General features: G+C 35.9%; 32 protein-coding genes, 1 long non-coding RNA gene, 1 other non-coding gene and 2 pseudogenes across 79 annotated transcripts in view; 16 read left to right on the top strand and 20 right to left on the bottom strand.

Annotated features, from left to right (window-relative positions):
• Nucleotides 1–1,532: 1,532 nt before the first annotated feature.
• LOC121252648 (zinc-finger homeodomain protein 10-like) lies at nucleotides 1,533–2,986 on the top strand. Its single transcript, XM_041152377.1, is given in 2 exon segments — nucleotides 1,533–2,007; nucleotides 2,010–2,986. Coding segments are annotated over 2 exon segments (948 nt in total). The 5' UTR covers nucleotides 1,533–1,838; the 3' UTR covers nucleotides 2,789–2,986.
• Nucleotides 2,987–11,062: 8,076 nt separating this feature from the next.
• On the bottom strand, nucleotides 11,063–11,772 carry LOC121252650 (mini zinc finger protein 2-like). The gene has a single exon (XM_041152379.1). The coding sequence runs from the start codon at nucleotides 11,609–11,611 to the stop codon at nucleotides 11,315–11,317; it is 297 nt and encodes a 98-aa protein (XP_041008313.1). The 5' UTR covers nucleotides 11,612–11,772; the 3' UTR covers nucleotides 11,063–11,314.
• Nucleotides 11,773–21,048: 9,276 nt separating this feature from the next.
• Nucleotides 21,049–22,852, bottom strand: LOC121252651 (myb-related protein 306-like). Its single transcript, XM_041152380.1, has 3 exons — nucleotides 22,582–22,852; nucleotides 22,212–22,341; nucleotides 21,049–21,996 (listed from the first exon to the last, which is right to left on the bottom strand). The coding sequence occupies exons 1-3, from the start codon at nucleotides 22,712–22,714 to the stop codon at nucleotides 21,282–21,284; spliced, it is 978 nt and encodes a 325-aa protein (XP_041008314.1). The 5' UTR covers nucleotides 22,715–22,852; the 3' UTR covers nucleotides 21,049–21,281.
• A 7,908-nt stretch (nucleotides 22,853–30,760) lies between these two features.
• On the top strand, nucleotides 30,761–35,037 carry LOC121252652. Its single transcript, XM_041152382.1, has 5 exons — nucleotides 30,761–31,338; nucleotides 31,424–32,789; nucleotides 33,783–34,196; nucleotides 34,394–34,599; nucleotides 34,694–35,037. The coding sequence occupies exons 2-5, from the start codon at nucleotides 31,970–31,972 to the stop codon at nucleotides 34,943–34,945; spliced, it is 1,692 nt and encodes a 563-aa protein (XP_041008316.1). The 5' UTR covers nucleotides 30,761–31,338; nucleotides 31,424–31,969; the 3' UTR covers nucleotides 34,946–35,037.
• Nucleotides 35,038–35,743: 706 nt separating this feature from the next.
• On the top strand, nucleotides 35,744–37,419 carry LOC121252653 (60S ribosomal protein L34). The gene is made up of 4 exons (XM_041152383.1): nucleotides 35,744–35,902; nucleotides 36,024–36,103; nucleotides 36,895–37,004; nucleotides 37,095–37,419. Exons 1-4 carry the CDS (start codon nucleotides 35,824–35,826, stop codon nucleotides 37,186–37,188), a joined length of 363 nt encoding a protein of 120 aa, XP_041008317.1. The 5' UTR covers nucleotides 35,744–35,823; the 3' UTR covers nucleotides 37,189–37,419.
• Nucleotides 37,420–38,105: 686 nt separating this feature from the next.
• Nucleotides 38,106–38,186, bottom strand: TRNAL-CAG. The gene has a single exon. It is a non-coding gene; the product is annotated as a tRNA-Leu (tRNA).
• A 1,256-nt stretch (nucleotides 38,187–39,442) lies between these two features.
• On the bottom strand, nucleotides 39,443–41,920 carry LOC121252655 (protein FEZ-like). Its single transcript, XM_041152386.1, has 3 exons — nucleotides 41,175–41,920; nucleotides 40,395–40,693; nucleotides 39,443–40,301 (listed from the first exon to the last, which is right to left on the bottom strand). The coding sequence occupies exons 1-3, from the start codon at nucleotides 41,356–41,358 to the stop codon at nucleotides 39,597–39,599; spliced, it is 1,188 nt and encodes a 395-aa protein (XP_041008320.1). The 5' UTR covers nucleotides 41,359–41,920; the 3' UTR covers nucleotides 39,443–39,596.
• A 3,684-nt stretch (nucleotides 41,921–45,604) lies between these two features.
• LOC121252660 lies at nucleotides 45,605–57,743 on the top strand (annotated as a pseudogene).
• Nucleotides 57,744–60,768: 3,025 nt separating this feature from the next.
• LOC121252654 (pentatricopeptide repeat-containing protein At5g39680-like) lies at nucleotides 60,769–63,303 on the bottom strand. 2 transcript variants are annotated; one of them, XM_041152384.1, is made up of 2 exons: nucleotides 60,992–63,303; nucleotides 60,769–60,863 (listed from the first exon to the last, which is right to left on the bottom strand). In XM_041152384.1, exon 1 carries the CDS (start codon nucleotides 63,301–63,303, stop codon nucleotides 61,165–61,167), a length of 2,139 nt encoding a protein of 712 aa, XP_041008318.1. In that variant the 3' UTR covers nucleotides 60,769–60,863; nucleotides 60,992–61,164. The 2 variants fall into 2 exon arrangements, with proteins under 2 accessions (XP_041008318.1, XP_041008319.1); XM_041152385.1 differs by having other exon boundaries at nucleotides 60,953–63,303.
• Nucleotides 63,304–63,377: 74 nt separating this feature from the next.
• LOC121252659 lies at nucleotides 63,378–66,531 on the bottom strand. Of its 2 annotated transcripts, none has more exons than XM_041152396.1 (6): nucleotides 66,310–66,531; nucleotides 66,072–66,230; nucleotides 65,524–65,620; nucleotides 64,965–65,010; nucleotides 63,803–63,891; nucleotides 63,378–63,685 (listed from the first exon to the last, which is right to left on the bottom strand). In XM_041152396.1, the coding sequence occupies exons 1-6, from the start codon at nucleotides 66,355–66,357 to the stop codon at nucleotides 63,378–63,380; spliced, it is 747 nt and encodes a 248-aa protein (XP_041008330.1). In that variant the 5' UTR covers nucleotides 66,358–66,531. The 2 variants fall into 2 exon arrangements, with proteins under 2 accessions (XP_041008330.1, XP_041008331.1); XM_041152397.1 differs by having other exon boundaries at nucleotides 66,072–66,154; nucleotides 66,310–66,529.
• A 14,759-nt stretch (nucleotides 66,532–81,290) lies between these two features.
• LOC121252110 lies at nucleotides 81,291–98,943 on the bottom strand (annotated as a pseudogene).
• Nucleotides 85,702–87,846, bottom strand: LOC121252656 (homeobox-leucine zipper protein HAT7-like). The gene is made up of 3 exons (XM_041152387.1): nucleotides 87,527–87,846; nucleotides 87,050–87,429; nucleotides 85,702–86,409 (listed from the first exon to the last, which is right to left on the bottom strand). Exons 1-3 carry the CDS (start codon nucleotides 87,651–87,653, stop codon nucleotides 86,044–86,046), a joined length of 873 nt encoding a protein of 290 aa, XP_041008321.1. The 5' UTR covers nucleotides 87,654–87,846; the 3' UTR covers nucleotides 85,702–86,043.
• LOC121252657 (binding partner of ACD11 1-like) lies at nucleotides 91,603–96,297 on the bottom strand. Of its 7 annotated transcripts, none has more exons than XM_041152390.1 (5): nucleotides 96,137–96,297; nucleotides 94,705–94,823; nucleotides 93,099–93,174; nucleotides 92,703–92,816; nucleotides 91,603–92,204 (listed from the first exon to the last, which is right to left on the bottom strand). In XM_041152390.1, the coding sequence occupies exons 2-5, from the start codon at nucleotides 94,818–94,820 to the stop codon at nucleotides 91,734–91,736; spliced, it is 777 nt and encodes a 258-aa protein (XP_041008324.1). In that variant the 5' UTR covers nucleotides 94,821–94,823; nucleotides 96,137–96,297; the 3' UTR covers nucleotides 91,603–91,733. The 7 variants fall into 7 exon arrangements, with proteins under 7 accessions (XP_041008324.1, XP_041008329.1, XP_041008322.1 ...); XM_041152395.1 differs by having other exon boundaries at nucleotides 91,603–92,201; nucleotides 96,137–96,158; XM_041152388.1 differs by lacking the exon at nucleotides 96,137–96,297 and adding an exon at nucleotides 94,977–95,059.
• A 1,031-nt stretch (nucleotides 98,944–99,974) lies between the features above and the next one.
• LOC121252111 lies at nucleotides 99,975–105,121 on the bottom strand. Its single transcript, XM_041151595.1, has 7 exons — nucleotides 102,400–105,121; nucleotides 101,815–101,969; nucleotides 101,328–101,598; nucleotides 100,743–100,821; nucleotides 100,475–100,631; nucleotides 100,161–100,318; nucleotides 99,975–100,047 (listed from the first exon to the last, which is right to left on the bottom strand). Exons 1-7 carry the CDS (start codon nucleotides 105,119–105,121, stop codon nucleotides 99,975–99,977), a joined length of 3,615 nt encoding a protein of 1,204 aa, XP_041007529.1.
• A 10,534-nt stretch (nucleotides 105,122–115,655) lies between these two features.
• On the bottom strand, nucleotides 115,656–116,973 carry LOC121252661 (transcription factor PRE6-like). Its single transcript, XM_041152398.1, has 2 exons — nucleotides 116,528–116,973; nucleotides 115,656–116,085 (listed from the first exon to the last, which is right to left on the bottom strand). The coding sequence occupies exons 1-2, from the start codon at nucleotides 116,645–116,647 to the stop codon at nucleotides 115,930–115,932; spliced, it is 276 nt and encodes a 91-aa protein (XP_041008332.1). The 5' UTR covers nucleotides 116,648–116,973; the 3' UTR covers nucleotides 115,656–115,929.
• A 9,371-nt stretch (nucleotides 116,974–126,344) lies between these two features.
• On the top strand, nucleotides 126,345–129,026 carry LOC121252662 (protein FAR-RED IMPAIRED RESPONSE 1-like). 2 transcript variants are annotated; one of them, XM_041152399.1, is made up of 4 exons: nucleotides 126,345–127,981; nucleotides 128,062–128,187; nucleotides 128,270–128,344; nucleotides 128,415–129,026. In XM_041152399.1, the coding sequence occupies exons 1-3, from the start codon at nucleotides 126,659–126,661 to the stop codon at nucleotides 128,297–128,299; spliced, it is 1,479 nt and encodes a 492-aa protein (XP_041008333.1). In that variant the 5' UTR covers nucleotides 126,345–126,658; the 3' UTR covers nucleotides 128,300–128,344; nucleotides 128,415–129,026. The 2 variants fall into 2 exon arrangements, with proteins under 2 accessions (XP_041008333.1, XP_041008334.1); XM_041152400.1 differs by having other exon boundaries at nucleotides 128,623–129,026.
• A 1,022-nt stretch (nucleotides 129,027–130,048) lies between these two features.
• Nucleotides 130,049–130,599, top strand: LOC121252663. The gene is made up of 2 exons (XR_005938256.1): nucleotides 130,049–130,184; nucleotides 130,570–130,599. It is a non-coding gene; the product is annotated as an uncharacterized LOC121252663 (long non-coding RNA).
• A 7,184-nt stretch (nucleotides 130,600–137,783) lies between these two features.
• Nucleotides 137,784–144,275, top strand: LOC121252666 (cullin-3A-like). 2 transcript variants are annotated; one of them, XM_041152408.1, is made up of 2 exons: nucleotides 137,784–137,937; nucleotides 142,151–144,275. In XM_041152408.1, exon 2 carries the CDS (start codon nucleotides 142,164–142,166, stop codon nucleotides 144,189–144,191), a length of 2,028 nt encoding a protein of 675 aa, XP_041008342.1. In that variant the 5' UTR covers nucleotides 137,784–137,937; nucleotides 142,151–142,163; the 3' UTR covers nucleotides 144,192–144,275. The 2 variants fall into 2 exon arrangements, with proteins under 2 accessions (XP_041008342.1, XP_041008341.1); XM_041152407.1 differs by lacking the exon at nucleotides 137,784–137,937 and adding an exon at nucleotides 139,034–139,571.
• Nucleotides 144,276–144,832: 557 nt separating this feature from the next.
• Nucleotides 144,833–151,462, bottom strand: LOC121252665 (DExH-box ATP-dependent RNA helicase DExH18, mitochondrial). Of its 13 annotated transcripts, none has more exons than XR_005938257.1 (5): nucleotides 148,621–151,462; nucleotides 147,031–147,096; nucleotides 146,099–146,148; nucleotides 145,933–145,963; nucleotides 144,833–145,126 (listed from the first exon to the last, which is right to left on the bottom strand). XR_005938257.1 is itself a non-coding variant. In XM_041152406.1 (4 exons), exons 1-2 carry the CDS (start codon nucleotides 150,987–150,989, stop codon nucleotides 147,042–147,044), a joined length of 2,424 nt encoding a protein of 807 aa, XP_041008340.1. In that variant the 5' UTR covers nucleotides 150,990–151,462; the 3' UTR covers nucleotides 144,833–145,126; nucleotides 145,933–145,963; nucleotides 147,031–147,041. The 13 variants fall into 13 exon arrangements, 5 of the variants coding, with proteins under 5 accessions (XP_041008340.1, XP_041008338.1, XP_041008337.1 ...); XR_005938260.1 differs by lacking the exon at nucleotides 144,833–145,126 and adding an exon at nucleotides 146,349–146,406 and having other exon boundaries at nucleotides 145,931–145,963; XR_005938264.1 differs by lacking the exon at nucleotides 144,833–145,126 and adding an exon at nucleotides 146,349–146,406 and having other exon boundaries at nucleotides 145,931–145,963; nucleotides 146,099–146,155.
• An 885-nt stretch (nucleotides 151,463–152,347) lies between these two features.
• Nucleotides 152,348–157,857, top strand: LOC121252670 (probable serine/threonine-protein kinase PIX7). Of its 3 annotated transcripts, none has more exons than XM_041152416.1 (6): nucleotides 152,348–153,317; nucleotides 154,482–154,819; nucleotides 154,949–155,084; nucleotides 155,598–155,734; nucleotides 155,848–155,971; nucleotides 157,053–157,857. In XM_041152416.1, the coding sequence occupies exons 1-6, from the start codon at nucleotides 153,152–153,154 to the stop codon at nucleotides 157,568–157,570; spliced, it is 1,419 nt and encodes a 472-aa protein (XP_041008350.1). In that variant the 5' UTR covers nucleotides 152,348–153,151; the 3' UTR covers nucleotides 157,571–157,857. The 3 variants fall into 3 exon arrangements, with proteins under 3 accessions (XP_041008350.1, XP_041008351.1, XP_041008349.1); XM_041152417.1 differs by having other exon boundaries at nucleotides 152,349–153,335; nucleotides 155,598–155,689; XM_041152415.1 differs by having other exon boundaries at nucleotides 152,352–153,335.
• A 2,687-nt stretch (nucleotides 157,858–160,544) lies between these two features.
• LOC121252669 (polyvinylalcohol dehydrogenase-like) lies at nucleotides 160,545–165,485 on the top strand. The gene is made up of 4 exons (XM_041152414.1): nucleotides 160,545–160,711; nucleotides 160,818–161,299; nucleotides 162,466–163,066; nucleotides 163,142–165,485. The coding sequence occupies exons 1-4, from the start codon at nucleotides 160,622–160,624 to the stop codon at nucleotides 163,598–163,600; spliced, it is 1,632 nt and encodes a 543-aa protein (XP_041008348.1). The 5' UTR covers nucleotides 160,545–160,621; the 3' UTR covers nucleotides 163,601–165,485.
• Nucleotides 164,392–175,292, bottom strand: LOC121252667 (protein IQ-DOMAIN 31-like). Of its 5 annotated transcripts, none has more exons than XM_041152409.1 (7): nucleotides 175,143–175,292; nucleotides 174,281–174,400; nucleotides 173,289–173,579; nucleotides 172,168–172,359; nucleotides 171,553–171,633; nucleotides 165,151–166,162; nucleotides 164,392–164,697 (listed from the first exon to the last, which is right to left on the bottom strand). In XM_041152409.1, exons 2-7 carry the CDS (start codon nucleotides 174,353–174,355, stop codon nucleotides 164,666–164,668), a joined length of 1,683 nt encoding a protein of 560 aa, XP_041008343.1. In that variant the 5' UTR covers nucleotides 174,356–174,400; nucleotides 175,143–175,292; the 3' UTR covers nucleotides 164,392–164,665. The 5 variants fall into 5 exon arrangements, with proteins under 5 accessions (XP_041008343.1, XP_041008347.1, XP_041008344.1 ...); XM_041152413.1 differs by having other exon boundaries at nucleotides 171,553–171,621; nucleotides 175,010–175,242; XM_041152410.1 differs by having other exon boundaries at nucleotides 175,010–175,237.
• Nucleotides 175,293–177,463: 2,171 nt separating this feature from the next.
• On the top strand, nucleotides 177,464–184,140 carry LOC121252672 (translation factor GUF1 homolog, mitochondrial). The gene is made up of 11 exons (XM_041152418.1): nucleotides 177,464–177,892; nucleotides 178,470–179,220; nucleotides 179,562–179,718; nucleotides 179,847–179,901; nucleotides 181,703–181,770; nucleotides 181,849–181,953; nucleotides 182,041–182,112; nucleotides 182,475–182,588; nucleotides 182,916–183,056; nucleotides 183,145–183,204; nucleotides 183,467–184,140. The coding sequence occupies exons 1-11, from the start codon at nucleotides 177,542–177,544 to the stop codon at nucleotides 183,630–183,632; spliced, it is 2,040 nt and encodes a 679-aa protein (XP_041008352.1). The 5' UTR covers nucleotides 177,464–177,541; the 3' UTR covers nucleotides 183,633–184,140.
• A 298-nt stretch (nucleotides 184,141–184,438) lies between these two features.
• Nucleotides 184,439–188,832, bottom strand: LOC121252673 (probable WRKY transcription factor 72). Its single transcript, XM_041152419.1, has 4 exons — nucleotides 188,662–188,832; nucleotides 186,134–186,658; nucleotides 185,884–185,997; nucleotides 184,439–185,736 (listed from the first exon to the last, which is right to left on the bottom strand). Exons 1-4 carry the CDS (start codon nucleotides 188,767–188,769, stop codon nucleotides 184,876–184,878), a joined length of 1,608 nt encoding a protein of 535 aa, XP_041008353.1. The 5' UTR covers nucleotides 188,770–188,832; the 3' UTR covers nucleotides 184,439–184,875.
• Nucleotides 188,833–201,398: 12,566 nt separating this feature from the next.
• Nucleotides 201,399–203,804, bottom strand: LOC121252675 (serine carboxypeptidase-like 45). The gene is made up of 9 exons (XM_041152420.1): nucleotides 203,382–203,804; nucleotides 203,093–203,197; nucleotides 202,901–202,996; nucleotides 202,706–202,798; nucleotides 202,496–202,581; nucleotides 202,090–202,392; nucleotides 201,832–201,968; nucleotides 201,656–201,748; nucleotides 201,399–201,543 (listed from the first exon to the last, which is right to left on the bottom strand). The coding sequence occupies exons 1-9, from the start codon at nucleotides 203,602–203,604 to the stop codon at nucleotides 201,408–201,410; spliced, it is 1,272 nt and encodes a 423-aa protein (XP_041008354.1). The 5' UTR covers nucleotides 203,605–203,804; the 3' UTR covers nucleotides 201,399–201,407.
• A 1,542-nt stretch (nucleotides 203,805–205,346) lies between these two features.
• Nucleotides 205,347–209,124, bottom strand: LOC121252676 (plant cysteine oxidase 2-like). Of its 2 annotated transcripts, XM_041152421.1 has the most exons (6): nucleotides 208,876–209,123; nucleotides 208,414–208,776; nucleotides 207,667–207,785; nucleotides 207,399–207,561; nucleotides 205,819–206,049; nucleotides 205,347–205,698 (listed from the first exon to the last, which is right to left on the bottom strand). In XM_041152421.1, exons 2-6 carry the CDS (start codon nucleotides 208,640–208,642, stop codon nucleotides 205,574–205,576), a joined length of 867 nt encoding a protein of 288 aa, XP_041008355.1. In that variant the 5' UTR covers nucleotides 208,643–208,776; nucleotides 208,876–209,123; the 3' UTR covers nucleotides 205,347–205,573. The 2 variants fall into 2 exon arrangements, with proteins under 2 accessions (XP_041008355.1, XP_041008356.1); XM_041152422.1 differs by having other exon boundaries at nucleotides 208,414–209,124.
• Nucleotides 209,125–218,670: 9,546 nt separating this feature from the next.
• Nucleotides 218,671–222,633, top strand: LOC121252678 (V-type proton ATPase subunit d2). Its single transcript, XM_041152426.1, has 10 exons — nucleotides 218,671–219,126; nucleotides 219,532–219,652; nucleotides 219,911–220,018; nucleotides 220,101–220,203; nucleotides 220,922–221,002; nucleotides 221,106–221,191; nucleotides 221,366–221,425; nucleotides 221,550–221,598; nucleotides 222,078–222,212; nucleotides 222,304–222,633. Exons 1-10 carry the CDS (start codon nucleotides 218,946–218,948, stop codon nucleotides 222,433–222,435), a joined length of 1,056 nt encoding a protein of 351 aa, XP_041008360.1. The 5' UTR covers nucleotides 218,671–218,945; the 3' UTR covers nucleotides 222,436–222,633.
• A 502-nt stretch (nucleotides 222,634–223,135) lies between these two features.
• LOC121252677 (probable E3 ubiquitin ligase complex SCF subunit sconB) lies at nucleotides 223,136–227,770 on the top strand. Of its 3 annotated transcripts, XM_041152423.1 has the most exons (9): nucleotides 223,136–223,557; nucleotides 223,751–223,876; nucleotides 223,974–224,160; nucleotides 224,371–224,468; nucleotides 225,120–225,225; nucleotides 225,489–225,706; nucleotides 226,223–226,265; nucleotides 226,963–227,216; nucleotides 227,298–227,770. In XM_041152423.1, exons 1-9 carry the CDS (start codon nucleotides 223,379–223,381, stop codon nucleotides 227,704–227,706), a joined length of 1,620 nt encoding a protein of 539 aa, XP_041008357.1. In that variant the 5' UTR covers nucleotides 223,136–223,378; the 3' UTR covers nucleotides 227,707–227,770. The 3 variants fall into 3 exon arrangements, with proteins under 3 accessions (XP_041008357.1, XP_041008359.1, XP_041008358.1); XM_041152425.1 differs by lacking the exon at nucleotides 223,751–223,876 and having other exon boundaries at nucleotides 223,137–223,557; nucleotides 223,980–224,160; XM_041152424.1 differs by lacking the exon at nucleotides 223,751–223,876 and having other exon boundaries at nucleotides 223,139–223,557.
• Nucleotides 227,771–235,785: 8,015 nt separating this feature from the next.
• LOC121252679 (FACT complex subunit SSRP1-like) lies at nucleotides 235,786–242,103 on the top strand. Of its 3 annotated transcripts, none has more exons than XM_041152428.1 (16): nucleotides 235,786–235,988; nucleotides 237,040–237,225; nucleotides 237,466–237,571; nucleotides 237,813–237,925; nucleotides 238,146–238,229; nucleotides 238,313–238,407; nucleotides 238,525–238,633; nucleotides 238,834–238,920; nucleotides 239,009–239,101; nucleotides 239,459–239,656; nucleotides 239,749–239,894; nucleotides 239,978–240,125; nucleotides 240,629–240,727; nucleotides 240,899–241,078; nucleotides 241,493–241,571; nucleotides 241,699–242,103. In XM_041152428.1, the coding sequence occupies exons 1-16, from the start codon at nucleotides 235,935–235,937 to the stop codon at nucleotides 241,824–241,826; spliced, it is 1,905 nt and encodes a 634-aa protein (XP_041008362.1). In that variant the 5' UTR covers nucleotides 235,786–235,934; the 3' UTR covers nucleotides 241,827–242,103. The 3 variants fall into 3 exon arrangements, with proteins under 3 accessions (XP_041008362.1, XP_041008361.1, XP_041008363.1); XM_041152427.1 differs by having other exon boundaries at nucleotides 235,787–235,988; nucleotides 237,789–237,925; XM_041152429.1 differs by lacking the exons at nucleotides 235,786–235,988; nucleotides 237,466–237,571 and having other exon boundaries at nucleotides 237,087–237,225; nucleotides 237,789–237,925.
• Nucleotides 242,104–243,196: 1,093 nt separating this feature from the next.
• Nucleotides 243,197–245,515, top strand: LOC121252680 (probable auxin efflux carrier component 8). Of its 3 annotated transcripts, none has more exons than XM_041152432.1 (6): nucleotides 243,197–243,921; nucleotides 244,407–244,603; nucleotides 244,718–244,803; nucleotides 244,873–245,030; nucleotides 245,197–245,273; nucleotides 245,380–245,515. In XM_041152432.1, the coding sequence occupies exons 1-6, from the start codon at nucleotides 243,388–243,390 to the stop codon at nucleotides 245,444–245,446; spliced, it is 1,119 nt and encodes a 372-aa protein (XP_041008366.1). In that variant the 5' UTR covers nucleotides 243,197–243,387; the 3' UTR covers nucleotides 245,447–245,515. The 3 variants fall into 3 exon arrangements, with proteins under 3 accessions (XP_041008366.1, XP_041008364.1, XP_041008365.1); XM_041152430.1 differs by having other exon boundaries at nucleotides 243,197–243,898; nucleotides 244,402–244,603; XM_041152431.1 differs by having other exon boundaries at nucleotides 243,197–243,898; nucleotides 244,405–244,603.
• Nucleotides 245,516–246,393: 878 nt separating this feature from the next.
• LOC121252682 (mitochondrial outer membrane protein porin of 34 kDa) lies at nucleotides 246,394–249,546 on the top strand. Its single transcript, XM_041152433.1, has 6 exons — nucleotides 246,394–246,562; nucleotides 246,645–246,712; nucleotides 247,390–247,500; nucleotides 248,050–248,136; nucleotides 248,320–248,528; nucleotides 248,996–249,546. Exons 1-6 carry the CDS (start codon nucleotides 246,514–246,516, stop codon nucleotides 249,300–249,302), a joined length of 831 nt encoding a protein of 276 aa, XP_041008367.1. The 5' UTR covers nucleotides 246,394–246,513; the 3' UTR covers nucleotides 249,303–249,546.
• A 1,070-nt stretch (nucleotides 249,547–250,616) lies between these two features.
• LOC121252686 (hypersensitive-induced reaction 1 protein-like) lies at nucleotides 250,617–253,699 on the bottom strand. Of its 3 annotated transcripts, none has more exons than XM_041152445.1 (6): nucleotides 253,455–253,699; nucleotides 252,426–252,641; nucleotides 251,848–251,968; nucleotides 251,667–251,758; nucleotides 251,485–251,581; nucleotides 250,617–251,195 (listed from the first exon to the last, which is right to left on the bottom strand). In XM_041152445.1, exons 2-6 carry the CDS (start codon nucleotides 252,612–252,614, stop codon nucleotides 250,840–250,842), a joined length of 855 nt encoding a protein of 284 aa, XP_041008379.1. In that variant the 5' UTR covers nucleotides 252,615–252,641; nucleotides 253,455–253,699; the 3' UTR covers nucleotides 250,617–250,839. The 3 variants fall into 3 exon arrangements, with proteins under 3 accessions (XP_041008379.1, XP_041008381.1, XP_041008380.1); XM_041152447.1 differs by lacking the exon at nucleotides 253,455–253,699 and adding an exon at nucleotides 253,307–253,448; XM_041152446.1 differs by lacking the exon at nucleotides 253,455–253,699 and adding an exon at nucleotides 252,757–253,448.
• A 1,495-nt stretch (nucleotides 253,700–255,194) lies between these two features.
• On the bottom strand, nucleotides 255,195–258,346 carry LOC121252685 (hypersensitive-induced response protein 1-like). Of its 4 annotated transcripts, XM_041152444.1 has the most exons (7): nucleotides 258,209–258,346; nucleotides 257,923–258,034; nucleotides 256,979–257,175; nucleotides 256,542–256,662; nucleotides 256,270–256,361; nucleotides 256,039–256,135; nucleotides 255,195–255,845 (listed from the first exon to the last, which is right to left on the bottom strand). In XM_041152444.1, the coding sequence occupies exons 3-7, from the start codon at nucleotides 257,165–257,167 to the stop codon at nucleotides 255,478–255,480; spliced, it is 867 nt and encodes a 288-aa protein (XP_041008378.1). In that variant the 5' UTR covers nucleotides 257,168–257,175; nucleotides 257,923–258,034; nucleotides 258,209–258,346; the 3' UTR covers nucleotides 255,195–255,477. The 4 variants fall into 4 exon arrangements, with proteins under 4 accessions (XP_041008378.1, XP_041008377.1, XP_041008376.1 ...); XM_041152443.1 differs by lacking the exon at nucleotides 257,923–258,034; XM_041152442.1 differs by lacking the exon at nucleotides 257,923–258,034 and having other exon boundaries at nucleotides 256,979–257,188.
• Nucleotides 258,347–260,043: 1,697 nt separating this feature from the next.
• On the bottom strand, nucleotides 260,044–264,892 carry LOC121252683 (probable serine/threonine-protein kinase PIX7). Of its 4 annotated transcripts, none has more exons than XM_041152435.1 (7): nucleotides 264,326–264,892; nucleotides 263,293–263,678; nucleotides 262,984–263,119; nucleotides 261,839–261,975; nucleotides 261,647–261,770; nucleotides 260,570–261,107; nucleotides 260,044–260,488 (listed from the first exon to the last, which is right to left on the bottom strand). In XM_041152435.1, the coding sequence occupies exons 1-6, from the start codon at nucleotides 264,516–264,518 to the stop codon at nucleotides 260,590–260,592; spliced, it is 1,494 nt and encodes a 497-aa protein (XP_041008369.1). In that variant the 5' UTR covers nucleotides 264,519–264,892; the 3' UTR covers nucleotides 260,044–260,488; nucleotides 260,570–260,589. The 4 variants fall into 4 exon arrangements, with proteins under 4 accessions (XP_041008369.1, XP_041008372.1, XP_041008371.1 ...); XM_041152438.1 differs by having other exon boundaries at nucleotides 263,293–263,675; nucleotides 264,326–264,891; XM_041152437.1 differs by having other exon boundaries at nucleotides 260,044–261,107; nucleotides 263,293–263,675; nucleotides 264,326–264,891.
• Nucleotides 264,893–266,142: 1,250 nt separating this feature from the next.
• Nucleotides 266,143–272,776, bottom strand: LOC121252684 (protein CLP1 homolog). Of its 2 annotated transcripts, none has more exons than XM_041152440.1 (11): nucleotides 272,694–272,776; nucleotides 271,201–271,488; nucleotides 270,421–270,489; nucleotides 270,195–270,290; nucleotides 269,636–269,723; nucleotides 269,111–269,238; nucleotides 268,941–268,997; nucleotides 268,147–268,281; nucleotides 267,131–267,366; nucleotides 266,636–266,680; nucleotides 266,143–266,489 (listed from the first exon to the last, which is right to left on the bottom strand). In XM_041152440.1, exons 2-11 carry the CDS (start codon nucleotides 271,420–271,422, stop codon nucleotides 266,402–266,404), a joined length of 1,164 nt encoding a protein of 387 aa, XP_041008374.1. In that variant the 5' UTR covers nucleotides 271,423–271,488; nucleotides 272,694–272,776; the 3' UTR covers nucleotides 266,143–266,401. The 2 variants fall into 2 exon arrangements, with proteins under 2 accessions (XP_041008374.1, XP_041008373.1); XM_041152439.1 differs by having other exon boundaries at nucleotides 269,111–269,249; nucleotides 269,636–269,877.
• Nucleotides 272,777–277,568: 4,792 nt separating this feature from the next.
• The window catches only part of LOC121252689 (thioredoxin H2-like), a 10,133-nt gene continuing 9,849 nt past the window's right edge, over nucleotides 277,569–277,852 (top strand). The window contains exon 1 of one of the 2 annotated variants that reach the window (XM_041152451.1): nucleotides 277,569–277,852. This exon is cut by the window's right edge and continues 68 nt beyond it. In XM_041152451.1, coding sequence (XP_041008385.1) covers nucleotides 277,774–277,852 — 79 coding nt within the window. In that variant the 5' untranslated portion in view covers nucleotides 277,569–277,773. The other variant, XM_041152452.1, reaches the window with a different exon arrangement.

Genomic DNA, 277,852 nt, shown 5'->3' on the forward strand with positions numbered 1-277,852 from the left:
AAAATCTAAAATCCATGCCTAAAGTGTATAAATTTATAAAGTGCTTTAAGAAAGGAGAAAAAAAAAAAAGAAAAAAGAAAAAGTGATGTCCAAGCAAATTTGAAAGTTCTAAATAAACCTAAAAAAAAAAAAAAGGAAAGGTCTCAAAGAAATAGTACTATTGCATAGCTGAAGGCCAAGAACCTCTGGATAATCAAATTCACGGGTTGTGAGTTTCAATGCAACTAACCGTTGCACGCCATTCGATGATTAAACCTTAGCTGCTCCATGATTGGTCCGCTTGCGTCACCTAAAAATATTACCTCGTGTTCCACAGTCCTCCTTTTAATCACCGCTTGATTTGCCTAATCAAGTAATTAATTTAACGACAAAGTCAGTGCACTTTAACAGAGTAGTCTCCACGCAGCCTATCATTTCTCTTTAACTTTTTTTTTTTTTTTTTTTTTAAAGAACCGATCTTTAAGGCTGACTCGGACATTAGTAATTTGACTTCTATATGCCCGTATAAATAAAAAATTTGACTTTAATATTGCGGGCCATGTTCCCGTTAACATACGTGGCAGCTAAATAATGAAAAGTGTAACAAATGCCTTTTGCCACGTGCAGCATGCATTACCACGTGTCAATAAATCATCGTGCTTTATTACGTTTAATCACGATAATGGGATGTGGTTACGAAAAATGTCTTCGTGTTACATGGACTAAACTCCGAATTGTGGGCTGGACTGGGATGTTAATAGTTCTTTCTTCGAGGGGCCGTTTGGTCTGAGAAGAAAGTAGGACCCCCCTCCCCCCCGTTGTTGCGGTACAGTTTCAGGACGTGCTTTTTGTCCAGGCTGAAGGTTGACAACCGTGCAAAGTACTGGAACGATGTCGTTTTGTAGACAAGAATCAAATGGGGGTGTTTCTAACGTCCGGGAATTCCCTCATATGCCGACAACAATCTCTTAAATTTTATTTTGGGGACGGAGACGAGGTGGCCTTAACAAGTTTCGATTTCTGATACATTTCAAAGCAAATACGGTTTTGTCATTTCCTAATAGCACTTCTCAAATTTTAACAGTGCCCGGCCTCCACCGCTCCACGCCATTGGAAGGGTAATCGTGTCTTAAAAACTGAAAATTTGGTAAAGGCTTTTTACAGTTTGAAGCAGTCCATGATACTTTTACAAATACATACAACAAATTGGCAAATTAAGACGGGGTCACAGTCAGTCATTTCTCTGAGCTGCATCTCTGTGCGTACACGCTGCGTCTTAATTACCACCCACAATAAGTAAGCGAGTCGTAATTAACTGGGACGGACCCTTCTGGAGAAGGCAGGCAGGAATGAGCAACCCGGTCAAAAGCTGAGAGGATGAGAAAATGCGAGTGTAGTGTAGAAATTGAAAAGGAATAGCTCACTTGCTAAGGTATATTATATTATTTGTTTACAGACAACATCTAACCCCAAGTGGGGTCAGGAACTTAACCATGGATTAGAACCAGGGTTGAAAAACCAACTGGTTAAGAAGGACAACCACAAAACTCAAAAGATTTTTATTATCAGACAGCATCACTGCTGATCATCATCATCATCATCTATCTATCCATCTTCTGCTTCTCCTTCCTCCCTCCCTTCCTGGTTCTTAGCTCCTCATCACCCAAAATTAAAACTTTATCCCTCTGCCATAGCCCATAGTCTACCTATTTATTCCATTTTCTCCGACATCCTACTACTTCCGAGGACTCAGATGTTTTATCTGCAAAAAAACCTAACCCTAATAACCTGTTAAAAAACAAAGCTCTTTTCTTTTTGCAGTTTTATATTTCTTTTTGGGGACCCTAGATGTTAGAGCGATGGACATAACCCCTACTATCGCCACCACCACCAACAACACCATCAGTGCCATCAAATCCCCAGAAGCTGACACTGAGACACCAACCCGGATCCAACCCTCCAAGCCCTTATCTTTCTCCAACGGTGTACTCAAGCGCCACAATCCTCACCACCACCACCACCACCTCGCCCCCCACAACTTGTTGTCACCTACAAAGAATGCCTCAAAAACCATGCAGCGTCCTTGGGTAGCCACGCTTTAGATGGCTGTGGAGAGTTCATGCCCTCCCCTTCCGCCACCTCCGTCGACCCAACATCTCTCAAATGCGCTGCCTGTGGCTGCCACCGCAATTTCCACCGCCGCGAGCCCGACGACCCTATTCTCACCACCCATGTTATTGAGTACCAGCCCCACCACCGTCACCACCCTCCACCACCACCACCACTACCAGCCTCAAATCGAAGCCCCAATTCGGCTTCCCCACCGCCGATCTCCTCCTCCTACTACCCCTCCGCGCCGCACATGCTTTTGGCTCTCTCTGGGGGACTGTCGGCTCCTCCCGAGAGCGCAGCTGGGCCTACTAACACTATGGTCACGCCCAGCCCCAATGCAAGAAAGCGGTTCAGGACCAAGTTCAGCCACGAACAGAAGGAAAAGATGCTTCAGTTTGCCCAGAGAGTCGGCTGGAAGATGCAAAAGAGTGACGAGGAATTGGTGCAAGAGTTCTGCAACGAAGTTGGGGTGGAGAAGGGTGTGCTAAAGGTGTGGATGCACAACAATAAGAACACCTTCGGGAGGAGAGATATGAATGGTACTGGTGGGAACAGCAACAACATTCTTGAGCAAACCCACAACAACGGCAACGACGACGATAACAAAGAAACCAACAATCTCGGCGAGAACCCAAATCACTACCGTAGTGACAGCGGGGCTCATGGTGCTGCAAATGGGTCTTCTTCATCTTCTTGATCGTTGGATGATATAATAATGAGGTGTTAGATAGAGTAAGACTGGAGTATTAATTACTTGTAGGTTGTTCTTGCTCAGTGCTTTATTGGTTTTTTTTTTTTTTTTTAGTTAATCTTAATGAGATGATGATCACCTTGTTGAGGGATATCTTGGAAGAGCTAGATTGATCCAAAAGGGAATCCGGTTTGGTTTATTTTAGTTTTCTTTTTGCTGGTCAAGTACTTTAGCTGTTATATTTATTAATTCTTTTTCAAAGTTCTTCTCCGCTTTTATTTCGCATGATATCTTTTTTTTTTTTGTCTTTTGGGACTGTAGTTTTGAAGCGTTTGTGGGGGAATCTGGGGATCGATCATTAACTTCATATTTTTATTTTAGCTTTATTTTTCTCTAGAAATTTTCTTTTTGCTAAAATATGTATCTTTAGAAGTTGGAATAGGCAGTCTATGCTTTCTCTTTGCCGGACAGCAAGAGAAGATCAGAATTGTTATTTCGGATCTAGCTAGTACTGTCTCATCATAGAGAGAGAGAGAGAGAGAGAGAGAGAAAGAGAGAGTTTTTTCTTATCTTCTGTCTGAGAGAAAGCAGCAGAAAGTGTTTCAACATAAATTAGGGCGGTTGTATTATTATTATTATTATTCTCGTTTATATATCCCTTTAGCTTTATGTAATTCTTCTCGATCTGCTTGATTGATGAAGATAAGAGAATAAAAATGGCCGGAGACGAGAAATCTAATAATTCTATGTCAAATGGTGAGGAGATAAGCATGGAATTCTAGTACTTTATATGATAACTAGGCCAATGCTCATATGTACGTTTAAATTTTAATTTCATGTTTATTCTGCAAGTGCATGCGGAAACTGGAAAGCATATATATCGCTGTCACGGTACCTCCATGTGCAATATTATCTTTTGCTGATCTTGTGGACACTTATTAGGGTTCTGTGAAAACCCTAATTATCCAACCTAATCTAGACTTGCACGTACACTAATATACAAATCAAATAAATAATTATAAATTAGATAGCTAGCTCGTGTAATCTGTATTAATGTGTTTTTTTTAATGTTCACTTCCCTTTAAAGGGAAGCAGATCAGTTCATGATTAATTGCTGGTATAATTTAGTAATGATGACGACTGACAAGGGTCGAAAGTAGGACTAAATATGGGTTGTTGTCTTGTCTACCACTTCTTCTGGGGTTGTTGTTTTGTTTTGGGTGATTGATGAAGTCATTGATCCCATTGTTTTTGTATATAGTGCCATGTCTGGTGTTTGAGTTCATACAACACCCAACTGCCAAAGCATGGGTCGGTAGACTCGGTACTCCTTTTTCAATTTATGATCAATTATCCTCGATCCCACTCTGGTGATCAGAGCTCATGTGGCTGAAATACCAAATATTATTGAATATTGGTAATTTATTGAATAAGATCATGTAAATAATATGTGAATATACATATATATATGTAAAATAATAGGATTTTAATAAATAATTATATATATTTTTCTCAAAGAAAACACGAACATTAATATTGCAAAATCAAACGACACAGTATGCTATTATCTTAAATTGTTATAATAAATTATAATTATCGTTGCATGGTCGGCAAATATTTTTTTAATTTGAAAAATTAATAAAATTTATTATAAGAAAAATAAGTATTTGTAACAATATTAATTATTTACAACAAAAACAGATTCATTTTAACAAAAAATAATTATTTTTGCACAAAATTAGTGATCATAAATAACTAGCTTTCTTGTACTAATCTAGAGTTTAATTTGCAGAGAGCATGCATGCATGGGCGGGTCATGTTTGGCACTTAATTTATAACTTTTTCAATGCCGACAAAGGATATTTGTTCATGATATAAAATTTATTCCCTTTTTTTTTTCAACGTTCTGATCTTTTCACTTCTTCTGGATATATAATTATCAACAACGACTTTAAGTCGGCATATATATATATATATAAATATCATGTTAGTCGTATTTATTGCTAATGCTCCTTAATTATAGTTACATGTCAATTAAACGTCATCATTAATTCTTAATTAACAGTATTTAATTAAAAGAAGTGGTACCATATATTGTTTTGATTTGATTAGTTGCGTAAGAGATTCAATGCACCACTAGTACGCAGTTGAAATTATGAAGAATATTGCTTGAAAAGGGAGTTAAATTATGATGGAATGGAGTATTATTATTATATGTTTGGTGCTTTTTTGGTTGAATTTGGGCAACCTTGGCCCTAGCTAGCTACGTCTAAATCCCACTATTTTATGACTGCGACCCAAATTATATACCATATCATGATTTGATATCTGAACTTAAAAACCAATTAGTAATTTATGGTTCACGTCACCACCCTAGCTAGCTAGCTGCTAGCTGCTAGCTGCTTACCAAATTTTTACTATATGCTCATCCCCTCCCTGCCTGGCTGGCCCCATGCATCAAGTTCTTATAATATTTCATTAATTTCTTTGTCATATGATTAATCGAGGGATAATATTAATTTCATTATTTTATTTGATGGTACCCATATATAATTGATATATATATATATATACACAGTACTCCAACTATATATAATGTGCATGCATGATCTATTAATTATTATTTTCCAAATAGGAGATCTAGCTTGTTTTAATTTAATGGGTTGTGGGCGTGAGATTATTTAATTATGAGGCTAGAATCTGTGACATTATTTGGTGGGTGCTAGCTTCTTTCATTTTCCTGACAACCACTCTCTCCCTTCAATTCCTAAAAATAGATCGACAGATAGTAATTCAAATGTTTCTATCTTCTTTGAGATAAATTAGTAGCCGTTTTTATATCTAAACGATAGAAAAGATGGTTACTTTTTTAACACCCTGTTTTAATTTTGAATTAAGATAGTGGTCATCAGGTAAATTAGCTTTTAATTAATTCAATTCATATATATTAATGATATTGGTCGTGATAATTATATATACGAAACAAGAAAACAATCAAATTTGTGTAGACTTACGTAATATCTATCTATCAGTATGTCATGTAAACGTTGATTGTTAATCATGATATTGATCATGATATTAATTATATACTCAGTACTAGTACTTAATTTGTTTTTTTTTTCATATAAATATAATAGGAATAGATCAGAGATTGGTAGGCTTTACTTAGATATATTAATCCTATATATATATATATATATATATATATATATATATCCATAGACTTTCTCCTCGATCGTGGCAAATGGCCGTGGGTGGGCGTAGAATGCAAAACAAGATCAATTAATTCATATAATACTAATTCCTAATTAAAGGCGCTAGCTATATATATGCATGCTACAAAGGTGCTACACCTTGATCATTCTATTTTAGCATAGCCATATATGGAGTAGTGGAGTGTGATCGGTCCTAAACCTAATACAAAAGTTGGGCAAATTAAATTAGCTCAAACCCACTAATTTGTAGAGAAAGGCTTCAACAGATACGGAATTAAGCCCTACCAACCGCTTTAATTTCAGATCATTTCAAAGTTTTCAACCCTAAAACTCCCACCTCATGACCATTAAATGTCGATCTTTTCTTTTACTTTAATTATGATCATTAGGGCAACTACTTTACACTTGTGATTAATTGGTAGCTTAGTGGACTTCTGTTTTCTAAATTGTGGTGGGCGCATTTCTTGTTTCTCCCATGTACGTACGTGACGGTTCTTGCAGTGTTTTGAATTTCGTATCGATCGGTATAGTCGAAATTTTCTATACCGGCCGCTGGGCCGGTACAGGTACCTTATATATTTCGTACCGGCTAGTACCGGTCGTTCCGACCTCAATTTCGGCCTGTACCGCCCTAAATTTCGGCCTTTAAAATTTTTTTTTTTCATTTTTTCAAACTACTAGCTTATTTTTTGACTCCCAATTCAGACTAGACTATTTATAATTTATATATATATATGTATTTATATATAATTTATTCATATATAGACTATTATTTTAGAATTTAATTTATATATATTTATATATATAATTTATTCATATATTGACTATCTCGAAACGGTACACGAAACGGTACCGGTATCGAAATATTTCGTTCCAGTACCTTGACTGATACGACTTCAGGTACGGCATTCAAAACATTGGATTCTTAAATGTAGTAGGAGTCGACGTACTATACGTTGAAATCTAAACATGACTGATCATGTTTTTTAACCTAAGTTCTTGTTTAGTGGATAAAAAAAATGCAATACATGTACGAAAAGACAGCATGATCTTGACAGCATGATCATATTATCATGCACTTTGAGAGCTTTTGATCATCACCTCGAATTTAATGAACAAATTATATAATACGTACCTGATCCATTTTGTTGATATCAATGCAACTACATGGCCATTGTACTGAACCTTAATTTGTCATTAAAATGGATTAATATAATTCGTTAAATTATAAAATTATTTATATTATAAAATAGATTTAATGTATCATATAAAATCATGTTATTTTATATATTTATTTTTGTGAGATCTTAATTTTTGTGGGTGTAACACATTTCTTTATTTTATTTTATTTTATTACCAAAAAAAAAGTTTTTTTTATTGTTTAAAGCAATTTTGTTAGGGTACCTAACTTTCAAATTTACTAAAAATCAAACAAAAATCAAACAGTACATGCAGAACTTTAATTGGGAAAAGAAAAAACAAGCATGGGAAAGCATAACGAAAGGAACGCTAAATACGTACAAGTCAATGAAGGACCACACAATTATTTCAGGAATAAAGATTTAGTGCACTTTTGTGATGTGGTGGTCCAACTATTTTCATATTCTATATATACATACATACATACATATATATATATATATATATATATTTATATCTAAACGATTATCTCATACCGCGTACATGATCGTCATTGGCCATCCGTCTAGCTTTGAAATTCTTCGATCCTTAAATATTTGTCTAGTAGCTAGCTGCTAGCTTTTCAGGCTCCGTAATTAAATTAATTATAAAAATTCTTAAGGAGGTTTTGATAGTGAGTTAAAATAAGATTAAAGTTGAAATTAGAATAAAATATTATTAAAATATTATTTTTATTTTAAAATTTAAAAAAAATTAAATTATTTATTACATTTTATATAATAGTTTAAAATAATAATAGTAATTAGATAAAATAAAATAAATTAAGTTGAGATAATTTCTAAATCCAATCAATCCCAAATTCCATATTATAGATGCTTAATTAATTCCTTTGTAAAAATGTCAACTTGGGATCACGCGCTTATAAATTCCACGTTATCCGGCCATCTTTTTCTGCCGGCCGTCCCCTTCAAATAGTTGCATGTATAATCACGGCCACGCAAAGAATTCCAAAGTCTGGGGAATTTTTCTTGCTGCCGGCTTTCCGAAAGGGAAGAAGAAAATAAAGCCATAAAAGTAATCCTTGATGATCAATTTCAAACAGAAGACAGAAGATCATCAGGGTCATGAGTTATTCTTTTACTGTTAGCTAGCTAGCTAGCATCTTGGTCATGCAACCCCACCATCATTGTCACCAGCAGTCCGCCTCCTCCACATGCAGTCCCAAATCCAATACGAAGTTTCATATATATATATATATATATATATATATATAGGTTTGAGTTTCTCCTGAATTAGGAATTATAGTTGTGGGATTAAAATTAGATCTCCATGACATGACTCGTTTCGATTGATTACAAACTAAACGTGAAGCTAGCAGGATTCAAAAAAGGAATTGAATTAAATAGCCCAAGATTATTTGTGATTCGTCTAAAACCCATATGGGATATAGACTTTTATTTCCATCCACACACGCGTATACACAATATATATATGCTGCATGCATGCCCACTTTCGGAATCGGTGAAGGCCGTGTCATGGCGTCCCAAAGCCAGGCCTGTGTCAGATGGCTAGCTTGGGTCTAATCGAACTCAGTTTTCAGCCAAGAATTCAGCATGTAATTCAGACGGGACCTAAGAGTTTTAACTCAAATGTTTACAGAAACAGCTTATGGTTTGGACTCTTGAATCACGCACTTCATGTGTAAATGGGTCAAATGAACCCACCCATGCATGGCTGGGCTTGGGCTGGCCCGGACCATCAGAGGGGAAAAAAAAAATAGAGAAAGAAAAAAAGGAAATTAAAAAGAGCAGGGTCTGGTGTTGTGGAGGACAATATTTTGGCATGTTAAGAGATGATCAGTAGACAGTTGGGGGTAGTAAAGTATGCTCAAACTAAGTGCAGCTATCACTGCCATCTGAAATGTTTTCGATCTCTATCTTTCCACGCTTAAAGCACTGCATCGATCCTTGCCAGTTGCCTTCATACTGCATTAAGCCATCCACGAAATTAAACCTAGCTAGCTAGCTAGCTAGCTACAAAACAGATCAAGGCAATATATATATATGTGCAGTACGTAGTACTGATCTTCGATCTAGTTTTGGATGCCGACACATCTTAAGTTTTTAGTTGTTGTTGTTGTTGTTTCTATTTTATTTCTTTTCTTCTGCGAGAAAGAGAGCACATGGTTATAGTAGTTTAATCAGCAGCTACACGGCCTCTTCATTTCAAATCTTCGTTATCTAGTAGTATAGTATTATGTGATCAGTCGCATATTTCTTTTATTTTTCTTTTATGGAAGTTGTTAACATTTTAGATTTTCATTGGTGTATAATATAGTATTTTAGATTATTGGATTGGGTAAAAAAGTGGTCTGATTGCTGATCAAGTACGTATACAATATATGTGGTTTTAATCATTGGCCGAAATTAATTGTCATGAATTTTACCGGCGATATTCGATATTGACACACAGATTCGATCTTCTAATTGCTATACATCAAGATGCACGGAAGGACTTCTGCCATTTATTTATTATGTCGCTAGGTTCGCATTATCGGTACTGCTTATATATGTTAATCTTTTCATGTTGTCTTTAATATCTAAAAACATTATCGATACTGCTTATAATGACATTTACTGATCTACTTATGTTTGAAGAAATTTATAGGTCTAACTCATATCATAAAATCGGTTTTATAAGAGATGATTGTTTATTCCTTAATTATAAAAATGTTCAAGACCTTGTTCATAGATAATGTGAGATTATTCCTCAACAATACATTAATTATATCAAAACGTACGTACTAGATGCAGTCTGTCTTCGAACTCTAGGGTTTCAAACAACCAAATAATTATATATATTAATTACAATCTGATAATTAAACATGTTAGTTTGGCAAGCCTTAATTATAAATTCGAATTCCTCGAGTAAGTTCTTCATGAGCAATCAATTGCATTGACCTACCAAATAGAGCTGTTACAAATCCCTGTTATACTCAGTGGGCTATCTAGGTTAAGCTTTAATTGCCTTTTAAATTGCTAATCAAAGAAACTCTCCATTATAACAACCAGCATGATTAGATATCATGTGGGCCTTTAGCGTAAAGATGAGACTAGTAGTACTACTTCTGCTTTTGATTTTGATTTGAATATATTCCATGCATTTTCTTTGCCTAAACATTAAAGATCGATCATCAATTACAGAACTAACTAATTAAGACCAGTGAGCTGCAGCTAGTGAAATTAATTGATCATTAAATCGATATTCTACTGATCCCATGGCAATTAATCATGACGTCGAGGCTACCTGGCGGCCTTAACAAAGGAAAAAACCAAAACGAAGTCGTGTCAGCTTTAAGTGAGACTAGACTGCGTATAAATCAACATAGATAGCAAGCTTCTATACCCAAGGGGGGCAAAAGCAAGAATGTACGTACACGGAAATTGCAAGATCATAGACTCATAAAAATTGCGGCAAATTTGCTTGCATACGGTAGTCGACATGAAATATGGTGCAGTCTTCCTTGATCAAGTTGGAGGTAGAGTAAGGTCATGATCATCAAATGCTACTGATCATCACGTGCCCATAGATATATAGCTAGGGTTTAAAAGGATCGAAGTGATGACAATTGAAACCCTTTTTCTGGGGAGTTAATATGGGAAAATCACATGCTGTAATGCATCAAGGAATACGTAATCGAATATATATTATATCACTTATGGTTTTACGTATATATTCATCGATCTAGCATTCGCATCCCGGCCTGACCCTTTGATAGACCCTTCTTCTTAGTTACTCGATCGATCCAGCTGGTACTTACTTACACATCGAAGCTGAAATTTCTTGAATTAGATAGAAAAGTGCCTCTTTTGATCATTATGAAAAGGAAGTAGAACGGCTCATTAGGTCTAATAATAAAAAAAAATATCACAATAATTTCTTCTTCCTTTTTCATTTTTCCTTAATACACAATCATAGAACACAAGGCTGATCAGAGTCTTCTACACAAGTTATAAAAGCTCGATCATCAACAGCGATCACAAACCAAAAAGGAAATACACTTCAGTTCAACACATGGAAAACCATTCGTATATATATCAACGATTAATTAAAAGCCAGAAATTAAAGGTACACTTCAGATCACAAGATGGAAACCCATTCAAAATATATATTACCTCTATCTCCCGTTTGAAGATGGTGAAGCACGCTCGAACCCTACCTCAGTCGACGTCGGCTCCACTTCCCTTCTGTGGAAGTTCCTGTGGCAGCCGCAGGCAGCACAAGTAAACGCAACGCCCGTCCCTTCCTCCCCACTAGCCATGAACTCCCTGCAGCCATCAACAGCATAACCCCCGATGCTAGCTGCATGATTCTTTTGGCACTCCCCATATCTCACGGTCCGGGCGGTGGCAGATGAAGTGGTGGAATTTCCGGAAGGTTCTTGTCTTCTCAGGACTACTTGCCGCTTCCTCATTTTGCAAGATCTTAATTCTTCTCCAAATTTTCTGAAAACTGGTGGAACCCTTTGACTGATTTACTGAGTCAGAATTTGGAGATGGGAAGAGAGAGAGAGAGAGAGCTGGTGGTCATGTCTAAGCCTAACTAAGCACTATATGTACCACATATGTAAATCTCTTTACCTTTGTTGCAAATAAGCACAGCCCATGTATTGCTGTTTTGTTCTAGATAAGTTGGTTTTAATACATAATTCTTTTTTTTTTTTTTTTCAGTAACAATATATGGTCTTGATAAATTGATTGTCCAACCACCCGACTACTCTACAAACACAGTGCAAAACAAGATGCCCGCACGGATAAGCCAAACCCTAAAAATGAAGAAAAAGGCTTTCCACCCAAAACAGTGGTTGGTTTATTTTAGAATGACCAGCTAAGAAGCATATAAACCTAAAATGTGGTGTGGCCCTATCTGATACAAAAAAGGCAGGTTTGTGGGGGTGCTTTGCTACGATATGTTGCACAAAATTTGTTTAGCTTGACCTAAAACCGTGAGTATGATAGGTAAGCTTGCCTAACCTGTACGGAAAGACCACTACCTTGCATCTTTGTTCACTTGTAAGAGAATTCAATGTTGTCGTGGAGAGACTCTTGCCTTGTGATCCTTTCGTCAAATGAGCTCAAAAGCTTAAGTCTGAGCTATTACCCTTTTTTTACCTATTTCCTTTTTCTTAATTTGTTTTGATAAACCGAAAAACCTCATAGGTAAAAGGACAAAGACATGATATCATGCGCGCAACTGGCTCTTCATGATATAGGGACAGAAAACTATATCTCTTTTAAGTTTAGAACCTATGGACTAGCTAGCTAGCTACTAATTCCTATGTGTACTGATAGAATAGAAACCAATGCAATTCTGTAGATGCATAGCTTTTTCCTGTAACTTAATTCTGAGCTTACTCTATAAGCGCCTTACGTTTGAATTATAAGATCCATATCGGGCACTATTTCTAGTACTACATCCACAGCTAGCACACCTTGGCTTTTTCTTCAAGTACTTGTTGACAAAGAACATTATCGAATGGTCTATATATCCGAGAACCAATTGGTAAGCCATAGCTTCAACTAAGAGATAAGAAGATTAGGCGACGACAGATCAATTGTATACGGCTATATATATATATATATATATCCTATATTTCTGGCAGATTTCATGTGCATTTGTATGATACGAATCCATCCCTTGTCTGCCCAGGTCCCGATACCGTTTGCCTTCATAATTCGTTGAACTTTTGTGAATGGTACGTACTAATCCCCGCCTAGACCTCTGTTCGTTCAAGTTGTATCCCATGCATCTGATGATGATATCCAGTACGTGTGTTTTTCCTGTAAATCTTGCTCCCTCAAGCCAAGCTGATCTATCAGAATGAAGGATCTTCTCTTTTGCCAATTCCACCATCATGAACAATTGCAATCAAAGAAAAATGGTTTCCAGGGTATTTATATTATATATATCTAGCTAGCTCGATGAAGTTTATACAGTGGACAAACGAGGTCGCTCTGAGCTGATCATTGGCTGGAAAATTTAGGTTCCAGAAATTTTGTTATTTGGGTTGAAAAATCATGATAATCTGTATCATCAATCACCGCAAGTTCTGAGAAATCATAGAAGAAAGAACAGTCTTACCTCCAATCACCGCAACTTCCGAGGATCGAATCCGCCTATAATTCTCATGAGGTTCATTCGTATGCATGAATATTAATGTTTACAGCAAGATCAATAATATTCCTGTATCGATATATATATATATATACGGCCGGGATTTAACATGAAAAAACCAAGTAGGTGAGAGTTTTAATGCTAGGTATAAGTTCTAAATATACATATTTTATACAAATCTTTTGTAAAAATTCTGTGTCCACAAAAAAAAAAAAAAAATCACATTTTTAAATTTTACTTTTCTTTTTTTTTTTCTTTTTTTTTCTTATAAATAGCTTGCGCAAGCATTTGTAGCTTTTATATATAATTTTTCTTTCGTAATAAATTGGCCAAGAGAACTATCTGATATTGAGGATCAGTAAGCACGTACACTAAACTTTTTTAGAATAGTTCTATCGTTCAACACTAATCGGCTTTCACTATGTATCAATTAATTAAGGATGCCTCCTGGCACATGCACGAGTGCATAATGATTTCTAGCCATAAATGTTTCGCATGATCCTCGTTTTTTTGACAACTCGTCTCGTGTTAGGTGCAGGGATTATGGATTTGGGCGTTTAATTACCCATCATTGACTAGAGAGTAAAAGCATCTTATGAACTAAGAAAAAAAGAAAAGAAAAGTAGAATCAATTAATCAGTACAAACGATATAATTTGGTGATTTATGTGATTAGACAACGTGTGTATAGAACTTTAAAGAATTTTGTTTTAGATGATAATCTAAGAGTGTGACGGTCATATAATATTATAGTACAATATATAATAAATCCTTATCAGTAGGTCCAATTAATCAGATCAAGAGCTAAAACACACTACAAGAAAAACGGACTTTTGTGACCAATTTATTGCAACCAAAGGATTATTCGCAATCAAAATTAGTTGCAAATAATCATTTCGCTAGAATTAACTGGTCACAAAAATCCATTTTTCTTGTAGTGACAGGTCGATGATAAAAAATATCAATTATATTTGATTAGTAAGCTGTAAAATACTTCATATTTTATATTAAATTTATTGTATTCTCCATTTCAGGTTAATTAATTTAGAAATTCACCCAATTTACAATAATTTAGACTATTAATTGATTACAAGAATTTTAGGCATGAATCATGCACTGACAAGGAAATACACTCAGTACGTACTATACATTGATCTTTCGATATAAAAATTGAAGTTTAGTTTTTTGGTTCATATAAATCATCTAACATTTATTGTTTTTAAAAATAAATACTTAAAAAGCCATCTATGCCAGCTTTATGGTTTATGTAGTAGATTTATTGGGAAGACTATATACGTAATTTTATACCCCCTCAAACTGATCTAATATTTATATATACATTAGTCCTTGGAGGCCGATATGGTCACCAAAGTAGCAAATTCGTCACATCATCTTGCAACTTTTGCTCTGTTTTAAGATCGTAACACATCACCTATATATATACGTAACACGTCATCTTGCAACTTTTGCTCTCTTTTTAAATCTTGGCATTAATGCTAGCTAGCTGACTCATGTCACTATTTTTCATTAAATCTTGGCAATATTGCTAGCTGACTCATGTCAAATTACAGCTTAGTGTTTCAAATTGGTGGCCGAGTACTGGAACTTTAATATTACTTTAATGGTCATAGCACTATATATAGATATTGGAGTTTAATTTGATGGGATCAAATATAATTTGTTTAGATTAATTTACATGTAAGATTCCAATACGTAAGATGTCTGACCATGGGACATGATCATAACCCCTACGTACGTACCCTATCATGCATGTTATCCCTCCTTTTCCCCTAGTCCCCTGCAACATTTTAATTGGCTATGTCATGATCAACATCTAGTCCGGCTAATGGTGGCGCCTCTGTCATTGATAGAAGATTAATAAAACTTGTTACAGTTTTGGATCATCAAGTTGAAGATTTTTTGCTCTTAGAAAAGCCTTGCAGGCAGTGGCTAAAGTTCTCTTGATTTATAATCTCCAGTTCCCTTTTTTTTCCTGCTCTTTTTAATAGATCAATTAGTTCAAATGTCCTCCATGAAAGGGAGAAGTAGCTCCTTCATATAGATAAATGCCAAAGAACAAAAAGATAAGCCACTATATATACCATGACTTTTGTTTTGTTTGTGCACTTAAATCAGATTCACGTCTCTGTCATGATTTAGAATTTAACCATGGCAGTTAGTTCCGTTAGGGGTAGCTAGCTGCTATAAATGCATGCTTAGGTTTCTAGCTACATGTTAAGATAGATTTTCCTAATTATAGGTCCTGGAGTACTGAACGTCGCTTATATATAATGTTCGAATGGCGCAGGCATTTGAATATAAATCTGTCCCACAGATCAAGCAGAATGAAATCTGTGTAACTTCGACATGCATGCATGCCACGAGCTTGCAGCTTGAATAGTACGTCAGATCGAGATTTTACAAAATTGATAATCGTGAGGCCGGGAGGGATCGATTGATTACTCTTAAGAGAAAATGTTTAATGGAGAGAGAGAGAGTATATATATATATATATATGATCATTAATTACAAGCGAAAAATATTAGCAGGAAATTAATTAATAATATTAAAGATTAGGAAAGGATATAATATAGAATTGAGGGTTGACAGGGACTTTATGATGATGATGATGGCGAACTGCCATGGTAATTATAAAGAAAGCTGAGGCCTTGTGCTTCTCACCAACCCAACCCGTTTTGGATGCCCACAGTAAAAGGCCTTGTATAGTCATGACTCATGTTTATGGCTTTTGGGGTCCTTTGATTGAAAAAAAAGCATCTTAAGCTTCAATTAAATCGCACTGCATATATATATATATATATATTTCGCATTGTGATGGAAACTGACAATATTAGGATCACACATTTCCTTTTCCTAATTGTGATGGGAACTGACATTTTTAGAAGTCACCAAACAAGTCACTTATCGATATCATCAATGATAAAGACTTTAATTGCGAGTGTTCACTTCTTTTAGGGAAGTTGTTGTTGATTGATGCAACTTGACCTGCAAGATTCTTTTCCCCTCCATTCAATTTTCATGGTCCATGCACTAGTACCCACATCAATTTTTCAACCTCCGACTTTTCACTTACCTTTAGAAATTTTTAAACTAAACAAATTCACTATATATAATCCAACTGATCATACAAAGTACCCTTTAAACTTAGCAAGAAATTAATATAGAAAAACTTTAGACATAAGTCTCATACTTTACACGCCATTTAAAAACATGTAATTTTATCATTTTACCATCAATTTTCATATTTTCATGAAATATAAAGATAAAAAAGTAAGATTATATATTTTTTAAGTGGTGTGTAGAGTGTATAACTTATATATAACACGACTGGTTTCAGTCATGAATCGTCATGGAATTAGCTAATGATTCTTCAATTAATTTTCTCTTTCTGTTATTCCAATAAAGTTACATTAACCCTATTTCTCATTGCTTTTTCTTTGTAAAGAATATTGCTATATTTGTGTGTGTGTCTGCTTATAAGGCTAAAGACAAGAAAGATTGAGCCTTTTTTTTTTCTCTTTTTTTTTTTTTTTTTTTTTTTTTTTATATATATATTGCTTGGATTGGATTGGAGACATGCAGATAATACCACATGGGCTGCGTGACCACAGCTGCTATATATATAATAATAAAATGCATGCATGGTGGGGAAGCCTAAATGAGAGAGAGATATATATATATATATATATATATATATATATATATTATATCTTTATGATGTGTATAATAAACTTGACAATGTGGCAGCTTCTCACCAATGATCAGATGACAGAATATATAGACTTTTAGAAAGTAGCTTTAATTAGTACGTACTTGTAAGAGATATTAATATAATTAATCACTTAAACTTATATAAAAAACTTATTTAAAAATAAATGATCTCATGATTTCAATTATATGCATGATTTTATAAATTCATAATATAATGAAGAATAGAATCAAAATAGCGAGATTATCAGTAATTAATATTTATTGATCGACTTTAATTAGTTGCATGTACGTACAACCTGATCATCTTTCACTCATGATTTGGTCATAACATCTGAAAAAGACATAGACTAAATGTGGTGAGCCACTAAAAAAAAAATTACTTATTTGTGATAAGTTATTTTCAATGAAAGTAATTATTTTCAGTTAAAATGAGTATGTTTTTATCACAAATAGTCATTATGATCGCAAATAATCCATTCCAAATGCTTGTTGATAGATTATGAGAAAATCACATCTATTATCCTATGGGAGTAATTAAATGCTAATTTAATGAATATTTGACCATAATTATTGTGACATTAATATTGTTCGTCCAAATTCCTCCCTAACTCCCATCCAAAACAATTGTCAATTAACTAAGATCAGATAATAAAAGTAAATACATATTTATAATCTGATCGCAGAGTTTTGTTATTTTTCTTCCAAAAGGAAAAAAAAATGTAAAACTTAATTTGAGACCAGCTAGCTAGCAGATCATGAATATTTAAAGAAAAGAATCTGATGGATATTCTAATAATGGGAGTTGTACTGCATTTATCAAATGTTCATCTTTTCCGTTACGTGTATTTCAAGCATGTCCAATCTTGTACGTACGTTACCATGAGGGCCGAATGTAGACATCTTTAGTGCGTGGGAGAGATATTTCTGAGGGTGTGTTTAGATGTTAAAGTGAGTTGAATTGAATTGAGTTGTGATGATAAAATATTGTTAGAATATTATTTTTTAATATTATTATTATTTTAAAATTTGAAAAAGTTAAATTGTTTATTATATTTTGTATTGAGATTTGAAAAAGTTGTAATGATGAGTTGAGATGAATTGAGGTGAGTTTGGTAACTAAATGCACCCTAACTCTTCATGAATTTAGGCCTCGTTTGTTTTCAGAAAACAACACATCCCATCTCACTTCATTATTATAACTTTCTCAAATCTCCACACAAAATAAAATAAACAATTCAACTTTTTCAAATTCTAAAACAAAAATAATATAAAAAGATATATTCTAACAATATTTTATTAAACTTTTTAACTTTAATCTTATCTCATCTTATTTCATCTCTGAAAATAAACGAGTCCTTAGAGTACTGAGGCACACGATGATTATATAGGTCTCGTAACATTTATCGGACATTTAATAGAATTAGATTTCCCAGAAATTTGCCTTCCGCTGATCCTTAAAGCCCACCGCCAGCATGCATGGTGGGCTTAGGCTAAATTGATAGGCTGCCTTTTAATAATAATACGAATAAAAGATAAAAAAGGAAATACACTTTCTTATTATTTAAAATCATAATTTGTTTTGTGCATTTCCTTAACGATCATCAAAATAATGAATTGTACTTAATTATATCCAACTGATCTCTCTCAATTTACGCCGAATATAATTAATTTATATCAGAATTCTTAATTGGAATCTCAATCTCGTCCAACATTATTAGATATTCATACGATCGAAGTCTATTAATCTCATTTTAAAAAAAAGAAAAAAAAACCATATTTTCAGTACTTGACGCCCCGTACGTATTCTAGAAATTTAATTGCATGGGTTTGTGATATAATAGATAGATACCTGCAAACAAATTGAAGTAAACGTTTTAAGGCTGTTGACGCAAATTAAAGGCCAAACCACCAACAAATTATTAATGTTGATGACTTCAGACGTTCCTGGTAGACTTTGCGTCTTCTGAGTAGTACTGGTCATCTCTTCCGCCACAAGAAGGAGAGAATATCGGCATCTTCCATACATGCACCGACGCGAGTACTGATCGAAAGCAATTCCGAAACCCTTTTCTTAATTTGGTACAAAAATTAAGTTATTGCAGGGCTCCAAATGAACATGCATGTATGGCATGTTTGTTTTCTTTGTTAAAATAATAATAATTTAAAAAAACATCTTATATGCATGTATGCTAGCTATCTAAAACATCCGAATCGGTCAATTGGGATCCATGATGATCATAAGCTAATCACAATACGCCGCACATGCTGCATGAATGAAGTACTTACGGCGCTTACAAATTAATTAATTAGTCCTGCCTGTGGCCTTTGGGGCACATGATCCTGTCTTTAGATCCTGCAGGTTAGTTGATGTTTCTCTTGTTGAAAGGAAATGAGCACAGGATCATTAAAAAGTGTTTGAAGAACAGCTTGACACGCATCACTTTAATTTCTGTCTTGACCCTGTAAATTGATCACTTATATAAACGATGTCTATATATATGAGGAAGGATCGTTTCAATTGCATATGGGATATCGGTGATCTTGACTTTTGTAGTATCTAATTTCGTGGCCTGTTTTTTCTTACCAAAGCTTTTTATGCCATTAACTTATGGCACGAGCCGAGGGGGCAAGTATTTAATATATAGGCCGGTCTTCAATGCCAAAGTTGATTTTTTTTGTCCAATTATATAAAAATTTATAGTGCATGGCAGGCCATTTGATAATGGTGTTCATGAGGAGCTTATGGTTCTTTTCATGCCTTTACAGTATGATTACTTGCTTGGAAGTAACAAAATTTATACAGCTTGCAAAACAAAGTGACTTTCAAAACCTTTCACATGTGCATTTAAGGCCAATATGCACATTTCTAAGGCAACTTCTGGCTATACAGCTCCTCACTTTCTAACAATAATTGGTGAACAAGCTGGTTTAGATCAGATGATGATCAGAGTGAACGAGATAAAGAGAGGAAAGTGAGTCTCAGGAATGCCAAGAGTATCTAGCTTGTGATGTAAGTTAAGGTACTGTTGTTGATACCTTTCAATCAAATGGGTCTAGCTAGAAAGGGTTCTTTTTTTAAAAAATTCTTCGAAATATATGGATTAAAATCATCCGACATTTCTGGTCTGTAAATTTTGTTTACGGGTTCCATGTCTTATTTAATTAATGTGCTGGCCTAAAACCATAAAAAGGAAAAAAAAAAAAAAAAAACATTAAGTGCTTTTTCATACAGGGATCGAAGATTTTATAACTTTGAACAGGTAGCAGCTTACACTGTAATTTCCTGGTTGCCAAAATTCTGTTAAAACATTTATGGAACGCTATAAATTCTCTCCAAGCAGCTGGACGTACATTTATTTCTCATTAACTTCACACGCAAGTCCGGTCGGCCCCTAATTACTTACTAATATTGTTTTTACTATTTGCATGACTTATAATTAGTTCAAACACGAATCAAATCTCACATAAAATATGGTTTAATACCCGGTTCAAACATTTATATATTTAAAGAAAAATGATATTTACAGTTATTTTTATTTTTATTTATATATATATAACAAGTAATGTTAAGAAAGTCAGGAAAAGACCCCTCCCAAACGCTTAGATAGTTAGATCAGTAACATTCCAAGCATACTTAGCCAGCTTGTGTGCCCATACGATCGATGTTATATGCTGCACAAAGTCAAGCGTACTCTTTTTAAAAAATGTGTGTAAATATAAGACTGATCATCATATGAAAAAATTAATTTTTTCATAATGAACTCCACTAATTTTAAAAGAAAAATCAGATTTATATCCAATATTACTCATATTTAAATAGCCGAGCCGAAGTAGTATAAACGATAATTATATTTCCTAAGCAAATATTGGGGTTAGGCCGGGACTGCCCATAAAAATAAAAATGGGGTGAGGGAACATGCATTTTGTTGTCCCGCATCTAATTTCCATTGTTGAGGCGGGTGAAGTTAGCTACTTCAGATCAAAGGACCATTGATGACAAGTAGCAAAACTGTAGAAGCAAATTATTACCTAATAATAAATCGTTTCACTGAGAACAGATACAAGACTGTAAGTTTATTCTCAATCAAGAACATTTAATTACCCGATAATGTCAAATTTACACTTCTGTTCTAGCACTAAAGGAGTACCGAACTAAGACTTGCCAAGGCATGCAACTGGATATTCATTAGTTCAAGACCTAGAACAAAAAACTAAGCTCCAAATCCCCAAATAACCACTTCAGAAAAGATTAGCACTGTCATCTAATGTGATATCATTTAGGAAATCTTTCCCTTGGCTAGCACCTTCATCAAACAACCACTTCTCAAGCAATGAAAACGGCAGTTGGGCACATGAATCCGGCTTGCTTTCAGCTTGGAAAAGGGTTGCCTCGGGTGACATAGACTGTGAAGTATCAGAATGTGAAGAATCGAAAGACTCGAAACCAAAAAGAGAATCAAATGCCCCGGGTAGAATAAGGTCCTTGTCATTTGACTTCCAGCTTGGAGTTCCATGATCACTCGATACAGAGTCTGTGCCACTCATGTTGTTTAAGGAATTTTGAGTCATTACTGAGTTTGTTTGAGATGGCTTTGGGGGATTTCTCGTCCAGCCTTTGAGCAACCGGGATATGTTCTCTGTGCTTGATGCATAGGTTGATGATTGAGCCGGATTTGCATTAGACCATACATCAGACGACTTCGATCCAGACATGTAGCTTGGTTTCTCTGGGGATAGGGCCTCACAAAGAGCCTGCTTGGCCAAGTGGATATCAGTTTGGAGCCTTTTCTCCCACTGACCTCGGGGCATTTTCTGTGAAGCTGAAAGGCCATCTCTGGGATGACCTTCTAGTCCTGTTTGAAGCTTTTTAAGCTTCTTACTCAAGTGGGTGTTCCAGTAGTTTTTAATGTCGTTATCGGTTCTCTGTGGGAGGTATGAAGCTATAGCTGCCCATCTGCACCATAAACAGCGCACCATAAATCAATCTAAGGAATCCAAAATAATTTGGCTGTAAAGAACTTCATATTAATTATTCTTAATTGAGCATGTATTGAAGAACTTGGAATAACCCTTATCACCCTATTGGGATTAGAAATTCTGAAAATATAAATGGCGCGCGCCCAATATTGAAGCAAACATGAGAGAGAAGTGGTGGCCTGGGGATGTTACCTATTGCCCAAAAGAGCTTGGAGGTGGATTATCGTCTTCTCCTCTTGGTCTGTAAAGTTACCACGTTTGATCCCTGGCCTGAGGTAATTAGTCCATCTAAGTCTGCAACTCTTGCTACATCTAAGCAACCCTGAAAAACCATACGAGTACGATTAATGATCATCTAACCGAAATACTTCAAGATGCCCAGATGGCCATTAAAAACGAACCGTTAAATTAACTCCTTCAGTCAGCCAAGAAGGGGGAAAAGAAGAAGAAGAAAAAAAAAAGCATCTTTCTATCTATTTGAATTTCCCGAATGATAAACCAAACCATAACAACATGTGCCTAAAACATGATGTTGTAAAATCGAAAATGATTGAAATTTAACCTGTATTGGTAGGAACAGCCCTCCAATTCGCAGGACCGTGTTCTTGAATATAAGAGACTAACAAGATATCTTCTTCAGGAGTCCAAGGACCTTTCTTGACCCCCTCTTTATCGCAACAAGGAGGCCTACCCATTTCACCTTGTTACCTTCTCTTCGAAAGTCTTCTAATTTCTTCAGATGATCAACTGATGGGTCTTCTTCCTCTCGAGTTCTTTAAATTTCTTTCTCGGATAAGCTACGACAAGTGTCCAAGGAGAAGGTATACTAGGTCTGCATAAATAGAAAATGAGGCCAAGCAGAGGTGGGGTTGAAGGCTTGAAGCTGACCTAAAAAAAAATTTAGAAAAAGAAAAAGAAAACAAGAAGAAGCAAAGGAGTCAAAAGGTGACAGCAAGAGCATTAACTCCATCGCAAGCCAAAGTCAGCTGTGACAAAGCCTCTTCTGCCTCGCAAAACCGCGTGGCATTCAATGTGGCTGCACTGGGCGGGGGGAAAACCCTAAAATCTGCTTCAAGCCTCAAAAGTCCACTTGTCAAGAATAACGATCAAATTAATTGCTCTTTTTCAATAATGCGACACGTACGTAAATATTATCATGGTGAGAACGATTTGCTACGGGCTCATATCTTCCTCGTTGATAAACAAATTAAAGTTAGAACTGTAAGACCTATAGGGTTACGTAATTAACTAGATATATATCGTGCATGAAATTAACCTACCTAGCTAACTTATAATAAGATTCCATAGATGAGACGTACATATAATTCTGACGAATATTTTTAGTCAATTAACGAAGATTGAGATCATGATAAGTAATAACGACTTTCGAGTTTCTTTTAATTTTTTTTTTTTCCAGTTGATCATGATAATTTGAACAACTTCGAAAGGGCATATATGCATGCACTTGGGAATTTAATTCTAAGGTGCCTGACCAATTAACGAGTACTTTGAATTAATTATATGAGTAATGTTATACACCACACTTTTATTTTATTTTGATCATATTAAGTAGTATGTGGCACATTAATTATCATTAGATCATGATAAATAAATATGCAATAAATGATCATTTAATGATGATAAATATGTTACATCTTATTTAATATGATGAAAGTGGGATGGTAGTATGGTGTATAGAATTTTTCTAATTATATTGGTGGATGATGATGAGCCCGAATATTGCTGCATGGATTGTAATTGTGATTACGACTATACTAATCAATCAAGCATTAAATAATAATTTTGAAGAATTCGATCCGGATCGAATTGAGGACATCATAAGACTAATATTGCGACTTTAGAAGCGCCGGCAATTAATTGTGTCAAGGTTGGGGGCCACTAGCATATGGGGGAACATGCTCTTTCATCGTGTTGGAAGGTATTCCCATATTCCCCAGCAATTAGTCCTCATCGATCGATCTGCTACCTTTATATATTTAATCGTCGGAAAAAGGAAAAAAAAAAAAATCAGTAGGTCATGCATGGCATGCATATTATTGCATTATACGGCTTAATTAATTGGAAAGGACCGAGTACTAGTGCTACTGCTGCTGCTTATGAAATATCGTAACTGAGTCAAACTATTTGGATGCCCATAATATTTATTGCGATTGTAATTTATAATTTGGATCATCACAATAATTTTTTAAATATATATATGCAGATTTTGAATTTAATATATATTGAATTTAATATGCGCGCGTTACTCGATCCTGCCCCTGATTTTTCACTATATTATGTACATGTAAAAAATTACATTATATGTATGCAGTTTGTCTTATATCTCTTTAAACTATATATTAAAAGTATTTAACATAATAAAAATATATATTGTTTAAAATAAATTAAAAAGAAGGTACGTACGTCCGAATCCATTCCTAAATATTCCGAATCCAGGCTTCGTCTTCGCAAATATGACTAGCTATATTTTATGATTTGGCTTATATTTCCCGAGAAACGAAATGCATGCGAAAACAGTCAAACGAATTCTTTATCTTTATATATATATATATATATATATATATATGTGGCATTTTTTTTTCTCAAGGAAGCAAATTAAAGGATCTGATCAGATAATTTTATTGGAAATGGAAAGTTTGCAATTAATTTAATGCGTAATCAAAAAGTGTCTCGTCTCGTTATTCTAGAAGGTAGGTTGGATATTTGAATTGCAATTAAGGGCGTAGAAGGACATGCACTCAAGAGAACAATTACGCGTGGTCTGTACGTCCAGGCCGATTTTTCTGCCAGCTAAATTTGAAATTTGCTCACCGACTCTGAGGACAAAACAAAGGACGTTCACAGACAAAACATCGTGGTCAAGATGCAAAGCCTTCCTTTGCCGGCCGGATTATGAGCTGTCCCATATACATCAAGTTGCTCGCATGCAGTGCATGCATGCATGGTTATAAACTGATGATCTCCGGTAAGCATGAAAAACTTAACCTTGCATGCATCCTCGCGATTAAATGGCCATGCCTGCTGGCCTCTACTCCAATTTGTTTCTTCTAGCCTCCAGCTTTTACATGAATGAACAGCATCTCCTTTTAGAATCTACTCCTCGAGTCCTAAATGGGAGAAGATCATTGAGATTTTTGCGATTTTCTATTAATCCAATCTGTAACATCTTATGGCAAGCCCAAATTATATCTGAACGATCTATATTTTAAAAATTAAGATTAATCAATGATTTAATTGAAGTACTCCGATTGAAATTATTATAAAAAATAATAACTAATTTTCGTTCTCAAGTAAACATGATGATATCTCATACCCCTTTTATCTTTAATATCACACAAACACTATTTCAACAGAATATCCCGATTGCAGAAGAGTAGACGTGGATGGCAGCTCGTTAAGGGAGGAGTAATAATTAACTAGCAAGGATGGAGGAGACGGATGTAGAGGGTGGTCGGCTAGGACTGGCCTGCATTGGGCTTTGATCCATCAATTATCTTTCATCAATTATGAAAATGATAGGTGGTTAAAATGGCAATGGCAAAGCCAACTCATTGCCTCTATTAATATGATAAAAAATGATAACTGTAGTTATGAATATTTATATATTATATAATATTTTTAAAAATAAATAAATAATATTATTCTATTATTTTCATGGAACCGCCTAATTAATAGGCTTTCAAAAAAGGTCCCATCTCTTTTCCCCCTTCCTTTTTTTAGTGGACTTTTGATAGTATTTATGACAAAAGGCATGGTCAGAAATTGTCTTAAGTCTTTGACTTTCGAATTCTTTCATGGCTTTTAATGAAATTAGCCTGATAAAGATTCGCGATCTTATCTTTCTGTATGCTATGTTTTGCTTTATTTTTGTCCTTTCTATCATTTCCAAAGGGTTCATATAAAAATCATTTCAATTTATTTTATTTTATTATTATAATTTTTTAAAATTTTAATATAAAATATAATAAATAATTTAACTTTTTTAAATCTTAAAATAATAATAATATTAAAAAAATATTCTAATAATATTTTATTTAACTTATCTAAAATCATCTTATCTCATCTAATCTCACTATTCAAACGATACTTTAGTTATGGATAGCAATAACATACAAAATTAACAAGTTTTGTTTGAATCAAAATAGGTCGACTTGTTGAACCTAAATTAATCAAAATAATTCACTTATATTTTATTTTAAAATTATAATTTTATTATAATTTATTTATAATATCAATATTTCTTAATATGTTTACATTTTTATTATTATAATTATAATTTTGACCTATGCTCATAATTGTTATTTTTGGATTTGAAATATTAGTTTCATTATAGGATAAAATATAAAATATTGATTTTTTTTGTTAGTAAGTAGTTTTAGAGTCTGTTTAGATAGTGAGATGAGATGTGATTGTTTTAGATGAATTGAATAAAACATTGTTAGAATATTATTTTTTAATATTATTATTATTTTGAGATTTGAAAAAGTTGAATTATTTATTATATTTTTATTAAAATTTAAAAAATTTGTAATTATGAGATAAGATGAAATGAGATGGGTTGAGATTGTTTATGTATCCTAACGGGACCTTATTTTTTTTTAAATATTGTGACTATTAATAAATATATATTTTAACTTTTATATTAGATTATGTTAATCGGGTTTAAATGAGTTATACGAGTTAGTTCAACTTATTTACATAAAATGAGTTGAAATGGGTCGTATTATATTGACTCATTTATAATTAATTACTAAACGAATCAAAATGAGTTGGATCGTCTTAGAGTTTGAACGTCTGACCTATTTAGCTTAACAGATCGTATTCGGGTTAACCTGTATAATCGAATATTTATGACTTGACACGATACGAACGCGACCCTCAAAGATGAATTGCCACCCCCCAACTTTAATTGATTAAATTGCAATCAAGCACCATCTGTTTTGTAATTCACTACTTCTCTTAATTTATTTATTTCTTTTGATTGAAAATGTGTCATTCTACTCATCATCCCTACACTATACATCACACTTGATATTTTATTTATTTTATTTTATTTTTGTTTTATTCTTGCTAAACTAAATAAATTTTTCTATTAATCATCCATACACTACGTATATATTTGGTAAAGAAAAAAAATCAAGAATTGTGTGTTGCAAGTATGATAAGCATAATTTTTTATTGAAAATATATCAAACAGTCATGAAACTGTACATACAATCATGACAATATTGTGCCGTAAGAGATTAAGATTCTGATAATGTTTAAGCAAATTATTAGCGTAATGTCACTTTTCAAACTGAATATGTTATTTATGATAAGCAAGAAAGTGATAAATATTTGAATCTTATAGTTCTAAATTCTCAAATGATTATATTCCGACCATTGAGTTTGCAAATAGTTATTGGGTAGGCATATATTATTTAAAGAAGAAATAAATATATAATATTTATGCACACATAATTTATATATTTATATTAGATGCTGATTTCCTATCATAGGCATTTGATGAGGTGGTGGAAAAGTTTAAAAGGGGACAAAATAGTTGTCGGCCTTCATCGTATTGGTTGAAAGAAAAAGATGAGAGGAAGGAAAGGTGGTCTTTGCATTCAATTATAAAATCTCTAGAAGCATATATTAACAGCCAAATTTTAGATAGAAAAATGTTTTGTATACAACAAAATTTTACAAAAATAAACTTACAATTGTTTTCTTTTGATATGTAGAAATGTGTCTTTTATGAAAATTAAAGTCGGACAAAACATCATTAATATCAGAAAATAGAGATTATCCGTATATAATCTTTCACGATCTGATTTGATGCTTTATAATTTAGAAGGAAAAAAAAAAGAGGAATGCAAGTTTGAAATCAAGATGAGGAATAAAAAATCATGATCTGTACCATGATTGGGACAGAAAATTTGGAAGGAAAGAAAAAAAAGCATAGGATCCCTACTTTGTATGATATGTCCCATACTAACTAGGTGATGAAATTTCTTATTAAAAAAAAAAAAAAAACTAGGTGATGAAACATATAGAGCCCAGATAAAGCTCACTTAACTGGGCTTGAGTTAATCCCTCTTCAATTGGCAAGCGAATAGCGATGATTTGTCACCAACCATTATTGGGCCGCGGTTGGTCACAATTCTCGAACCCATCCAAATAGAGAAGCTGCACTTTTGTTGTGATCGCGAGGTTCGGCCCATTATACACAAAAACATTGTACTTTTTTTTGGTGGGGTTTGTTTTGCCAAGCATAGTATTTGAATTTGATATGATTCTAAATGAGTGACAAATGTTTTAGTTATAAAAAAATTTCATAAAAATAAATTTATATACTGACATAATTTGATGTAATATATTAGATTGTAAAGTTAATTTTATTATAGTATAAATTTAAAGTATCATATAAAGCTATGTTAGTTTATAAATTTATTTTTAAAAAATATTTTTATGATTATAACACTTCTCAAATAAGTAACGAGCCAGTACAACGAGTACATCTACTATATAGTTCCAACTGCGAAAGCCGCAGCACTGCCTGGAATAAACCTTCTCCTTAAAATCTTACCTTTCATGCATGCTAATGCACGTGCACCCCTTGTATCTGTTATATATATTGAAGCAAGTGGAAAGCTTGGAACAACAAGAAGGCCAGAGCGGAGCCTCCTCAGTCCTCCCTCTCCCTCTCCCTCTCATTCATCCATTCACCTATCTTGTCTATCAAAATTTCTTTTTCTTAATTTTATTTTACTTTCTTCAAAATCAAAAAATACAAATCTATAGTTTTTTAGGAACCATCGAAAGATGCACGACACAAGTAGATTCACAAGTCGAAAATCGTTTGGAGTAAAGTGATAGTTTTAAGAAAATCACCGTGCATAGTTTTCATGTACCGCCCACATCTGCACGTGGTCCTCACGCGTCACCCCTATGACAGCTCTTCTCAACCTCCAGATCACCGGACTCGCCACTGTCAGACCTTTCAGATCTGATCTTTGTGGCTAAAAAGACACAAATGTGTTGTCTTCACAAATCATCACAAATTTCAAAGTCTACTGGAATTGATCCGAACTGTAATCCGTTATTTTTCACATCTATCTTATTTCTTTCCTTTTTGGTTTATTTATTATTAATTTAAAAAAAATGAGTTCGTCTCTCAGATATTTGTATGTAGAGGTTGAGTTCTCTCTTTTTATAAAAGGTGAAATTGAGTCTCTGTTTAGCAGAGAGTATTGTCTATTGGAAGTTTGTCTGTAGAGAGTAACAATAATAGTGTATAAACCAATCACAAAAAAAAAATAGTATACTGGTGGAGCTCTAAATGCAATATTTTGGTTTATGATGTCATTTTGATATGGGGACATCCCAAAATGTATATGGTTATGAATGTAAGTTTTTCTGATGAATGAATAAAAATAATTTTCCTTCAAATAAAAAAAAAATAAATAAATAACAAGGCCAGAGCAGTTATTATTTCCTCTATATTTTTAGGACCATGCAAGAAAGATAACAAGGCCTTGAAAGTTGAAACAATTCCTTGGCAATTTGCTGATCAGGACATCTAGAAGGGAAGAAGGTTTTGAATAGGGCTGGCTCTGTTTTATCTTTTTTATCAGCAATTGTTGGGTCAGGTCCTCGTCTTCATCGTGCACGAAAAGGTTGACACAGATTGGCATGTGCAGCGTCGTTTGTCTCCATCTGATCATGATATATTTGAGGCCGGAAAGTAAGAAGTTAGAACATGAAATTCCTTAAATAATTCTCTAAGAAATCTCCAATTTCGATTTCTTCCTTTGAAACTTATATTATTATTCTCTCAGGAGCCAGACTGACCATCTCTTCCACGCGGTTTTAGAGAGAAATTGTCTGTGTTTTTTGTTTTTATACCTCAAAAGTTGGTTCAGAATCCACTTATTTTATATATCTCATAAGTTGGTTTAGAATCCACGGAACAAGTGAATACTCATACATACATACATACATACATACATACACATATATATATATATATATATAATATATATATGTATAGGATTTTGGATGGGTTGCCTAAAACCAAAATTTACTTGGTGAACATTGATGGACATTGATTGACTTGGAAAATGTCGGGATGTCCCAAACAAGAATGCTGCGTTGAAATTTACGTTGGGAATTTGATCAGCTGGAGCTGGAGGTCACCTTTTGGGCCTGAGGCCCTGAAGTCCAGTTCCCATGGCCTCTTACATATTGATATTGAGTCTCAGATCGATAGATCATCGATTCATCAGTACCATGGTGTCAAGAAGATTATAATACCTCAAAAATATAATATATGTTGTGTTTCGTATAAAGCCATTTATTTGATCAATCTAATTTGCACTTTGATTGTTTTGCAATTCCAACTCCGAAATTTGGTTAGAAATCTTATGACCCAACTCTTTTATATCGATTCACCCTCTTTCTCGAGTGCTCTCCAATTACAAATAAATGACTTAATATTTTTATTCAATCGCAAAATATTAGAATTTATATAAATATTATTATAAAAATATTAAACAATTATTTTATACTTTTACCAATATTTATTATTTACGACGCAAGATTAATGGCCATGGATACTTTCCCACCACCCACCGCAGCTATTGTGTAGGTTGGCCCATTTTCACACTCTCTAAACAGTCATAGCTGAAATTTCCCACAACCAATAAATACACACCGACCTGAATTTTCAACCTCCTTAACTCTAAAAAGGAATATGTATATTAAGACGTAAACTTTCAATTAAACCCAGTTCTCTCTCTCCAACGGATGATTCTTCTGTATTATATCACATAACGGTCCTCAGAAATGCAAGGGCTCTAAGCAACCAAAAGATTTCTTCAATCCCAGTAGCTGACATGTACTTTTCTCCCCCTCATTTCGCTGTCAATTCCGTCCGGTTCTCTGTAATTAGGTCAAACTTCAACTTCCTTTCGAGTCGGATATCCATGCAAAACTGAAATCTCAGGTTGAATTAGTGCTATTTTACTGGTAACGGGTCCTTTTTTTTGAGTGAAAATTTCAAAGCAGGAATCAGAGTTTCCATGACTTTCTCTGTTTTCTTCTGCGTATTGCTTCAAAATGAATACAGAGATTGATGGTTCTATTTCATGGGTAGCCTTATGGAGTTTGTGCCCAAAACCCACTTTTATTTGTACAATATGGATTCTGTAAAAGGGGTTTTCTATCCAAAGGTAGTTCTCTTTGCTGGCTTTCTCTTGGCCTCTGTTTCCAGCCTTTGCCGTACTCTGTTTGGTTTCCTGAACAGAGTCTTCCACAGGTATTTTAAAAACTTCTTTTGACTTCCAACATATGCTTATAATTCTTAATATTCAACGAATGATTCTGTTTTCCTTATTTTACAGAGACAAAAGAACTGAAGGAATATGTTCGCAAAAAAGCAATCAATCTAATTCCAAATGTAATGAGCCAAAAGCAGAGTCTGAGGTAGCATATTCCGGAGTTTTTAGACATGGGGGTGCAGGGTATGAAACTTTTGCATCGGAATATCCGGATTACTCAAGCACTGGTTTCCAGGAAAGCAACCGAATTTATTCGAATCATACGGGACCAGAAGCGGAGGTCAAACTAGCGTATTCTGAAATTTTTGCTAGCAGAGACGCTGGGCACGATGGTTTGGATGCAATAGAGTCGGAAACCCCAAAGGGTGAGTTCAAATTCCGGTTTCCGACTTATGAAGAAATCAGTAGATTGGATAAAGGGAATAGTGAGTCCCTTGGTTTAGATGGTACCGCTCCCCTACAAACACCAATAAATATAAGTTCTTGTCCGGGAAGTGTTTTAGCCACTTCTTGGAGGAACCCAAAGCTGTAAGCTTTACAGTCAAAGAGTTCTATGCCGTTTCCACTAATCATTCGATTAAAAGTAGCGCGAGTCCCGAAAACGATTCTATGCAGCAAAATTCATTAGAAGAAACTGTTCATGAAAAAGTTTCTGAGACCCCCGTGGTGTCTGAGAAGCTAGAGGGTTCGACGTCTGCTGATAATTCTCATTCTAGGAGAGAACAATTGGAGGAGTCGAGGAATGATTTTTGGGTCGAAGATAAGCTTCTTTCAGAAAAGGAAGACATTGCTTCAGATTCTGACTTGGACTCTGTTGATTCAAGTTTAGCTATGAGTCAATTAGTTGCTTTGACCAGCCATTTTTTTATGTCAGAGAAAGATTTCGAGGATACGCACGGAGGAGGGGATGCAGTTTTAACTGAGGAAGACTTGGACTTGGAGGACATGAACTCGCAGAACTTGAATACTGGCTATGGTCCAGAAAACTTTGAAGGTGAAGATAATGATATCCTGGAAGAACTGCGAAAGCTAGAAGAGTCTGATATGCAGAATTCAGTTAATAGCGAAAGTAGTTCCAAGGATGAAGATTTTGGTGGCAAAGAAGGAAAACAAATGGGAGAAAAACCCAATTTAAACAGTTCATCGGAGTGGGATTCTGAGGATCCAAATGGATTAGAAACCTTGTGGGAACATCAAGATTTGATAGAGCAGCTGAGGATGGAGCTGAAAAAAGTCAGAGCAACAGGCCTTCCCACCATTCTCGAGGATTCCGAGTGTCCAAAGATAATCGAGGATTTAAGGCCTTGGAAGATTGACGAGAAGTTCCAGCATGGAGATCGAATGGGTGAGCTTTACAAGTTCTACAAGAGTTACAGAGAACGAATGCGGAAATTCGATATCTTGAATTACCAGAAGATGTATGCGATAGGTCAGTCACCTTTTCCCATTACAGCATTTCTTGTAATTTTACTTTTGATCTTCTTGATGAACTTCACATTTTTTTGATAATCATGAACAAAAACTTTTCATAAAATATTTGTTGGTAAAGCCTATCCACAATAAAGTAAAACATTCAAGTAATTAATTGACATGATTCACACAACTCTGTCAATTTATTAAGTTGCCGACAAGGACCCACTAAATCTGGTTAGATGGGCATGGGGGAATGATGAATTTTCTCGGATCCCAACCAAGTATTAGAGAGATTTATGTCACCTACTACATTAATATTCTTTTCTGGGGAATTTTCTGTTTTTTTTTTCCTATCTTTTTCTTTGAAATTGAAAGAAATGTGCGTGCAGAAGCTTGTATATGAATAATTCAAGGAATTCCTCCCGGCAGTTGAATTTTCTGTACTTTTGAAATTAGTGTCATACGAGGAGCAGCCCCTTTCTCTTTAAGCTGTTTATATATTCTATTTGAAAACATTCTAAACGTGTATGCATATAGAACTACCGCGTATGCATATAGAACTACCGCAATTTTCTTTATGCTTGAATCCAAAAACAATGGTTTGTTAAAGGTTCGCACATCCACGGCCTCCAGTAAGATCTAGCCAGCTGAACTTTCAACTTGGGCCTTAGCACCACCATTTCATTTAATGGACGATCTTATTTTGGAATGAATGAAACTACCTAATTCTAATTTTTTCCCTTGCCCCATATATAATACATCTAACACTGACTGTAATGCTCCACCAACCCTTCTTCTGAGTTGATTTCTTTTACGAATAAACTAGTCTTAAAATGCCGGAGAAGCTGGGTAAAGCTATGTGCATGAGATGTTTATATTATAACCACTTGATCAAAGTGACTTTTGGGTTATGCTCAATGCATTGTTGCCCTATTATCAGAATATTATTTTAGTTCTCGTGTGAAGGATCCACATATCATGTGTCTCATCACTCATGATGTTTTTATAGGTTTTCTGGGGTCAAAGGACCCACTTCAATCGTTTCCAAGCCGCAAATCCTCAGCTCCAGCAATCACATCCATTCTTTCACAAAACCTTTGGCTTCGCAAACACAAAAAGTCAGAATCTGATCCAATGATGAAGTTCATTAGAGACTTGCATGGTGATTTGGAAGTTGTTTATGTTGGGCAGTTGTGCCTTTCTTGGGAAATTCTTCACTGGCAATATGAGAAGGCCTTAGAATTAGGGGAGTCTGACCCGTATGGACTACACCCGTACAACGAAGTTGCGGGTGAATTTCAACAGTTTCAAGTGCTTTTGCAAAGATTGATAGAAAATGAACATTTTCAAGGGCCAAGGGTTGAGAATTATGTCAAGAATCGATGTCTTATGCGTAATCTTCTTCAAGTACCAGTGATAAGAGGTGAGAACGCTTGAAACAATGAGATTTTTTATAAGTTTTGTTTATTGTGAGATATTGAAGTACAAATTGGTAGTTGCTTGCCCCTCATCTTTGATGGTTGGTCCCATTTGATCTTGATGGGGGCCATAAGCACCCTTTTAACTGCTTATATCTTGACTTAGTGGAGCCAGAAAAACTAAACCGGCATAAACTTACAGGGGACAGAAAGAAAGAAAGAAGAGGGAGAGATGATGGTGCAATTACAATTGACATTGTTATAGAGATATTGGAAGAATCGATGAGAATCATTTGGAAATTCATCCGAGCTGATAAAGATGCAAGCAGTCGAAGGGACACTCAGGTTGAGCTCCAAGACCCTGCAGATTCAGTGCTTTTGAAGGAAGTTCGAACTGATCTTCAAAAGGTTTAGCTTCTTCACCCATCTTCTACTTGTTTATTTTGTCAAACCGCAAATGCTCATTCTCTTTTCTAATTTTTTTTATAAATTGGGAATTCAGAAAGAGAAGAAGCTCAGGGACATGTTGAAGAGTGGAAGCTGCATATTAAAGAAGTTCCAAAAGCATCAAGAAGACGGCATAGATCACCATTTCTTCTTCTCTCAGGTTGACATGAAACTTGTGTCGAGGGTCTTGAACATGTCTAGGATAACAACAGACCAACTAGGTTGGTGTCGCTGTAAATTAAGTCAGATTAGTTTTGTGAACCGAAAGATGAGCATAGAACCAACCTTCTTGCTCTTTCCATGTTGAAAGTATTAGCTTTGTCGGGCACTTACATGTACATAAATAGAGATAATCTCCAATAACAATTTTGGCAAAGTTCTTGCCATCGTTCACTTCAAGAGCAGGAGCTCTGATTTATTTATCCAGTTGCTATTGCTTCCGTTATAAATTCTGCAAAAAGAGCAATCCATGGTAGAACAAAGATGTGGGTTCAGAGGGGAAAAACTTCAGCCCTGCTGCGTGAAACAAGCTGAGGCCCCCACTATGACCTGCCAATTTCGCGTCTTTTGTCCGTTATTTCTCTGAGTTTAATCACAACAATAATCATGATGGTGATGAAGAAGAATTTAGGGACATGAAGAACTCAACTTCTGATTTTGAGTTGAAGTATTTCCCAATATAGATTGTCCTTTTAAGTTTTGGATGTGGGTAAAAGGGAAAACAAATAAAAAAAAGTAACGAGAAATTGTCACAACTAGATATAGAGAGAGCAGAGATTTTCTTGGATTTTAGAAAATTTTCTACCTGAAAATATACCAAGAAGGTATTAAATTTTCCATTACCCTACCCAGCGGCAGCACAATCGATGTTGAGTGATTCATGCGTAAAAATAATATTTTTGGCAAGGGAAAATAAAAATGTTTGGGTGGAAGAAAAACTATAAAAATGTGAAAATAAGGGCGTGTTTGGTCCATTTTACAAATTTGGAAACTTTTTCCGCTCCCCTTAACATTTCACATGATCCCAGCCGTCAATAGCCCAAACTCAACAGAACCGTCAGATCTAGGGCTTCGTAGTTCCCAAACCCTATTTATACGCTTCCTTCATTATATCGAGCCCTTTTGGCCTTTCGTTGCACAGACCAGGTACACAGCCGCAGCGTCTCGCACAAACAGTGCCTGAAAATGGTGCAGCGGCTCACGTATCGCAAGCGCCACAGCTACGCCACTAAGTCCAACCAGCACCGGGTCGTCAAGACCCCCGGTAAAACCATTTCACTCTGCCCCGAATTGTTTCTCTTAAGATCTGTGTTTTTTTTTTTTCCCTTTTAGAATTGAAATTTTTAATCTTTTGATATGGGTTTGCGGTTTTTCGTCGGTTTAAGGTGGGAAGTTGGTGTATCAGAGCACCAAGAAGAGGGCAAGTGGCCCCAAGTGCCCTGTCACTGGAAAGAGAATCCAAGGGGTATGTAACGTTTGTGGTTGATATAGCTTCTATTTGTTTAATTGAGCTTGCTGAACTCATCTTGATTCTTGGAGTCTCGAGTCTATGCATAATGTGGCAATTTGTGAAAGTACATTTGGCAAATGTCTTTTCGATGTCGTAAATACGCACATATTGCTGTTTGTGAATATTTGCAATTACGGTGATGTTTTGCTGAGGGGAGGAGAGTTGTGATTACTTTTAGATGGTTAGATATGCGGCTGGGTGTTCTGAATCTCTGATATTAGTTGTAGCTACTGCTTCGTTAAAAAATGGGTTTGGCTTGGATATATTTACAATTCTCTGATGTATGTGATAATCCGTGAATGCATTGTTCTGAACGTGCTCATTGTTCCTCCATTTTCTTTTGTAATTTTTTGAAACTAATCTCTTACATTATGTGTGTGAAATGTTTGTCTATGTCAGTGATAGTGAAGGATGCAAATTTATTAGTTATTGTGGGGATCTGGATTGTTATAGTGGTATGCAAACATCATAAACCATGATACACTATACAAGTTTATATGTGATTAATGAAAAAGTCAAATAGTTCTTTTTAGATCTTTACTTAAGCAGTGCCCCCCCCCCCTCTCTCTCTCTCCTGTATATTTCTGTTAGAGAATTTTATTATGTCTTCAATCTTCAGATGATTCTTTCTATGTCACATTTATCTCTGCACCTTCTGAATTTTATAATCTTCATATCCTCGGTAAAAATTACGTTGATTATATCTATGATTAAATTAAATCTTGTACAATTGTTCTCTCTTTCAGATTCCTCACCTGAGACCTGCTGAGTACAAGAGGTCTCGATTGTCAAGGAACCGAAGGACTGTGAATCGGGCCTATGGTGGTGTACTTTCTGGAGGTGCTGTTAGGGAGAGGTATTTTACCTTGAACTGGCACTTAAAAGGTTTTTTTTCTTCTTGAAAGTGATTAGAGCATGTTCCTAGAGAATTTATTTGCTTTTGTAGGATAATTCGAGCCTTCTTGGTGGAAGAGCAGAAGATTGTGAAGAAGGTGTTGAAAATCCAGAAGACGAAGGAAAAACAAGCATCTAAGAGCTGAAACAAGTGGGAAATAAATAAAAAAGAAATTTGAGTGAATGAAATAGGCTTCAGAGTCGAGAGAAATTTTGAATTAGGTTGGTGTCGATGAAGTGTTGAATGGTTTTTAGTCTTTGTTTGATACTTGACTCCGTTGTTACTTCTTTCTTCAATCTGATGACAAATCATTTATGTGGTACTGTTTTATGAGAACTTGCTCTTTAATGACATGGCCCTATGGTTTATTTGTCTACTTTAATTTCTGAATTTGAGATGTATTTCTATTTGTTGCCCCTCATTGTTGCACCACATTGGAATTTATAAACTTGTTGCTCTGGATTGACGGTGTCGATCGAATATTGCCATGTTAGCAGATAAGATGAAGTTGTGCTGCAGAGGGAGTTCAAGATTTGGAAGGAAAAAATAAACAAAAAGGCACAAGGAAAATGTAGCTAGTAATCCATTGCTAAGCTGTGTTTGGTCAGTGAGATTATCTAGATCACCTCAACCCTCAACATTCAAACATAGCTTAGTGGCGTACCTTCTGTAATGGGAGCTCTTCATTGCCAATTTGTGTTAGATTTACCTTTAATAACTTTACCAAACAGAAAACGAGAACTGTAGGGAGATTGATGTGAAGAAATGATTTGACTAATATAGAACCCCTATCAAATTGACTTCTAGTTACAAATGGTTAGGCACACCAAATTGCGTGTCTGAATGCTTTACATGCGCAATTTGGTGCTCGAATCAATTTTTTTATTGAAAAGAAAAACAAAAGAAGAAAAATTTTAAGAGAAGAAAAAGATTTTTTGACTCACAAAATTCATTCCTATCTTTAATTCTCACCGTTTCACATGTCTGGGAACTGGCAAGAAGATTTTCCAGAAGAGGAGGGACATAAATCTAAAGAAAGAATCGAGTTCCTAATTAAAAGAATGTCAAGAATGGGATTCGAACCCATGCCCTTTCGGACCAGTACCTGAAACTGGCGCCTTAGACCAACTCGGCCATCTTGACTCTGTTACTGAGATCAGCAATTTTAATTATTATCAATAAACACGTCTAGTATCGAAGGCATAAATATTCAAATTCTAAGGTTTAGACAGAAAAACATGAACTGAATACTACAAAATCTATTACAAGTCTTCCGAATAACATCTTTTGGACAATGAGTTAACTTGTTAAAATGAGAGTTGAAATTTGAATAAAATATTATTAGAATATGATTTTTTAATATTATATTTGTTTTGAGATTTGAAAAAGTTGAATTGTTTATTATATTTTTTTTATTTGAAAATTTGAAAAAATTATAATAATTAGATAAGATGAGATAAATTTTTAATCCAAACAAGCCCTAAATGCTCAATTGTAGGTCTTGAAATTCAAACAAACTTAAAGATGGTCATAGAACCTGACGACCAAAGAACATAGCTCCTCATGATCCACTGTCACTTGATTTGCCCCTCACTCTTTGTTATAATCCTGAAGGTTAAATGTTTAATCAAATTAGTATCCAACAATTTTAGGACTTTTGGAGCAATGATTGGGTCTTTAACAATTAGTATTAGAGCAGGGACCACGTCACGAGTTCAGGCACAAAGGAGGCGACCTATAGACTGGATTAAAATATATTGGTACTATGTATGAGTATAGTGTTAAATCTTTGAATATGGATAGATGAGTGAAGCAACCAAAAGAGAGAAAGCTACCATCGGGTCAGTGTCGATAGAATGGACTGCCGTAGATGCAGATTTGAAAGCATAGTAGAATATTATGATATTGAGTGTTAAATGTTTAATTAAATTAGTATCCAACGGTCTTAAGACTTTTGGATCTTATGGTTGGATCTTAACACTGTTATGATTTTGGATTTGATACTGATTTTTAGACTGATGACTATAAGGTGTATAGAATTATGCACTTCTATTATCTAGAATGCCCAGTCAAGTTATTCAACCTTAATACGTCCCCTGACCCAGCTTCTCGAAGGGCACATTTTCCTTCATTTTTGGCTGGCTCGAGGTCGGTGGCGATTCCGTGTTTGAACATTTCCTTAGCCGTTTTTAAATTGATTAACTTCTCTTTGTACCCGTGTTTGTGCAATACTTTTAGTCTTAATTTCCGTCAAACCTCTGATTATTCCTTTCGATGGTTGTACACATCTTGGTGATTTTACATGCTATATGCCATTCTGTGGATGCTTTAGAAAAAGGAAAAAACTGCAAGTGCAAACTCTGCGTATGACCAATGAAAAAGAAGAAAAAGAAAGAAAATGATCAAAGAAACAACACAACTTAAAATGTATAAATGGAATATATGGAACTGTACAATCACATGGTAAACAGAGTGACCTTCTTTAATGGCAACATAATTCTCCCTAGCTATAATATGGTCTCCAAAGTTTTATTTTGTTTTTTCCTTAGTATATCATTCATTTGTGGAATGGTTAGTGGACATCTCAAGACTAGGACAAGGTGGCGAATCCCATGGCAGATTAGGCTTCCAATCATCATTTGAAGGCAAACTGAAGGGAAATCCAATTGATTGGACCGTTCCCCACTGGTTATTGTGGGCTGCATCTGGGTTCTTCCCGAGGCCTGCCTCATGATCTTCTCCTGCGCCCATGTTGCCTTGCATCTCCTGATGCAAACCGAGTGAGAAGCCACTGAACTGCTGTTCTGGCCCTTCAAAATCTAAAGTCCCAGAGGCATTAGTCAGATCACCTAAGGGAGAATTCAAAAGCATGGAAGTTGAATCAACTGTACACTTGGTGGGTCCTGACACATCGAGTGGTGAGAACGGGAAGCCACTGGGAAGTTCTCCATTAGAAACATGGAATAGAGGAGGCCTAGAGACCGTATGATTAATGGGCTTATAAGAAAGAATGTCTAAAGTAGAGAAACAGGCAGCAGAGGTTTGCGGCAAGTCATCGTTAGTGCAAAACTGCATGGCCGGCCCAGTTTCAGTCGTGCAATTAGAGATGTTCTCTGATCTGAACTGACTGTAGTGTGTACCCTGAGTGAGCATATCAGTTGCCAAAGTTTCTGGTAGTGAAGATACCCAAGAATGAGAAAGAGCCCTTTGAGCCATGGAGTTCGTTTTCTTAAATATCCTGCAGATTGCCCATGAATCCTGTTTCTCCAATGAGAAAACAAGGACTTTAGTGTACAAGATGTAAAACTCAGTGAAGAAATAGTTGGAAATGGAGAATTACGTAGCACTTACATTTGCAGTTATGTTTTTGTCTAAGAACTTGGGTGGTTCTGATTCTGAGAGAGAAGGTAGCCGAAATTCATGCATCATCCAATCGGTTTTGATCCCCTTGGCTGCTCTGCCCCTGTAGAAGACGAGTGACTTCTTCAAACCGATGCATTTGGTGCCCTCAGAGGAGTAAATAGGCCGGTCAGTTCCGGTGGCCTTCCAGAACCCTGCTCCAGTAACTCGATTTGGCCGTGCACTGTTCCTGTATTTACGGTCCCTTGGACAGTAGAAATACCACTCTTTCTCCCCAGTAGCCGCCAGCTCTTTTGAAGGAAACATAAAATTAGACATGATGAGTTACTCATGAAGTTTACTAATCATCAGTACTAACCACAATGTGAATAAAGAATCAAGGCTTCTGAAAGTTTATCCTCAAAAGGTTTCAGGAAGAAGGACAACATCGCAGAACTCAAAATATACTTTTCAAGAATATGGTAGTAGACAGTCGTGCAAAGTTCATTAACAAATGTTGAACTTTTGTATGCTTTTCTGAACATGACATGGGACTGATTTTACACTTCATAGCTACAGAAACAACTTAACTGCAACAGCAAAATATAATATTCTAGGAAAAGAAAATGAAGGAAATTTGCCATGTACTCATGTCGCTAGGCATCTAAAACAAGAGAAGAAAACAATGAACAGAAGAAAAACTTCATGCTTGCAACCTAAGTTACCTAACCCAACCAACATAAACCAGTCAGACAAAGATATCATGGAGCGGGGATGAACTATATATCTTACTTGGAAGATCCCACGGATCGTACTTGTAGATATCTACTTGCTTAATTAGCTCAATTGGAAGAGGTCGCCTCTGAATCTTTGTCTTGAGATAGAACCCAACAAGTTCCTCGTCTGTGGGATGAAAACGAAAACCCGGCAACATCACATCATCAACCTTATCCACAATATCGTTCGTCTCATCCATTTCCTCTCCTTTAACAAAACACAAAAATCTTGACGAAATTTAAAACGCGAAATATGCACTAGATTCTGATTGACCCAAACATTGAAATTGGTCTTTATCGCTTCTGCTGAAATGCAAACCAAAAGCAGGCTTTGTACTATTAATGCAAACAGTGTAACAGCTCAAGCTTTGAGGCAGTACTAAATTATGAGCACAAAGGAGAACTAAAGTTCACTTAGTTCAAAGCCATTTATGCTTCCTGAAAAGGGGTCTGCTTCCGAAGCTTTGGCCGCCCTTTCAGGGTGACTAATGCAAAGTGTATTTTTCCACGAAAAATCTCTATGATTTACCGAGAAAAAGCTTAAGCTAATTGGATCCTTTAAGCAACAGCCAGAAAGGAACCCAAGTTAAGCAAATGGACTTGTTAATCGAAGTTCTCACTTGAACTCCATATATGGGGAGTGGGAAAGAGGGTGGTTTTAAATCCAAATTAAGGATCTCGAGGACTATTAAATCAGCAGCTTTCATGAATATTAAAAACCAAAATTGTTTTCAGACTTCCTTCCTCGTCTTCATTTATCACAGAAACGTCTCCATTTAATCTTCCGGAAAATCGAAGACGACAAGGCAGATTTCCTATGACATATACTAATAACTTTTTTGATTTTTGTAAACAATAGGATGGATCAACTTCCAATATAAGAAAGCTAAAAGGTATAAGAACGGAATCCCATGTTTATTATAACTAAGGAAAACGTAGTTACAGCTGAAGGTATGCTCACTCTTGAGATTCTAGCAAAATTCATTGAGGAAATTATAAAATGGACAATGCTATAGCTATCGCTTGGGCTCCCGTTGGCTCTAGTATATGTTTTTTTATGTATATTTTTTAAAGTTATTTTTTACATAAAATTTTTAATACTTTTAAATATTTAAAAAATAAATAAATTTAGAATGTCATTAAAAAGTACTTCTTTAATTATAAAGTAAAAAAAAATTATTAAAAAATATTTCCTTAATTACAAAGTAAAATAAAATTTTTTTTATGATTTTTTATTTTACTTCGTGATTAAGAAAGTATTTTTTAACGAGATTATAATTTTTTTTTTATTTTTATAAAATATTTAAAATTATTAAAAAAATCTATATAAAAAAAAAGAAATAAAAAAAATACATAAAAAGCACATGCTAAAATCCAGCGGAGCCCCCACAAGTGGCTCTACCATTATTTTTATAAAATTTATGTCGTGGATTCTAAAAAATGCCATTTCTATTCCAATGTTCTCTCCTCTGAGCTCCTGTTCCCTTTCATTGTCTCGACTCTCTGCCACATTATGAACACGTGACATGTCAGATTGGATGTTTTGGATCATTGAAGATTCCTGGAATGAGACGGCTGCGTTTGGTTAGAAATCCTATCTCAACTTACCTTAAACTAATTATTAATTAAATTTACTATTTTTTTAACTTTTTACAAAAAAATTAAATTCATCTCTCAACGTATTTACATTTAAACATATTTTAATAAAACTTACAAAACACTACTATTTACATATCAACTCAAGCCTAGGGTTCTTTTAGAATTATTTAAAAAAAAAAAAAAGTAAAAGGCATTCTTTTGGAAATGAATCTAGAGTTTACATTCCGAGGTATATTAGGTATACTGGATGTAATGGTAAGATTAGGCAAACAGTACTGCTCAAGGCTGAAATTAGACAGATAACCAAACAGTAAGAAAACAACAAATCAGCTACTCATCATGTGTTATGTTTGACTAATGATCGATATTGCCATCCGATATCATAATTTTTTTCCTTCTTTTGACAAGCTTTGGATTTCAACAATGTAAACATAATAATTCGTATTTAATTGGATAAAATTAATTGAAGAGAATGATTTGGATTTTATTTTTTAGTTTAAACTATAAAATATGAAAGGTCCAAAATTTTTCACAAGTAATGAAATATGAGAATATTGTTATAATTGAGTAAATGCTTAAATGGTTAAAGTAAAAATGGCGAAACATAAATATAGATAAATCAATAAAAGCAAATTAAGCACAATTGGATTTGACTATCAATTCGAGCTCAAAATTCCTAAAGAAATAGGCGAAGATGTTCGAGTCACATCCTCATTGGATTATGCAAATGTAAATACAAAATTTACATAATATTACATGATTTTACATTTGACTATTCCACTTAAAACTTATTCCTACATTAGATTATCCATCTATTAGTTAAAATAATAATAATAATAATAATAATAATAATTTTAAAAAATTATTTTTTCTATTAATTATTTTTTTCTAAATTAGAGCTACAGAGAAACATTGTTTTTCTTTCTTTTTTATTAATCGTACATATCACCTATTTCTAGGTAAAAATAAAAGTCAATTAATTATATCAACCCACAATTATAACAAAAAAAGAAGAAGATGAAATTAAGCGTTGCAGGAACTTTCTCAAATGTAATTGTTTTTTCATCAAATGAATTCAGAAAAATATTTTAGTCCCTGAGAGAGGGGTCCGTAGGATTTCATTTCTAAAAGATTTAAAACAGAGCAGGTAGAGAAAGAGAGAGTGTGTTCAGAGTTAAAAGAAAATATTTTTTATTCTATTTAGTCTAGTTACAGTGAAATCTAAATATGACCCACAACACTAATTTAATATAACTAGAAGTCATTTTTTGTTGCATTTGTATAATTCAATACAGTGTATTTTTTAATTCTATTATCCAAACTCCTCATTTTTTTTTTTTTTTTTGAATTTGTATAATTCAATGCTAATTGTTCTCAAATGGCTAACTCATTGAAAACTCCCAATCGAGTACTCCACTCCCAAAATACAGCCCTCGTGTGAAGGCTTTCTTGTCTGTTCCTTAACCTAGGGCTTGGAACCCCAAGCATGCAACTCAAGTTGAAAAATGGGTCAAACTATTGTAGCCAAAATAAAAGCATTGTAACCTCTTTCTTTGTGAAACATTTACTCCCAAGTACAATGACCATGTTCCCAAGGGGGGGCAAATACATCGTGGTTGGCCTTTCACCCTATATGTATAATTCCAATATTATTTTTCCTAATTCTTATGGTATGGGAAACTACCAATGAAAATTAAACTCTCAGCCCTTTCTTTTTTGGTTGAGATATCATGAGGAAATTAAGGGATCCAATCCAAATGGACAGAAAAGGATTGGGAATTTGTATTCTACTGTCAGATTATAGGGAAATTAATTAAGTATATTATTATCAGATTGCTTGTGAAGTTCAACGTTCTATATATATAAATAAATTAATGTAGTGTTTGCGAATTGGAAGCAAATTGAAGGGAAAAAAAAGAAAACAAGGAAACAAAATTGGAGTCCACAATAATACATTAAATTTATAAAAACCAAAGCACATTTCTTTCACTTCAATTTATTTAAATTGGGTTTTATTCAGTACACCCAAATTAAATAATTTTAAAACAAAACATTGGTTTGGTGGACTAGTGTAATTACTTTAAACTTGGCCTATTCATGCGTACGTATGAATTAATATATATGATTCTCATTGCTGGTCCAAAACGCAAGTGAAATCTTGTTTCTTTTTGAATAAAAAAAGATATCTGTATTTATCTGTAAATAATATCATCAGTACAATCCTTATCCTTTTCTATACTTTCTGAAATGCAACTTGGTATATCTTCCATCCAAACTATTTCAGACTCTAAATTAAGAGCCCTCTTTGCTAAAATGTGAGCCACTTCATTTGAGTTCCTGTTAACAAATGACACCTCCCAATCTTTGTATTGCTGCAGCATCTTCTTTGCGTCTTGTACTATGCTCCCATAGGCAAGGTAGTCTTAAATTGTATTCGTTAAGGCTGTGTTTGGATGTTGAACTGTGTTGAATTAAGTTGAGATGATAAAATATTATTAAAATATTATTTTTTAATATTATTATTATTTTAAGATTTAAAAAAGTTGAATTGTTTATTATATTTTATATTAAAATTTAAAAAAATTATAATAATGAATTGAAATGAATTAAGGTGATTTTAAATTTCAACCGTATCATAACAGTATATCTTCTGTAATATAATATAATAAAATGGCCCAACATAGCAAATTCAATGCAAGCCTAATTACTAAGGCCAGATTCTCAAGCCCAATTATCGAACCCAGCTACTCGAGCCCGAGTCTCAAATTCTATCGTGAAACCCTTTGAAATCCACCGACCTAAACGGAGAAGAAAAAAATCCAGCTTCCAAACTCAAGCCCTTGGGGCTTCCTTTCGCCTCTTTCCCCCCTTCAGGTACGCTTATATGGTTTTAACTTCTTGTAGTTATACTTGGATTTTCCGATTAGTTCTGTATGTGATCGTTAAACAATGTCCCAGTTTCGGATTTGTAAACCTATGAAATATGCTTCTAGGGTTAGGATTTTGTCATCGAACCGATATTTCACTTCTTTTGGACAATGTGACCCTTTGGTTTCCCGGAGTTACCAGCTTAGTCCTGCTTCTGATGCCCCAAACCGTCCATTTTCGACTGGTTTGATTAACCTAGTTCGTTGTAAATTATTTTCACAAAGCGCAAAATTTACCTGCGGTAAAGCCCTTTATGTGAAACCATTCTCTTCCGTACACAACGACGATGAGAAGGATGATCATGGTGTATGTGACACTACGATGGTAGAGTCAGAATGTGAGTTTGACGCGGATGTTGGGAAAAGTGTTGAATTGGCTGATGATGGGGACGCTGTAAATGGGAATGTTGTTAGTTATTCTTTGGGGGTTGAATTGCAAAATGGAAGTAATGATGTGGGTTTGGATACAAGCGGTGGTTATGTGCATGTTGCATCGCGTGATCCTGTTGAATTATATCATGAGCTGAGAAATGCTGAGAAGCGTGCAAAGCAGACCCGGCCTGATTGGGAGACGATGCAGGAAGTATTCAGTTACTTTGGAAAATCTGGTTGGGCTTCCAATCAGGCTCTCGCAATTTACATTGGTTTGTCGTTCTTTCCTACTGCTGCGCAGACTGTCGGAAGTTTTTCTTTGAGAAATCTTCTGCTGGTATTTTTCAGTACGTGGTGACGCTCGGTCCATCTGATGCTGCTGTCAAGTTCCTATTTCCTATTTTTGTGGAGTATTGTTTGGAGGAGTTTCCTGATGAGATTAAGCGGTTCCGGGGAATGGTTGAGTCAGCTGACCTCACAAAGCCCCACACTTGGTTCCCATTTGCACGGGCCATGAAACGGAAGATAATATCTCACTGTGGGCCGACCAACAGTGGTAAAACTTACAATGCTCTTCAACGGTTTATGGAAGCGAAGAAGGGTATCTATTGTAGTCCTCTCAGGTTATTGGCTATGGAAGTCTTTGACAAGGTTAATGCACTTGGGATTTACTGTAGTCTACAGACAGGGCAAGAAAAGAAATATATCCCCTTTTCAAACCATATTGCTTGTACCATGGAAATGGTATCTACAGATGACTTGTATGATGTGGCTGTTATTGATGAAATTCAGATGATGTCAGATCAATGTAGAGGTTATGCATGGACACGGGCATTACTTGGATTGAAGGCCGATGAGATACATTTATGTGGGGATCCAAGTGTTTTGAGTATTGTTCGAAAGATTTGTGCAGATACTGGGGATGAGTTGCATGAACATAATTACGAGAGGTTTAAGCCATTGGTGGTTGAAGCTAAGACCCTGTTGGGAGATCTTAAAAATGTTCGTTCTGGGGACTGTGTGGTTGCTTTTTCAAGGAGAGAGATTTTCAAGATCAAAATGGCAATTGAGAAACACACCAACCACCACTGCTGTGTGATTTATGGTGCCTTGCCACCAGAAACTCGTAGACATCAAGCTAACCTATTCAATGATCAAGATAACGAATTCGATGTGCTTGTCGCTAGTGATGCTGTGGGAATGGGTCTGAACCTTAATATTAGAAGAGTTGTCTTTTATAGCCTCTCAAAATACAATGGAGACAAGATTGTTCCAGTTCCAGCATCACAAGTGAAACAAATTGCAGGAAGAGCTGGTCGTAGAGGAAGTCGCTATCCAGACGGACTCACAACGGCCTTGCAGTTAGAAGATTTAGGTATCGTTTGGATTCGAAAATGAGTTGAGATGAGTTGTGAATAGTAGTGAGATTTGTGAGTTAAAGTTGATGAATAATAATGAATAGTAATGAGATGAGTTGAAATGAGTTGAGATGACTTGCGAATACAAACTGGGCCTTAGATTACTTGATTTGAGTGCTTGAAGCAGCCTTTTGAAGAAGTAAAGAAAGTTGGTCTCTTTCCTTTCTTTGAGCAGGTTGAGCTATTCGCTGGGCAACTCCCCAATGTTACATTCTGTCAGCTACTAGAGAAATTTGGTGAAAATTGCCGTTTGGATGGATCATACTTTTTGTGTCGACATGATCATATAAAGAAGGTTGCAAATATGCTGGAGAAGAAGGTGCAGGGATTATCTCTGGAAGATCGTTTTAATTTCTCTTTCGCCCCAGTTAATATTAGGGACCCAAAAGCAATGTATCATCTCCTGAGGTTTGCTTCAGCATACAGTAAGAATGTTCCTGTCAATATCGCAATGGGCATGCCAAAGGGTTCTGCTCGAAATGATGCAGAGCTATTGGATCTCGAGACTAAGCATCAAGTGTTGTCTATGTATTTGTGGTTGTCGCACCACTTTAAGAAGGAAACTTTTCCATATGTGAAGAAGGCTGAGACAATGGCGACGGACATTGCTGACTTGTTGGGTCATTCTCTAATCAAAGCCAACTGGAAACCGGAATCAAGACAAGCAGGGAAACCAAAGCCTCAACAAAAGGATGCCTCTCAACCAGGTGATGGAGATGCAAGAAGGGACATTCATAATGCCACTAGGAAGGCTAGGCGTGCCAAGACTAGGAGGGTGGCATTGGGGTTAGGGGTGAGATTCAGCCGGTCCGGATCGTACTTGTAGAACTCAAAACATACTTGCCAAGAATATGGTAGCAGACTGACGTGCAAAGTTCATTAACAAATGTTGGACTTTTGTATGCTTTTCTGAACATGACACGGGACTGATTTACACTTCATAGCTACAGAAACTGGAACATCCCAATTCCGAAGGTATAGAGAGTTAGCTCTTAATATTTAATATTAACTTCAATAATACAATTATAAAATCTAAAAAATTTCATAAAATGTTAATTCATTTAATCAACTCAAATATCTATTTTCCTTCATGGGGACAACAAAGAAATTCTCAATAACATAAATTAAAAACTCTAAAAGCTCGAAAATATATTTAACTCATCAAATCGAAATAATAAAAAATAAATCAATTTACTAACTACGATTCTCAATTAAAAACTTGTACCCTAGACACTTATTCGACTACGATCATCACAACTTGCTAGAACTTCCTACTCTTACTTTCCAGTTGAACCATCAAAATTATCTGAAAAATATTTAGAGATAAGGGGTGAATTATCAACAATTCAGTAAGCAGAGGGCATATACTAGTGTGTAAATATGAGCATTTACAGAGTTCAGAATGCAAAACAAAATATTTTTTTTCAGAATGCAGAATCAGAATATTTGTTTTCAAAATGCAGCGTCAGAACATGTTATCAAAAATATCAGAACGAAAGTTAAAAAATATTCATAATCAAAATTCTTTTGGCATAGTATAAACATCACATCACATCTTATCTTATTATATCAGAATAGATACCATGCTTAATCCCCGTGGTAGGGTTGTGCAAATCCCGATAGCTAACCAAGCATAAACAGAATGTGAATCTTCCCCTTATCATTCTCGGAGCCCCGAGTGTACACATAGGAAAGACCATGTAGAAAATCACTTTATTTTCAAAGTGGGTGCACCATAAACAAAAAAGTTGGTACCAACCCGAACAGAAACCACAGTTTTACACCTGTGGTAAGGTCAGAACCGAACAAAAACAGAAACAAAATGTTATGCCAGGGGTTTTTCAGAAATCATATCATATCAGAGTACAGAACAGAACAAAATCAGATCCCAAAAACATAATTTATACACAAAATTTCATATTCGCTCTCTTTTGCACAGTTCAAAAACAAATGTAAAAAATAGGCTAATGTCTACACCAGTCATGCCAGAAAAATACTTTATTATTAAACAAAATCTCATGAGTAATGTAGAACAAATGACTGAAGTAGTTCAAATTTCTTTTCATAATAAAACATGCATGCTTTTCAAAAATCAACCTCAGCCCATTTTATTTTTATGCAAAGTCTAGCATAGGAACCCCGCTTACCTGGACTTCTTAGCTTTTCAGAAATTTTCCCACCACAGTGCTAAACGAAAATTAACCGTCACCTGTAAAATAATCATGTAACTTTCATAAATTTTCAATTCACGTATTTCAATATCTAAACCTAAAATACCTATTTTAATACCCTAAAATTTCTCTTCACTCTAAAAACCATCACTTTCTAAATTCATTAGTTTCCATTTAATAACTCCGACTACAACATTAAAATCTATCTTATTTACTATTGAAGTTCAACTATATAATAATAAAATTGTATAACATAATTATATCAAAAAAACTATTAAAGTAGACAAAGCAAAAATACCATTTAATTAAAATAGACTTAATTAGTCTCTATTTAAAGAGTTCAAAATAAAAGTCTTGCACTACATTGTACTTCTAAAAATATATTAAAAAATATAATAATACGAACACCATATTACAAATCTTTATTATTATCATTATAAAATCATGTATTTTCTTAAGTAAAATTAAACCAAGACCATTTATTAAAAACATAACCCATTTAAACCAAACCCAAAATAACTAGAATAATTTATGTAAAAGTAAAATCTACCCCATAACATTTTTAAAACAGAAAACCATATGAAATAAGTTCAACACAAGTTAAGCCCGTGGGCCTTAGTGGCAAACTTGTAATATTGAAACGTATCTTTTATTTTTTTTATTTTTTTCTTCTTCTTCTTTTAGTAGCCCTACGCAAACCAAATTTTCACCATTGAAGTTGTGCTACGAATACTCATCGGAAGAGAGAAAGTTGCAACGGACGAAGAGCTGGGCAGTGGTGGGTGGTGATTGCGACAGAGCACTGAGAGAAAAAAAGAGCAACACGGTGAGAGAGATAACGGAGAGAGAGAGAGAGAGAGCGAGGGCAGTGCAAACGTGTTTGCGGTAGCTGGGCCAGGTTGTTTCAGGAGGAGGCTTGCGGTGGTGAAGGTCATGCAGGGGTTGATCAAGGGGTTGGCAACGTGGAGGCTAGGCTTCTAGGGAGGCGATGGCGTGGAGGAGAGGGGGTTGTCCGTGGTGCAATTGCTCTGTTTCGGAGAGCAAAAATAGAGTATTTCGTGGGTGTGTTTCCTTCAATGGCTGGGCGACGGTGGTTGGCTTTCCATGGTGGTGAGGATGGGCTGGAGGGTGGTGCGCTGTTTAAATGAGGAGTTGCTGGCTACGGCCTCGTGTGGCAGGGCAGCGGCATGAGGTTTTTCTTTTTTCGTGCAGGTGGGTGACTCGTGTTGGGCTTCTGTAGTGGGAGGCTGTGGCCTGGAATCGAACGGCAGCTTGGTGGTCACGGCTAGGCAGCCCAAGGCTGGCAGTTGGATGTGAACGTGCTGACGGCAGTGCTGAGGGGGAGGGCTCACAGTGAGGAGGAGAAGTGGACTACGGAGGGAAATGTTGGGTAGTGGGGGTGGAGACTGTCGTGGGAGGTTTGCGGCAGCTATAGGCTTGGTAAACTATCACATGCAGGCCGTACGTATGTATATATTTATAGGCGATGAACAAGAACCCTAGAGAAAGAGATGAAAGAGACGTGCAATATCATGCATGCCGTGGAAAACGGACGAGGAAAACAAACTTGATGAAGCTGTGCATGACGAGAAATCTGTGGGGCTGTGGGATTGGGTATTGGACTTTTTCTTGAGTCATCGATCACGACTCAATTTCTAGAAATAATTCCACTAGTCTAAAAATATATATAAAAAAAAAATTGGGTTGACTGGGTTTGGGTGTTACAGAAACAACTTAACTACAACAAAAAAAATATAATATTCTAGAAAAGAAAGTGAAGGAAATTTGCCATGTACTATGTCGCTGGGCATCTAAAACAAGAGAAGAAACCAATGAACAGAGGAAAAACTTCGTCTAATGATGGGTACCAACATGAACCTAGTCTTAAAGATATTTTGCAAGTTCCAGATAGGCCAATTACAAGATCCAGAACCAAGAAGATCAATGAAGCAGTGCAAGGATTGGTGCAATCCACTTGGGTTGAAGCTAGCATGAGCTCAACACACAAGATGAGTTTTCAAGAAGAAGAATCAGTTTTGATCTACGTGATACAGGCTATGGAAGAGTGCAACATAAATTAAGGCCTATTATTATGTTTATGTGATTGAATGCCTTTAACTTGTTTATTTCATTAAAGGGGTTTATTTTATTCGTTATAGGAATTAGTTTATAATAATTGGGTTTGATGATTCTTGGCTCACATATGTTTTATTTTGTTGAACTAGAGTTTCAAGAAATTACTGTAGTCGAGTTACTGTAGATGTGTTACTATTCATTCAAGGGTAGTTTTAGAAGAAAATACTTTATATTGACTAGAGTTTTAATTAAGTTTTGGTTTAAATACTCTTTGTACCCTCATTTTAATTAATTTATGAAATTTGGTGAATTTATTTATTGTGAGTTGAGTTTATCTCCAATTATTGTTGAATGAACTTTTAAATTTATCAAAGGTAAATCACAACCTTTGTGGCGTTCTTCCTTATAATTTAGATTCTTAATACAGATTCTTCAACGGGTCTAGATTTTCATATAATCTAGGTTCTTGAAACGAATTCCTTAACAGGTCTAAATTTTTCATTGGCTTATTTTGGTTTTCTTAGGTGAGTTTTCAAATTGATTATGAGTTTAAAGGATTCCATTCCCACGGGTTCATATTATCCATCCTTGCAACCTAAGTTACCTAACCCAACCAACATAAACAAGTCAGACAAACATATCATGGAACGGGGATGAACTATATATCTTACTTGGTAGATCCCACGGATCGTACTTGTAGATATCTACTTGCTTAATTAGCTCAATTGGAAGAGGTCGCTGCTGAATCTTTGTCTTGAGATAGAACCCAACAAGTTCCTTGTCTGTGGGATGAAAACGAAAACCCGGCAACATCACATCATCAACCTTATCGACAATATCGTTTGTCTCATCCATTTCCTCTCCTTTTAACAAAATATAAAAATCTTGACGGAGTTCAAAACGCAAAATATGCACTAGATTCTGATTGAACCAAACATTGAAACTGGTCTTTATCGCTTCTGCTGAAATGCAAACCAAAAGCAGGCTTTGTACTATTAGTGCAAACAGCGTAACAGCTCAAGCTTTGAGGCAGTACTAAATTATGAGCACAAAGGAGAACTAAAGTTCACTTAGTTCAAAGCCATTTATGCTTCGTGAAAAGGGTCTGCTCCCGATGCTTTGGCCGCCCTTTCAGGGTGACTAATGCAAAGTGTATTTTTCCACAAAAAAATCTCTATGATTTACCGAGAAGAAGCTGAAGCTAATTGGATCCTTTAAGCAACAGCCAGAAAGGAACCCAAGTTAAGCAAATGGACTTGTTAATCGAAGTTCTCACTTGAACTCCATATATGGGGAGTGGGAAAGAGGGTGGTTTTAAATCAAATTAAGGTTCTCGAGGACTATTAAATCAGCAGCTTTCATGAATATTAAAAACCAAAATTGTTTTCAGACTTCCTTCTCCATCTTCAATTATCACAGAAACGTGTCCATAAATCTTCAGGAAAATCAAAGACGACAAGGCAGATTTCCTATGACATATACTAATAATTTTTTTTTTCCCTTCAAAATATTTTTCCTTCTTTTGTTGGTTTTTGCAAACAATAGGATGGATCAATTTCCAATATAAAAAAGCTAAAAGGTATACTCACTCTAGGCTGTGTTTGAGATTCTAGCAAAATCCATGGAGGAAATGATAAAATTTAATGTCATGAATCCAAAAATTTAATGTCTAGATTCCTTGGATGAGTGTATTAGGCTGTGTTTGGTTCGCAAGTCTATCTCAAACTAATTGTTAATGGGATCTCTACTTCAACTTTTCATAAAAAAATTAAACTCATATCTCAATGTATTTATATTCAAATATATCTCAATAGGGCTCACAAAATACTACTATTTACAAATCAACTCAAAGCTTGTGTTCTTTTAGAATTATTTAAAAAAAAAAAAAAACGTAAAAGGCATTCCTTTGGAAATGCATCTTGAATTTATATTCCGAGGTATACTGGATGTAATGGTAAGGTTAGGCAAACGGTACTGCTCAAGGCTGAAATTAGACAGATAACCAAACAGTAAGAAAACAGCATATCAGCTACTCATCATGTGTTATGTTTGACTAATGATCATGCCATCCAATATCATAATTTTTTTCCTTCTTTTGACAAGCTTTGGATCTAAACATAATAATTCGTATTCAATTGGATAAAATTAATTGAAGAGAATGATTTGGATTTTAGTTTTTAGTTTAAACTATAAAATATGAAAAGTCCAAAATTTTTCACAAGTAATGAAATATGAGAATATTGTTATAATTGAGTAAATGCTTAAATGGTTAAAGTAAATTAAGCACAATTCGAACTTAAAATTCCTAAAGAAATAGGTGAAGATCTTCAAGTCAAATGGCCAAGTACTGGGAACTCCCAATCCATGGTACTCCACTCCCAAAATACAGTTCTGATCTGTTCCTAAAAACTAGGGCTTGGAACCCCAAGCATGCAACTCAAGTTGAAAAATGGGTCAAACTCTTCTAGCCAAAATAAAAAGCATTGTAACCTCTTTCTTTGTGAAACATTTACTCGTAATTACAATGACCATGTTCCCAAGGGCCGGGGGCAACGCCATATTTAAAATAATTTACGAATGAATGGTTTCTGTAATATTTTCATAGACCAACATATATTATACTATATAATCATCTAAAATTGTCATGGTTTGGTTGTCTTGAGATGTTTTGAGAATTTGTGAGCATGTAATTGGAGTGGTGGTGCTTGGCGACTTTGGGAGGTTTAGTCGACAATCGATGCATGATGGTTGATGTAATGATTGGCTTTGTGCGGTTTAATTTGGATTAATGTGAGGGATAGTTTGGAAAGGAAAAATCTTCTTGCAAGTGATTTTGTGTATCAAATTGCGCATCAATATTAAATGTAAGGTATTTATTTATTTATTTTTATAATAAAAAAAGTTATGTGAGTGTTAGTACACGGTTTGGTGCGTCAAACTGCTTGTACCTAGTAAATCCTGTTTGGAAATGCATGTGTGAATATAGCAATTGGTGGCCGTGCATGGTTGATGGGTGTGGATGGGTTATATATAATATAACAATATAGGATTTTGACATGAAATGAATCATACAATATTTACTACTACTTCATTAAATATTCGAAATATACCGCCACTTCTACTGATCATCTAGTTTATATAACAATTTTCATGCTACATTAAATATGAAGTAGTACTGTAATTAGCGATTGAGAATTGGGGAGGGAGAGAGAGAGAGAGAGAGGTAAGTGCCACGTGTATATGTTGTCATCTCATGATCAACTTGTTTAAAGGAATATTTTAGTTATTAATTTTGTTCATTAATCTCGGTTGGACATTATATATATAGATCAGGTACTATATATATATATATATATATATATTAATTACCACAGTTGTTTAAAATTTATAGATTAATGGTCAACCATTAACAACTATGTTAATAAAATACTGGCCCCATTATTAATTATATACTGAAATTAGAATGTCTTTGGTTTACTCGTGCTTTCAGTAGTGTAGTATTTAGTCATATATATATATATATATATATATATATATATATATATATATATATATATATATATATATATATATATATATATCTGAACCCCCATCTCATGATCATGGAAAAAAGGTTGAGGGCGATCTCTTAGAAATTAAGCAACCTTCCTTCATTCTCACTAGGAAACTAATTGCTTAGTTGCCCCATTTGGAAGTTGAACTGAACTGAGATCAACTCAGTTCAGTCAGAATGTTCCTGTCAATATCGCAATGGTCATGCCAAAGGGTTCTGCTCGAAATGATGCAGAGCTATTGGATCTCAAGACTAAGCATCAAGTGTTGTCTATGTATTTGTGGTTGTCGCACCACTTTAAGAAGGAAACTTTTCCATATGTGAAGAAGGGTGAGACAATGACGACGGACATTACTGACTTGTTGGGTCAGTCTCTAATCAAAGCCAACTGGAAACTGGAAACAAGACAGGCAAGGAAACCAAAGCCTCAACAAAAGGATGCCTCTCAACCAGGTTATGAGAGGCCAAGGTCACTTGTCAAATTATATGAGAAGTACGTACCTCTAAATTATGATTTTTTATTTTTCACTCATCTTGAACTGGCAGTCTTCATTTTTATAGTTGAAGTTTTTTTTTTTTTTTTTTTTTTAATGCAAGTGACAGTTTTCATCTTTATTAAAAAATACACGCTATGTATGGTGGTTTTGATATAGCTTGTGGTTCTATGTCTGCATAACTCTGGTGCTTTGCCTCGTATGGCCATACATTATTAAACGTCGGCTAGAACCTTACCAACTAGTGGTTGGCACACATGCATTCATCTTTTTTGTGGAATGCTTTTAGCATTTGTCGTGTATGCAGGTGGCCAATTGTTGTGCCGGTGGTGGTTCTGGTGGAGCAGGGGTAAGGGTAGTCTGGTTGTGGCGTTGTTTGCTTGTATATGATAGTCTTGGTTGTGCCTAGATGGTGGTGGTTGTCTTGATTATCTTCTGCTTGGATAATTCAATGAAAGATTTAATGTTAAGAACATGTAGATGCTTATAGATGTGTATTTTCTTGGGTAGTTGATTTTGAGAATGGTAATTTGTTTTTTTCAATTGCAATTAGTTACCCTGGAGGAGTGATTGGTGTGTTTAAGAATGCGGTGCAGTTGTCATGGTTGTTCAAGTGATGATGGTGGTGATGACATTGGATGGAATATTTGAAGTTCATACTTATTGACATATTGTGCTTTGGGAGGAAAAAAACGTTATGAATAAATGTGTTCTAGATATTTACATCTGATTACTAATTAGGGTTTTTTTTTACAAGAGGAAAAACCTTAAGTACACAGGATGCATACAAAGTGGTCGTAAAAGTGTTAAAGACCCAACTATTGATCCAAAAGCCTTAGACTATTGGATACTAATTTGGTTAACAATAACCCTCAAGATCATAACATTCCACCACACTTCCAAATCTGATGTCCACGGCTTCACTCATTTATTAGTATTCAATGACTTAACATTATGCCCATAGTATACATAGTATCAAGGCATTTTAATCCAGCCTATAGGTCGCCTCCTCTGTAACTTGAACTCGTGACGTGGTGCCTGCTATGATACCAATTGTTAAAGGCTCATCCATTGATCCAAAAGTTCTCGCACTGTTGGATACTAATTTTTTTTTTATCAGTAATCAAAGTAATTTATTCATAAAAGTAGACAAAGCTCAAGTACACAAGGAGTATAGATGAGAAATACCTAACTAGAGTTTACAACTGATAGTTAAAAGTTATGGACACTTAGTCCATTACAAGCAATGGCCCCCACCCTTTTAAAGAAAAGGATTACAGCCTGGAATTCCTTATATCTATAATATGTATGTATTTATGTATGTATGTGTTGGTTTGTATGCCGATGAAAAGCTTATCACGAACTGATCCATGACATTAGATATGATGTGTGTTTTTTCACTGTTTTTTAATAGAAAGATTGTATTTATTTGCCTTATCTATTTTTCAAGTACCAATCACTTTTTCTGCCGTGCAGGAAAAAGCTTGAAAAGTCTTTACCAAGTAAGAATACAGAGAAGGTTGCTGCATAATGAAATTGCAGGTATTGATGCTTCCATGTTACCTCCTTCCACATGAATCAAATCAGGGAATGTACAACGAACAACAGCAGAGAGGTTTTATTTATTTACATTATGTTTGGTAGGATGGGAAGTTGCAAGGGGAAAAGGCGGAAACAAATAAAGGAAGCGCACACATAAAAGGCAAATTTTTTAAAAACCATTGTAGTCTGGTTTGTTGGTTTAATTGTGAGGTCAGATTGAATATGATGGGCCTGGGGGGATATATCCTCACCCTCACCCTTTGCTCTTTTGTCCCTTTGGAGTTTTGCTGTGTGGGTGACTTTTGCCACCCTGCCGCCCAATCCATCTCACAAATTCCTTCACCTTTTTTCCAGTTTTTAATGTAACAAAGATATCCTGTTGTAAGACTCATTTGGAAAGGCACAGTTTATGATAGGAGTGGAATTTATACAACTCAGATTCTTAAAATGTTCGTTCTGGGGAATGTGTGGTTGCTTGGAAACCAGGTTCTTCACATTTATCTTTTCTCGAATGCAGCCTATAAGCGTCTGAGGATCCGCACAAAAGTAAACTGCAGAGTAGATCCAATATGCCAAAATTGGCACAAAAGTACGCAATATTTCATCTGCTTCGCCAAAATATTCAGGCCCCATTGCCCATCTATCACATGACACTGAAATTCTTTTAGACTTATATGTATGAACCAGTGCTCTCAAAGTTAAACAATATGTTGTGTTCTAAACCCAAGCAAAAGATGAATAAAGAGAGCGAAAAAGCGAACTCCAGTTCCTATTACAGGGAGAATAGAAAATACCGATGGTTTTGGGAATTGGAATTTCTGCCTGTACTCCCCCACAATATGAGCCTAAAGCTGTGTTTATATTAAGAGGTAACCTGAGTTAACTTGTGAATAGTAGTGTTTTGTAAGTCTCATTTATATGGCTGTAAATGAACCAGTCTGTCCGATAGTCTGCTCGATACTCGCTCGGTTAAACTTAAATCGAACTCGACTCGTGAAAAAAAAAAAAAAAAAAACTCGTTTGTAAAAGTAAATACCCTCTCGATTTGTAAATGACACATACTCGACAAAACTCGACTCGACTCAGCTAAGACTCATTAAAGCTCACTCATTTATGTTCGAGTTAACTCGTTAGCTCAACTCAATTAAAACTCATTCATATATTGATAAATATATATATACACATATGTATATATACACATATATATGTATTAGTTAATAATATAAGCATACCACTTTTATAATATATAATATGTAATCTAATTATTAATGTCTATATAGTAAATATATTTCATAGGTATATTATATATTTTAGATAAATATCAACTAGTTAAATATTAATTATTTATAAATTTTATAATTCAATAAAGGTTCTACTTGTTAGTTGTATAAATTCAATATTAGATATTTTATTTTTTATTTATTTAATTTATTAATTAATAAATCTTATTCAAAATAAAAAATAAACAATTCGAGACGAGCTCGAGTTGAGAATTTAGCTTATCGAGTTGAGCTCGAATAAAGAATAAAAAAAAAAAATCTCGAGCTCAGGCTTGAATATTTTGAGTCGAGCTAAGCTCGACAAGCCAAATATCGGCTCAGCTCGGCTCGATTACAGCCCTACTCATTTAGATATATTTGAATGTAAATTGATTGAGATATATGTGTAAATGTATTAAGTTGAGATGGATTAATTTTTTTTAGAAAGTTGAAGAAGTAGGGGTCTTATCAATGATTGGTTTAAGATGAGTTGAGATCACTCAACCAACCAAACACAGCCTAAATGAACCATACAAATTATCAAATGACAAATATTATATCAATGATGTCCTTTAAAATGAAGAAAAGTCACGAATGAGCGTAAACATTCTTATGGGAATGTGCTCGTTAGAGCCTAGTAATTAATCAATGAGTTCTTCTATTTATCATTCTTATACTATATATTTGTTAAGAAAAAAGAATAAGAAGATAAAAAATAAAAATATGTTTGGTGTAAGGATGATGAGTATAATTTTTCTTAATCAATTGTCAATCCTTATTGAAGTGCACATTGCTTGACGGACAAGTTAGGAAGTATTCACACCAACGAGAGAGGAAAAAAAAAGAGTAATGATACGTATAATTTTTAAATAGACAAATTTAATATTTTTGTAAAAAAATAGTAAAAAAATGTTTATGTATTTATTTTTTTAAGATGAAGTCTGTTTTTTTTATATAAAAAAATTGTTCTAAACTTATCTATTTAGAATTTATACAAATCATTTAAAAAAACTAATCTCGTTTGAATTCAAAATCTATCTCAACTCATCTCATCATTACAATTTTTTTAAATTTTTACATAAAATATAATGAACAATGATAGCCTTACAATTTAACTACATTTTATTTACAACTTATGAATAAAATAATAGTTTTTAAAATTTCAAACACATCAAATCTAAATCTAAACTAAAATAAATATTATAAAACTTATTATTTTATTGAAATGTTGTAGAAAAATGGTAAAGAAATTGTTGTTTTATCATTTCTCAAATATAATAAACAATTCAATTGTTATTTTATTATTTACAAACTATCTCAAATCATTTTAAATCCAAACGACTCATTAACATGTTTGGACTTAAATTAAGTTTATTTATTAATTTGGTAAAAATATTAGGAATCGTAAACTTGAAATATTAGAAGATGTAAAACGAGGATAAAAAAGAAAGAGTAATGCTACATACAGTTGTAAAATGTGCAAACGTTGTACAGTCACTTTGAAAAAGAGTGAGATTCACTATTAAAAAATTAATTTTTTTTCTTGTGAGTGCCGTATTTATTCACATTTTTTAAAGTAATTACACGTCACTTGCACATTCATGACTGCAATTATCATTTCTATAATCTCGGCCAGTTGGGGAAAAAAAATAAAACTTGGAAGAATTAAAGGGTTTGCACTTTGAAATTTATCAAAGTTACAATCAGAATCAATCCTTATGTTTTCTATCCATATCTTTGTTCTAGACCAATGCCTAAAACGAAAGCCATATTGTTTCTGAGTTTATAAGATGAAAATCGACAAGTTTTTATAAGATTATAAAGTATAAACCATCCTTTCTCAGAAATGGCGTGATGGCAGTAAATGATAAAAACTATCAATTTCTACCATGCCCAATAAGCAAGAAAACTATGAAGCATACACAGTTCCCACGCTTTTACAATAGACATTTTATCACAGGTATCATTAGGGAAATTCAAGTTGTGAGAACTAATGGAAAGAATAATTGTAGCCTATGTTGGTAGTGCTTTGACAGAGATTAAACGTCTACAGAGATGCTACGTATCCAAGCTGCAGGCAGTAGCCGAACTCCTCCATCCACTTGCAGAAGCCAGAGTAGCCGGGCACAGATTCTCATTCATTGCATCATAAAATGCTGAGAACTTCAGTGCCCTCTCCGTTTTTTTCTTTGTTTTTTCTCTGATGAGTATCCTATTATCACTCTTGATGTTCCCACTTGAACTTACCTTGGGGCAGCCTAGTGAGTCAGAGGCCAATGCTGTAATTCTGCGATCTGAAAGGTAGAAACAAGTTCGAAATAACTTTCTAAACATCAACACAATGGTAATAGGAGCATAAACTAAAAGAGAAAAATACACACACCCACACACTCTCACTCAGAAGTAGTAATTAATGGCTTACATGAGATCTCAATGGCAACGGCCTCCAAAGGGCATGCTCGATATTCCTTAGAAAAGGGGGCTGACATAGAATGACCTATAGTCTCCATCACATGCAATTATCTCCCCCCAGTCATCCATATGACTGAAAAGTAATCAAAATGTCACCCCGGTAATTGCTTATCATAAAAAATGTCACCAGTAATCTGCACAAGAACAGCAACCATCTTGAAAATGATGAAAGCGGTTGGCATCTCTAACTATTATCACCCTGTTTGTGACCTTTGAAACTAGTTTGGCAGCACTATGGCAATCATCACACATTCTAAGGTTCTTAATTACACGTATCGATGCTTCTGAAGGTGTTTTCATGAGGCCATATGCTATGGCCAGCTTCTCACTGTGATAACTGAGATAATTTTCTTTCTGTTCATCCTCCACATCATGCAGTACTGCAGCAATATTTGGCACATACCCTAATGGTTTAATCTTGGCCAGCAACTCCCCCACCTTTTCATATATCTGACTAGACTCCGGGTGTTCGTTGTCTTCTGAAACAAAGACATGGGTAATGTTCCTTATCTCTAACCAGCTTACCCCTGGTTCTTTCTTGATGTTTCTTTCTCTCATCAATTTCCGAATCTTCACAACCCCATCCCATCTCCTTTCCTTGGCATACATATTTGATAGCAATATATATGTTCCCACATCATGAGGGTCCATCAGCATGACAGATTCTGCAATTCGCTTCCCTAAACCATAATTTCTATGGACATGACAAGCATTAACTAAAGTGCGCCATGCAACGACATCCCATTTTACTGGTGTGGATCTCATAAAATTCTCGGCTTCATCAAGTAGTCCAGCTCTGCTCAGAAGCCCAACAATACAGGTATAGTGCTCCAGTCCAGGTTCGATGCCCATTTTTCTCATTAGGTGATTCAAATAGTATAATCCTTCTTGCACCAGACCCAAATGAGCACAGGCAGATAGAACCCCAATAAAAGTTACATAGTTAGGACTCACTCCTGAAGTCAACATGTCTTGAAACAAATCTAGAGCTTCTTTACCAAGCCCATGGTGGGAATACCCAGATATCATTGCGTTCCAGGTAACAGAGTCCCGAAAAATCAAATCTGAGAACACTTTATTTGCTCCTTTGATGTTGCCACTCTTAGAATACATAATAATCAAAGCATTCCCGACAATAGTATGGCCCTTGAAACCTGATTTCTTGATACGTGCATGCAACAGATCTCCAAGTCTAAGTGCAGATAAACTAGCGCTGGAGTTCAGCAAAACAGCATAAGTATATTCATTTGGCATAAAATCTTCAACTTCCATTACTGAAAATAGATTGAGTGCTTCCTCAAAGCAGCCATTTTGGAAATAAGCAGCCATGAGTGCTGTCCACGAGACCACATTCCGATCTTGCAAACGGTCAAAAACTTTCCGTGCATTCAGAATGTTACCACACTTCCCATACATATCAACAATTGCGCTGCTAACAAAGACATCACAATCAAGATCATTCTTCAACATCTGACCATGAACTTGCTTACCTAAATTCAAATCTTTGAGACGAGCACTAAGGCCAAAAAGTGAAATATAAGTAACATTGTCCCAGGCCTTACATTCACTTGCCATCCTAGCCGTAACTTCTAAAGCTTCCTTCAGATACCCAAGCTCTACAAGTCCATTAATGACTGAATTGTAAGAAACGACATCATACCCAGGCAATGTATTCAAAACCCACATTGCCCCTTCCACATCTGAGCACCTCGAATACATGTGAATGAGTGCATTCTTCACATACAGGTGAAATTCCATTCCAGACTTCAGCACGTAGCCATGACATTGCTTGCCCTCTTCAATCCTCCCACTCACAGAACAAGAGGCTAGAGCAATAGCAAATATGTATTCATTGGGACGCAAATTGTCCACAGAAAACATCTTCTTAAACAGCACAAGAACTTCCAAAGCCAAGCCATTGTGTACGTACCCCGCCATCAGTGCACTCCATGAAACTATGTTTCGTTCACTCATTTGATCAAACAGTTGTCGGGCAATAGATATATCACCACATTTTGCGTAGAAATTAATGAGTGAGTTGGCGTGAAATACGTCTTGGGTTTTGGAGGCCTGAGTGCTTGTGATCAAGTGGGCATGGACTAATTTTCCTATTCTTAAGTTTTTAGTCTCAGCTGATTTTTTCAAGAGCTTAATAGGATCAGCAAAAGGAGAGGAGGATCCACGATTGGGTTTGAATAGAAATGGCACGTAACTGAGAAGCGCGTGAGGGTTCGTTGGCAGTCTTGGAGTGGGCATCGCCATTGACCTTGATATTGCAAAGCTTAAACTCTACTACTATAATTTATAGAAGAACCAGGGCATGTAACTCCTCATGCTCATGGTACACGTGTTGAGAAAAGCCCTGCAAAGCCTTTTGACAAACAACCTTCAACTGCACATGGAGACTTGGAAGAACACAATGGACTGTTATGTCTAACAATTTCCATGCAATCATCTGTGGTATTATTCCCAGGTGGATTATCCGCCCAGTTTGCTGGTTTGTGACAAATCAGCCTGATTCTCTTGAAACTCAAAACAGGATCCAGGTCTGTTGAATGAGGGTAGCCGATAGTTGAGGGCTCCAATTCATCTTGTTGAAGGTCCTCAGGTAATTTCCTCTTCAAACCAGGAAAATCTTTCAATCCTGTGACAAAACCACTGAGTTATGGGACCACAAATATACTTTATCCCATACAATCCTGAAACTCTCCTTCAGAGGACAATTGCGGTCAACTACTACTTTGCAATTGATTGAACATACCAGGAAGAGGGTCATCGAGTTCGGAAGACTGGGATTCTAAATCACCACAGTTACAGAAGAAGTTAGTGTTATCATTAGTTCCCGAGAACCTGCAAGGCAAAAAAGACAAGGTTATTAATTATCTGAGATCCCAAATTAACAAAAGCAGAAAGAACGACATTACTCAATAAAAAAAACAATCTTCTGAGTACAAAAATGTTTCTCCCCTTTCCCTGTGCATTATGATGTCCTTGCACAGTTTTCATCTAAAACAAAAGTACAACTGTCGTAATACAATGGTCCATCACCAGACCTCAAAACCTTAGAATGAACTCCAGTGGAAGCTTTCTTTTCCATGCGTGTCTGTGAACTCCCAAAATATAACTAGAGACTTAAAGTGGGGTACCATCCCTTTTCATAATATCCACACACATATATATAACTAGAGACTTAGAAATGTTTTCTTTTTTCTTTTCTTGCCTTTAGGTTACACATGCCTTTTCATGGTTTTTGAACCTATAACCTCAGCTTCATCCCATTCTTGAGGTGCCTAAGCTGGAGCTCATTTGAACAGAATTGAAAAATTAACAATTCCAATGAATGCATATCTTGAAGCAGAACACTCACATCAACCGCTTTCTCAAGTTTATGTATGGCTCCAAGGTCATTTTTAATATATCTGAGGAACTCAAAATTTTCCCATTGAAAATGGCCTCCTTGGATGGACTCCTTTTCCTTTTCCATCTTAATCTCAATGTATATGACAATTGAAGATACCAGGTACATATATTTATAAGTGCACCCCGTATCATCCTTTGCTCAATATCACTTTACCAAGCTACTCCCACAAAAGGAGAAAGGAGAGTGCTTTAAGTTTTCAGGCAAACAATATATAGGCTTAGTCACATGCATGCGAACACTTGTCTCAAACCCAAAGACAGTGAGCAATGTGTCAGGAAGGCTGACCCCAATAGTTGGACAAAGGCTTTCATGGGGTTGGGTTTAAGAATTGAGATACATTCATGGTCTAAAAGGAGTAAGTATTTGAAAAGTTGTTGAAGCAACATTTCAAAGATGTACTACAAACAATTTTTGTTTTTGATGAGTAAGCTACAAATAAAGTTTGGGAATCATGTATCGCTTGACATTCACACTGAGAGAAAGAATTCATTATTTGGCAAACCTGTACATATGCTCAACAAAGTCATCTATTAGAACAGGCCAAGCACCTGGAAAAAGAGAAGAAAAGAAAGGTTAGGCATTACCTATTTCTCCTTCTATATAGATGGCCCCAAGTCCCTCTACCAAGCCAATATAGTAAAACATAGAAGTCAAAATAAGGTGGAAGTTAAAGGACATAACAATAGGATGTAGTTGTTTGCCACCATTTATTCATAACTCTCATATTATTGTATGCACCATTCATATCATAAACAGTTACGGAAACTGTTCATTTTAAGGTGAAATATGTCATATATATACCCTTGTGGCCTGATACTTTTGGGTTTTAAGACCCTAGTTTCAAAAGGTGAGCATTTGAGTGTAACTTTTCATTTTAAAAGGGCACTACTACTACTTAACACACAAAAGTCATCTACTAACACAATCACAACTATTATACAACATCTGTCACAAAGAGATAAAATGTACTATATGCATTATGCCATGATTGTCTTCCGAGAACAAAAAATCTGGTGAATATTTTTTTTTTAATAAGTAAAAAATCTGGTGAATATTAGTACCTTCAGGATCATAACCTTCCAGATATTCATGTACACACTGGCTGAAATCTAAAACTTGCTGCCAAGTATCCTCAGAGATGTTATGTCGTTGATTTTTCTAGATGAAATTCAATAGGTTAGTTTTTAGAAGAAATGCACAACAAAGATAATAATAACAGTAATAATGGAAGTTATAATCTATAATAAATCAAATCCATTAACATGCAGAGTATTCCTAACTTTAAAGTTATTGTGTACATAACATAACCTATGCTGGTATGCCCTACATGAGTGACTACTACTGTTCCCATTCATAGCAATTGGCATGCACACATTATCACGAACAAAGCATTTATGTGAGCTCAATAAGGGTATCATATGATATAATAAATGTTCCAAATTACTACCTGATTAATCTCAACCGTTTCAAATTACCATAATCTAGCTATGTAAAAAGGAATTACCATAAGCTAGCATTACAGCTGATTTTATTATGCTGAAATTTCTTGTGCATCAAATCTGTATAAATAGAAAAGCATGGCAAACTTCCGACATTAGACTTTAATTACCTCAACAAAGTCACACCATTGATTAAGCAGTAGAAATCTCCCAGCCAAGACTAACCTCCATGCAGTAACTGCCTTGCTTACAGCTGTAAACCATTCGCCCCCCAAAAAAAAGTTAAAAAAAGGAGAAACCTCATAACAAAAATCTGCGATGCATATCTCCTGTATGTTATTGAACTTATTTCAATAGATATCCAGTAAGAATATTATAGGAAATCGTGGAAAAGTGCCAAAAACTTACTGATGTTCTTTTGACCATTTTCACGGCACATGAAGAAAACAAAATCATAGAAGCGGGAGAACTCAGAAAAATCTACCTATATAAAACAAGAAAAAAAGGGGCGAGGTAGAATCATAACATGCAAATCACAAAACTACAATACACATCCCACATACCAATAGTAAAAAAATCTAAAAGCACTTCATATGAGATGCCAATGCATATTTTATTTTACAAGAAAATGATTGCTCCTTGCAGGTACAATTAACCGCCAATGATAAGCTCCTTACAGGTACAGCTCGGAACGACTACTGGGCCTGCCCCACAAACTCGGAGAAGCTTTCAAAACCGGATCGATTTTTCTCCAGGAATTTGTCCTTAGGCTGTATACCTCTATCAGGAGAGGGTAGAGTGGGCCGTTAACCTCTCAGATGTACACCACCCTTACCAACTTGTAGTCATCAGCTTTGGGATCATGACCAAACCCAAGACCCTCAACATCATAGTCTGCCTCTGGTGGACAAGATATAGAACGTGCAGGAAGGACCTTAAACTCTCTCATAGCTGGGTTCCAGAAGATTATGTTTCCACCAAAGTGGTCATCGTAGAGACAAACTATGCCATTGATGCATGCACCCAAAATGTACAAATTTTTCAAGTTCTCGTGCTTGGAAAACGGAAGATAACCCAGGTTGAGAGGCAAGTCAAGCACTTCATGATAATGACTGTGATCTGGGATCAAGGAAAGCACCACATTTTTTCTGGTGATTTGGTCCTGCAGGCGCTTGACGAGGAGACATGCATTCGTACCGGTTCGACGTGAATGATGGAGGTGATGAGAAACAAAAGTAGAGCTTTGGATGAGAGCGCACCAAGATTTGCTCACGCACATTGAAAAATAAAGGTTCTATCCAATACAACACCTAGAGGGGGTGAATAGGTGCAGTTCGATTTTTCTGGTCTAATCAAATATATTGACAAGTAAGCAATTAAAAGATGAAACAAATCACACAATAATCAACACAGAGATTTGGTTACGAAGTAAAAACTCATTTGAAGAACATCTTCAAATTCTAAAACCACTCCGGGTGAAAGACACCACCTAAAATTCACTATAGAAAAAGTTTGTTACAACCAATATAGAGACACTCACAAAACCTTTGTCGTTCCTAAACTTGGCTTGCAACACCACGAGTGACCCACTCGATCTCTACATGCATGTAGTGTCGGAACTCCGACCTTTCTATAGCATCCCACGAGAACCTCTTGATCTCTGTAGAAACAGCAGTTCCGGAAACCTTCCGGCCAATAAACATGTCTACTTCAATAGACTCAACAGTGTTTTTATCTTGAGTGTGATTTGGTGGAGGTATATTTTCCAAGAGATTCAACTTTGAATAAGGGAAAAGTTTCTCTCAAATGCTCTTGGAAAGAGGTTATGTTTTTGCTCTAATTTCTCCACCCCAAGGAAAGACCAAAAGGTTTCCTTTTATACAAACAAGGAAAGAGGCGCTCAAACCTAAGAGAAATAGGTTTTCAGAACATTAGCTTGAGCGAAGTGTCAATCGAACTTAAGTTCGCTTGAGCGAAGTGTCAATTGAACCAGGTAAGATCCTTTGACAAAGCTTTTTTTTTTGTTCATCTGTGCTTGAGCTTGGGACTGTGTGACTTGGGAAATTTGTCAAACAAAGGGTTGGGGGACTTGTGAAATCTGTGATGAGAAGGAGAGGGGCGTGGGGAAGCATCAATATCAGTGCCAAAGACAGCAGGAGAAAGCTACCTTTTGCTCGTAGAAATCCAAAAAAACGAAATGATAAAAAGCCTAAATTCTTGCCGTGTTGCTCAACTTCCTTCATCTATAAAACGGTTTCCAATTGCACAGCAGCACCTCAATTATTGGCACCTATATATGTATAAATAGTATATTATTATGTGCAGAGTATATATTTATTTTGGGGTTGATGTTTTATGAGTTTTGAACATCTGCATATACTAGGAATGCGTTAGATCATGTGGTTGTGCTTTTTGAGACAAGCCTGTCCTCCTTATGGTCCATAAATTAAGAACACAAAAATTAAAAAATACAATTGGTCTTTGGTTACACTTTTATTTATCATATATGTGGCATCATGAATGGGAGCCATCGATCCCAAGTTAGTCTAGCTATTCAGTGTGTTAGTAAGCGAGGTTGTAAATAGTTTTTTTTTTTGGAAGAGAACTCAGGAATCCTTCCAAGAGAAAAATGAAAATCAATATCATATGCTCTTGTGGGACAAAGCCCAAGAATCATGAAAATCAACAATGGGCCCCCAAGTTAAAATTAAAACAAAATTTAGCATGTCGATATTCCATTCACTACCTTGATCAATGTTGCAAAATGGAGACATGCTTTATTTTTACGTACTTATTTTGGATTCTTACACAAGTATTTGTTAGTGTTTCATGCACTTCTTTTTTGTTTATTGTACTGTGGACACCCAAAGAATGGTCGCCCTGGATTTCTTGGAGTATTTGATATTCTAAGTACAACTTGTTTCCCACAGGTGCAAATTGGGTAGTCCATCAAAGTATGATTAACAATTGATGATGAAGCAACCGATGATGACATTTTAAGACTACTGTTTTAAAACGTGAGTATTGGTTTTAGTTTGTGACAACTACTGTTTGGGTGTTTGTATTGTGACAAGCAGCAGAACTACTGTTTTAGTTTTTGTCCATAATCATCCATTTCAATTGTACTAAATGAACAACTTTTTTTTCCATCCTCTACTATATGAAACATTATATGGTACAGAAAAAGCAAAAACCACACTGCTGGGGTAAGCGCTCCTACGTTTGTTGCTACTTGTTAGAGACATCCACTTCATCAGCAACATACATCAGCCAAAGATCAAGTCAACCAATGCAGCAAAAAAATTTCGCACTAAAGATATTCATCTTTCTGATCAAAACTTTGAATCAGAAATTTCAACAGTATGATTTCAGTTACCGGACAAAATGAATAGCTCAATGACAACAATTTTACAATTAAACAAGTTCTACATCACAAGATTTATGATAACCTAAAACTGCAGGACTCCACATTGAACAAGGACCTCAACACAGGGGTTGGTAATTTATTGTTATGGGTATTAGGCCAAATATATGTTTATTGGTTCTTATTTTGTTTCAATATATATATTCTGATTCTTATAACAAGCGATATAAAAAAAAAATCAATGGACATTTCAAATGAAGATTCTAGTCTATTCAATATATATATAGTCTGCTCCAAATGAAGATTCTGCTTCAAATGAAGATTCTAGTTAACAACACAAAACTCCAGTATAGTGGCCTTTTTTCTGTTGTTCTTGTCAGTGATACAATAAGAGCAGATCAATTCTGGAGTATACATCAATATTAATTAAAAAAAGCATAAACTGAAATATCAAAATTAATAAATGAAGCATACGGTTTTTCATTATGCATCATATTGTGATCACCAACAGGGGAGAAAACTAGAGTTAAATCAGTAGGCAAGATAAAGAGAGGAAAAAGAAGAAAAATAAAGCCAAGCTCAACCATTCCTTAAAGCTTCTCTTACTATACGAATTACTGCATCAATATTATCAAGCCCGAAAAAAATACCCTAAAATTTACTCATCCAAAAATTTTGAACTCATTGTTATGACCTTCCAGGCACTCACTGCATTCCCCTTTACAAGCAATTCACACAAAAGATACAACAACATCACCCATTACAATCGGGTTCATAACAATCATCCACAAAATTTGAACTCATCCACAATATTGATTTCAAAAATAAGGCTGAAAATCCACAAAGTTACCAAAATAAACCAATAAAATTAACATAGAAACAATAATGGACTGAGATTGGAGTCGTTACCTAGGGTTAGGGTTGGGATGCGAGGGATGAAGTCGCAGTTAGGGTTGGGATGCAGGGATGAAGTCGCACAGAAATAGTGCCGGGGAGGGACGTCAAGGGTTGGGATGCTCTGGGGATGAAGTCGCACAGAGAGTCCATGGGAGAGACGTCAAGCAGGGTGAGAGAAAGAAAATGGGAAAATGTGAAACGCACCGTTTGAAGAAGCCGAACTCTGCTTTCAGAAGTTTCTAAACACACCGTTTTATTTACTCCAAAACGGTGCGTTTCTCTCCACGTCGAATGCCGTCCGCGGACAGGCCCGAGCTGGTGCCTGCGTTAGTGCGTTTAGACTTTTCCCTCCCTTCCAAAATACAGTTCTCGTGTGGTGGCTTTATTGTGATCTGTTCCTAAAACTAGGGCTTGGAACCCCAAGCATGCAACTCAAGTTGAAAAATGGGTCAAACTCTTCTAGCCAAAATAAAAAGCATTGTAACCTCTTTCTTTGTGAAACATTTACTCGTAATTACAATGACCATGTTCCCAAGGGCCGGGGGCAACGCCATATTTAAAATAATTTACGAATGAATGGTTTCTGTAATATTTTCATAGACCAACATATATTATACTATATAATCATCTAAAATCGTCATGGTTTGGTTGTCTTGAGATGTTTTGAGAATTTGTGAGCATGTAATTGGAGTGGTGGTTAGGGCTAGGGGTGAGCACCGATTGATCCGATTAGTGTTTAGGATCGACCCGACCTGACCCAACTTCCAGGACTAGAAAGACGGTCTGACCCAACCCGACCCGACCTGTGTTTGATGAGCAGTTCACGAGTGTCGATTATAATTTTAACCAAGTGAAATTATTTGCCATTCTGTACAAGACACAAACGCAGAGAGAAAGCGAGAGTGAGAGGAGGAAGTTGAAACGAAACCGTAACCGTTGAGTCATCGCTGCAGCTGCATTCCTGGAGTGGGAGAGCTCGCCATGGCTGCAGCTACGTTCCTAGAGTCATCGCTGCGTGGATCCTGCTGGCTCTAGTCGTGGCACTCGCGGGTGACGATGACAATGGTGGCCCCGCGATGAAATGGGTTCTCCTCTCAGGTGCTGCATTGTCGCTTTCATGTTGGTTTTCATTGGATCTGCGATGAAATGGGCATTTTTTGCAAAGCCTTCGATATGGGTTTTAGGGGGATTCCTGGATGGTGCTTGGACCGAGCTCCTCATGGTTGATGCAAGCAAGCTCTGCTTTTCTTCTTCAATTTAATCTTTCATTTGTTCATGTAGTTTATCAGGTTTGGTTTTTTTCCGTGATGAAATGCTCTATTTTATTCTTTTTGTTTTTCCAAATCGGCATAAAACTGAGGATTTTCCTTGTGGTTGAACAATGGATCAACAATCCGTATAATATGCTCCAACTCATGCTTTAAATCGACTGCAAGTGGTGATGACGAGAGAGAGAAATGGGGAGGGTTGGCAGCTAGGGTTTGAGATCAATTGTGAAAACGTGTAGTCGGTTTCAGCAGGTTCGACCCGCAATCTATTTCAAACCGCTTTTCGGGTCAGATTAGATCGGGTCTTACGGACGGACCGGGTTACTTACTTTTTTGCACAGCCCTCGGGTCAAACAATCGATGTAATGATGATTGATGTAATGATTGGCTTTGTGCGGTTTAATTTGGATTAATGTGAGGGATAGTTTGGAAATGCATGTGTGAATATAGCAATTGGTTGCCGTGCATGGTTGATGGGTGTGGATGGGTTATATATAATATAACAATATAGGATTTTGACATGAAATGAATCATACAATACTTACTACTACTTCATTAAATACTCAAAATATACCGCCACGTCTATTGATCATCTAGTTTATATAACAATTTTCATGCAACATTAAATACGAAGTAGTACTGTACTTAGCGATTGAGAATTGGGGAGAGAAAGAGAGAGAGAGAAACTAGAATTGATCATCTTAAGGTTCTTGAATTCCATTCCATCTTAACCCAAGAAAAAATGAATAGAGTTATCAATCACACATCGTTTTCCAACATGACCGTACCAGATCAATCGATAATTGCATCTTTAGCAAGCTGGATATGCATACATGTATTACCTTAGGCTTAATTCTCATGCTAAATTCTCTCCCTGGACTGAAACTAAAGTCTCCACATAATTTATAACTTGTAAAGTATGTGGAATGTCCCCTTTAACGTGAAGATTCAGGAGAGGTTTGGATTCAAAACCCACCTTAACTCATCTCATCTCATCATTACAACTTTCTCAAATTCTCACACAAAATATAATAAACAATTCAAAATTTTCAAATTCCAAAACAACTTTTCCAAATTTTCACATCAAATATAATAAATAATTCAACTTTTATTCTACTATTCACAAACTATCTCAACTCATTTCTGAAGACAAACCTCTCTTAATTTGTTTGCAATCAAGGTTACAAGGGACTAATTCTCCATTGTCATCTACCAGAAGAAGCTTAACCATTCTTCCCAAATTCCAATGGTCTGTCGACTCCTGAAAAGGGTCCAATCTTAAACTGCTTAGAGCATTCTCATTGGATTAACTAAAAGTTAAATCCAATGAGAATTTAGATATTAAGTCATAAAATAGGCCACATTGGAATAGCTATATTCCATGGAATATAGCTACAGTAACATCTAAATTAATTCCCAAATTTGAAACACACTATTCATTCATCAAATCTCTTTTATATTATTTTTTTCTCTCTCCCAAAGTCTCCATCGCTACGTAATATCCCGAGTTTCCCCTTCCCACGGTTTTCCTCATTCCCTCACAAAACCTAGACGCCCTTTGCCTAGACCCCGAGTATTTCATCTTCAACCATACAGACCCACCACCGCACCACGTATCGTCGGCAACAACAGCACAGCACCACCGAGCCAACTCACTCCTACTCTCGACAGAAACGACCAAAACCCCTCTTTCTCTCGCCGATCTGCTTCTCCAAAGCTAAGGTAATCTCTTTCCATGTATAAGTTTCGATTCTCTTGATGATCTCTAACTTTATTCCGCACCTCGCCGTCCCTCTCATTCCTCTTCTCCAAACCCTAATCTTTGATTGTGGATGGGTTTAGCTGTTTGTGTATCTTCATTTCTGTCTCTGTTTATGATTGAGGGGTTGGATGTAAATCTATTTCCGTGAGGATTACACATCTGTTTGTGTATTGCGAGAAAAATAAAAAATTTATAGAAATATATTTGTGTAAAAATTCGCTACTCTGTTTCTGTTTGTGTATACTAAGAAAAAGCAAAAATTTGTATAGAATTTTAGATGTGTATATTTCTCTACTCTGTTTCGGTGAGGATTGCCCAGAATTTATACAAGACCTGTTGTAATAGAATAGCAAAAATTTAGACACAACTACGGTAGTTTCTCTACTTTGAAATTTGAAGTTTGTGGTATTTCGGTAAACTTGCTTGTTTGGTTGCTATTGCATTGCATAGCATGCTACCTCTAGGTTAGGAAAAAAAAAAAAAGCAGATTCCCATTGTGCTGATTTTAGTGTAAATGGATGGAAGAATCTGTTTGATAGATTACACATGCAGCTACTAGTTTGATAGATTACACATGCAGCTACCAATTGTCAGTGCATGTAAACCATGAAATCCTCATGTTTTTTCGTTATCCTTATAATACAATGAAGGATGGCAGCACCATTTGATGAGAATCATTTCTTCACCACCCTCTTACAAAGTGGTGGACATGAGGAAGGCAGCACCCCGTTCAATAGCATGGATGATAATGTTCTGGTCCAAGCTTCACATTCACGCTCAGGTGAAAGAACGGCACCCTCTAAAAAAACTCTTCGAGGTGTATCTTTCACTATAGAGGAGGACACCCTCCTCATTTCAGCTTGGCTAAACATTACTATTGATGCTATACGCGGGATTGACCAAAAACATACTCAAATATGAGAGAGAATAGGTCAATATTATAATCAATATAAAAAACCAAACAACCAATTTTGTTCTGATGGCTCATTGACCAATCGATGGCAATGTATCCAAAAATGCACAAATAAATTTTGTGTTGCTGTTGCCCAAATAGAGTCACTACATTCTAGTGGTGCCACAGAGCAGAACAAGGTAATAATTTAGTTTCTCCATTGTGGTTTTTTAGTGCTGAATATATTTTTTTTTTCTAACATAATCACTTGGCTCATTTAAGCTTGAAAATGCGAAAATATTGTATAAGGAGAATGAGAATGCAAAGTTCACCATAGAACATTGTTGGTGTCTTAATAGACACCAACCAAAATGGCAACAACATATGTCGATGATGAACACAAGGAGGAAACCACCTGGGAGACGTCCAACCAGTAATGCCTCAACCCTGCTAGGAAATGACACTCCCGATGACAACGTTAAGATCATTGATGAGAGACCACTAGGTAAGAAGAGTGAGAAAGAGAGGGAGAGAAAGAGGAAGTTTAGAGAAGCTGAAGATGCTGACTTTAATAAAGCTTTAAGTCGTATGATTGAGGATAGAACCGTGTGTATGGTGGAGAGGAGAGAAGCGGTCACAAAGGCCGAGAGCGATCGGATGTCATTACTTGCACTTAAGAAGAAGAAGGTTGATATAGAGATCATGAAATTAGATCTAGATGGTATGAATGCAATGCAACATGACTACTTTCAAACACTTCAAAAGGAAGTTTATGAAGAAATGAAGAATATATCTACATCCACATCCACATCCACATCTCCCTCCACACCTTTTGGAGGAAAGTAACTCATGTTGTTGGTGTCTTTTTTTTTTTTTGTACTGATTTTAATGTAAGTGCTGAACAAGGTAGTAGACTTTTATTGTGCTGATTTTAGTTGCTGCCTAGTCACATATGTTGAAAATATGTTACTGGGCAGCCACTATGTGACTGGGCAGCCACATAGTAGATGACTCTTTTGTGCTCCTTTTGTGGATGATTGACATAGATTTATTTTGTGGAAATACAAAGTCCTACCAATGTATTTTGTGGATAAGACCTGAATGTATTTTGTGAAAATGTGGATAAGACTTAAATGTATTTTGTGGGAATGTAGTTAAGACCTAAATGTATTTTGTGGGAATGTGGATAAGATTTGAATGTATTTTGTGGGAATGTAGTTAAGACCTGAATGTATTTTGTGTTTTGTGGATAAGACCTGAATGTATTTTGTGGGAATGTAGTTAAGACTAGAATGTATTTTGTGTTTTGTGGATTAGACCTGAATGTATTTTGGGGGAATGTAGTTAAGACCTGAATGTATTTTGTGTTTTGTGGATGAAGCTGTATTTAATATTTGAAGTTGTATGCGAAATATGAGAGATCTTCTATACTTTGCTCGAAATGAAGAAGTTGTACAAACCTGAAAGGAAACAAAAAAAAAAAAAAACAAAAAGAAGCTCTACAAACCTGAAAAGGAAAAAAAAACAAAAAAAAAAAAACCATTATTTCTTTTCTACAAACCTGAAAATTAAAAATAAAAAAATTTAAAGAAAGCAGATACCATAATTTGAATAGCCAAAGCCAAATTTATCTTTTATTATTTTATTATCATATAATGAAAAAATGGTTATTCCAACGTGGAGACTTATGTGAATGGAATAGCTAAAAGTTAAATTCATCTTACATTCATAAAAAATGTACTTTAACTTTAGCTAATCCAATGAAAGTGCTCTTAGTCCATGACTCTTGGACGCCGTACTCACACATCACCCATATATCAAAGCTTTTTTCCGTTCCTTCCACCAGACGAACGATCAAAGCGATGGAATCTTTCAATACAACAATACTCTTCTCAATCTTAACATCCCAAATTAGACTACCCAGATCAGGCAACGACATCAATCGAAACACCTCCTCGCTCATGTCAAAGGCTAGGATGGATTTACACAACCGCCAATGATAAGCTCCTTGTAGGTACTGTAACAATTCAGAAATGAAGGAATAGAACAGAGAGCATAAAGCATGAAGGTCTGGAAAGCTTTGCACTGTATTTACTTGAATGATTTGCACGATACAAGAAGGTTCTCTTATACACACTCTGCTCTAACAAACTAACAAAATCCTATATCCGAAAATAGAAAACCAGCTAATTAAAGTAATATGTGCAGAAAGTAATAAAAGAAATAAAATTAGAATACAAGTGAAAGTAGAACGGGCAGATTGTTATCCTTTTCCAGAACGACTTGTAGTTGTTGTTGTGGGTGGAAAACGACTTGTAGCTGCTGCATGCTCAGTGTCTAATAGCCCCCCGCAAGATGGAGAATAGAGATTTACTATTCCCATCTTGGATAAGTGTGATTGGAGGAGAGAAGAATGTAGTGCTTTTGTGAAAAATGTCTGCTAGTTGGCAGTGGGAAGGGACATGGGCAGTGGTGATACTACCTTTTTGGATCTTGTCTCTGATTAGGTGACAATCCAACTCGATGTGCTTCGTTCGTTCGTGAAAAACTAGATTTGCAGCGATGTGTAGAGCTGCTTGGTTGTCACAGTAAAGGAAGGCAGCTTGTGGATGTGAAACTCTCAAATCAGTGAGCAAGTATCTCAACCAAGTAAGCTCAGAACATGTGGAGGCCATGGAACAGTACTCAGCTTCAGCTGAGGAACGGGAAACCACATATTGTTTCTTTGTCTTCCATGAAACCAATGAGGAGCCAAGGAGAATGCAATAGCCTGTAACCGAGCGACGAGTGTCGGGGCATGAGGCCCAATCGGAATCACAATATGCCTTGAGCTGGAGCTGAGATTCAGATGACAGTAGAATGCCTTGTCCAGGGGCTGCTTTAATATATCTAAGTACATTGTGAGCAGTGGCTAAATGTGTAGTGGTGGGATGATCCATGTACTGACTCAAGAGCTGGACAGCATAACAAATGCCAAGCCTAGTGATTGTTAAGTACAACAGACGCCCAATCAGCCTACGATAAGGACTAGGATCTTGGAGAGGATCACCAGAAGTTTTGCATATCTTAAAATTCTAGTGGAGGGGTAGTTTGAGAGGCTTGCTGCCAAATGTGCCCGAGTCAGCTAAAATGTCTAAGGCATACTTTCGTTGGCATAGATGGATCCCTTTTGAAGATTAGGCAACCTCCAACCCAAGAAAGTAGCGCAAAGATCCAATATCCTTGATTTTAAAATGAGTGTTAAGGAAAGTTTTGAGAGAAGCAATTGTGGTTGGACAATTTCTAGCCACAATAATATCATCAACATAAACTAGTAAGGCAGTAAATGAAGTGCCATCTAGTTTAGTGAAAAGGTTGTAATCAGCTTTTGATTGCTCAAAACCAAAGAGAATAAGGGAGGAAGAGAACTTGGAATACCATTGTCTCGAGGCCTGCTTGAGGCCATAAATGCTCTTAAGCAGTTTACACGCTTGATGAGGGCCTCATTTGTTGTAGCCGGGTGGTTTTCGCATATAAATCTCCTCTTCTAGGCTGCCATGGAGGAATGCGTTGTTGACATCAATTTGGTGAAGAGACCAGCCTCGGACAGCAGCTACAGAAAGTAAAACTCGGATTGTGACCAGCTTAGCAACTGGGGAAAAAGTCTCTGTGTAGTCAACCCCTTCCTGCTATGTAAAGCCCTTGGCGACAAGTCTTGCTTTCAGCCTCTCAATAGTCCCATTAGAATTGAATTTTGTTTTGAAGACATATTACAGTCGATGGCTTCTTTTCCAGGAGGCAAATCAGTGATGATCCAAGTATGATTCTATTCTAAGGCTTGCAGTTCAGTGTTCATAGCTTGACACCAGCCAAGGTCTTTTAAAGCTTGCTTATATGTTTGTGGTTCAGAAACAGTGGAAATTGAAGTGGAAAAAGCAGTAAAAGAGGGAGAAAATTAGTTAAGGAATAAGGATTACCAGTTGCGGCAGAAAGTGACTTGGACAACAATGGTGATGAAGCAGGAATTGAGGCCTGTTGACAGTGGAAGTCTTGTAAGTACTGGGGAGCTCTCCTTAGTCTTGTTGACCTGCGGGGTGGGGGGTTAACAATAGTGTTTGAGGGGGAAATGGGAGGGGTAGGTATGAGAGTTGGAGCAATGGAAATAGTTGTTGAGTGAGAGGAATCTGTTGCTGCAGAAGCTGAAAAATTTGAGGGTAAAGATGAGTTGACAGAATCTGTTGAAGGGAGAGGAATTGAGTTGGAAGTGTGAGTTGGAAAGTCAAGAGAGTCTGGTAGAGGTTGAGTAAAAACCAGGTTAGGGGTATTAGATATGGTAGAGGTGGGTGAAGGCAATGATTGAAATGGAAAAACTGATTCATGAAAGACAACATCCCTAGAAACAAAGGTGGATTTTGTGACAAGATCAATGAGTTTATATCCTTTGATACCAAAAGGATATCCAAGAAGGATACACATTCGACCTCGGGGATCAAATTTTTTCCTACCATGGGAAAGGGTAGTTGCAAAACAAAGGGATCCAAAAACTCTTATGTGAGCATAAGTGGGTTTGGAGTGGAATAGAAGCTCATATGGAGTTTTGTTTTGAAGAATGGGACTAGGGGTCCTATTAATGAGATATGTGGCGGTTAAGACACAATCACTCCAGTATTCAAGTGGTAAACCAGCTTGAAACCTTAGTGCTCTAACTACATTGAGCAAGTGTTGGTGTTTTCTCTCCACAACACCATTTTGTTGTGGAGTGGCAACACAACTTTTTTTATGTATAATGCCTTTAGTGTTAAAAAAATCTGTCATTTGGAATTCATTCCCATTGTCACTTCTTAAAACCTTGATTTTAAGGTCAAATTGAGTCTCAACCAGATTGAAAAAAGATGTGATACATTTTCTGGTTTCTACTTTGTTTTGAAGTAGATATAACCAAGTGCTTCGGGTGAAGTCATCAACAATCGTTAGGAAATATTTGTAACCATTATAGGCAGTAACTGAGCATGATCCCCAAAGGTCACAGTGTATTATTTGAAAAGGTTCAGAGGTCTTATGTTGACTATGAGGAAAGGGAAGACGATGAAGTTTAGCCAAATGACAAATGTAACAAGGTTTGCTATTGATAGAGGAAATATTATCCTTTACAATAGGATCTGTAATTAAACTTAAACATGGAAATGAAAGGTGACCTAGGCGACAGTGCCAAAGGTCAGTGACATCAACATTGGACTTAACAGAAGCTGAAATAGTAAATTTAGCATGTGAAAACTGTGAAAAAATGTTGACAAGAGCTGAAGGAGAGACGGCAGTTCTTAACAAGTGGTACAAGCCATTCCGTACTTCACCCTTTCCAATCGTTGTCCAAGAGAAAAGGTCCTGAATAAGGCAACAATCAGACAAAAAAACTAGACAGCATGTGAGAGAGTTAGCCAATTTCTTGGCTGAGATTAAATTAAAATGGAATGAAGGAATGCATAGAACCTCATGTAGGCAGAGTGATGGTGTTAGTTGGACAGTGCCAATGTGGGTGACAGGAGCTTCAGTGCCATTTGGTAACTTAACAGAGTAGGAAACATGTGCAGTGATTTGAGTAAACAATGAAGTGCAACATACCATATGGTCTGCTGCACCTGTGTTAATGATCCAAGAACTATCAAAAGAGTGGAAGGTGTTGTGTGTGCAGGTAGAGAGACAAAGGGAGGTACCAGAGAGATTGGAAGGCGTGGAGGACTAATTGGCAGGTTGATGATTGGACTGAATCTGTTGAGCAGATGGCTGAGCAGCAATGGAAGGCTCCCTTGGCCGAAGTAAAGCTATTAACTGTTAATACTGAGACCTTGTGAGACCCACTCTTTCATCACTAACTTCCTCAAGGTTAGAAGCAGAAGATAACATAGATTGAGTAGCAAAAACAGCAGAGGTATGAGGCTTGTTAAAGAGTTTATGGCCTGGTGGGTAGGTATGCAATTTGTAACACTTCTCCATGGTGTGTCCAGACAATTTGCAGTGGGAGCACACGGGGGCCTCTGCATTACCAGCTTTGAAACATGTTTCAAAAGTGTGGCTTGAAATTTTACAATGGGTGCAATAAGCTCAGTCTTTATTTGGGAAGAGTCGTGATTGAGGTGAGTATTTGGCATTTGGAACAAAAGGTCTTTTAACAGCTAAGGCCATGGATCAGGGGAGGGGGAATGAGAGAGGAACTGGTGTTGATGTTCCTGTTGTTGGATGAGGGAAAAAACTTTGATGACAGAGGGTAAGGGATCTAGGAGCATGATTTGGTCACGAATATTGGAATATGTATCATGTAAACCCATAAGAAATTGAAACACACAGTCATGCTGGGATCGATCTAACAGTGTTTTCATGGTGCCACAATTGCAAACGGGGATTGAGTCATATATCAAAAGTTCATCCCAGAGAGTTTTTAGCTTACCATAGTAGACACTTACAGAGTATTTGTCTTGGAGAAAACTGGCTAGGGTTTTCTTGAGTTGGAAGATGCGGGGGCCATTCTGTTGGGAGAAACGATCCTGAAGATCAGACCAAATGTCACGCGCGTCATTAACGAACACCACGCTAGACTTGATAGAGGGGCTGATCGAATTCTGGATCCACGAAACCACCATGTCATTGCAACGCTCCCAGAGTTCAAAGAGGGGATTTGCTGGGTCAGTTGGTTGAGGGATTGTGCCAGTGATGAACCCCAATTTGTTCTTAGCACGGAATGCACGTCGCATAGCACGCGACCAAGTAGGATAATTAGCAGTCGTGAGTAAATCGGTGACTAGAATCACAGCGGGGTTGTCACCGTTGTCTAGTCGAAAAGGGTTGCTGTGGTCACTCAAGTTCAAGTATCGAGCCATATTGATGGCATGAGAGGTGTTTGCGGAATTGTCTGTGTGGGTAGAGGAAGAATCAGCAGAACTTTCCAGATTGTCCTCCATGGCGGGATTCTCTCAGCCTCTAGATACCATGTAACAATTCAGAAATGAAGGAATAGAACAGAGAGTATAAAGCATGAAGGTCTGGAAAGCTTTGCACTGTATTTACTTGAATGATTTGCACGATACAAGAAGGTTCTCTTATACACACTCTGCTCTAACAAACTAACAGAATCCTATATCCGAAAATAGAAAACCAGTTAATTAAAGTAATATGTGCAGAAAGTAATAAAAGAAATAAAAATAGAATACAAGTGAAAGTAGAACGGGCAGATTGTTATCCTTTTCCAGAACGACTTGTAGTTGTTGTTGTTGGTGGAAAACGACTTGTAGCTGCTGCATGCTCAGTGTCTAATAGGTACAGCTCGGAACAACGACTGCCGAGCCTGCCCCACGGACTCGGAGAAGCTTTCAAAACCGGGTCAATTTTTCTCCAGGAATTTGTCCTTAGGCTGTATACCTCTATCAGGAGAGGGTAGAGTGGGCCGTTAACCTCCCAGATGTACACCGCCCTTACCAACTTATAGTCATCAGCTTTGGGATCATAACCAAACCCAAGACCCTCGACATCATAGTCTGCCTCTAGTGGACAAGATATAGGACGTGCAGGAAGGACCTTAAACTCTCTCATGGCTGGGTTCCAAAAGATGATGTTTCCATCAAAGCGGTCATCATAGAGACAGACTATACCATTGATGCATGCACCCAAAAAGTACAAATTTTTCAAGTTCTCGTGCTTGGAAAACAGAAGATAACCCAAGTTGAGAGGCAAGTCAAGCACTTCATGATCATGATTGTGATCTGGGATCAAGGAAAGCACCACATTTTTTCTGGTGAGTTGGTCCTGCAGGCGCTTGACGAGGAGACATGCATTCATATCGGTTTGACGTGAACGATGGAGGTGATGAGAAACGAAAGTAGAGCTTTGGATGAGAGCGCACCAAGATTTGCTCACGCACATGAATCATTTCAGAGATTTCACCAGAAGCCTGGAGAGAATGTCCTCCACCAGATACTCGAGTATATGAATATTTTTCATTTTTATTTCAGAATCCATGATGAATCGATCTCGCATGCAAATGTGTCTTTTATGCATTTATATACACATACATATATATCAAGTTATATTAGCTACATATATTAAAATGAACTAATTTTATATTGTTTTGACTGAATTTTCTTTGGAGAACTTGGCAAAGTCATGCTTTGGTCTTTGAGAATTTGTCATTTTTGACTGAGTTTTCTTTGGCGAGCTTGGAAAAATAATGCTTTGGCTATCCAAGAATTTACTAATTGCTTTTAGAATTTTTGTCGAAAGCGATATATGGCGTAGATTTTGTCAAAAAAAATTCCTATATTAAATTTTATATAATATAATAAAATGGCTCAATATAGCAAATTTAATGCAATCCTAATTACTAAGGCCAGATTCTCAAGCCCAGTTATCGAACCCAGCTACTCGAGCCCGAGTCTCAAATTCTATCGTGAAACCCTTTGAAATCCACCGACCTAAACGGAAAAGAATTTAAAAACTACAACTGAAATAGTTTTAGAGATGATTGTATTCGTAACTTATTTTAACTTATCTTATTATTATTTATCAATTTTAACTCATAAATTTTATTATTATTCATAATTTATCTCACTATTATTTACAATTCATCTCAACTCATCTTCGAATCCACATATTATTCTCAAAAAAACTACTCTCTTCACACATTATTTCATTAAACTAATAAACCTCCGCTACTCTTTGAACCTCGATAAAAAGCTTGATCAAAGAAAATAATTTTTTTTTCAGATTCCGTGACCTTTATAAAATTACATTAAAAAAATCACTCTCTAAAAACTCCATCTTAATTATAATTTTTTTTTTTTTTGAAAGATCTTTCATCTAACTAAGTATATTCTCAATTAAGAAATGATTTATACAAGTTCTAAATAGATAAACTCCATGCAAACTATTGTAAAAAAGTAAATCCCACCTTAAAAAAGTGTAAAAAAAAATTTTTTTATCAATGAAACTCATTTCTTTACAAACAGACTTGTATGCAACTTATATATTTAGAGCTTCCATCTATCATTACTCTTCTAATTTTAGCAAAAAGGACCTAGGGGTTATGAATTTGACCCACAATCTCTATTCCAGTGTTTTGGATTTCATACCGTACCGGTTGGTACAGCCAATATTTTTCGTACCGGCCGTCCAGCCGATACAGGTACTATACCCGTTTCGTATCGACTCAAATACCGGCCTTACCGGCCTCAATTTCAGCCTATACCGGCCTATATTTCTGTTTGTATTTTTTTTTTTCATTTTTTCAAACTACAAGCTTATTTTTTAATCTCTAACTTAGACTAGATTATTTATAATTTATATATATGTATTTATATATAATTTATTTATATATAGACTATTATTTTAGAATATAATTTTTATATATATTTATATATATAATTTATTTATATATCAACTATCTCGAAACGCTATTATAAAATAGTATTAATATCAAAATATTTCATTTTAATATTTTGATCGATATCTGATACAAAATTCAAAACATTGCTCTATCCTCTAATCACGGTGCGTAGGCAGTAATAGCCGAAGAAAAAGACACGAGCTTTCCTACAAAAAGGCTTTGGACTTACCTCTCGTCTCTCTCTTCTATATTCTCACTGTTCCCAAAGGCTTTAATTACTTCCAAGTACGGCAAATTCACCACTCAACTGCTCAGTTTCAAGTTGGGTACATCATATTGCACTGCTTCTTCTTCTTCTTTTCTGAATATATTGAACTTCTTCATTTTCTGGGCTCATGATCTGTAACAATCATTCAATGGTATGGATCATCTCTGGCTTCAAATACTGCTCGGGTTTCTGCCTTCAGATAGATATTCCGCGTCATTCGTTGCATAAGAATGAGAATGAGATAGCTTATTATTTGTCGAATACGTTTTACTTTTCAGAAAAAAAAAAAAATTTTTGTACACATCTATCGCATCCTTGAGTTGAATCTCAACTTCAATTACTTCAAGTTGGATTTCAAAAGTAGTTCAAAGTCCCTTTCTTCTTCTTTTCGGCACTGCCATTTGCACGTTCTTTAATGGTGTGCTGTTAATGGAAACATGCTTCAGGGAGCTGTGAATATTCTTCGTTCCGGGTGTGGAAACAAGAGAACCCCCCAAACAAATTCAAACTGCCAATTAATTAATGAAGATTCTTTCTTACAATTTTAGCAGTTGACCAATCTCTCAAGCATGTGCTCTGCCTTAATCTTCCCATTTAAAAATAAAGAAATAAATAAACAAAAGAGGGAGAGAAATCTCAAACATTGTATTTATGATACCCCCCCAGCATATCTGCCTCTGATATGATATCAGATAACTACACTAAAAAAGAAAGGTTCCTGTTGCGTATTCGAATTTTTAATAGCACCTTACACTAACCTATATATGTTCATCTTATCCACAGGGTTGATGCAGCATCAAATGAGATTATATTTGGAGAAGAAAAGCAAAGAATATCATATGCCTTCCCCTGGCCCTTTTCATTACAATTATTGAGGAGTAGCGTGCTTAGCTTCTGGTGTGAAATCTGATTAACCCTTTATCTTGCTTGTCATGTGGAAATATGTGCCGCCGAGTACAAACTGAATGCCTTGTCAAGCAACTGAGCATTTCTTTTCTTTCTTTGTTTTTTTTCCCTTTCTTTCTTTCTTTCTTTTTCTTCTTCTTCTTCTTCTTCTCTTCTGGCTCTGACACAAGAACAAAATTTCCTCTATAGCAATGCCGTTTGTGTAAAAACGTGTGTAGAGCAATAACTCCTGTAACAGCATCCATTGCTGTAAGCTGCTATATCCATAAATAAATTATATAAAAAAAATCCTACAAACTGGTCTTATCTAATCCATTAGATCTATTTTATAATAAGAATAATTTTACAATATAACGAATTACTTTAAACCACATCAATTTATGAGATTGCATAATCACTTTGTGGTTAGAATTTTATCCTTATTGCAAATATGCTGCCCACTCGTCACTTTTTATTCAAAGGTCTTTCGTAAATTTCCAAGGTCTTTAAATTAAACCTCCTCCCTATGCATCGGGATCAGATCATCAGACCCTTGTAACTGTAATTGATGAAGCGAAGCTTACATATCCCAATTGGAAATGCAGTAAATACTATTATTTTTGTACTTTTTTGAGATTAAAGAAATAGCATATACTCCAATGCTTTGTTTAGTTAATGAAACTCCACTATGTTCCTGCAAATAATAACCCATTTTTTCTATAGTATGGAACAAATAACAATGTGTGTGTCTGACTGTCTGTTTCAGTGTCTGTTGCTTTGTCGAATGAAGTGTGCCAATAACTCACATTGGATCCTCCACAGAAGGAGATCAACACAGTTGGATACTTTTCCTTGTCAGATGAAAATTACAAACGTCCCCTTCAAAAGCTAATCAAACCAAGGAGCTGAGACCGTTTCCCAGTCCTCCATCTGCATTGTTCTCCTCCAAATTTTTGCTCTCATCCTTTAATCCTAACTCACTGATGCAGGAAGCCAGCCCCCAATCTTCCTAACCTTTGGAACTTTCTCTAAAGCATTTCTATGCAATTGTTTATTGTTGTGCACTCTGCAAACTCATGATTCCAAATCACCAAACGATTAAAAAACTATATAAATTGCAAGGAGAGAATCCATCTTTATTACATGGCCCATGCTACATGCCAGAGCTGGAAACCCACTCAGTAGCACATGTACCTTAGCTAGTGATTAATAATTTTAAGATAAAAAAGAACAAAAAAGTGTATGAGTCAACCTAGCATATATATCACAATCCATAAAATGAAGAGAAAGAAAGGTTTTTCAGAGTTTAATTGCTTTCCCGTACTGACTTCCAGGCCACTTGAAATTGGAGCAGCTAGATATATTCGAATCTATACATCATTCTACTGCCAAAACATGGATTCAAACACCCAACTCTTAGACGAACAGTGTTTGTTGTTTGAGACATGAGCTTTTCTTCAATGGAAGTGCTGCTGATGCTGCTCGGGCCACGGCCAAAAATTATGTTGGTCTTCAATGCCATTGAACATGTTGCTGAAGCCTGCATCTTGAGTCATTTGATCGGTTTTCAGGCATTGGAGGTCCGATGATCTGGATGAACCTTGGAGGAGTTGGGACATGCTTGTAGGCCTGATGCATGAGGGGAAGATGTGCTTACTGCTTAATCTCGAAGATACTGGGCCGTTCATTACGGCGGGTGTTCTTGAAATATCCAAGTTAATGTCACAACTGTTCTCACTTCCATTGCTCCAAGAACATTCAGTTTCCTTCTTCATGTTTTTAAGCCCGACTTCATTTGTGTCACTACTTTTGAGAGCCGATAACTGCATCGTTACAATTACGAGCAATCAAGATGAATTAATGGAGAAATTGAGAATGAGGATACTAAACTTCTAGTTCTTCCAATTTATTGCAGAAGATATATAGTATCTGCATCAAATTTATAAGATACTATAGTTGCTTATAATAATATATATTCCTGTGTTGCACTTCTGACACTGACACTTCAGATCAGCGATTAACTAATTAAGCGAAAAGTTAACGAGGGACTCCATCATGATTTGTAGAACCCAGCTAAAATTAAGGCAGGCGCTCTTGTAGACACGTGATTCACCAAAATTCTTGCCAGCAAAATGTAACAGAAACTATCTACGTACACAAGTTTCGATCTAGAAATATTATAGCCTCATTTGTGAAAGAAATTTTTTTACTGATGTTTAAGAAGTATACTTGAAGGGAGAAAAAGTTTCATCTTCTTTTACTACACTCTCAAGCTGATCTAGAATGCTTAATTAGCTAGTGAAGATCGAAAGGAATAAAACCCAAGAAACTATATATAAGCAAGAACTAAACATTCCCAGATCATGAAACTTCAAGTTTCTCTTTCCTATCCAAATCAGCTATATTTCAATCTAAACCCACATCCATTGATGCAGCAGATAGAATTGATGAGAGTATGTATACCTCTGCATTAAGTTTCTTGTTCTGGGCCTGAAGAGCATCATTATCAGCCTTGAGTGCTTCGAACTGTTTCTTCAGGACCTCATAGTCTTTCTCCAATTGCTTGGTCTTCCACCTAGCCCTCCTGTTTTGGAACCATATCGCTATCTGTCTTGGTTGCAGGCCCAAAGCCTTGGCCAGCTGCGTTTTTCTCTCTGGCTCCAGCTTGTTTCCCAACTCGAAGCTCTTTTCAAGTGCCTTTACCTGTTCTAAATTAAGCCTTTTCTTCTTTTCCCCAATCTGCGTTCCATCATCAGACAACTCATCATCTGCATGCACTTCTCCGCACTTGTTGTCAATACCCGAAAACGACATCGATCTGTTCATCAAGAAAGGCACACCACCTGCAACAGTACCAGACCACATAAATGAAACCCATCAACCTATTTAGCGTGAGAGAGAGAGAGAGAGAGAGAGAGAGAGGGGGGGGGGGGAAGAGACCATGATAGTACTGTTGAGGAGGGCATGAGGGGAGGGTGTTGGAGGAAGGGAGGTGGTCTTGATCTTCGTGAGTTTGGAACATGAAACTATGAGACGATGGGAAAGCCATGTCATTAGAAAATATCATGCATGCTCCTTGCTTTATGGATCTTTCCGCACCAATTTATGGTGCGGTGGGTTATGGTCTGGCTCTCACTCTCATGGTGATGACAGGTCTTTCTGAAAGAGGAGGTGAGGGCTGCAGAGACTGATCAAAGACAGCGATTTTTAGGTTGAGAGAGAGAGGGCAACGAGAGGTGCAAATTGTGTAATATATCGCAGAAGTGAGCTTTCGTGGGCCCACCCTCTGTTCCCTCCCTCCCTCTCTCTCATATGAAAAGCATATAAATTAATTAATGCGTACTGGAGGAAGGATAAGCTCAACCCAAGATAACGAGTTCAAGAAAAAAAAAAAAAAAAGACATAGATTTACTTCCAACAGAGAGAAAATCATCGTTATTCGTTTACTAACCTGCTAGAAGTTTTGGAACTCGAGCTGTAAGAGGTGAAATGAGTGGAGGTTGAATCTAGCTGTTGCTCAACAAAATACCTCCATTTCGACTTGGCCAAACGAAAGAAGGTGATAACAGTATTAATGCTGATACGGTGGCTTTCATTCTGGTTATGGGAATAAAGCAATACTTGTTTTATATTAGCTTTATACTCCGCTTAGAGTTTCCCACTTTTAAATGTAAGTAAAAAATAATATTAATTGCCTCATAATTTCTCAATTAATAAGGATTGATGAACTTGCATGATAAATCATTAAGCATCCCAAAAACTGTAAAATCTAGTACGGAAATATCCTGCTCAAGTTGGTTGTCTTGCAAGTATGCTTCCATATAAGACATTCACATCATCAATGAGCCTGCAGCCGAAACTTAAGTGTTTGCTGACCACCACCAGCATAAATGAATGCCACTAGCTGGTTATTTTTCTTTTAAAAAGAAATCATATATATATATATATATATCAACCGTGCCATAAAAAAATAGAGAAAAATGTTCCATGTTCCAGTTTAAAACAATCTCTGGTAAAACTGTAAGGAAAACAAAACTGAAAAACACGAGAATAAGGACAATAATAACATCTATTTGGTTGGTAATTTTTTGGCTTTCTTAGTTTGTGGTTGGGTCTTTTGGTTTTTGATACTTGGGTTTTGATTTTTATGCTTATTTGTAACTCTCAAGTGTCTGGTTGTAATCATGTAATCATAATTTTCCTCCGCTAGAAGTTATAGTTATCAATAAAATTGAGATACCGTTATTTTCTTAAAAAAAAAAAAAGACAATAATATATATATATATTGTTCCAACGAAGGTAAATTGGCATCAAATGTTTCCACAGGCCATGCATGTGTGACGAGGAAACTTGGGAACATGGATATCCAGAATCCAAGGAAAGAAATTGATATTAAACTCTGTAGATATCTCATACCCATACTAGAAAAATATATCCGTAGTAGACCTTCCATTATCAATTATTAGATAGCTAGTCTGTCACTGGCTCGAGAATTTTGGGTATTTTCTATTAAAAATATCCATATTCTGTGTTTCCTCTCAACTTCTGAAAAATGAGTAATTATTAAGTAATTATACAACACGACTTGTGGTACTATTCTCATCCTATTACATCATAGCATGTCATTAAAAGTTGGTACTTAAGTAATTTTAATGGATGACATATTATGATAGGGTGAGAGTAGGACATCATTTTAATTTAAACTTGGGAATAATTGTGAATAATTGTCTGTCCCTCACGTGTACTCACCCTCATTTTCTTGAATGTTTTTACACAACATGTCATCATTGCTATGGTAAATTCCCTAGCTCCATGTTAATAGCAAATTAGAAAAAATGTGCAAAAATAAAGGGTGGTGGATTGGAAAACTAGACTGTTCAATGAAAAAGTTATCAATAAAATTGAGGTACCGTCATCTTCCTAAAAAAGAATAGACTATTCAATCAAAATAGCTAGGGACATATTTCCTATTCTTTAAAAATCTCCTCCCTCTAAATAATTAAGAAAGAGTAGCTAGATAGATTGGTCTTTCTTTGGAATGACCAGCTTGATGAGATGGTTTGTGTCATTTATATATCCATCGAAGGAGAAATCATTAATTTGTTGCTTTTTCACATCGATCTCGATCGAATGTGTCAAGAGATCAGGGAAGCAAGAGACCCACCATCCCCAGCCAATTCACAAATTTGTGGTGAGGAGGAAGTGGAGGATGGGATGTTTTGAAGGTGTGGGGTCCTACAATGCACAGCAGCCTGAGCCTGGCCTGCGACAAAGCTTTCCCACATGCCTTTATTGGAAGTTTAGGGGGGAGGGGTACCCCTTCGGAATAGGAGTGGATCCATGTTATTCCTTTGTTGCCGATCACCTCAAAAAACAATTAATTAAAGAAAGTGCTCTGAATCTTCTCTCCACATGCCCTCCTGTTCCCATGTGCCTCTGCTCTATCTCTCTCTTGGGGATTCTTCAACCACATACACAGCTAGACTTCTTTGTTCTTATGTTTTTCGTAGGGTTCTTTGATGTCAAGTGGTTCTTCTGTTCCACTGTTTTCTTTTTTCCTTTTTTTTTTTTTAAAGCTATAGGGCTTAAATTATTCAGCTTCTTCTAATCACAACTGAAAAAGGTTTTCGTGGTTAATTCACCTTAAGATAACATAAATTGAATAAAGTTCAGATCAGCCATGACGTTTAAAGTCGTTAATGATGTGTGTTAACAAAGTTAGAGAGCAAAGCACATATGTCCAATGTCCTCAAACTTTGGCTTTGAAATAAATTAATGCTAATTAGAAAAGTATATGTATTTTTCCCTTTAAAAGTTTTAAACTATCACACAAAAATGTCATAGGGGAGATTACAAGGGACATCAGTGGCAAAGCATATGCAAGTGGGGCACCAAATATCTTGTATTGTACCTAAATCTCCTAACCTTTCCCTTATCGTAGCTGTAACATAATACATTTGTGTAACTGCCATTAAATCTAAAAACAAAGTGATTGGCTTTCACTGAGATATGCATATATACTAGCAACCGTACGTAATTCAACCAATAGTACTTTGTTAATTAAAAAATGAGTTATTAGTGATATAAACATACGAGTTGAAATAGACGTATGTTTATATCTTACTATATATTTTTAAAAAGTGATAGTATCATAGTAGTAAGAATATATCAGTGTCTATTTTCTTTGTTAATCGTATCAACTAGTTTAGTGGGGAGCGTCAAATCGTTGAAAGGCCTTGGTGATTCTCCAATTTGGTAATCTGAAGATAGAAAACCAAAATGATTTCAAACTTCACTTCAATAGTCTTATATCCATGCTGCCCCGACTCCGAACTCGATGTTTGTTAACCAAGCAGGACATTCCCAAACTCTTTTTTATCAAACTACTTTCTCATTCCCTACGTAGCAGTTTTCATTGGTGTTCTTTGCAATGTCTAGGGAGGTTATGAATGAGTTAAGTCAATGCGTACAAATAGACAAACCAGGTTCATCCTTTCATGTTGAGGTTAGTTGTGTTTGAAGAATGTTTAGAAAGTAAATATTTAAAAATATATGAAAATACTTAAGATATGTTGTGTTGTCAAACAGGACCTAAAAATTGACCATTTTCCCGCTCGACTTGGGCTGAGGAACTTAAACGGCTAAAGAGTAATGGAGGTATTTTGAGATTGCATTCTTCTTCTATTGTCTTAGGTTTTTCAAATTTCTTGGATGGGGGCACTAATGTTTTTGTCGAACTCTCTACTTTAAGAATTTAATATGTTTATCTCAACTTCCAAAATAACGAATCAGCAGCTTTACATGAGAGGGTAATTATATGAACTCACTTACTTTCTCTTGGAGAAAAAGAATCCGACGTGCTGGATCTAACAATTCCCGAACGGTTTGAAAAATCTTAAAGGATTAAATTGACATCTTCTTGAAATCTGAGAGTTTTTTTTTCCCCGAAAATGCAAAATTCAAGAATGAAAGGAATATTTAAATTTTAAGATTATGAATTTATGTTCATTCAGGTTAGGAATCTGGGCTACTAGTTTTGACCCAAGTCTATTAAAAGCCCAGCCCAGGCCCATACTAACTCTTCGTAGTAGGATTCGTAGGAATGGTGGTCTGGAACTGGAAGTCTTCCAAAGAAAGGAGCCTCGAGTCACTCCATTGTTTTACTATCATGGCTACCAAAATCACCAGCGATTTTGGCTGCACGAGTCAAAATGTCTGAAACCCAAAGCGCTCCTTTGGCAAAGTAACTGCTGTTGACTACGGCATTACCAGCTGCAACAGCTGCTCTCCCCGTAACTGTAGCTGCGACTACAGCTGCTGTCCCTGTGGCTATTGCAGCTGACTTTGAGATTTCTGAAACATGGTATTTATCATCCACAGATTTGAAGGTTTCCATGCCGGCATAGATCTGATCAGTGAGACCAATTCTATTGCTAAGCTCCGCAACCTTGGCCGTTGCGCTAGCGGAGACATTATGGGATTCGTCAAAAGTTTTGGCCTTGATAAATGCGTCTTTCCCCAGAACATATCCCTTCGCTAGCATTGTCTTGACGACTTCCTGCGCCACTGTTACAGCTTCTCCTGGGGTAGAGACGAATTGTCCCATATGAGTAGCCTGCTAAAACATACATGTTCAGCATAACAGAAATGTGAATTAAATTTTATGTGTCCAGTTTTTGCTCATCTTGGAAAATTATAAACCATCCAAAATTATTTTGACTCATTTTTTAGAACCAGGAACGCACGTCAAGCAAATATAGTAGTTACTCGACAACGTCTATATACTCAATAGCATACTTTCAGAATAGTCCAAGTTTTCAACCAAAGATAAGCTTCTTTAGAATCTTTATGGACTATATATACATTGCCTTTCTGAGTATTCAACAGTTGGTAATTCCCAAGTTAACATTGAAACTCGAAAATAATTGTGTCAGACTGCCGAAAATATGAAATGTCTATCCTATATGTTATGAGAGACTGGATCAGAATTCCTGGATCTCTTATTGATTCCTTATAGCCAGAATCATCTTATAATTTCCGTGATGAGATTTTCCAAGTTGTCATGACCTATAGCATAAAGCTTATCATGTAAACTTATAAATTGCATATTGCATACTCTTGAGCTAGAATCATCTTCTGGCTTCCACGAGGGACTGCTCCAAGGATCAGATTCCTCAATATATGATCCCCAAGGTTGTATGTATACACATTGATCTAAAATGCTAGCTCCCTGAAACACACACACACAAAAAAACCCACAATGAGCAGATAAACTGTGGTTCAAAAGATCAGACAGTTAATGAAATGCGAATACACCGTAACTAATGTTCATGCATTGCAAGTGGGACTTTCGTTTCAGCGACATGCTACACCCCATGAAAAATCAATTTTTATGTAAAGATAAAGGCGGCATACAACTTATTGTTAAGGGAAACTTGGACTGATGGACCGTTAGTTTCTTTCCTATAACAGTATTAAGTGCTCATCTAGTCTAGTCCGCAAAGAAACTTACACTGAGCAACACAGCAGTTCCCAGGGCATAAGCATCTTTAAATGTCACATATGCAGTACAAGCAAATTCACCATATCTGTTTTTCAACAAAAAAAAAAAGCAACTCTCCAAGTCAGACACAAATAATGATAACCATTTAGGTTACAAATATCCATCCGATAAGCACTACAGAACTTATGACTTGTAGATATGATGGAGCCTTCATAATCAATCCTGTTTGGAGCACTAGAATAATTGCTTATGAGGATGCCAATTACTGATTCTATTTGGAGGTTTTTTGTTAATTCTGATAGGAGGTTCTTGGCGGCTTTTTCATTTCACTTTGCACGTGGCACTAATAATACGGCCAAAAGCTATTCTAGATGGGTTAAGGTTATACATCAAGCTTCATTTCCAGGAGGTAGAACTCAAGTCTGACTCCTTAGGGGTGGTTAACGGGTTGTTGAGGAAAGGATGCATACATTGCCCTTGATTGATCTGGTGGAGCAGAATTTCTCTGGTTCTCAAGCATTACATGTTGAGATAAAAAACATCTATAGAGAAACTAACCAAATTGCTGATATCTTAGCTAAACTGGGTGCTAGGGTACCTCCCAAAACTTCTTGCTGTTTCATGACATCCCAAGAGAGGTCAGAGGCTGCCTAGTGGTCGATCCATTGGGCATGCCATACTTGACTTGTAAATGGCTGGGTTCTTTGTTGTATAGTTTTGATTTTCTAAAATTGTTTCTCCTTTGTAGCTTTTGGTGTTGTGTTGTAATGTGGTGATTACTCCCACCATAACGTGAGTGGCTTAATGGAAGTATAGACATTCTCCCAAAAAAAATCAAACAGTAAATAAGTTCATGCCTTCACTTATGTGTAGAAAAATAGTCTAAGCTTGCATTACTGTAAAGACACAGACCAAAGCTTGCACAGAAGCACATAGGAGGAGAACGTAGAAAAAGAAGAAATATGAAAAACTTAATAAGCAAATTAAGAGGTATAAATAACTATTTAACTGCCACATTCACGTGGGGAAGTAGTTGCTAGGAATTGAGGGAACTAGTAATTATGGTTGCCATATAGATCTCTAGCAAATTTTTCTAAGAGTTGCAAGAAACTGGGTATGTTGAGCATAACCACTTTTCTTGTTGAAATGGGCCTTTCAAGGAAGATATTATATATTTAGGGCATATTTTGTCATCAACCAGCGAACTTATCATCATCATGGTTACAAGTCTATCAATGTGAATGATGGGGTAATCAAGAAAAATGGTATAGAAAAAGAGAACCGGAAGCCATAGATAGAATCGATTTAATCCCCAAAATCTTAAAATTCATAGTAGTCCATAAACTAAGGTGACAATTTTGATGTCTTTAATGATTCCCTTCTAGATTATGAAGATGTAGAGGCTAAGTGAAGTTCATTATCATATATAGACATCAAATCATCATTTTGAATTAATTTAAAGTCACATAATAGCATTGCTGCTTTTGACTGTTTCCACACAGCTTGGACAAAAGTCCAAGGTATTCTCATGACCAAACTACCATAAGGGAGATAAAGATTGAATCAATAAATGGGTTTATTTTCAGCTGATAGAAGCAGAGGAGATGAGTTGTACCTGACAATTTCAACATGCTCAATTGCACCAAAGTTTGCAAAAAAATCGTGTACGTCCTCCTCTGTAGCTTTAGGAGATAAGCTTGTAACCTCAGCAGTATAACCCCCAGGGTACATTCTCTAAAAATTTCAAAAGGAAAAAGTTGGATCAGAATGAACCTGGAAAAAAATATAAAATAAAATGTCAGCACCTCAGTTCAAGAAAAGGTAAATGAGCACAGAAGAATCATTTTGGTTACTTCAACACTTAACAATGATGAAGGCACTGCATACCAGTACTTTTTTCATTTTGCATTATAAGGTCTGTATTTTAGACAAACAAACATTAAGGATAAGAAAATTGTCAGAAAGAGATAGAAGGCATTATCATTGTGGGCAGGCTTCCTTTATGTGGTGATCCTAAGGTCCATAACTTAGTGGTCCCCAACTCTCATCAAGCCCTTGCATAAGTGCAATCTAGGATGACCAATTTAACCGGATGCTTCCAACATCTAGTGTGTATAATATGTGGCTTCCACTGAAAAGTAACCAACTCCTACGCGGTCCAGTTTATTAGAAGACTCTATGTAGCACAGCATTTGGTGATAATTGTACTGATAATGTACTTATGTGCGTGATAGTGCATTTTCAATCAACATGATCGAAAATAAAGGAAAAGAAAGCGTTGGGGCAATCATAAAAAATGCGGTAGCATGCAAATTCTGAAAGCAAAAGTTTGGCCGGTATTGCAAGCATCGAAGCAAATCAAGCAATGCAAGCGGGAGAAAGACTGAAACTTTGGCTAAAGTGGAACTGCAGGCGTGGCTAAACATAGAGAATTGAACTTCTCTAAAATACCCATGGTGCCTATTAAACAGAGACAAAAGGGGGGGACATTTATCCAAGTAATCTTTCCGCTATAGAAATTAGGAACAACCTGATTATTTGCTTAATGATTTGAAAGCAAAGAGGTCCCCAAAAGCCCAGAGGATAATAAACAAATGACAAATTAAAAAAAATTCAGAAATCTCACTTTTCACAACAAAATTATCACACGTGACTCAAATTGGTCAGGGAAAAAAAACCTCAGTTCTACTACAAACTTAATACCATCATAGATGGCAAAACACCCACTAAATTGTAAGAACAGTGCGTGTATAAGTCTCCCAAGAATTAACGTCAGGGCAGAACCCCAAAGGAGAACAGAAAATATGAAAAGAAAGAAAAGGAAAAAGAAAACAAACAGTTTGTGATGCTGGATACAGAAACTGCAAGATAAAGAGTCGTGCGTATTCTGAACATCCTCAAGGGTTTCATGAACTAGGAATAGCACGATCTAATTGAGCCTATGCAATACATGCGCTGTTGAAAGATGGGTAATCGAATTTACAAGAAAGATCGGAAACCCAATAATATAACAGTGTAAATTGTAGGAAATGATTCTATGCACATACCTGTTCTTGATCAGAGGTGAGCAACTGTAAGAGAGATCATACAGAGAAGAAGGAGAAGAAGAATCAAGCAACCAAGCCACCTAATATGTTTACTGTTGCTTGAGGAGACAATATCTAAATTTTGTAAACTGGCATATGATGGAAAATGATTCATATTCATAAATTTTGTAAACTGGCATATTATGGAAAATGATTCACATTCATAAATTTTGTAAACTGACATTCAGCAATGCTACTCAACTTCCACGCATGACATTTTTTTAAATTTTTTAATTTTTTTTAATTTTTTTTTAAATTAATTTAATTTTTCTATTTATTATTTATATATTAGATATTTGATAAAAGAAAAAAATAATAAAAATTAAAAAATGTGTTACGTGTGGAGGCTATATAAATAATAAGAGATTGTGTGGATAACATTCTGAATTAGATTCTCGACCAATGGGGTTACAGGAAACCAAAAACGTGGCCGGAAGATAACATTCTGAAAAAGGTAAGTATTAACATCACCACGATCCAATCCAAGGGTAAATTAAAGACAACCGGAACCAAGATCATCGAAAATGAGAGAGACAATTTTTTTTAACAACATTTTTATAGCTTTGCTTTATTAAATATATAATCGTAAGAGAATCATTATTTTACAAATATATCCCACATTGTAAATATAATTGAAAAAAAAATTATGAAAAAAGGTTTATGTCTTGGTTATTAGTCTAAAGATCACAACATTAGTCTTATTTTGTGGATCCCATTGAGATGGATTTAATTTTTTTAAGTCAAGATGAATTTAACTTTTTAAGTTGAAAGGTATGAAGTAGGTTGAGATGAATTTAATTTTTTTTATAGGAAGTTGAAAAAGTAGTATGTCTCATTAATAATTAATTTGAGATGAGTTGAGTTTGGTTCAACAACTAAACACAACTTAATAAGGTTGTTTGGATTGAGAGAGCCTTTCAACTCATCTCATCTCATCTAATTGTTACAATTTTTTAAACTTTCACACAAAATACAATAAATAATTCACTTTTTTCAAATCTTAAAACAAAAGTAATATTAAAAAATAATTTTCGAATAATATTTTATTCAACTTTTAATTTTCATCTCATCTCAACTCATTATCAATTTGGTTTGGACGCTCCATCAGCAAACTCATTGCCTGACAGAGACCTACTCATTCATGTTTTACCCGGAAGCTCATTGCCTTGTCTGCTACATGCATTCATCGCCTTACTCACAAACAGCACTAGAATGTAGAATTCTCTTCTAATATAACCTTTCTTTTTGTATTTGCATGGATGCTCCTCCTTGTCCTTGGGGTGCCAGTATTGATCGTCAGTAATGCTGCCCGCGCCACTCCCACCGACGTTTCTAGCTTATGTAGTACGAATTAATTGTCAATAACTCCACGTTCTTACCCCATTATCTCCCTATTTATTTGTCTTGTGTGCTGAAGGTTTATCCTCTATGATCCAAGATGCAGAAAATAGGAGATTGCTAAAGGGTTTGAAGTTGTGTAATGGAGCTTTAACACTGAGTCACCTATTTTTTGCTGACGATTGTTTACTGCTTTATCGAGCTACTACGGCTGATAATATTGTTTTAAGGCAGTTATTACAAGTATATGAAGTAGCATTAGGGCAACAATTAATTATAGAAAAGACGGAGAGGTTTGTATTCGCAACTCATCTCAACTCATCTCACTACTATTCATTACTATTCATCAACTTAACTCACAAATCTCATTACTATTCACAACTCATCTCACTACTATTCACAACCCAACTCAATTCATCTCAACTCATTTTCGAATCCAAACGATACCTGAGTTATTCATTAGCAAAAATCCTATGGAGGATGAGGTACTTAATGTCAAGGCTGTTTGGAATGTGCAATTAGTACACCAACATGAGAGGTGTTTGGGACTACCATCTTTTGTGGGACGGGCTTGATCTTCAACGTTCCAAGAATTGAAGTTAAGTCTGGAATAAGTTGCAAGGTTGAAATGAGAAGTTTTTATCACAGGCCGGTAGAGGGATACTAATCAAGATTGTGGCTCAAGCACTCCCAGGTTATACAATGAGTTGTTTCCTATTGTCAAAGTTGTTCTATAAAGATTTAGAAAGCATGTTTATGAGATTTTGGTGGGGACAACGTGCATCAGAGCAAAAAATTCATTGAGTAAGTTGGACAACGATGTGTGCTTCAAAATTGTGTGGAGGAATGAGTTTTTGCAACATGGAGACCTTTAATTACTTGGCTTTATTGGCCAAACAAGGGTGAAGATTGATTACTAATCCTGAATCTTTGTTGTTTAGGATCTTTAAGGCAAAATATTTCCCTCACGCTACTTTCTTTCAATCAAAACTTGGTAGTAATCCTTCTTATGTGTGGAGGAGTAGTGTAATTTAAAGGTTTTTATATCTCACATAATTCACGTGATATAATTTAATTTGAAAATTTTAAATTTTAAAATATATCTTTCAAATCACAATATGTCACGTAGATAGTATATGGTGTAAAAATTTTCAAATATAATTATTGATTTTGAAAAAAATGGAAGAGAGGGATCAGTGCTCATAAGGAGGGGCTCGCAATTCCTCTTCTATACCTCTGATCTTCAGATTGCTTGCAACGTCCCAAATAGAAAATTACAGATCAGGATGATCTTAATAGTGCTTTTTTGTTCAGGAACCCCTAACCACGCTTTTCATCTCACATATATAACCTAATTAAGGGAAATGTAAAAACAAAAAGAAAAAAGAAAGGAAAAAGGACTCTTAGCATCTATAAAACAAGAGTAGTGCATGGCACAGATCAAACAAGTCATGCATACACGATATCTTAATTAATAGAATATTTCAAAAAAATAATAATTTGAATACATCAAATCAAAATAAAATAAAATAAAGTCAAAATTATTATTTTATTTATTAGTTATATAAAAGTTGTCAATTAAAAATTATTTATTATATTTCACTTCTAAACCTATCATTTAACGCCACGTTATGGGATGATGGAAAGATGATGAAAGTTAGGATGATGAATAGATTTTTTCATTAAATATTGTTACTAATTTATCAATACGATTTCTCATAGAGCAATGGCTACGGCCACATGATTTTACTATTTAATTTAGACTCGTCCCTTAAATAGAAATACTTTCCCGATTGGAGAAAGATCGATATATATATATATATATATATATTTATATACTAGCAGTGAATTTACGTGCGATGCACGTTTGCCCTGTATTAAATTATTATAAAATATAAACATCTAGTGTAGAAGAAAAGAGTCTAAAACGACTAAATATTACATAATTGTTTTTTTGTTACTGAAAGTAAAGTCTGAAACTGCTAAATATTACATAATTGTTTCTTTCGTTACTGAAAGTAGAGTCTAAAACGACTAAATATTACATAATTGTTTCTTTCGTTACTGAAAGTAAAGTCTGAAACTGCTAAATATTACATAATTGTTTCTTTCGTTACTGAAAGTAAAGTTTGCTGGTTATGGATTCAAAGTGGTGTGTTCTCGTCATTTACAGCATTTATGGAGAGAACATTGAAGTTTTTGTGATGTTGTTTTTGGAGTTGATCTAAATCTGCACCCAATTGTATGATCCATTTTTTGGTTGAACATAATTTTGCAATATTTTGGATATACGGTAAATGTTCCTGTATGGTGAATAAATATAATGTAAAAGATATTTTTGATAACTTTCTATTTGAATATCTAAGATTAAATGTTTTTAAAATACAAATTGGAATATGAATAAGTTGGTTACCTTTCCTGTATGTTCCATTAGTTCGATTGCTGTGCAACCCAGAGCTTCTTATGCAATTTGACCGAACATGACAGCCCCAAGTCGTCCATTACCATCGTCAACTTCGATGTAAGCTCGACAGCTATATAAACAAACTATATTTTTTAGTCTGAATGATTAAGCAATAATTTAAATATAACATAAAATTGATTAAAGAAACATTTACGACGTAAAATATGAATATAACAAATATACCGTGGTTGTGCATTGCTCATGTATTTGCAATGATAACATTGAAATTTTTCATTTTGTTCATATCCAGTCCCCTTCTTACACCCAATGCAGGACATGTAGAAGAATATTTGATGGAGATCAACCACACAAATAGTTGCTTTAATCCAAAATTTTGCTTTCTGCATTAATTTTGGAACAGATATATGTTTTTAATGGTTGTAAATAGTATGTAGCCTTAAGATAAGGTTATATTTATTTTGAAAAGGCATGTGTAAAATTTTTAGAAGGCAATATATATAAAGAAAAAAAAGTTTAAGAAGACCGTAGAAATGTACCGTCATTGGTTGTAGTGATTTAAGAAAACCAGCAACATCATCAAGCTTAATTATGTCTTTCATGTCAACATTTGATGTCGATGCTGATGCTGATGCCATTGTATGATGTAGATTTTTTTCGACGATTTCTTCAAGCAGTGCATGATTAAGCATCGTCCTAAATATTTTTAGAATAATTTAAAATGAATGAGAGAAATCATGGAGGAAAAGATATAAAAGAAAAAACAATTTTAGAGCTAGTTGATGAATATATATTTTGAAGAATTACCATTGACATAATGGAGTTGCAGCAGGGATGACAGGATTTAAGGTAAATACACTTGTCGGTTGAGATGAAAGAGAAAGACCTATATTATAAAGAAAAAAAATTTGTTAGTAGATAATAACATTCTATTTTTAATAAATGTTGATATTATAAGTTGTGTAATATACCATTGTATGAACCGACTTTTAAACGTGTTGCGAGTAGAGTTGGCTTAGCTTCAATAATATTAGAGATTGCTCGGCATTCACCGTCCACAAATCGACTCCACATAGTTAACCATATGGGCATCAGGCTGTAAAATTTAGGATAAAGTATTTAAAAGTGTAGTATGATGAAATAATATTGAAAACAAGGTAGTTAAAGAATTTATTAATATCACATATATAGTTGAGAAATCTTCTTTACCTCTGGTCGATAACATATATTTCTTGAATTTTTGTTGGCCCATGTATTGAGGAAATTTCTCTGGGAGGTTTCATGTATATTGCGATCGCCAGAATAGCTGTTCAATTATGTTGAATTTTTTTTTTTGTGAAAACTGAATAAGAGTATCAAGAAGTATGTTAAATATATTGATGTGATATTTACCTATTTCAGTTCCAGTGTTTTTGTAGTCATGCAGATTGGTGAATGGGATAATATCATATTCTGGTGGTTGTAATTCCACTTCGTCATCTGGAATGTTTTCGATGATTGTTCTTGAATTTAAGATCCACTGGTATTCATGTGCTTCAATTCTATGCTTGGGATCTAAAGGCTTAACATAAGCATTACTGATGTAATAAGACCGGAATATGTGTAACATGTCATTACGTAGGTCTATATCTTTGCCGAAAATTGTTGCTTGTAGTCGGTTGCCCTGCATAATATTGTATAAATAAATAGTTATTTGCATTCAATTAATTAGAAAATAGTACTTATTAAATATATATATAAGATTTAATTTCAAAATATAGTTAGAATGAATCTATGTTGTAAGGGGAAAACATATATATTTTGAATATATCATGTGAAAGAATACAATGTAAATATTAAGTATGTTCTTGCAAGTATGATATTGATGTCAATGTGTTACCTCAGGGTCTATCAATGTCAGATTTTGATATTTTGTTGGTGAATGTTGTGCAGTACGTTTGGGTGATTTGTCTGACACAATCATCTTGATGCTCCAATTTCTTGTACTTGGAGTAATGTTTTTGATTGATGTATAGACAGTCCGCATGTTGAAGCCTACTTATGAATTAAGAGAAAGAAATATTAGTCCAAACAATTGAATTTAAATAAAACAATTTTAATAAAAGAATAATAAGAAGTTGTGAAAATTACATAGTGGAAAAATAAATTGTATTTAATTGAGAGGTATATATTGAAATTCGATTACTCACAGAAGTTTATGATGGATATGCTAGTGTTAGTAATTCTCTATAAACAATATTATTTGTTTCAGCTTCTTCACAATCATGAGTTGATACTGGTCTTATAAGAACTTTTACTGAAGCAGAAGTTTTGGCTCTTGACAGTGCTACATATAGTTGGCCATGACAAAATACAGGTTGAGGCAAGTATACACCAACAAAATCTAATGTCTACCCTTGTGCTTTATTTATTGTCATCGCAAAACTTAATCTGATAGGAAATTGTGTTCTTTTGAATGGAAAACCACTATTATCGTCTGCATTTGGCAAGAAAGGAATCCTTTGTATGAAAACTCTTTTTCCGGTGTGGTGACCAACTGCAATTTCAGCATCAATGATATTTCGTTCAAAGTTGTGACAAATAAGACGTGTTCCATTGCATAAACCTTCTGAAGGATTGACATTTCTGAGTAACATGATAGGACAATTTTTTTTTAGTAATAATTCATGGGGTGGAAGTCCATTTGGTGTTAATGTGTTTAAGAAATCCTCCATGATGCCTTGTTCTGATGTATCAATCGTTTCATCGAAGCTATAGTATTGTGTAACTGTACCAGGAAATCTTTGAATAAGTATTGTATTTATCTCATCGACGGAGTTGTTATTTGGTGTCAATATAGCTCGATTTGTCATTTCGGATAAATTTTCTGAATAACTGCCAATATCCTGGAAGACTGCATCGATCAGATCATCTAAAGACTCCACATCATTTTTGTAAGGAATGAGCATTTCACTGAGAATTTTGATCTTATTCTCAATTGTGATTGGTGTTGTTCCATTTCCGACCTGAAGTAAATAATTTGAGAAGTTTGGATCGAATCTTGCTTGCATATTTTCACTCAAACTAATCTTAGTTAAAGTGGACCACAAATATGACGATGCTAAACTGGCATTAACTTCTTCTTGTCTTGTGCCTTTACGAATCACTGGTAAGACTTGACGAAAATCTCCACCGAATACGATAATTTTTCTACCAAATGGTAATCTTGAATCAGTTATGTCTCGTAACATTTTATCCAATGCTTGCATACATTCTTTTCTAGACATAGGTGCTTCATCCCATATGATTAACTTTGCAAGACGTAACAATTTGGCAAGAGCACCTTGTTTGCTTACACAACAAGTACTATTTTTGTCAAGATCTAATGGAATTTTGAAGCGTGAATGTGCTGTTCGACCCCCAGGTAAAATAGATGCAGCAATACCAGACGATGCAGTTGCAAGAGCAATTAAGTTTCTTGATCTCACTGTAGCGAGAAGTGCTTTATATAAGAATGTTTTCCCTGTTCCACCAGGACCATCAATGAAGAATGCAGCAGATTCATTTAGAAGGACTTTCTGTAAAATTGATTCATATGCATGTTGTTGTTCAGGATTAAGACTCATCGAAGCCATAAGATCTTCTTCTGGTATCAAAACTGCAAATTCATCATTTATTTCCCTAGATTCAGTTTCATTCTGATCAAAAGAAACATCATGTTCTATTAAATGGAATATGTTTATGTCTTTTCCCATCGATTCAAGTGTAGAAGAGATGCTTCGTAAGACTTTTGTCCTAATATCTGCTGATGTTGCAACACTTGTTTGGAAATCGCTTGACATATCTTGTTCAAAGTATTCCCAAAGTTCTCTAGGATTTGTTGGGTTACAATATATTAAAATTGTTGCAAATAACCGTCTTAAACTGTGTGGTATTTGGTATAAGGAAGCCTCTTGCATACAATCTTGCAAACTGGTATCTCTTTGTAACAAACCATGTAATGTAGCTGCTTCACGAAAGGTTGGTGCAGTGACATTGCCAACTGTTTTGATGTGGTCAAATGATAAATGGCCTCTTATATGATTTAACAATATCCGTAAGTAATACCTTTCACCTTCGAATGGACTTGCTGTAACAATGCGGCCTATAACAGTTTTCTTCTTTCTTGGAGTCCATATTTTGTGTTGTTGATTCCAAACAAAAGCTTCAGGAAATTCTTTGTACAGTAGTCTTCGTGCATTATCATTAGCTTGATTTGTTGAAAAAAATTCAGTCAACATTGATTTTGCCGTAAAATCATATCTCAGAACATTGTTAAGGTCGTTATGTGCATGAAAAGCTACCAGATGTTGATCTTCAAGATGTAGATGTAAACTGTAAACTGATGGATACATTTCATTAAGAATAAACCCATATATTCTCCACATGGCTTCTGGTGGAGCAATCCATCTAGCTGATTGAAATTGTTGGATTTCATCTATATCTTGGATGTTTTGTCCAGGAATCAAGTTGAAAGCAACACGATCATGACCTTTATAAATGTACTTATAAAGGTATTTGACTGCTTTGATTGTTGAGCAAATTTCTACATTCAAGTGACAATCAAATTTTGCGAGGAGATATAGATTATGTGGAACAACCCAACGGTTATCCAAATTTTTACCTCTGACTTTGACAGTTATTCCATTATCACAACGTCTGTACTGTGGGAAACAATCGATTCCAACAGTTGTGTTAGATGCAAAGCCTTTTGGAAAGTGGTTTTTACAACTGCCATTTGTTTTCATACATACATTGCTCGGATTTAGTACTCCACAGGGACCATGCATCATATGTCTTATTACTGTCTTGTGCAAATGTAAATTTCTTTCTTTGTCAGATATTTCTGCTGATACAATTTCATCAAAAGATTCTGGAGCATAGATTTTCCAATCTCTTTGTAGTATGATCAAGAAATGTGCATGTGGTAGTCCTCTTTTCTGATGTTCAATGACATATACATATGCTGAAACTTTCCCAAATATCTCCCGTTTGAATAATTCATCCTTCAGTTCTTCTAATTTTGCTCTAAAGATACGTGCAATCAAATCAGGACGATTTTGTGCTTCTTCTTGTGGACCCAACTCATCTAAGATTTCTTTCCAACTTGGGTTACATGTCATGGTTAAAAAGATGTCCGGTTTTCCAAAGCGTTGGACTAAAGCCATTGCTTCCATATATCTTTTGCGCATATCTCTTGGACCTCCAATAAAAGAAGAAGGCAGAATGATACGTTTACCAACTTTAGAAGCATTGCTTTCTCCAATTGATATATTGTCAACTATTCCTTGATACACTTCAGATCGAATCTCTTGTTGCTTATTACGAAAATAATCCAATCTTGATGTCTCAATTTTTACGTACATATCAACAACAAACTGCTGCAGTAAACGTCCCGAGAGCAACAAAATAGATTTTATATTTTTCCTAATTTGAAGTTTGTAGCAATAGTACTCGCGGCATGAAACGACCTGTTGTTTTCTATTCTTTTTCAGCACTGTAAGATGATAAATTTAACAAATCAGAAATATAATATTGTTATATTAGAATAATTAAAAGTTAAAAGAAGATTAATTATTTTAACCTTCTTGTTCCTTTATAAGCAGTTGTTCCGCTGATACTGATTGTTGAGGGTCAATTGTTGCTCTTGTTACTCGTTGTGGTAGTCTTTCCCCTTTCTTTACTCTTAATATTCCTTGGTGCCAACCAGTATCACCAAAAGGAAATAACAATGGATATTGCAGTGGATCATAACAGCCAAAATAGTATTGGACTATATGACTTCCACCTGCATGATTGAATACCACAATATTTCGTCCTTTTAAATGTTCTGAATCATCATTTTCAATCCAAATGACTGCTACTTGGGAAGCTGACGGTGTGTTAAAAACACGCTGATCCAAACCCGCATCTGATCGAATATGGATTTTGTGATTTTCTAAATTGGGCAAATCCCCAAGACTTCGAAAGAATGTTGAGTATGGATTAACATGAAGAATATCCATTAGTTGAGCAATAGTTGATGAATCCAATCTTTCGATGTCATAAACACGATTGTCCAATTCATGTTCGGTATCATAAAAATATAGTTGTAGATATGAAGGATGTCCATCCAAAGGAACCAAGTCATTAATGTAATGATAAATTTGACCTTGAGCTCGAAATGTATAAATACCTCTGTTTCTTCTACACAAATCTTTATCAAATTTAACTCCAAATGATGTAAAAACAAACTTGTTGTTGTATGTGCGAACATACGTAAGAAAGTTGACAGATTCAATTGTATTAGAAGTAAACAAATGGTAAAGTTGGTCTGGAACATCATTTGTAGTTAAAGAGATTGTTCCATCGGCACAACAAAAACCCTTCGTTTCATGTTGAAATCTCTTTGTTTCACAAAATCTACAGAATGGAACTGATGGTAAGAAAGTTGCCTCAAATGGCACTGTTTGTAATATTTTCCTATGACCAGCTGATTGTTGATGCTGATTTCCTATGGAGGAAAAATGAACCATAGAATTGAGGTAAATTCTTAAAGTTGCTATAATTTCTAATAAAGGTATCGTTGAATGAAACTGTATATAAGGGAGGAAAAAAAGGAGAAGAAGTACGACTTAATTTTATACATCTTTCTTACCCGGAGAATTTGTTAACAACCTTGTGTCAAAGTTGGGTTGGCATTGAGGAAGGGAATGTGCCTATTCAATAAAGAATTAAGTATGTTGAATAAAAAAGAATAAAATGATTGATGGGAAAGTACGGTTAGAACAAAGGAAATACAATAAACCTGTTCGATTTGGAGAGAACCAGATGTATGTACATTTTCTGTACATGTATTTGTTGCCCCAAGTGTTAAAGATATTGTGGTATCGTCCAAAGAAAGAGGTTCTGTTGACATAATTTCAACTGTGTTTATTTCCTGATAGGGAGCTCCGGAACTACCAACGGAGGATATATCACTGGTTTCAGCATCAGCACGAAAAGTGCGTTGTCTTTTTGTACAATATGGCCTGACGTCTTCATTATTGTGTATGAATTCTATATGATCTCCCATCACATTTGTTTCATTATGAACGATTGGTTGGGAGAAAAATTGTTCTTCATGTTGAGTAGTATCATTCGTAGAGTTCCTTTGTTGAAGATATCTTTCTTTCTTTTTTTGTCGTACATGTTCTTTTTCTTCTAAAGAAAGAGTCTCATGTAAATTGTGTATCTTAAGATGTTTTGCAGCACCTTGGGAATTATTTTAAACAAGGATTAAAGTAAGAATAATATGAAATAAATAATTGATTATATGATGTTAAATTTGTATTAATTTATTAATATAAACTTACCACTTTTCATTTATACATGGAATGAAAGAACTCTTGTCGATAACTGGATAAAAGAAAAACTTATAATGATGCAAAGTCAAAAACCTTTTCAATCTAAGTATATATTTGAACAAAATAAAATCATCTATTGAAAGAGATATATTTGTAGCATCGTTGGTTACCTTGGTAGTCTCGGAAAAAGACTAAAAAAATCCAATCAATTCTGCAAATTCAACGAAGCTGCAAAAAATGGAGAATGAAAATTAGAAATGAATAACTAATAGGTATAGAAATTATATGACTGTTATAGCATGAATTGCAGATGAAGAAAGTAGAAATTAAAAACTCACAATTAAATCAATTATTTAAACGAATAAAAAGAAACAACAAATTTTGAAATCCATAAAAATGTTATATTTTGTTTGCAAGTTTTTATATATATTTCTTTTATTATTTGTATTTTTTGTCTAATTTGGGGAAGCCAACTTTTTCCCTTCCTCTTATAAATAAATCTTGTTTTTAAAAATTTCAACACGTTAATAATTGAATATGTATAATTATATGGGTAAAATTCTAAGTATTGATGTAAGTATTTACATATAGAACTATTTGTTGGTAAAATTTTATGAGTAAGTTTATAGCAATTCTGTAAATTTTTTTTTTTGATAAATACGCATATATAACTAATAAGATATAACATTTAATTATGTTAGAACGTTAGTTTATAAGTTTATAATTTTAAGAAATCGATATGACTTGATGATAAAAATAAACTTAAAGAGCAAAAGAATGTCAAATTTTATAAAATTAAATTATATAATTATATTGATTGATTCGATTAATTTATTGTATATTGTGTAATAAGAATAAATTCTAAGGTTTTTAAATGAAATATATATAGCAAAAGGAAAAAAAATTGCTTAGTAGTAAGATAATAGTAAAAGAGGTATAATTATAGAATTATAATTTAAAAATATTTTAATTTGATAATATTTTTTATTTAACTGTTATATCTCATTTCTTAAAATCCAATAAGTATTTAATCTAAAATTACATCTCTATTATTCACAAAATTTTTATTTCATTTTATTTTTCAAGCATCTTTTAGAGTATAAGTTTATGCAGAATATTATTTTTAATGAGTATGTACTTTATTTTATTAAATTCTTTAATTGAAATTTCAATTTTTAAAATTTACAATATTTCAATAATTGATTATATATAATTATATAAGTAAGACTGTAAATATTGATGTAATTTTTCTAATGGCAAATGTATTTTGTTTATTTTGGAATTATAAAAGAAATAAACTTATAGTTTAAAGTCAATTAAGACAGGTAGAACTAATTAAATAAAATATTATTAGTGAATGTTTTAAGCAATTCTATTTCATTAAATAAAATATAGTATTATTTTTATATGATTTATTTTAGTATATGTTGGATGCAAATGTGAGATGAGATCGTTTTTTTTTTTGGGAAGATAAATGTAATAGATTCTCTTTTATATAGAAGTTGCTATATTTGCAAAATACTCTAGATAATCTAGAGTGGAAGATTTCAGGAAAAATCTTCTTAAAATGTAGTACTATTTTTAAATTAATTCGAAATTATAATTTAAAACAGTTCAAAGTCTATGCAGAATAATTATTGAATAAATAATATTAAATAAATGACTTAAAAGATTTTAAAATCAGAGAAACAAAATAGATTAATTTAGTTATTAATTCACAGTATGAAACTAAAAAGTTAAAGGATCTATACTTTTGACACTTTTATAAAGAATCCATGAAAATGTCATATTTTGTTTGTAAGTTTTTATATATATTTCTTGTCTCATTTGTATTTTTTGTTTAACTTGGGAAAGCTAACTTTTTTCCTCCCTCTTATAAATAAATATTGTTTTTAAAATTATAAAAACACAATTCTCATTTTGTCCTTAACATGACCCAGAAAATGTAAAATTTTTTTTTTAGTTGATTGTGTGTTGTGGTAATATACATCACCCAAACTTTAATCTATATTTACAATAGAAATAAATTTTATTATTTACAAACTTTATTATCAATATTCATAAAATTTTTATTTTGTTTGAATCTTGAAGCATTTTTTAAAATACAAGTTTATGCATAATATTATTTTCATTGAATATGTACTCTATTTTATCAAATTCTTTAATTGAATTTTCAATTTTTAAAGATTTCAACATTTTAATAATTAATTATGTATAATTATATGGGTAAAATTCTAAGTATTGATGTAAGTATTTACATATAGAACTAAATTTGTTGGTAAAATTTTATGAATAATTTTATAGCAATTTTGTTAAAATTTTTTTTTTTGATAAATATGCATATATAACTAATAGGATATAACATGTAATTATGTCGGAACGTTAATTTATAAGTTTATAACTTCAAGAAATTGATATTACTTGATGATAAAAATAAACTCAAAGAGCAAAAAAATGTTAAATTTTATAAAATTAAATTTATTTTTAATTAAATTATATAATTATATTGATTGATTCAATTAATTTTATTGTATATTATGTAATAAGAATAAATTCTGAAGTTTTTAATTGAAATATAAATACCAAAACGAAAAAAAAAATTGCTTAGTAGGAAGATAATAGTAAAAGAGGTATAATTACATAATTATAATTTAAAAATATTTTAATTTGATAATATTTTTTATTTAACTGTCATATCTCATTTTTTAAAATTCAATAAATGTTTAATCCAAAATTACATCTCTATTATTCACAAAATTTCTTATTAATATTCACAAAATTTTTATTTCATTTTATTTTTCAATAATCTTTTAGAGTATAATTTTATGCAGAATATTATTTTTAATGAGTATGTATTCTATTTTATTAAATTCTTTAATTGAAATTTCAATTTTTAAAATTTTCAATATTTTAATAATTGATTACATGTAATTATATAAGTAAGACTGTAAATATTGATGTAAATTATTCAATAAATAACATTAAATAAATGACTTAAAAGATTTTAAAATCAGAGAAAAAAATAGATTATTCCAGTTATTAATTTACAGTATGAAACTAAAAAGTTAAAGGATTCATACTTTTGACACTTTTATAAGTAGCTAGTTGTTGGGATATCTTGTTTCCACTTTCAACTTCACGGAGTTCAACTTATATAAAAAATTCAACAATATAATATTCTAGTAAGGACAAAAGCAAAGTTGTAAAGAAAAAAAAAAAAGAATTTACTGTTATTTAATGTTTTCAGATGAAAACTTGTAAAATATTAAAACATATAAAATTGTTTTTAACTCATTTTGCAGGAAGATATTTTTCTTCCCAAATTTTCTCTCTCCTAGGCGATTATCCGCGCGGCTTCTTCTCCTCCAGCCCAGCCCGGCGCCGCCGAGCCTCGGCCATGATCACCGCCACCACCGGCGTGTTCCCCTCACGCCGACGAGCATCCCTGCCACCACCAATGTTTCCCACGCGCAGCCATGGTTCTCCTCCGTGGAAAGAGAACCGAAATGGGTTTCTCCCATTTGTGTGAGCTAGCGCCGCCGTACGCGGCCACCGACGCTGACGACCACCATCGAGGAGTCCCCCTCAAGGCGACGACCAACCCAGCCACCGTCGAAGTCCCCCACGCGCAACCGTCGATCTCCCACACGGACACCGAACCAAAATGGGTTTCACCCATTTATGTGAGCTACCGCCGCCGTACACGGCCACGGAAGCTGACGACCACCATCGAGGAGTCCCCCTCAAGGCGGCGACCAACCCAGCCACCGTCGAAGTCCCCCACGCGCAGCCCTCGATCTCCCCCACGGACACCGAACCAAAATGGGTTTCACCCATTTGTGTCATGTTACGCCGCCGTACGTGGCCACCGAACCTCACGACCACCACCGAGGAGTCTCCCTCAAGGCGGCGACCATCCCAGCCACCGTCGAAGTCCCCCACGCGCAGCCCTCTCTCTCCCCCACGGAAACCGAACCGAAATGGGTTTCACCCATTTGTTCACCGATTCTGCGGCCGTAGGCAGTCACCCAAGCCACCGCACCTCCACCAGTTGACACCGACGACAACCTCTAGCAGAGCCACCCACCACGAGGTTCCGTTTGCCTCTCCATCGCACACTGTGAATCTGAGATTCACAGAAACCCAGAAACTCATTTGAGGTGTAGAAAGAAAAAAAACATGCGAGAAACACAGGAAAAAAAAAAGAAACAAGATGCAGAAGTTAGAGGTGAAATCAGAAGAGAATTGCGTACCAACGGTGAGAAGAAATCTCACGGAAATTTTTTTTTCTTCCTCGAGTTGAGTTTGAGAATTGTTCTGTAAATTGTGTAGTTGAGTTTGAGAATTGTTATGTAAATCTGAATTTGAAGTGTGTAGATTAGATATTTTATCATTTGAGATATTTTGATTGTTCAGATCATGCTAACTGAACGAAGAAGGCAACGGAATTTTCGAATGCAACGAGAAAGAACAGAGAAAGAACAACGAAAAACTGGATGAAACACTATTCACTACTGTAGATCTTATACATGCTTTTAAGTATTAGGAAGATATGCTTGATGAATAACATTAACATGCAGCTCATTTATCAAACCGTGCTTTAATTGCTCCAAGCTGGAGTATACTCGACGTCCAAATTCTAAAACGTAAGGTATATTAATTTTCTTTCTAATTTATTTGTTGTTAATTTTAAGGTCCAAATTATTTTAAGTACATTGAAAATTAAAGAATTGTTGAAAGAAAATATTAACAGAGAGTACAGAATGATGATCATGCAGTACTGTAGGTTCCTACCTAGCTATCTAATTGTTCATTTTTCTTTTCTTCTCTTCATATATATATATATATATATTAATTGTTTTACCAGAATTAAAACAAAAACAAAAACAAATTAAGAAGTCAGGAGAGATCAGCTGTTTTGCACAGCTTTAATTAATTTTACTATATATGAAGATTATTATAAATAGGAAATGGTTATAAAAAAAAAAAAAAGTACCTCACCGGAAAATTCCAAAAACCGGCCATTTGATCTTGGGAAGTTTAGCTGAAAATTATCCCAAGTACGTACCACCCGTGGTCGTGAATTAACTTAATTAATTATGGGAACAAAATGACTTTATTGAATATTTCGCTTCATCATACTATTGAAGGCATGCAATCGGTACTAATATTACTTATAAAGAAATACTCTAGCCATGAAGTTAATATTATCTCACAAACTAACGTAGTTTGATGTATTGATTTATCAGATTGTAAAATTATTTTTATTGTAAAACAGATATATATAATTAACGAATCACATGATGCCACGTCAATTACTTATATTAAATTAAACATTCCCTAAAGGAGTTCGATAGTACGGCCTAGTGATCAATAACTATATATTTGAAGTCATTATATATATATATGGACTATGGAGAGTTTAAATGTCTTTAATTCTGTTATCTTATATATAATCATACAGATTTATAAGTAATTAAACAATTTCTAGTTTAATTAGCGGCCAATTCAAATGAAAGTCTCAAGTGCATTTGGATGTTGAAGTGAGTTGAGTTAAGTTAAGTTGAGTTGATAAAATATTATTAGAATATTATTTATTATTATTATTGTTTTGAGATTTGAAAAAGTTGAATTGTTTATTATATTTTGTGTTGAAATTTGAAAAAGTTATAATGATGAGTTGAGATGAGTTATGAATCCAAACGAAGCCTTTTTTTAATAAGCTGTAAACTAACTAAAGGCAGCATGGGGATCTTCTATTCAGCGAAGCAATGCATGGTTTTTCCTTCAAGATCGGTATCTGCATCATGTAGATTAATGCCTTAAAGATTAATCAAGTAAATGTCAAGATATTATTTATACTTCTTCTCTTTGAGGTATTGAATATGCACGTTTTTGCATTTGATAGTAGAGAGGATCGATGGATCATGAATCCTGATATCTACACATGATGAGAACACTAAAGATCGAAAGGTTGAAAATCGCCTACTATCGAAGTCCTATCATGTTCTTTATCCCTTCTTAATTATCATGATCTCAACATCTATAACCGTAGAGTTTTACACATGATTTTAATCAATATCTCAGCTTACATTTATGTAGTTATATCAATCTTGCATATCTATCTTAGATAATATTGCTTTGCACATGACTTCTTGTCCATATATATGATCTCTTATATGCACACAATATTTAATTTCCTCTTTCACTTGCTCAACATGTCTGGCCTCCTCAAAGAGAGAGAGAGAGATAGAGGGGGGGGGGGGGGGGGGGGGGGTGTAATTGGTACGACAAGTCATGATGAACTGTACATGATCTATGGAGAAGTACTAAAGGTTAACACTGATCTCTGATCAAGTATAACCCTTTTGGATGATTATCAAACCCCATTGTGATTAATTAATTAATTAATCAGTCTCATTTTCATTAATTTATGGAAAAACATTCCAGGTTGCCCTAATTTTTATTAATTAAAATTTTGAAAAGTAAAAAACTTAAAGAAAAAAAATGAAAATTCCAGCATTAATTTCCATAAATTGGGGGGAACTGGGGGGCTTGTTTTAATTTCTTATGAGAAAGCTTTTCTTTTTTCAGAGAGTATTATATATGCAGTAGCCCATGCAATAGCTAGAATATCAGTAATTAATTAATTCGGAAACCCGAACGGCCAGTGATGTCCATTTAATTCAAGAGTCGATATGTAGTTTTTAACCGGCCAATTACGTCGTCCGGCCTTAAGGTCTTAATTAAAGTGATCAAATAGGAGAAAATTATGATAGAAAATAGAGTTTCATATTGTCGATGAGCAATCTCAATCATTTTCACCTTTCAAGGAGTAGTACTGCATGCCGTGCAAATCAATCTTAACGTGCATAGGTTGAGGAGTGATCTAGCCACAAATAGATTATATATACAAAAGGAATTCTATAAATTGGTGTTATATATAAGATATACTTTATAATAAAAATAACTTTACAATCTGACAAATCACATCAAATCACATCAATTTGTGAGATTATTTTTATATAATTTCTTTATGACTAGAGTATTTCTCTGTACTATTTGTTTAATTAAGTCTAAAATGCTTAATTATCGCTATTGTCTTACACCCCGCCAAATGAAACCCAAACATATCATAAATTGTGAGTCCTCTAAATTACATATAGATCGAGCTGACTGTTTCCCAAATTTCTTTGATCGTCATATATAGCGACGATTATATAATATATTATTGTCATTAATTAGCAACGTGCTTTCATTCGTATATATACGTCTAGAGATGTTGTGTTTGTTGATGGATGTTGTGTTTTGATCTGTTGTTCCATGGGAGTTGATCAGGTCTGTGAAGCCTTATCTTAATTATAAGGTACGTAATTACCTTGAATGCAAAGTTAATGACCAATTCCAGTTCTGCAAAAGGCCGTAAAGATTACCATAAACTTAAACGTATTTTGATGCAAATGAAGCGGAACTTCTACGTACGCCTCCTGATCAGTATATTATATATATATATATATATAGGAAAAGTCTTTTTGCAAGCGATTTTGTACACCAAACTGCGCACTAATATTAAATGTAAGACATTCGTTTAATGAAACAATACGAATTAAAGACGAAAATTATTTTCGTGAGACAGATGACCTTCTTCTTCTCTTAAAATTTTTTTTCTTTTTTTTTTCTTTTTGTAATAAAAAAAGCTATGTGAGTATTGATATACTGTTTAGTGTGCTAAACCACTTGTACCTAGCAAGTCCCATATATATATATATATAAGAGGTGTTTGGTAATGTAATATTCTATTAATTTAAGCATGCATGCATGCATATAGCAAAGCAATCTGTATTTTTTATCTACAAGATTTCAGAGAGCATATCATATTTTTGAAGAAAATTTAGTTGGTGGACCCAAACACCTATATATGGCAAGCTCCATGATCAAAATCTGAAAAACTAAGCCAATATTTTCACGAAAATTACCATGAAAGCAATTTTGTAAAGGAAATGGGATTTGTTGTATCATTATAAATTGCTGGACGTACGTACGTACCTCTTTAAAAGTACATATAAAAATATAGAAAAATAAATAAATACACCCCTTTGTGTCACCATATATATATATATATATATATATATAATTTCTATATATAAAAAGGCCTTTTTTTGTCGCTATTTTTGGTGTTGCTACCGGTTTGTCGAATGATAATAATATTGCTAGCTGCTCATAAGAAAACAATTAGAGACTTGATCAAATCAGTGATAATGCACACATTAATTAAGATACATATTGATTTGGGGTTCTTATTTTATATATATATATATATATATATATATATGCTGACGTAGAGCCACCTCATCCTGATGTTACCAACAAAAGCTAATTAAAGTAGATTAATTTGTATTTGCCATTAATTGATAATCACGACCAGTACATGAGTTCAAGCTGCAATCAACCTCATTTTGCATGCAATTAAAGAGGCCTTGCTAGTGCAAGTCCTCTTATTATACCACTTAATTACAGCGGCTATATATCCACGTCGGAAATCTAAAATACACTAACCCTTGGTTGATCTAGTGACCAAAACCTAGATATATAAAAAAAACCACAACTATATATATATATATATATATATGTATAGTAGGATAAGGGTTAATTTATTGCGTAATCAAGCTCCGAATAATCGAGGCCTCGGCGCTCTCAGCATCAATAGTAGCCAAAAGCTGGGAAAGTCGCTCGCTCAGGTCATCCACCTCTCTGTGCAAGTTTCTGATGTAGTTGCAGGTCTCTTGTAGGACCTTAGAAGCAGGTACCTGCAATAAGCAAAGTCAAATCCAACTCAGCAATCACTTCCTAATTCCATATATGTACGATCATAGCATTTACTCTGAACCATATCTACTATATATAGCCCAGGCCATATGGGCCAACCAAATTATAAACGCTGAAGTTAGTATGTACAAAAACTAAACTTTGTAGCAACATGGTCCAACCAAAAGAGTGTTAAGTAAAGGTCAATGAGAACCTTAACCACCATGAAAATTAATATGTTGTTTAGAAGTTAGTTCCTCATTATCCGGGTCAAATTTGAAACTACCCACGAGAGTGCATCCTATTATATTATGATGGCAGGGTTTACACGCGAGGCCTGTGTTACATTTGCACAATGCCTTCCTGCAGTTGGGTCTACGGTATTACAACCCGACTGTGCACAGAGACAGAGAGACAGGAGAGAAAGATAGAGGGTTACAGCACCTTGTCAGAACGCCTATTGCGAATCTCAGGAACAAGTTGGCGTAACTTGGAAACGAGATCGATGATTTGGTCATCTGTGATCCTCGAAGTCCCCGACTGCCTCGACCTCCTGCTAGACATCCCTAGATCAGTTTCGTCTGTGTTTGTCTTAAAGTTTGAGCCTTTCAGGATCTATATATAATATAGCTGAGAAGCAACTCGCAAAGAGCCAATAGGAATAAGTTTTTTCCTCTAACGAAGAAAGGCAGGCTTGAAGAAGGAGAAGAAGAAGCAACGGAGGAGGAGGAAGAAGAAAGAGAAGAATGACTAGTGTGCGATATAAGCTGTGAAGAAATGAAGAAAGCGGTAAGAGAGATATAAAGAGGAAGGACCACAGAGAAAAGGAGCCGTGAAAGAGAGAGGGAGAGAGAACAATAGCATAGACAGTGATGTTGTATGTGAAGAAGACAAGTGCATTGGAGAAAGCAGTGGAGTAGGCTTGGTGTTTTGAAGGGAAGAGAGAGAGAGAGAGAGAGAGAGAGCGCATAGACTTCCTATGTATATGTTCCCAAGTTGGGGTATGATCTCAAGTGGGCTTTAAGAAATATGTTTGTTTTTGAGCTAACAAAGTGGGCCTTCATGTAGATGTCTCAATGCGCAAGAGCATGTGATCATAGGACAGGGATCCTCTCTAACAAGGCACAATCACCCCCATTTGCATCAACAAATCAAAGGCTGCCAAAAATATCCCATATTTCTAGTACTAGAAGCCATTTGAATTTCCGCTCCTTTGTTTCAGGGCACTTGAGTCTAATCCTGACATGGCATGCTGTAACTGGTTCATACCCAAGTTGGAGGAAAGATGGTTGCTAGTCAAGATCAAGGATCTCAACAGAGACATTATTATTATGTTTATACATTACACATAATGAGGTTTGCTTCACCACGTATAACTAGTCAATACACTAATCTTTGCACATGCAAACTTAGTTTATTATTACACTAATGTCCTTTTTTTTTTTTTCAATCTTCGATCTGGCTTATATATATATATATATATATATATATATATAATTCAATTAAATGCCCACCAAGCAAAATCCCCAGTCTATATCTACCTCTCGTATATATAATATTGTTTTTCTTCCTTGTTTGGGACACAACTACGTGAGTGTAGGTACCATCCCCTTGATTGTCAAAGGCTCGTGTCACATGCCATTTCTCTAGAGAAACGACATGACACGTGGCTAGTCTTAATTAGTCTTGGTACTTACACACATCTTATGGGGACGAAGAGGTTCCTTATAAGACGAGCATATATATTAGTCGTGAAGTTTCCATGCTTTCGTACGTCGAGGCACCGTCACGTGTATCTATAAAATTGGAAGACCCCCATTAGGGCCCCACTCCATTTTCCTCTTTGTTATGTTACTTAAAACCATATTCGATTTGTGCCAACAACCATCGAAGTTGTTAAAATTAAAAGAAGAAAAAAATGTGACATATTTTGGGTAATCCCCATTTGTTTTGGGTAAAAAGAAAGATCATGGACGGGGTTAGACGAGTTCAGAAACAGTTTGGAAACAGGCAAGGAGGAAATTTCGAATTTCCGCGCAATGGAATAGCCATTATTATAAGCTTCATGTGAAGGCGCGCAATTCCACTCTTAGGGTGTCATTCTGTAACTAGGGGATCAGTCCATTTAGATTGAGACGGTTCGTTGCTGCAGGGCTCCTTGGGGAAACAAAATTGACCACAGCTAGCTAGCATTCCAAAGGCAAATTAAAGAAAATCGATCGACATCATACAATCTCATTGATTGCAGTACTGTCCTAATATTACATATTGATGTGCAATATTTCTTTACATCATGTATGACCAGCTTGAATGTGACATGAATAGTGTATATATACTGTTCATATAGATATAATATGTGGTTTATATATAATTTATAGGAGGCTGGATTAATATCCATCTTTTGATATAAACATCATGATGATCATCAATAAAATTATCCTTCAAGTCATAAGATATTTGAATAGTAAATAGTCAGAAAGGTTCACTCTATCAATACTGATCACCTACGAATAATCCTTTAAATTTTTTTTCTTATTTTTCTTAATTAGTGGTATACACGCGTGCATGTACGATCATAACACCCATTGATCTTTTATTTTGTATGGAGGAGAGAGGTGTTGGGTGGTTGGGTGATTCTTAAGTCTTCATTTAAAAATAATTGCAATTATTTTGGGGTCCGCTGGGAATAGTACTGTTCTCCTAGCTAGATCTATTACTTCAATATTCCAAGTAGATAGGCATGATGCATTTTCCTTCCATTTTTTCTACTCTTTTTTTTTTTTTTTTTTTTTGACATTCTTTTCTTTAATATGAGTTGCATGCTGAGAGATTTAGGTATGGACTGAAGCAGCCAAGCGACTTGTGTGAATCTTGAAGAAACATCGATCAGTTGGAAGTTGGTAGTTGGGGGTCATTGATCAGTTGGAACGCCCAATATTGATGAAAAAGGATCGAAATGATGAGTTTCAGATATAGCGTGTTTAATTAATATATATTGACTCCCACATGATGCAGTGCTGCCAGTGCATGCGGATCAGTTCCCTCCCTGCCCGATGAACGACATGAACTTCTATTCACTTTCTTGCTACTACTACATGTACAGTTCTTTTTCAATGTTAGAAATTAGTGATCATGAGTCTCCGACAATCGGCCATATCCCTCACTTTGATTTGCTAGATTTATGCTAAAAGAAACAATGCTTTTGCGTGCTTTGATTTTTCACCATCATCCATTTACTTCATTTGCCGACTTTCTTTCTTTGCTTTCTTTTTCCTCTTAAAGTTAAAAACAAAAAAAACAAAATATTATAAAAATTTAGAATATCATCTCCGATTATCGGACCGAATTACAAAGAGATCGATGATCTATTAATACAAAAAGTACTGTTGCACGTATTAATGGTTATTGGTTCAGCTTAAACATATATATATAGCTATACCTGGTAGCAGAAGGGCTTTTGATTCTTGAATCTCCGACATACAATCAACGATGTCGTAGCATATGCAGCTGCATGCTTTCTTCATCGCACGTTAATATATCTTTATTACAACTAATTAATTGCTTAACCTAATGCGTAACTATAGTAATTAATTCTCTTTAAACAAAAAAAAAAAAAAAATGGCTTCACCGACCACCTTGTCCGGTACTCAATACTTTTGTACTACACGTTCGATGCTATTTGTTTATTACCACTAATTGCTTAACCTAATGCGTACAACTTAATTAATTATTCTTTTCAATTAATCTTTGCTTCACCGACCATCTCTCTCGTGTATTCCAACGTTAATTCTGTACTAAAATTAAATACTTTTGGATTGTTCAATCATAGGCTTCGTTGACTTCAGATGTTTGAAAAGAACCACGGCCCTCCCCCTAACGAGGGTACGCCTTTAATGATAGTTTTCCATATTTCATAATTAAAACTAATTAAATAAAAAGAATCTCCAATATATAGAGCCATGTATCTATAAAGAAAAAGAAAAAAAAATTATTTACTAGTTTATATTTTTTACACACTTAAACACATATCTGAAGTTGTGCCCCACAATAATAAAAATTATTGATGTTTTAATTTTTTTTTTTTTTGTAATTATAATAGGTCTTATAATAAATAATGCGATTACACGACACCTTAAACTTATTTTGTAGGGGGCCGGTCTATATAAAATAAAAAATAAAAAATCTCACCATCGTCTTATCCCGAAGATATTGATCAGGTCGCCAGGCCCAAATGTAAGTTGAACCAAGACCTAAGCAATATTTGTCACTAGGGTATAAATGGGCTGGACGAAAAATGGCCATGCATTGTAAAATGGGCTGCGTGACTTACCCCTAAAGAAAATGGGCCGCTTGGTCTGTCCATAAAGACTATCCTCATTCTCTATGTGGTGTTATGGGCAACTTTCCTCATCATTAGAAAGAGAGCATATCCCCATTCTCTAGAGTAATAAATTTGTCTTACAATAAGTTAAGAAAAAATTTCGATTGCATTCAAAGTTGGAAGATTGCCCCATTCGTACTCCTCATGTTCTAAAGATTGTCTCTTGAGAAATGATTTGTTTATCAAAAGAATAGTGAAAAGAATGAACAGGAAAAAATTTCTCACAACTCACGAGGGCTGGAAGAAAAAGCTTCTGATTGGAATTTAATGGCGCTTTTTTTTTAGGTATTGCATCCAGATAGAAAATAAAATAAAATATAAAAAAGATGAAGAAAAGTAAAAGAGAAAAAGAGATTTTGAGGACTATAGTCTATATCTTTCTTTCTTAAATTGTTGCTAAATATAAGTATATATTTTTATTTATAGGAAAATTATATTGAGATAAGATAAAGTAAATATTTCAAACAATATGAAAATCAAGATAATATTTTAAACATTATGAAAATTACATTGAGATAATATCAAATTTAAGGGATTTGATAATTATGAAAATTAAATCAAGATAATATCATGTTAAATCAAATTATTGATTTGTTATTATCTTCAACATCCCCCTCAAATTAAAGGTCAAGAATTTTGGAATCTTGAGTTTGAAATTTGAAAGTAACATTCATATTCATTAATTGATCGTCGATGAGATGATAGTGTTGGTGATGAGGTGGCTAGCAATTGGAACATCAAATCTAAAGTTTTGATCAACAATGAGTTATATATGACCTTGGTCAACTATTGGACTAAAATCAAAATGCCAAAATTAGATCAGGGGCTTCAAACAACGCTCACAATGGATCAAAAGTCAATAAAAAATTGTCTCACAACTAATAGAGATACTCCAAATACATTAATTTGAGATAATACATGATTGAAATGAGATGAAAATTTTATGAAAGGTAAAACTAGTGGAATAATAAATATTCCACAGGATCGAGCCTAGCGTTAGCCTATGACTTTGATACCATGTGAAATCACTATTTATCCCAAAATCTTAAGTTGATAGGAAGATGTAGATTTTATTATTTATTTTATATATTAACACTCTCATCATATGTTGGGCTATCCAGACTCCCTCTAATGGATAGCCAAACACATGGAATATTTAATAAAATTAGAGTATAGTGTAGAGTCATGATTCAAACTCATGACCTTTTCTCAAATACCATGTGTAATCATTACTTGTCCCAAAAACTTAAGCTGATGGAAAGGGGCAGTTCATGTTTGGGATTGCGATGACAAATATAACATATGGCTTTAGAGCTTATAGTTTATAGCTTATAGCTCAAGTAATAAGTTCTACTATTAAAAAATTATTTACTGTTTGGTAACCATATGTTTAAAGTACTTTCAAACATGTTATATTTGTTTGGAAACAACTTAAAAAAGTACTTTCTAATATAGAAAAGACGATCATTTGATTTTTTTTTTTTTAAATTATGACAATATCCTTGAAATTTAAAAGTTATAATTATCTTAAAACTGTATAGATATTTTCGCCTATTGACGGTCTTTTTAAAATTAGAATTACATTCCACATTATCTAAAAAAACATATTTGAGGAAAATCACAAAAATGATGTTTTTCCTCAAACGTACCTTTTAGTTTATTTGAGATTAAAAAATACTTTAATAAGTAACATTCAAACAACCTAATTTTTTTTTTTTATTAAAGAGCTTTTAAGGCTATTTAAATACTTTTTAAGACTCCTAATGCAATCTCAAATAGACTCGTAGATTTTATTATTTATTTTATATCTTAACACTCCCCCTTACGTGTGGGCCAGACTCCCCCTTAATGGGTAGCCCAACACGTAGAATATTTAATTAAATGGAATAGAGTGTAGAGTCAATATTCGAACTCAGAATTTCGCTCTGATACCATGATAGAAAATAAAATATAATATAAAAGAAAATGGAGAAGAGCAAAAGAGGGAAATAAACTTTTAGGGCCACATCTTTGTTTTCTTAATTGTTACTGAATACAAACATACATCTCTATTTATAAAAAAATTACATTGAGATAAGATAAGGTAAATATCTTAAATATTATAAAAATAAAATCAAGATAATATCAAATTTAAGTGATTTGATATTATCTTTAACACATCCTTTTTTCTTTTAATGTCAATATTGCATTCTCTTTTTTAATAGATGAGTTGTGCACACATTATTGCGATACAACAAAAGACATTCATTTATGATAAATGATATTTGCAGTCCTATGATGTATAAGTCCTGCATATTCTTTTTAAAAAAATGAATGAATTTGAGACTCATATGAAAAAACTATTTTCTTAATAATAGATCCCACTATTTTTAAAAGAGATTGCCCTAAAACTATATCAAGCATTACTCTTTATTTATTGAAGATTTTAATGCTACATTAAAACTTTTAAGCATACTTTTTAAATGGATGATGGATTATGGAATACAGTGGCTTTGAGTTAGGGTAGAAGCAAATCAGGTTAGATTAAATTTCGAAAAGGCAAAACTAAATCTAATATAGGTCAAACTACATTTTGAGATCCAAATATATCTATTTTATGTAAATGTAAATATAATTAAAAAAAATTCGGAACCAACAGGACAATATAATCGTGACTCTTTATCTGGACTGTTCCCACTTCCCTCCCATTAAGATTGTTCATTCTGGTTTCGGTTCGGGAACTCGGAAACTAGAATCCGAGTTTCAATCCTGAACCGGAATCCGGACCGGGTTAGCCCGGGTCAAATCCGGGCCGGAACTCGGATGAATCTGGTTTTTAAATCCAAATTCCAGCAGACCTTCCCTCTCCTCTCAAGAATATGTGGACATCGTGATCGGCAACTTGACATTTGTACTCAGAGTAATAAATAAATAATAATATTCACTGCAATATCTTAAACGAATTAACTTTATCTACTTGAGGACAAATGAGTATAATATTTTATGGTTTTTTTTTTGTTCACGGGAAGTGTGGAGTGTGATATAGGTTGTGTAGTAAAATTTTAAGAAATATATGAACAAGGAGGAAGGAAATTTGGGTTTCCAAGCGTGCCGCCAATACTCTTGCTACCAATCAGGACAGTAGGAATGGTGGCAAATAAAGACGACAAAATCTCAGAAAAAATTGTAGAGCTCATAAAACTGCATGATAAGAATTAAAAATTAAAAAAAAAAATTGGGTTTCAGGTTTTAAAATATGTACCCAGACTGGATATATCCGGATTTTACAATTCGGATTTCGGTCCAAAATCTGAAACTGAAATTCAGTTTTCCAAATTTTGAGCTGGACTGAAAAAAAAAAAAAATCGATTCGGATGAACAATCCTGCCTTCTTTCCTGATGAATGTATAAATAAAGGCTTCAATATAACGCCCATGTCACCCATTTATCCAAAGAGTTATACTATACGGAATCCACTATAGCTGTGCACTCAGTGCACTCAGTACGTGGATTTTTTTTTTTTTAAAAAAAAAAAAAAAAAAAAAAAAATCAAAACGCACGTTTTGATTGAAGACCGTATTTGAAAATTCGTTTCTGCCATTCGAATTGATGCCGCGAAACCCCTGCTCAATCGCGACCCGCGTCTCCTTTCACAACCCATCACCTCCCGGCGACGCCGTCTCTCTCATCAGTGCCACCGAGCGGCACTCCTCCGTGTGCCCAGTGCCTCCACTGTCCCGCGAGCTCGTTTGAACGGAGCAAAGAATATTTGAATCCCACGAAACCCCCTTCCTTGCCACGAACCCGCGTCCGTCGGCTTCCTCTTGCCAGCGCCACCTCGCGACGGCTTCCTCTTCCCAGCGCCACCTCGAGACGCTCGTTCGTCTGCCCAGCGCCGCCGCTCCTCGCGAGCTGATCGAACGGACCAAACCAACGACGGGTAAGAGTGCTCTGTTTCGCCAAATGGTTTTGTACGTAAATATTGTACTACCATTTTCCCGTCCATACATGCTATGTACATCATGTTTTTTGTGTTTTCTGAGATGGGTATGCTTAGGGCATGGAGAAATGTCCAGAAAATGATATTTTCTATTACAATCTGTATTTACATGTGAAAACATTGAGGAAAACCCGTGTGTTGTCTCCTAATGTTATCAAGATGCAACTGAGGTTGTCATTAACAAATAGGCTAAATTTTAATCTTCAGATTTAATATTTATGCTGATGTGTGAAAGCTTGATTAGAAGTTGTTTATTAGTGATCATAGTTAATATTTGAGCTTATTTAATTTTGGTTGCTTTAAAAGTTGTTTATTAGTGATCATAGTTAATCATTCCAATGAATTGATCCGTCCGAAACAAATATTTTTTTAAGAGTATAATTAATTAAAAGAAAATGTGGCAAAATAGAAGACAGTTTCATGTCAACAAAAGAACAAAATCTCTTAAACTTCATGTGTAGTGAAGACCAATTTGATTAAATAGTATGAGAACAAAGCAAACTTTTGACTTCTTAAATAATAGGAAGTCTCAAAATATGGCTATAGCATAGATAGGATGCTGTCAAAGTAATTGTTTTTGCAATATTCATAAAAAAAAAAAAAAAAAAAAAAAAAAAAAAAAAAAACTAAATGTGTCCAATAAGTGTCTTGCAATAGTTTCATGAAAACACTATTAGAAACTATTCCGAGCACTGAGATTAGAATATATTTTAACTCATTTTTTTGTTCTTGACAAGTAGAAAGACATGAAAATAGACTGACTATTTACTTGCTACATGATTCGATGGATTCCATAAATTGGAAATATCTGTTTGATTTCTCACTGAGAGTTATTTGTTTCTATTTTTTCCGTTCAAACAATAATTGTATGTTTGTATTTCATTTATGTAGAAAGTGCTTATATTTTCAGATTTTGCATTACGTATGAGAGTTTAATCTTTATTTTTCTTCTTTTGCCATCTTGGAATACTAGATAGAAATTATCGGAAGACATTCTTAGCCTTATTGTGATGGGGGAAAACGAAGATGGAATGCATCCTTTTGATATAAATATGCCCTACGATTCCCCGAGTACTCCAGTAGACTATAGCCCATTTTTTGATTCATTTGAGGTATATTTATTTGAATTTTTATATTTCAGAAGTTAACATGTTAAATTTTTTTGAGTCATCCAATTTTCCCTAACAACGTGCCTGTTGCAGCATATGCCACCTTATATGTCCTACCCTCCGCCGAGTAATCCAGATGACTTGAGGCAAGAAGTACCCCCAACGTCAACTGTGCCAACCGATACCACATTTGAACAAAATCTTGGAAGTACATCCGGAATGACTGCTGAAAGTTATCTTGATGCCGACGGTAGTACAATTTTGTTTGCCTTGATTATAATCATTGTAATTTTGTTTTGATGGTAATCCATATGTTTCCATTTTTAGACATGGTCTTCGACATAAATGAATATTTAGAGGGTACCACTGTTGTCGAGGATGATGAGGTACGAGTTGAAGCACCAAGATCTTGGATGGAATTTGACAGTATGAAAGATCTTACAGCCTATTATAAGCAGTATGCGAAGCAAAAGGGTTTTGGTGTACGGACACAAAGGACTAGGAAAGATGATGAAGGGAGGCCTGTGTACGTGACTGTTGGTTGTGCCCGTGGCGGAAAGTACAATCCTACGAACAATAATATCTCGAAGCCACGACCAACAACTAGAACGGATTGTAAAGCGAGAGTAAATGCGACATTGAGCAAGAATGATAAATGGGTTTTCACCACTGTTGAAAATGTGCACAACCACATAACTGTGAGCCCCAAGAAGACAAGATTTTTGCGATCTCACAAACATCTAGATGAATACAGTCAAAGGATCCTCGACCTAAATGATCGAGCTGGTATACGAATGAACAAGAATTTTTATTCTCTTGTCGTTGATGCGGGGGGTTTTGAGAATCTTCAGTTTCAAGAGAAAGATTGTCGGAATTTCATTGACAAGGCTCGACATTTAAGGTTGGGTAAAGGTGGTGGCGAAGCACTTAATCAGTATTTCCAAAGAATGAGAGATCGGAATGATGGGTTCGTTTCTAACATGGACTTGGATGATGAGGGAAGGTTACGGAATGTATTTTAGGCTGATGCTCGGAGTCGAGCGGCGTATGAGTATTTCGGAGACGTAGTAACATTTGATACAACGTACCTAACAAATAGGTACGGGATGCCTTTTGCGCCATTCGTTGGTGTTAATCATCATGGTCAGTCCATATTATTAGGAGCGGGATTGATTTCAAACGAGGACACTGAAACTTTTGTGTGGTTGTTCCGAATGTGGTTGGATTGTATGAATGGTCGGGCGCCCAAAGCCATGATAACCGACCAAGATCGGGCAATGAAGAGTGCTATTGCCATTGTATTCCCTGAAACTCGTCACAGATATTGTTTATGGCATATAATGCGCAAACTTCCAGAGAAACTAGGATCTCATGCGCAATTCAATGCGGGGTTGAAGACTGACCTTCAGACTGCATTATATGACTCACATACCAGCGGTGAATTTGAGGAGAGCTGGGGTCAAGTAATTGCAAAGTATGATCTCCACGGCAATAAATGGCTTCAATCCTTATATGAGGAAAGGTCTTTTTGGGTTCCAGCTTACTTAAAAAGTGTATTCTGGGCTGGAATGAGCACAACACAAAGGTCGGAAAGCATGAATGCATTTTTCGACGGGTATGTCCATTCCGGTACCACGTTGAAGGAATTCATCGACCAATTTGATAATGCTCTTAGAAAGAAGGTGGAGTTAGAGACAATGGCTGATTTCAATTCTAACAACCAAACTATTCCCTGCGTGTCCCATTTTAATATTGAGAAGCAGTTTCAAAGGTTATATACAAATGCAAAGTTCAAAGAGGTACAAAGAGAGTTGCTGGGCCTAATGTGTTGTAATTGTTCGTTGGTAAGCACAGAAGGGTGCATTTTAAAATACCAAGTGAGTGATGAAATATCTACTGATGACCACATCAAAACACTCCATTTCTGTGTTTACTATAACGAAGAGGAGGTGGAGGTCAAATGCACGTGTGCATTGTTTCAGATGAGGGGGATTCTATGTAGGCATGCACTTAGAGTTTGCCAGTTCAAAAAGATTAATGTGCTGCCAGATGTATATGTGTTGGATCGTTGGAGAAAGGACTTAAAGAGGACATACACATTAGTCAGAAGTAGTTACGATGACCAGCGGGACAGAGCAGACGCACGGAATTATGAGCGGGTGCTTAAAAGATGTTCGAAATTAGCGACCAAAATATCCTCTGATAATGAAAAAATCAGTGCTTTCTTGCGTGTTGTTGATGAGTTTGAGACAAAATGTGAAGGTTCAACACTAGAGTCAGCATATGAACAAACGAAGGCCAAAGCAAATCTCGTCTTGGATAAGGGTAAGAAGATACTAAGCCCCAACGTGGTTCGAGGGAAAGGGAGACCCCCAAGTAAGAGGAAGGTTCCACCAGTTGAAAAGTTGGCAACAAAGAGAAAGAAACCGGTATTTGCTTGTCTAATTTTGCATTGTTTTAAGTTAGTATTATGACTCTAATATGTGTCTATTTATGTTTTGGACCTCAGACTTCCAGGAAAATCTTGGTAGATGAAACACAATTGGGTGAGACACCGGGATCTGAACAACACCAATTTGATGATGGGGTTGATGTTGGAACACAAAACAGCATTCTTACACAATCAACTCCAGAGGTTAATTGTGTCTTTTCAATAACTGACAACCATGTTTGACATCATGATGCACACTTGTAACCCTACGATTGTTTTATTTCAGATGTGTCACCATCTCGATGCACACTTGTAATCCCATGGTGATGAGAAGCCACATTTTTTGAAGCTCTTGGAGAGGGTATGTTGTAGTTAAAGAGGAAAATATGATGTCCCTTTTGAAAATGATGCAATCTTTCTATTTTTTTAAGGAGAAGCTGGAAGTTGGGAGTTCGGGGAGTAACTTGACTCTGGGGGCCGTAGCTCATTCTAATTATCTCGCATTTTTTTCCCCGTTTAGTATTATTTTGCATGATTGGCTCTGTTGATTTTTCTCTAAAGTCTTCTTTTTAGATACTTGTATTTCTCATTGATTTGGCTTTATATCCTCTAACATTGTATGCCAATTGTATTTCTCAGATCTGCCACCGTAATTGAGTTGCTGTTTTTGTGTCTTTTAGAGGGTTGGGTGGTAGTTTGTGTATATGAAAGTGTGTCTTTTTTGTTCCAAATAGAGAGGGTTGGGTGTAGTTTGTGTGGTTGTTTCCGGTGTAATTTTTGTATCTCTTTGAGAGGGGAAGGTAGTAGTTAGTTGTATCCATGGGTGTATGCCAATGGTAAGGTTTTTTGTGGAGATGCAACGGGTAATTTTTTGTACCTCTTGAAGATCAAAGGTGTTTTGGTACCATGAGCCAACAAGTTTTGGAGGACTACTACAAAGTTTTGGAGGTTGATTATGATGCAACTGAGGAAAATATCAGATTAAATTACCTAAGGCTTGCACTGGTTAGTGATCTCTCTTTTGATAGCTCCTTGAATGGTGTTTTTTCCATTGCTTCATTGTCAAAAGTTCTTGTCATTAAATTGAATGGGAGATTGAGTGAGAAATCCACATGATTCTGTTGAAGGCAGCAATGGCTTTTTTTGCTTTGTAATCATCACTTTTTTTTGCTGGTGGAAGGCAGCAATGGCTGTTTTTTATAACTGCCTTGGTTTTTATATGAATCTGGAAAGTTTAAACCTTGGTTATAACTTCTTTGCAAACCATAGTATACTACAATCTTTGGGTGCTATCACTTTGCACAAGAATTTAAATATTACTTGGAATGGGCTGGATGGTTACTTTCCAGCCCAAGGTAAGTCTCTTATCTCTTATCTATTATCAAATAAGGGCATTTACAATTTCATACTTTTTCTAGTACCATATATTATTGGACAGATATATTTGCAACTTATTTTTCTATATATTTAATTTGGAATGTAGCATAAGTTGGGCTAAGAAACTTGAACACGCTGGATATAAGCAACAATGGCTTCAATGGTACCCTGCCAAATGAAGGCAAGTGTTATTTTAATTGCAGACGGAAGATCAGGAGCCCTTTAATAGTGGGTTAGAAACATTGATGCTAGAAGTGATATATTTGAAGAGCAAATTCAAATAATTTTCTTGTTAAAGTTGTATTTTGTGTGCTTGATCTTCCAATAATTTTCTTGCAGGTTTCGAGAGGCTGCCAAATCATCTATCTCTTTGAACCTTATGCTTGATTAAAGTTGGAGATGTTCTTATGCAGAATGCGCAACACTTTGAACCCAACACAGCTTTGTGTAAAGTATGCACCAATGATGATTCTTATATAGTGAGGTAGAAATCTGCATCTTTAACAAAAGGTATATATATTTTTTCTTTTCTTTTATGAGTTATTTTGGATGGTATGATCTTGTTTACGATCTGAATTCTTGAATGCAGATTAATTTGCTTTTGTGTGAAGTTCTTTTGGAATCAGATATTCTTCTTGTAGAAAATATATAGGTTCCTAGTACACTAATGTAACTGTTGTATAGCTATTGAATTTATTGGATAAAAGTATACTTTTCTTGCAGCATGGAGGTTTTCCTCCAGAACATACATTACATTATCTCACGCGTGCCTCATATGGAAGGCTTAGATGAAAAATCTGATTACGAGATGTGGAGCAGATCAGGTGATTTCTTGTAGGAGCTTCTTCTTGTGGTTTTAGTTTTCTTTCAATTAAATGATGTGCTTCTCCAATCAGTATGTGTCTAGCCAATCCTTTTTTTTTTTTTTTTTTTGACAAGTATGTGTCTAGCCAATCCTTGATTATGACTTATAATCAGTTGCAGTACGTAAGCACTGTCCACATGCTGTTCCTTTTTTATATAGGTAATAATCATTTTATTATGTAAAATACTAAAGCTGCATTCCGAGAAATGTCCAGCATTTTGTTGTAACAACCTGGATGGACTTGAGAAGATGAAAGTACTTATTGAAAATTTTCCTTTGAAATTTTTTGCTCAATTGAGTTTTGAGTTTGTTAGTTCCTTACTGATTAAGATTATTTTCTAAAGGAAACGATAGTAAGGAGCTATCTGGGAATTCAAAAGCAGAAGATAAAAAGCTCCAAACTGAGAAGTCTAGGAAAGATGTATCTGATCATGTATTCACTCATTCAGGCTCTTGAATATTTTACTTCTAAAATAATCCTAATTGCTCTATTTGTGATTGGATATAATTTCATTTCTCATGGCAATAGTCTTTTGACAAAATGATGTGTTCTCCTCTATTAGTGGTGGAGGCTAAGGTCTAGGTTTTAATATATGGATTCACGGGGTGCTTTTACGTATGGAATATAATTTATGAGTTGAGTTATGGTAATATACTTGGTTTCTGGTAATTGCTATTTCTCCCACCCTCTCTATCTGTGTTTATTCCCACCTTATCTCTTTCTTTTGAAATTTGCTTCCATATTTTCTGAACTGCTTACCTTTTGATGTTCAGGTTCTTGTTAGTCTTCATCAAGTTGTCATTCCTTATTTGTCTAATCCTATTATGTTATGGTAAACTTACATACTGATTTGTATAATATTGTTTCATACTTTACTTCTTCAGTCTTTCTCTTCTGAATGGTGAGCTTGAGTCTGATTTACTTTTTCGTCTTATTTCAGTTTGGGTGTGAACACTGTTGGAGAGCTGTTGGTACAATAAGTGTCTTGTGTTATGATCAACATATTCTATCTGCTGTGTTTTAAGCACTTCTAAGAAAGATGATCTGTTAGCTTTTCCACCTTGAACAGACCTCATCTTCTGCTCTTTGATGGAGACTGATCTCGTTGTGATCGTCGCACCCCTAATACTTTTATTATCTGTTAATGACTTGAATTATATTTGGAGTTATTGTCACAAATTGGAATCTGATCTCGTTGTGATCGTCGCACCCCTAATACTTCTATTATTTGTTAATGACTTGAATTATATTTGGAGTTATTGTCACAAATTGGAATCGAGTAATCTTATGGTTTGTGACAACAGCAGAGCCAGGCTACCAATACTGGCATACATGTCTATTGACAAATGATGGGAAATTCTATTACTAATGCCAGATGTCATAATAAAGAAACACAAGAATGCCAGTACTCGCTGGCATACATTACTAATCGCTGGCATACAGTTTATTTGGTTTGCATTATTATTCCGTTTGAATTAGTACAATGGATTGCAACACAGCGTTATATTTTACTAGTTCACTTCCATATGTTTCAATATTATTCTGTGAGCATGAACAATGAAATCAGATACAAACTGTGTTGCAATTGTGTGGTTGTCATTAACCTGAGAAAGCAAGTCAAGTTAGGTTCACTTTGCACCATCAGTAACAATGGAATCAAAACTGAAAAACTTCATGAGAATAGGCACCATTAGCAATAATAGAATAGCCAAAAGACCTTTTCGTTACAGAGGTTGATTTAACAAAATACAATTTACAAACATGGTTTCCATTTTCAACCATTCCTGAACAAGCTATTTCTACTCAAAAATTATATAATACATACAACTTGCTTTTTACATTAACATTATCCGAACCAAGCAAACACTATTACAAAAGTGATAATCCAGTACAAACACTGTAACTTTCGCTTTTCCTTCTTCAGATTCTTTGCTATCTGTCTCACTTTTTCTTCCCTTTTTCGAACGGCATACTCGCGCTGTAATACATCATCCCACCTCTTCCTGGCCTTATTCTCTTTTAATAACATGTTCTCCTCTAGCAATTGCAATATATCCACCCATACGAAGAATTCACACCTCGCATCTCCCTGCACACCATACGAACTCCCAAATTAATATGATAAAAAGTACACCACAACAGCAAATCGATTACTTTAATATGACAAGAATAAAGTTGCTTTTACCGTATTATACTTGGGGCAGGCAAAAAATCTCCTTCCTGGATTTTTGTTAGTGTAGGACGTCTTTAGTTTGGTTTTCAAACCACACCAACAAGTTGGTGACTCCATCACAAAATCATCAAGTAAAGATAATGATTGAGAAGACGCCATGCGTGATTCTGAAAAAAGGAAAGACAACTTTGAGCACAACAGTCTGTCTCTTTTACACAATTGAATACATAGTAATATTGCCTAGTGAATGTCCTCTTAACTAAGACCATCATCAAATTTAAACATAACTTGATTTGGCATAACCCAACACCAGCAGCTCATTATCATGCCAATCTTTTAGCTCACTAAAAAAATCTTTAGCATGGTCAATCTTTATTAACCATTAATTTGTAGATGGTATTTAGTGTATACAGACTTCAAATGTACAAGTTAACCTAAGTTCCTAACAATGTATCATTGCATGGAAAATCTATTTATGACAATAACGACATGCTTCCATTAAAGGATATAAGCAGTATAAAGTTACAATAGTTAATGATGTAGTTAGTGATGGTAAATTTATATCTAAGTACACAATAGTGGTAGGAAGGGTGAGGTCAGATTCCATTTTTACTATCTGATATGGCAAATCAAATCAAACTAAACAAACATAAATTAGTGTTCCCAAATGGATAAAGATGCCAATAAGAATATAGATTCGGATCAGCTAGGTAGTTTATTTATAAATAAAAGAAAATATTCAAGTGGCACGGGTCAGTTTTGAGCTTGGAAAGTCCAATTAAGTGCAATGTGATTGGCCGTCTATTATGATTTATTTGCATGGTTCTATATACAAGTACAAGTAGAGAAGAACAAGTAGTGATGTAAGCCTCCAACCATACCCAAAAAGAAATTTTGGGTAATGGAGAAAAATAAAATGGAGTAGGAAAAGAACAATCACAAGACAATAGAAGAAAGGTGAGTATAAATCTGTCCTCAGAAAATATTGACCATTCGGTCCACTCATGACTAAACCAAAGTGAGAGATCTAGAGAGAGAGGGCATTTGCATCAATAGGATTTTGGCTCTGTATGCATTAGAAAGCTTTTCATTTAGTGGAAGACTACATTTCAAACTACATCCATTTTCTCTCTTTTGATTCCCACCACATACATATAGCAAGAGTTTTGATCTCATCAGGAGACACTAAGTTGAGTAGTAGTCCTCTACATGTGTGTATGAATAAAGCTACGAAAACTTGACCAGGAAGGTTCATGTGTATATATATATATGCTTGAAAACTTACCAGTAATTAGCTGATTCAATAAAAAAAGTAAACCAGATTGACAGTAGTCGAACTGCACTTGATTTTCATCCGCAACCCACTACAGTACAAGCTTATCCTATGCTGTAAACTTCACCCAATGCAATTAAATTAAAGTACCCAAACCAAAATTAACACAAACCAAGATTAAAAAAATCACTACTAAGAGGACCAAAAATTAACACATATCCAAGATTACAAAAAAAATAAATAAGACACAATCATACTCCAATCATTGTCACCAATTGATATCTGTCTACCTTTTTAAATAGTTTCATATGCCAACCACATAAATAGACATACATTTAAAATGTGCTATTTGTTTTGTACACACTGTTTTCTTCCACACTGCCACAACTGAGAAATAAAAACAAGTATGGGGGGATCCACTGTTTCTACCATACCAAGGAAGAACCAAAGTAATGCCATCCACACACAGTTTTGAACAAACCCGACTAGAGTCCCATGGTGATGCACCATCCATCGCCTACGTTCGTGATTCAAAGCAATATATACATGACCAAAATCAAGATTTACAACATACCCAAGAGGTTACATTGCACCACCCTCCACTAAAATCTGATTCGTTTTAGCTTTAGCTATTTCCACCTTCAATAATAAACTAAAACTGTGCCAGGATGGAATGCAACCACCAATCTCTAGCTAATACTAGATATGCATCATCCAGAAACAACCCCATTAATTTCATAATTTCTAACAAAATACTATTAATTTACAGCTCATATAACTAAACCCTAGAGGAAAAAAGAGATGCTGTAAACACAGAGAAAAAAAAGAAATGTATGACTAAACCCTAGAAACCATGTAAAAATAAATAAATGTATGACTCAACCCTAGAATCACAGAAAAAAGGAGTAATACATGGAAAAACTTGAAGAAGATTTTTTACAAGAAACGATACATAACCTACGTCTGCATATCTTAGGGCTTCACGTTAGTGGATTGAGGGCTTCAAGTTAGTGGATTGAGGGCTTCAATCTGACTGTGTCGAACTCACAGAGAAGAAAAAGAAACCTTAGAGAAGAAGAATAAATCTCAGAATAGAAGAAGAAGAAGTAGTCTCAAGGATCACCTGTGAACTCGAAATCGCCGTGCAGAGGAGTGCAGAGGGCTTCACGTCGCTTCGGGAGAGGCACTCAAGCTACTCAGTGCAGAGGAGCTCGGGGGGGTGGGGGGAGAAGAAGGAAGGAAACGCGGGGGGGCAGGGGTTTAACGACGAAATGTTAACGTGATCTCAACGTGGGGGGCGGGGGGAGAGAGACGAAATGAGGAAATGAAAATTTTGAAAATGTGATGTTAGTCTCCCGTGCCTCCCTACGTTGACACGTCATATGTGCAACTTGGATGCAGCAAACAGTGGCTTTATCCTAGATTTTTTCTTATCGAAAAGGAGGAGATCTCGGAAAGTGGCTCCTGACACTCTCTATCAGAAGGCTATTATATATATATTTTTAAATTTTTTTAAATATATTTTTAAAAAAATTATAAAATTATTAAAAAATATTTATTTATTCACTAAATAAATAAATAAAAATGTCAATAGAAATGATCGGTACCAAAACGGTGATCCCAAGCATTTCTCTTTCGAAAATATCCCACTCGGGGGGCCACTCTCATGTCACATCCGAGGTGTTGCTATCAATTACAGCACAGAACAGCCCAGCTAGCTTAGGAAAATTAAAGACAAATAACTAAGAGCATTCTCATTAATTTGCTTAAATTCATCTTTAAAATTTAATTAATATCATATTTTTTTATATTTATTTATTCCATTTAAATTTAATCTCCACATTAGATTAACTATTTATTCTCTATATAATAATAAAATATTATTAATTTAATAATTTTTTTATTTAATTTATTTGTTTTACATTTTATAATTCTACCAATTTAATATTAATAATAATTATATTCTAATTAAATTGAATTAATATTTATTACATTTATTAAATATTGAATTAACATTAAATATTAATATTAATAATAATTATATTCTAATTAAATTAATATTTATATTTATAACAAATTAAATTAAATTAATATTTATAACATTTATTTAATATTAAATTAATATTAAATGTTAATATTAATAATAATTGTATTATAATTAACTTAATAATTAATATTCTAATTAATATTAACTAATTAATTTATTTTTATCACATTTTATATTTAATAATAATAAATGAACCAAATTTCTTAATTACAAAAAATACTTACATATTTTGTGAGAGGACTGAGAATTAAATATTTTAATGTTTGGCTAACTTATTATTTACCTACAAATTCGGAGAATCACTGTAGCAAAAGTCTAAAATTTTATAGAGATATCCAATCTAATATGGTGGCTTTATGGCACATATTAGCTAAAAGTTTAGCTATTATTGGACTTTGGCCAAGCCAACGATGATGCTCTAACAAGAGCAGCTTACGTAAACCTAGGGCTTAATTTTGGGCTGGACCATTCTATAGGCCATAGACGGCCACTGGTGTTGTTATTTCAAAATTGGGTCACAAAATCCCCGTAGGGAACATACACTGACTGAGAGACCAGGTTGGATCCTTCCAAGCCCAAAGCCCAAGTTTTGAAAACCAAGTTCTTGAATCTGGTTCTTGAATTTCAGCTTTAGAATTATTATGCTTTTAAATCACCTCCTGTCCTATGTTAGGGTTGTTTGGGACCACTCCTCCCCCCCGGGGGCCAACATGGCCAGGTTCATTCTATAGGAAATATTCCCGCTCTCCACTCCTCAGGTTAATGCCATCAATGTGACATCGCTGAAACAATGCTACCGACGCCGGATGAATCCATAGCCATTGAATTGCCACCAGCTTATTAAACAATGCAAAGTAATAATCAATAAATAATTAAACAAGATCCTTAAATAGGCTCCCTATGACTCTAAATATGTAAACAAATTTAGTAAGCGGCTGGGGCTGCGTTACACAGTACACCCCTCATTTGCTCACTCAACGATTGCTTTAAGGCCCATTAGATTTCTAAAAAGGTCCGGATTCGGGTCAACCAGCTCTGCTCTAGTTCAGGGCCTCAGGCAGTAAAGCTGAAACTTCTGGGCTTCAACATACTTAATGGGCCTGTATTTTCCCTATCCAAAACTGGTGTGTGTTAATTTGTTTGCAATTGATTGGCCGAGTTACGTCAATCAAATCAGCAGCAATAGCATTCCATTGGAAAATTCGTGTTTTGATGATGATGTCTTCTTTGACTTCGTCTCGACGGTGCTTTGAACATAGATAATGTTTTGTAATAGGATAGTATAAATATATAATTTTATTAATATTTACTTTCTTGGTTATTAAGGCCTAGTTTGTTTTCATAGATGAGATGAGATGAGATGAGATTAAAGTTAAAAAGTTAAATAAAATATTATTAGAATATATTTTTAATATTATTTTTGTTTTAGAATTTGAAAAAGTTGAATTATTTATTTTATTTTGTGTGGGGATTTAAGAAAATTGTAATGATGAAGTGAGATGAGATGAGATGAGATAAGATGTTTCTTGAAAACAAACGAGGCCTAAGTAAAATAAAAAATTAAATAAAAATTAAATAAAAATTAGATAGTAAATAAATAGTAATAAGATAGTAATCATATCATTATTCTTTATAATTTACTTTATTTTTTTGTTTTTTGTCGTATGTTTAATGGAATGAGTTTTCTTATTTGATCCGATGGGACTCCATTTCCATCTACTCTTTATAATTATCATGTTCTATACGTGTCATAAAGATCATATAATTAAATGTCTTTTTCAAAAAAAAAAAAAAATTAAATGTCATATTCCATGCTCCTAACAAAAAAGCGAATAAGAAGGAATAAATGATGATGTAATTAATTAATTAACAGTACTGTAAGAAACAAAAAGGCCCAAATAATCGAGGGTCCATTTGGTCTAGCAGACAATGGACAAATGGGTTCCACAGCCCCGACCTCGAATATCTTTGTTGATTCCTCTTCCCATTTGAAGCTAACTAGCCAGCTAGCTGCTCTATATGGTCTTCTTCTTGCTTGCCATTTTTCCTCACAGAAAACTCCCAACCACATGCATCAGCTTTAGCTATGGTAGTTTCCAGCAGAATATCAAGTTCTAAGATTGCAACAAATGATCATGTTAGAGACCTCATTCTAGACCTTCAAGCACTGTTATCGTTATCCACAGAGGTGGACAGATCGAGCGGGACATTAATCAAGGTAGGAATAAACTTAGCTCCCACATCGATCCATTTCATAACTCAACTTAATTGATTTGTGTTTCTTAACTTCGTCATCATTGCATGGCTAGCTTCTGGAGGAAATTTGCTATCATATAAAGAGGTTGCAGGTAGAGGTTGAAGATCTGAGCAAGACAATATCTGGCCAACTTACACCTTCTGATTCTTCTCTAGTATCTCATTCTTATGATGCTTGGGGGTTGCAGGGACATAATTATCCCCGTTGTATTTACATATTGTATATATATATATTGTTTTTCTTTTGAGAGTGCTACAGTATGATAAGACGTTATATTCAATTTATAATAAAATTAGTTTTACAATATGAAAAATGATATTTGCAGTAATGAAATGTGTAAATGTCGTATACTTATTTGAAAAAATGAGTAAATATAAAATTCATATAAAAAAATTAATTTTTTAATAATAAATTTTACTCTTTTTTTAAATGAGTATACGATATTTACACAATCCATAACTGTATTTAATATTATTCTTACAATATAATATATTAAATTAAATCGCATCAATTTATAAATTTATTTTTATATAATTTTTTTATAATTAAAGCATTTCTCTTTTTTCTTTTGGATTGTGCTCCGATGAAAGTGTACCAAAATTACCATTTTGCTATACAATGTCGGGGCGACGGATGGAAAGCTTAAATGACCTACGAGTAGCAGTTATAGAATTTAACTTAAATTTGTGTTGTCAGAATTAGAATCGTTGGATCAGACTTTGTTTTATCATTCTCCAATAGATTTACTTCAATCATATCATTATCATCTGATTGGTTTCAAAAAGAAGATTTTCTTTATTGTGTGACTCAATTTTCACACACCAATACACTACATTAATATTCTTCGAAGTCGTAGAATTTCAATCTAGAGAGTCCCAATTTCAGCTATTTGAACTGCAAAATGATCTATTTTGATGGTTTACTTTTTAAGTATTCACCATTCTAAATTATTTTCTTTAATTATTATTTCTCTCCTTTTGGTCTTATTAAATGCATAATGTAAATAAAAAATTTAAAAAAAAAAAAGACAAATTATTTCTCATATTTTCGTCTGCCGGTCATTCAACGTTAATCTGAACCTTTTAAAAACCGTACGGTAGAGATTTCAAGATTCTTTTATCTTCCTTTCAACTCTCAAATTTCAGCTAATTCCTCTCTCGAAACAAAACCCTAATTGCCCGTTGGCTTAACCTCGGCAATCCTAATTTCGGTATACCACTCTAAGAATCCCCTGATACTCACCTTGTGATTGGAGCCAAAAAGGTTGGGCTTCATTTTTTTTCTTCTTGTTATAGGATCCGTGTAATTTCCGTCTCAATCGGTGGGTTCGAATTGACGGCCCGTGGGATAATTCGGGTTTGCTTTGGGGTTATACGGAGAGTCGGCGTATCTGTGGTGCTATTAGGGCTTGTGAGAGAGCTGTAATCGGAGAATATGAGCGCTCAGAAGAAGAAGAACTTTCAGATTGAGGCGTTTAAGCACCGGGTCGTGGTGGATCCGAAATACCCTGAGAAGACGTGGAAGATTCTAGAGCATGCGATCCACGAGATTTACAATCACAATGCTAGCGGGCTCAGTTTCGAAGAACTTTATAGGTTTTGTGCATTTGCTTCATATAAGTGCACATATTCAACATATTCTCGTATTATTTATCTATGCTTTGAAGTTTAATATATAGGCTGGTTCATTTCCTATGTTAGCTCACTTTTTTATTTAAATTATTATTGGTGATGATCGATTCAATAACTTATTAAGCGAGTTTTTGGGCTTTGACTATTATACTACTCTAATCTTTCAAGATTAACCCGGATAGATGACTGGGATTGCCCTTGTTTTCATGCTTTGTTTTTTTTGTTAAGATCCCATAATTCCTTTTTTTTTTTTTTTACCCCTGAATTGTAGGGTCTAAATTGGATGAGAAATAGGTAAGTGAAGTGGGCTGCATGACATTTATGATTACTTGTGTGAATTTTTTGAGCAACATTAAATGCTCAATAACTATAGTCGGTGCACTTCATGGGTAATTTTTTTTCCTACTTTGGGTTTTTAAGTTGCAATAATTTTTCGAGCGTTTATTAGCCCTTTTCCTGGGGCAAAGACTTTTGGTCCCTTCTCACTTTTCATGCTTTCTTTTTAGCACCGGGTGTCCGGAAATAGTGTCCCGACTAATCCCGGGGGTGCAGGCCCTTCTCACTTTTCATGCTACATTGTGCTGTTTATATTCATGTTTAGTTTCACATGATGTTTGACTTTTGATAGTGAGTATCTTGGTCGTGAGGGATGGTTAAAGCTTGAAAGTGGTTCAAAATAGAAAAGAAGGCTAGCATGTGGATAGGAAGTTCATGAGTCTTGTATCTTGGCCTCATATCTGCAAATACGTGGATGTGTTTCATAATTTCAAAACCATTTGATGCATATAATAATCCTCATCTAATAACCCTTACCGGTTGGTAGTTGGAGCTTTATATATTTTTTTGGGTAGGAGATTTATGTAGTAATCACATTGCATTTTTTACTCTTTCATTCCAAGACTTGCTGAGGCTACATTAGGTTTTAGGATATGTAGTTGGCATATTTATGTGCTGCTAGTTGTATTTTAGCTTCCTTGTATTACTTTGTTTTGATGTTCCTTGTGAGATTTCTCACCATGTTGTACTTTCTTTCTGTTTTTATGTGCATGTTTTATGGATATATCTTTCACCACCTACCTTGTCCTCTTTATCATTTGGGGTATCGCAATCTCTCCTTAATTCCCAACGTCCTCGTCGGGCCCATCCGTTGTAGGTGGCACTGCTCAAGTCTCACAATTCTGGTTGGTATAGTCTCTGATACCATTTGTAATGTTCCAATGGAATATTCAAGCCATATGGCCTATACTTTAAAAAGACTAGTCAATGGTACTATTGGAACCCCATTGGAACATTATAAAGAGCAAGAACTTTTCCTTTCCAAGCAATGTGAGATCTCATATACCACTTACCTTATCTTCTTATCATATGGAGTAACACAATACCCCGTATCTTGAATTGCCAAATGGGCTCTAACCAAATCAGACACATGAGAAAAATTAACAGGCCGGTTGTTTTGAGATCCCTTTGATCTTTGTCAACTAATCTGCAACATTGACTTTCAAGTCATGGATTGATTGCAACCAATCTTGACTGGTTTGCTGATTGGAGGGCACTGGTTCCTTAATCCTATGAGTCATCATGTATCCTAAATATAAACTTTGAGATCATTGACTATCAAGGTGCTTTTAATGTCTAGTGGAGTGCAAGAATGGGAGTCAACAGATTTAATATCAAAGCTGCTTCATTTAAGTGTTTGCACTATGAAGTTGGCAAATGACATGGATACGTGCCCCTTATTTTGTTCGTTCAACTAGCAATTAAGGTAAAGAAGCTACAAATAATTTATCTTGTAATTCGAAGCTGCACCACTGTGGGAGAGGAAAGTTGCAGTTCGATGCTTCATCACATATACAAGGTTTTGGATGCTTTATTGGTAATTTTTGTCCATATCCATATGAAATTGGTTATGGTAGTCATGTATCAAAGTTCTCGTATCAAGGTCCACTCGCGACTTGCTTCCCAACCTTCCCATCATTTATGGGCATTCCAAAATAATATCTCAAAGAATCTTCTTAAGATCAACCCTTATTTGTGGACTGATTTGGGACAAACAAGAAACAATGCTTTGATAATTGAAGCTACTTATCAAAACGAAAAGAAAGAAACTAGATAATTGTAGGTGAGACAATTTTGGAAATGGATGAGTGAGAAAGTAGGGAAATATTCTTGGCTGGCACCTCCTGTCTCCTCCAAGAGTTGGCTGGGGTTTGTGCCCTGCAAGGGGCATGAAGTGGGGAATAGTTTTAGGGGCACCCAGTCTATGGTTGGCTTGGGATGATAAAACTGTATTTAAGAAGGAAAAAGCCCGAAAGGGAATGCTTTTTGCGGAAAATTGGAAGTAAAACTGCAGTTTGATTTGCCAGAGTTAATCCCATGGAGTTTTTGCTAAGTGCTGCCAACTGTTGTAGCTGCACTTTTTTTAAAATAAATAAATAAATAAATAAGAAACACTAGAATACATATTTTGTGTGAGATGCTGCTACTATCTTTCTGCATAAGAACACCTTGCCTTTTCTGATGTTTAAGATTCTGAATGCATTCAGGAATGCTTACAATATGGTGCTGCATAAGTTTGGAGAGAAACTCTACTCTGGACTGGTGACAACCATGACTTCTCATCTAAGTGAAATATCTAAATCAATTGAAGCAGCTCAGGGGGAGGTATTCTTGGAAGAGCTGAACAGGAAATGGGCAGATCATAACAAGGCATTGCAGATGATCCGAGATATATTGATGTATATGGATAGGACTTTCATACCAAGCACCCACAAAACCCCGGTTCATGAGCTTGGGTTGAATTTATGGAGAGACGTTGTTATCCACTCCAGCAAAACCCAAACTAGGCTTCGGGAGACACTTCTTGAGCTTGTGTATAGAGAAAGGAATGGTGAAGTTATAAATAGAGGTTTGATGAGGAATGTTATAAAGATGCTAATGGATTTAGGTTGTTCTGTTTACCAAGAAGACTTTGAGCAGCATTTTCTTGAAGTTTCAGCAGATTTTTACCGTCTTGAATCTCAACAATTTATTGAGTCATGTGATTGTGGGGATTATTTGAAGAAGGCGGAGAGACGTCTGAACGAAGAAATGGAGAGAGTGTCCCATTATTTGGATACCAGAAGTTTAGATAAGATAACTAATGTCGTTGAAAAGGAGATGATTGAAAGTCACATGCACAGACTAGTTCATATGGAGAACTCAGGCTTAGTTAATATGCTTGTGAATGACAAATATGAGGACTTGGGGAGGATGTATAACTTGTTTCGCAGGGTGCCCGCTGGGCTCTCTATTGTGCGAGATGTCATGACCTCATACATTCGGGATACTGGTAAGCAGCTAGTGACTGATCCAGAAAGGTTAAGGGATCCGGTAGACTTCGTGCAACGTTTGTTGGATTTAAAGGATAAATATGACCAAATCATCAGTTTGGCATTTGGCAATGACAAGACATTCCAGAATGCTTTGAATTCCTCTTTTGAGTACTTTATCAATTTGAACGCTCGGTCCCCAGAATTCATTTCTTTGTTTGTGGATGACAAGCTTCGAAAAGGACTGAGAGGTGTCAGTGAGGAAGATGTGGAGGTTGTGCTGGACAAGGTCATGATGCTTTTTCGTTACCTACAAGAGAAAGACGTGTTTGAGAAGTATTACAAACAGCATTTGGCCAAGAGGCTTCTTGCTGGGAAAACGGTCTCTGATGATGCAGAAAGAAGTTTGATTGTTAAGCTTAAAACAGAGTGTGGCTACCAATTTACGTCTAAACTGGAAGGTATGTTTACTGACATGAAGACCTCTCAGGATACAATGCAGGGCTTCTACGCAAGCCATGGTGCTGAGTTAGGGGACAACCCAACTTTAGCTGTCCAGGTGCTCACTACAGGTTCGTGGCCAACTCAACCAAGTGCTACATGCAACCTTCCAGCAGAAATCTTGGTGGTATGTGAGAAGTTCAGGAGTTATTATCTTGGGACCCATACTGGGCGAAGGCTGTCCTGGCAAACAAACATGGGCACTGCTGATTTGAAAGCAACCTTTGGGAAGGGCCAGAAGCATGAGCTGAATGTTTCTACCTACCAGATGTGTGTACTGATGCTTTTCAACAATGCCGATCGGTTGAGTTATAAAGAGATTGAGCAAGCCACAGAGATACCTGCCTCAGACTTGAAGAGATGCCTACAGTCTCTGGCCTGTGTGAAGGGGAAGAATGTTTTGCGAAAGGAGCCTATGAGCAAGGACATAGCTGAGGATGATGACTTCTTCTTCAATGACAAGTTCACGAGCAAGCTCTATAAGGTAAAAATAGGTACCGTGGTTGCACAGAGGGAGTCTGAACCCGAAAATCAGGAAACCCGACAAAGAGTGGAGGAGGACAGGAAGCCTCAGATCGAGGCAGCAATTGTGAGGATCATGAAGTCGCGGAGGACTTTAGATCATAATAACATTGTTGCTGAGGTGACAAAACAATTGCAGGCTCGGTTCATGCCAAACCCTGTTGTCATAAAGAAACGAATTGAATCCCTCATTGAGCGGGAGTTTTTGGAGAGGGATAAAAATGATAGGAAAATGTATCGGTATCTTGCTTGAAGAAACAAACATAAAAACTTATCAAATATTGTCCAAGGTATTTGCTTGGCATGGCACGTATGATTATATCCTCCATTTGTTGAATTGGAAGATTGTTCTCGAATTACTCCAGGCTTGGATGGTTTTCAATGATTTTCATTTAGTGCATCTTTGTCACGTGGAATATTGGAGCTCCTTTTGTTTTGCTTAAATCTTTGAAGGGGGCTGGATTGGGAGATGTGTTTTGGGGAGCGCTTTATGATTCTGCCCTCGATGATGTCTAATGCCATGGTCCTTGAATATTTCTCAGTAGAAAGTTAATTTAACTCTTTCAATACATTCAATATCTGTAACATGAGAGTGGGTGGCGCTCCAATGGTTATTGTTGGTCGATACGCAATACAATGTTTTTTACCACTCTTATTATTTGATCATTGAATAAGAATTTTATGGTTGATAGTGAGCATAGCCCAATATCAACCTCTGATGACAAAGCTCTGTTCTCTGAGGCTGTTCGATTCCCCTTTTAGAACTACCATAGAGAGCCTGCAGAAAACTGTGTTGCCAATTTTCATTTTTGCAGGATTTTATTCGGTTGGTCTGGAACACTTCTAATTTATCTATATATTCATACACCCTTATCTGCCAACCGTTATGGATGCTTTTTGCACAAGGGGCTCCAATTGGTGAAAAGAAAATTCTGCTTGAGAACAGCAAACAAAATACAAGCAAACAGATCTAGGGCATAAACAGCAGAACATAAAAGACTTGGTAAATAAGGACACAATCTGTTACGAGGTTCGACCACCATGTAGCCAGAAAGGTGGTTCTAACTGGAGCTTGTTCTTCTCATTGCCAGGAACCATACGAGAAAATGAAAAATATGATGAAAAGCAAGCCAGAAAGAGCTCAGCTGTCTTCCTCATTAATGTCTTCACCATCATCATCATTTTCCTGTGCAGGAATTGTTCAGGGGTGAGGACATGTGATTGATAATAGTTACATCTAGGGGATTAAAGAACTTGACTGGTATGATCTAAAATGGTTCTTGTAGTTGGTAGCATTCAACAAACAGTGCACGAAGCACAATTGGAAATGAGCGGGCTCTTTACATCATATTGTGGCAAACTCTAAGGAGCATATAATGCCGTTGCTTAAACAAAAATCATGCTTGTTAGCGAGAATAGGAGATTTAGGAGTTAAAGTTGCAATAGGAGCCCAAAGTGGCCCAAACGAGTTCACAATACTATTTGTGTGAAAGAAAAAGAAGTTGCACCTTCTCAATGTGGCTAAGCTATTATTGCATCAACTCAGATTTTTCCTTTTGGTTGTAATGCTACAGGGTATTGTTTGGAATGAAAAATTACTTGCTAGTGACAATAGCAGATTTAGGAGTTAAAGTTACTAGTAGGAGCCCAAACGAGTCACAGCCCTGCTGTGTCTCACAATACTATTTGTGTGAAAGGAGTGGCTAAAACCCCTATAGCATCAACTCAAATTTTTTCTTTTGAGTTGGATGGTCTAATCTTTGAATGTTCTCGTTTTTGGGATGTCTTGGATGGGTTATACTTTAGAAGCAGATTTCTTTTTTGGGAAGTTATTTTCTTGTGTTGGGCTTCCCCTATATCTTTCCAAAGAAGATTCGTTACTTACTGAAAAAAATTCTGCATGAAGTTCATTACTTATGGAAAGAAAATTATCTACAAAGAATTCTAATAATGATTATCCAGAAGAAGTTCATTTTTTTTTTTTGTAGGGGACTCTTCATCATCAGAGTCCCCTACATCAGTCTCCTGAAACAATGAAATTAAAAATTCTCAAGAGCAAACAGAAAACAATAATCCCAGATTTTTTGTTGACTAACTACTCAGATAACAAGGAAAATACTACAGAAAAATGAAAAGGAACATGTATGAAGAAAATATCACCATCTTAAGACACTTCAGTGGATTGGGCCACAAATCTTCCTTTATTATCTCTGCAATCTGTTAATTCACGAGGAAAACCAAGTAATTTAGAGAGAGAGAGCAGTTTCTGATGATTTCAGTGAGATGATAAGTGCACGTTAAAATGACAACATAATTAAGAAAAGGCAGGAACACATCATAGCTCAAAAGATAGAAACATGAAAAAAACCAAATTTGAACCCAATAATTAAAAGAACGGAACACAATTCACCTCCTCATGAAGCTCTGCAATATCTTTCTGTTGAGTTTCACTAAACCAACTAAAGAAGCTGCATGCATAAAATCAATTTATTCTTCATGTTTAACATAGAATAAAAAACACCCAAAAGGTAAGGTTGCAGAAAAGAAACAATGTAGGAGGTTATTAGAGGATGAATTCCAGCAGCTTTCCCCACCCAGCAGAATAGCTTATATGTCTATCTTCAGTATCAAGTACTTCTTTCCAGTAGGAAGGGGACCGTCAATATCAGGTAGTGAAATATATCCATTCACCAGCCAAAAGTATTATCAACCTTAGGCGTGCAAGGACTGAGATTTTAATTAGAAAGTTACCATATAGGCCCAATATAATACATGACTACTGAGGTTTCAACTTTCAACATAGTGGATCCTTTTGACAGGGTGGGTCGTGATATACCCGTTGACTTGATTTTGTTTGTCACAAAAGAAATTTCTATCTTGTATATCTTGTATAGGGCTTTTATGCACGACAGTATTTCATTTTAGTTCACAGTAAACAAATTACCCAACAAAGAGAGAGGCACAATAATCCCCTATCCACGGGCAGGCATGATGGCCTTTTCTAAAATGAAAGCATTGTTCATTTGAGATTCCTTGGGAACAAAGCCCTGATTTGATTCATGTGGAAGGAGGTAACATGGAAGCATCAATACCTGCAATTTCATTATGCAGCAACCTTCTCTGTATTCTTACTTGGTAAAGACTTTTCAAGCTTTTTCCTGCACGGCAGAAAAAGTGATTGGTACTTGAAAAATAGATAAGGCAAATAAATACAATCTTTCTATTAAAAAACAGTGAAAAAACACACATCATATCTACTGTCATGGATCAGTTCGTGATAAGCTTTTCATCGGCATACAAACCAACACATACATACATAAATACATACATATTATAGATATAAGGAATTCCAGGCTGTAATCCTTTTCTTTAAAAGGGTGGGGGCCATTGCTTGTAATGGACTAAGTGTCCATAACTTTTAACTATCAGTTGTAAACTCTAGTTAGGTATTTCTCATCTATACTCCTTGTGTACTTGAGCTTTGTCTACTTTTATGAATAAAATACTTTGATTACTGATAAAAAAAAAAAAAAATTAGTATCCAACAGTGCGAGAACTTTTGGATCAATGGATGGGCCCTTTAACAATTGGTATCATTGCAGGCATCACGTCACGAGTTCAAGTCACGGAGGGGGCGACCTATAGGCTGGATTAAAATGCCTTGGTACTATGTATACTATGGGCATAATGTTAAGTCATTGAATACTAATAGATGAGTGAAGCCGCCAAAAGGGAAATAGCTACCACGACGTCAATGTCGATAGAGTGGGATGCCGTGGACATCAGATTTGGAAGTGTGGTAGAATGTTACGATCTTGAGGGTTATTGTTAACCAAATTAGTATCCAACAGTCCTAAGGCTTTTGGATCAATAATTAGGTCTTTAACACTTTTACGACCACTTTGTATGCATCCCGCGTACTTAAGGTTTTTCCTCTTGTAAAAAAAACCCTAATTAGTAATCAGATGTAAATATCTAGAACACATTTATTCATAACGTTTTTTTCCTCCCAAAGCACAATATGTCAATAAGTATGAACTTCAAATATTCCATCCAATGTCATCACCACCATCATCACTTGAACAACCATGACAACTGCACCGCATTCTTAAACACACCAATCACCCCTCCAGAGTAACTAATTGCAATCGAAAAAAACAAATTACCATTCTCAAAATCTACTACCCAAGAAAATACACATCTATAAGCATCTACACAGAACTTAACATTAAATCTTTCATTGAATTATCCAAGCAGAAGATAATCAAGACAACCACCACCATCTAGGCACAACCAAGACTATCATATACAAGCAAACAACGCCACAACCAGACTACCCTTACCCCTGCCCCACCAGAACCACCACCGGCACAACAATTGGCCAGCTGCAAACACGACAAATGCTAAAAGCATTCCACAAAAAAGATGAATGCATGTGTGCCAACTACTAGTTGGTAAGGTTCTAGCCGAAGCTTAATAATGTATGGCCATATGAGGCAAAGCACCAGAGTTATGCAGACATAGAACCACAAGCTATATCAAAACCACCATACATAGTGTGTATTTTTGAATAAAGATGAAAACTGTCACTTGCATTAAAAAAAAAAACTTCAACTATAAAAATGAAGACTGTCAGTTCAAGATGAGTGAAAAATAAAAAATCATAATTTAGAGGTACGTACTTCTCATATAATTCGACAAGTGACCTTGGTCTCTCATAACCTGATTGAGAGGCATCCTTTTGTTGAGGCTTTGGTTTCCTTGCCTGTCTTGTTTCCGGTTTCCAGTTGGCTTTGATTAGAGACTGACCCAGCAAGTCAGCAATGTCCGTCGCCATTGTCTCAGCCTTCTTCACATATGGAAAAGTTTCCTTCTTAAAGTGGTGCGACAACCACAAATACATAGACAACACTTGATGCTTAGTCTCGAGATCCAATAGCTCTGCATCATTTCGAGCAGAACCCTTTGGCATGCCCATTGCGATATTGACAGGAACATTCTGACTGTATGCTGAAGCAAACCTCAGGAGATGATACATTGCTTTTGGGTCCCTAATATTAACTGGGGCAAAAGAGAAATTAAAACGATCTTCCAGAGATAATCCCTGCACCTTCTTCTCCAGCATATTTGCAACCTTCTTTATATGATCATGTCGACACAAAAAGTATGATCCATCCAAACGGCAATTTTCACCAAATTTCTCTAGTAGCTGACAGAATGTAACATTGGGGAGTTGCCCAGCGAATAGCTCAACCTGCTCAAAGAAAGGAAAGAGACCAACTTTCTTTACTTCTTCAAAAGGCTGCTTCAAGCACTCAATCAAGTAATCTAAATCTTCTAACTGCAAGGTCGTTGTGAGTCCGTCTGGATAGCGACTTCCTCTACGACCAGCTCTTCCTGCAATTTGTTTCACCTGTGATGCTGGAACTGGAACAATCTTGTCTCCATTGTATTTTGAGAGGCTATAAAAGACAACTCTTCTAATATTAAGGTTCAGACCCATTCCCACAGCATCACTAGCGACAAGCACATCGAATTCGTTATCTTGATCATTGAATAGATTAGCTTGATGTCTACGAGTTTCGGGTGGCAAGGCACCATAAATCACACAGCAGCGGTGATTGGTGTGTTTCTCAATTGCCATTTTGACCTCAAATATCTCTCTCCTTGAAAAAGCAACCACACAATCCCCAGAACGAACATTTTTAAGATCTCCCAACAGGGTCTTGGCTTCAACCACCAATGGCTTAAACCTCTCATAATGATGTTCATGCAACTCATCCCCAGTATCTGCACAAATCTTTCGAACAATACTCAAAACACTCGGATCCCCACATAAATGTATCTCATCGGCCTTCAATCCAAGTAATGCCCGTGTCCATGCATAACCTCTACATCGATCTGACATCATCTGAATTTCATCAATAACAGCTACATCATACAAGTCATCTGTAGATACCATTTCCACGGTACAAGCAATATGGTTTGAAAAGGGGACATATTTCTTTTCTTGCCCTGTCTGTAGACTGCAGTAAATCCCAAGTGCATTAACCTTGTCAAAGACTTCCATAGCCAATAACCTGAGAGGACTACAATAGATACCCTTCTTCGCTTCCATAAACCGTTGAAGAGCATTGTAAGTTTTACCACTGTTGGTCGGCCCACAGTGATATATTATCTTCCGTTTCATGGCCCGGGCAAATGGGAACCAAGTGTGAGGCTTTGTGAGGTCAGCTGACTCAACCATTCCCCGGAACCGCTTAATCTCATCAGGAAACTCCTCCAAACAATACTCCACAAAAATAGGAAATAGGAACTTGACAGCAGCATCAGATGGACCGAGCGTCACCACGTACTGAAAAATACCAGCAGAAGATTTCTCAAAGAAAAACTTCCGAAACTTCTGCGCAGCAGTAGGAAAGAACGACAAACCAATGTAAATTGCGAGAGCCTGATTGGAAGCCCAACCAGATTTTCCAAAGTAACTGAATACTTCCTGCATTGTCTCCCAATCAGGCCGGGTCTGCTTTGCACGCTTCTCAGCATTTCTCAGCTCATGATATAATTCAACAGGATCACGTGATGCAACATGCACATAACCACCGCTTGTATCCAAACCCACATCATTACTTCCATGTTGCAATTCAACCCCCAAAGAATAACTAACAACATTCCCATTTACAGCGTCCCCATCATCAGCCAATTCAACACTTTTCCCAACATCCGCGTCAAACTCACATTCTGACTCTACCATTGTAGTGTCACATACACCATTATCATCCTTCTCATCGTCGTTGTGTGCGGAAGAGAATAGTTTCACATAAAGGACTTTACGGCAGGTAAATTTTGCGCTTTGTGAAAATAATTTACAACGAACTAGGTTAATCAAACCAGTCGAAAATGGACGGTTTGGGACATTAGAAGCAGGACTAAACTGGTAACTCCGGGAATCCAAAGGGTCACATTGTCCAAAAGAAGTGAAATATCGGTATGACAAAATCCTAACCCTAGAAGCATATTTCATAGGTTTACAAATCCGAAACTGGGACATTGTTTAACGATCACATACAGAACTAATCGGAAAATCCAAGTATAACTACAAGAAGTTAAAACCATATAAGCGTACCTGAAGGGGGAAAGAGGCGAAAGGAAGCCCTAAGGGCGCGAGTTTGGAAGCTGGATAAGGATAAAAGGAGTGGACAGCAGTAGAGATGAGGGAAATGAAACCAAACCGCTTCGATCAAAGAAAGAAAACACGACACCTTACCCTTGCAGACTTTGGTTCTTCTAGAAGATGACGACAGAGATTTGACGACAAAGACTGGTCTCCGGCAAAATCTCGAATGTGGGTCGCGCGCGGAGGAGACTGGCCTAGCTGCAGTAGAGGGAGGAACGAGAGAGCACCACCAGCGAATCTTGGGGGTGCTAATAGGGGATTTGGAGGAGGGGAGACAGATGAAGGGGAAGTCTTCTTCGGAGGACGGGAGACGGACGAAGGGGTCTTCGTTTTTTTACTTTCTTTCTATTTTTTTTTTAAGAATAGCTATTACAGCAGCAGTTCCTCGTGAGTTTCGTCCGCCAATCCGTCCACCAACCCGCTTGAATAGATGAATTGTTTTTTAAATCATAAAACTTGATGTAAATGATTGGAATTTATTTTAGAGTGTAAAAGATGTTAGGATTGATTTTTTTTAAAAAATGAAATTTCTTGGAAAAAAAATATTAGTTGCTAAACAAAGGTAAAAATGTTAGTGGAGTCCCTCAAACTTATTGTTCAATCTTACCACTTATGCATTTTATTTTATTTTTTTATTTACTTAATAGTCAAAAAAGTGATTATTAGTAAAATTATGTATTTCTTAAAATTTTTTTTCCTAACGATTAAAAATATTAAAAAATACTAAAAATAAAATCAAAACAAAAAGTTTATAACTAGCCGTACACCCAATAGTAAACGCAAAGCAGCCTGCTAGCATGATCCTTTTAAAAATTGTCAAGTTGTTCTGATAAGAGCTAAACTTCAATTCAAAATAATTTAAAAACCAATTTCTTTGTTTATAAATAAATAAATAAATAAATAACTCTTTTCATTTTTCTAATTTTCTTTAAAATACAACAATCAAAACAAATTTCACAAAAAAAAAATAAATAAATAAACACATCTCACAAAAAATTTATTTAAACAACTTTTCAATTCTACCTACTACTTTCACAAAGTCTAATATAAAATAAATCCCAAAATAATTTAATTCACAAAGATTCTTATTCTACTTATCCACTTTCACAAAATTCAATAAAAAACACACATAGAAAATCTAAACTTTATTTTTAAACCACGAAAGGTTTGGGTTCATGTGATTTGGGTATTGAGCCATGGGTTTATCTCTTGGGTGTTGGGCCTGTTTTGAGCTGCCGACCGAACATCAAATTCCAACCGCATCCATCTCTCTCACAATCACAACCTCACTGACTGTTCGGCTGTTCCCTTTACAAATTACACTTTCCCTTCTGTTTCACGCTTTCACTCCAGACATTGATACCACAGACCACATTCTCTTCCCTCGCTCCTATTCGCGCAAAATGCACGTTTCTCTTTCTCCGTTCTTCCATCACTTCTAAACCATCTCTCTCTCTCTCTCTCTCTCTCTCTCTCTCTCTCGAAACTACATTCACAATGCTTGTTTCAGTTCTCTTAGCTTAGCCTCGATGCTCTTGTAGTACGTATACATGGCATTGAATGACCCTGTGTCTGTTTGGCGAGCTAAAAGTGGACCCAGAATATCGTAGTGCTTACTACATTTTTCGGTCTAAGCTGTTCAAACGTTCCATTTCCTTGTTTTCATAGCTCAAATTGAGATATTCCTTTCTTTACAGATACTGATTATTATAGATGGTGTTTTTATTTGGTCCTGCATGTACATTTCTTATCTGGGTCTCGCATTTGGACTATTGAAACATTCTAAACCCTTTTGGGTTCATTTTATTAAAAGTTGGGTCTGCTCAAATGCGTGTTCTTGAATTTGATTATTTGATCGGTTGTTCCTTCCGGGTGTTTTTTTTTTTTTTTGTATGGTGGGTTTTGATTGCTAGTGTTTTTTTGGTTTACTTTGATGTTATTGTGCTTGAGGGATTGTGCTAAACAAGCTTGGAGTGGTGGTGATTGGTGGAATGGGATGCCTATGAAATATAGGAGTTAGTTTAGGGATTTAAGTGATGGGATTAGGTCCTGAAGCGATTAAGGTTGGGGCTTGGGATGTGGAAAAATCGAAGGGAAGGAAGAAGAAAGAAGGAGAAGCTGAGGGTACAGGATGTTGGATTAAGTTTAGGTTCATTGGGAGCTGCATCTCTTCAAGTTCCAACGTGGATAACTCTCTAAGTGGTACTAGCACGCAATATGGTATAATTTTATTTGCTTTTAAACAATTGTTTTATCTCTACTTTGTACTGAAATGATTAATCTTGCTATCCGGTTTTATGAAGTTGGAGAAATTAGTTGATTGTTTGAATAAGTTTGTTAGGATCACATTACATTTGAGCCCTTTTGTTGACCCTTTTGTTGAAGTTCATATTAGATATTTCATTCTGTCCTTTGCTTTGAGTGCATATATTGTTCGCATCTAACCTTTTTCATGACCTTGGATGTGCATATTATGTTACTCACGTCTAGCGATTAGATAACTCTCCAGTCGTAAGTATTTATTTGTTGGCTGCATGAACCTGTCACATTGGGGTCATTATGCAGTTGCGATGGTTGATGGATACTGACTTTATCGTGCATTAATACTGTTAGCTGATTGACATGAACACAGTTGATAACCTGTTAATAAGAATGGTTAGGAACTTACAAAAATATGACCATGTGGTCTTACTCTCACTTTCTTTTTTTAAATTCTTCTTTTTGTTGGCTCTGAGAAATAATTACTTAGATGGTTGTTTGTTTTTGTTGCTTAATTAATCAATAAGGTGTAGAAACTTACAAGTACTCCACCACATGGAGTTGTTCCTGTTTATTATTTCTTATGGCATTATAATTTGATAGAACTGGCTTGCATTTTCTAGCCTATTATACTGTCTTAAAAATTGGTACAGAAAAATTTCTTCTCCAATTAATTTACAAAAAGTATATGTTGTCTTAGGTCATTGGTGGAAAATGCCATTGAACATATTGCTAGGTTACCAAACTTTATGCAGGCGTGTTTGACCACAATTCCAAACTTTATCTGTTTTACCTTCAACTACCACACTGGGTTGGTAGCTACTCCTAAAAATGTGACATATATAGTTGTAACATGCTTGTTTCGAAATATGCATTTTGGCTACCAGCTTTTCTTGAAGCGTGATCAGTTTTTGTTGTACAAAACTACCTATGCATATGTGTGCGTGTGCGGGGGCATGGGCATGGGCATTTAGAGGCATTTCTCCTTGTGGATATTGTACATTTTTGAGCCTATATGACCTCAGGAGCTGCAGATGCTTTTATGTAGCTTAGGTGGATCTTGTTAAATTAGATGCAATGATTGTGTAATTTCTGTTGGTGAATCAGCTGAAAGTAAATCTACAAATGATTCCGGCCGAGACCAACCAGTTGCTCCCGCTGTGTCATCTTCAACAACTAGCAATGAGGAAAGTATTCCATCCAATCCAATCATAGGTGAGGAATTGAAAGTTGCTTCTCAACTTCGAAAGTTCACTTATAATGAGCTCAAGTCAGCGACAAGGAGCTTTAGACCTGAGAGTCTTCTTGGAGAGGGTGGATTTGGTTGTGTATTCAAGGGTTGGATCAACCAAAATGGAACTGCTCCAGTGAGACCTGGAGCAGGGCTTACAGTTGCGGTAAAGACCCTCAACCATGATGGACTTCAAGGTCATAAAGAATGGCTGGTAAGTAAATTCATTATCAAATTTAATTACTTCCTTTGTTTGCTCTAATTATTAAGTTAATTATTTGGGCTGCTACTTACCTTCACTTCTATGACTCAAAGATGCTTTTGTTTCTTTTCGACATGGCAGGCTGAAGTTAATTATCTTGGTGACCTCCTTCACCCTAATTTGGTTAAATTAATCGGTTATTGCATTGAGGATGATCAGAGGTTACTCGTCTATGAGTTCATGCCTCGGGGAAGCTTGGAGAATCACCTCTTTAGAAGTATGAATTTCAATTAACATTCTGGGATTGCCCATCCTTCTTGCATATATTTATTTTGTGGTCTATCTACGTTGAAGTATTATTTTTAGGATGTAGTTATTCAGATATATGGATTTTTATATATTGATTTTCTAACGATAAATCCATATATTTTATTGTTTAATTATTTATTATGTTTTTTTCCTAAAAGGACAATATTTACTTAATTCATGTGCTTTCTAATCATTATCCTGTCAATACCCCCATTTTCTTTTTGTGTTAATTTTCATTACTTAGATTATCTTATGAGTCCACCATCCTATTTACAAATATTATTAGGTGAAGCTAAGAAAATGTTAGCTGAACCTTCAGGTTCTACTGCCTTTCTTAAGGAAAGCAAATTGTTTGATATAAACTGTGTATGGCAAAGCAATGAATGTATACAATTTTAAGTCATAAATTTGGTTTTACTGTGGGTGTTCTAGTTGGTAAGTTCATTCTTTGCTCTGGTTATAATTATGTTATATGCAGGAGGGCCTCTGCCTCTTCCTTGGTCTACCAGGATGAAAATTGCACTTGGTGCTGCAAATGGTCTTGCTTTTCTTCATGAGGAAGCTGAAAAGCCAGTTATATATCGAGATTTTAAAACATCTAATATCCTGTTAGATGCGGTTTGTAACAATTTTTTTTTTCTTACTCTTATTTTAAAAGGTGCGATCTACAATTCAAATTATGCAGACAATAGCTAAGTTTGTCCATGCTCATTAACTGGAACTTATTCCAGGACTACAATGCAAAGCTTTCTGATTTTGGGCTTGCCAAGGATGGTCCAGAGGGTGATAAAACTCATGTATCTACCCGAGTGATGGGAACTTATGGTTATGCTGCCCCAGAGTATGTGATGACGGGTTAGTATGGTTAAACTGTTTGCCATCTTTTTCTGTGATATGTTTTATGCTCCTTTTCCTGTGTATTGTTTTTATTTGATTGAGTGCTGCTACTGAATTGGCATTCATGGTCTTAGTTCAAATAGTTACTGGGTGATCCAGGAAATTGCCTAGGATTTTTTCTGCGGATATTTATAGAAAGATCTCCTTGTTTCCTTTTTAGTTAATGGCATCTGGTACTTGGTAACACTGGTATGTTATCTCTGCACACTCAATGACAGAGTCAGATATTTTCCTTTTGGATGCCTGTATGTCGCTACTTGTGGAATTATATTAACGTAATTGTTTATAATTTATATAGAAATTTTCTTTACATATAGTAACATATGCGTTATGCGTATATCCACCCACACAAACTCTAAATGATGAAAACTAATACATCTGGAATATGGTAAAGTTTTGAAATTCTATTCAACAATTTCAGAAAATATTGGAATGAAGTTTTGAGAATATTGTTCTACGTGCTAAAGATGGTTATTTTATTTCTTTTGTGGACTTACTTAGAGCTTAATTAGTTTAAAAATTCATATTAATCTAATATTACTCTAAAAAAGACCTTCACATTTCTTCCACATGACTGCCTCTTCTGCTAGTTCCCGCTAGTGTTTCTACTGTACCTTCAAACACATTTTGGATATTGATATTCTTAATTTTGAAAGAGAGAATGGAAGAGCTTGACTTGAACGTTCAAACAAAATAAATGAACCTTGAAAAAGATGATAATAGAAGAAAAATGAGGTTTTTTGTTGGTGGAGGCTGTGAAATAAATAGGGTTCAAGTTGAAGTCACTTATGTAAAGAATGGTAAAGTTGAGGAAAAGCTAAAACATGTAACAATCTAGAGAAAGAGTTCAAAGCTTGAAGACACTTGGGGCAAAGGGAAGTATGATGATGAAAAAGATACAGATATGGAAACATAAAAATGTCTTTAGCCGAAAGTAAATCAAGCAATTGAAGTCTTTAATTTGACCTAACTAATGGTTTTAAGGGATTTGCCCGAGTCGTCAATGCCTAATAGGCTAATTCTATCTGTTTTGTGTCAGGACATCTTACATCAAAGAGTGATGTCTATAGCTTTGGGGTGGTTTTGCTTGAAATGTTGACTGGCCGTAGATCCATGGACAAAAGCCGACCAAATGCAGAACATAACTTGGTGGAATGGGCACGACCACACCTTTCAGAGAGGCGGAGGTTCTATCGACTTCTAGATCCTCGGCTTGAAGGTCGCTTCTCAATTAAAGGCGCTCAAAAAGCACTTCAGTTAGCTGCCCATTGCCTTAGCCGGGACCCTAAAGCCAGACCTCTGATGAGTGAAGTTGTTGAAGCCCTAAAGCCTCTGCCCAACCTCAAGGACATGGCCAGTTCTTCATCGTACTTTCAGGCCATGCAAGCAGAGCGAATGGGTTCTTATCCAAATGCAAGAAATGGCATTAGAATGCAGACAGGGTTATCATTATCAAGGAATGGACAACCAACCAGGAGCCTCTCCATACCGAATGGTCCGTATGCTTCTCCCTATCACCATAACCATCTTCACCCGTCACCCAAACCTAGTGTTTGAAAGTCATAACATTATGAGTACCATATCATGCCTTTGTCCTTAGAGTGAGCTTTTGAGGGATGTAGTAGTCTTGCTAAACAGAAGAAACTAATCCTGGTGTGGGTTTCCAATTCATTTCCGAATGTGAGTTTATTGCATCTTCCATCGAGACTGGTGGTGGATAATTCTCTTCCTTGAGCACCAGTTTTTTGTATTTAGTGAAGACATTGTTTAAATCATCATGTACATACATTGCGGACACAGACACTGCAGAAAGAACGACTTGGGTGGTTTGGATTCAAAACTCATTTCAACTTATCTAATTTCATCATTATAATTTTTTAAATTTTCACACAAAATATAATAAACAATTCAACTTTTTCAAATTTCAAAATAATAATAATATTAAAAAATAATATTCTAACTTTTATTATACTATTTACAAACTGTCTCAACTTATTTCTGAATCGAAACCATCTAGGAGGACACGTCACTTTTGGACAAGTCAGGCAGTATAAAATTAGAAAAATTTTACTCATCGTTCTTACACCAATACCTATTTTTATTTTTTTCTTTAATTAATATATAGTGTAAAGATGATGAGCAGAAGAACTCATGAAACTAAGGTGATTAAACGCACACGCAACTTGTTGAACAGGAGGATTGTATCCTATGACTTTAGGTAGTTGAAGATGCTTCATTTGACAGTTTCTTCGCCAAATGAGTTGACCCATAACCCAAAAAAAGCTCCAGGCCCGCGTGTGTATCTTTTTTTTACATCAGCCAATAACATCTCAACAAATATGAGGATGATGTGATTTATAGAATAATATATATGTCTTAACACAACACGAACTATATATATGTCTTGACAGCCCCTCAAAATGTTCTAAAACAGTTAATTACAAAGATATCTTGATAATAAAGATAGAGAGAAGATTGTGACTTTTGTTTCGAATTTATAAGTGGGTCAATTGTTTTTTTTTTAATATGTAATAAGAGATTTTTTTAATGTAAGTAAATAGGTATAACCAAAGTACATACAAGCAGAAATACCTAAATACAAGTGAAAATACCTAAATACAAACTAGGGACTAGAAATTAGGAAAGACTAAAAGAAAATCATTAAAATTATCCCCATTCAATACAAGTACTTTTGTCCAAAAACAGATCGAGAGAAAAATTCTAAGTTCTCCCAATTACGAGCGCTCTCTATCCTCAAAAGAATGCTCATTCTTTCCAGCTCTTCTATACACAGTCGCCCTATGTAGGAGCCGTGCAGTCGGTCAGACCACGTCACAAAAAAAAAAAAAAAACATTATTCAAGAGCATTATTGAATTGAAAAGCTGATCGTTCCAGAACTTCAACGACGACTGTAAGTTGCTTAGAAGTCTGCTCAACGATGTCTTGCAGCGCCAGGTCAGAGGCAAATTCATGGAGAAAGTTGAGAGGAATACTCTGGCTCAGGTCCTCTGCCTTGGCCTATTATCTCGTATTTGCTTTTATCTACCAGTTGCTCCTCTAGTTCTATGAATCTTATTGCTTGTGGCGTTGTTTTTTCTTCTAGGATTTTTTTGAGTTTCTGCTTAGTTGCTGAGAGAACAGAGGAAAATAAATAAAGGAAAGCAAGAAATAGATTTTACACTTTTATGATATTTTGGCGTCGAAAGAAAAAAAATATAAAATCTCCACTGAAACAGTTGTACTAAGCTCAATAGAATTGTTGTGGAATTTTTATTTGTAGAATAATTCTCAAGTTTTCAAATCGGTTTTGTTTTTTCCACCTACTTTCCTCACATTTTCTTAGAAACCAAAAATTGAGGATTAAATTCGAAAACCAAAAATACAAAAAATAAGAAGAAAAAATAGAGAGAAGAAGAAAGAGAAGCGTACGAGAGGCCTCGGGTGAGTTCACATTCACCATCAAAATCAATTTGTCAAAACCTCTCCCTGGTCCCTGCACTCCTTTTTACATCTTGCATTTCTTTTTCTTTTGAAGTATGAAGTTTGACTGCAATCCTCTGCATCTTGGTAGCGAACTCATGATTCAAGCGAAATGCGGCGTGGTTTTGGTTTTTATACAAAACGGTGCGTTTTATTTTTTCCACGTAAGCAGCCGTTTGCCCTATGCGACTGTATTCAGCATTTTACCTACCCATAAATCCTTTCTAACAAGTCAAGATAAGATTCACCACTCTCTTTTGAACATCCCCCAGGCAATATCCGATCTGCTGAAAATCTCATCACAACATGTCTTTGCCATCTCGAAAACAAATGAGCTGTGGGTCAATTGATCATGTTAGCTATTATGATTTTTTTAATGTAGTATTAAATGATTAAAAAATTTATTCCGTATTTTTAATAGATATATATCTCAGTGATGGGGGATCAAAAGTTTACAATTTTAAGACTGATCAGGCCTAGTTGTGTAGTCCAAAACAGATGATGATCATCAAACTTTATACATACGTATACCAACCCCACACACACACACACACAGATATATATATATATATATATATATTTATATTTATATTTATATAAGTATAAGACATGACTTCTTTCAATAATTATTCTTTTTCGTTGATCACTTGTAATACCCTACATGAAGCGGAGAGCTTACTTAGTTTGATGTTAAAGTATTCTTAATACCTCACTACTAATTATTATTTTATTATTATTATTTACATACTTTATTATTATTATTTTACTAATATTATAAAATATTTTAAAATATCTCACTATTCAAATGAACCTTAATTTTGTATGGCCATCTGACTTCACAAGTGCAGACTTAAATGGCGCCCCTCTTAATTAATGAGGAGTTTGGATAACTATCTTACCCTTGCGTCTGCCAAGTTGCGAGATCATATGTAGACAGTGTAGTCTTCCATGATTTATAGGCGGGAACGTCGATTGGAATAAGGTCAACGAATGGAACGCAACTTTTGGGTTCTAGCTAGCTAGCAGGTTTCAGTCAAGGTACCGATATCTTATATTATATATAAAGCCACTATCATTGCAGAAGGCCGGGCTTTAATAGCCTGGGGATATTTTGTGGAAGCAATTTCATGGCACCTCCAGGATTCTACAGCAAGCTCTTCCTCGTCCTCTGCATATTCAGTCCACTCACCTTCGGCGCCGTGAATGCAGGTTCAGATGTAAGCCTCTCTCTCTCACTCTCTCAGGCACGCACACACGCAGAAGCATTCTTCGTCTGTGACAAAAAATAATATATAAGGTTTTGCAAATGGCTACTGGTTGTAGGGGCATGGTAAGAAGCACAAGGTTTCACTAGACTGGACAAACCATGGTGGAGATTTGTACAATAGAAGATATGCCAACAAGGAGACCAAGATCGGCCCTGCAACTGTCTCCAATCTACGTTTGAAGTGGGAATTTTATGCTGGAGGTGATATAACTGCAACACCAGCAGTTTTTAATGGCACCCTTTACTTCCCAAGCTGGAATGGATACATATATGCAGTTAAAGCGTCAGATGGGTCCCTTGTTTGGAAGAAAAACTTGCAGAAATTAACTGGCTTTAACAACACTGGTTTCCTTCTCAATGTCAACTCAACTGTTTCCAGATCAGCACCGACTGTTGCCCGTAACCTCATCATTTTTGGGATCTATGGCCCTGCTGTTGTCATTGCTGTCAAGCGGTCAACGGGGAAGCTTGTGTGGTCAACCCGGTTAGATAATCACAACAGAAGTTTGATTACCATGTCTGGAACCTACTACAAGGGGTTAGTAATTGTGAAGATTAGTGCCTAATTATTAATTATACTTGAAATAACTTATGTTTTTCTCACTTCCCAGTTCCCACCATAACATGAGTCTTAGCGCACTGCCATATTTCCATGAAGATCATTTAGATTTCACTAATTTCTTAATGCTAAGAATGCCAGAGGGGTTTTTTTCCCGTCACTTTCTAGGGAAAAAGAAAAACTGATCATTGCCATTTTTAATAGCGAGTAATGAAATCTAAATCCATAAGTTGGTCAATGGTGTTACTTGAAAACTAGGTGAATTAGGAAACAATTTAAAGTATAATCAAGTGGCCGTACGTCCATGGCTGCCCACGACTGCAGTAGCAGAAAGAGGAAAAATACATTTTCTTAACGCCTAGTTGATGTTTTAAAATGTCAAGGCGCACATGACTGTGATCTCCACTTGGTCACAAGGTTATTCTATTATAGTATGCAACAGTACTGGGACAACAGTACTGGGACAACATGTGGGCTACTTATAAACAATATTGAACTAACTTGCCAAAGAAATCCATACTAAATTCTTACCCTATCTGGACACGAAGCCAGGTCTGACTGGCCACGAGAACATATACTGTCATAAAAAAACATCTGTATTAGATGAATATGTAGTTGGATATTCATAAAATTTAAATGCTCAACTTTAAGTGTAGCTTCCGGGTAAAGATCCTGAATTCGATCCAAACTCTAAAGTTCACTTCTCATTTAATTAAATTTATTTTGAAGGGGTGCTTAGTAATTATTTAGCTACTAGTTTTAATTGGATGATCACGTAGCATTCAGAAACTTACCGGAAAGTTGAATTCCAGTACTGTCGCATACAAAACTACAAATTCGCAGAGATGATTGTTTTTGCACTGAAGTACGGCATGGATCCCATCCGTTAATTCATTTACGTTGCGTTTTAAATTTCAACAGATTCAAGCTAGCCCTGCAATAAATTGATTCCCAAGTAATTTTTTTGAAGAGGAAGTTCTTATATTATCGCATTTTCATACATCGATCCCTCGTATAGCATACAGGAAAGTTTTCAGGATTGATGTACCAAGCTAACATGATCATTTATAGTTACATTTTCTCATGTAGATCATGAGTTCTTTGTTGAGGTAGCTAGTCTCTTTTGTTTTTGTTGATTTTCACAGGGGTTTCTATGTTGGGACATCCTCACTGGAAGAAGGTGTCAGCGTGGAGCTATGCTGCACATTTCGTGGCAGCCTCTCCAAACTAGACGTCCGAACTGGTGCAATCTTGTGGCAGACCTTCATGCTGCCCAACAACTTCGGTAAAACCGGGGAGTATGCCGGAGCAGCTATTTGGGGAAGCAGCCCTTCGATTGACGTTCTCAGAAACATGGTCTATATTGCCACCGGAAACCTATACTCTGCTCCTGCTAATGTACTTGAGTGCCAGGAGAGGGAGAACAACCAGACAGTACCTACATCTCCGGACAAGTGTATTGAGCCTGATAACCATTCAAATTCAATACTAGCCCTTGATTTGGACTCCGGAAAGATCAAATGGTATAAGCAACTAGGAGGTTATGATGTATGGTTTGGTGCATGCAACTGGCATTTAGATCCTCGATGCCCACCTGGTCCAAGTCCAGATGCTGATTTCGCTGAAACACCAATGATGTTAAGTATATATGTCAATAGAACTAAGCATGATGTTGTTGTGGCTGTCCAAAAAAGTGGGTTTGCATGGGCTTTAGAGCGTGATCATGGAAGCCTAGTATGGTCTAAGGTAGGTTTTCTAGCTTCTTCCTGTATTACATATGATGACACGTGATCGTATAATTGGCTGACCACTCCGATATAGGAAGCTGGACCAGGAGGCCTGGGAGGAGGAGGTATGTGGGGTGCAGCAACTGATGAAAGGCGGATCTACACTAACATTGCCAACAGTCAGCACAAAAACTTCACTCTTAAACCATCCGAGAACACCACAATTTCTGGCGGATGGGTGGCAATGGAAGCTCGTAATGGCAATATCCTGTGGTCGACAGCCAACCCAAATAATGCTACAGCCCCTGGCCCTGTTACGGTGGCTAACGGTGTACTTTTTGCTGGATCCACATATCGACAAGGACCCATATATGCGATGGATGCAAAGACGGGGAAGATTCTTTGGTCAAATGACACTGGAGCCACCATTTATGGTGGCATATCAGTGAGCAATGGATGCATTTACCTTGGCAATGGTTACAAGGTAACTCTGGGATATGTTAACAAGAATTATACAGCTGGAACCTCACTCTATTCCTACTGTGTACAATAATTTTTGCTTTCTGCCCCACAATCTGGGAGAGAATGTCATTTATCAGTTAATATCTGATGCATGACTCACACCGACTCCCATCTCTCTTAGCTTTCTAGATTTCAAAGACTTGTTCTCTTTCTTCTTCTTGTAATTTGGATATACGTGTATTTGGTTGCACCCCTCGCTTTAATATAATTGCATTACTTATATGATGTATGATTTTTATTGAAAATAAAAGGAAACCAATGAGTTTGAAATTTACATGTTAGGCCTATTTTGTATGTTGGCTTGAACTTTCCAGTGTCCAAGTTGATTGTTTTTCTAACATGTCCAATGAAACTAAAAATTTCACCTTACAATGGTAATATTGCTCCTTAGGATTTCAAATTTTTTGTGAAGGGATGTGAAGAACTGGACTGATCTTTTGGACAGCAAGTATAAAATCCTAGATGTTTCCCATATCTTCACCCTCCCTCAACATTTCAGAGAACCCGAAGGTTTCCTAGACTGTCACAGCTTAATTGTGCAGAACTCAGACAGAGAGAATCACCAAACCTCGAGCATCAGATTAACTCAGCCCATTTTGCTTCAGGTCAACAAATTTAATAAATTGAGGAGCCAAAATTTCAAAAAGGAAGAAGAATATTATGAAAAGAAACTGGGAAAAATTCTAGAGCAAATAAAAGAAAGCAGAAATTTTACACTGTAGAATTGGATTGGGGATAAGAAAATTTATACTACGAATATTTCACGAAATCCATTCCAAGATATTCATGCAGTGCATACTGTGCTATCACGCTTTGTCAATCTAAGAATAACCAACAAAGGATAAATCTAACAAGCAATAGAGATACTTGGTTAAAAGCATAATTTGCTTACATCATAAAATCTATGGTTGAACAGAAAATTAAGAACAGAGCGTACTGTGAAACTAATTTAAGCCAACACATCTGCTAAAGTGCATGTCTATGACTTTACATTCAATTAAACACACAAAACACGAAGGTATACTAGAAAGGTTATTGGACCATCACGCACTGGTTTTTCAGACAATTTTCTGATATCTCAAAGACAGCAGTAAACTCACCTTTTCCACCCTGCCCTTGCCATCTTATCTGAAATTTGATCCACAACATAGTTAACATCATTCAGATATCCACTGATACTTTCAGAAACAGAAAACCAGTCTGCTAATGAAAAATTTTCGAATAAAAATCAGCAACCCCAGAAATAGAAAGAGCTGGGTGGCTTTTATGAAAAAATGCAAAAAGCAAAAATAGAGAGGACATAATTTTCTCCTTCGAATTTGATAGAAGCTATTCTGTTGGCTTAAAATTTCCATGACAAAGTTAAGAGACATTAAAATTCAAGACAATAAACTGCCAAATGTCGTTCAGCACTTACAACAATGCACAAACAAGATATAAGTGATAAAAAATGGATACAACAGAGGTGCACATTGAAAACATATTTAGATTTATTTTTCTTTTTTTAGAAAAAAAAAATCTCACCATAACTAATCCAAGACAAAATAAGTATGAAAAAACTGCACTTCTCCAGATTCTTACCTCGACCATCTTTAGAGAATAATGGTGGTCTGTCAATTTTTCTTCCTCCTTTGCCATTCGCTTGAATTAGCCCCTGCACCTGGGGCGACATTATCAATTTACTAGTGTCTGAAGTTGGCAAAGAATGCCTCCTGGTGAAACCATTTTCAATCCCATCTTGTTCAAACTTCGGGGATCCTTGTGCTTTAAGTTTTGCCTTGGCAGACTCAGTTGCCGCCATATAGCTTGGTAAAGACACAGTATTTTGTGAAACATTCTCTGAGTTTTGCTGTTTTGCTGGGAAAGACTTTCTTCTGCTTTGGTTCTCCTTGCTAGTTTGATCTTCCATTACAATTTGCTCCTCATTCACCATTGGGATGTTATCAATCTTTTCAACAGTTTCCAGAGGCAGTCGCTCACCAGTAGGGTCATCATGATGCAGCCTATTATCTATCTCATCCACTTGCAATGGTTTTGGAAGTATTTCTACGTCACGAAATTCGGAGTCTTTGGAAACTACAACTATTGGGTCATTTACTTTCTCAGAGAAGTTATCAACACTCTTCTGAGGAACATCAGATGCCTCGGAGCTTGACAACTTTCTCATATTTAACTTCGGCCTCTCAGTCACAGCTTCTGATCGATCAGGAGCTAGTGAAACTTTTCTCAAACTTCTTTTTACCCGATATAGCTCACTTTGAGGGTGTTCCTGCAATGATTCAGCTTGATGGACCCTAGCTTTCCTAAGGTTGCGTCTGGACTTCTCACTCTCCAATGTTGGATGTAGTGAATTGTAAACTTTTTCGGTTGGGACCTTGCGTACACCTCGTTTTACCCTGATTGGTTCAATTTCTCCAGCCTGAATGCTGTCCTGCTGTCCATGAAACTTGGAGTTGGGAATGCCCTTTGGTTGTGGAAGTGGTCCCCAAAATTGAAACAACGACCAGCGTTCCAACCAGTTCCAAGCAGAATTTGATTCATGTGGATTATAGCAGAGGTTCAAGGGCATAACAGTTGAAGATGAAGCAAGAAGCTACAATAAGAAACACTAAACACCATCAACTCCTACATCACAAGCTGTAATGAAACTTAAAGAGCGTAAATAATAGCTGAATATTTTATTGCTTTAACTGTTTGTTTTAATTTCTCATAGTTATTTTTTATATGAAATTTTTTTTTTTGATAGGTAAACGATAGTATAAATAAGAATAGGCATAGCCTAAGTACACAAGAAGATATACTAGAGTTAAGGCATTTCTAAGTTGCTGTAAAAGAAACAAAAAAATCATGTACATTTAGGCCATTAAAATCTACAGCTATACCCCAAAGCAGTAAGGTACGGAAAAATAAAACTCGAAGCTCCTCTAAGGTCCGCTCCTTATCTTCGAATGTCCGCTCATTACGCTCTCGCCATATACACCACATAATGCAGCTAGGAACCATCTTCCATACAGCTTTGATTTGTGGCGGTCCATCCGGTATTACCCAACTAGCCAATAATTCCACCAAAGTAGCAGGCATCGCCTAGTTTAACCCTATGCGACTGAACACTTTGCTCCACACGGCACTAGCTGTCTCACAATGTAACAGAAGATGATCCACTGTCTCCCCAGCTTTCTTGCACATACAGCACCAATCAGGAATAATTACCCTACGCTTTCGTAAATTGTCAGTAGTCAAAATCTTACCCAGGGCCGCTATCCAAGTGAAGAAGAGTGCCTTAGGGGGTGCCTTATTCCTCCACAGTTTTCTCCAAAGGAAATGGGTATTCGGAAGAACGGTAAGGGACTTATAGAAGGAACGCACCGAGAAGATACCCTTACCTGCTGGTGTCCACCACAGCTTATCCCCACACCTTCCATTCGGCTTCATAGTATACACTAATCTGAAAAAAGCCTCGAAACTGTCTAGTTCCCAGTCTTGGGCTGCTCTATTAAAGAGTATACTCCAATGAATTTGATCCCCTGAACGAACCATGAGGTTCGCCACCGAAGCTTCTTGGTCACGTGCCACTCAGAAAACCATAGGGAACAAGTCCATGAGTGCCTCTTCCCCACACCAAATGTCCTTCCAAAATTTTATACAAGTACCCTCCCCCACCCTAAATTTAGTATATCGAGAAAACACCCCCCACCCTCGTCTTATGTGTTTCCAAATCCCCACACCATGAGACCCATTCCCTTCAGCAGAGCACCAACCCCCCCATACCCTGCCATATTTGCAATCAACCATAAGTTTCCAGAGAGCTTCCGGTTCCATAATGTACCTCCAAAGCCATTTCCCAAGAAGTGCCCGGTTAAATGTTCTCAAATTCTTTATCCCCAACCCACCTGAGGAAATCGGTCTGCACACCTTATCCCAACTAACAAGGTGGAACTTGAATTCCTCTCCCAGTCCACTCCATAGAAAGTCGCGATATAGTTTTTCAATTCTCGCTGCCACACAAGTTGGAATTGGAAATAAAGACAGAAAATATGTAGGTAAGTTAGAAAGAGTGCTCTTGATAAGGGTCACCCGGCCTCCTTTCGATAGATACAGTCTCTTCCACCCTGCTAATCTCCGTTCTATTTTCTCAATAACTGTATCTCAAATAGCTGAAGCCCGTGATACAGCCCCCAACGGTAACCCCAAATATGTCATAGGCAAAGAAGCGACCTTGCACCCTAGAGTGTTAGCCAGATGCCGAGAATTACTGACGTTCCCAACAGCCACTAACTCTGATTTATCAAAATTCACTCTCAGCCCTGACGCTGCTTCAAAACAAAAGAGAAGCGCCTTCAAAGCCCGAAGTTGGTCTTGCTCTGCTTCACAAAAGATTAGTGTGTCATCTGCAAATAATAGGTGAGATACCGAGATCAAGCCCCTATTTGAATCACCCACTAAGAATCCGGACAAAAACCCATGACTGACCACCGCCGATAACATCCTACTTAGAGCCTTCATGATGATAACAAATAATAGAGGGGACAGGGGATCTCCCTGTCTTAGACCTCGTGAGCTGTTGAAAAAGCCCTCTGGGTTGCCATTGATTAAAACTGAAAATCTTGCCGTTGAAATACACCATCTGATCCACCTACACCATTTCTACCCAAAGCCACATCTCTTCAATAAATACAAGAGGAAGTCCTAGTTTACATGATCATATGCCTTCTCCATATCTAGTTTACAGATAATCCCTGCAACACCAGACTTTAACCTACTATCCAGACATTCATTGGCGATTAAGACAGAATCTAAAATTTGGCAACCCCTTACAAAAGCATTCTGTGGCTTTGAGATTATCTTACAAATGGACATCCCTAGCCTGTTTGCAAGCACCTTGGAAATTATTTTGTTACCCCATTTATAAGGCTAATTGGCCTAAAGTCCTTCACTTCCGAAGCTCCAGTCTTCTTTGGAATCAGAACAAGAAATGTAGCATTCAGGCTTTTCTTGAACTTCCCCGCCATAAAAAATTCCTGGAACACATTCATGATGTCATCTTTCACAACCTCCCAACAAGTTTGGAAGAAACCCAGTGAAAAGCCGTCTGGACCTGGTGCTTTATCTTTCGCCATTCCTCTGACCACTTCATACACCTCCTCTTCCTCAAAAGGTCTTTCCAACCATGACGATGTCTGTGACTCAATAGAATCAAAACCAAGTCCATCTAATTTTGGCCTCCACCCCTCGCCTTCTCTAAATAAAGTTTCATAAAAAGTCACCACATGATCCCGGATCTCTGAAGCCTCCGTGCTTTCACTACCATTGATTTTAAGCATTTTAAGCATTTCAATGGTATTATTTCTCCTATTATTTCTTTCAACCAAAGTGCCCTAGACTTCTGACGCCATGAGATTTCCTCCAAGGATAATACTCTTTCCAACTCTGAGACAAGTTCTGCCTTACGTGAGACTTCCTCTACGGTGAGAGCACTAACTTCAGTGATCTTCTCAATGTTCTGTAATTCCTCCATCCTGGATCTTTTTTGTGCTCCTATATCTCCAAAAGATTGGAGATTCCAAAGCTTTAAATCATTATTTAGAGCTTTTAGTTTGCCTGCAAGTATATGAGAGGGGGTACCAAAAAACTGATATGAGGACCACTACTGCCTTACCCTTTCCACAAAACCTTCACTATTGAGCCACAGGTTTTCAAACTTGAAATAGCAACGGCCTCCTTGGATACCACCTCCATCCAATAAAATGGGGAAGTGATCCGAAAATAGTCGCGGTAATTTCTTCTGACATACCTCCGAATAATGAATTTCCCAACCCAGCGATAATAAGAATCTATCCAGACGAGACCACGTCTGACTATTCGACCAGGTAAAAGGCCCACCTATCGGTGGGAGATCCACCAGATTCAAATCAAAGATGCAATCTGAAAATTCTGTCATGGCAGGACAAATCCGACTATTACCAGACCTCTCACTAGGAAATCTTACCACATTAAAATCACCACCAATGCACCAGGGGAGGTCCCACCAGCTGTACACTCCCGCAAGTTCTTCCCACAAACATTGTCTAATATTGTCATCATTAGGTCCATATATACCTGCAAACGCCCATAAAAAATTATCCTCCACCATTTTAAAAGAACACGTCACTGTGTATTCCCCAACAAACCCCTCCATTTTTTCCACCACCCTTTTATCCCACATCACTAGTATCCCACCCGATGCCCCATTTGAAGCCAAATATACCCAATCCGCATATGGACAGCACCACAAACTTCTCACTATTTTTCTAAACACCAACTTCAACTTGGTTTCTTGTAAACACACAATATCCGCTTTCCAGCCCCTAAGCAAATTCTTTATAAGATGGCGTTTATTAATCTCATTCAACCCGCGTACATTCCAAGACACAATTTTTGGCTTCATAAAGAAACATGTGTACCCTTCCCTTTGCTCCTATCACGACTTTAGCTACCCTCATTCAACGACCATTTTAGTCTGTTAGTTCCCTTTGCTTCTTGGAACCAGATTTCTTAGACTCAGAATGGCCTACCTCAATGGCCGTGAGAAGGGCCATAAACTGTTCTTCATACCCCACACTCTCCATTCCCACCACATGTTGAATATCCTTGACCATTTTGAATACCCATTCAGAGATTTCAAGCTCATTAGGAAACAAACAAGTTAACGGGAATGGCTCTCTAGCACCTGTTTCTCCCTCCCCTCTAAACAGATTTCGTCCTTCCCATTCAACCTCATTAACCATATTGACCACCTCATTTTCAGTAGGGAAAGAGCTCACCTGAGTTTCAGGAACCAATACTATGTCAGCATTAGTCTCCGTGAGTTCTACACTGTCTTCCCCAAGTTCTACAATCCTCACAGTCCCTCCTTCCAATACCTTCTCGCTAGGCTCGTAGACCTCTGTGAAAGTCCCTCGGCACTGTCTACCTCTCGGCACTGTTCAAACTGTGTCGATATAAAGTCCAAGGTCTTTATCGGCAAGTTATGTGTACCGACAGGTCCATCTGGAAAAAAATTGACTGGCTGCATCAATTTTTCCGGTTCACGCGAAGGGAGAATCTGCTCCACCACCATCGCCGGCACTGTCTGAGCCACCGAGGAAGGACCCACCTTGAATCTCGCTGCGAAAGTAGAATCTGCACCATCGGTAACTCCGTTACCCATCGTCGGAAACTCTTTTTCCGTTTCGTGCGATGGGGGGAACTGCTCCACCACCCTCGCCGGCGCTGTCTGGGCCACCGGTGAAGGGCCCACCGTGAACCTCGCAGCTTCCGATGGTGGTCTCGGCACGCGAGTTGAGTTTTCGTTGGAGATGGGTCTCGGGTCACTCTCCAAATGGATCCTCCAACTATTGTTTGCATCTAAAACGGGCTTACTAGGCCCACTTCCACTTGTCCAAATTGAAATCCACCTATTTGAGGCCCGACACCCACGAACTCAGCCCCGAAGGGAACGCCCCTCTTAGACCCATGTTATTAGACGCCATCTCCTTCCTAATTAACCACTCTTTTTTGTTTTGCAGGTCTACAAGTTGTCTTGGCTTCCAGTAAGATATTCATGTTCTCTCCCTCTGCTACGCCCCCTTTTATATGAATATTTAGAAATTAAGATTAAAAAGCTCACTTAAACTCTGCAGCTTGAGCTATATCTGGCAAGCGACCCAGTGTTACTAGGTCCCTATCAATTTGGAAGGGTAAAGCAATGATAATAGTGTGAGGGCTTCTTTATTTCCTCACCAGTGCACATTTACGGCTGCTTATGCTACCTTTCCATATCATTGGTATGAAAAGGCTGAGAAGACAGTGGATTAAATAGTACAAAGGAGATGATTATGATTCTCAAAAACCTTTTTTTTTAAACAAGTGAATCTCGAAAACATATTATTTTGCATTTGCAAATAATGTACTGATCATACAAAAATATGAAGATTATAAAGCATCTAAACAATAATTGATGCAGACCTTACAAATAAAAGCATATGCTAACAGCTTATCTGGTCTAGCAGTTGTATGTAATCCAAAAAGCTCACGCTGCAAAACATCCTGGCAAAGAGATTATCAGGTCCTACGCTGCATACAAACTCAGCAACAAATGAGCTTATCCAAGTCAATTTAAAAAAAAAAAAAAAAAAGACACTGAAAGCATTTTTTACATTACGATCTTGAGATTAAAATTCCAGAAGGTAAGCATTTAAAGTGGGATATTAGATCGACTTCTTTGAGTTGAGTTGAATTTGTTTATGTTCCTGAAATTACTGAATAAAGATCACAAACAGACAGGGAAAAGATATATTAAGTTATCAAAAAAGAATACTCCATAAATTTACCATACACATCAATAAATGTAATTTCAGAATTCTTCTATGATGAGCACAATACCAAGGGATCCATACAGCCTACCCCGACTAATTGGAATTAAAGCTTCATTGAGTTCAGCTGAGTAGTATGAATATGCTGGAAAGAAAATCAATAACATGTGCAATTGAAAACCAGGAAACCCTTCCAGATCATATGGAAATCTAGAAAAACCAGTGGCAGGTAAAATGGAACCAATTTAGGTGTCATTTGAAAACTTACCAGACTGCACTTTTTCTGCACTTCAAGCCCACAAACAGAAAGTCTGACTCTTCGTCCACGAACAAGTGCCTGCAATTTTACAATTCCCTGCAGGCAGCGTAAAGTTGTGACAGCCTGTCTCCTAACCAAGTGCCCACGAATAAGTGCTTGCAGCTTTATGATGCCCTTGAGAGCACGAAATGCCCGGCGAGCCTTCACAGATAATTATGCTCAAATTAGATCAGTTAAAGCTAACAGCATAAATCTAACTTCAAGGAGGGATAAAAAAAGATTGCAAGAGAAAATCTATGAATGTGTTACAGAGACAGATAATGAGAACTCAATTTTTCTTAAACTATTATATAACCAAAAAAATTATCTCACAACAAATCATGCCTCTACTTAGAAAACCGAGTGCCACAATAACTTTTGTGTGTGAGCGCACACTGAAAACATGCTTCAAGAACATAAACACACATACATGTCAAGAACTGAAATTAAATCCTAATACAACAGAATTCCCAGACAAATCCGCAATAATAATCTTCCCCCACCCCCACCCCTGCCTCCCTTCCGCCCAAACCCCTAAAACACTAACTAGAGAAACAAAAATTAATGCGGTCACACACACACAAACAATTTTTTTTTTTTTTTTTTCTGTTTCTCAAACCTAGGAACACATCAAAAATTTATGCATTTGGCATTTGTATCTCAATTTTCAAATCATGATTGTTCTTAATATACCTCAGTAGTAATGATACTACATTGCATCATTATTTTTTTCACTTGGTTTTCACCAAGATATGATTCTCAAGATGGTTTTTGAAGTTCTTTGAAAACATGATTTTGATCGTGACACATTACAATTATAACCAATAGCAAACAAATATTGAACGCCATCTATTCAAACTATAAAATTTGATTAAAAAGTAACAGAAGTGACCTGAACGATCAAAAGAAAGTAGCTTAAACACCCTAATATATTATTAAAAGAATGTGAATGCATTCAAAAGATGAGGCATATAATGCATCAAAGGACCACAGAGACAAGTCCCAGAAAGAACTGCAGATTAGCTTCAAACTCCTGTTCATGTAACAAACAATGGTGATACTCATTTATATTTCATGCAAGAAACCATTACCAAATATCCTCTAAAAGCTGCCTGTGCCTTCATAGCAGCTTGCTCAAGCCTGGTAACCTCAGCACTGTCAAGTGGATCCAACCCAAAGGTTCCTTCTGTACGTGCACCTCGCTTTCCAGGCAATGACAGAAGTGCACCATGAGGAAAGTGGGCACCTACATCCTTTTCTGATTTTTCTTCATTTCTGTTAGTGGTATGAAGTACCACATCTGAGATTACAGAGGGATTTGCGGCCAAATCACCAGACACTGCCTTGCAGGCAATGGTTGCCTCTTTATCTGTTGCAGATTTCTTCACATGCGATGAGGTTTACAAGTTAAGAGTGTTCCAAAGTAGATATTGCTTAGAGTACATCAAAGACCAAATTAACAGTATTAGCAAAATTTTGAAAATGTATAAGCAGCGATAGAGTGACATGTAACAGACAAAATGTAGACTATATTTTATATCCACTAATTGAGAAAGGGGTGTGAAACTCACTGTGAAGGGATTGACGTAGCATCAAACTTCAAGTATGAAAGAAACAGAAATAGGATGAAAGATAATACCAATACATAATGCAAACCTCACATAAACTTCTAAACTTCAAACCAACAATCAGAAATAGGATATAGTTGCAAGACATTGATACTTAGCCAATTGAACCTCCAGATGGGCTAAAATCCGCAATCAATAACTATGCCTTTTAGATAATGCAACAGATCTCAAATCGTCCCAAGGCATGAGATCTTAAACTGTACGGTGTTGTGACATCACAAGGATGATGTCTAAAAATCATGAAGTTCATGGTCCAAGAACAAATAACATGTAATGAAGTGTTGTTCTAACGTGTTTGATGCTTCACATACACCCTCTCATACTGGTAACCAATATGATGGCCCTACAAAGTCAGGATAGGTCAAAGCATGCACACAAGCATGGATGCAAAGAGAGAGAGCGTCAGATCACAACCATGGATAGCAATGGAATACTACAAGGCAATAATTAAACACCTTCAGAAAGCTAGATTTAGATGGTTTCTTCCCAAAAAGTATGGTTTTGATCCACTTTCCTGGAGATCTTCCCATTGCAACAAGGCCTGTATCAAATAAACCGAACCTGTATTTCTAGTCCTGCATGGCTTGCACAAGTTAAAGCTCAAAATACATATCCACGAGGGAAAAATTACAAGAAATTTTACGCTAAACCAAAAAATTAAAAAATCGGAAATTATGTCATGCCTCCCAATCTAATCCAAGCGGTCAGTACGAAACCCCACACAGCCTCACCAGAAGACGAAAACACACAAATTCCTTACCTCACACTATAAAGAGCCCATCTTGAAAATGAGAACTTTCAACACAAAGCTGTAACCGCAATTCACTTATATTCGCATTCAAAAAGTAGCATTCGAATAAATTAAACCTTTGAAAACAAATTACTACAAACATAAATGCAAAATAAAGATTCTTTCGCAGTCTAATTCACCCTCCCCCCCAACACAAAATTAAAGGGAAAAAAAAAAAAGCAATTCACCGACCCAGACTCCACCACGTAAATACCATACAAGCACTAGAATGAGCCTGTGAAGAACAGCGCTCACAAACAAAGACAGAAAACAATATAACAATCAAAATATAACGCAGAGAGTAAAGTCTCATATCAAACAAATGTATATTGATTGAACCCACCAAACTCTGAAACAAAATAACATCAGCACAAACCAAAACTTTGCCACGTACATGTATACTTTCTTTCTCTGAGTTCCCACATAAATGCATACGCAGTCATGTTACTACATAGAGTTTATCGACAGATGTATGGAAAGCAAAATCAAAGTGGTTACGATAAATGAGGCTCGTGTCCGAGACGCACCTGAGAAACAGAGAACGGTAACGGTTAGAGAAATGGAATGGTTCAGGAAATGTTTGTAGAGAGGAAGGAGAGTATATGTAGAAAGATAATCTCTCTCTCTCTCTCTCTGTGTTTCAACTTGTGAAATGAAATTTCTCCTTTTTTTGGTTAAAAAATAGTGGGTAAATAAAGCTGCAGCAGAAATAGATCAAACCTGTGATATTCTTCCAGCGTTACCTCATTCTTGATTAAAAAGATAAAAATTCAAGTGGCATTAAATTATGAAACTTATATTAATTGACATAATAATAACTTAATGTTGTAATTTTTAATGGGATCAACTTGAATTAAGTTCCAACTAAAACAGAATCCGATGAATCAGCATCCATCACTTGTCTCTATATCCTAAATCATGATACTCGTGAACAATAATTAACCAGCAACAACTCAAACCAGTTCCAAGTTAATAATTGGTGGCGAATCTAACCATTGTTAATACTTGCTTAGTTGATAGTAATAAATGAAATTCTTAAGGAAGTAGACGGTTTATCTTCAAGCCATTTCACTAATCCAATGGCTGAGATGGTTAATTGCCAAAGAGAGATGAGAAAACCTTATAAATTAGAAAAGTGATAGTTGCAGTTGTGAGTGTGCAATAACCGTCGCACAATTATTTTAAAAAAATAAAAAAAAAATTACGGAATCTATATGAAAATAATAATAATTTTTTAATAGTAAATCTCACTCTTTTTTAAAGTGACTATATTGCGCTTACATATTCTACGGCTGTATAAAAATTACTCTATAAATTATGCTTTCCGGACAGGGACCACATGGAAAAGTTTGATTTTTTTTTTCTAGATAATTAGATTGCTTCATGCTAACGAAAATGCACAAAAGAGGTAAGGATATCCAACATTCAATCATACAAAATAACAAAAAAAAAACTTCGAAGAAAAAAAAATTAAAAATAATATAAATTGAATGGCGTGATCTTAATTAGTTCTCGAGAAGACAATTGTTGAAACAATCCATTCATTATATTATTTTCAGTCATTAATTACAAATAAGTCATGCTAGAAAAGATAACTCATTAAGATTATGATTTTATGCTAACTATGTATCCGAGATGGGTTGTTGGGATAACTCATTAAGATTATGATTTTCTAGAAGTTGGCATCTCTGCTAGAACTAGAAGAAAGCCACCGACACCCTAAACACCACAGATTTACCCACAAAGTTAATAGAGGAAGGTAATATGACAACCTTAAAGGACAAAGGTGGCCAAAGAATTAAACACTGAAGCAAACAAAATAGCTAGCTAGGTGGCAAATGGGGACAACCTGATCGTGACCATCTACCAAGTGCACCATGATGTCTGCTTTTAATTAGGCACCCACTCTAGAGTGGGTAGCGTTTTAAAAGTGGGTTAAGATAATGTTAATTTGGCCTATGTATAGGAATTGAAGCCCCAAAGTCGCCTTTTTTGTATGTAGGGGAGAATAAAGTAGAGAGTGTATAACATGTGTTTTGGGACGGCACGCATGATTCTTTTATTTCCTTGTCTTAACTTATGGCCAAGCAACCAATAATCCACCTCAGTCTTTGCTCCCAAAAATAAAAAAATAAAAAAAAAAAATATGTCGGTCATGCATGAAGTCGATTTACCAACGCATTGAGATTTTCATCCAGGCCAAACAAAACAAGGGACATGTATATGTGATCCCAAGTATTTGTTAGTTTCCTCACATTAAATATAGTATTGATGTATAAGCATGTCATATCAATAACTACGACTTCAATAATATTTATATTTTAATGAGTAATGCTACATACAGTCATAGAGTACGAAAATGTCGTATAATCGTTTTAAAAAAGAGTGAGATTTACTATTAAAAAATTAATTTTTTTCATGTGAGTTATTATTTACTCACTTTTTTTAAAAGGATTGTGCAGCGATTGCGCACTTCATGACTGCAAATATCATTTTTTTTATTTTAATTTATTTTTTTATAATTATAATTATCTCACAACAATTATCAAACTCTTATATTCATTCAGTTTCATATAAAAAGGTTAAAATTTGAATTTCACACAATTTTCTTTTCCTTGAGAGGACAACCTCATTATTTTTTCTCATCAAAAATATATTTTTTATTGGTGAGGAAATAATTGCATCAAACCCATTGGGCAAGATTATTAATGACCGAGAAATGATAAATAAGAGTTGTGGAGAGGGCATGAGCCCAACCCAACCAGAATTTTTGTTTGGGTCAAGTCCAGAATCCCTACGGCCCATATTACTAGCACACCCAAAACAAAACGTTGCCGTTCAATCTCAACAGCATCTGAGTGTAGCTTTGTCGCCAGGAGAGGAGGGAGTGCTCGTTTCCCTTCCAGAGCTCCTAAACCCCCTCAAGATGGTTTCTCTGAGCAGAGCTTCAAAAGCCCTAACGCCACTCAAATACCTATCTCTGGCACACACTCCCTCTAAATATGGCCCATTTTCATCGATATTCAAAGACAACCCGTTATGCACCAGACTAAATAACAAGCATTTTGGTTTGAGCCATGGATTCGCCTCTCAATCTCGCCAAAATAGCGAAGAGAATGCCATAGATTTGAGCCAGTACCCTTCCGAGAGGGTCAGAAACTTTTCCATTATCGCGCACGTTGACCACGGCAAGTCTACGCTCGCTGACCGGCTTTTGGAGCTCACTGGGACCATTAAGAGGGGCCATGGTCAGCCTCAGTACCTCGACAAGTTGCAGGTATATGAAACTTTCACGAATTATTTGCGAAGAAACATGAATTGGGTTTTCGCTGGAATGTTTATTGCTCTGAGTATATCGTACTTTATCTATCACTGAAAAATAAAAAAGAAAGAAATAATACATGGTACTTACTTTTGATGGGTGAAGTTTATGTTTTGCTTGCTTATAGAATATAAAATAAAAGAGGTTTATGATTTGGCTTTTCTTGGCATAATGGGTGTGTTTCGAAGCTCATAATTGTTCTTTAGGTTGTTTTTTTTTTTAATAAGTAATTATTCTTTAGGTTGTAAGGATGATGAATCTGTCTTACGCAGCCAAAAGAATATATTGCTTCCTTAGAGCAATAAGACAACCCGTTAATAAGAAATACGGGGAAATCTTGGTTTTCTATAGGCTGCATTTGCGAAATTTGTATCTGTAAAATATTGTGTGTCTCGAGTAGTTATGTAAGCTTGAGGTAATGTTGGCAAAAGACTCTTGTCGGTTTGTATTCAGTAATTGCAATACAGGCAATGTTGTATTACTTGATCTGTATTCTATTTGCTACTTATTTAGGAAATCTGGATTGTAATAGGTAGAGAGAGAACGGGGAATTACGGTAAAAGCTCAGACAGCAACTATGTTTTACAATCACAATTTTCATGGTACCAACGTACGTGATATGCAAGACCAAGCAAGTTTTCTACTAAATCTGATAGACACACCAGGTCATGTGGATTTCAGCTATGAAGTATCAAGATCCCTAGCAGCTTGCCAGGGTGTTCTTTTGGTTGTTGATGCTGCGCAAGGTGTTCAAGCGCAAACTGTTGCTAACTTTTATCTTGCTTTTGAATCCAACCTGACAATAATACCTGTCATAAATAAGATTGACCAGCCAACTGCCGATCCTGAACGGGTTAAAGCTCAGCTGAAATCAATGTTTGACCTTGACCCTATAGATGCTCTCTTAACATCTGCCAAAACGGGGCAGGGTCTGGAGCAAGTCCTTCCTGCAGTTATAGAGCGCATTCCTCCTCCTCCTGGGAAGAGTACTTCACCTTTGCGTATGCTTTTATTGGATTCGTATTATGATGAATACAAAGGAGTAATATGCCATGTTGCAGTTGTTGATGGTATGCTGCATAAGGGGGATAAGATTTCATCTGTAGCAACTGGCCAAGCTTATGAAGTTTTGGATGTTGGGATCATGCATCCTGAACTCACCCCCACTGGAGTCCTTCATACTGGACAAGTGGGATATGTTGTGAGTGGAATGCGTTCAACCAAAGAGGCTCGTGTTGGAGACACTCTTTATTATAGTCGAAGCATTGTAGAGCCACTTGCAGGTATATATAGATATATATATATATATAGCTGTATTTTATTCTTTCTTTTTCTGTGTATGTGTTGAGGGTGTCTTTTCCTTTTTACATGCACTTCTTGTTGCTATTTGCAACTAGGCTGCACATTTTGAGAAGAATTGAACTGAAAGATCCACAGGTCCACTACGGGAGTCTAAACTGAAACCTTCACATAAGGGCTCACATTTTGAAGCCATCAGCGCATGCTGAGAAAACATGAACACACCCCTTAATGGCTGTGTCAGTTTTACACTTTGGTAGTCTTGTTTTCCGGGTCTTGACACCTTCCTAATGGATTTTTGCTTTTGTATGCTTCCAAAATGTAGGATTCAAGCCTGCAAAACATATGGTCTTCTCTGGTCTTTATCCGGCTGATGGATCTGATTTTGAAGCGCTCAATCATGCAATAGAGAGACTGACATGCAATGATGCTAGCGTCTCCATTACCAAAGAGAGTAGCACTGCACTAGGTCTGGGTTTTAGGTGTGGCATCCACTATTGAATGACTTGTTTCTTTTATTTTTTAAATGAAGATTATGCTCATACCATTTGAAATTTGAACTCTTTATAAGGAGTAAGTTTCTTGTGTGCATGCTGTATACCATCTGCAGGTGTGGTTTCTTAGGCTTACTTCACATGGATGTTTTCCATCAGCGGCTTGAACAGGTGATTTTTCCCTTGTTTTTTGTAATCAAAAACCAAAAAAACATGTTGGGTTATTCTATTTTTTGATGAGTTAGAAATTTTATTGATTGAATGAAACTAGGCAACGCCCATGTACACATGAAGTATACAAAAGAGACTCCTAATTACATTCTAGAAAGCTGAAAAGAAAAGAAAATCTCATGAACATTCCTCCCTTTAGTACAATAGCAGCCAGCCATTGAACTAAAGAAAACACAAAAAAGTTCCATAATTCCCCCACATTCCTCTCCTTGTTGTTGAAGCACCTCTCGTTGCGTTCTGTCCAGATACACCACAACAGGCACAAAGGAACCATCCTCCATGTCGCTGCCAGTTGAGGACAATGATGATACCTGCCCATAGCTCCCTTGCCACCTCACAATGCAGAAAAAGGTGCTCAATTGATTCACCATTGCTTTTACACATATAACACCACTCCATCACAATCATCCCGTGTTTCCTTAGATTGTCAGCTGTCAAAATCTTTCCCAAAGCAGCAGTCCAAGCAAAAAATGCGACTTTAGGGGGTGCGGGAACTCTCCAAATACCTTTCCTTGAAACCGAATGGGCTGATGGGTTGCCAGCTTTGTAGGACTAAACAGAAAACAAATTTCGCCCCGAACATTTCCACAACATTCTGTCCCTCCCGTTTCCTCCTATCTTCTTGGAATATAAAAGGCTGTAAAAACCTGCTATTTCGTCCACTTCCCAGTCCTGCGCATTTCTGGATAAGATCATATTCCACAGAACATGCCCATTGGCACGGCACATTACATCTGAAATAGCGGCCTAATGATTTTCAGCCAATTTGAAGCACCTAGAAAAGCAGTAAATAGAGCACTCTCGCCACACCATACATCAAACCAAACTGATTCTTGTCCCCTCTCCCACCTCAAAATTAGTGTGTTTTACAAACTCCTCCCACCCCTTTCTAATAAATTTCCAAAGGCTCACACCATAGGTAACCCTCCTTGGAACACCAACCCCCCATCACAACCATACTTCCAATCAATAACCACTCTCCACAGTGAGTTCTCTTCCAATTGAAATCTCCACAACCACTTCCCCAAGAGGGCTTTGTTAAAAAAGGACAAGTTGTGTACCCCCAAGCCTCCCAACTCCTTCGGACAGCACACCTTTTGCCAACTCACTAGATAAAATTTATGTTCTTCCCCCATACCACCCCACAAGAAAGCCCTAAACATTTTCTTGATCCAATTGGCCACTCCCACCGGTAAAGGGAACAAGGATAGAAAATATGTAGGAAGATTGGAGAGGGTGCTTTTGATGAGGGTAAGTCTCCTCCCTTTTGATAAGTAGAGTCACTTCCAACCCGCCGGTCTTTTTTCTACCTTCTCTACAACGCCATCCCAAATGTTGTTTGCTTTGAAAGAGGCTCCCAACCGAGGTATTTCATAGGAAGAGAGGCCACTTTGCACCCCAACAAACCTGCTAGATGATTGATATTGTCCACCACCCCTTGTGAGAGATACTGACTACTATGGAAGAGTATAATATATAGAAAATGGCATTCAGAGTTTCTAAGTGATACTTTATTGAAGTTCTAGAATGTCCAGGTTGAATTTTTTTAATTGACCAAATCTGTTTCATTCGTCTGCTCAACATGGTTGACTATTAGTTCTGGTTATTTAACATGATATTTGTTTATTTTCATAATTTTTAGTTGTACCCTGCTTAGTGTTATCCATCCTTTTCTTCTTCACTTTTTTTTTTTTTCTCTGTTATAGCTATTGAGAACACATGTTCTTTTATGCAATAACAGGAGTATGGAGCTCATGTTATTTCTACTGTTCCAACTGTTCCTTATATTTTTGAGTTTTCTGATGAAAGGTATGTATTGTGATCTTGTGTTTGTGAGATAGCGTTACCATACACATTATTAAAAATTTTATCTTGTCCCTGTTCTAGCAAGGTTGAAGTACAGAATCCTGCTGCATTGCCCTCGAATTCCAAGCTACGTGTTACAGCTTGTTGGGAACCTACTGTACTAGCTACAATTATCATTCCTAGTGAGTAAGCTCTCGTATTCCCTTGACATAGTTATTTTTTGGCTACATGCAAAGTGTATATTATCCTGTCTTCATCCGTTGTCCATTGAAGGTATGTGGGGGCTGTTATTACCCTATGTTCTGAGAGGAGAGGGCAGCAGTTGGAGTACACATTCATTGATAGGTAACTTTTGTGCCAAAACTGGTATTAAATCATGCGCTAGTTATCCTCTGTGGCTAAGTGTTTGTATGGTTAGCAGAATGTGCAATACAAAATGTTCTTTTTTGTTTTTTGTTATATTCAAGGGTTGCCTCTTAAATATTTTTGTTGTGCTATGTTGCCTCATTCTCTCTTTCCTTCATTTCTACTTGAAATTTAGTGAATTGGTTTTATCAAAAGACAAGCCACTGTATGCTTTTTCTCATATATGTTGTTATTAGGCCATGATGCTGTTGTTAATCAATTTTGTCTTTTTTAGATTGTCCAACTAATTATAGGCAAACTCATTCATAGTTGGAATATTGATATGAGTTTAATTCATGCAGTCAGCGGGCATTTATGAAGTATCGCTTGCCTTTGAGGGAAATTGTTGTTGACTTTTACAATGAACTGAAAAGTATAACATCAGGATATGCATCGTTTGATTATGAGGACACTGAGTAAGTTTTGATCCTCTCTCGTAGCTCCTGCATGCATGCACACAAACCCACCCCCATAACACCCCCCCCTCTAGATGGTAAATACTCCAAAGGGTAAAATATGCTAATTGGTGTCCCATAGAAAGTTCTATGCAGTGATGCAATTTTTTTAGTAGCAAACAGGATTAAAATAACTAGTAAGGCCTGTACTGCTTTGGTTAGAGTGTTGATGTCACAAGCAGGTAGGTCTTGCAGACAAGAAACAACCATATCTCTGAGTTATTCAGTAATTTAGGTTTAAATTTAATTTCCCTTTGATTGATGAGTTTTTATGTGTGTAATCAACAGTTATCAACAATCTGATCTGGTGAAACTCGATATCCTCTTGAATGGACAACCAGTTGATGCAATGGCAACCATTGTTCACACCTTGAAGGCACAACGTGTTGGTCGTGAACTGGTTGATAAACTGAAAAAATTCATAGACAGGTCGGTCTATTTGTTGTTAATCGTTAATTTTGTATTTTTTTGTTCTGGTTTCTTCTGCAGTAGCCAAATATGTTCTGCTTTTGAGCAGGCAAATGTTTGAGATAACAATACAAGCTGCAATTGGATCGAAGATCATTGCAAGGGAGACGTAAGTTCTGTTAATTTTTTAAAGGTTATCATGTCATTTTTTGGTGATTCTTCATGGTAAAAAGGGATCGAAACTTTTTGAAGTTTTACACAATTATTGACGCTGTAATATTCTAATTCCTTGGTAAGTTTTTATGGGTTTCATTTGTGGAAATTCTTTTAAATGTGTTCATTCCACAGTTGTATATTGGATTTCAGTTGTCATTGGGATAACAAATTTTTTACATTTGAGTGTTCACTGGAGTCTGTCTACTTTGTTTTAGGATTACGGCTTTGAGAAAGAATGTTCTCGCGAAGTGTTATGGTGGGGACATTACTCGGAAGAGGAAGTTGTTGGAAAAGCAAAAGGAAGGAAAGAAGCGAATGAAGCGCATTGGTTCTGTTGATATACCTCAAGAAGCATTTCATGAACTACTGAAGGTTTCATGAAGAAAATGTTCTGAAGAATTGGCCATATTCAGGATTGGTAATGTCAGTAATTCAAATTCTCTCTTGAGATTGTTGACTGAAAAAGGCTAATAGAATGCAGGACCCACAATATTGTATTTATGGTTGATAATAATCAACTGCATTTAGTTTTCAGAGAGCCCCTACGGGCTTGTGATTAGGTCTTGGATGTGAGGAGCGTTCTTTCAAACTTTATGGTTGGGACTGGGGAGGCTGTTGGATAAGGCAAAGTGAGGGAAGAGGCATATGAAGCACACAAGCTCTGTGGGCGACCTTCTGACGAGCTGCCAAGATTTCATGAGGAAAGAAACATGTATGATCATCAATGATTTTTCCTATAGCACAATTTCTTTGTAGCATCTAAAGTTTTTTTTTATTAGTGTATCATCTAAAGTTAGAGATGCCGGAAAAAAATACCCTTTTTTTTGGGATTGGGTATCATAAGTTACTATAAAATTTCCCTTTTGTTGGGGTGGGGAGTTTTGAGTTTCGTGTTTAAGCATTCATCTGTTGATTTCTGCACATGAAGGTCCTTTTGTCCTTTTGTGAGCAATTCCCCCCCCCCCCCCCCCTTCCCTCTCTCTCTCTCTCTCTCTCTCTCTCCGGAACATTAACTGTGATTGAAGTTAAAAGGGGAATAATTAGATTACCTAATAAGCTTGCACTCACTAACTGTTCTCTAAATTGGTGCACGGGACCAAAGTTTACTCTGCAGAGGTGGGTCTGAAGGGCCCTGCCTTGGAGAGGTTTCCCGGCATAAAAAAAAAACTGTTCTCTAAACTGAAATTGCCAACTAAGTTGTGTACTAGGATAAAGTTACTGATATTAATAATTGATCCAAGAGATTTTATTGGGTTGATTTGTCGTGGTTCTTAATCTAGTCCACGGTTAAAATACATTCTTCTTGTGGTTCCATAGTTCGAGCAGTAGTTGGTTCCCTTTTATATGACTTTGTGCAGGCATAAGCTATTGGATTCTTTCTCTACATTGAGGTATGGATGTTTGAAAACCTGGGTCATATAGATTTACATTTTATTTAATATTAAAACAAAGTAAGAACAACACAACCTCTGTTCAGATGTTGACTTTTACGGTCATAGTTTCAGGGCAATGTTGGCCCAACCCATATTTTATGTATAGGGACTACTGAGGGGAGGGGGAGCTTGTATAGGAGGTATTTTGTGAAAGGAAGGAAGCTTTCGTTATTGTCTCATCCGAGGCAATATTAGACTTGTCGGTTCATTTGATCCTCAATAGTGGGAGAAGATGCAGAAGTAATCTTGGAGACGGATAATGGCAATGAAAATCTGTTGAAGTAGCTTGTTGCGCATGCTTTCCCATTTTGAGCTGATGGATCAGGATAAACGGCCTGAACTGGCTCACCCCACTTCGGCTTTTGGCATAATCTCTCTACTCCACCTTGGTTATCACGGGTTGCACCACCTCCTACCATTGATGAAATTGTGGATGCAATTGCGGACCTGAAAGTTGGGTCTGACGCAATTGCTTTGGTTAAGGTTTCAGTTATGGACTCTTGAGAGGAAGCTTGGTGGTTCTTTTCCAAATAAGATTGGTAGAAATGTTCTTGGGATTGTTTTCCTGGATTTAGGAATCCGGTGTGGGTTTTGTTGTAGGGTTCTGCGGTATAACCATGGTATCCACTGTCCCAACCCGTTGGTATGACGGGTTCTGAGGATGAGAAGCTAAGACTTCTTGAAGGAAATCTTGGGTTTGAAACAAAGCTTGAAGATGATCTATTAAAAAGAGTAAGTGGAGGGGATGGAGAGGCAGTGAGGTCCAGAGTGACGGTTGGGAAAAGGGGCGTTGAAGAAGAGTTGGGCAAGTAAAATCGTTTTGCTCTCAAGTTATCCAAGAGATTTAGATTAAATGCATTGAGTATAGGAGCAGCAATCGTAGTGGTTGTTGAACCGAGGCCAGGTTCAGATATAGATGAGCCAGATAATAGCATAGAAGCGGCAGCCGAAGTGGCAGAAGCCATAGCTGTGGCTGACGTTGGAAGGGGGTGGTTGTGGGTTCCCTCATAGGTGGTGATCAAGATGGACATGTCCTCAGCACATCTTTGCACCTGCAATCATGTAAAGAAGTAATGAATCTTTAATTTCAAGCATTACATGAAACATTTTGGAATACCATTTGTTTTGCAAACATATGTAAGCCCATAAAATAAATCTCTAGTCCCTAAACAAAAGTCAAATTTTGTGACAGATGATACCTGTTTTCTTACTGGGCATTCAGGTGCAACTGTGCAACGATAGTATGCTCGAGGGCATGGGTTTCCTCTCGATATTTTCTGTCCATATTTCCTCCATTGGCATCCATCATTCATCTGTAGGAATGACATATTTGTCACACTTTATCAAAGTTATCAAAATTGATTTATCGATAACCAAATTTCACAAGCTCCCATCAAATATTTGTCAGATTGAAAAGGGAGAAAAAACGACATGGATTAGTATACTAACCGTCGGAGTGTCACATCTAGCTCTCACAGAAACCCTAGCTCTCTTCACATTGGTTTGTTGTGAAATTTCGTCATCTCCATTTCTCCTTGTTTTTAGAGTTTTACTTGGTAGCCATGTGTCTCCAGCTTCTACAATTTGTTTATTAGGCTCTTTTGAGCTTGGATCAGAAGAAGCAAGCTGCTCCGTAGACTCCCATCCAAGATTAAGGTTGTACTTCCATTCTAAATCTTTAATAGTCTTGCTATTACAAGGGTTGTTGCAACCTTTCTCGTCTCTTTTCAGCTCAAGACTTGGAGTACTTCTTCCGAGACAGAGAGATACTAATTCAGATTCTTGATGAATTTGTTCATGTGAGGGAGCTGACTCCGTACATGATCTCTTCGAAGCTTCTTGTTTAATGATGTCAAAGAAACTCAATTGTAGAGATTGATAATCCTTCTCTATTTTCTCTAACATCATTTTTAATCTTTCATTTTCTTCTTTGACCTCTCCCATTTCAGCTTTGGCAGATTCAAGTTCAATGTTCTAGAAAAAAATAATGATCATGCGAGTGGTTCTTTTATTTTGTTAACATGGAAAATATACACACACACAAAAGGGTAATGTCGAAAAATTCCAATTTTATATATATTAATAAAACTAGAAATTGAAAATATAAATTCATCCATGAGAAACCCTCGCACAATATATATATAGAAAAATTATTCTTATCAGTCATTATTCACTATTCCATACCTTACACCCAATGAAAAATACTCACACACTACCTATGAAAAACACCCGATCGATTTGACCCTAACACTTAATTAAACTTGTGGGTTTATATATCATTTTATTTCTATTATTTCAATCAGTACTACTAAAATTAGTTGTGACTGAAATAATATAATATTTTTAAATACTCGCATTCCGACATATATTCCCAGAAACAATGTTTTAAGAGCATATATAGATTCAATATATACTAAACAAAAATCTCAATATATATGAAAGAACGAAAATGATCAGAGGGACTAATTACCATAAAAAAAGTTTACCTCCCAACGCTAGCTCTTAAAAAGAAAAAAAGCTTCTCTTTAGAAATATAAATAAATAATTTTATTTTTCTTGGTCTTCTTTTTTAATCAATTTAACTAAATTATTCAATTTCTCGTCTTACATTTGCGGCTCTATTGGCTATTGTCGGTCAATCAAAGGGAAAAAAGGTACTGCGCGTATGCATATAATCCCCGGATCGAACAACTCCTCATGAGCACATCACTGTGACTTTTTAGACGTTTGACTTGGTTCGTTGATCTTATCATTTTCAGAAAAAGTGTGCATTGACTGCTGCTTTGCATCATTTAGTCTACTAAAAATAAATCCAATTTTTCACGACATTTTTTTTTTTTTATGAATTTATCATTCTTAATCACTTCGATTAATATGTCATATATTTCAAGTAATTTTTATTTCAATCATCAATTATCAACCTGTTAAATCATTTAATTAAAACGTGTTATATCATTCGATATAATTAAAAATAATAAAATGAAAAAGAAAATCTTTCTATCTAAGACATGACAGAGCTAGATGAAAGGAGGAGAAATGATTATAACATGAGTTGGAGGAACAAGTTCCTAATACTGCTACTGTAAACTATAAATATACTGCATGTACGTACGTACCTCTTTGCCATTTCCCCAGTTCTTACAGCCGGGTGAAGATCGGTTCAAGCTACTTATCACCTCATGCAATTCTCTTCTGCTTTGAACCTAAAATAGAATTCGAGGGTATATCTAGCATGAATTCTGTCTTACCATCAAAACCAGACAATAATTAGGTTATGTGACCACGACGAAGACGACGATGATCATGATGATCTTGCAAATCTAATTTTTGAAAAATATAAAAACAGCAGAAAATATCGTGGTTTCCAAGTACTACGTGTACGTTTTACATTTCTCCATTTATTCCTTGTATTTGAAATAACAGCAAGACATGATCACTAGGTACTGTTGTCAAAACTTCATGATCAGTACTATCTAAATTCATGAAATAAGTAATATATACTTTGAGGGCTAAACTGATCGAGTTTGACCCATAATTTAAGAAACAATTTAATTAACAGTACATAATTCAAGAACCAAAATCCTAGTTTCACCTAAATTAAGCTAAAGATATATTCAGATTCACAAACAAAACAAAAACAGAAAAAAAGAAACCAATTAGGTTATTTAAACTCATTGATTAAATAGTTTCAAGGTAGACAAGTTCGAACTCATCATAATTCAATCGACATGATGAAAAGAAAACCATGATATGGTTAAACGAAGTACTAGTAGTCCCGACATCCTTAGAAATGGAAAATGGGGGCGCTGTATACATGATGATGATGCTGATGATGATCGCAAGAACATATATACACATTAAGATTGTAGGACGCGGTAGGAATTATAAAAAAATTAACCCAGAAACCTGGGATTCATTCATTCAGAAGATGCTATATAGCTAGGGATCATAAATTAAGCTTTCATATAAGTACGTACCTGTCTAGCGGCGGCCTGATGATCTTGGCTGATCTGGTGGGCAACAACAGATTCAAAACTCCTTTCTTCTAAACCTACAACACAAGGGGTAGGCATTTTCAACGTCATGCCTTAATTCCCTGCGGCTTGCTTTGCTTGAGAAACATATATAACTCCTGACCCTCAACTCTTTACCGCACGGCCTCCCTTCTTATACACAAAAATTAAACAAAGTAGTATACGTACGTATTTTCAAACTTGGTATAAAATTAATATTCAAATCCCAGTGCATGCTTAATTATCTATCTATCCCCCAATACGCAGTCATGCCTAAAATGTCAACAGTTTGTACCCCAACCACACAGCAGCTGATCCCGCTTTTATTTGATTATTATCACAAGATTAAACGATGAAATTAGAACGATTCAGTTTCAAGGTTTCCCAGTTAAAATACCAGCTGCAAGGAGCTTTTTCCTATGGCGATTCATTTATTAATATAATCTAGGATTAAATTAAATAAATATATAATATATAGTTGTGATTTTTTTTAATTAATTTTGTACCTAGTCATGATGTAGTACGTAGTACGATTGAATTAGTAATAAGCTTGTGCATATATAGGGGCTAACAGTCAAAGTCTGAAATAATAATATTATCATGAGTAGCCTAGCTAGCAGCCTGATCTTGTACGCACGTGTCATTATCAATGGCGTAACCCTATGTTTAACGTCAAGTATGTTCATATGCTGCTTGTTAATTAATTTATAGGCATGCAGTTCATGTAGTCACCCAAGTCAGAAGAAAATATATATATATATATAGAAAAATTCTATACATCATACTACCATCTTACTTTCATCTCACTAAGTAAGATTATCTGGCACATTTATCACTATTAAATGAATATTTATTGTATGATTCTTTATCATATAATAGTAATAAATATGCCATGTACATACTACTTAGTATAATCAAAATAGGATGAGAGTATGATATATAGCATTACATATATATATATATATATATATTATATATACTAGCAGTGGAGTTACGTGCGAGGCACGTTTGCCCTGTATTACTATAAAATAAATTGTTCAAAAATATAAACATCTAGTGTACAAGAGAAAAACTTAGGTAAATAAGGATAATATAACTTATTCAAGTTGCAACCTATAGTTACATGGTGTACTATATGTATTTTTAATGGAAAATGCTAGTATGCCGCCAGAGTTTGCTCCCTCATTTTGACTGCTTATGTATTTAAATTTTTTTTACTATGATTGAAGAAGTGGCTTTTAGTGTATTGATGTAAATTTTTTTCTATTTTTTAAAAATATTTAAATATATATTAAAAAAATATGAAAAAAAAAGAAAAAGAAAAAAAAGGAACGTATATAATAAATTTTGAGACATCGATCACGTTATTCGGAAAATATAATTATTAGTTCTCGCAGCTTATAATCATGTCAATAGAATCTAATTAATGTAACATCGACTAATCACTATAGAATATAAGTCCAGACATAAGTACGTACTTAGGCGCTTTTCTTAGATTATTATTTCAAGATGTCATGATGTTTTCATCAAACCAATAATTCATGCAAATCATAATATGAAGTACTGATTTATTTTTTATTTTTCACCTTTTGGCGCTTGGTCATGTACGAAAAAGGTACATTGTTTTGGCAAGGTTAATGTATAAATGCATGTCATGATCATATATATATAGTCATATATATGATGGTCTATTAATGAAACTAGTACTATTATATTTTTGTTTATAAGTAATTAAGTTCTAAATATTATATGTCACGTGATAATAAAGTATAGTACTTACTTCCTACTTGTTGGACATTTAAATATTTTATAACATGGTGGCCTTTTGGTACTGTAAGGAGGCAAATTAATTTCTGATGTCATGGACTTCGATGCATGGTAAGGAGCCGTTAACCACCAAAGTTTTTTATCTTCTCTTATTGAGATTTAAGCTAAAACTTGAAGTTTGGCCTCAAATATTATAAAATAATATATATATATATATTTTTTCTGATAACACCTAAAGTTTTTACCCTAAAAATTATCTTTTCATATGGCCAAAAAAATATATGAGAAATGATAGTTGTAGTTGTGAGTGCGTAAGTATCGCGTAATCATTTTGAAAAAAGTGAATAAATACGAGACTCACATAAAAAAAATAATATTTTTTTAATAGTGGACTCCACTTTTTTTCAAAACAACTACACGGTAAGTCATACGCACTCCACGACTGCATGTAACATTATTTAAAATAATAATCATGAAGTCACTTACATCGTAATATTTAATCCCTTAAATTATTATGGCATATATTAACTTGACCTAATTAAGGTGAAATCTGGATCCACAACTTGGTAATATATATATATATATATATATATAGAGAGAGAGAGAGAGAGAGCGCATGAGCCGGCCCTCACCTTTGAGAGAAGACCAGAAGAGGGATAATGAACTACTAGTGGTCAACATGTCGACGTTGCACTACTTTTCATCGAAATAATTAGAGGTTATTGACTGAGAGAGATTAGTTTAATCTTTTATGACTCCTGGATGTTTCCAAGACTTACCACAATATATTGCAAGTTTCAACTTTATCCAACACCTGCATCATTAAGCTCATCAAGTACTCCTAATTAAATTATAATTGCAGTATTATTATTATAATATGTGGACAGAGAGATCAGGAGATCTAAGATCGATCGGGTTAAGTGCATGCATACATATATATATATATATATATATATATATTATAATATATATGGTGGTCCATATGATTGCATCGGAGTATGAAAACAGTCATTGTTTAATTCTTTTTAGGTGCTACAGACAGATCGAGTACTTAGATATAAAGCCAATTTGTGGTTATTTTATTGAGCTAATTAGGTCAGTTGTCTAGAATATTAGCCAATATATATTCAAATTATTGTAATTTGAATGAGATTTAATTGGGTTTGATCATATGGGCCGTTGAACGTAGATTAGAACTTTCCTTTTTCTTTTTAAATTAGGGTAAATGGGTTTGATCAGCCACATGGCCGTAAACATGAAGAGTTAATTATGGTTCATGTTCATGTAATTAGGTTCATGTTTCAAACCCCAACCATCATATACAGGCCGTCAAGCTTGATGGATACTTAGCTTTGGACATCGACCGTACTGCATGATTGTCATCAGCTCGTGGGGTTTGAATTCCGTTTTTCTTTTGTGGACTAAAATTAATTAAAGTGAGAAACTATTAATACATAGGGGTAACATATTTTTCAAATCAAACACGAGAACTGACCCAACTTCGCATGCATTGACTATTTATTTATTTTTTGGTCTTCGGAGAATGTTAACAAATGTAGTTTCTTGGCCTTTAGTATTAATTAGGGACTCAAATTAAACCTCAAATCCTCTCTGGCGCCTTTGGAACATGACATTGTGTAAAACATGGATTAATTAATGTCTGCGTCAAGTGTGTCGATTGAAAGAGGAGGGGAGACAACTCAAATGCCAGCGAAAAAATCGAAAGAGTCGTGCCATTCAAAATTTCATTTTTCTAAGATCCATTGCTCGATTTTGCATGCTCTGCTCCCAAAATGCGAAGAGACTTTCGAGGGCAAATCCGGGTTGGTTGCTCCGGAAAGTCATGGGAGAGGCAGGCTAAGTAAAAAAAAAAAAGAATCTACTGGTGCTACTATAGAATCTTATGAATTACGCACGGCACACTTTCTATATCTCCTCCGTCTACAAGGTGAACAGCTTAGCTTACAGCACAGCGTGTTCGCCACCACACCGGCTGGCTAGTGCATTGGCCTTACCATGATAGAGCCGAGAAGTATGACTCTTCGATTAGAACGCCCCATATCTCGTAGCAGGCGAAGCGTGTCATTTCCTTTTAAAAAGTCCGTATAACTTCTAACCAAAAGATTCATTCTTTATGAATCAAGTACCATTCAAAGAGTGCATTGCCTCTTTGAGTGAAGAAGAGAAGGGCTTTGTATAGAAAGCCTTGAGACCAGTGGCCTGATTCCATCATTGATTCGGGCAGAGAGATATTAGCCTTTGACTCCTCATTCTCATTGGGCGATGAATCAAAACCTAAAGCAGGGGCCTAGCCTAGTGCACCAACCAAAAAGAATCCCCAAGGATTCCCAAAAGGAAGAAAAGAATCTGGTTCATGCATTGATACATCATTAGTCCCCCCCTAATTATATGAGCCCTACGTATATGAGCAGAGTCCGATTGAATTGGCCTAGCCCTAGTTCAACTCTTTCTCCCGTGTGTACGTTTCAAGTTGTTCGAAGGATCGGAGGCATTGTTGTCCGATTCCTAGGATCATTTGGGGGCACCCCACAACTACCGATGATCTTTGACTTATTCTTATTCCCCGGCCCACCTCTTAGTAAGCTCCTTCCTTCTTCGTAGTCCTCTGCCGCACTCTAATACTTATAAAAGAATTGTTTGTTCTTTTTTCATTGAAGAAAAAGGATCACCCCTTTTCCTTTTTTTGGAAATAGCTCACGCTCACCCGCTATCTCGCTAGGAGGGCCTCCCTTCTTCGTGGAAAACACAAGCATCTTTTTTAATGGAGGTGGGCATACCACAAGCCGTTATCCCCGAGCTGACTTAGTCGTCCAAAGGCCCTATGTCGTTGCCCAAAGGCGACCGGGTGCTTCAAAGAATTGGAGAGTTTACTCTATTCTTAGTGCTTTGAAGAAAGAGGTTGGGCCTGTTCTTTCCCAACCCTTCATCTCTAACTCCTATTCGCTGCAATTACTTTATGTTAAAATAAGAAAAAAGGTCCAGGCAACAGTGACAACAACAATCCGTTTCCAATGGTTTTTGCTGATCTTCTTGGATGAAAATTAAATTTCTTAGCCTCGTTATATCAAATTAACCTGATTTATGGAACTTTTCTAATCACATTTGAGCAGTCTAACCAATTACTACTGATCAATTCATTGAAGTAAAAAGAAACTTTTTCCTTGATGCCAATATATGAATCCACAAAATTATTAAGGAGATGATATATCTTCAAAGAAATTTTTTTGATAATTAATTGCATGTTGATAATGAAGTTTGAACAGGATATATATAATGTATTATAAGTATATAACACATGGGTGGGAAAATCGGAGCCCAAGAAAACTGATTGGTAGAAAAATATTGATTGGCGTAGATGCAAAAGTTTGGCTAGGATTAGGTAACTAAAATAATAGAGTTTATCTTATCTTAGATTTTGAAATTTGGATGAATGTAAAATACTTTGACTTGATTTATAGCTATTTTGAGTTTATCTAAAAGTTATTAAGAAGTGTTTAAATAAGTCAAGAGTGTTAAAATCGAGTTCCAAGATTTCTGTAATTATCCAGAGAAGAGTTTGAATGAGAAATTGTTACTACTGATAAGATTAAGTGACAGATGTCAGCATCCCGTCAAAAGAGTGCATTTCAACAGAGTCACTCCGTCAGCAGAATCCTATTACAATTCAAACTGGTTTCTGATTATTTATTTAAAGGATCCTATTGGATAAGATGATTAGAGATTTCGGCTTGGAGATATTAGAGAGTATATTCCGAGTACTTATGTGTGAGAAAATTCTCTTGATTTTATTGCTTGTAATTGATTTTTAAATAATAAAATTGATTTTTCTGGATTTGACTGTCCTATATGATTTTATGTAACACTCTGGAAGAATGTTACTGAGAAAAGCCAGGGAAGCTTTTCTAGAGTACGTAGAGAGAAAACAGGTAAAAGGAAATGACTAAGCTTTCATTCAGATTTTTGAATAAAGAAAATAGGCACATGACGGCGCCTTACATAGTAGAAACCCTACAGTAAGATGAAAAAGGACATGGGCTTGTACTAGAAGGAAATACAAAGCAAATAACGTCTCAAACAATTAATGTCTGGACTAGTCTAGTTAACAACAAATGCAAGAAGAAACAACTAAATAAATCCATGCATGATTCGGCCCAGATCCAAGTCCCTTAAGCCCACTCTGCTGAGTCCAGCCCACGTCCTACCTCCAGTTCTTCAGACAACCTGCCTTGACCTTAGTTCACTTTACTTTAGCTCACTTCACTTTAGAACACACGTACACCGACACTTCACTTTAGTTCATTCACTTCCCAAATGTCCCTTGAACCCCTCTTCTATTCGGTCTCCTCTTCCTGATCACCCAGCCGCCACCGTTCGTTCCACCTGGTCAACCCACGCCGGCAGCTGTGTTACACTCCTCCCCCCATCAGCACACCTTGCCCGCAAGGTGGGGGAAGAGTTCCTTTAGCCGCGAATAGCCTTCCCAAGTGGCGTCTGCCACGTCTTGCCCGTGCCAACGAATGAGCAACTCAGCCCTTGCCTTGTTCCTCGCCTTGACCATGCGACGGCTGAGGACTTCCTCGGGTTCAGGCCGTAGAACCCCATGCTCATCTACAGGCGGTAGTGAAGGTATGGCCGAAACTCTAACTCCAATTTTTTTCTTGAGTTGGGATACATGAAAAGTGTGATGGATCTTTGATGATGGAGGCAAATCCAGTTTGTATGTTACCTCCCCAACATGCTGCAACACCTGGAATGGACCAAAGAATCGTGGTGCAAGCTTGAGGTTGCGCCGGTGAGCTACGGTGGTTTGTCGATACGGTTGTAGGCGCATGTATACCCATTCACCTTCTTCAAATTATTGCTCTTTTCTCTTCAAATCAGAGTACCTTTTCATGCGATTTTGGGTTTGCTATAGATTTTGCTTAAGTATTTTTTATATTTGGTCTTTACTGTGTAAAGTGAGGTCCACTGAGTGTACACAGGCTGATCCCAGAATGTAGTCCAGCCAACGGGGTGGGGGGTAACCATAGAAGGCCTCAAAGGGTGAGATCCTCGTGGATGTGTGTTGAGTAGAATTATACCACCACTCTGCAAGTGAAACCCACACTGCCCAATCCTTAGGCCTATCTCCTGTGAAACACCGTAGGTAATTCTCGACAGTTTTATTGACGGCTTCTGTCTGCCCGTCGGTTTGAGGGTGATAGGCAGTGCTCATAGACATTTGAACCCCCTGTAGAAAGAACAACTCCTGCCAAAATTGGCTTGTGAATGTTGGATCTCTGTCAGAAACTATAGAACAGGGTAATCCATGTAGCTTGAAGATATTTTTGAGGAATAAGTCAGCCACTAACTTGGCTGTGTAGGGGTGTTTTAGTGGCACAAAGTGAATATACTTAGTCAATCGATCAACCACCACCCATAAACAATCATACCCTTGTGACATGGGAAGACCATCAATAAAATCCATGGTGATGTGAGTCCATGGTGGAGATGGTATAGGTAATGGCTGCAGCAAGCCACTTGGTAGAGTGTTATCTACCTTAACCCTTTTGACAAATATCACATGCCCTAATAAATTTCTTCAAATCTTTTTTCATTCTCATCCAGTAGAAATCCCTCATCATCCGATGAATAGACTTATCATAACCTAAATGTCCCCCCCATGGACTGCAATGGGACAGCTCCATTAACTTATTTTTAAATTTCTCATGTTTAGGAATGCATAATCTATTCTTGTACAACGGTAACCCATCCCTCAAGGTATAGTTAGAGCTTAACTTACCTTCTGAACAGCTCCTCATCAAATCTTGTAAGTGCGCATCCACATCATAGGCCTTCTTCAAGTCCTCCACCCATTCCACATTAGGAAAGGTGATCAACATTAGTGCCCCTTCAGGTTCCTGATCTTTGCGGGATAGGGCATCAACCACCCTATTCTCAGACCCTCTTTTATACTCCACCACGAAATCGTAACCAAGTAGCTTAGTGATCCATTTTTGCTGCATAAGAGTTCCAATTTTTTGATCAAGCAAATGTTTGAGACTTTGTTGGTCAGTTTTAACCACAAAAGTCCGCCCTAACAAATAAGACCTCCACTTTAATACCACTGAAACCAAAGCAAATAACTCGTTCTCATAGGTAGACAGTGAGAGGGAGTTACCCTTGAGAGCCTTGCTGAAAAATGCTATAGGTCTTCCACGCTGCATCAACACTGCCCCTATTGTTATCCCTGAGGCATCACACTCAATTATGAATGGTATTGAAAAGTCCGAAAGTGCCAAAATTGGTGGCTGAGTTATAGCCCTCTTCAGCCTTTGAAAGGCCATCTTTGCCTTTTCATTCCACTGAAAACCCTCTTTTTTTAACAACCTGGTAAGTGGCGCTGCAATTTCACTATACGCTTTTATAAATCTGCGGTAGTAGCCCATCAAGCCCAAAAATCCTCTAAAGGCCTTAATGGTCTTAGGTAGAGGCCACTCCACCATAGCATTCAGCTTCTCCGGATTTGCTTGTACCCCCTTTGCCGAAATTAGATGGCCTAGGTAAGCCACCTCATCACACCCAAACCGGCACTTAGACTGTTTTGCAAATAACTAGTGCTGCCTTAGTGTCTCCAAGGTGAGCAATAAATGTTGTGCGTGCTCCTCTTATGTTTTGTTGTACACCAAAATATCATCAAAAAACACAAGTATAAACTTCCTTAGAAATGGTCGAAATACCTCGTTCATGAGACTCTGGAAAGTTGAGGGAGCGTTAGTGAGCCCAAATGGCATCACTAGGAACTCATAGTGTCCCTCATGAGTTCTAAAGGCAGTTTTGGGTATGTCATTTGGCTTAACCTGTATTTGGTGATAGCCGGACCTAAAATCCAGCTTAGAGAATATAGTTGATCCATGTAGTTCATCCATTAGCTCTTCAACCATGGGGATAGAAAATTTATCTTTGATGGTTACACTGTTCAGCCCCTATAGTCAACACATAGCCACCACGTCCCATCTGCCTTTCTTACCAACAACACGGGAGAAGAGTAGGGACTTTGGCTAGGTTGAATCACTCCCGTAGCCAACAATTCCTGCACTATTTTTTTAATTTCATCTTTTTGGTAATAAGGATAACGGTAATATCTCATAGAGATGGGTTTAGTATTGGGGAAGAGGTTTATGGAGTGGTCATGGGTTTGGGGGGGTGGGAGTCCTTTGGGTTCTTAAAACACATCGCCAAACTGTCCCAGTAACTTCATAATAGCTGCTGGAATCTCAGTTACAGCTTGTGAATCAGGGAAAAGTTCTCCTTCTATGAGCTGTAAAATAATCCCTCTTGTCTCCAATTTATTTTGCATGTTTAGAGACCCTTCCTCAATCATCCTGGCAGCTGTTAACTTCTGCATTTTTATTTTTTTGCCCTTATAACCAAACTGCATTGACAACTTATCAAAATCCCACATGATTTTCCCCAACTCCCGCAGCCATTTAATTCCCAACACCATATCACAACCAGCCAATACAATCACATGAACTTCCATCTCAAAGACAGTTCCCTGAATAAGGACTTTCACCTCACTGCATTTCCCGACACTAGGGACCAGCTCACCATTTGCAACCTTCACTGTAACCTTCTCCATCTCATCTAAGGGTAGATTGGTTTTCTTTAAGATTGTGAGATCTAGAAAATTGTGAGTAGAACCCGTGTCAATCAAGATGGTAATCCATTGCTTCCCAATCCTCCCTTTCACTCTCATTGTTTTTGGGTTAAGGGAACCAGTTATTGCATGGAAGGAAATTTCTGGGTTCTTTTGGGTGGGACAAGTATCTAAGGTTGCTGGAATTTCTTCTACGGTGTCTCCTTCTATTTCCTCAATCACCACACTACTCTCATTGTTAGGCAACACTTCCTCCAGCAAAAACAATTTGGGATTTTGGCACTTATGTGCCTAGGGACCACTTGGCATCACAATAATAACATAAACCATTTTCCCTTCTCTCTTTCATTTGGTTTTGGTTGATTTTGTGTATGGTTAAGGATGGTTTTTGGCTTGGCTTGGTATTTTCAGATTGGTGGGAAAAATGATGGATGGGGTTCCTTACTATACTTGGTTCAGCAGAATAGTGTGAAATGGACTTGGAATTTCTTTTGGCTAGGTTAAGGTTTTCCTCTTGTATCTTGGCTAGGCTATAGGCTATTATTAGGTTGGTGGGGCTAAACATTCTCACGGGTAATCTTATTTCATCCCTTAGTCCACTCAAAAAATAGCTCAACTTACATGCATCAGATATTCCTCTCAACCTATTTGACAAGGTTTCAAAGTTTGCTTGGTAATCCTCAACAGTGTTTGTTTACCTTAACCTAATAAGGGCCTCCATAGGATCATCATAAGCATTAGGTCCAAACCTAACAAGTTGGGCTCTAGTGAACATATCCCAATCCTAGATTTGCACACTTTGTTCCAGATCTTGGAACGAAACCAATGCTCTTCCTTCTAAATGAAATGAGGCCAGTTTCACACGGCTTTGTGGGGAGGTGTTATGGTATTGAAAAAATTGGTTAACTTTACAGATCCAACCTGATGGGTTTTCTCCATTGAATACAGGGAAATCCAACCTCACTATGTGTGCCTGGACTTCATCTTGCTGCTGCTGATGAAACTGCTGCTGATGCGGGAACTGCTGTTGTTGATGAAAATGTTGTTGCTGAAACTGTTGCTGCTGTTGAAACTGCTGCTGTTGTTGCTAATGTTGCTGCTGTAACTGCAAGTTTTCATGGTCATTTCCTCCTGGTACACCCGAAGAAGACTCTCCCGAAGTTGGGCTGGGATTTCCTTTTTTCATCCCCGCTGTAATGATAGCTAGTTGCTGCATCATAGTCTCATTTTGCTTCTTTAATGTTGCCATCTCTGTATCTAAATGGGACATTCTTGAATCTGTGGACTTTTTCAGCTCTTGATATTGATTTTCTGAGGATTTTTTTAAGGCATTGAGCCCATCTTGTAACTGATTTAGCCTGGTACCTTCAGCCATAAGGCAATATTTTGCACAGATACCGGTGTCTCTGGATACCACTTATAACACTCTGGAAGAATGTTACTGAGAACAGGGAAGCTTTTTCAAAGTACATAGAGAGAAAATAGGTAAAAGGAAATAACTAAGCTTTCATTCAGATTTTTGCATAAAGAAAATAGGCACATAACGGTGCCTTACATAGTAGAAACCTTACAGTAAGATGAAAAAGGCCATGGGCCTGTACTAGAAGGAAATACAAAGCAAATAACGTCTCAAACAATTAACGTCTGGACTAGTCCAGTTAACAACAAATACAAGAAGAAACAACTAAATAAATCCATGCATGATTCGGCCCAAGTCCAAGTCCCTTAATCCCACTCTGCTGAGTCCAGCCCACGTCCTACATCTAGTTCTTCAGACAACCTGCCTTGACCTTAGTTCACTTTACTTTAGTTCACTTCACTTTAGAACACACGTACACCGACACTTCACTTTAGTTCATTCACTTCCCAAATGTCCCGTGAACCCTAGCCTCTTCTATTCGGTCTCCTCTTCCTGATCACCCAGCCGCCGCCGCTCGTTCCACCTGGTCAACCCATGCCGGCAGCTATGTTACACTTTACCTGTAAAGAGTTCTTTAAAAGGTTTCTCTTAGATACTAAGATTGATTTTAAGCAATTTATTTACTTTATGTTATTACTTTATTATTAAATAATCACGTGGTTAACAACTAACCAATTTGTTGAGTGAATTGATATATATTTCCATTAACATACAGGAACATTTGGATAATTTCAATTAGCTTGGTGGAATAAGGGCTAGTCTGATATTGAGTTGAAATGGTTTGTGAATAGTAATGAAATGATTTGAGTTAAAATGTTTTATGAAATTTTGAGAAATGAGAGAGAAATGTTGAATAAAAATATTATAAAGTTAAAATATTATAATAATATAATTTTTATTTTAGAATTTGAAAAAGTTGAATTATTTTTTGTGTTTTGTTTTTAAGTTTGAGAAAGTTGTAATAATATTTAAGTAATGATTAGATGAAAATGTTAAAAATTTGAAATTGAAAAATGTTTATATTTGCGGTGTTCGGATATTGAAAAGAGATAAGTTAGAAGCAACTCTCTATCCAAACCAAGTTAAATTGTTACAAAATAAATAAATAAGTAAATAAATATATAAGGGTCAAAGTCTAAGCTTAAGCCATGCATGCTCTTCTTTTTTTTGCTTGAGCTTTGATCATTTGAAGGAAACCCCATGCTTACCATTTTCCTTTGATGATAACCAATCCTAGAAGACTATGTACTTAGAATTTAATGAGTTCTTTATTATTTGGTCCAACTTCCTAATTTAAAGTCTTTTTAGTTTGAATATTTACATATCACAATCATATAATATATGCAAAACACACCAAGCTTTTCACCAACAATTTGCTCCAAATTTTAATTCAAGTTTAAGAAGCTTCAAACATAACCAGAATCAATAACACATGAACGATAAAATGGGAACAAAAAAACAAAAAAACAAAAATTACAAGATATCAAATATAGATTAGAATGCCATTAGAACAGCACAGGACCATTTGAGAATGGGTTTCAGCAGTTTACCCCAAAGATCATTCACTGGGCCTGGGAAGAGGGACTCCCTTTAGAAAAGAACGAAACAGAGTGAGGGCCTGTGAAGGAGATGTGAAGGGGACCTCATGGGCAGCACCCCTGACCGTTGCATATGTGAGATAGGTCACGTTCTTCCCGTCCTTTAACCCACCAAATGATTGCGACCATCCTCCCACCTGCAATGCCCATTTTACCCATTCAATTTCCACTTAACCAAGCCTCCTGCAATTCGGCTCAACAGAGCCACAAAACAATAGGCCCATAGGCCCAAGGGAGGATTGAAAAAGTTGGGAGAATGAGAATCCTATGCTTGCATACGTGCCTGCTTCTTGTCATACCAAGGACCGTACTTTGTGAAAGGGACTAGCTTCAAATCCTTGGCCAGATTGTTGGCAATTATTCTTGTTTGAGTGAGAGGAATTTTCGAATCTTGGTCGCCACTGTTTGATGAAAAAAAAAATCTCCATGAAAATGTCAGAAGTTTTTTGGGATTTATACTTTCACCATTCGACAGAAATACAAAGGAAAAGAAAGTGACTTTTGTTATTGAACCTGTAAAGCAAGATGGGAATGCCCGCCTTTAGAATGTCTGAGACGAGGGGTACAAGGTTCATGTCCGTGTTATTTTCTTGGTATATAAGAGGCCTGCAAATTAATTAGTAACTAACATATCTATGAATAATCTTAGAGAGAGAGAGAGAGAAAGAGAGAGAGAGAGAGAGAGAGACCCTTCACAGAAGTCCCAATGGAAGGGCAGATGAGTTGTGTTGGCGTGAAGTGCCTTCTGAACATGAGGTTTGTTAAGATAGGTGAATATTCTTCCTTGAAGGCATGGATCACCTCTAGTTCCCGTCCTCCTAGCAACCTGAACTCCAGGAGCCCAAATTCAATCTTCCCGTCATAAACAACTCAAAACAATCATCATGCACGATTCATTTCATCAACATCATTATCAGTAAAAATCATAAACCACTGTGCATATATACCGCTGCATGAGTTTTCCCTGCATGCTTCCCCGTGATCCTAAATTGCTCGGCCGAGGTTGATGACAAACACTTGGGCAAGAGTAGGTCATCAGTAGCAACGTCCTCGCTGATTTCGTCTGAAACTCTATTAAACACATCGTTGCATCCTTGAGACCATTGATCGTGGACGTATTCCCGAAGATACTTTGAGTCATTGCAGACCGTCTTCTCCAGCATCAGTGTTTCATCAGATATTGCTCCATGTGCCCACAAGTAGTCTCCCGCCTGCACGCTGATGTCTATGTCCAAGAGTGGATTTCCAAGCTACAAACAATGATAAAAGTAAACCTTCTTGTTGCTATTAACTGACATGGTGATCATTTAGGTTTTTTTTTTTTCTTAGTTTTCACGAGTGATTGGTCATTACAGCAATGGATTTTAGCTTGATGGGTTTGATATTGGGATTCCTGTTGTACTCCATCAACAAAGCTGCGAGCTGGGGGATGTAGTGCCCTGCAAAAAGGATGTCAGTAACATTGACAAAGCTGAATTTGTTCATCATCTATCAGCACAGTAACATTGACCGAACTTGTAAATTTGTTTTGAAAAGTAGCAAGCAACTTGGTTACTTAATTACCTGCATAGCTTTCACCGGTTAAGAAGAACTCAGAGTCTTTGTAGTTTGGGAATTCTTCCAGCCAGTTTATTATAAACCTCAAATTATCTTCGGCTGCCACCCAAAACAATAGAAGTTATCATGGATTGAAAAGTTGAGAAACATCAACAATTGCAGAACAATACACTGTATGCTGGTGGCTGGTAGAATTCATACCGGTCTGAGTATCGTTCCAGATCACGTAATCGGAGCTGGTGTTAGAGTAGGAAAATCCAACCCCAATAGGTGACTCAACATACAACATGTTTGATTCTGTCAAGTATTTTGTTGTGGAGTCTGTTTAGCAAACATTTTTCCTTAAAAAAAACCTAGCTAGCTGTACAGTTAAGCAATTCAAATCAAGTTTACCCAAGTTCCATGAATATTCGTTCTTAACAAGAAGTCCATTGTCCCCTGGTTGGAAGGGACCGTGTTCCATAAACGCGCCAAAACCAAGCGAAGAACAACCGGGACCTAGCATCATAAATTGCAGACAAAAAGCAAATGAAATAGCTAGGAACGTGTTTCAAAAAAAAAAAGTAGCTAGGAACGTCATGAAGTGTCATACATACATACATGTGTGTGTGTGTATATATAATACATTATCGAAAGTATATAGAGAGACAGCAAGAAAGGTAGTCAACGATCTGATATCAACCTCCATTGAGCCACAAGGTCAAGGGGTGTGAAAATGGGTTAGCTGATTCAGCTTCGACAAAGTAATAGAATAGAGCTCGGCCATGCTGAGCATCCGTGGTAATGTAACCAGAATACTGCTTAAAAGAAACATTTTCGGGCTGTCCCGGCAGGGCCGTTACCACATCTGCAGAAGACCTATTAAAGAAGGAAACGATCAACACAAAGAGCCATATCAAAGCCATGAGAGAGACAGGAACAAACGAAGGGAAGAGGAGAGATTGGTGCTATGGATCGATGGTGCAAGTAGCATTTCCTATATATATTGGTTTTATTTTGGGATGACATCGATATCAACGGGTTTTTGTTCCATTTTTTGTTAAAATAAATGTTTTCTGCAGATCCTTGTATTTGTTCACTGGCAAACCTAGTAGTTGCCGGATTCCATATTTTGTCTGATGTATGTTTCATGTTTGATGTTGTCTTTAGAATCTCAGATTCATGATTACCAAACATAAAATAAAATAATAATGATTGAGTTACTGCCCTATTAATTACAACTCATTTACTATTCAATTTGTATTTAATTTGTATTTAATTTTTTATTTTACTTAATGATTAAGAAAACGAGTGTCAATAAAATTATATATTTTTTTTAATTTTTTCTATTAAGAATGTTAAAAAAATATTTAAAAGAAAATGATGAAAAATTAAAAAAACTTGAAATGTATATGAGTAGTGGATGGGTAGTAATAGGGTAGTAACCCTATCACTACCCAAAACAAAATGCCTAATATATTACGTCAAATTATATCATTTTATAAGTATATTTTTGTGAGATCTTTGTACGTTAGATCTATTTTATAATAAATAGTACTTTACCACCGGAAATACCACGTCAAACTGACATCAATTTGTAAATTTCCTCTCATAAAATCTCTGTATAGACCAATTGTTTCTAATTAACGTCAATTGAAGTCTTTGACATGGTGTCCAAATATATTATGTGCAACTAGGGTCAAACAAAATTTAGTCATACAAGAATTAAGTCCCTCACAACTCGTCTCAACTCAATTTATTTCAACTCATCTCAAGATATATTAGGCCCGGTTGTGAAACAAAAGTCCCCCTAATTCATATCATTTAATCATTATAATTTTCTCAAATTCTCATACAAAATATAATAAACAATTCAACTTTCTCGATTCTTAAAATAATAATAATATTTAATATTCTAACAATATTTTATTTAATTTTTAATTTTCATCTCATTTTAACTCACTATCTAAAACTCTCCCATTTCCGTGTTCATGTTGAGGGTTAAGCGAGATGAGAAGATTGATTAATAATAATAATACAGGATCAGCCCACATAGGGGTGACCAACTTTCCAACCACCCAGATTGAAAACTGATCGAAATCAGAGGGCTTTCGACTATGGTCTGACCAAAGATTATAAAAAGAACCGATACGAACGATTCGAGTGCCGGGTGATCGGGGGTCTGACCAACATTATAAAAACAACCCAGACTTTCTAAACCCTTATTGCTCTTGTTCTTAATTTTCTTATCGAGTTTTATGGCAAGAGTTGTGGAGAAGGTTCTAGACTCAAAGTTGATCTGGCGATGTGGGGATAGCATATTTTAATTCATAGAATATACCATAACATTCATTAATGCATATTTCAGTAAATATACTTCCAGTATTGGAGCCAACCCAAATTCTCCTATCCGACGAGACATGCTCAGATCATTGACCTTATTAATTCCCACAGGGCATTTCAACTTTTTCTGAACAATTTCCATTTCCCCACTAAAACCTTATGGGAAAGTCCTATATGTCATCGAAATGAGGTCATAAAAAAACAACATCGAACGCAATTTTACTTGGACGCAACCTTTTTGCCCCGCTGAAAGGGGAAGGTAGATGCTGGCCGTTGTTATCAGAGAGACGAGGAATAGACCCCAGTATCAAGATGATGCTAACAATTAACTCAATAACTTCCTACTCATTTCCGGTTAACTTCGCTTTGTAGTTTTTTTGTCCTGGGTATATACAAAAACTCTTTAAAGGGAGGAAAAATAAAAATAAAATAAAAAAAAAAAGAACTGAAGGAGGAGAAAAAGATACAAACGAAACAAAAGGTTGGGTTGCCGCACGGACTAGGCCTCCGCCTATTGCCAACATGGGTGGAAGGAGAAGCAGACTTGCAGGATCATTTATCCACAATCTCTGGGCCTATGTACAATGCCCCAACTACCTCTAAGTCCTCAGGTTGATCCAGCTCTTGAAGCCATGCATGACCTTCCCTCTCCTCTTCAGGCACCGATACCCCATCAACTGAAATTGCCACAGAGAGACAAATAATCAAGTCGGCATTTCCGGTAAAGGCATTGCCTCATCGGCGCGGTAAAGAAAATTGTACCCAACTTTGGCATGGAGAAGCAATCCGATTGGTACCTGATACACTGGTGAAAGGAAATTCACGGAAGTATGTGCAATGCCGGCCATCAGGATCAGAATCTGGAGGAGAATATGGAGGGCCAAGCACATCTAGCACTGCACATGCTGTCACTGCTGTGAAGCAATGCATGTTGCCTCCATCAGCTGGGTAAAGGATAGAGGCGTTGCAAGGAGCGGTAAAGTCAGAGTCAACCTTAACCTTAGCCAAACGAACAGCAGGAGCTGTGACTGCATCAATAAAATCATGTCAAAATAGTTTCTTTCTAGATGGAGGAAAGGAAAGTGTTGAAAATCAATTTTCTAGTTGAAAGGTAAGAAATTATCCGATCCAACTAGATAACCGTAGCCAATCCATCAAACTTTTCCAAATGAGATTACAGTAACAAATTAACAGCCGGGTTTTAACATAAATAAGGGCTTCTAGTACCTATTGACTACTTTCTAAACAAGTCGCATAAAAAAGAAGTCAAATCGTTTCAGATAAGTCTATTTGCCTGTTCACAGTGCCTCTCTACTGCCCCTTCACAGTTCCTTTTCAGTTTTCTTCTATCATTTAAAATGTTTTTCTTAGTTCCTTGAAGGTGTTTATTGTTGTTCAGATCTACACCTCCCTAGACACCATCACAGCCCCCCGCACTGCCTCACCATGTTCCCGACTCCATCCTCCTTCCATGAACCCCACCCATTCATCTTCTGATGGGGACGCTCACTTCACTCTCCCAAAAAAAAACCTGAAAATCCCAGCCCTCCAACCCTCATCAGGCCTTGCTCCCTCATGTCACTTTCCCAATCACCCTATCCCACCCTCACCAGCACCAACGTGCATGGCACCGCCCGCCACATGATCTCTCCCAGACAAAACCCACATCCTAACACTCTTTCCCAAACACCCATTAACACCCCCCCCCCCCCCCCACCACCCCAATTTTGTTCAGTTTCTTCTGTTTGGAAGCTTGACCTATCATCGACTTAGGGATTTCCAACTCCTCCCACCACTTTTCAAGTGTATGCTAGTGCTTTGTTTTGTCATAAAATAGCTATTGTCTGCATATCCTGAAAGCAAAAGGTGCAGAATTGGAGACCTTTCAATTGAAACCTTGCATCGATCATATTCAATGCACACATTCCTGTTATGGGATCTTTTTGCAACAGATGTATCAGAAAATTCTACCATGGGGTTGTTCTAACAATAGCCTTTATGACAGCTAACAGGGGGACTAGCCAATTAGCTAGCACCATTTCTCAATTACGTTTTAATTTCTATGCTTATCTACTGTTTTTTGGAGTTTTGTTAAATTCCCCACCCTCTCATATATTTCTCTTTTTTTTTGTAAGAAACTTATCTAATCTTGATTGTGAAATTAAGGGCTTAGAGTATAGCCGAAGCATCAAGATATTAGATACTACCTTTCTTAGTGTCATTCTTTTGTAAATTTCATTCTAATATTAATAATTTTCCACCTCATTTTTAAAGGAGGCTAATTATTGCATCATATATTATACACTGTCTACGGAAACATGAAATTATACAGTGTCTTGGGAAAGAGTTTGGTGATAATGTGGAAGGGAAGACTTACTTTCTAAAGGATTCTCATTGGCGGATGTGTCATTAGGGGCATCAACCACCCAGTCATATGATTTGATGTGCATGGTCCCAAAGAGAAGCTTACTGAAAACCGTCATGCCGGGGTGATTATGAAGTGGAATAACACCATTCGGTGGCAAGCAAAAGATCCCCATCTGAAATAATTGAAAAAGATTTGAAAACCACGGCTACAATAAAGTTCCCTGGGTAAACTGAATTTGACCCAATAGCACCTCAGAGGATCAGAGAAGCTTACAGACCGAGAATTTCTCACTCTCATAGAGGTGCAAGTATGTTATTGCCGGGGTTCTACGAGCCTCCTGTGTCCGGAAATACAGCATCTCGGGACTGAGGCCAACATCCTCCGGTTTCATTTTATCTGCAAAATTGAAAGTCGGACCAATAAGAATAAAGTACAAGTATACGAATGGCAAAAGCACAGCTTTTGTAGAGGGTTCATGTCAGTAATGCACAAGTAGAACTCGCGTTAGTATTCCTATGCTGCTATATCACCACTCAGACTTTCCAGAATATCGGCGCCCCGGTGGGGGGGTGAAAATCGAATCCTGCCTAAATTGGGGAGGGCATGTAGGGCGACCCGTTGGACAAGCCACTGTTGCTGTTTCGATCGAAAACAAAAAGGGGGAAAAACATCATCTCCGACATCCTAAAAGGTATTGAACCTACTCGGATGATATTACATTGTTTGTCACGACTCATCGAACTAACATCTCTAGATAAAGCAAATACCACTAGAACATTCCCATCTTTATAAGTTGATCGTCAAAATTATAAACCTCAACCGCTTCAAAGTTTAAGAGAAGTAAAAAGCATAATAATTAACCCAACCCGTTTCTATATCAAAACTGCGCCAAGAAACCAATCAAAAAGCCAGCGGAGAGTTTCTCTTCAATCGAATTTCAATATCCTCAGGCACGCCCAGATGAATAGATCACATTTTAACACAAAATTCAATACGAACTCGTGCATAAAGAAGCAAAACATACCCAAAACAGCTCGTAGCCGTTCAATATCTTCAGTGGATGGCACAATCCCGGTCCCGCTATTGGCAAACACTTCCTTGCAAGTCTCGAATAGCATCTGAACCGGCGACATCTTCTTCTGACGTCGCCGGCTCTTCCTCGTCTTGCTTTTCGAAGTCGTGTCTGTGGCCTTGGGTAATTCACGGAACTCCTTATTTCCCTTTCGATCGGTTCGAGTCGTCTCAATCCCCATTCAACTTCAAATTCACACAAGGAATTCAATATGGGCACCCCAAAACCGTTCAGAAAATGCAGAATCGGGATCCGGGTGTTGAGCCAAACAAAAACAGAGGAGACGGGGTATCGCTAGAGACGCCGAGTTTGTATCTGGGTATTGACCCAAGAAGCAAAATATCAAGGAATGAACGAGAAACAGAGAAAACAGGGGAAGAAGGAGAAAAAGAGGTACAGATTAATAAATTATACCGTATGGTACTTGCCGGACAGTCCAGTACAGGGAGGTGAGAGGTCAAAGGAGGAAAGAGACGAGGGAAATGGCATTTCTGTAGGTGAAGGAGATGGTGGGTGCGGGTTGAGGACGGAATATAAAGGGGACAAGAGCGAGGGGTAGCTGAAAAGGAAACAGTTGTTTTTGGAGAGAGTGAAAAAACCAGGGGCCATGCTTGGTTTTCCAGTGGGCTGTTCCAACAGCGGATTTTTATCCAGCCACACCACGCCCCCACGCTCTCTTTGTTCTTCTCTATTTTTTGCCCTTCTTTTTTTATGCATTTTTCACACCATCTACTGCTCTCACTTTAGTTTGGAAAACTTTTGAGCATGTATTATTTTTGGCTATATGTTTGGATATTGTTCTTTTCTATAAATCGGCATTACATTATCCAAATCTGCCTCTTTATTTTATTATATTTTTTAAAATAATTATTTTTCACCATTTATAAATAAGAATTAAAATTTTATTTTTTATTTTAAATATTGTTATCCTCAATTACACTAATTGATGTAACATGTTTTGACTATAAAGAATGAATTAAAGTGTGTTGAATCAACCAATATAATTAGGGGAGAAGTAAAGTAATTAGTTATCATTTACTAGGTTTTTTTTTCAAAAGAGTATTGCTACAACACCGCCTCATTTATACTGCTCAATTTAACCCATTGATGTGCAGCACCATATGATACCACATGATTTATTAAAAAATATAAAAATATATTCAAAACAAAATAACATTCAAAAATACAAAAAGATGAAACCCTCAATTCTCTTCCCACTTTATGTTTGTGTTTTTATTTTTTATTTTTTAATAAACCACGTGACATTATATATATGATGATGTCATGTCAATTAGATAAAATAAGTGGTATAACTAGAGCGGCATAGTAGTATTTTTCTTTTTTATAATTTTTATTTTTATTTTTGAGCATTAATCATTAATTTCCATCTTAGTCAGTATTAATTAAGCCAGCACACCAGTCCGAATTAGACATCTAGCCAGCTAGCCATATAGCAAGATTTTACTGATAAAGTATTATTTTTAAGCCATAACTGAATTTATTCGAATAAATTCTCATCCATCCTGTAAAGTATAAACAGATATGCCAAGAAAGAAAAAAGTATAAACAGATATGATATCCAAAAATTGACTAGGTATATGATCAATAGCCTTGACAAAGGGCTAAAAGATGATTAATACTCAATAATCTCTCCGTGCCTCATTTGTTTTCACAATCATTCCTTTTCTCATTTCATTTCATCTAATCATTATAATTTTATTAAATTCTCATACAAAATTAAATAAACAATTTAACATTTTCAAATCTCAAAACAAAAATAATATTAAAAAAATATTTTATAACAATATTTTATTTAATTTTCAATTTTTATCTCAATTCATCTCATCTGTAAAAACAAACAAAACCTAAGGTGAGGTTTGGATACTGAGATGAGATGAGCTAATTTTAGATAAAAGTTAAAATTGAATAAAATATTATTAAATATTTTTTTAATATTATTATTATTTAAAAATTTAAAAAAATTGAATTGTTTATTATCGTGTATAAATTTGAAAAAGTTGTAATAATAAAATTAGATTATATGAAATAAAATGAAATATTTTCACTATCTAAATGGGACCAAAATATTTATCAATTAAATATGTATATATTTACTTAATTGAACAACTGTGTGTGAAGGACAAGGATGGTTATAGGGTTAAACTGATCAAAACATTCTATTCTCGGATGCTTGAAAAACATAAGAAAAATAAATAAATAAATAAATAATTGGTCCAAATTAAAGACTTTACAATTACTTATCAAAATAATTTTTTTTTTAAAACATACCGCATTCATTAATAATTGACATTATAACTTTAGCCTGAAACATATATAACAGGTAAGCTACAATATTAATAGCTCTCCAATACATAACTGTGATTGACATGGTTTAATCTATGATGCAAACCTCTATAGACAACAGTCTGAGAGACAGCACAACTCTGTCCAAGACAGAATTTACAAACCCCATTATCTGTCTAAAACGGAGTAGAGGACACACTCTATGGATAAAAAGTCCAATAGATTATGTGTTTTTTATTTTTCTAAAACAAAAGACATAACAAAAATTAAAAATATATGGGAAAAAATGAATTACATACTGGAAAGACATAGAACCCCATTTTCAATCGTAGAGAAAAATAAGACAAACAAAGTAACTATGATGGCGCGTGAGAGCCACGCGCTATCCTGAGAGTATGGTGGTCAGTTAGGTCTGAAGTAATCGATGGCCACAGACCCAAAAAAGCCACACATGACGCCATAAGAGCACCCTTGGCGGCAATGCGTGGATTATACACGCCTACTTTGGACCGCATGTGTGGCACCTTGGAAAACCTATGGTAAAGTGCGTGGTGGTCGTCGGAGAGCACCAAATTAGCCTTCCGCCATACTTAACCATGAAAAAACAGCCAAAAAAAGAAAAGAAGAAAATTAGATAGGAGGTATAACAGGGATGAGGGTTTTGATTTGGTTGTGGTTTCAACACAAATCTAATTAATTAAGCTCAAATGATTATGAAGGAAAAAGGAATCCACATATTCATTTTATTGATCAAAATTTCTTAGAAGAAAACATTATTTTGAGGAAAAAATGTTGATGAAGCAATGAATTAATTTCATGCTCGAGAAGGCATTAACCCAATTGTTCAAATATTATAACAAATGAAATGAACTAATTTAGGAGACTCACCAACCACCGGACTTGACCCATGACTGAGTCCTGAAAGGTTAAAGTGCCTGGAAAATTTGTACATTTTCATTCTTTCCATAACAATAATATGCTTCTCCAAAAATGTGAAGGCATCAATCTTTTTTCTTAATTTGCCTTAGTGAGGACTAAGAAAATGAATATCCCCAACATGTTTCCACTTCGATCCACTGATCATGACTCGAATAACAAACTGCAACTGTTTATATTAATCACAAATTATATATATATATATACACATAATTATCAAAATTGATGATTTTTTTTTAAAGATAAAACTAATTGACGAGATTGTTTTCCAAAACTTGCACTCTCTTTTGAAATGACTGCGCTTGAATGTTAAACAGAATTGAGTTCAATTCAGTTAAAATGATAAAAATATTGTTAGAATATTATTTTTTAAATATTATTATTATTTTCGAATTTAAAAAAATTGAATTGTTTATTATATTTTGTGTTAAAATTTAAAAAAGTTGTAATGATGAGTTGAGATGGGTTTGACTTTTAAATGAATATGAACAAAATTAATTAACTTTAGGCTTAGTTTGGATCATTAAACTATCTCAACTTATCTCAACTCATTATTACAATTTTTTAAATACCAACATAAAATATAATAAATAATTTAACTTTTTAAAATCTTAAAATAATAATAATATTAAAAAATAATATTCTAATAATATTTTATCATCTCAATTTAATTTAATTTAACTTACTTTAACATTCAAATAAAACTTTATTACCTTTGAGTACGTTATATTGAAGGCATGCTTACGTACACTACATAAAGGAATATCGTGAATCGCGTGATCATTTATGAACACAGTAATTGATGGATCAAAAGCGCGCATGGATGCGTTCCCTCGCGATCACCACCTCACTTATTATGATCCTTGAAAATCCCTTTAATCAATACTTCTGCTTGAATTAGCTATCTTTACTCTTTAGCACTATAAATTACCAATCAAGGCAATGGATTCGACTTTAAATTCAAATTGAATGAATGAAGTTTTAAAAAAGGAAAATATTATTTGTATTTATAATTTTTACTTACATAACAATACGTGTTAACGTGTCAAATATTAATATGCAAAAAATTATAAAATTTAAAATTTAAATTTAAAAAGAAATAACTAATAAAATAGATCTTATACTTAAAACTGTAAAGACGTGTAGTACTACTATTTAAAAAAGTTTTAGACTAACAATGTATAATTAACGCGTGGTAATCATGCAGCTTGTAATGGAACAAAGATTGTGACACGAAACATGGTATATTGATAATAAAGTGTTTCACACGTTCTTATGCATGCATGTCGTCAATGTTTTCGTTATATATATGGCGTAATTTATCAATTTACGTACATTTGTAGAGTTAATATATGAAACAAAAGCACACAAAATTAACCTAATATCCAACACATCTATGCGTCCTAATTTCAAGTTCAGGACTACATGATGAATTGACGAGGCAGTGTAAGTACTAATGTACTATATATGCACCATATATTTAGGCAGCTCGAAAGTACACGTATGCATGCTCCAATTCTTTGTTTGCTTGATCAAATATGGTCGCATGCATATATATATATATATATATATATATGATATTTGTGGTGATTACTTTCTTGTATAAAACATTATTTTGTGAAGAAGCATTCAGATGTAAGTCGTTACGTTTGACTTAAGATGTATATAGTTTTTGGGAATTCTCGTACATCGAACCAGGACTAATTTTATTCCATGTCTTGTCGACTCTCCTACCGATCCAAAAAATTCTCACCATGACAAAGCGCGCATTTCGTTTAAGAGAAGTACTGTAATAAATAAATTTTTTAAAATTAAACTTAATTATAAATTTATATGATTTAATATGATATATTAGATCTATTTTATAATAAAAATAATTTTTTAATCTAACATAAATATAATATTAAATTTACGTCTGTTTATAGATTTATTTTTATAAATATATATATATATATATGTTATTTATATGATTATATCAACAGTACGTACCCACGATTAATTGTTAAATTTTGGGTAGAATGATGATCTCGGTTGTTGCCCATTATAGTGTGCAAATTTATTATTGATCACTAAGATAATTAATTATAATTTGTATATTTAAGATTAACAAGTAGGGCGCACCTGATTACATGTAGATGTACACACATATATACACTAGGGAACAATTCCGGGTGCATTAGTCTCGAGGTACACTGACATAATGATTTAAATAAAAAAAAATGAAAAAGTCAATAGCTTATTTGTCTGTAAAAAAAAAAATACAAAGTTAAAAAAAGATAAAAATTAAAAATTAAAAAAAATCTAAACTTTAGTAAAGTATATTGGATTATCTATTTACTCTCTATATAATAATAAAATATCATTAATTTGTTATTTTAAAAAAATTGAAACAAAAAGAAATGAAAATGAATATACTATCAAAACAAAAAGGATATGAAAAAGAGACGTCAATTCATGTATGTCGCGAGGCTATTAAAAGGCCTTTTGGTAAAATGTAATTCTTCATTAAATTCTATAAGGGAGCTACACGTCAAATGATCAAGGGTCTTAAAAACCTTTTAGTAAAACAATATCATTCATTAAATTCTACAAGAAAATTACACGTCAAATGGTCAAAGGTTTTAAGGGCATTTTGATAAAATAGGACTTAACGAATTTAATGGAAAAATAAGAAAAATTACTATTAACAGTTAAATAGTTACTTATTATAATAGAGTAGATATATATTTATTTATAAGTAGGAATAAGGGCCAAGGGGGCTGATACAAATTAAATAAATATTGCAACTCCATGATTGGTTAATATGAAAACAAATATATATAGGTCAGACAATTAGGAGTATGTATGCATTTCCAAATATAAACATTTTCCCTAATTATAAGAAAAATACCTAGAGGTTAACAAATAAAAGTGGGCATGAGTTTCTTTTTTCTTGATAAACTGAGTTCATTCAAATATAAAAATGGGCACGAGTGTCTAATTATATATATATATATATATATGTATGTATGTATTTATATACAAAATCAGAAGTTAGGTTAAATTCCAAGGATAGAACAGTAAGATCAATGTTTTTTTAATTTCCAAGGTAATATTGTAGAGGTTAAATCAGCAGCCTATAATTTAGCGTTGAAATAAGGCCGAAAATTAAACTAAGAGATAAAGTCAATAAGAGATCATAAGACAGGTTGACTCAGACTCCTAAAAGGAAAAAATTTCACAAGATAAGTTGGACTCAATCATTCTAATGAGATAGACATCTATATAAGGAGGAGATCCCCTACAAATCTGATGAACTCTCGACAGACTCTCTCACAAAATATTTCCACAGAAGCTTCATATGTCGAACTCTACCACACATGGCGATTTCAAAAGATCTTCCCTAAATTTTTCTATTGTATTGTGAGATATGTGAGATAATGAGAGATTATAAAATCATCAATTATAGTAGATTTCGCCTCCAAACAACTTGTAGACGTATGCATTATGCTGAATCATGTAAATTCTTGTGTATCATTTTATTTATTTTTATTCACTTATTTATTATTTATATTGGATAAACGCAAAGAATACCGTATCGAAACCCGAATCATCATCGTCAGTCGGAGATATTTTTTCCTCCTTTTTGGCGTGTTATACGAATTTAGACATTAACAATATTCATGCATGCGCAGACGTTTATGATAGATATGATATTTATATATATATATATATATAATATATAAGCAGGGTAGGTGTCGCAAAATGTATGACAATAATTCCAAGCGTTCATTAGAGTAGTTTTTCTCTGTTGATGTTGGATACTTGCACCTGAGGAGATCATCATGATAAGAATCTTTAGCCAACTTTGTAACGTAAAAAGTTTGTAAAAAGGCTACGGCTTTGTTAGGTTGAATTGTTTTTATCGTAAAAGATGGAAAAGCAATAAAACATGTGAAAGATAAGGGATCATAGGACAATTTAAACACTGTAAAAAACGTATGTTAAGGTAATTAAACACGCTATCTAGCTAACTACTGTTTTGGTTCCAAATCCCATTGACTAGTCTTCATGCAATAGCCGAACGCCTGCCGTGCCTTCGTGAGATAGCTAGCTTTGCAGCGTGCAGGTGGCAGCCGCACGTTTCAGTTTAGAGGATATACTTACAAAAAAAAAAAAAAAAAATTATATAAAAGAAATTTATAAATTAAGTTGATTTTATATGATAAGTTAAATATAATTTATAATAAAAATAATTTTATAATTTAATATATGAAATCACATCAATTTATAACTTTATTTTTATAATTTTATAATTAAAATATATCTCTTTAATTTAATTTAGAGAAAGTTAAAAAGATTAGAAAGAAGGACGTTGTTCTTGATTAAGAGTAGATCTTTAAAATTAGTTCTGTTTAATATCACATGAAATTTGTTGGCATGGTTTTCTAATCCCACTTTTTAATGAAAAAAATGCTATTGCGGGATGCTATATAATATGTATATGGACACAGTACTACATAAATAATATTTAGATTTCGTTTGGATTCAAAAAGTATTTTACCATATCATTACAACTTTATCAAATTCTCATACGAAATATAATAAAAAAATTTAAATTTTTTAAATACTAAAATAATAATAATATTAAAAAATAATATTCTAACAATATTTTTTTTAACTTTCATATTTTATTTAAAATAATCTCATCTCATCTCATTTTTGAATTCAAATCAGCTCTCAGCTAGGTTTGGCAGTCAAGAGTACCTCAAGTACTCTCAAACACTCTCATTACTATTATTTACTTTATTATTACTTTTTACATACTTTTACTTCTATTCATTACTTTTTACTTACTTTTTAATACTATTTAATATTCTATTATTACTTTTTCACTACTATTCACAAACATTCTCAACACTTGTTAGGTATTGTAGCTAAAACTTCATTGCATAATTTTAGTAAAAAACAAAATAAAGTAAAAATTAATAATATTAGAAATATAGTTAAGAAAAAATTAATAATAATAGAAATATAGTTAAGAATGAAAATGAAAATATCAAATCCAATTATAAATAACTTAAGAATAACAATATATCATGTTATATACTATTTGATGTAGGTACGTCAGAGGAGAGTACGTGTCCAATTCAACAAAGAATTAGAGTACGTTTAAAAATCAAACTAAACTAAACTCATCTTAATTTATTATTATAATTTTTTTAAATTTTAAAATAAAATAAAATAAATAATTTAATTTTTTAAATTTTAAAATAATAATAATATTAAAAAATAATATTTTAATAATATTTTATTATCTAAACTCAGTTGGACTCAATTCAATTCAATTCAATACGTAAAGACAGTCTTAATTTGCCTCAAACATGTGGCATCAATGGTTGATCCGCGCGTGCATTGTTCGTCATCATCGTCATGCATTTTCTTCTTTTTTGGTTTTAATTTTGCATCATGCAGCCTAGCGCTACGGTTCGCCGTTGGAAACATTGTGTGATTGTATAAAGCTAGCTACGCACGCACGTCTATATGATTGAAGAAAGCAAGAAGAAAATACTGCTAGAAGCTGCAACCAGCAGCCTTGCGTGCCCATCTCTTTCCAGAAGCCGCGAATGTCCGCGCTTTAATTGTTTTCTTGTAAGAAAGTAGTAATTCTTGGAAAATGTGAACGGGCGGATATATCATATACGTTGTGCGTGCGTGTTTGAAATTTGAATTCTATCCGAGAGCTTCCGATAATTACGTTCGTGAATGATCAATCTGGACTGGGCTCGCTCAATCGTGTGTTCTGTATCTACGTTCGTGTGGTTGCGTATGTCATCCCTGTGGCGTTGGAGAGCAGTGCTTTCGTGGCTTTCCGCACGTCATCCTACGGCTTCTGCTAAAACCTCTTTCTGCGCCTGACATCACGTGAGTCGCCATTGTTGAATGATGAATAATGATGTTCTCTATCTTTCGTTTTTTAATTCTTTGGATATGAATTTTGAGACAAAAGTGAATAGTACTAGAGAGTTGATGCAATACACGCGATTGTTTTCTGTGTAAAGATTGTGACGGTTGGCATTTTTTTGTCGATGTATTTCTATCTACTCAATAAATATTCAGACTTGCCCAAAATAAAATACCATAATTTGACATATGCCACAATATATATAGCTTAAAAGTTAAATACCACCGAGTAAAGTAACAAACTAGACCCCTTTCTAATTCCTGGCATTATATAATATACATGGTGTAGTACACGTTATAATTCATATATGGCATGTAATTAAACCTCTCATTATTATTATTATTATTATTTATAGAGAGGAAATTTCTAATTCAGATTTTTTATTTAGAGAATCGGGTCATATGTCATCAAGTCATTAGATCCTTGACAAAATCTTTTCTTATTAAAGTTAGAGAGAGTGTCGTAACCATTACACTGTGATTATTATTGTTCTTGAGCATATAAAGAGAGATTTGACTTTAAATTTATGGAAAAATCTACAAATTCCATTATCATCTTATTCGTATTCTACTATAATAAAGTAGTATAGCTCATCAATCATTAATTTTTTTTTAAATATAAATGATGATTTGGAAGTAATAAATACTATCATATTTCACATAACAAGATAAAAGCGTGATAAAAATATGGCTTACAACATTATTGTTATTATTTTTTAATAAAGAATTTGATAATTTGTAGGTAATATCACACCAAGACATTAAGTACAAGTCTCAAATGTACAAGTCTTTTATAAAAATGTGAACTCTATAAAAAAATTAAAATTTTCACACTTTTATATGTTAAAATATATTTTTTTGTATAAAAAATTTAAGCGAGATTTGTGTATTTAGATTTGTATATATGATTTCTTTAAAATAAAACAGTATTTTTTCATTAGCGTAAAGCTTGATACACGTTCCCGAAAAACAAAATTTAACATCTATAGCCCAAGGTCCAGCCAATCTCGGACTCTGATTCGTTAAGCTTGCACGGGTTCGAGTTAAACCCAAAGGTCCATCCCATCTACACAGCCCCGAGATCCAAGCCATATTCGATATTTTATTTTATTTTATTTTTGATAGCTTCGATATTTTATTGGTCTAATCATAAACCGGAGAACTTGGCTTCGATCGATCTGAATTGTACCGTGGGTCCGTGGCAGTACAGCAGCAGGCCCCTGGCTCTTTCGTCGAAAATCCCCAGAAGCCCTTTCGTTGCAGATCGCTGTAATTTTCTTGTTGCAAATTTCTGGAGGAAAATGTACGGATTCGAAGCGCTCACCTTCAACATTCATGCTGGATACTTGGAGGCGATCGTCAGGGGCCACCGGGCTGGGCTGCTTACAGCCGCTGATTACAACAATCTGTGCCAGTGTGAAACCCTCGACGACATCAAGATGCACCTTTCCGCAACGGAGTACGGGCCTTACCTCCAGAACGGTGCGTTTCGTCCTGCCCCTACAAAACTCTCCCCACTCTTGTGGGATCCTAACCTCTGTTTGGTTGTCCCATTCTATTTGTACCCCTTAAACCTAAGTACCAGAAGTTCCTAGGGGCATATCGTCAGAAAAGCTTCCCTTCTTTCTTTTAGTTGTTGAATCTCTCGTTGTGGTAGCAGCAGGAATTTTTCTTGTAGCTCGGTTTCTTCCTCTTTTCATGGTTATACCTTCCATAATGAATATAATAGCTTTAATAGGTATGCCAGATCATTCTGCTTCCAATTTGAATGGAATATGGATGATTTCGAATTCCTGATTTTGAAGCACATACTTAAATTATGCCTTTTCTTTTCTTTTTAATTTGGGTGAAGTCGCTAGTTGCTCATTTGAACATTTTTTCTTGCAGAACCTTCCCCGTTGCATACAACAACCATTGTAGAGAAATGCACTCTTAAACTGGTTGATGATTATAAGCACATGTTATGCCAAGCGACAGAGCCCTTGTCAACCTTCTTAGAGTATATAACGTAAGTGGACTTCGTCTTTTTGTTAACGTTAGTTTCATTTTTTTTTTTTAAACATTGTTGACAAACCAACTACTAGTCGTGGATTAATTTAGAAGAATAAACACTACCAAAATATTTATTTTGGGTATTCTGTTTGAATTACCAGCTTATGCTTATTTGAAGCACTCAAAAGAAAAGATTAATCGAGTATAGTATGGTTACAACTGGAAAATATAACTTGAACTTACGAAACCAATACTTTTCTGCTGCTTCATCCAGATACGGTCACATGATAGACAATGTTGTCCTGATTGTCACTGGAACCTTGCATGAGAGAGATGTTCAGGAGCTCTTGGAAAAATGCCATCCGTTGGGCATGTTTGACAGGTGATTTCACCTCCAAATACTGTTTTCCATTGCTTATTGAGGGTTTATGAAATATATTCCTAATCTCCTCCATTGTCATCAGCATTGCTACCCTGGCAGTGGCGCAGAATATGCGAGAACTTTATAGGCTGGTTCTTGTTGACACACCATTGGCTCCGTACTTCTCTGAGTGTATCACATCAGAGGTGCAGTATAGTAACCCTTGCTTAACGCACCTCTTACATTCTGTTTTCTTTCATAAACATCTTATGGTCTTTCTTCTTTATTGACTCTACATTATTATGTTGCTTCACTAGTGCTGCAAATGATCAACTACCAGTTCCTCTTTTATTCAAGTATTCTTATTTTCCTCAACCAGATAATTTTGATCTTCTAGTTGTTAAAGAAGGGTGTAATACTAGGGAATTGAGCCGGACATTATCTACTGTCGGTCACAGTAATGTGGACTGGAAGGTCACATTGTATTAATTCCTCAGAGTAATTGTAGAAAACCATGTATTGTCTTTCTAGTATCGTCTTTTTTATATTTATATTGGTGAGTGAGTTAGTTCTAACTCATAGGGGTTGGCTCAAGTGGTAAAGGCGTTGGCCTTGGGGTTATGCTCTCCCTAGGTCTAAGGTTCAAATCTCCTTGGGTGCAAACAATCTCTAGGGGGCATCGGATTGGGGGATGTTCCCCTCCAATTACCCAAGGTGCACTTGCAGAAAACTCCTTGCCGAGAGCTTGTGCACCCTTGGGATTAGTCGGGACGCCCCGGTGCCAATAATAAAAAAAAAGTGAGTTCTCCTTGATGGTAGCAGTAGCATCAGTATTATAGAATGATCATTTTGTTTGGCTACGATGTGCTTGATGCTTGTAGGAGAACATTGATTTTTATTCCTTTTGGCTCCCTCTTTGTGTAGGACTTGGATGACATGAACATCGAAATAATGAGGAACACCCTTTACAAGGCATATCTAGAGGATTTTTACAGATTTTGCCAGGTGAACATTGATTGCTAAACTAATATTTTTTTTTTCATAGGCATTTTATAAAGGTTTTTTGCATGTCCTATGTCTCTTTAATTCTAAGTGACATTTGGTATAGAAACTTGGTGGTGCCACAGCAGAGATCATGTCTGACCTCCTCTCCTTCGAGGCCGACAGAAGGGCTGTCAATATTACCATAAACAGGTAATCCTCTATCAACAAACTCATTTCACAGTTTTTTTTTTTTCCTTTTATGGACCCTTGTGGTGAAAGTTGTTTCAAAGAATTTTTTGCTTTCAAGTTTTCTCATGGTTGATCATTCCAATCTTGCAACTACATGCAGACTTCTGTTGTCCTTAATTATTTATTTTTCTGCAGCATTGGGACTGAGCTTACCCGCGATGATCGCAAAAAATTGTACTCTAACTTTGGTTTATTGTAAGCTTTTTATTTGAACTTTTTGCGATTTGAATGTTGAATATGTAATTTTCCATGTTATCTTTGACTGATTTTTTTTTTCTTTTTCTGTCTTGCTCTGACACTGTTTGCTTACATTGAGCAGTTACCCCTATGGCCATGAGGAACTTGCCGTCTGTGAGGATATTGACCAGGTATTTATTTCCGTATTCCTCTGTTTAGATGTGCTATGAGTTTACATCAGGAGATGTAGAAAGATTTTATACTGGCATGAATGGTGCTCCTGTTATTTCTGTCTGTGGTCCTTGAAAGGACCTTCTTCCCTTTAATGCAGTAAACATTTGTCTGCCTTATGTTTAATTGAATGATTTGTTACTGGCTTGCTGATTTATTTTCTTTTGGATACTGAGCAAATTTGTAGGAAGAAGTAGCTAAATAATTCTTAGTTAATCAGAATGAAAATTTGGCCAGTTTGTATCTAAAGTGATTATGTCAATCCCTGCCCACATAGATGCTTGTTCCTGATCTTTAATTATATATGAAAAAAAAATGCTTATTTCTGTTCTTCTAGTTTCTTAAGCTTTGGCAGTTTCAAAGCATTTGTTGTGGGGCTTGTACATGTTTTTAATGTAACTGTTTGTGACCAGAGTCCTCTGTTTTGTTACCATTTTAGGTCCGTGGTGTTATGGAAAAATATCCTCCTTATCAGTCTATTTTCTCAAAATTATCTTATGGAGAGAGTCAGATGCTAGACAAGGCATTCTACGAAGAGGAGGTGAAAAGGCTTTGCTTAGCTTTCGAGCAGCAGGTTTGAATTTTGGCAATTGAGCAGCCTTAATCCCCATTATTTGTTCCCATTATAAGCTCTTTACTCACCATGTAATACGCTGGATCTGCAGTTCCATTATGGTGTTTTCTTCGCCTACATGAGGTTGAGGGAGCAGGAGATAAGAAACCTGATGTGGATTTCTGAATGCGTGGCTCAGAACCAGAAGTCCAGAGTTCATGACAGTGTTGTCTTCATATTTTAGTCAAAATTTCGTCGTTAGCAATAATAATGATAATAATTTGTTCTTTTGCATATATGGGTTTGGCAAAGATGCGCCTGCCTCTTAACAGTTGTGAGATTATGTTTTTTTTTTTTTTTGGTTTTTTGTATCAAGAGGGGAACTTTTGTATCAGATTGGTCGAATATATTTCACTTTAAAAAAAAAAAATTTGATCGAATATGTTTTGGTTGTGAGGAGTCTTTACCTAATAATTACTCTTAATTTAGGTGCCGTTTGGATATTAAGATGAATTGAGATAAAAATTAAAGTTGAATAAAATATTATTAGAATATTAGTTTTTAATATTATTATTATTTTGAGATTTGAAAAAGTTGAATTGCTTATTATATATTGTGAAGAAATTTAAAAAAATCGTAATGATAAGATAAGATGAAATATTTCTTATATTCAAACGGGATTAGAACAAGTTCAAGTAATCTTTAGGCAAACATTCCGAATATCATACACCTAAAGCAAAATTGAGGAAAAGCCAAAAATTGTAATGTTACCCGCAAATTATGATTTTCATTATAACAAAACCAATTAAATAAAAATAATAATTCTATTTGAAGGAGTATTATACCGTGGTAAAAACTCAATCCCGATGTTATTTAACGGTGAAAGTATCCTATGGTTAACGAAACGACTTTGTGCATGTTGTCGTATACAATCTGTGCATGTTACTCAAGATTTCACCATTTCCACGGTTCTACTGTTCAACCTTTCTGTTCTGTTATGTCAACTGATATTATGAGTCTAATTCTCGTTGATTCTTCCCGTTATTGTGAGAAGCGTCGCAGTATCTTAAGGAATTAACAGAAATCCCTAATTGGCTTCAAAAAATTTCCGCAAAGACCTCCACCTCCAAGTTAATCGTAACGATTTCTAGGGTTTCAGGACAATTTCGAATAACGAGCGTTAGAACATGGCGGAGGCAGATCCATCACGACCACAATCGACCAAAAAGATAACGGATGTGGACGTGGACTCGCTGGCTCACTGTGCCGGCTACCTCAACCTACAGGACCTCTCCAACTTGGCCATATCCTGCAAATACTTCAAACGCGTCGCCTATTCTGACTCCATCTGGCTTCGCTTGTTCAGGTCCTTCTTCTCTTTACCATACATATATACATATGTATGTATGTATGTATGTATGTATGTATGTATGCATGCTTCGCCTCGCCAAATTCTTCTGTATGCTTTCTGCAATATATTCATGTAAACTAGTCGGACACACACGAAAAAAAAGCTTAACACCTTCAAGCTAGACAATAATGATAAGTGTCCTTTACGGAGCATTATGGGAGGGAAATGGAGTGACCATATGGTCCATATTGAACTTCGGAATGCTAGACAGTCTCCCTGCTACCAAGTATTTTGATAGAGGCTTATGGAATGTAAATAGAGGAATAAATCAATCGTGTGTATCAGCTGTGTGTATAACTTTTTAATTTTTATTTTCCATTCTCCTCTCTCATTCCTTTTAACTCATGGGTATCTCGTATATGTCACATTAGGGACACTTGGCCTGAACAGACACTTTCCTGCTCCTCACAAACATTGGAAGTGAGGGAAGCATACATGGCGAGGCGCACAGCATTGCAGCAGTTCAAGTTTGTCGATCCCTTTGTTGCCGACTTCTATACAGTTTCGCAACCTTACAGCCATATAGCAATGGACAAAAATGATGTTGTCTACTCACAGGTATTGAGTATTCCGGTGTACTTGGCCTTGCTTATTTTAATAAAATTCTTATTTACTGATAAAAAAAGGTATTGAGTATTACCTTTGTTCCATTTTTACTCTTTTTTTAAGAGTATTGCTGGAAAAGGGACATGGAGGGGGTGGCAAAATGAGTATTTATCAAATTCTCTGACATCCATGCTGACATTGGCTTTGGATACCGCCAAATAGGGCTCAATGATAGGAATGATGAAAATCGATAGCTGTTTAAGCGGAAGGCAATCTTTCATCATGCGAAGTGATCATAATGCAAGAATTACTTGTATGAGGTGCGAATTTACATGGTTTTTCTTGTTTTAAAGAATTAATATTTTATCTAGTGATAGATTAAATTCTATAGCTTTATTACTTGTAAAATAAAATAAAATTTCTACAGCTTTATCGAGAGTCAGTTGCAGATATTGATCACTGTCATTATTAGATACAAAGGCATTTACATTTCCTAGTAAAACATATAACCAAGTTGTGATGTTAGCAATTTATTATTTAGTTGTGGCTTCCTTTCGTGGGAGTATTTTCTTTCCATGCCAAGCTTTTAGAGCATATAAAGAATTGGGAGGCTTATAAGACTATGCTTTTGGCTCTGCATATCTTTTAGAATAACAGGCTGCAATTACATCCTTGGACCTTCCATGTCTATAGTTTTTGAAGCAAAAATTCTCTAGTTAGGAATTTTTTCTTGAACTATGAATTGGATATGAGTTTAATTCATAGCAATTCTTATGAAAGATAGATGTGGTCTCAAATAATGTCTGTCTTTGTTTTCTGCTAAATTATAGATGAAAACAGGAGCCTAAATCTATGTTATGCATCTTATGAAGCTCATTAGAATTTGTCCAGTCCTTGTACGTAAAATGTTGTCCATAAAAAAATAGATTGCTTGCTTCTTAACCTTTAGTTTATAATTATTTGATATGCAGATTGTTTTCCCTTGATGGAACTTCTTTATTTAAAAGTGATGCACCAGGTAATGAAAATATTTTGGTCACCTCCAGCTGCGACCACACCATTCGTCTATGGTGGAAGGTACTTCATAAATTCATAATGTTTTGAAACCCCTCTTGCAAATTTATAGATATTTGCGATCTCTAGTCTTGATCTTCCATGCTTGCATAAACTGCTATGAACCAATTGGATAAACAATTCTTATTGGTAATTCTGTTTCCTTATTTGTTCTATGGTAATTATAGCTCTAATTGGCAGTATGAAGAGAATGTTGTCAACTTTTTTGGTTATTGACTACCTTTTGTAGAGCCTCAATATCTATCTGTCTCGTGCTTTCATTGTAGGGTTCTTGCCAACGCTGTTTTAGAGGTCACAATGGTCCAGTCTCTATCTTGTCCGATAAATTGTTAGGTGAGGTTGGTGGAAAAGTATTGGCAAGTGGAGGTGAAGATGCTACTGTTCGCCTTTGGTCCCTTAACTCTAATGGCAAGCGAGGCCAGCAGGCGCTAAAGGCTACTCTGTATGGGCATGAAAAACCTGTAAAGTTAATATCAGTTGCTGGGTATGAGTTTTCAATGATTAAAACTTAATAAATGCGACTTTATTATTTGATGCTAATTAACTTTTAGGTTTTAATATTGTGCACCAATATTATACGACTTGCTCAATTGTATATTTAAAAGAATTGGCAATTATAGTTGTAGATAGAAGAATTGTCAAAATGAGTGTTTTCATGTGTTTATGAATGAAAAAATTTTCTTTGGCTTAACATACTTTAGGCTGCCACTTTTTGGAACTGACGCTTGTGATGTAATAATTTCACCAATGGGTTTTGATTTCACAACCACACACTTTAAGGATAGAAGACACCATTTGAGCTATAGTTCATTGGTTGGGTTTTGTTTTTTACAATTTTTAGAAAATTGTAGATTTCAGTTGTATTTAATGTTTTATTTCTGATAATGTTTGGATACTTCGCGTGGTGAATAACTACCTCAAGTAAAATGGAATCTTTATGCTGTGGGTGACCATTTCTTGTTATTAAATTGATCTATTCTTGCTTTCATCATTCTTCCAGGCATAAAACTTCTCTTTTGGTGACCATTTCGAAAAATTCCAAGGTACCTCCAGTTCATATTATTGCTGTTATTGTTAATGCTTGTAACAATAAGCCATTGGACTTGTTATTTGGTCAGCTATTTTATTATTCATGAGGAGAAATGGAATTAGTACTTATTTATGTCATAGCTTCTGACATACATGACATTTAACCCTTCTTGATCACCACGTCAACACTACCACATTCTCTGTCCTTATCTTAGGGGAGCAGGTGCCATTTAAAACTATAGTCATTGAAATATATACTTCTTGCTCATGTACCATCTTTGTATAATTTTATGGACCTGTGATAATAATTTCGTGCTCACTAAGAAAAAGAAAAGATAATAATTTCAGGCTCAATGTTGGCTGTTCTGAAGGAATAGTACATTTTCTCTTTCTTGACTTGTATGAACTCTCTGATTTACTTGAGTAAGGTGGTCGACCGATCCCCAGGGAACATGGGGGTATCTCACCCTCAACTTAGGGGAAGAAGATGAATAAGCTTTGTTTTGATATTTGCAACCAAGTGATGGAAAAAGTGGTAGAGGACGAAAAAATGTTGATCTTTTTTAAAGAAGACAAAAAATGTTAACCAAGAACTTTGCCACATTTTTCAAGGTTATTTAAGGAATTGTGTAATGCAAAACTGATAACGATTTCACAATAATCATTTTATGGTCGGTTTTTTCATCTAAAAGTGGTAAGAGTTTCTTATAGGTGAGGGTTTGGGATACAGCAACATCATCTGCTGTTCGTTCATCATGCTGCGTGGGCATGACATCTGTTCCTGGCGCTCCAGTAAAGATGAAGTGCCATGAATCCATGGTCTATGTTGCTGCTGGTTCCTCTGTCATTGCAATTGATTTGAGGACAATGCAGAAGGTTTTGACTGCGGCTGTTTATCGGCCGAATTTGTACTCGTTTGAGATAATGCCTTCAAAATCATTAATCTGCACAGGTGGTAATGGCAGGTAAGATAAAAGTATATTTCTTCATACTTCTGAATTGTTTTTGCTCTCATCACTTGCTCAAATAGGTGCTTATTGCTGCAGCGTAATGCTTTGGGATATTAGGAGAAACCAGGAGACACTAACCCCAGAACCAATAGCGGAGTTGGAGAGCCACACGGGCCCAGTAACATTCTTGCACATGGATCAGTACAAAATAGTTACAGGAGGCCCAGAGGATTCTTACGTTAATGTTTTGGAGACTGATACTTTCGCACAAACAAACTCATTGATTTGCTGTTCTACCGAGGAAGCAAGTACGAGCTCTGGTTGTGCCGGCCTGGCTGTAAACGGGTATCAGATTGTTACTGCTAGCTATGGTGAAGAACATGGACTTCTCCGTTTCAGGGACTTCGCCAATGCTGCTTGTCCTGTTGTCGAATCTGGAGATGATCATGCTTCAAAGTTTTGGGATCCACAATCTTATAGTGATTCTGGTGGCTCGGATTGCTGAATATATTTACCCATATTTTAAGGATTAATGCCATAAACTACCAACATCCTACCATAGTATTCCAGGGTGGTGTGCAATAATCTTTCCCCTTGCCCCTCTCATTCCCTTAAGGAATTAGAGGGCCAGATCTAACTACCGTTCAATAGATCGGAACACGAATGAGATAAAAAAGGCTGTCATTAAACCAAACAATGCAATGTGAAGCTCAAAATGGCATAACCAAATGATTGGTTAGTCAATGATTGAATTTTACCCGACGGAATGGATTAAAGTACTGAAGACATTTCCAATACCAATAGCAGCTCCCACTAAAGCAAATTGTAGTAGGTCCATCACCCATAGTGGTTTCACGTCCCCTCCCGTTTGCTCATGCCTCGAGTTCCATAGTTAGCTTGGCTGCTGCATTTTGACCCCATTTTGGTTTGTTTGGGCCGTCAGTCAGTCTTTCTATTATGCCGATGATCTTCGCCAGCTTCTCTGAAGTGAGTACTGTTGGGATTAATTGGTTATCAAATGCTAAATTAAAGTGAAATGGGAAAAAAAAAAAAAACAACAACAATCACACAAAATATCTAGATTTAAGTGGTTTGGCTCAATGTGAGCTTACGTCCACTAGCGTGGTAAGTCTCAATGAATTCACTATCAACAAAGGTGGAGTACAAGAGATCAATCACAAAATTCTCAATCTCAAAGTCTCAATACATCTAATAGACTCTTGTAATTCTCACAAGAGGACTTCTGTGTGTGTGTGTGTGTGTGTGTGTGTGTGATATGGCTGCTCCCAAATGTCAAAAGTGTCAAATACGATGCAAACATTTTGTATTTATACTGAAACAGCGCGGAGCCCTTAAAATGAGCATTTGCTCAAACGAAGTGTCGAGTGGTGCTCAAGCGAACATTAGGGTTGGTGCTCGCTCGACCTGATGGTCAAGCGAGTGTCGAGCAAACTTGCGGGTTGACATCCCGCTCGAGTTGACTGTCGAGCAAGTGTTGAACGAACTCTCGGGTTGGCATCCCACTCAAGCTGACTATCGAGCGGGTGTCAAGTGAACTCACTTTCCGAAGTTTCGCTTGAGCGGCAAAGACACCACTCGAGTGAACAATTTGTGGAGGCGATTTTTTCAATAGGAATCAAACTACGTCTCAACAAATCTCCACATTGGTGTGAATTCTGTCAAATCTAAACAAAATCAATTAAATAAAGAACCGACCCCCTCCACCAAATCCCCTAAGAGAATCATAGACCCTGAACACCAATCAAGTCCAAATAGAGATTGAACTTATACACTGGAATATGTTTGTCAACATATCTATTAGATTCTCAGTAGTAACAATTTTCTGAATTTTTATCACACCTTCTTTAACAACCTCCCGAAGAAAATGATATCTGACATCAATGTGCATGGTTCTCTTATGATACATTTGATTTTTTGTCAAATATATTGCACTTTGGCTGTCACAAAACATTGAAACTCCATCTTGTTGTAGTCCCAAATTATTGATCAGACTTTTCAACCAAATGGCTTCCTTCACAGCCTCTGCTGCTACCATATATTCTGCTTTTGTAGTTGATAAAGCAACAATGGATTATAGTGTTGCTTTCCAACTAATAGCAGAACCACACAAAGTGAAAACATATCCTGTTAATGATCTTCTCTTGTATAAGTCTCCAGTATAATCAGAATCAACATAACCAATAACCCTGGAGTTGGAGTCAGTTTCTCAATCAAAGACTAAGCCAAAATTTGAAGTCCATTTCCAATACCTGGGTATCCATTTCACAGTTTGCCAATGAACCTTACTCGGATTAGCCGTGTACTTGCTAACAACACTCACTGCCTGTGAAATATCTGAATGAGTGCAAACCATTGCATACATAATACTGCCCACTGAATTGGAATATGGAACACTAGCTATTGAATTGTTCCTTCTCATCTGTCTGAAGAGATAGAGATGCTGAAAGTTTAAAATGTGTAGCAAGTAGTGTTCTTACAGGTTTGAAATTAGACATTCCAAATCTCTCAAAAACTTTCTCAATGTACGTTCCCTGGGACAAGTACAACTTGTAACACCCTGTATTTTAGTGTATTTTTTAATTGAAGGATTTTTTTTATTAATTTAAATATTGGTTCTTTTATCTTAAATTTATCGGGTTTCTCATTGGTATATTTTTATGATTTTTAAGTTGTGAAATTTATTTTGATATGTTTTCTATATATTAATTATTGTTATGCATTTAAATTGCTCTTTATTTTAAATTAATTTATTGTTGGATTTAATTATTTTATTTTTATTTAATCACTACGTTAAAATTATTTTATTTAACTTGTTGTTTTGAAATTTTTTTCGTTGGATTATTTTTGTGACCAAAGATGTGAGGATTAAACCTCATTTCTTTCCCTTACTTTTTCTTTTTTTCTTTTTCTTTTCTTTTCTCCCCATTTCTTTTTCTCCTCTCTCTTTCTTCTCTCCCATGCGGTTTTCTTCTCTCCCCCGTCTGTTGCGTCGTCCTCCACTCACTGCCACCGTGTGTTTCACCACCCCTTCCATTCTCTTCCTCACCGACCGGCGACCACCCCCTGTGTTTTCAGCTCCTCCCGCGCCATTGTTAACCCCTGCACGTGGCCTCAAGCCGCGGCATTCCTTGTGCCATTGCGCCGCCGTCGCGTCACCTCCAGCCACCATCTCTTCACCACATCATCCTTGACCTCCCAGCAACCTAAACCATCCATCCTTAACTCCGATCCGCTACCGGTGAAGCTCCACCATCCACTTTTCTGATTTGAGCATTTTGGTTTCCAAACACCTTTCACGCGGCCACCCACGGCCAACCACCACCACCATTAGCTTCACCGATATCCCTAAACCCTTCCCTAGTAATCTTGAGTTTTCGTTTGTCCTCGTTCAAAATCTTGCATTTTGAGACCCACGACTATAGTGCATTTTGCACTGTTACGTTGTTGTGCCGCCACTTCTAGTACTTCCGTGATCCTTTGAAAATTATACTATAGCGCTGTAAGTATTTTTCTAAAGAACTTTCGTGATTTAAATGTATTTTTACACTAACTCATTTTACCGTGATCTGGTTGGTTGTGCCGGACTGAGTCCGAGGAGTAAGGGGGTCGGATGGATTGGAGGATGGAGTTGTTTGCGTGATTGAATTGTGTTATCATTTGTTGGTTGTTGGGTATTGATGTCATGTCTTTTTCATTGCATTTGCACGCATGTTCATGTTTGTAATGAAAACTGAATTTTCGTGTAATTACATTCATGTTCATGTGTTTATTGAAACTGAGTTTTCATGTGAGAAATGATTTTTGGATATGTGTATATCACGACCCCAATTCGAGATGGGGCATTATCTCGGTGGAACTCCTCTGGTCACTCGGAAGCGGAATATGCTGAATGACGTCCCCTGGGTTGTTGCTGGGCGACAACGGGATCGGACGGGATGGTAACGCTCTCGTGCCGACTCTGTGGCCCCTCTGCTGGCGGGGGTTAGAGGATGCTTGGCCACGAACGCACTGGGGGCGTAACTGGGCATCGCTTGTTACGAAGTCATTCGCATGGTCGTTACCCTTGGTGTGACGATGGGAGCCAGTGTGTGCAGATGATCCTTAGGGGAGATCATGGTGCATACGGTTAAAATGGATTATTAGGCTATTTTCTAGGAAAATAATATGTGTTGGATAAAATGATTTTATGTGAACCATTTTCTGAGAAAATGGTGGATTATTATTTTGGGTCATTTTCAGGAAATGGCGGGAAATGTTTTTATGGAAATGTTTTGGGTCAAATGGGATTTTTGGCGTGCGTTAAAAAATATTCATTTTCGGAGAAAATGATATTTTGGACATAATGCATATTTCATCATACGCATACATAATTGTTGGTTATATTAATGCATTTTTATTCTCGAGGGTTGTTTGGATTATACTTACCTATGGTACTGTTTTATGGTAACGCAGATTTCGATACAGATGATGCTGAGGGTGAGCCTGAGGATTCGACTTCGCCCGATGAGTGATATGGGATCACTCGATTTTGTATTTAGACTTGTATTATAGTTTATTTTGGGATAATTGTATAACTCTTTTTAAATATTTTACTTATGTAAATTTGTATTAAAAATTATGGTACTTAGTTGACTTACTTAAATTATCCGCTGTATTGTTTATTGTACATTGTTGCATGTACACACAATTGACACTATCGTTGGGATGTGTGACTGTGTTGTCATCATCCAGGCGTCTCGATTCTCGAGTTTCCGTACATGGGGCTTGGGGGCGCCACCCAACTTTCCTATCTCTGTGGATCTCCATCCCCAAAATCTTCTTTACAACACCAAAATCTTTCATTTCAAACTCATTACTGAGTTGAGTTTTTAACAAGCTAATATTAGACATGACTTTAGTAGCAATAAACATATCATCAACATAAAGTAGCAAATAAATGAAAGACTCATAAGATAACTATTTGTGATAAACACAACAATCATAGTTGCTCCTTAAATAACCATGATCAATCATAAAAGAATCAAAACGCTTATACCATTGTCTCGGACACTACTTCAAATCATACAATGATTTCTTCAATCTGCACACATGATCTTCTTTACCTTTAACAATGAACCCCTCTAGCTTCTGCATGTAAATAGTCTTCCTCAATCTCACCATGCAGAAAAGCTGTTTAACATCAAGCTACTGTAGCTTTAGGTCATACAAAGCAACCATTGCAAGCAACACTCGGATTGAGTTATGTTTCACAACTGGAGATAAAGCTTCATTAAAGTCAACACCTTCTCTCTCACTATAGCCCTTTGCAACTAAGTGTGCCTTGTATGTTGCATCTGCAATACCCTAGATTCTTTCTTTTCTCTTGAAGACCCATTTGCAACCAACAACCTTCACCTTTTTTGGCGACTTAACCAAATCCTAGGTTTGGTTCTTGTGAAGAGACACAATCTCTTCAGTCATCGTTACGCACCATTGTGCAGATTTCTTACTCTTGACAGCTTTTAAATAACTGGAAGGCTCCAAACCATCAATGTTCTCTACCGTAGTAAGTGCATACATTGTCATGTCTGCATGAGTATATCTCTAAGATGGCCTGATCTGCCTCCTCTCTCTACCAGTGGATACACTGTAGTCTTGCTCACCTTTGTGCGCCATTATCAGAATCAAAATCATGCTCATTTGCAATACCATGATCTTGGGTACCGCCTGACACCTCTTGTGAAGTCTCAACCTACAACTCCACCTTCTTATCATTACCCTGCATTTCACTAGTAGACATAGTAAACTCATTTCTCGTATTAAGTATGGATTGTTCATCAAATACAACATCTTTGCTAATTACAAACTTGGGTGATCTAGGATCAGTACATTACAATCTAAATTCTTTCACCCCATTAGCATATCCAATGAATATGCCATTCTTTGCCCTTAACTCAAGTTTTCCCTTATTAACATGAAAATATGCAGGACAATAAAAAATTTTTAAATTTGAATAATTAGCAAGAGTACCAGACCGTACCTCATTTGGAGTTTTCAAACCAATAGTTGTGGCTAGAGAGCAGTTAATCAAATAGCAAGTTGTGTTGACTGCTTCAGCCTAAAAATCTTTAGACCAGCCGGCATTCTACTCAATTTTGTTGTGGAATGTATCTAACTATGTGGTGCCTGACAATACCTTCATCTTTGCAGAATTCATCAAACTCACCTCCGTAATATTCTATACCATTGTTAGTTCGAAGTCGCTTTACCTTCTTGCCTGTCTGATTTTCAATCAAAGTCTTCCACTGTTTAAAGTTACCAAATGCATCGCTCTTTTGTTTCAGAAAATAGACTCAAACCTTTCTTGAGTAATCATAAATAAAAGTGAACAAATACTGAGCTCCACCTTTCGATGAAACAAAAGATGAACCACAAAGATAGGAATGAATATAGTCCACAATACTTTTAATTCTCTGAACCCTTGTAATAAACTGAACCCTGCACTGTTTTCCAAACACACTATGTTCACAAAATTTAAGTTTTCCTGTCTTCTGATCACACAACAAACCCTGCTTACTCAAGATAGCCATCTCCTTCTCACTCATATGACCCAAATGCATGTACCACAAATGGGTAATGTCTAAGTCTGGATCATCTGAAACATACACTGCAGTTGCAATTGTCATTTTACTATTACCTTGAAGGAAATAAAGATCATCTGTTTTTATCTTCTTTCATTACAATCATGGAGCCCTTACTGACTCTAATAGCTCCACCTTTACCGGTGCACCAAAAACTCAAAGAATTAAGAGTGCTCAAAGAAATAAGATTTTTCTTCAAATCTAGGATATGTCGGACGTTAGATAATGTCCCGAAAGTCTCATCAAATATCTTAATTCTAATTGAACTAACTCCAGAAATTTTACAAGCCATATCATTCCCCATCGAAACGGAACCACCGTTGACTGGCTCATAGGTAGTGAACCAGTCCCTCTTGGGACACATATGAAAAGTACAAATTGAGTCCATGACCCACTTGTCACCAAAATGACTATTAGAGCCACTGATTGCTAATACAATATCTGAATCGTTAAACTTTTCATTAGCAACGCTAATGACATTAGAGGAACTAGTGTCTTCCTTTTTGTTTTTCAGTTTGGGACCCTCATTCTTGTAATGACCAAACTTATGACAATAATGACATTTAACATTTTTCTTGTTAAACATTGACCGTGAACTGTTCCTGTATTTGCCCGTGTTATTCTCTGAACCCATCTCACTGGATCTACTCCTGCTAGAGGAACTCTTAACAAACAAACTACTGAGTTGATTATTCATTCCCTTCAAATTCAATTTAGTTTTCATTTCCTTAGAATTTAAAGTAGATTTCACATCTGCCAAAGAAATAATATCTTTACCATACAACATTGAATTCATAAAGTTATCAAACGACATAATCAACGAGCACAAAATAATTAAGGCTTGATCTTCTTCTTCAAGCTTAATGTCAATATTCCTCATATCCATAATAATCATATTAAATTCATCTAAGTGTTCAGAGATAGGAGCACCTTCTTTCATTTTGAGAGTGTATAACAGTTGCTTCAGATACAAACGGCTTGTGAGAGATTTATTTATATACAGGCTCTCAAGTTTAGTCTAAAAACTAGCAACGGTCTCCTCATTAGCAACTTCCCTCAAAACTCCATCTGATAACGACAACAAAATAACATTATGCGCTTTTTCTTTTTCTTCTTCTTCTCTGATAGTGCAGGAGAATTATCAAGCACATTCCCATCCAATACCAAAGGCTAAGTTAAAGTGAAATAGCGGAAGCAAAAAAAAAAAAAAAAAATAACAATCACACACAGAACACCAAGATTTAAGTGGTTCGGCTCAATGTAAGCATACGCTCACTAGCAAGGTTGGTATCAATGAATTCACTATCGATAAATGTGGAGTACAAGAGATCAATTACAAAATCCTCAATCCCAAAGCTCTAATATACGTAGTAGACTCTTGGAATTCTCACAAAAGGACTTTTTTTTTTCTCTCTCTCTCTCTACTTGATACGGCTGCTCCCAAATGTCAAAAGTGTCAAATACGATGAAAACATTTCGTATTTATACTGAAACGGCCTGGAGCTCTTAAAATGAACATTTGCTTGAGCGAATATTAAGGCCGACGCTTACTCGAGTTGATTATCGAGCGAGTATCATTGTCGAGCAAGTGTCGAGCGAACTCTTAGATTGACATCCCGATTGAGCTGACTGTCAAGCGGATGTCGAGCGAACTCTCTGGTTGACATTCCACTCGAGCTGACTGTTGAGTGGGTGTTGAGTGAACTCATTATATGGAGTTCTCTGCCGCTTGAGCGAACAATTTGTGGAGACGTTTTTTCAATAAGAATCAAACTACCTCTTAATAGGTACTAAGATTGATAAGATTTAAGTTTTAAAATTTATCTTTTGAATTAAATTATATGATTTTCAAATAGAATTATTTCAACCTTAATACGAAATAATGCAGGATGAGGATGACGGTCTTCGATTTATCCTAAAATTTACAGCACAAGTAGACACGTTCGTAACTTCCATCATCCGATTCGCGCCACTAGGTAAAGTGAGAAAATTATAAACGGCCCATTCTTCCTCTCCCCTTTTCCAAGACTCTTTCTCGGACGCCGAACTCTTTCTGCATCTCCACAACTCGATTCTCTTTCGATTCTCTGCCATGACCGACGGCCACCTTTTCAACAATGTTTCTCTCGGAGGTCGTGGAGGCACTGTGAGTGATATCCTATTCCTCTCTCTCTCTCTCTCTCTCTCTCGCTCTCTCTCTCTCTCTCTGTGGCTCACTGCGATTCATTTGGACCGGTATATTTGAGCTTAATCTGGGGTTTTGCCGCCTTTGGTTTATTGCCCTTTCTCAATCCTATTGTGGAACCCTGGTTTTATTTCGACACCCAACTCCTTATCATCATGAATCAACCGTCTATGGTTTGGTGCTTTATTTACGGGGATAGTGGGAGGAATCGAGATGATTATTTGGGATTTTTTGACTCTGGAGGCTGCTGTTAGGTGTTTTTGACCAATGGTGATTGTGATCTTGGTTTTGGGTTTGGTTTCGAGAAATTTGATCTTGGTCTGTATTGTTTGCTGCGTGGTCGTGGGATAATGGTGATTGTGACTTCGGATTCCTTTTCTTAGAAACCGTAGTTTCACAATCACATTGCTGGAACCTTCTCTCTATAAGCTGTTTGGTTGAAGGACAAACAATAAACTTTCGAATCTTATAATTGTACCTTCTCTGCGTGTTCCACTTAGAAACCTACTCCTACTTCGTTGTGTACCTTCTCATTGTACAATTTTATATAAAAAAATCTTGGTTTTAAACTTTTTGATTGCTTTGTAGCATGAGGATAGGAATAAAATCTTAAAATCTTGTGACCGGCCCGTTTTGCCTTATCTGAAACCCTTGGCAATCACATCTCACAAACATTTTAGTAATTGAGTATGTCTTTCTGAGTTTAATAAGTTCGAGTGGCGAGTACTGGTAGGAAAAGTTTAAAATATTTTAAATGCTGTGTTTTAAGAGACATTAATCGTAGGAAGATAAATGTTGTCGTCTTTTTGGCATACTTGTCATATAGAGGTGGGGAATATATCTTTAAGAAGCTTGTATAGATACTGATTATGTCCTCCTTCTGATACATCTCGTGAAAGCTTCAGTTGATTGCATGCGGTAAAACTCAAATTTTCAGCCCAAATAGTTTACACTTTGTCAAAACCAGATGCCAACCTAAATATGGTCCCATCTTGTCATATATTGAATGCAGAATCTGGGGCAGCTTAAGGTATATTCAGGAGGGATTTTATGGAAGAAACAAGGAGGTGGTAAGGCAATCGAAGTTGATAAAGCCGACATCATGGGGGTGACATGGATGAAGGTCCCTAGGACAAATCAACTAGGTGTTCGGATCAAAGATGGGTTATACTATAAGTTCACTGGGTTCCGAGACCAGGTTACTACCTTCTCTCTCCCTCTCTCTCACATGTACAAAGTTGAACCAGCATCAATATATTCTCTATCCATTTTTTTACTTTTTTTTACCGATTAAAAAAAACAAGCTGGCCAGTTAGTTGCCTGTTCAGTGCATTTGCTGCATTTTTATGGCCGTTTTAAACAAAAATTCTCTAAATCATGCATAGCAATGCTCAGAACTAGCTAATCCTTTTGTTTCTATTTTATTCTTTGTCTGTAGGATGTCACTAGTTTGACCAATTTCTTTCAAAAAAATTGTGGTATAACACCGGAAGAGAAGCAACTTTCTGTCAGTGGTCTTAACTGGGGAGAAGTTGATTTAAATGGTCAGTTACATTCTTTTCCATTCAAGTTGATTGTCTCTCACTGATTTGAAGCTTTCCAATGATTGCTTGTAATTTTTCTTAATTTGTATATTGACAATTAAAAGCAGTTATCTGATTAATTAAAAGCATGTTGATTATCTTCTATATATGATTTCTTATGTTATTATGCTACTAGTCTGCCTTGATAATTTTTCGTCTTCTCTGCTGCTATTTGCAGATAATATGCTGACATTTTTGGTAGGTTCAAAGCAAGCATTTGAGGTATCTCTCGCAGATGTCTCACAAACTCAGCTTCAAGGGAAAAATGATGTACTCTTAGAGTTCCATGTGGATGATACAACTGGAGCTAATGAGGTTTGTGGGGTATATTTGATGCTTTTATTTATTGCATGAGTTCAGCATTCTCACCAATTGGATGCTCACGAACACATTGCTACCCATTCAAACTTAGGCTTCACTTCAAAAAAAGAAGAAAAAAGATTTTTGTAGCAAAAGGTTATTCTAGATAGCATCAAGTGCTTTAGATTTCAGATTAATTCATTTGTTTCTGAGCAATTCTATGTTGTTGTGACAGAAAGATTCATTGATGGAGATAAGTTTTCATATACCTAATTCTAACACCCAATTTGTTGGTGATGAGAATCATCCTCCTGCTCAGGTGTGTTTCTTCTTTTCTGCAGTAAAATTGTGTGGTTTACTTAGGATTGTTAAGTGAGGTTTTGTCCATCAACTATGTTTTAGGTTTTCCGTGACAAAATCATGTCAATGGCTGATGTTGGTGCTGGAGGCGAAGAAGCTGTGGTTACCTTTGAGGGCATTGCAATCCTCACGCCAAGGTAGGTGTTTTGACACATGCATGGATGGCCATGCAGTATCCATATGCTCCTGTATACGTGTTAATTTGGTTCGCCTTTCAATATCATTGCCTTGCCTCATATATGGCTAATTTTCAGGGGTCGTTACAATGTTGAACTTCATCTTTCGTTCTTACGGCTTCAAGGACAGGCTAATGATTTCAAGATTCAATACAGCAGTGTTGTTCGTCTGTTTTTACTTCCTAAGGTTTATTTTGTGGAAATACTATTTATGTGAATGTTCAATTTACATTATTTTTCCTTTTTGCAAAGACTTAAAAAGGTGTTATAGAGTGAGTACTGAATTCATATCCTGCTTTTTATTAATGCATTCGGCCAATTGATTGCTTTCTCTTATCATTAATGTCATCCATTAAAATGTATATGCCATGTTCTGTGTTAATGCAGTTTAACCAGCCACATACCTTCGTTGTTGTTACTCTTGATCCACCAATCCGTAAAGGGCAAACTTTGTACCCACATATTGTGTTGCAGGTATTTTGACGGTTCATTGCATCACTATTGGTTTGTTATTATTGTTGTGCTCTCATGCACTTATTTGCTTGTCTTCATCTTTGCACAGTTTGAAACTGACTATGTAGTTGATAGCACCCTGTCAATAAGTGAAGATCTTTTGAACACCAAATACAAAGACAAGTTAGAACCATCATATAAGGTAATCTATGGCTATTTTTTTTTTCCTTTTTTTATCTTTTCTTATTATCAGCTCTTTAGGTTTTTCTTTTTCTTTTCTTTTTGTAATGTTTTGTATTTGGCCCAGACAAAGTGTAGTTGTATATTTAGCATTTTTTTCATCAGAAAGTCAACAATCCTTTTAAAGAAAAGCTATAAGGGTGCAACCTAAGTTCACATGGATTATGCAGGAGATGCACCTAAAACAACATAAGGAAAAAGTGCAAGAAATCATGAAAACTAGAAACAAGGAAGCATAAAAGTGGTGCAAATGATTTTTTGGGACCTGGGGTTGTTGAATTCACATGAGCTTCTCTGATGGTTTAATTTAAACAAACAGGGACTTATTCATGAAGTGTTCACCACAGTATTGCGTGGCTTGTCTGGTGCCAAAGTTACTAAACCAGGAAAATTCCGTAGCTGTCAAGATGGTTATGCAGTGAAGTCATCATTGAAGGCTGAAGATGGAGTCTTGTATCCCCTTGAAAAGAGTTTCTTCTTTCTTCCCAAACCTCCTACACTCATTCTTCATGAAGAGGTATGATCTTTTAACTTATTATTTGTTATAATTGATCTGATCTTGTGATGTGCATCACTTGGGGATTGACCTTTTCGTATTTCTAATGATAGATTGAGTATGTTGAATTTGAGAGGCATACTGCTGGCGGCTCAAATATGCATTACTTCGATCTTCTTATAAGGCTGAGAACTGAGCAAGAGCATCTATTTCGGAACATCCAGAGGAATGAATACCATAATCTTTTTGATTTCATCAGGTCTTTTTTAATTGTCTTGTCTCATTTCATGGATAAAATCATAATGGCATCTTCAAATTTTCACCTTTTAGTTATTCATACAGTGGGAAGGGATTGAAAATTATGAACCTGGGAGATATTCGAACCACCGATGGCATGGCACGTGTTCTTCAGGATGAAGAAGATGATGCTGTTGACCCACATCTTGAGCGAATTAAGAATCAAGCTGGTGGAGATGAGAGTGATGAAGAGGTAGATCTTCGGTTTTTCTATTTTCTATTTTTTTTTTAATTTAAGAGGGCTGAGACTTTTTCTGGCATATATTTTCCCCATAATGAAGCCTTTTTTTAGTTATATAGATATCCTGTCTTTCTTTTCCACCCCCCTCCTCTCTCTCTCTCTCTCTGTGCACCTGTGTCCACATGTGCTCTACTTGTCCGGTATGTCTCTGGGATATCTGTGCCGTTGTCTTTGTGCATCCATCAGCTTTTGCTCATACTTGTTTGAGTATTCGTGGATCCATTATTGAGGCTATATGTTGTGTTTGTGTGTTTCTTCTTGCGTTCTTATCTCCTGTTTCTGTGCTCTTGCATCTTGTTGGGCTTGTCTGCTTGTGTTCCTACCTCTTGCTTGTCCTCTTGTATTTTGGTATGCTTTTTTTTTTTTCATGAAAGAGGACAAAGCTCCAATTTGCTTGTGCACGTCCCTTGGTCCACTTTTTCATAAGTGTGTTCAAACATGGTGACTTCTTGTAGGATGAAGATTTTGTTGTTGACAAAGATGATGGAGGTTCTCCAACTGATGATTCTGGAGGGGAGGAATCTGATGCTAGTGACAGTGGAGATGAGAAAGAGGTAAACCATTTGTATTTATATTTTATTTGCAACTACTTATCAAAAAAACTATATTTTATTTGCAAGTGTTTTACGGGGATTATCATTAGGTTTTCTTTGGTTACTCTTTCGTTGGTAAGTATTTTCTTTTCTTTCTTTGTTTACTCACATCAAATGAGTGCCAAATTTCAGAAGCCTGCAAAAAAGGAAATCAGAAAAGAGACTTCATCTTCCAAAGCAACTTCTAAGAAAAAATCTAGAGATGGAGATGAAGATGGTTCTAAAAAGAAGAAACAGAAAAAGAAAAAGGATCCGAATGCACCAAAGAGGGCAATGACAGGTTTCATGTTCTTCTCACAAATGGAAAGAGAGGTGAGTTGGTTTTGATAGCATTAAGCAAGTTCAAGGAATAATATAATTAGTTGGTGTGCACAGTTCAGTTGTGCAGGCTTGGCGAGAAGATATTCCCAGTGAGGCAGTTTTTGAATTTGCATTTTTAATATTAGAACAAATATGCCTCCATGCAGGACATTCATTGATATTTCTTGTTACCCAAAACCAACCAGTTATACATAGCTAACCTGGGAATCTATATGATCATAATATGAGAAAATAGAGAAATTTAGAGTGTTTTTTCTCTCTTTCTAATAAGGCAGTCTACATACCGATAAAAAAAAAAAAAAAAAAAAAAGCAGTCTACAAGTGTCCTTAATATATTTTCTACTTGTAGTTATTGTCGTGCATGGCACTTGGTTAGATTGCTAACCTTGATCATTCTGACCACAGAATGTAAGGAAAAGCAATCCTGGAATTCAGTTTACGGAGGTGGGGAGAGTACTTGGAGATAAGTGGAAAAAGATGACTGGTATGTATGATTTAACTAATTCAATTGTGTCTTGCCCCTCATTATCTCTATATGATTTGCCAATTACAGCTTGTATTATTTGGTGTGTACTACTCGCTTCAAAATAATTTTGCATTTATATGTGCAGCGGAGGAGAAAGAACCATATGAAGCAAAGGCTCTTCAAGACAAAAAGCGATACCAGGTGGAAATCAGTGGCTACAAGAACCCGCAATTGGTGGATATAGATTCTGGGAATCAGTCTGATAGCGCATAGATTAGATAGTGAATTCTAATCGCAATTTTTGTCCGACTGTTGTATCAATCGGCTCATTTATAAGATTAGTACTGTATACTTTTTTGCGTCCCTGACCATGTATCTATGCCCAATATATTGTCAGAAGTTTCTCCCTTGTTTCCTTGATTGGCTAAATGGAGTATTGAACTCCACTTCCAGTTGAGTGCCTGGAGAACAAAGGCCTCGATTGTTTTCGCACATGAGATGAGATGAGTTGAGATAAATATTAAAAGTTGAATAAAATATTGTTAGAATATATATTTTTAATATTATTTTTATTTTAAGATTTGAAAAAGTTGAATTGTTTATTATATATTGTGTAGAAATTTGGAAAAATTGTAATGATTAGGTGAGATGAGATTAGAAATTTTGTGAAAGTGAACGAGGTCTTAATTCTACAAGTTGCTTTTGCGTAGAAGAAAGGAAAGCACTACATTTTTTTTTTAGAGGAATAGTCATCCTATCCTTGGTAAAACAGTCACGGACATTGTGTTTTATTTTCCGATGATTGACATTGAATATATCAGTTAGATTGGATTTCTGGTCTCAAAGAAGATGGCTTGAAGAAAATAAAGCACGAGATTCATTTTTGGGTAAAATTTCACATTCCGAAAGCAAAGCAAATTCCCTTGCAATTCACACTTTTGACCAAATGCTGCAAAAACTCTTCCTATTTACCACAGTTATAAATCAGTTCTCTGATTACTTCTCTTGCAATTCACTCTTTATTCCTCCCTGTTATTTCAGACCTCAAAAAAGAAAAAAATACGCATGCCAGTATAAACTTCCCAATATAATCAAGGAAGGGTGTATTGTTCATTGGTACTTGTATTATTCATAAAAGAAAAAGGAACTGTTGTCAGACAACATGGTCCAAGCAAATATTTAGTGCAGATCTTTTAGCAAACATATATGCAACATGTACGCAGACTGAAAGACACAGATTATCAGAATTTTGCTATATTATCCTAAAAGAATATTAGTGAAAGGACAGAGGTATGCACCATGCATGGTCTTTTTCTTATCTCGTGGATGTACCGCACCATCTATGCATGGTCAAAACAAGGGAAGCTTAAACAAGAAATGCTTAAATGTATGGGAAAATCTAAAGCCTAACGGGCAAGATCTCAGCCTATAGATTTCTCTTGTGCCTAAAGGACCACCACTGAACCTAAAGAACAAGAGCATATGAATATGGAATCAACCTTTAATTCATAATTACAAATAAGCCCTGATATTTATATTCTTAGCTGTGTCCATAACAATCAGAACCGGCAAAGGCAAAGGCAATAATTTAAAGTAACCTATATAAAAAGGCAATAACTATGCTCGCATCCTGGCACAAACATTGACAACTTATGGGCTTTCTGGCAAATAAGAGAACTTTTGAGGAAGCTTCTGCAAAAACAGGAATTCTCACCTTAACTTTTCATGGTTTAACAAAGCATCCAAGAGCACATAAAACATCCTATATCACCCAGAAATCATTTCCAACGGATTTCTTTTGTTTTATTTTTCAATCCTACAATCACCAAGTATCATGATTTCTCCAGCCGATGTTTATCATGTTGTGGAAGCCACAGTCCCATTATATGTTGTAATGATAATAGCCTACATCTCAGTGAAATGGTGGAAGCTTTTCACGCCAGATCAATGTGCAGGCATAAACAAGTTTGTGGCAAAATACTCGATTCCACTGTTATCGTTCCAAGTGATCTCTACCAACAACCCCTACAAAATGAACCTCAAACTCATACTCGCAGACTTACTGCAGAAACTACTTGCCTTTCTGGTATTGATAGCAGTTACTAAAGTCAGCTCCCGAGGAGACTTGAATTGGATCATTACTGGTATCTCTTTGTCAACACTTCCCAACACTTTGATCCTAGGACTTCCACTGTTGACAGCCATGTATGGGGATGAAGCAGCTGTGCTCCTTTCCCAGATAATTGTCTTACAAAGCCTAATCTGGTACAATCTATTGTTGTTTTTATTTGAGCTCAGTGCCACGAAGGGAGCAGCCCCTGTAACACCAGCATTAGAAGCCCAAGGTAAGAATTCAGAGTTTGCATATGCAAAGGATAGCGATTCAAAGCCTCACTTACATAGGGGCATATAATAGCTTTGACAGCATGAAACCCTCTTTCCTGAATTCCAATTTTGAACTTCCTAAACATAATAGCTAAACCATGCTGCCTAGTCAACTATATAGAAACCTAAGATAAATCACATTGGCCCGCTTTGAATTCAAGGTTTTTCTAATTCCTCTCTCCAGTACAACTCTCCACTTCAATTGCATGTGACCAGTTAAATCTTCTAGAAGGGTTTCATGTCAAGTACTCTTATAACATCAACAAATGTATGTCATGGTACCACAATAAAGTAGCCTCTAAGTTAGTCGTTGTCATGATATTGTCCATGCATCAGGTTTATCTTGTACAGAATACGACTGAAATTTAATACATAACACAATGATGCATATGTTACACATCTTGGTTTTCACTTTTGCTGATATATATTCACATTAGTAAAAAGTGGGTTGCTGCTATTAAAGTAGAGACAGAAATCCCCCAGCAAGCACAAACAAAAGAAGAAGAGGAAGTGAAAGAGGAGGAAGCAAGAATCAGGGCTGCAAGGAAAACCAAAACCAAAACCAAAACCATGCTCATTCTGTTGACAGTGGGGAAGAACTTTATAAGAAACCCCAATACACATGCAACTTCAATTGGTCTAATTTGGGCAAGCATACATTACAAGTAAGCCTGCAGGGCCTAACAAAAAACATAATTCACATCATAGATTCCACTCGAAACAGATTGTTGACAATATCATTGATCTCAGAATGAGCAATTTGGTTGAGAATTTTGCAGGTGGGGAATCACAATGCCAGAAATTCTCAAACAATCAATAATCATAATTTCAAATGGGGGACTTGGAATGGCAATGTTCAGCTTAGGTATGAGTAAACATATACGAATTCTGTACCATAGAATCGTTTAACTTATTCAAATGGATCACTTCACAGGTCTTTTCATGGCGTCACGTGTTAGCATAATAGCATGTGGAACACGAATGGCAGTGGTAGCCATGGGAATGAAGTTCTTAATGGGGCCTGCCTTAATGGCTGTGTCTTCAACTGCCGTTGGACTAAGGGGCAAAGTCTTTAGAGAGGCTATTGTGCAGGTGCTTAATTTGTTTTTTTTCTTTTTTTTTTTTTTCTCGACGACCTTTTATGGTACACCATGGCCCCAGTCTTTACGGGCTCAAGTGCCCTATAAGCCACAATATAATTTGTTTACTCTTTGAGTACAATCAGCCAAGAAGGTTATATAATCTGTCTGTGCTGCAGGCGGCACTTCCTCAAGGAATTGTTCCATTTGTTTTTGCAAAAGAGTATGACATAAATCCTGACATATTAAGCACCGGGTAATGACAAATGCTTCAGTGCATCTCAAATTTCAGTTCTGAGTTCTGCTGCAAATCATGGTTTAGCTTAATTAGAATCTGAGATATCTTCTTGTTCTTGTTACAGGGTAATTTTTGGCATACTCATTTCCATGCCAATAGCTTTAGGCTACTACTTCCTGCTAGCATTGTGAAAAATGCTATTTGAACGATGCGATAGAATCTCTGCGGCATAGTTCTAAACCAGGAAAATTTAGAGGAGATGTGGACTGCACCCATGTTGGCCAATTTTCTCAAGTTTCTTTTGACATCTGATGCGATTGAGTTTCTCCCTTGAACAAACAAAATGTAGTTGTTTTGAATATTAGCATTTGAAATATATATTTTGTTACCTCAAAAATGCACCTTCACACATGAATTAGCTCCAGATCAGCTGCAGCATATACACCGACCTGGAATTCTTAAAAAATTGCCAAAGACAATTGCCCACACGACAAAACAAAAAAAAAAAAAAAAAAAAAGGAGGAAGAAATCGTTATCTAATAAGGCCCTGGTCGGTAACACAGGTCATCAATGCTGTCCAAACTTCTATTGGTTCGACACTTGTTATGTCACTTTCATCTTATTGAATGCCAAGTGTCAACAAATTTCTTGCATTCTCGCTTCCTTCGGCTGATATCTCGCTTTGAAGCTGTCTAGCTCCTTATTACATGAAAAAATTAATCCACAGAAATTTTATATAATTCACGAATTTTCCTGATTTTTTTTTCTTTTTATAAAAAGAAAAGAAAATCGTTGAATTATGTTTTAGGTTTGATTTGTATTCGTAAATTATTTCAACTCATCTCAATTTATCTCATTATTATTTATTATTATTCATTAATTTTGACTTATAAATTTTACTATTATTCGTAATCTATTTCATTATTATTTATAATTTATTTTAACTTATTTTCGAATACAAACGACAGCTTAATTATCTTTAAACAATTTCCCCTTGACACTCGCGTCATTACCTCAGTGAAGCCTCGAAATCAGAAAAAATCGTAAAAATCGGTGGTTAAGACATCCAAAGAGCATTTTACCCAGATCCAACGGCCCCTGTTAAGCCTCTCATGAAAATGAAATCTAAGCTGAAAATAGGGTTTCTCACTCTGTATATATCAGTCCCCAAACAACCACCGTTCAGAGTGCGAGAGCCATCCCTTCTATATCCTCCTTACCCTTCGTCGAGTCTCGGATCTCCATTTTTCGCACAACGATGGGCAAGGGTCCTGGCCTTTACTCTGATATCGGCAAGAAAGCCAGAGGTTATTTCTCTGCATATATTAAGCTTTTTGTTAAGGCTTTGTTGTTTATTTTGGTGTTTATTTTTTTATTTTTGGGTTTCAGATCTTCTCTACAAGGATTACCAGAGCGACCACAAATTCACCATCACTACCTATTCGCCCACCGGAGTTGTAAGTCGTTATTTGCTTTCAGAAGATCTGTAATTAAGAAGTTGGGTTATACAACTTCATATTGTTGAATGTACGATTTGGCATGTCATTATATACTTACTACGATTACTAGAAGGCTCGGGACGAAGATATAGGCTTTATATTGTGCTGGAAATGAATTTATAGCGGCATATTGAGATTTTCTTTACAGCTATTTTTTTAAAGTGGGTTTTTGGGAGAAATTTATATAAACATACATTAACTTTTTGCATGCTTCTGAACTATGATCAACATTTGTATTTTTTCTCTCTAATAAATTGTTATCTCTATATTTGTTTATTTCAATCACGGGAACAGAGATATGTTTATGGTTGATACGAGATTCTGAGCAAACAGCTTGTATCATTTTCTAGTCCCTAACTTGTAATTAGGTGTTTGCTTTTGTATACTTCTTGTGTACTTAGGCTTTGCCTACTTGATTCGATAAACTCTTATTCTTACTTATCAAAAGAGAAAAAGAGATTCAGAGCTGTTTCTTATTCCCACATTAATGGGTATGAAACTCGGTTATATGAGCTTGATCCTCCCAACCTGGTCAATGATGATAATTTGTCATCTATTTTTAAGCTATTTATCTCAATAATAAAAATAATAATACCTTATGACGTGTTGATGCTGACCTGTATTTTCTACTTCAGGCTATCACCTCATCAGGAACAAAGAAAGGAGATCTTTTTTTGGCTGATGTCAACACTCAATTGAAGAACAAAAACATCACAACTGACATCAAAGTGGATACAAACTCCAATGTAAGCTCAAGCTTCTTATTCGGTGTATTTTCTTTATTATCTCCCATATTCATGTTGGGATTTCCCCTGCCTTGTGGCTGGACCCGTATTGACATCAGAAAGCTAATGCTGAATCTGTACCATTTGACCTTAGTTTTTGAAAGTCACATATTAGTCCTCCCCATGTATCTGTAGTATATATTGCTGGTGATAGCTCATTCAAAAGAACATGCAGTTGGATAAGAGCAACTGGTTTTTATGTTGACCATGCCCTGCATAGATAGGTTTAAAGTCTAACTTCCATCTATGGCTTTGGAGAAATGAAAAATGGCCAAGCAATCCTCCCACTACACTTGTTCTTAGCATGCTGTAGAGTTTGCAGTTATTGTGGTTAAAATCATCATTGCAATTGATCAGTTTAATAACCAAAGTATTTTGTTTTACCTAGGTGAATAACCTATATGATTGCAAGGTTTTTAATGATTGAATTAAAAACCCCATGTTCAAAAGAAATTTATTTACCTTCTTCAATGTGTTTATTTTGTCGCTAAAAGCTTATATTATGATCAGCTTCTTACGACCATAACAATTGATGAGCCTGCTCCTGGTCTCAAGACAATCCTTAGCTTCAGAGTTCCTGATCAAAGGTCTGGCAAGGTGAGCAATGTAATATCCAGTTTTTGTATGATGAGATCTTATCTAGTATCTACCAACCAAAAAAGGAATTTGTATTTAACTGCTGCTGACTTCTCAAATGTTAAATTTTCGTCTGAGATACTTTATCATCATGGACACAGGCATTAAACTTGTTGTTTGAATCATTTTTTTATTGCGGAACAGGTGGAACTCCAGTACTTGCATGACTATGCAGGGATAAGCACCAGTGTTGGGTTGACTGCAAATCCTATTGTTAACTTCTCTAGTGTTATAGGAACTAATCTTGTTGCACTGGGCACGGATCTCTCATTTGACAGCAAGACTGGGAATTTCACAAAATGCAATGCTGGATTGAGCTTCTCCAATGCAGACTTAATTGCTTCGTTGACCTTGTGAGTAATTCTTTGAATGGTGTGTGAAAAAAAAAGAAACGTATGACTTTTTTTCCTGATTTAACTTGTGTTATAGATGTTTACATGCATCTTGTGCTCAACATTTTCATCATCACTATCGTGATCATCATCATTATTATTAGCACCTTTACTTATGAAAAAGGCATTATTATCAGCAGTAATTCTTTAAGTAGTGTGAAAAAAGAAGAATTTGAACTTCCCCCCTTTTTAACTTGTGTAATATATGTTTGCATATACTTCTTGTGCTCAACATATTCGTCACTATCATTATATCAGCATGAATGAAACTCTTTTTCAGGGTAGATCTGACATGTTTATAATTTTTTAATTTTTTGTTATCATAGTACTTATCAATTTTTTTTTGTTATCGTATATTTTTTTGTGGGCATTGGGAGAGGATGGTTCCTGTGGTTGCATTAGATGATGAACATATATTGATTATACAGGAATGACAAAGGTGATTCCCTGAGTGCCTCCTATTATCATTCAGTGAACCTCCTAACCAACACAGCTGTTGGTGGTGAGGTTACCCATAGCTTTTCAACCAATGAGAATACCATCACTGTTGGTACCCAGCATGCATTAGACCCATTGACCACAGTGAAGGCGCGGGTGAACAATTTTGGCAAGGCTAGTGCTCTTATTCAGCATGAGTGGCGCCCTAAGTCGCTTTTCACCATTTCTGGAGAGCTAGACACGAGGGCCATTGAGAAGAGTGCCAAGGTTGGACTAGCTTTGGCTCTTAAGCCATGAGTGTACTCGGCTCATTTATGGTGTGGAGTTTTCAGGTAGGTTTGAGGAACTTAGTTTAGTTCTCTTTTTGGACACACACTGTTGATGGTTATGACTTCTAATTTCTCTTTCCATGGCTTTGAATTGTAAAATAAATATTAGATGGTGTCACAAACCAAACTTACAATTTCCTTGAGTTTTTACAATTTCACCACCTCCTCGTCCAAATGGGGATGAATAGTTGTTATCAAAGAGGTTTGACTTATGAGATTTTGTTCCATCCTTTTTATGGTATTTTTCAGCTATTCTCTTTTTTCATTAATAGTGTTCTGGCTGTTTTTTCATATCTTGGTGGTATATATATTTTTTTCAAGGATGAGGCCCTTCTTGCATTCAGTCTCTTTCTTGTTTCCCTTTTTTTTTTTTTTTTTTTTTTTTAATTATTTTGTATCTGGGAGAGAACTGGTCTGAGCTGCTTTTAGAGGAGATGCCAAGTTATACGTTACCTACTGCGATTTTGAAAATAACATTATGGTGTTATCTGGGTACGTTGCAAGAGTTGAATTCCAACTCCTGAGTGAGCTGTGTCTTGTGCCCAAAGTAGTAGTTGTTTAATGGGATAAGGCAATGGGCCATCCAGAGTTACTGTTGAGATCTCAATCCTTCTTTTCCTAGCATTATAACGTACGCATAGGTAGGGCCGGGCTCTTGTAATGGTTGTTTTGGTTTCTAGTGGAAAATTTTCTGATAAGAAGGGGGCAAGAGAGAATTTATTCGACAGAAGATTTGGCATGATTTAGTTTTTTGATCGACCCATTATGGGTTAATACTCAACAATCTTGTGCAGATGTTTCTCTGCTTTCGAAACTGCGGTTGGATCCATCAAGTTGTGTGATTTATGCTAAAACTTTTTGTGTGTAATGGACAAGTTACCTTGGGGGTGGATATTAGGGTTGGTACTGCAGAATCAAGCATAATTACTGTTCTAAGATCCTTGATGAAGTCCTAAAGGGGGGAATAGGTTGGTTCTGTCATTTTGCTGTGTTCTCACGCAGTAAGTAGAGCTCCCAACGCCTTAGGAATTGGATCGTTATTTTATGAAAATTCGCCTGGGACCAGAATCTTTTCCTAGTCAGTGACCCAACTATTTTCTGGTCTTAGAGGCTGGGTGTCTTTCTATGTTTCTTTATATGGTCCCCCAGAGATAGGTGAGGACCACTTCTAGGTGGGATTTTTATTTACAGCCGTTGTCTTTTCTGTTCTTAGGGAGTTAAAGTGTTCCGTTTCCTGTCAACTTTTAAGGTCGCTCATCATGTAAATTTTTTGGCTGTAGCGGGACATAATCTTCTAATATACATCGGAATAGCAGTTCCGACATGGCAGAACTTCAAATTACAAGTTTACAACTTTTTTTATGTGCGTCACGCAAATAAGAAAAATGCTCAAAACCAACCAACTACGGGTGAGCAGTCCTGGGAAGAGCACACTTACATAAGTTACACCACATAACCTTCATCAGAACCCCCCGGCGCATCATTTAATTGAGACTTGATTGTTCCTAATGAGAGGATGCCTGAAGCAGCCCATCTCGAATCTGCGAGGCGACATCATGCACCATACCTGGTCCATGTGGAATGAACACTGCTGAGGATTTAGAGCTAGCTCCAATTTCCTTCATGGTGTCAAAGTACTGCGTGATAAGCACCATGTCCAGCACATCCTTAGCAGTGGTCCCCGGCACATTGACCGAGAAGCCGAGCACGCTATCTCTCAGACCATCCACAATTGCCTGGCGCTGCCGGGCAATTCCCACTCCCGAGAGATATTTGGCTTCTGCCTCGCCCTCTGCTCGCTTGATCTGCACGATTTTCTCTGCTTCTCCTTTCTCGCTAGTTGCTACCCTCAACCTTGCAGCTGTAAACATTCAAACAAACACCAAAAAGGACTATCATAAGGACTTCCCTTTGGTTTTTTGGGTTTTGGTTAGGAGGCTAAACTGCCTTCCGATACGATTCAAAATGGCAAATAAGACAGCATCTCCTTTCATTTTAAGCCGAGTTACCCGTCTGATTTTATTAGTTGATGATGTAAAAGACTCCCTTGGGGATTCTATTTTATTCTTCCTTTCAATGAAGCTTTTCCCCGATCAAAAAAGAAAACAAAGAAAGAAAAAGAAGAAGAAGCAAAGATAATAGATATATACCGGCATTAATTTCATTCATGGATCGCTTCACGCGCTCATCCGGTTCTATGTCAACAATGAGTGTCTGGACAATCTGATACCCATACGCAGACATAGCCTGTGAATCATTTCAAAGCAAATATTTGTTAACTAAGTTGATATATGAATCTCAAATAATAATATCACTCCGACTGAATTCTGACCTTTTCAAGCTCATCTTCAACTGCTTTTGCAATATCATTTTTTTGCTCAAAGACATCATCTAAGTTTAGCATTGGAACGCTAGCTCTGATTACTAAACAATCGAATACAGTAATGGACATCAAAATACGTTAGCATCATGAATATTTATCAGATTTTTTTTAGGAGAGTTTGGGATCATACCATCAAATACATAGGCTTGGAGTTGGGTTTTTGGATTGCTAAGTTTGTAGAAAGCATCACTTGCCTTATCAGCCATAACACGGTATTGAATGGATGCAACGACTGTAACGAACACATTGTCCTGAATGAAAAACATTAGAAAAGGTCATTGATCATGTATCTTATCCAGTTAAAAGGTAAATGTGATCCTTGAATTTAATTTAAGATATTCTTCATAAGGAGCTTATCATTCTTTCTTATACTTTAATGTAGAGGTTTTTTTTTTTCTCTCTTTTTCCCTTTTTGCTTTAACAAGAATCTCTGACATGAATGTCTGTGTTATCCAATGAGCATGACAAAGGATGAACCTATGATCGAGTGAAACTTTAATCAAGGTTTCAAAGGTCACTGATATATGTTGACGAAGTCACTACCATTTAGATGTAACTGGTCTTTTAAGCTTGTCCCTCATTTTTCTTTTTCTTTTTTCCCCCATTAATGATACGGGGCTTTCCCATTTGTCACATACCGGTAAAACAGGACATAAGCAGTATTTATTTTGTGGTGAGAAGAAAGAAATTGCTCTGAAGGAAGCAAACCTTTGTCTTTGTCTCACATCGTACATCCAACTGCTGCAACCGGAGTGTGATGCGGCCAGCTAGGCGACTACCTAAAATCCAAGGGACACAATGGCATCCTGGTTCGAGTACATCATTGTACTTTCCAAATCTTTCCTTGACGGCAACTGTGGATTGGTTGATTTGTACACAGCAAAATAAGTTACCCATGATTGTTTAGCTTATATATGTTCCTTGCTGAAAAGAATCCAAGAAAATGGTGAAAAAATCCCCCATGACTGACGGTTAGAAGGACTCAGAAAATTGAAAGGAATTCATATTCCTGCACTGTAGGACATCTTGCATGGTTCACTGCATCCTTTGATTGAAATTTAGAGCCAGTTATGACCTTTGCCTTTTCTGCCATCTAAATGGTCATTAAGCTCAACAGAGTCAACCCTTGAGTTTGTGTGGAATTAAGCATCTCTTTAATTTTCCCACAATCGGATGCAAATCATAAACAGATGAGGGCAATCTTTATGTGAAAATTATATATGAAAAGTCCAATTTATAGGCAATTTATCAATATATCGATCTTATATAAAAGATAGAACGCGAAACTTGCACACTGTACAGCTTTTAGAACTTATTGTTATGTGGAATTAAGAAGGCGAGATATATAGACAGATTAAATATGTTTTTGTGTTTTCCATTCATATTCGGCATTGAAGCACAATATTCTAAGAACATATATAGATAGTTATGTAAACAACAGTGATCGGACGATGAAAAGCTGCAATGAAGTCTGTGTTAATCCTGGTAGATACTTATAAAGCTGGACTGTGTCATAAATGAAGTATATGCGGAATTTACCAAATTGAAGTAATATTTCTAAATCTGAGGCAGGATTTTGTGGAACTCATCAGGTTAAGAGGTTAGAAATGGAAGATAGTAAAGAAACAAGATGGAAAACAAAGATCATCGCTACGAGTAAGGTAGATGTCTCAGGATTACCAGAGAAACTAAGATCACTGTCTGAATACTCAGAATTCGATTAATGGAAAAACATACCAAAAAGCTGCAAGGTAGGCACCGAGATGGTGTATTGAAATGTATGGAGGGGAATAAAACTTTTGAGAACTGTGCAGAATTGCGGATAGACTTTGTAGACAACCTGTCACCCTCAGTGCCTTCACATAATTATAACCAATAATTCTTGTTGCTTCCTATATATTTTCAGCCCGCAAATATGTCCTTATCAATCTACCCAAGTTGGAAAACACAAATACAGGAAAGGAAGGAAAGAAGACTTAACAAAGTTGAAGGCTCTTGCCAGGAAACTTCCGTCTTGAGGGGGCCCAGGCACGAGTCCCACGATTACGTTAATGCCCCATGTCGAACGGACTTTTTGAAGGTGCTGCGCAATTGGATAAGATAAAAGAGCATTCCACTGGTCACATGAGCTCCCAAAAAACAAGATAATAGAAGAAGTGCTACGCTCGTGAAAATAAATTACGTTAGATATTCTTTATGATAAAATTAATTTTATAATTTAATAGATGACATTAAATTATGTTAGTTTGTAGATTTATTTTGTGAGATCTTTTTATAATTAAAGTATTTCTCTCGTCAATAACAAGATAAAGACAGTGCACATTCGAAGGTTTTTTCTAATTTCTTTTTCATTTTGTTCCCTTTAGCTTGTTCATTCCAACACGTATCGAATATATCCAAATTATATTCGGCGAAAATCAAATATAATTGGGCAATGAGAAATAGTCAGACAATGAACGGTCTTGTGAGTACTTGAATAATAGATATTGGTTTTTTTGCACAGCTAGATAAGATCAGTCAGTCCTTTGTTTTTTGGGGGGCTTTTCCTATGAACTGCGCAACAAATTACGATCCTTCTGACTTGTGACAAACTTTTTATTTATTTAATATGTTATTATATTATTTCTGGTCTTTCAAGCGTTGCTGGGGTCGAGCACGTTTAGGGCCCTTTGACGAAAAAGATTGCAAGATCAGTTGTTAAAATTATACCAAGATTCAATAGATAACCCTCGTATAATTATTAATAAAAAAAAAAATCTGAAAAATAGTATAAAATACAACTAACGTAATTACTTGGCGATAGGATAGATACTTTATAAAAGTATAAGAAAAACCATCTTGCATTACTTTCCGTCTCATTCGCGTGCCGTTCAAGTCATGTTGCATCACTTTCGCGATGCACTAATTTTGTCAATGTTTGGAAAATTTCAATCCTGGTTCAAGTAATTGATTTTTGAATAATTCTATTTATCATCCCTACGCATTATATCTATTTTAATTTTTTTTTTCTATAACAAATATGTAATGTATAGATGATAAATAGAACAACTGAATTAATTTAACAAGAATAAAATAAGATAAAATAATAATATTAAAATATATAAAGTGTTAGATGTGAAATGATGAATAGATTCCTTGAATCTAATTAAAACAAGTGGCATAATTATCTATTATTGTCTAAGAACATGACAGTGTTGCACAAGTGGCATAATTAATGCCAAACCCACCCCCCCGGAATAAAAAGGTTCTATAATTTCTACATGTTAAATATTTTGTATGAAGTGGTCCCTTGAAAATTAATTTCATGGCCCCCCTTTTAAATTTTTATTTAATTCGAAAAGTCGTTTCTAAAAAAAAAAATTAAAACTAAGTTTATGAGAAAGAATAACTGTTCAAAGTTCCCACACTATTAAGGTTGACGATATATAGACGTATATATATACAAATGCAAATGAAATGAAAAAATTACAATCTAATATAAATACTCACTTTATATTCCCTGGTTCAAGCATAACAAGAGAGACATTCGGGGTGAAATTACACACACTAATCACTTTACATTTGAATAATTACACACAGTTCCTATTGGGAACTACATTATCTTTCGGCCATCAAGTTACTTTGAAACCATCACTCTCTCTGATATGTGATCAAAGAAGAGAGAGCCTAAAACAAAGCAAGCAAACTAAAGATCTGCTCATGAGTAGCAGTTCAATACAAAACCTACATACCAAACACGCATCACGTACTCCATCAGAGCTTATATTGGTTTTTCCACAGAACTAGCCTGAAGAAGACCCTCTCGAATTTGTGTAGCAACGTCTCTCACTGCACCAGGTCCATGTGGGATGAAAACGGACGATGACTTCGAGGACGCCCCGATCTCCTTCATCGTGTCAAAGTATTGAGTCACTAGCACCATGTCCATGACATCTTTGGGAGTTGTTCCAGGCACATTGTCAGAGAAGGCAAGTACACTGTCCCTCAGGCCATCAACAATGGCCTGGCGCTGGCGAGCAATGCCAAGCCCTGACAAGTACTTCGACTCTGCTTCTCCTTCAGCTTTCTTGATCTGCAATATTTTCTCGGCTTCTGCCTTCTCATTTGCTGCCAACCTCAATCTAGCAGCTGCATAACAAAAGTTAAATGCATAAAAAAGAGTTGAAACTTGTACGCAATCCATAAGCATCTTATCATTAAGAAGCAAATTACAAGTTTTCATAATGAGCAAAATCATACTCCACATTAAGAAATTACAAGTTTTCAAAAAGAGCATAATCATACTGCAATCTACTTCCCATAAAAAATTTACAAACACTACCTGCATTTATCTCGTTCATTGCTCTCTTCACTTGAACATCCGGCTCTATATCCACAATAAGGGTCTGGACTATTTCAAACCCATAAGTAGACATAGCCTGTAAAGTACAAAAGAGAGTTTCCGAATTGTGAGTTCTGGATATACCTTATCTACTTTTTTCTTTGATAAGTAGATATACCTTATCTACAACAATTCATGCCCTCTTTTCTTAAGAGTAAAAGATTACGTTACCTTTTCCAGCTCCTCTTCCACAGCTTTCGCTATGTCATTCTTCTGCTCAAAGACAGCATCCAAGTTCAACTTCGGGACACTTGCCCTTATAACTGAAGAAATGAAGTACATTAGCTGCAAGAATAATCTCTTCCAACCATGTATGTTAACAATAATCTCTTCACATTGAATATAACTACCTACGTAAAAATTTGATAGCACAAACTATTGTGCAGATTTTTTTTCTCCTTGATAACCGGAAGGCCTAAAGCACCAAACATTGCTTTACATACCATCAAAAACATAGGACTGGATCTGTTCCCTGGTATTGGTGAGTCTATAGAAAGCATCAGATGCTTTTTCAGCAATGGCACGGTATTGAACGGATGCCACAACATTGACAAAGACATTATCCTGAAAAGCCAATATTACGCTACCTTGGTCAACTGCTGGCAATAAAACAGACTAGGCTCTTTAAATTTAGGAGGTAGAAGAAATTAAGTAAGATATCTCCTCTTTACTAGAAATAACAAAGTGTGATTAAAGATGATAGAGAGAAATGTAAACAATGCAAACTACTTCCATATGTTAAGATATCACACTCTCATATGAAAGATAAATTCACAATTAATCAAAGATTATAAAAAAAAATACAGAAAATCTGAAGAGGATAAGCATGAGATTCAAACCACATCATTTCGGGAAAGAGAAAAGTAAAGAAGTTGAAAACCTTAGTTTTTGTCTCGCATCGTACGTCAAGTTGTTGAACACGCAGCGTGAGGCTACCAGCAACCTGGTATCCAAGGCACCAAGGCAAGCAGTGACACCCTGGCTCAAGCACATCATCAAACTTTCCAAAATGTTCCCTGACAACTACATTTGACTGGTCCACTTGAATGCAACCGAATGCTTGACCCATACTTTGATCTGCAAATTTGGCCTAGAAAAGGAGTTATAATTCATACACCTAAAGAGCACTGATCCAATATCACATTCTTGAAAACAAAATTAAGAAAAATTTCGTAAATTTCTATGGAGTCTTAATCTAATAATGCAACATTTTATATTTGGTACTCTTTAACGTCTTTAGCTACTCAGTCAGTATTTTATCCCCTATCCCATCTTTGAGCCTTAATTGATTATAGGAAAAAAGAAAATCAAGCAACCAGCACTTGAAACGTAGGAAACCAGTAACCTAATTCAGATGTCTTTTCACTTTACAAAGTTTGATTATTTTCATTCCCTGGAAACAAAAACAAGACAAGTCGTTAAATCCAAAATTTTCTTTTCCCTTATTTGCCAGAATTTTCTCAGCAACCAAAAGAGTGTAACATAGATAAGACGAGCTCAAAAATTCGTTTGCATAATAAATAAATAACACTCAATTGATGAGTTAACAAAATCTCGATAAACAAAGTAGCAGTTAATATAAGAGGCTCTACGGCCTCTTCCTCTGTTTCTTCAGCAACCGAACAGAGGGTTCACAAAAATGAACTGCCTTTATAGACCTATTTCCGCAGATTAAAACAAAAAACCATTATTCAAGCCCGAAGTCTTGGGCCCGAGAAACCATAGGAAAGGTGTAAAAGAGAAAAAGAAAAAGAAATTCTAAGAAAACAATAAACTAAACCCTTCAAAGCCAATCATAAACACGAGTATATATAGAATAATAACTTGTGATTCCAAAAGAAACACAGAAGACTCCTGATCTTTTTGCTTTCTCTTCCTCTTGTTTCTCACCGATCAAACAGGAAACAACATCCAAGTGTACAATCAAAACCACAACCTAAAACAGAAAGTGCATATGTATAAGAGTCTTGACACAAATTGAACCCGCTATTTGGTTGCTGAGATAGCTAACAACATGCTCAAATTGAAAGTGACTGCTATGGATGTTCACCCTCATCATTCGTATGATTTTCCAGCAAAAAAACTAAAATTGAGAGGCTTACGGCTATACCTTGAAGATCACCAAGAGAGAGAAAAAAGAGCTATGGTTTTCGATCTGTTTCGTATGGCCGAGAGAGAGAGAAAGAATAGTTTCTTAACTCTTCTCATTTCTCTCGCTTTCGCTTGTGCTTCCAAATGTTTGGATTAGTGGGCGTAATTCTCGGTCTTGGGGACCGCCGGGTACAATTTGGGCAGGTTTGGAGATGGGATGAGATATAAAATTTTGATATTATTTTATTTTATTATTATATATTTTTTAAATTTTTATATAAAATATAATAAATAATTTAATTTTTTTAAATTTTAATTCATATTTTTTAAATTTTAATACAATAATAATATTAAAATATAATATTTTAAACTCTCAAATAAAATATAAAATTCTCATCTTACCTCCAAACCTGTCCTTAAAGTTATTTGCAAAAGGAAAAGTATATCATATCACCCGAATAATAAAGAATATGATTTTAAATATATTAATGTATTTTTTTTAAAAAAATATTTAAATATATTAAAAAAATATAAATAAAAAAATAATTTTATAACTAGTGATAACACCGAGCGGTGCTATTCAGGCTCGGTGCTATTCAGGCGGTAGAGTAGCACCTCTCTTGCCCGAGTAGCAGCGCTCTTTGCAAAATCAGTCTTTAATTTTTACTTTTTAAAAAAAAAAATTCCTTGAGTTTGCAATTTTTACATATTTCACCCCTGAATTATGAGAATTTATATTTTAATCTCCTTGTCCGTATAAAGTTAGACAATTGAGGTCAAATATACACTTTAAACTTTATTTAAATGATTTAATTTCATATCATATTCTTATTGGAGGTAGTGAAAGAATTAGTATTTTAAATCCTTTCATATATATTTTAAATACTTGAATTGCATTATTATATATATATATATATATATACATATACATGTTGAATTAATTGTTTTTCGATTTCAAATCCAATTATATATATTTTTTCAAGCCTTTCGAGTAAAGGTGTACATGTCAACCAATCTAACTGACAATCTTACTCTTGCGGTCCCATCCCAATAAGCAAATTATTTTATTTTAACGGCGTGCCAAATGAAAGTTAAATAATATATGTTAAGTTAAACTTATTAAATGAAAACAAAAGAATCTAATTAAATTATTAATTTTTACTCAAGATTAAAGAAATAAATTGAAAAATGAAAATTTTAAAATTTAGCATTTCTCTTCTTTTCCTTGGCCAAATATGAAAATGATTAAAATAAATATGATTTATGTTATGATCTTGAGGGTTAAAAGTTTAACCAAATTAGTATCCAACGGTTCTAAAGCTTTTGGATCAATAATTGAGTCTTTAATAATTGATATTAGAGCAAGGACCACGTTATGGATTCAAGTCACGGAGGGGACAACCTATAGGCTGGATTAAAATATTTTGAAATACTGATAGATGAATAAATCTGACAAAAAGAAAAGAGCTAACATGGAAGTCGGATTCGAAAATGTGGTGAAATATTATGATCTTGAGTATTAAAAGTTTAACCAAATTAATATACAACAGTTCTAAGACTTTTAGATTAATAGTTAGATCTTTTAACAATTTATTAGGCTGGATTTTGCGACTGCAAATGCTCAAACCCATTGCATCTGATCATAATCAAGCTCGTACCAACCAGAAAAAAAATTATGGAAAATGAATAGTTGCTGTGTAATTAAGTAGCTAGTTACATCAGTCCTATTGCGATATTGGGTTTAAGTAGGATCTTACAAAGCCACAATGCTAAAAGAGTTTAACCAAGAATCAGCACTAAGCCCTGATGAGATTCAGCCAATTGTTGTTCTCCATGCTCTTTTACAATCGAAGCAGCATAAAGTTAAGCAGGTTTTCTTATCATGAAACAAAATTTGTCTGGATTTCTGTTGATGATGTACAAACCAATTATAGAACAAAAACTTTTGTTTTTTTGTTTCAAATAACACAAGTTAAAGAATTATATCTTACACTGAGTCATCCTCTTTCCAGGATAGATAATGGTAGTGTCAGGGTAACTAACACGTCTTGAACCAGAAACCTGCTGCATTCAGCTACTCTATCCTGAAATGATTGATGCTTGAATTTATGACCTGGATGATCCTAGTTTCAACTTTCCACCGAAGACAGCTGTTTCAATCGGACCCCTGGGAGATCATTGACACATTTCTTGGCACCTAATATATCATTCAGCATTGATTTGCTGTGACATAACTTGTCATCGGTAGACCTAATGCCAATCCTTTCTGGCTCATGGTTCAAGAGGCGTCACGATAACCCTACGTCACATAGAATCAAAGCAAAGATTCCCCTAAGGAGGTTCGTCAAACTTACAAATCCAAGATGTATAGCATACCTACCAATAACGAAAAAACCAATTCTATGATTCAATAGCATTTGGTTTTGGTGAATGGAGAGGATGAGGGTGTGGAGAAGCATGAGGGCCATTTATAGCTACTAAGTTCCTCGTTGGTTGTCCATTCCTTGGTATGGATGCTGCCTGCCTTCCAATTCCATTTAGAGCATTTGGGTAGGGCCTGGCACGATCAGCTTGCATGGTCTGGAAGAAAGAGGAAGAGCTGGCCATGTCCTTGAGGTTTGGCAGAGGCTTTAGGGCTTCAACAACGTCACTCATCATAGGTCTGGCTTTTGGGTCCCGGCCAAGGCAGCGGACAGCTAGCTGAGCAGCTTTCTCTGCCGCTTTAATCGAGAAGTGACCTTCAAGGCGAGGATCTATTAGCTGATACAACTTCTTCTTGTCTCCAAGAAATGGTCGTGCCCATCCGACAAGGCTTTGCTCTCCATTTGGTCTTTTTTTATCCATGGATCTTCTGCCACTCAGCAATTCAAGTAGGACAACTCCAAAACTATAGACATCACTTTTTGATGACAGATGTCCTGAAGCAAGAACCGTGCAAGATTAAAGCATCTAAGGAGAATCTATGACTCCTACACAAGAGATAAAACCTCAAAGTACATGGCCAGGTCTTAAAGTAGAATTGCAATAACTGTCAGATTTATATTATTTAAGTAAGCAACCCTTGCTTAGCGCCGCCGCCCCCCCCCCCCCCCCCCCCCCCCCCCCCCCCCAAAAAAAAATAAAAAAATAAAAAAAAGGAAATCAGCCCTTAAAATGTTGGAAGTACTTCTAAGGTATTTTTTCATTACTTGCACTGTTAAAAAATTAAATCTCATCTTCTAAGAACACAGCAGCACAAACCAAAAGATAAATTGGTCATGTGTTAGGTTTAATGAATATGCCATCCCACCGATTATGCCATCTCTTCCACCAGAAACTGCTTGGCTTTTTGTTGGGAAAAACTAAAGTTCAGGGAATAAGGAAATTTTCAACCTCTCCCTTATCCTCATTAACAACCTGTAGTAAAAGTATCGCTAGTGCCAACTATTGTCAAGCTGCTAATTGTAATCACACTCACCAGTCAAGACATACTCTGGAGCTGCATAGCCATACGTTCCCATAACACGTGTCGATACATGAGTTCTGTCTCCCTCGGGACCATCCTTGGCAAGTCCAAAATCCGAGAGCTTGGAATTATAATCCTAAAATGATATGTTTTTTCAGAATGGAATAGCAAGTACAATGCTAATGCTTAGTTTTAGTCACATACCGTATCTAATAAAATATTAGATGTTTTGAAATCACGGTATATGATCGGCCTTTGAGCTTCTTCATGAAGAAAGGCAAGGCCCTTTGCAGCACCAAGTGCAATTTTCATCCGGATAGACCAAGGAAGGGGCAGCGACCCTGAGGCATTTAACATGGCTGCTGTCAGACATTAAAATCAGAAGTAGAAAATGCAAACCGTAAGGGCATAATATGCAGTGTTCCCCTTTAGTGTGATGTGTCACACTGTACAAGTCCAAATAGCAGGACAAACAGATTAACGACATAACAAGGGTGACTTGGCTTCTGAACAGAATAAGAGCCATCAAATAGAGCAACCAATAAGACTTGGAATACGACCATCTCATTCTTGCAACAACCATACGTGTACATATTGACATAGACGGTAAATGCTAAATAGCCATGTGCTCCTTCAGCAGTTGTTAGTACAAATAAAAGATCAGAAGGAAAACTATAACAAATCCAAATAAGACTTGGAATACCACCATCTCACTCTTGCAACAACCATACGTGTACAAATTGACATAGAACGGTAAATGCTAAATAGCCATGTGCTCCTTCAGCAGTTGTTAGTACAAATAAAAGATCAAAAGGAAGACTATAACAAATCCAAATAAAGGATATCGGCAGGCTCTTCAATTGGGCCATAGCTATGAGTGGACAAATCAAACCTTCTTAATCTCAGGGTGAAAAACTTGATGACAACCCTACAAATATATAGTGGTCCTTATTTCTTCAGCCAATATATATACATCTTTGACTAGGTTGGTCACAACAACCTTTAACCTCAGCATTTTCATTCATTAAATCACCATGCCATTTAATTTTTTCAATTGGAAGTTCTTAACTTGATTTTTCCAGAACAAAATTTATATTTTAATGCATCATTGGTCAATAGTTGCTCATAGACAGTGTTTATAGAGAAATGATAAGTGCCACCACTGACAACTGAATGCAACTGCATTATGAGCCTACTTCTCCATAAACTTCCATTTGAACTCATGTCTGATCTGATGTTTCATGTAAACTAATTCTAGACTTCAACTGCAATGCATTACATTTAGATCAACTGAAAAATATCTAAGATAAAAGAAGCTTGGTTATCAGAATAAAAGATTTGTTGCATACTTCTGAAAAGGTGGTTCTCCAAACTTCCCCGAGGCATAAACTCATAAACTAATAACCGCTGATCATCTTCAATGCAGAACCCAATCAATTTAACCAAATTAGGATGGCTGAGGTCACCAAGCAAATCAATTTCAGCCTGAGATGCATACAAACATGGACATTAATGGAGATGAAAGAAACGGAACTATTATGTGGTCTAGTGTCTGCCACTCCAAAAAATTAGCAAATTGAGTATGTGTGTGTGTGTGTGTGTGTGAGAGAGAGAGAGAGAGAGAGAGAGAGAGAGAGATTATATAAGAGGGTCTATACAAGCCACTCTTTATGACCCTGATGCCCATCATGGTTGAGAATCTTGACAGCAACCGTAAGTCCAGTACCAGGCTTTGCAGGTGCAGTGCCATTCTCTTCCACCCAACCTTTGAACACACAACCAAAACCACCTTCACCAAGAATACTATCAGGTCTGAAGTTCCTCGTCGCCAACTTTAGCTCATTAAATGTAAACTTCCGAAGTTGAGAAGCAACCTTCAGCTCCTCACTGAATTTTAAAGTGGAAGATACACTCAATTTTGACGTTGATGCAGAACTGAATTTTGACGTGGATGAAGTACTTCCAGTATTACTAGTGATGGTAGAGGACCCTACTGAAGCAACTGGCTGGTCTCTGCTTTTTTCATTCATAGAATTATTCTCTGCTGCTTTGGACAAAGACAGATGCACTTAAATGAATGATTGGTATTCGATTTTTTTGTCATATCTTAAGGAAACTTAAAAGTGTACTAGATGGTATAAATGCCAGCATAGGACTGAGTTTATGCGAGATAATTCCCAATAGATTTAACTAATTGTAATCAACCAAATGAAAGAAATGTTAATATGCACCTACAGAGTTGATGGTCATAACATAATGTGGTGGCCAGGCCAACCAAATACACGTCAAAGGGGCAAATACGAAGAAAAACATAAAAACAAAAAATTCTCATAACGGGGGGCCTAATTGCTTTAAATACTATTGCTGATTGAACAACACATTTTGATAGAATATGCATAGTTCGCATCACTTACAAAAAGGCAATATTGGGCAGAACAGGTTGAAAAATACTAGTCTTTTAAGACCCTTAGTTGCTTGCTTAATAATTCTTCAGATCCAAAAATTTTTTTAATTAAAAAAATCAATATCCCCACATCAAAAAGAAGTTGCATGTATCTTCACTTTATCAAGAGAATTAATCAAAGAAAAATCAAACAAAAGGAAAAAAAATATCCATTCGAACCTAAAATCAGAACTCCCACAGAAATGTTTTGCGCACATACAAGCCAAGACAAGCAAGAAAGGAATTACCATAAGGGGCAGTAGGTCCACTAATGGAGCTATCAACTTTTGATCTTGAAGATATGAAGCTCCCAAAGAACCTGACAGTATTAACCCAACACCCAGTCTCTACCTCCCCCTCCCCCCCATCTTTCTTCCTTCCCTTTGACTTGCCCACATCCAAAGCCATCTCCTCCTTAATTTCATTAGCCTGTAAAGCCATCTTCCAAAAACCCTTGCGATCAAATTCTCATACCCCGAAAAGCGAGAAGATTCACCTACCACATGCAGAATCCATTTCAAGCCACCTCACTTCAAATCATTCGAACCCATCAAATGCCTCGTAAAATAATGAACACCCACAAAACAATGTGACAAAGAGCAGGAATAACTGAAAACTCACTCAGACCCAGTTGTAAAATTTGGTCAAAAGGGCCTCCGGAGGGGGAGAGACATTCCAAGCTTGCAACTTGAAAGGGGGTTAGAGAGCTGAGATAGGAAGGGAAGAGTTCCAACAACGGGCAGTTCGGGCAGTTTGAAATATGGGCAGGACGGGCAAGAGAGAGACAGAGTGATAGAAGTGTCCCTTTCTTTGACAGCAGCAACCTTTGGCATATTCTCCAAGTTATCAAATCATAAGTACTACTTCAATAAATTGTTTTCTTTACATAGGCTGCCATATTCTACAGATTGCCCAGATTTAGGTTCCTGCACCAGCACTCACGTTATCCCACGTCGGCACTCGCGCTAGTACGAGAGTATATTTTGGGAGCTCCAATAATAAGGCAGAGAAGGAATTTCAGACCAGTTTTGTTGCATGAACCATATAAGCTAGACCCGAAGGGTAATAATCAGAAAAATTAAATAAATGTCTAAAGGGGAAAATTAAATAGATATAGATAGTGTAAATAACCTGATTAACTGAGATACTGCTTGTTTTTGTTTTTGCAGGCACGTAGTCCTCTCTATTTTTGTAACATTTCGGTCTTCTTTGCATAAGTTTAGCTATTATAATTTTTAATTGATACCATCATTTGGAATCATCTCATCTAGTATCCTACATATATTTTACTATATATTATTCATTTTTATCTTTTAGGAATCATTTTTACAACTTCTCTCATATCATCTTATTTAATTATTACAATTTTTTTAAATTTTTACATAAAATAAAATAAATAATTTATTATTTTTTAAATTATAAAATAAAAATAATATTAAAAACATATATTTTAATAATATTTTATTTAATTTTTAACTTTAATTTTAATTCGTTTCACCTGCAAACACAAACAATGGAGACGACGAAAAAACTGACTGGCTACTTCATTGACATTTCCTTAAAGAGGTCAAAATTATGTTTTAAATTAGAATTTTCCTTTTGCAGTGCATAATTAAGGTTTAAAAAAATGACTGCAGAAATAATTACTTAATGTTGTACAATAGTCAGCATTTCTCAGTCAATCAACGAGCGTACTTAATTAGTTAATGGTGATGGATCTTCTCGCAGTCGCTGCTACAGAAGGCCTTTTCGTCATAGCTGTTTTACATTTTTAAAAGAAAACATCTCGTTTAGTCTCGTCTCATCTCATTTCATCATTATAATTTTTTTAAATCTCTACATAAAATAAAATAAATTATTTAATTTTTCAAATCTTAAAATAAAAATAATATTAAAAAATATATTTTAACAATATTTTATTTAATTTTTTAATTTTAATCTTATTTCATCTCATATCTGAAAACCTTTAGTTTAAGTTAAAGACCTGAATTCGAGATGCACCCAAGATTAACGTGCAATTTTACGGAACTTCGTGACTGAAGAGTTGTATGCAAGAAATAATACGTAAAACTAGAAGCTAGAAGAATACATTACTACACTAGAAGTAGCTAGCTCTCAAGGCACAAGCTAATTTTGGTTGTGATACAAGAGAAGAATACATTGCCACACTAGAAGTAGCTAGCTCTCAGGGCACAAGCTAATATGTAAAACTAGAAGCTATACCCATGATTCCCAACATACAATCATTTCTATAACTTCAGTCTATTATTCGGGCTTTTCAGCCAAAATAAAAAACGATATTTATAAATTAGTCAGGTTTTGAGTCAAGTTTCAAGCCATGTCAAGGTTCCGACTATCAAATATTTGCTTGGGAGATCTCCGGCAGACGGTCCAAGGTATGTAATTTTCTTCCTGTGATATATATATATATATATTTTTATAAGAATATATATATATATATATAGAGAGAGAGAGAGAGAGAGAGAGTTAACCCCATATAAAATCATAATTTCCACAAAGATGCTTCTAAGTTGGCTATGAAAGCACAAAACTCAAACCTTTGAATGTCGACATCCGTTATATAGATAAAGCCAGCAACATTACTGCACCCATAAAAGGAAAAAAAAAATTTGTAGTCAGCAGTTTGTGCATGCTTGTATGTGTGTGTGAGAGAGTGAGAGAGAGAGAGGGAGTGAGATTGAGAATTATCTCGAGTTATCAAGCTAATTATGTCCTCAGGTTTGAAACATGAAATGAATCATATATGGCACATTAAGGCAGGTCCTTTTTAATGGGATTTCAAGTATGAAACACTGCATCAAGCAGAAAGCAAGGTCTATATGACTAAAGTCATCCCGGACAGGAGATTCATAGGTGGCATGTTGAAATGACAAGTCCGAGAGCTAGCATTCTGCCACATATTTATATTGTTTGGGGCATCACCGTTTCAAATTCCAAATCAATGTACGGTCAGATTAAATCTCGACGGTGCTTTTATCTATAGTATCCTAACTAAGTGGGTTCCTCAGGGTTTAAGTTTGTGCTAAAGTTACCTTGAAATTATTTCATCAGGTTCTTTGGCAAACGAGACAGCAAGAATTACATGGAGCAAGTCCCGGTTGACGCTAACAGGAACTAATCTGGTCGGGTCTGCAGCAGGCTCTGCTCCAATTGGCAGCGCTGATCGTGGGGCTTGTGGTCCACCCCCAATTCGATATACAGCCAAATCACTAAAATTTGCGATATTAGAATGTGGGGAGAGATCATTCACTAGGCCATAAAAGTATTCCTGGGAGAAAAACAGACTAGCCTTGTGATTAGGAGGAAGCATTGACACAACGGTTAATAGTGTTTATATGTAACTGTAAGTTGTAACTATGTGTCAATCACATATCTTAAATGACAAGATGTATTTTCTGGATTGGATCAATATTAAAATCACAGTGCAACAAAACCTGAGTATTAAGTAACAAATATAAGGCCATAGGTGACAGATTAACTTTTCATAAGTTCGACTAAAAGTTATTTAGCCAAGTCTATGGGAATAGCAACAAACTACTAGAGTTCGATTGTAGGGATGTCCCAACCCAAGTAGAGAAGGTCGCGGGGGGGGGGGGGGGGGTTTGGGGTTTGAATGAGATGTTGGGAATCCTAACCGAGCATGATAAGGAAATAAATCCCCCCCCCCCCCCCCCCCCCCTCTTATTAAGAAACAAACTTGCATATATATCAGTCTACTCTATTAAGGCTTCTGAGTAACTAAAAACAATCTCCTTTCCTCAAACATTTTTTTTTTTTTTTTACAAGTAATGAAGGATTTTATTGATGAAATACTGTAGATGGGTCCTTTCCCCAAACTTGCATCCCTTAGCAAGAAAACAATCATCAATACCAAAAGATATTTAAATCAAACCATCGTTTTATCTACCTTAGAGAACCATTGTGGCTCAAAATAAATGATAACCATAAACAGATAAATGTAGTTCCAGGTGTACTCGCAGACCTCCTTTAGTCAAAGAAACAAGGGAAAGAAAGTTTACCACTAAGTAACCATAGAGGTCCCTCTTACCTTTATCCTATAACTCCTGGTCTTCTGACGAACTTTTGCATTCCTAGATACAACCCCGCCGGACTTTTGAAGTTTCACAACATCTACATTCGGCTTGTTCTTTAGGACATCTTTGAGCATGCTCCAAAGCTTTTCCTGCATTGAGCTCGAAAGAAAACTCTGAGGTGCACTATAAACAAGAAGCTCCATTTACTTATTTCAAGAAATGATTTTAGAGAAAAAATAATTCAGGGTCTAAACTTACAAAAATATGAGTTCAGTGAGAGAAAAATTTAAAAATTTTAGACACGAACTCCTAAAAGCAAGACAAGTACTTAGTATCCGAGAACTTGCAGCATAGCCTATAAATTAAGCATTGCTCTGTGTATTAGTGAATTTGAACGTACAACAGGATCTGTTCATATCTTAGAAATATTCGTAATTCCACACAAAGACCAGAGATTCTGAAGATTCACCAGAAAGTGGAGTGCCTATCTAGTCTATCACACCCAACACTAGGAAGAAAGCTTGGCAATACACATTCGACCAAAATGAAAAGAAAAAAGGTAAAAAAAAAAAATTCAAGGTTTATGGCTTAATTTTCTTGTAGGGTGTCTTTCTCGAACTTGTGGAATGAAGGACATATATAACGTGTGCCAATATGTGAGACAGTGAGTCACAAGCTATCACACCCGATCATAAATTATACTCTCAAAGCAAAGAGCATGTGTGTATCCTCTAGCCTCAAGGAAGATGCTAGCAAGATGACACTCGGAATGTTGATTCAAACAAACCCTCCAAAAATAGGCATTTACCTGACCCAAGACCAAGATGACATTGGCATTGAATATATCAATTGCATGTAGAAGCAACTGCAACAAAACACGATATATTTAAACAATAGCTCCAAATATTTGATATCGACACAAGCATTCCAAATAAAAACCATCTACACATTACTACAGAAGCTTTAAGAATCTGGTACCTCATAGCCTACTCCTTCTATCCATCCCATGGTATTGATCACCATACCTGCAGCTCGAGATTCTGCATTACCAGTAAACTGTCTCTCCAGCATTCTAGCAAGCTCCTTCACAAGTACTTTGTACAAATCTACATTGTTACTGCAAAGAAGCAAATTTTTATATATCCTCGAGATATGGATATTATCAAAGTTATCAAGTACTAATTTTTATAGAGAAATACTTCAGTTACAAAGGGATTACACAAAAGTAAACCTACAAACTGATATGGCTTGATACAGAACGTCAGATTGTAAAGTTACTTTTATTGTAAAGTATATCTAAAGGATCACATGAAGCTACATCAGTTTGTGGGTTTATTTTTGTGTACTGTCTTTGTGTATGTGGCACTTCTCTTTTTTATAAGTAGATGTATCTAGTACCAGTTGTAACTCGCTATGCAATATTTCTTATTATGTGGAGACCAATCAAGGAATGAATCAAAAGATACATAAACAGGAAATAGACAGGGAAAAAAAACTAATTACCTAGGAGTTGTGTGCCCATAGAAGTACACGAGGGGCATATCAAGAGGAATTCCTTCCACTGGGTCAATGGGCAGTTCGATTGGGGTGGCTGCAATGCATCCAGGACAAGTTATAGATCCCTGGCCAATATCCAAATCCACAAAAGTAGGTTTCCAGCTCTGCTTAGTTGCCCAACTAAGAAGCATCCTTGATAAGGTACTTTTGCCAGAATCTGTGGGTCCCACAACAATCACCCGGGGTCCCTGGACCACTTAAGCATTATACCAATATACTAATAGATACCAGGTCAGAAATTTAGGAAGATTAGTGTTGATGAGGGTAAAGCCCTCCCATGATATTCTTTCTTTAAAACTTCTTCTCTGTCTTGTTTTGCTGATTCTTCTCCCCCTTGAGTTTCATGGGAGGAAGAGAGAAGAATATTCAGGAAGTTCCACATATCGAGCATGCTAACAAACAAAGGATTATGTGCACAATACCAGTAAAAAAAGGAGTATGCATGCAATATTCCTAGATAATTTTCGGTATATTTGTGATGAAAATTTGAAAATGGAAAAATTACCTGAGAAGAATCATAGTCATTAGATGATGACGCTTTTGCACGGCTTCTCCGTCCTTCCAATATAGCATGGACGTTTACATAACTAACCATGGGTGTCTAAAAATAAGGATAACAACACTATCATCAGTCAGTTAAAAAAAAAAATCTAATTTATTTGACAAAGCAATAGCACAAGTTATGTTAACAAACCGGGAAAAGATACATATAGCAGAGCAGAAGCAAGCACCTCGTCTGCAGTATAATCAAGTTCAGTAGCACCATCCATTTCAATTGTTGCTCCATACCAAGTAAAAACCTGACACATAAAACTTGAGTTTCCCGCAACAAATTGCATGAAAGCATATAAACACGGATAAAGGATCCGTTCACTTTATTAATGTCATTCGGTAGGAACCAACAAAACCTCTAACCCAGCTCAACCGAGCATTCCATTACGTTCAAGTGGACCATATCCACTACATCTGATATGATGGCTGTAGCCATCGGATACCTCTCCAACCGTGTACAATATTTATTTTTTTATTTATTTTTATGTTGGAAAACTTCTCCAAGGCAGCGCTTGGGACCCACCCTGTAGAATAAATCTCGGTCCTGTACACCGCACATTCGAAAGTTTCCAACACGGAACTAATTAAATCGCTAGCTTATCACCAAGAAATACTATGTATCTAAGTTCAAATACACTGTCATAAACGTTTCCAAAAGCCAAGAAATAGCGTAATATACAACTCGTCAGCATTGTGGTCATCAATGAGCGACAAAAATCAGCAACAATTATGATAGATTTTTTAAGCATTCCCAAAGACACAGTCAGCACTGAAAAAAAATGGAACAACACGTATCACAGAGTGCCTCAACCCTAAAAATGAGGCTGACAACTAACATAGACCCTACTAGACAATTTAGGAATACCGATTTTCAAGTTTGAAGCATTCTGCTCGTACTAGAATTCATAACAATACCCTAACTATCAGCTATCAGCGGAAACTGTTGATTTGAAGCTTACGGCAAATTTTAGCCTGGGAGGGAAATTGAGCCAGATTTCCGGGGGTAGCTCGGTGCCGAAGATCTCAGCCGTGCCAGTGAGCAGTCGAAGCCTGAGAGGCGTGTCGTTAGAGACCTCAACCCTCAGCTCACTCTCTCTCTCCAATTTCACCTGCCTGACAGTTGACGCGGATGCCGAACCGGCCGTTCCTGGCGCACCCATGGCTGCGCCACTGTAAGCCATAACTCCTATTACTACTCCCGTGTTAAGAACCCCTAACTGGGTTGAGTTCGACGTACGGGCAGAATGCTGCCGTCAGGAGAAAGGAAGAATGGTTTGGATAAGTGGTTTAATGTAAGATTAAAGTTAAAAATATTAGTAAAATATTATTTTTTAATATTATTATTATTTAAAAATTAAATAATTTAAAAGAATAAATTGAAATTTAAAAAAATTAAATTATTTATTATATTTTATATAAAAATTTGATAAAATTATAATAATAAAATAAAATAAGATAAGATAAGATAAGATAAAATAAGATAAGATAAGATAAGATAAGATGAAACATTTTCCAAATTTCGAAATCTAAAACGTTGCTTTTGGTTCTTTAGTAAAGCTCTGCATTTTGTTTAAGCTATGCGTTTTGGATTTATCTGTCATTTTAGTTAGTATTCTTTTAAGAAAAAATCTGCATAATCTGTTACTAATTATATAATATTCATACACCACATTTTTTTTAATTTTTATTCTTATTTTTTATCAAATATTTAATACATAAATAATGAATAAAATAATTAAATTAAATTAAAAGAATAAACTTAAAAAGAAAAAATTTAAAAAATATTAAAAATTTTAAAAAAATTTGGTGTGTAGTTGGCAAGATTGTGTAACATTACTCTTCTTTTAGACTTCGTTTAGAACCTCAACTCATCTCAATTTATTATTATAATTTTTTCAAATTTCAACACAAAATATAATAAATAATTTAACTTTTTTAAATCTTAAAATAATAATAATATTAAAATATAATATTCTAATAATATTTTATCATTTCAATTCAACTCAACTCAACTTAATTCAACATCTAAACGAGCCTTAGGCATTGTTTAAAAAGTAAATCCATTTCAATTTATTATTATAATTTTTTTAAATTTTAATATAAAATATAATAAATAATTTAATTTTTTCAAATTTTAAGAACATCTAAACGGAGTCTTTTTGTCACGGGTGCTTATGTTGCAAGTGCCATCTCTCATGCCTCAAGAAAAAAAAATAAGAGCATAGATTCAGCCCCTCGCAACCATTCTCCCAGTGGATTCAAGTGGTGAAATCCTCCCTGAACCAGAACCTGTAGTTGACCGAAGGGTGAGGTGGAATGGGGATAATAGCTGGGAAACGTTGTTGAAGCTCCGACAGCTCCTTGTGGGCAAGGTGCTCTAAGGAAGAAGAATGTTAAGAACCCTAACTGGGTTGAGTTCGACGTACGTGCAGAATATTGAAGTGTTGAAGTTTTGAAGTCGAAGTGGGTGGCTGCATGTAGAAACGGTGTCGTTGGGCCTTGAAGAGAAACGATGTTGTTAAGAGAAAGGAAGAATAAAATTATGTTGTGTTTGGTTTTTTAGTGAAGTTGTTCGTTTTGTTTAAGCTTTGCATTTTTTGTCTGTTATTTTAGTTAGTGTTCTTTTACAGTCGTTCTATCGTTTCGACTTTTTATTACGAGTAGTTATGTCGTAAGTGCTAAACGTAGGGTATAAGGAAGAGGGAGAGAGAATCATCTGGAATCTTGTAATTTTCTTGAGAACTTTTTCTGGAGGCAGGGTACCTCAAATACCCATTGTAATTGCAGCATTTTGATGAATTCATGAAATCATATTTCCATTTCCATCTATTGTTCTCTCAAGCTTAATCGATTTGTCACAACTCATTTAAAAATAAGCAGGTAGATAACATCACGTGCCTGATTTATTGCCAAAACAAGCAATGGTGAAGGAGTCAAGGACTCAGGTTTGGGAGTGTAGGAGTCAAGATTGAACTCAGGTTTAGGAGGGATAGCTACTGTACTGAAGGTTTAGGGCTTTTACATGCATCTATATTCTCGTCTTAACATAATGTTTCAGTGTCGCCTGCAATCAATGGTATTGTTATAGGATTCTCGAGGTTCGAATTTGATTCTACGAAAAGGTCGCCTTAACAAGTGAAATAATTAATGGCACTACGTTGGTCGGAATCGATTTTTTTTATAATAATTATTTTCTCAAGCTCTCATCTTAACGCACCTACCACACCCGCCAGCATGCAGGAGAGCAAAAGACCAAAGAAAAATATTACTCTTACTATTCGTTTCTATCGCTAGTTTTTATTGCTGTAATTTTTTTTTAATTAATGATTATGTAAGTATTTTGTAATAATATTATGAATTTTTTTAAAAAAAATATTTAAATATGTTAAAAAAATATAATAAAAAAAACAAATCTCAAAACCATTAACGAGAGCTCCAACGGGAGTTTCCAACTGTGGGAGTAGCACCGCTCAAAGACCAAAAGAAAAAGATCCCAGATTTCCTTGATCTCATGACCTTATCCACACTCGCTGACTTCCCTGATCTTCTATATTCAAGCCCTTACATCTAAAAAAACAGCTTACTTACTGCGGCTACTTCCTCTTCAAGCACTACTATTTCTAATCATTGGCGATTAGAAATATTGGTATGCAACCAAGATATTAAACATGTTAGCAAAGATGAATCAACAAGTCTAGATTATTGGTTTGCTTCTAAGAGAGAGAGATGTGGATTTTGGCTTTAAACATGTTATAATTTAAGACAACCCAGACTCAACCCAATGTTGTCATCGAGGAGTAAGGGTAACGATGTCTTCGTCGGCCAGTAACGTTGTCTTCGTTAGCCACCGGAAGCTGTGGGACTTTGGTGGCACAAAGCAACAACGAACCCTAGGGCCAGGTGAGACATAGTGAAATGTTGAAGTTGGGCGACGTTGGGCTTTTCTTCCACTGGTTTTCAAATGGTTTTTCTTCAATTTAAGCTCCCTTCATTTCTTGCATCCATCTCATCATACACGTTGGCTAGTGTGGCCAGTGTGTTAAAAAAGGGACTTCTTCTTAGTAGGACTCTTCGTTTTATACAAGCAAGTAATTATATTATAGTGTTTTAAAGTACAGTAGGTGGGGCTTGAGGACTCCTAAAAAGAAAATATTGGGAAGAAATATTAGAACTAACATACTAGTCCAGGTCCCATGTTCACTTGACTAGTATACTGCAATATGATCAAAGAGAAGCCAACCATAAATGTGGCTTTGGTTGGCAGTCTTCTAAGAAGTATGTCGAAGATTTCCACTATAGTTGTGAAAGCCTACCATAGATGGAGTTGCATTAGTTCTAGACCGATTGTTGTAGTTGGAGAGGATCGTTATCTCATGTTCTACATACTTTGAAAGGGGAGCAAATAAATTCATAATTTTAGGAAAAACAGTAAGTTAAGTTGGGAACGAATGATTAACTCCATCACAGCTTCGCAAGCATTAAAGAAACACGAATAATTGTACCAGCGCGTGAGACTCACGTGCTAGCTATAAATGAGAGTGGATAGTCATATCTTAAAAATCTCGAATCCAGAATAGGGTGGAGAGGTGTATGTGGTAGTTGGAATTTCAACGGTGGGCGATACGTAGGGCTTACGTGCCCCTTTGCGTGAGACATACTCATCCACCATTTTGCAACACCATCTAAGAATTTGATAATGCGACGTATGCATATAGCTCGAACGTCGTCAAGAATCAATAAATCAGTCTATCATTCGTATCAAATAAGAAAAAACACGTGAAAGCTTTGCATATATGCCTCCCTCCACTAAGATCGACACCTTTTGATTTTGTAGATTGAGAGATCAGGCATAATTTAGTTGGAATGGACTTGCACGTCTTGTGATAGCGTCAATGTGGACAAATGGAATAAGTTCCATGGGGCGAGGTTTTAAAAGATCAATCTAGGTTTTATTTGGAGTTAATTTTTTCTAAATATTATTTATTTTTCTTTTAACCATTATTTTTATCATTTTAAATATTTATTCAAGACAGCTAATGCCGCATATCAAACAATAACAAAAAAATAACGTATAATACTTCTCCTTTTTTAGAGGCAGGGAGACCGTATAAATCATAAATTTTTGCAAGTTCAAATACTCTAGAGTATTTGATCCAATTTTAGAATTTTAAAATGAAGTAAACATAAATACTTGAGGTGAGTTTTATGGTATTTAATACTGTCCACAAAATTTAGTTAAATAACAATAAATATTGCTTGACTCACTTTTTTAATTTAGATCCTAAAATTGGTATAAGAAATTTCAATGATGTTAATCCGGTTTCTGCCAATTGGCTAAAAAGAGTTATGAAGTGTCATTTTATTCAATTATCATGTTAAAGTTTATTAAGGAACCAAATTCATCTCGTCTAAATTCATTTCAAATTAATTATTAATGAAACTCACTACTTTTTTAATTTTCATAAAAAAGTTAAACTCATCTCAACTTATTTCATACATTTCAACTTAAAAACTTAAACTCATCTCAACCTAAAAAAGTTAAACTCATCTCAATGGAACTCATAAGATACTACTATTCACAACTCAACGCAGTGACGAAACTATTAATTTTCCTTAGGGGGGCCAACTTTTCTATCACACGAGATGTTTCTGTAAAATGAAAAAATATTACAAAATCATAAAGCATATATAAAATTAAATCTTGATAATTTGTCAAATAAAGTATAAATAAAGTTTTAAAAACACAACTTAATGTCTGTTTCAGGTTTTTGACGATAATATTTTATAGAATAATATTCTTTTATAAATATGAAATACTTAGAAATTGTTTTCTTCATAGAAATTATCAAGTGATCTTTTAGAATGTCATCTTTCATTCTAATATCTAAGCTAATTTATCAATTTTTATGTAAAATCTATCTATTTTAGTGTTACATTAAGCATATAATACTACAATTGAGACATTAAATAAACTTTTTCTTACTTAATGAAGTTTAAAGGATAAATCATCTCTACTATTTTTCATATAAGCCATCAATCTTAAATAGTTTTTCTAGTATTTTCACGTTAGATTCTATAATAAGAAACTTAATATTGTATAATAAAAAACTTTAAGGTCAATGTTAATAGTTTATTATTTCTCCTAATCTTAGTTTTAATTTAATTTTAGTGTGGTCACATCCTTGAAAATAGGTAAAATATAGAAATTATACAAAAATCTAGGGGTTATAGAAGAAAAATTAGAGAGAGACATTTTTATGTATATTGAAATTTTTCAAAATTTTAAAAAGTATATGGGAATAAAGAAATTATAAGTTTTTTTGAGGGGCCAATTTTTCTATATATATGGAATTATGAATAAAATTTATGGGCTATTTTGAATTTTAAAAAAAATTTGGGAGGCCATGGCCCCCTTAAACTATATATAAATCCGTCATTGACTCAATTCAACTCATCCCAATATCTAAACTCATCCTATAAAACTACAAAGGCATTCCAGCTCTGTTTTTTTCTCTCTACCCACAGTCCACCATCATAGTGTCATCGCCCAGGGGGGTGGAGCTTCGTCTCCTCCCCCTCGGCTCGCCCGCCCTTGTTTTTAGGTTTATTTCCATTTTTTTTTTGTAAATTTTCCGGTGATAGTAACAAGTTGTTCCAATCTGCTACTTGCCAACAATATTTGACCCCCATGCGCCCCTCCAATGGTCTCCTCAGTCCTCAATCTGTCGGCGTCCTGAGCCGCACGTGCCGCCGTACCAAATAGGGTTTCCTACTGCCACACGCGACACCATTAGGGCCAGTGGCTTCGGATCTTTCAGATTCGTGTGCTCCTTTCTTGCTCAATGTGGCACGTGTCCTACACGTGCCACCACCGTCAGTGGTGGTCCTCGCCGGTGTATCGGCTCATCTACAAGTTGCTATTCTTCTATGTTTCTACTTTCTCTAACCAGCGATCAAGACGATGTGATCATGATTGTCTCTTACTATTGGACCAAATCAACAAAATGTAATACACCCCTCTCGACTGCGGCTTTTAGTCATAAGATTATAGTCTGTTGACCAGACTATGTTAGAACCGCTTTTGAGCGGCTTCCCCTTATGGAAATGGGTTGGAGTCAGGCTTTTGACTTGCCCCACTTTTTTATTTTTATTTTCGATGCTGATGCTGCTTTTACTTGTTTTGAAAAGATTGTCGGAAACTCTCATCCCACTGATTCTTGTATCCTTATAACCGTTTAGTTTATCTACGCAATACTTAATTTGTTGAAAAAAAAAAAAAAAAACCCATCCTATAAAAGAAACGAACAAATTCTAGCGCGCACACGGATGCTTTATCTCCGAGACTCCGAGTTATGAACACGGATTTATGCGAGTGAATGGGGACACGGGTTTGTGAAGTCTTAGCGCGTGCAAACACCCTCTTGGACAGGAGCCAGGACCTCTATAAAACCGAAGAAGCCACACCTAAACTGTAAAACTAGATAAAAAGAGCGACAGGCACTAGTCAGGCATACAGACAGCAGACGCACAGAATGGGATCTTTCGTATCAAGCTTACTAAGAGGCGGCGGAACTGGAGAGGCTGATCCGTCCTCAGCGGAGCCATCTCGGG

Source organism: Juglans microcarpa x Juglans regia, chromosome 2S (assembly GCF_004785595.1).
Source record: "Juglans microcarpa x Juglans regia isolate MS1-56 chromosome 2S, Jm3101_v1.0, whole genome shotgun sequence".
NCBI classification, from domain to species: Eukaryota; Viridiplantae; Streptophyta; class Magnoliopsida; order Fagales; family Juglandaceae; genus Juglans; species Juglans microcarpa x Juglans regia.

What these genes read in the sequence shown, in the direction of transcription:
- LOC121252650 (XM_041152379.1), bottom strand. Translation starts at nt 11,611, where the DNA reads ATGAGGAAGCGGCAAGTAGTCCTGAGAAGACAAGAACCTTCCGGAAAT.
- LOC121252651 (XM_041152380.1), bottom strand. Translation starts at nt 22,714, where the DNA reads ATGGGTAGGCCTCCTTGTTGCGATAAAGAGGGGGTCAAGAAAGGTCCT. An exon ending in GGCTGTTCCTACCAATACAG is followed by an intron (nt 22,342 to 22,581) that starts GTTAAATTTCAA and finishes ATGGTTTTTCAG; the next exon opens with GGTTGCTTAGATGTAGCAAG. An exon ending in CAAGCTCTTTTGGGCAATAG is followed by an intron (nt 21,997 to 22,211) that starts GTAACATCCCCA and finishes TTTATGGTGCAG; the next exon opens with ATGGGCAGCTATAGCTTCAT.
- LOC121252652 (XM_041152382.1), top strand. Translation starts at nt 31,970, where the DNA reads ATGCAGCAAAATTCATTAGAAGAAACTGTTCATGAAAAAGTTTCTGAG. An exon ending in CCAGAAGATGTATGCGATAG is followed by an intron (nt 32,790 to 33,782) that starts GTCAGTCACCTT and finishes ATGTTTTTATAG; the next exon opens with GTTTTCTGGGGTCAAAGGAC. An exon ending in TTCGAACTGATCTTCAAAAG is followed by an intron (nt 34,600 to 34,693) that starts GTTTAGCTTCTT and finishes TTGGGAATTCAG; the next exon opens with AAAGAGAAGAAGCTCAGGGA.
- LOC121252653 (XM_041152383.1), top strand. Translation starts at nt 35,824, where the DNA reads ATGGTGCAGCGGCTCACGTATCGCAAGCGCCACAGCTACGCCACTAAG. An exon ending in CCGGGTCGTCAAGACCCCCG is followed by an intron (nt 35,903 to 36,023) that starts GTAAAACCATTT and finishes CGTCGGTTTAAG; the next exon opens with GTGGGAAGTTGGTGTATCAG. An exon ending in CTGGAAAGAGAATCCAAGGG is followed by an intron (nt 36,104 to 36,894) that starts GTATGTAACGTT and finishes TCTCTCTTTCAG; the next exon opens with ATTCCTCACCTGAGACCTGC.
- LOC121252655 (XM_041152386.1), bottom strand. Translation starts at nt 41,358, where the DNA reads ATGGATGAGACGAACGATATTGTGGATAAGGTTGATGATGTGATGTTG. An exon ending in CGATCCGTGGGATCTTCCAA is followed by an intron (nt 40,694 to 41,174) that starts GTAAGATATATA and finishes TTCCTTCAAAAG; the next exon opens with AGCTGGCGGCTACTGGGGAG. An exon ending in ACAAAAACATAACTGCAAAT is followed by an intron (nt 40,302 to 40,394) that starts GTAAGTGCTACG and finishes TTGGAGAAACAG; the next exon opens with GATTCATGGGCAATCTGCAG.
- LOC121252654 (XM_041152384.1), bottom strand. Translation starts at nt 63,303, where the DNA reads ATGGCGATGCCCACTCCAAGACTGCCAACGAACCCTCACGCGCTTCTC.
- LOC121252659 (XM_041152396.1), bottom strand. Translation starts at nt 66,357, where the DNA reads ATGATTTTGTTTTCTTCATGTGCCGTGAAAATGGTCAAAAGAACATCA. An exon ending in AATGGTGTGACTTTGTTGAG is followed by an intron (nt 65,621 to 66,071) that starts GTAATTAAAGTC and finishes AATTTCATCTAG; the next exon opens with AAAAATCAACGACATAACAT. An exon ending in TTTGTTGAGCATATGTACAG is followed by an intron (nt 63,892 to 64,964) that starts GTTTGCCAAATA and finishes TTTGCCTTGCAG; the next exon opens with GTTCTCGGGAACTAATGATA.
- LOC121252656 (XM_041152387.1), bottom strand. Translation starts at nt 87,653, where the DNA reads ATGATATTTTCTAATGACATGGCTTTCCCATCGTCTCATAGTTTCATG. An exon ending in TCCTCAACAGTACTATCATG is followed by an intron (nt 87,430 to 87,526) that starts GTCTCTTCCCCC and finishes GTACTGTTGCAG; the next exon opens with GTGGTGTGCCTTTCTTGATG. An exon ending in ACAAGAAACTTAATGCAGAG is followed by an intron (nt 86,410 to 87,049) that starts GTATACATACTC and finishes GTAACGATGCAG; the next exon opens with TTATCGGCTCTCAAAAGTAG.
- LOC121252657 (XM_041152388.1), bottom strand. An exon ending in GAGCATGTTGAAATTGTCAG is followed by an intron (nt 93,175 to 94,704) that starts GTACAACTCATC and finishes GTTGAAAAACAG; the next exon opens with ATATGGTGAATTTGCTTGTA. An exon ending in AAGATGATTCTAGCTCAAGA is followed by an intron (nt 92,205 to 92,702) that starts GTATGCAATATG and finishes TGTATGTTTTAG; the next exon opens with CAGGCTACTCATATGGGACA.
- LOC121252111 (XM_041151595.1), bottom strand. Translation starts at nt 105,121, where the DNA reads ATGGCTTTAGTCCAACGCTTTGGAAAACCGGACATCTTTTTAACCATG. An exon ending in TGACATTGATAGACCCTGAG is followed by an intron (nt 101,599 to 101,814) that starts GTAACACATTGA and finishes AATATTATGCAG; the next exon opens with GGCAACCGACTACAAGCAAC. An exon ending in ATGAGCAATGCACAACCACG is followed by an intron (nt 100,048 to 100,160) that starts GTATATTTGTTA and finishes TTGTTTATATAG; the next exon opens with CTGTCGAGCTTACATCGAAG.
- LOC121252661 (XM_041152398.1), bottom strand. Translation starts at nt 116,647, where the DNA reads ATGTCTAGCAGGAGGTCGAGGCAGTCGGGGACTTCGAGGATCACAGAT. An exon ending in GCAATAGGCGTTCTGACAAG is followed by an intron (nt 116,086 to 116,527) that starts GTGCTGTAACCC and finishes TGCTTATTGCAG; the next exon opens with GTACCTGCTTCTAAGGTCCT.
- LOC121252662 (XM_041152399.1), top strand. Translation starts at nt 126,659, where the DNA reads ATGCCTTTTGCGCCATTCGTTGGTGTTAATCATCATGGTCAGTCCATA. An exon ending in CAACAAAGAGAAAGAAACCG is followed by an intron (nt 127,982 to 128,061) that starts GTATTTGCTTGT and finishes TTTGGACCTCAG; the next exon opens with ACTTCCAGGAAAATCTTGGT. An exon ending in TTACACAATCAACTCCAGAG is followed by an intron (nt 128,188 to 128,269) that starts GTTAATTGTGTC and finishes GTTTTATTTCAG; the next exon opens with ATGTGTCACCATCTCGATGC.
- LOC121252666 (XM_041152407.1), top strand. Translation starts at nt 139,411, where the DNA reads ATGAGCGCTCAGAAGAAGAAGAACTTTCAGATTGAGGCGTTTAAGCAC. An exon ending in AGTTTCGAAGAACTTTATAG is followed by an intron (nt 139,572 to 142,150) that starts GTTTTGTGCATT and finishes GAATGCATTCAG; the next exon opens with GAATGCTTACAATATGGTGC.
- LOC121252665 (XM_041152406.1), bottom strand. Translation starts at nt 150,989, where the DNA reads ATGTCCCAGTTTCGGATTTGTAAACCTATGAAATATGCTTCTAGGGTT. An exon ending in CTTGTCGAATTATATGAGAA is followed by an intron (nt 147,097 to 148,620) that starts GTACGTACCTCT and finishes TCTGCCGTGCAG; the next exon opens with GAAAAAGCTTGAAAAGTCTT.
- LOC121252670 (XM_041152415.1), top strand. Translation starts at nt 153,152, where the DNA reads ATGGGATTAGGTCCTGAAGCGATTAAGGTTGGGGCTTGGGATGTGGAA. An exon ending in TGGTACTAGCACGCAATATG is followed by an intron (nt 153,336 to 154,481) that starts GTATAATTTTAT and finishes TTGGTGAATCAG; the next exon opens with CTGAAAGTAAATCTACAAAT. An exon ending in CTAATATCCTGTTAGATGCG is followed by an intron (nt 155,735 to 155,847) that starts GTTTGTAACAAT and finishes AACTTATTCCAG; the next exon opens with GACTACAATGCAAAGCTTTC.
- LOC121252669 (XM_041152414.1), top strand. Translation starts at nt 160,622, where the DNA reads ATGGCACCTCCAGGATTCTACAGCAAGCTCTTCCTCGTCCTCTGCATA. An exon ending in TCTGGAACCTACTACAAGGG is followed by an intron (nt 161,300 to 162,465) that starts GTTAGTAATTGT and finishes TGATTTTCACAG; the next exon opens with GGGTTTCTATGTTGGGACAT. An exon ending in GAAGCCTAGTATGGTCTAAG is followed by an intron (nt 163,067 to 163,141) that starts GTAGGTTTTCTA and finishes ACTCCGATATAG; the next exon opens with GAAGCTGGACCAGGAGGCCT.
- LOC121252667 (XM_041152409.1), bottom strand. Translation starts at nt 174,355, where the DNA reads ATGGGAAGATCTCCAGGAAAGTGGATCAAAACCATACTTTTTGGGAAG. An exon ending in CTAAATCTAGCTTTCTGAAG is followed by an intron (nt 173,580 to 174,280) that starts GTGTTTAATTAT and finishes TCGCATGTGAAG; the next exon opens with AAATCTGCAACAGATAAAGA. An exon ending in ATTCTCTAAAGATGGTCGAG is followed by an intron (nt 164,698 to 165,150) that starts GTAAGAATCTGG and finishes ATCAAATTTCAG; the next exon opens with ATAAGATGGCAAGGGCAGGG.
- LOC121252672 (XM_041152418.1), top strand. Translation starts at nt 177,542, where the DNA reads ATGGTTTCTCTGAGCAGAGCTTCAAAAGCCCTAACGCCACTCAAATAC. An exon ending in TTTGAGTTTTCTGATGAAAG is followed by an intron (nt 181,771 to 181,848) that starts GTATGTATTGTG and finishes TCCCTGTTCTAG; the next exon opens with CAAGGTTGAAGTACAGAATC. An exon ending in TTTGATTATGAGGACACTGA is followed by an intron (nt 182,589 to 182,915) that starts GTAAGTTTTGAT and finishes TGTAATCAACAG; the next exon opens with TTATCAACAATCTGATCTGG.
- LOC121252673 (XM_041152419.1), bottom strand. Translation starts at nt 188,769, where the DNA reads ATGACGTTGAAAATGCCTACCCCTTGTGTTGTAGGTTTAGAAGAAAGG. An exon ending in ATCAGGCCGCCGCTAGACAG is followed by an intron (nt 186,659 to 188,661) that starts GTACGTACTTAT and finishes ATTTTTTTCTAG; the next exon opens with AACATTGAACTTGAATCTGC. An exon ending in AATGCCCAGTAAGAAAACAG is followed by an intron (nt 185,737 to 185,883) that starts GTATCATCTGTC and finishes ACATGATTGCAG; the next exon opens with GTGCAAAGATGTGCTGAGGA.
- LOC121252675 (XM_041152420.1), bottom strand. Translation starts at nt 203,604, where the DNA reads ATGGCTTTGATATGGCTCTTTGTGTTGATCGTTTCCTTCTTTAATAGG. An exon ending in CGAATATTCATGGAACTTGG is followed by an intron (nt 202,997 to 203,092) that starts GTAAACTTGATT and finishes AATACTTGACAG; the next exon opens with AATCAAACATGTTGTATGTT. An exon ending in TCAAGCTAAAATCCATTGCT is followed by an intron (nt 202,393 to 202,495) that starts GTAATGACCAAT and finishes CATTGTTTGTAG; the next exon opens with CTTGGAAATCCACTCTTGGA.
- LOC121252676 (XM_041152422.1), bottom strand. Translation starts at nt 208,642, where the DNA reads ATGGGGATTGAGACGACTCGAACCGATCGAAAGGGAAATAAGGAGTTC. An exon ending in ACGGCTACGAGCTGTTTTGG is followed by an intron (nt 207,786 to 208,413) that starts GTATGTTTTGCT and finishes TCAATTTTGCAG; the next exon opens with ATAAAATGAAACCGGAGGAT. An exon ending in ATGAGAGTGAGAAATTCTCG is followed by an intron (nt 207,562 to 207,666) that starts GTCTGTAAGCTT and finishes CAATTATTTCAG; the next exon opens with ATGGGGATCTTTTGCTTGCC.
- LOC121252678 (XM_041152426.1), top strand. Translation starts at nt 218,946, where the DNA reads ATGTACGGATTCGAAGCGCTCACCTTCAACATTCATGCTGGATACTTG. An exon ending in CGGGCCTTACCTCCAGAACG is followed by an intron (nt 219,127 to 219,531) that starts GTGCGTTTCGTC and finishes TTTTTCTTGCAG; the next exon opens with AACCTTCCCCGTTGCATACA. An exon ending in GCTTAGCTTTCGAGCAGCAG is followed by an intron (nt 222,213 to 222,303) that starts GTTTGAATTTTG and finishes CTGGATCTGCAG; the next exon opens with TTCCATTATGGTGTTTTCTT.
- LOC121252677 (XM_041152423.1), top strand. Translation starts at nt 223,379, where the DNA reads ATGGCGGAGGCAGATCCATCACGACCACAATCGACCAAAAAGATAACG. An exon ending in ATCTGGCTTCGCTTGTTCAG is followed by an intron (nt 223,558 to 223,750) that starts GTCCTTCTTCTC and finishes TGTCCTTTACGG; the next exon opens with AGCATTATGGGAGGGAAATG. An exon ending in CCATTTCGAAAAATTCCAAG is followed by an intron (nt 226,266 to 226,962) that starts GTACCTCCAGTT and finishes AGTTTCTTATAG; the next exon opens with GTGAGGGTTTGGGATACAGC.
- LOC121252679 (XM_041152427.1), top strand. Translation starts at nt 235,935, where the DNA reads ATGACCGACGGCCACCTTTTCAACAATGTTTCTCTCGGAGGTCGTGGA. An exon ending in GTCTGTTTTTACTTCCTAAG is followed by an intron (nt 238,634 to 238,833) that starts GTTTATTTTGTG and finishes GTGTTAATGCAG; the next exon opens with TTTAACCAGCCACATACCTT. An exon ending in TCTCACAAATGGAAAGAGAG is followed by an intron (nt 241,079 to 241,492) that starts GTGAGTTGGTTT and finishes TTCTGACCACAG; the next exon opens with AATGTAAGGAAAAGCAATCC.
- LOC121252680 (XM_041152432.1), top strand. Translation starts at nt 243,388, where the DNA reads ATGATTTCTCCAGCCGATGTTTATCATGTTGTGGAAGCCACAGTCCCA. An exon ending in AATGGCAATGTTCAGCTTAG is followed by an intron (nt 244,804 to 244,872) that starts GTATGAGTAAAC and finishes ATCACTTCACAG; the next exon opens with GTCTTTTCATGGCGTCACGT. An exon ending in CCTGACATATTAAGCACCGG is followed by an intron (nt 245,274 to 245,379) that starts GTAATGACAAAT and finishes TTCTTGTTACAG; the next exon opens with GGTAATTTTTGGCATACTCA.
- LOC121252682 (XM_041152433.1), top strand. Translation starts at nt 246,514, where the DNA reads ATGGGCAAGGGTCCTGGCCTTTACTCTGATATCGGCAAGAAAGCCAGA. An exon ending in TATCGGCAAGAAAGCCAGAG is followed by an intron (nt 246,563 to 246,644) that starts GTTATTTCTCTG and finishes TTTGGGTTTCAG; the next exon opens with ATCTTCTCTACAAGGATTAC. An exon ending in TTAATTGCTTCGTTGACCTT is followed by an intron (nt 248,529 to 248,995) that starts GTGAGTAATTCT and finishes TTGATTATACAG; the next exon opens with GAATGACAAAGGTGATTCCC.
- LOC121252686 (XM_041152445.1), bottom strand. Translation starts at nt 252,614, where the DNA reads ATGGGTAACTTATTTTGCTGTGTACAAATCAACCAATCCACAGTTGCC. An exon ending in TTGAAGATGAGCTTGAAAAG is followed by an intron (nt 251,582 to 251,666) that starts GTCAGAATTCAG and finishes AATGATTCACAG; the next exon opens with GCTATGTCTGCGTATGGGTA. An exon ending in CATGAATGAAATTAATGCCG is followed by an intron (nt 251,196 to 251,484) that starts GTATATATCTAT and finishes GAATGTTTACAG; the next exon opens with CTGCAAGGTTGAGGGTAGCA.
- LOC121252685 (XM_041152443.1), bottom strand. Translation starts at nt 257,167, where the DNA reads ATGGGTCAAGCATTCGGTTGCATTCAAGTGGACCAGTCAAATGTAGTT. An exon ending in GATGCGAGACAAAAACTAAG is followed by an intron (nt 256,663 to 256,978) that starts GTTTTCAACTTC and finishes TTGGCTTTTCAG; the next exon opens with GATAATGTCTTTGTCAATGT. An exon ending in CCAGTCCTATGTTTTTGATG is followed by an intron (nt 256,362 to 256,541) that starts GTATGTAAAGCA and finishes TCATTTCTTCAG; the next exon opens with TTATAAGGGCAAGTGTCCCG.
- LOC121252683 (XM_041152435.1), bottom strand. Translation starts at nt 264,518, where the DNA reads ATGGCTTTACAGGCTAATGAAATTAAGGAGGAGATGGCTTTGGATGTG. An exon ending in TGGACCTACTGCCCCTTATG is followed by an intron (nt 263,679 to 264,325) that starts GTAATTCCTTTC and finishes TGTCCAAAGCAG; the next exon opens with CAGAGAATAATTCTATGAAT. An exon ending in TCCAGAGTATGTCTTGACTG is followed by an intron (nt 261,108 to 261,646) that starts GTGAGTGTGATT and finishes TTCTTGCTTCAG; the next exon opens with GACATCTGTCATCAAAAAGT.
- LOC121252684 (XM_041152439.1), bottom strand. Translation starts at nt 271,422, where the DNA reads ATGGCTTACAGTGGCGCAGCCATGGGTGCGCCAGGAACGGCCGGTTCG. An exon ending in TAGAAGGAGTAGGCTATGAG is followed by an intron (nt 268,998 to 269,110) that starts GTACCAGATTCT and finishes GTTTTGTTGCAG; the next exon opens with TTGCTTCTACATGCAATTGA. An exon ending in CCAGGAGTTATAGGATAAAG is followed by an intron (nt 267,367 to 268,146) that starts GTAAGAGGGACC and finishes TTTTTCTCCCAG; the next exon opens with GAATACTTTTATGGCCTAGT.